General features: G+C 42.5%; 16 protein-coding genes across 24 annotated transcripts; 6 read left to right on the top strand and 10 right to left on the bottom strand.

Annotated features, from left to right (window-relative positions):
- The first annotated feature begins 212 nt into the window (after positions 1-212).
- Positions 213-18,023, top strand: xrn1 (5'-3' exoribonuclease 1). The gene is made up of 40 exons (XM_076162146.1): positions 213-469; positions 1,779-2,011; positions 2,179-2,276; positions 2,836-2,945; positions 3,150-3,260; positions 3,373-3,458; positions 3,585-3,672; positions 4,072-4,240; positions 4,461-4,528; positions 4,750-4,881; positions 4,993-5,141; positions 5,557-5,646; positions 6,020-6,176; positions 6,333-6,452; positions 6,570-6,739; positions 6,914-7,031; positions 7,372-7,467; positions 7,878-7,981; positions 8,257-8,391; positions 8,562-8,724; positions 8,919-9,032; positions 9,210-9,308; positions 9,406-9,521; positions 9,676-9,822; positions 10,018-10,107; positions 10,206-10,341; positions 10,525-10,581; positions 10,792-10,924; positions 11,072-11,141; positions 11,595-11,790; positions 11,900-11,974; positions 12,353-12,445; positions 12,759-12,824; positions 12,928-13,065; positions 13,166-13,292; positions 13,409-13,572; positions 13,926-14,036; positions 14,168-14,273; positions 14,425-14,609; positions 14,754-18,023. The coding sequence occupies exons 1-40, from the start codon at positions 395-397 to the stop codon at positions 15,096-15,098; spliced, it is 5,040 nt and encodes a 1,679-aa protein (XP_076018261.1). The 5' UTR covers positions 213-394; the 3' UTR covers positions 15,099-18,023.
- A 231-nt stretch (positions 18,024-18,254) lies between these two features.
- On the top strand, positions 18,255-34,652 carry agla (amylo-alpha-1, 6-glucosidase, 4-alpha-glucanotransferase a). Its single transcript, XM_076162136.1, has 35 exons — positions 18,255-18,364; positions 19,529-19,656; positions 20,651-20,861; positions 21,131-21,300; positions 21,424-21,627; positions 21,723-21,904; positions 22,211-22,322; positions 22,549-22,666; positions 22,853-22,955; positions 23,217-23,314; positions 23,509-23,648; positions 23,772-23,959; positions 24,899-25,022; positions 25,629-25,792; positions 25,969-26,070; positions 26,222-26,377; positions 26,571-26,721; positions 26,966-27,090; positions 27,458-27,570; positions 27,771-27,905; positions 28,127-28,257; positions 28,429-28,565; positions 28,782-28,915; positions 29,174-29,349; positions 29,473-29,575; positions 29,735-29,858; positions 29,971-30,072; positions 30,206-30,317; positions 30,408-30,543; positions 30,650-30,762; positions 30,883-31,094; positions 31,204-31,301; positions 31,446-31,533; positions 31,719-31,852; positions 32,119-34,652. The coding sequence occupies exons 2-35, from the start codon at positions 19,569-19,571 to the stop codon at positions 32,234-32,236; spliced, it is 4,602 nt and encodes a 1,533-aa protein (XP_076018251.1). The 5' UTR covers positions 18,255-18,364; positions 19,529-19,568; the 3' UTR covers positions 32,237-34,652.
- Positions 34,653-37,767: 3,115 nt separating this feature from the next.
- Positions 37,768-40,250, top strand: tyw3 (tRNA-yW synthesizing protein 3 homolog (S. cerevisiae)). Its single transcript, XM_076162363.1, has 6 exons — positions 37,768-38,155; positions 38,269-38,349; positions 38,442-38,540; positions 38,661-38,732; positions 38,823-38,956; positions 39,049-40,250. The coding sequence occupies exons 1-6, from the start codon at positions 37,988-37,990 to the stop codon at positions 39,308-39,310; spliced, it is 816 nt and encodes a 271-aa protein (XP_076018478.1). The 5' UTR covers positions 37,768-37,987; the 3' UTR covers positions 39,311-40,250.
- Positions 40,251-40,375: 125 nt separating this feature from the next.
- Positions 40,376-49,823, bottom strand: LOC143010159 (ADAMTS-like protein 2). 3 transcript variants are annotated; one of them, XM_076162361.1, is made up of 20 exons: positions 49,684-49,823; positions 48,292-48,375; positions 48,021-48,124; positions 47,763-47,838; positions 47,549-47,651; positions 47,125-47,270; positions 46,893-47,016; positions 46,370-46,450; positions 46,097-46,272; positions 45,073-45,502; positions 44,810-44,875; positions 44,380-44,701; positions 44,129-44,229; positions 43,917-44,043; positions 42,979-43,192; positions 42,446-42,601; positions 42,191-42,361; positions 41,925-42,101; positions 41,621-41,774; positions 40,376-41,357 (listed from the first exon to the last, which is right to left on the bottom strand). In XM_076162361.1, the coding sequence occupies exons 1-20, from the start codon at positions 49,774-49,776 to the stop codon at positions 41,209-41,211; spliced, it is 3,054 nt and encodes a 1,017-aa protein (XP_076018476.1). In that variant the 5' UTR covers positions 49,777-49,823; the 3' UTR covers positions 40,376-41,208. The 3 variants fall into 3 exon arrangements, 2 of the variants coding, with proteins under 2 accessions (XP_076018476.1, XP_076018477.1); XM_076162362.1 differs by lacking the exon at positions 40,376-41,357 and having other exon boundaries at positions 41,662-41,769; XR_012964766.1 differs by lacking the exons at positions 40,376-41,357; positions 41,621-41,774 and having other exon boundaries at positions 41,978-42,101; positions 42,191-42,354.
- A 2,482-nt stretch (positions 49,824-52,305) lies between these two features.
- On the bottom strand, positions 52,306-56,911 carry rnf2 (ring finger protein 2). 2 transcript variants are annotated; one of them, XM_076162366.1, is made up of 9 exons: positions 56,815-56,911; positions 55,451-55,547; positions 54,811-54,971; positions 54,560-54,642; positions 54,322-54,454; positions 54,057-54,156; positions 53,653-53,828; positions 53,332-53,521; positions 52,306-53,024 (listed from the first exon to the last, which is right to left on the bottom strand). In XM_076162366.1, the coding sequence occupies exons 2-9, from the start codon at positions 55,535-55,537 to the stop codon at positions 52,923-52,925; spliced, it is 1,032 nt and encodes a 343-aa protein (XP_076018481.1). In that variant the 5' UTR covers positions 55,538-55,547; positions 56,815-56,911; the 3' UTR covers positions 52,306-52,922. The 2 variants fall into 2 exon arrangements, with proteins under 2 accessions (XP_076018481.1, XP_076018483.1); XM_076162368.1 differs by having other exon boundaries at positions 53,656-53,828.
- A 1,336-nt stretch (positions 56,912-58,247) lies between these two features.
- metap1d (methionyl aminopeptidase type 1D (mitochondrial)) lies at positions 58,248-61,031 on the bottom strand. Its single transcript, XM_076162308.1, is given in 11 exon segments — positions 58,248-58,370; positions 58,373-58,452; positions 58,593-58,671; positions 58,779-58,826; positions 59,017-59,114; positions 59,237-59,400; positions 59,493-59,535; positions 59,660-59,808; positions 59,891-60,040; positions 60,245-60,414; positions 60,715-61,031. Coding segments are annotated over 11 exon segments (1,065 nt in total). The 5' UTR covers positions 60,755-61,031; the 3' UTR covers positions 58,248-58,326.
- Positions 61,032-61,649: 618 nt separating this feature from the next.
- LOC143010070 (electrogenic aspartate/glutamate antiporter SLC25A12, mitochondrial-like) lies at positions 61,650-68,634 on the top strand. The gene is made up of 18 exons (XM_076162231.1): positions 61,650-61,792; positions 62,507-62,560; positions 63,622-63,767; positions 64,346-64,461; positions 64,963-65,102; positions 65,250-65,396; positions 65,569-65,707; positions 65,978-66,071; positions 66,188-66,272; positions 66,387-66,468; positions 66,569-66,727; positions 66,889-66,941; positions 67,038-67,118; positions 67,231-67,371; positions 67,483-67,621; positions 67,790-67,948; positions 68,035-68,125; positions 68,355-68,634. Exons 1-18 carry the CDS (start codon positions 61,781-61,783, stop codon positions 68,572-68,574), a joined length of 2,058 nt encoding a protein of 685 aa, XP_076018346.1. The 5' UTR covers positions 61,650-61,780; the 3' UTR covers positions 68,575-68,634.
- Positions 68,635-69,441: 807 nt separating this feature from the next.
- On the bottom strand, positions 69,442-77,439 carry LOC143010071 (dynein, cytoplasmic 1, intermediate chain 2a-like). 2 transcript variants are annotated; one of them, XM_076162232.1, is made up of 16 exons: positions 77,309-77,439; positions 75,156-75,264; positions 74,903-75,017; positions 74,166-74,250; positions 73,116-73,240; positions 72,942-73,031; positions 72,698-72,860; positions 72,497-72,596; positions 72,285-72,410; positions 72,050-72,196; positions 71,790-71,903; positions 71,527-71,660; positions 71,220-71,364; positions 71,002-71,142; positions 70,784-70,909; positions 69,442-70,683 (listed from the first exon to the last, which is right to left on the bottom strand). In XM_076162232.1, exons 2-16 carry the CDS (start codon positions 75,261-75,263, stop codon positions 70,582-70,584), a joined length of 1,821 nt encoding a protein of 606 aa, XP_076018347.1. In that variant the 5' UTR covers position 75,264; positions 77,309-77,439; the 3' UTR covers positions 69,442-70,581. The 2 variants fall into 2 exon arrangements, with proteins under 2 accessions (XP_076018347.1, XP_076018348.1); XM_076162233.1 differs by lacking the exons at positions 74,166-74,250; positions 75,156-75,264; positions 77,309-77,439 and having other exon boundaries at positions 74,903-74,973.
- Positions 77,440-77,863: 424 nt separating this feature from the next.
- On the bottom strand, positions 77,864-81,676 carry LOC143010173 (uncharacterized). Of its 2 annotated transcripts, XM_076162380.1 has the most exons (6): positions 81,019-81,676; positions 79,652-80,659; positions 79,306-79,369; positions 79,134-79,178; positions 78,890-79,041; positions 77,864-78,767 (listed from the first exon to the last, which is right to left on the bottom strand). In XM_076162380.1, the coding sequence occupies exons 2-6, from the start codon at positions 79,796-79,798 to the stop codon at positions 78,060-78,062; spliced, it is 1,116 nt and encodes a 371-aa protein (XP_076018495.1). In that variant the 5' UTR covers positions 79,799-80,659; positions 81,019-81,676; the 3' UTR covers positions 77,864-78,059. The 2 variants fall into 2 exon arrangements, with proteins under 2 accessions (XP_076018495.1, XP_076018494.1); XM_076162379.1 differs by having other exon boundaries at positions 79,652-81,676.
- Positions 81,677-81,796: 120 nt separating this feature from the next.
- Positions 81,797-88,465, top strand: pcyt1aa (phosphate cytidylyltransferase 1A, choline a). 2 transcript variants are annotated; one of them, XM_076162377.1, is made up of 9 exons: positions 81,797-82,082; positions 83,952-84,067; positions 84,216-84,315; positions 84,510-84,623; positions 84,978-85,129; positions 85,239-85,317; positions 85,507-85,649; positions 85,893-86,081; positions 86,187-88,465. In XM_076162377.1, exons 2-9 carry the CDS (start codon positions 83,954-83,956, stop codon positions 86,421-86,423), a joined length of 1,128 nt encoding a protein of 375 aa, XP_076018492.1. In that variant the 5' UTR covers positions 81,797-82,082; positions 83,952-83,953; the 3' UTR covers positions 86,424-88,465. The 2 variants fall into 2 exon arrangements, with proteins under 2 accessions (XP_076018492.1, XP_076018491.1); XM_076162376.1 differs by having other exon boundaries at positions 84,507-84,623.
- A 116-nt stretch (positions 88,466-88,581) lies between these two features.
- Positions 88,582-99,749, bottom strand: LOC143010174 (AP-2 complex subunit mu-A-like). The gene is made up of 13 exons (XM_076162381.1): positions 99,574-99,749; positions 98,032-98,153; positions 93,855-94,120; positions 93,347-93,429; positions 92,827-92,832; positions 92,604-92,739; positions 92,152-92,296; positions 91,836-91,853; positions 91,133-91,252; positions 90,907-91,042; positions 90,707-90,804; positions 90,404-90,515; positions 88,582-90,067 (listed from the first exon to the last, which is right to left on the bottom strand). Exons 2-13 carry the CDS (start codon positions 98,103-98,105, stop codon positions 89,933-89,935), a joined length of 1,329 nt encoding a protein of 442 aa, XP_076018496.1. The 5' UTR covers positions 98,106-98,153; positions 99,574-99,749; the 3' UTR covers positions 88,582-89,932.
- Positions 99,750-100,440: 691 nt separating this feature from the next.
- On the bottom strand, positions 100,441-112,308 carry LOC143010117 (segment polarity protein dishevelled homolog DVL-3-like). Of its 2 annotated transcripts, none has more exons than XM_076162306.1 (15): positions 111,718-112,308; positions 109,929-109,998; positions 107,694-107,809; positions 107,146-107,258; positions 106,133-106,268; positions 105,920-106,010; positions 105,726-105,795; positions 105,461-105,600; positions 105,021-105,097; positions 104,763-104,836; positions 104,415-104,564; positions 103,152-103,283; positions 102,522-102,689; positions 102,171-102,374; positions 100,441-101,754 (listed from the first exon to the last, which is right to left on the bottom strand). In XM_076162306.1, the coding sequence occupies exons 1-15, from the start codon at positions 111,876-111,878 to the stop codon at positions 101,396-101,398; spliced, it is 2,061 nt and encodes a 686-aa protein (XP_076018421.1). In that variant the 5' UTR covers positions 111,879-112,308; the 3' UTR covers positions 100,441-101,395. The 2 variants fall into 2 exon arrangements, with proteins under 2 accessions (XP_076018421.1, XP_076018422.1); XM_076162307.1 differs by having other exon boundaries at positions 104,769-104,836.
- A 711-nt stretch (positions 112,309-113,019) lies between these two features.
- Positions 113,020-119,731, bottom strand: copb2 (COPI coat complex subunit beta 2). Of its 2 annotated transcripts, none has more exons than XM_076162257.1 (22): positions 119,597-119,731; positions 119,035-119,172; positions 118,621-118,707; positions 118,321-118,447; positions 118,019-118,167; positions 117,755-117,901; positions 117,479-117,578; positions 117,248-117,390; positions 116,948-117,147; positions 116,748-116,858; positions 116,551-116,639; positions 116,352-116,458; positions 116,099-116,242; positions 115,768-115,898; positions 115,432-115,639; positions 115,107-115,217; positions 114,714-114,928; positions 114,479-114,617; positions 114,204-114,341; positions 113,976-114,053; positions 113,583-113,771; positions 113,020-113,467 (listed from the first exon to the last, which is right to left on the bottom strand). In XM_076162257.1, the coding sequence occupies exons 1-22, from the start codon at positions 119,597-119,599 to the stop codon at positions 113,372-113,374; spliced, it is 2,850 nt and encodes a 949-aa protein (XP_076018372.1). In that variant the 5' UTR covers positions 119,600-119,731; the 3' UTR covers positions 113,020-113,371. The 2 variants fall into 2 exon arrangements, with proteins under 2 accessions (XP_076018372.1, XP_076018371.1); XM_076162256.1 differs by having other exon boundaries at positions 113,583-113,774; positions 119,597-119,730.
- Positions 119,732-120,206: 475 nt separating this feature from the next.
- On the bottom strand, positions 120,207-122,263 carry LOC143009986 (retinol-binding protein 2-like). The gene is made up of 4 exons (XM_076162094.1): positions 121,979-122,263; positions 120,826-121,004; positions 120,573-120,674; positions 120,207-120,380 (listed from the first exon to the last, which is right to left on the bottom strand). The coding sequence occupies exons 1-4, from the start codon at positions 122,049-122,051 to the stop codon at positions 120,327-120,329; spliced, it is 408 nt and encodes a 135-aa protein (XP_076018209.1). The 5' UTR covers positions 122,052-122,263; the 3' UTR covers positions 120,207-120,326.
- A 986-nt stretch (positions 122,264-123,249) lies between these two features.
- Positions 123,250-125,415, bottom strand: rbp1.1 (retinol binding protein 1, cellular, tandem duplicate 1). Its single transcript, XM_076162337.1, has 4 exons — positions 125,343-125,415; positions 124,901-125,079; positions 124,262-124,363; positions 123,250-123,300 (listed from the first exon to the last, which is right to left on the bottom strand). Exons 1-4 carry the CDS (start codon positions 125,413-125,415, stop codon positions 123,250-123,252), a joined length of 405 nt encoding a protein of 134 aa, XP_076018452.1.
- Positions 125,416-185,695: 60,280 nt separating this feature from the next.
- Positions 185,696-241,520, top strand: LOC143009998 (calsyntenin-2-like; the record flags this gene model as incomplete). The annotated part of the gene is given in 18 exon segments (XM_076162106.1): positions 185,696-185,837; positions 212,158-212,353; positions 215,567-215,678; positions 215,794-215,890; positions 219,393-219,542; positions 222,008-222,193; positions 222,754-223,011; positions 224,416-224,537; positions 230,766-230,928; positions 235,870-236,036; positions 236,585-236,733; positions 237,740-237,954; positions 238,108-238,275; positions 238,548-238,693; positions 238,817-238,937; positions 239,181-239,371; positions 239,509-239,641; positions 239,644-241,520. Coding segments are annotated over 18 exon segments (2,775 nt in total), but the record flags the coding sequence as incomplete, so codon positions are not given.
- Positions 241,521-243,793: the final 2,273 nt, after the last annotated feature.

The raw sequence follows: 243,793 nt of genomic DNA, 5'->3' as shown, positions 1-243,793 counted from the left end.
ATTGTTAAATAGCCACGGGTACAAAAATACGTTTTTTTTTGTTTTTTTTTAATAACTGATATGATTGATCCAGATCAACATCTAAAGCTTTGGTGATGGCTTAATTCAGAAAAAAAATCTCTTTCTCCTCTTTTTCTCTTTTCTTCTTCCCCCGACCTGAGCGGAACTCTAGTTTTGTGGGCCGCGGCGGAATCATTTATCGGAGGGACCAGGGATAGCTAGCTAGTTTGTAGCAGCCGGAGACGCAACTGACTCCCTAACTAGAGCGAACTCCCTACGGTTACTCCTTTAAACCTCATTTATAACGACTTGTCTGTCCTACATAAACGTTGCCTATCGTTTTGCCTACATACAGATAGTTTCAGTCAAAGGCTGAGAGCTTCGCGGTGTCAACATGGGAGTGCCGAAATTTTACCGCTGGATTTCGGAGCGCTATCCGTGCCTGAGTGAAGTTGTGAAGGAACACCAGGTAGGCGAGCAGCGAGGACTCTCTCCCTTAGCTTAGCTTAGCTTAGCTTAGCTTAGCTTAGCCGGTAGCTAACAACCAGCTAGCGTCCTTACAGTGGGCGTTCCGGATAAAATAGTCTTAGTTAATAATTGTAGTTATTTGATTTCCTAAGTACTTACACATCCTCACTTATCTGACCTTGTGAGACGTTTTTTACGTATGGGAACAAACAAGAAATTCCGCTACTAATCAACGTTGAATAGTTGTCACTAAACTGATAAGAGAATGAATAATGCACTCCCTTTTTGGCGTGTTATAACAGAGGCATTCATCAAAATGGATCATTTCTAGTCATTGTTTCTCATAAAGTTGACTGTTGGCAATCAAATTTTAGTTTTATGTCTATTTAAATGTGGGGCTAATGTCTAAATAAACATTTAGCACCATCAGAAAACAAAGTCGGAACAAGCAGGTTACATGATGTCGTGTCAGTGCTTAGAGGTTGCAGTTGGATGTACCTAAGTTTCATTTCTGTTGCATAAGACTGATTGAGGTCACGAATGAATCAGACGTCTTCTGCCGACGTCAGGCTAGGGAAGTACCCAACAATCAACGGCCCGGTCTTGTAAACAAGTGGGGATTTGGGATAGAGATTGAACACAAACATGTTCAGTAAGACAACAAGAAGACAGGGGTCAAAACATAAATACAATCTCTAGTTCAGATGCAGTGAGAATCGAAATAGAAAAATTAAACAAATTGAAATAGTTGGAGAAGGTGTATGTGTTGGTAATAACACAAATAAATCTTGACTTGACTGTTTGGTCGCGAATCTGAATGCTAATGGCCCAAATAACAACATTTTGGTGGTCACATACATTTTGGACCACCAGCATAACCACATTTGTGAAATAAGTTTGTATTTAATCCACTGTATAAGCATACAGGTGCCCCATACATCTTCTTTTCATCATCCAATCTCATTGGTTAAAACCTTGCTTACAGTGAATCCATTACACTTTGTACTAAAAAGGAATGTTGTGATATTGCATTACAACAAAACAGAAAAACACGTTAGTGACTTGTAACAACAGATTTGTTTTTGTTGAGATTGTACTGTTTTTTTTAAATAAATTCTGATGCCAAAACTCAAAAATATTATTAGAACGTTCTAGGTGATTTTTCCATGAACTTTACACAGACACTCACTCAATCACTCACTCACTCACTCTATATTTCCACACACAAAGCCACAAATCACCCCAAGGGAGGAAGTGTTTTTATGAGATTTATTCAACAGGTCAGTCTCAATTTCACTCACTCTTTTCAGATCCCGGAATTTGACAATCTTTATCTGGACATGAATGGCATCATCCACCAGTGTTCCCACCCAAATGACGAGGATGTCCACTTTCGCATCTCAGAGGAAAAGATATTTGCCGATATCTTTCATTACCTGGAGGTGCTTTTCAGGATCATCAAGCCACGGGAGGTCTTCTTCATGGCTGTCGACGGTGTGGCACCAAGGGCAAAGATGAACCAGCAGAGAGGAAGGAGATTCAGGTACTTATGGTTTGCTTTGTGTGGGGAATGGCTTGTCACTGTAAGAGGTTATGTGTCAAGAACTGAAATGATAAAAACTAGAGGAAATAGTCCACACCATTTTCAGTATGAGTCACTTGACTGTCATCCTGTCTTATGTCACGCCTAATACCTGTCTGTGTTTGTAGGTCAGCCAAAGAAGCTGAGGACAAGATAAAGAAAGCTCTGGACAAAGGAGAGGTCCTTCCCACTGAGGCTCGCTTTGACTCCAACTGCATCACTCCTGGTAAAGATGCTCCTTTACTAAAACCCTCACTTTGCTTATACACAAATACCACATTTTGGCTCACCACATGGCCAGGAACATATGAAGAGGACGCCATACCAGAGTGCAACAGAAATTGCGATATTTTTATTTACAAAGAAAGTAACAGGGCCGGACGTCTGACCTGAAAGAAACGGAAGATAGAGGGAATCTGGGCCAACCCTCTCTCTCTCTCTCTCTCTCTCTCTCTCTCTCTCTCTCTCTCTCTCCATCTCCTCTTTCTTTTGCCCTCTCTTCCCTCTTTGTTTTCAGTAGGACAAGCAGACATTGCACAACATAGACATAGTCAGTAATTCACTTAGTAATTTGGTCATTTGTGTAGCGTAGCTCTTAAATATGTAGAAGCTTATTAACATGAATTTCATTGGCTTTAACCTGAGACACACCTGACAACTTGTAGGTGTTGAGACATTACAAATGCGCTAATTAATTTCTCTTGCAACGTCCCCCCCCCCCCCCGTTTCCACATTGCGTCCCTCAGTGCTGTTGTCGTTTCTCATCAGTCATTTCTTTCTTCCAGGCACTGACTTCATGGCGAGACTTCAGGGGAAGCTCAAGTATTTTGTCCACAACAAACTCTCCACTGACCATCTTTGGCAGGGTGTCAGAGTCTTCCTGTCTGGACATGAGGTGTGTGAGAATGTGTATACAGCTGTTGAATGTAACAAACTGAGCAGTGCAGTTTCAGTAGCACCATCATAGACCCACGTTTATTTATTTTTTACCACAGGTCAGTTATGCTGCCCAGTATGGTTAACCCAGTGAAATCATGTTTATTTGTATAGTCTAATATCACATACAGTACATCTCATTCTTATTTGTGTATATTTGTAGACGCCAGGAGAGGGAGAACATAAAATCATGGAGTTTATTCGCTCGGAGAACACCAAGCCAGATCACAACCCCAACACACGACACTGCCTGTACGGCCTGGATGCAGATTTGGTAAGTCTGTGTTCATTTGTCTGTCCGATTGAGGCTATGACCTATATTGTTACTCATTCCCACTGTGGACTTGGACCTGTTTCTTCATAGTTCCATATATTTTGTGTTGTAGATCATGCTGGGTTTGACAAGCCACGAATTGCACTTCTCCCTGCTCAGAGAGGAGGTCCGCTTTGGAGGAAAGAAATCCCAGAAGAGGTCCTTTTATATTCTCTACTGTTCTTAAAAGATAGATTGTATTGTTTTATTTTCTACCCCTTTCTTACTCCTGCTGCTATGCTTAATCTGTTTCTTCTCCATCTTCCTTTTTTTCTCGTCATCTAGAATAACAGCTCCAGAGGAGACAACATTTCACCTGCTTCATTTGTCTCTGATGAGAGAATATATTGACTATGAGTTCTCAGGACTCAAGGTGAGATGGAAACAAACACAATATCAAACACACAATGCAGAACCTATATAGTCAACTACTGCGTAATCCTAGAAAGATAATGTACTTGTCTTTAGCAACACCTGCTAAAGAATGCACTGTATGTACAGAGGTCATATTGGTTGTTTTCCCTCATGCTTATAGTTACCACAGGAGGAGTTTGTGTTGAATATTATTCAGACTTGAGCCTACAGAAATGCATCCGGTAAAGCTGGATTTATGCTTCTGTGAAGGAACACGTAGACATATTTGCAGGCCTACACTGTGATGGATGCTATGGGCAAATTAAGCATGCAGAGTCGGATGTGTGCCAGTGTGCCAAATCTGACGTCCAGTCTATTGAAATAATCAGATCGATTGAATCTGGATCTTTTTTTCCAGAATCATCTTGGCTCTGACTACGATTTGGAACGAATTATAGATGACTGGATTCTAATGGGATTTTTAGTGGGGAATGATTTCATCCCTCACCTTCCTCATCTTCACATCAACCACGATGCTCTGCCGCTGCTGTATAAGACTTACATCAGCGTATTACCCACCCTTGGGGGTGAGACACACACACACACAGACACAATACACATCACCTACACTATCTGCAAATGAGAGATAGAATTTTGCATTAAATTAAAATAAGTTTTTCATGGTCCTGTCGCATTTCAAAACACAACTGGTCAGATTCTTTGCGCATAATTTTTTAAATATTACAATACGATCTGCTGTAATTTACCTTTATTATACAGACAAAGCTGACTTTTTTTCTGATTCAGGGTATTTGAATGAGAATGGCCATCTCAACCTCCACAACTTTGAGAAATACATGGAAAAGCTTTCTGAGGTGAGTTGTTTCTCGTGAAAATGCTTTTTCCTTAATTTTTTTATTGAATACAAATTGGATGGACATTGGAGGAAAGAAAAGAAAATTTTCCCAGGAAGTTAAAATTACATTCAAAATATATACAAAATAATGCTGTAAACGAAAAGAAACCATTATTAATGACTATTCATAATAATAACTGGTCCTTCATTCCTCTCTCCCTATTTACTTCTTCCCTGCAGTTTGACCAGGAGCATTTCAGTGAGGTGTTTGTGGACTTAAAGTGGTTTGAGAGTAAAGTTGGTAACAAGTATCTTAATGAAGCTGCTGGTTTGGCTGCCGAGAGGGAAGCTGACAGCAAAGAGGCCAAGAAGGTAACATATATTTATTATGTACTGTATATACACAGACATGTGCACTAGAACCAGCATACATTCACATATAAGCCTCATGCTCCATGTCTATAATGATTCTGTTATGTTTAGGATTTGGCAGCCCTCAGCTCATCCGAAAAGGAAGAGGGAGCAGGTAAAGCAGAGGAAGAGGAAGAGGAGGATGATATATTTGAAACCGAGTTCAGACAGTACAAGCGCACGTACTATATGACCAAGATGGGCGTGGATGTTGTGTCTGAGTGAGTCTTTGTGTACACACGTATGGGGAACTAAATGGGAACTCATTCGAGTACACACTTCCTCCAAGGCCTAACAAGCCGAGAGAAACCTTCACTATAATAGCATACACTCAATACTTTTTAAGGCAAAAAGCAAGAAAAAAATATGTATGCATGCATACATGGATGGAATTAATCGGATCAGGTCACATAATAGAGATGACATGCTGTAGAATCGGAGTATGAGGAGAGTATGCCTGCTGAGGAAATGCATGCTGGGGTTTCTTACTTTGATTGTAATGATTGCGTGCCTATACATATTATTATTGCATATTACTTAACCTATAACTCCGATTAATTTCTGTTCAAATTATACAGATTTTGATGCATGTACTATCTATTTCAACACTCACAAAATCTTTCTTTCGAAATGCAGTGAGTTTCTTGCCGAGCAGGCCAAGTGTTACGTGGAAGGAATCCAGTGGATTCTGCACTACTATTACCATGGAGTCCAGTCATGGAGCTGGTGAGCTTTTTTGTGAACTTGTTCCTCACATGGATAAATGACTCAATTCTTCTTGCTTTCCATGTTGCTCTTTCTGTCTCATTTCCTCCTGCTGTGATGATAAGAGGTCAAAGTCTGCTCAGATCCACAGACCTCAAACCAGAGGCAATAGCGTAAAACTCTACCTGATGTAGACTGAATTTAATCTGAACCTAACACAACTTGGATGGATCTGTGGTCCAACAAACTCAGTGGACCTGTACTAAGATGATGATGAGAGCGGAAAATGTTTGATTCATGTAGATTCTTAATTATAAAAAAAACTCATGTTGACAATATTTGAACCCTTATTCCCCTGCTTCTTCTGCTTAATGACGTCCTGTCCTTGTTGCAGGTACTACCCCTACCACTACGCTCCCTTCCTGTCAGACATCAGGAACCTATCGGATCTGAAGTTGACCTTTGACATTGCACAACCCTTCATGCCTTTCCAGCAGCTGTTGGCAGTCCTGCCTGCTGCCAGCATGGAGCTGCTGCCTGAGTGTTACAGGGTAAAACATACACACTTACATTGTTGATTGATTCTGTAATCTTGATACTTTGCGATTTATCTAATGAGTGATGATTGAAATTGATCTCCATGTGTTTTTTATGCAATACACAAGAAATAAAATACAAATAATAATTGATTGTTTTTGTTGTTCCAGCACCTGATGACTAGTGAGTTCTCGCCCATCATTGAGTACTACCCTCTTGACTTTAAAACGGACCTCAATGGCAAGCAGCAGGAGTGGGAGGCTGTGGTTCTCATTCCTTTCATAGATGAGGTACACAAAAACACATCCTCACAGAAAGCTCAAACATCATGTAACATGTGCGGGCATCATACTGTCTACTTCCAACAATCTCTTAACTATTTGTTTGTGTGTGTGTGTGTGTGACAGAGGTGCTTACTGGCAGCAATGGAGCCCTACAGTCAAAAGATGACTCAAGAAGAAAAGGCCAGGAACCGTCACACGGAATGCGCATGCTACACACATGACAGTGAAATGGACTTCACATACACCTCCACCCTGCCACAGCTCTTCCCTGACATCATCCACTGCCATGTCAGGTATACACAATAGACAAGACCGTCTTCCACCAAGTATCACCATTTCAATCCGGATTCAACTATTGAAGCAGAAACATTTTTCTCTCATGCAGTTGCTTGTTTGCTGTATGTGGAACTGTACTATAGTCTGCAAAATGGGCTTAATTTATGTGCATTTGTGTTTTTTTGTTTCAGGAAAATGCACATTCCGATGGATGCCTGGCAGGTGGCACTGGACCATGTCAGTAAACAGGTTGACCGCTCGGCTCTGTACTTCTGTGGTTTCCCCACCTTGCAGCACATCAGACATAAGGTAGCGGTCAATGTGTGTGTGTGTGGGGGTGTAAATGTTTGTCTGTGTTTTCAAGTTTTCAGCACAATGCACAATTTTATCCTTTCCGCAAATGATAATTGACGAAGCTTGTTTATTTTATAGTCTTCAATTGTCCATTTTTTGGGAGTTCTTAAATGTACTAGTTTGTTCCTCTAAAAGTCTTTCATAAATGTGAGATGCTTCAGTTATTACTTCTATTTTAGAATAATTTAAATTCTGACACTGACTTTTCAGTCACACATCAACACTCATAGAAGACACTGCAAAAATATGAGAGTTGAATGTAAGCAGCAACTTTTTCTTGTTTTTGTTTCTCTAGTTCTATAAGAAAAAGGGTGGCGTGGTCGTGTTTCAGCAGAGCAGCAGAGGGGAGAACATGATACTGGATATTGTCCCTACCCAAGACGGGGAGCCGGTGAGTTTATTTTTCATATACACAACCAGAGCTGTAGATAACTATTATTCCAGAATTCATGAATTTTAAGAAAGCAACATTATACGTTTTAATCAAAACTGATGGGCATGGGATAAGTCTTAAGACGACTTGAAACACCTTAACCTGGTGACTCATTTTTCTGGCTGCCTTTCATCAGAAGTGCCTGTCAGATAATTAGATCACATTGAAACCCTTTCTGAAGTGGGGAGACAACCTAAAACCTTTTGATAACTTCAACCTTCTGAATCCGCCTGACACAGCCACTCCATGCTGTGTGCTGTTCTCAATGCAAACACTCTACCTTCTACTACCTTCTCCCCCAACTGTGCCTCCTCTCGCTGTGTTTGAATATCATTGTCCTCTCTCCATTTCCCTCTTTCTTTTTGTAGGTATGTGATGATGTTGCTGCACTAACAATGGGAAAATCAGTGTTTGTCAACTGGCCTCATCTAGAGGAAGCTCGGGTCATTGCAGTGTCAGATGGAGAGACACAGTAAGAATCACAGTTTTCATACAGTTTTTGAATAAAATAAAAGCAAGTAATTGAAATACTGCAGAAGGAAAATGCATATTTGACTAAATTATCTTCAGGCGTGTACAAGCAAACAAAACTCTGCCCATGTCCCTTTATTTCTTAAAATACTCCACACTTTTTTGTCCTCATAGTAACCCTTAGTTACTGGTGACAAGGGTCCTGGTCAAAATGTGAAAACAAAACATGATTATTCCCTTAATGATCAAATGTGAGAATGTATCACTTGTTTGCAGGTTTTCTCTTGAGGAACCCCCTTGTGTCCAAAGAGTGTATGACGGGTCCTCTACTCCTCCTCCCACCAAAGTCACCTGTGTGTCTGATAAGCAACAGAAGGATTGGGTGAAAGATGTCCAGGGAATCACTGAACAGTAAGACACAAAGAAAACTTAATTCAGCTCTTCTTCATTGATTTGTGTTAGGGCTTCATATTACACCCACACCCCTTTCTTTGGTTGTGAATGTAATTTTTCAAACACAACTGAATTAAGCTGAATCGTAATCAAATCTCATGTAATCCAACTTGTTTTCACTCTCCTAGTTATGTGAAAAGAAAAGGCATCGTGGTGAACGACACACAGGTGGTGTTGTATGGCCAGTTGCTGACCGGAAGGAAATATGTCCCCAAGGCCAACGGGGTGGTTGAACTGGAGAAACAGTGGGCTAAACAGGTCCTGCCATTTGCCTACCAGACTGTGGTTAAGGTAGGTGTACACACAGAGTGTTCACTAATAGCACAAGTCCTTTCCACACATGTAAACCACAACCAGAACTTTCCTCGGTCTGGGATGTTCTAAATCTGACCAAGCCCAATGTGAACTGTCGAGTGTCTTTCGATTCAGTTATGTCAAGCTCTGACATAAATCACTTCTAATGTGTCTCTTTTTGTTTTGTTAAGGACATTAAGGCCTATTACTCGTCGTTGACTCACTTCAAGACCTTAGATGAGCTCTTTCCTCCAGCAATTACTGTCTTCATGGTGGGGAACCCTTACTACGGTGCCATGGGAGAGGTATGGTCCAACTTTTAATCCATCAGTCTGAAGGGAAGAATACTCAACTTAACATTTAAAATCTTTTCTGTAGAATTCTCAGGGTGGTATAGCTTTTTTTCCCCCTCAGGTCATGCTTCATCAAATCACCTGCGTATGTACACACTCTCTTTTCCTTTTTCTAATGTCCTTAAACAGGTGCAAGATTCTAGTGACGTCATCAAAGAGGGTCGGGTGCGCGTGGTCTTCAGTGTGCCGTACGAACCACAACTGGAATCTTTAATCCTGAACCAGCATGTAAGATGCACGCACATCACTAAGGCATTGCATAGTCTTTGAAGTTCTTGTTGATGTCTGAGCTGTGTGTGTGTGTGTGTGTGTGTGTGTTATATAGAAATACTGTGTGAAGTACAGTCCTGGATACGTACTGGCATCTCGCCTTGGCGTCACCAGCTATCTCGTCTCCCGTTTCTCAGGAAGCATATTCATTGGTCGAGGCTCTAAGAAGAAGTAAGTGGTCAGCAATAGCTTCAATCTAATCGAGTTTGTTGTACCCTTTGGTATACCCTTTTGATCAACATAACACTCCTTGTGTAATCAAGCAGCTTAACTCTGTTATTGCCCCCCTCTTCATCCTCTCTGATGTTCTTCTTATGTTTTTAAGTCCTGGTGGGGAGCAAAGAGCAAATGTTGGACTGAACTTGAAGTTCAATAAGAAAAATGAGGAAGTCCCTGGATATACCAAGAAGACTGAAAAGGAGTGGCTGTACTCTGCTGCTGTGGCGGACTTGTTAGCCGAATATCTGGACAGGTAGGAAAACTTTTTGGACATTAATGATTCTTCCTCATAATCTTTTCCATTGAGCTACCTCTGAGTGAGATCCTTAGCCTGTAGCATGCTGAGCGTGCATGCAACATACGTCACATGTCTTACCGCCGAAGGAAAATGTGAACTAGTATTGTGTTTGAGTCTTTATGAACCAGAGTGGTGTTTTTTGTTTTATAGGTTTTCGGAGGTGTTTGATCTTGTGGCTAGGAACAATCATGATGACGTTTTCTATGAAGATGACATCTGGCCTGGAGAAGACCAGAATGGGTAAAACAAACATCATCCTTTTCTCAGCACTTGTGTTTTAAAAGTATTCTGACTTGATTATATTAATTGACTACATATATTGATGGACACACCCACAGGGCAGAGAAGGTCGCCGAAATCACTTCTTGGTTGAAAAGTAACCCAGTCAGCTCCATCAGCAGAGCATCATGTGACCTTCAGGTCCTGGACACTGCCATAGTGGAGAGGATTGAGGAGGCAGTGGAAAAAGCAAAGGTAACCACACACACACACACACACACACACACACACACACACACACAGACACAGACACACACAGACAGACAGACACAATGATTTGATGCCGCCTCGTGACGCAGCCCCTCCACACAGGACAACGTGCCTAACACTCTCTCTTTCTGTCTTTTCTTCTTTCTTTCAATCTCACAAATGTCTTAGGTGAAGAAGAGCACTAAGAAAGTCCGTGTGACTGTCAAGCCTCATCTCCTGTTTAGAGTGAGTATATGATGCTGTGTGTGCATTGTGTGTGCTTTGTTTATTGCACTTTTGTATTATTCTGCCATACAAACACGACAGACAAGTAATACACTATGTTGTCTAGCCAAAAAGATGGAAAATGTATAGACTGTGTACTTTGGGGTAAGTCTCATGGATCACTGATTTGTGCCCTGAACAAATATAATAAGTGCATGTTGTTGTGTGTAGCCTTTAGAGCAGCAGCAGGGCATCATCCCAGACCCGAACGCAGAGTTTCGCCTCTTTGATAGAGTTGTGAACATCAGGGAGAGCTTCACCGTTCCTCTGGGACTCAGAGGCACGATCATCGGAATTAAAGGAGGTAAGAGTCACACACACTTTCATTTCTCTCATCCATCAACTTCTTAAAAGAGCGTGCTACATAATACACAGGCAAAATGACGATACAAACTAAAACATACCTGTGAGACCCACACTTACTATTGTTTGTGTATGTGTGTGTCTACAGCGGAGCGTGATGCAGAAGTTCTATATGAAGTTTTGTTTGATGAAGAATTTGCTGGAGGATTAACCATCAGGTAAGTCTTGGTATACCAAGGGTGCTTTCACACCTACCTTGTTTGGTGCGCGCTAAACGGGGAAGACACACCAAACACGTGTACCCTGGTCTTCTAAAAATCAGTTGTCTCTGTTTCCAAGTGAATTCTGGTGCAGTTGTTGCATGTGACATCTGTGCAGTTGCATCATCAGCTGGTTGTACCCATTTAAAGGATGCAACATCTCAATTGGCTGGCATCCAAACTGTTACATTACGGCTGTCTGCTGAACTGTCCCTTGCCCTGTCCAACCTGGCATGGCTGTGGCATGTTGGAATAGGCACGAAAGTTAAGGCACATCATGCCTTAATGTTTGACCCAGCATTATGCCATAAGCTATGTATGAAACGGGCTTGTGATTAACACACATCACCTGAAGGTTTAATGATGACATCTGTGACACCTGACCCCAGTGCCATGTCTCCATCTCCTCAGGTTTGCTGCGTGTCGTGGTTACCGCCTCCCTCCCTGTGCACTCATTAACCTTTCCCATGGAGCCAGAATGGATGGCACCTCCCCAAAACTCACCGCCATTGTCAAACCTCAGCCCACCTCTTCCACAAACTTCAACTCAAACCGCCAGCTGAGTGGCCTGAACCATTCACCACGCTCACCCTTTGTACCTACACAGGTGAGTGGGGAGACGATGCAGACCTTAATAGTTTTTCCAACTGTTTGAAAAGGCAAAACATCTGAAATCTGTCCTGATCAAGATACATTCTCTCGTATGCCACCAACAGAATGCAGTGAAGTCCCCCTCTCAGGGCAGTAGGAACTCTCCTTGTAAAGGTCCCAACCAGAAACAGCAAGCCAGGGTAAGTGCAGTGTAACCTGTATCCAACCCCGCCTCACTTCTATCTGTTCCTGGGTTTACAAATGTCCCAGGCTCAGACTCAATATGCATGAATGTTGTCTTACTGAGCTCATTTTGTCACATTTTCACACAATGTATAATTTTTAGGAGAGCCTGAATTTTCAATATAACGCACCCAAAGTCACAATTGTACATGATATGGACTTGCCTGTATATGATATGCTTGTTTAGCATGCTGCTGTAGCTGCCAGCCTTAAAGGGTTAACAATGTTTCCTCACAGAGTTCTTATGTGAATAACCTGTGAATGGGAAATGAATGAAAATGAAATCATGTACATACAATACTTCCTATCACTGATTGTTGGTGTTTATTTGACAGGCTGTGCAGAGTAAGGACGACTACAGTAATGTGTGGCAGTCGCTAAAGACTTCTGGCCCTCCTCAGAAACCACCTGCACACTGGCAAAATAATGTAAGTGTGAGTTTCTGTGTAACATCCTAAGTCATGTGCTGTCATACTGGTAGGTTAGCATTATACTGGCCAAATCCCAATCCCCGTGCTTCCACACAGCATGAGCTTTATAAAGCTCTACCCACTGCTGGATTTGTCTGAATTTAAGTGTATATGCTGCTGTGATATGTGCGGCTCAGGATGCTAAGAGCAGTCATCTAAGGATTGGAAGGTACTACTAGAGAGCCTGTCGAAGTATGATTGTGAATCCTGTGTTCCTGTCTGTAATGGGGTTTTGTTTGTGTGGCCTTTTTTTCTTCTTCATTTTTTTTAGGCTCCAGTTGGTGAGATCAGGTTGTTGACCAGAAATGAAGGCACCACACAGAGCACAACCAACAAGGTTCTCTCTCGCTCCCTATCAGTCTCTCTCACACACACATACACACTTTTGTTTATGTGTTAACTAATGGCTTCCAATCGACTGTCTCATATCTCTCACACAGACCACAACTGAGTTTGAGGACTTAATCGCAAATCTCAAGATCTCTAACAGCCACCAGGAGATGCCAGCCCCTGCTGCTTCTCCACACACACCCTATAACGAGTCAGACGGTCCTTTATCTCCACAGTCTTTTGCCATGGTTGGTATCAAAGGCCATGGATTGGTCCCGTTTTCCTTTATAAGTTGGTAACTTGTTTTAAACAGATCAGAGGAATTTATTTTGTATTGTGTTGTTGTAGAAGGGAACCATGGTCCTGAAGGAGATGTTAAAAATTGACACTGGTGGAACAGGAAGTCCCTCTTCCATGGAGCCTGCAAACTCCAGCAGCCAGCAGCAAAACAGGAGACGGTCTAACAAGAAACTTGGTAATTAATACTTTTTTAATACAGTTTGTGTCTCTCAGTTGAACAACATAGCAAATTGTGTGCCCCTCGAAAATGTAAAATCTTGTGGGCATCAATCTTGTTTCCTCTTCCTACAGCGGCAAAGATGAACGCCCCTCTTGCTGAGACAGCTGGATCAGCCTCTCCGGTTCTGCCCTCCTCCTCCAAGTCTGTGGTGCCCAGCAAGGTGTCAGAGCTGGCGTGCATCTGTGCCGGGTTAGGCATGGCACCACCAGAGTTCAGCTACATCCGCAACAGACAGGTAAGTGTACACTGGGATGTGCTGATAATTCATGTCATGGATGGAACCAATTCATAATTTTGGTTGTCAGGATGGAAAAGGTAAAGCACTCTTGGCCAAGATCCAGGTCGGCTATAATTGGTTTGAGCATTCCTACCCAAGTAGTTACCATTTCCAAAAATTTTAAGCAAAACATTAAATAAAAGCAGTTTGTCTTTGTCTTGGTTTACAGTGACATCGTGTTCTGTTAAGGTCATCTAGCCAGAAATAAATCACATTACCTGAACTGTTAATAAAGAAGCTGAGTGCAATATGTAGGTCATAGGAAGCCCCACCTCACTTGCTATTCCTAAGATGAAGTTCCGTTACCGCAGGGTCTGGTGTGTCAGGTGAAGCTCTCCAATGGTTTGGCTGTTCATGGTCCACGTTGCCTGTCCGAAAACGATGCCAAGGAGAAAGCTGCCTTCTTTGCCCTCCAGAGACTGGTACAACACACTCGTTTATGTTTCTGTGTGTCAAATTTGTAACTACAGTATCTCATTCATTTCATTTTCTTATGTTGCACTTTCACTCTGGGAACCCTGAGCTCAAGCTTTTCTGTTCTCTGTGTCTGTAGAGTTCTGTAGGCTCAGGCATCTGCCTCCCTCCTCCTATGTTCCATCCAGTGGGGCAGATACGGCCCCCACACCCGGGAGCCATGCCCCCCGTCTTTAACCAATCAGGTTCGTCATTCTGCCTCACACTTGCAGTTTAAATAGTGCTACAGCGTGGAGGAAGTTACTGGGGGCAACGGGCTTAATTAGCTTTGTCCCTGTCCAATAAATAGATACCTAGGTGCTATGTGTTCTCTAATCAGTCGCCTCTCTCCCTCAGGTGGGTTGCTGTTGCCCCCTCAGGGTTACGCCCCTCCCCCGCTTTGGGGAATCACAATGCCACCCCACCGTCAGCAGAGCCAACCCTTCTTTGGAGGAGCCGGAACCTTTCCTGGTGCCGCCCGACAACAGGCCCCGACGACATCAGTGCCCATCGGCTCACACAACCAGTTTATCCCCCTACAGGTAAACACACACATACATGGAAGGTGTTTGCATTACTTATTGTAAATTGTTCCCCATTGTTTATTTTCATGCTTTATTGGTCCTCATGTTGTCAGGTGTGTCAAAGTGGTATCTCAGTTAATTCTTGTTCTCTGACCCTGACAGGTGACCAAGAAGCGGATTTCAAACAACAAGAATGTGGAAACACGAGAGTTTTACAGCTCTGCCCATATTGTTGCTAGGAACCAATTAGAGAGAGCCCAGAGCCAGGCTTTTGGCCAATCACAAGCTCCTAATGAGAAATTTGAAGCATTACACCCACCTTCTGCCAACAGCAACCCCAATTCATACAGTCCCTGTCCAGCAGACGCTGTTGCCACAAAGACAGCAGCCCCTCAGACGCCTCCTCGACAAAATGTCCCAGCAACAGGCCACACCCCTAGCTCCTCCGCCAAGAGGAAGCACAGAAAGCTGGCTGTCAACTTTGAGGCAGCAAAAGTTTCTGAGTGATCTGTGTCCGTGTGTGTGTGGTATGGATGGTGATCCGCTGGCCTTGTCTGAGAACCAATCTGCATTTCCACTCGTTACAGAGCTCAGCGAACGATCGTACTGACGTTGCCCCAGCAACAGCAGCTGCTCGTGATAAACTAATACATGCCCACTTATGAAATTGTCACTATTCCCTCTTCAGTTCCTACTATTCACTGGCTCTTTTTTGGTAATGCACAGCTCAAATTTTAGTTCACAAACCCGAAATAGAAGCTCAGTGTTTTTGGAAATGAGGCCTGATGGAGCTGCTTATTAGAGTTTTGGTTTCTTTTGGGGTTTTTTTGTGTCTCGCGAAGCTCAACAACACAAGTGTACCTGCAAGAGGACCACAGTGCATGCTGGGATAAGACCACAATGCCCACTAATGTATCTTCCCCGATAGATAGAAAGAAAGAAAGATTTAGGGCTAATCTTGATTAAAACCCTGGATTAAGCCCCCATTTAGATTTGAATATTTGTAGTAATTCCCCATTGTTCAGTTATTAATTAAAATGTTCTGGTGACTTGAAATACTGCCAACATTGCAGGTAAATATTTGACAAGGAGAAACAGCCTTATGTTTGATTTCACTCAGATGTTAAACTTAGGTTGGTTTGATCCAGAAACTAAAGTTTGGAAATAAATTAAGATCCAGAGTTACCGCCATGATCGATTCATATGAAGAGATATTAGTCATTAGCCATAAGTCTGAGGTTTTGTCTTCTTTTTCCATTTTCTTCAGTAGTTTACAAACTTCACTGTTGTTGTTTCAATGTCGCCAAAACTCAGCACAGTATGCGTATCTGCAAATGAAGTGAAGAGCTGTCTGACCCAGGTTGGGAAATATATTTATGGGGCAATTTTTGCTCTCACTGACTCAAACATGGGGGCATTTCAAACCATAATTGATTTTGCTTTGGGAAAGAAAAAGTTCAATTGTTGAATAACTCACTAGATTAACACTTAAAGTCAGTTAAGCATTATTGCTACCACCTCCTGATTGTGATGGACGTGTTTGTTCTGCTCTGTTTGTCAGCAAAGAGCAAATTCATGCTCCTAGGTCATAATCGGAGAGATTTCAAATGAAAATGCCTATCTAGTCGTAAATGTGAATGAATGAGTTGCGTGTTAGCTGTGTTTTCTGAGTCATGTATTGATATGTATTCATTTAAAATAATAATGGTCTACTATACTGAGAGCATACTTTTACCCCCTTGAGTGTTTAGGAGCAGAATTGGATAACATGGTGATTTCCCCATTGCCCCAGCAATATTTGGTTTTAAAGGTTCCACCCAGCAATTTCTGAACCAGCAGAGAGCATTGGTCCAGTGTGAATAGAGTCCTTGATGTTTTGGATGATCTTGCAGATAGAATTAGGATCTAGATTCTCAGGAACACATAGTCATAGTAACAAGCATGTTCCTAAATAGGTCCAGGATTTGCACTGCGGTCAGAAACTCAGAAGCTGTTTCTGAAGGTAATTGGAAGTATAATCATCTTTTGTTGAAGATGATGCATATGAGTGTGTTGGGGCTGGCAGCATGGTTGAAGTAATGATGTAAATAAAAACAGCCTTTTATCATGGTTACACCTGTATATGCTCATTTCATGAACAAATTGAAGTGAAAAGGCAGCCAGAATCATGTTCGAGTAAACTTAATAGGACCCGAGCAGGTACCAGGCGGAACATCAGTTTTAATGTTCCTGATTGATTTATCGATTTTAGTTGGCTTTTATTTTCTGTACTTCTGAGGCCTTTTATGCTTTTATGGTTTCTTTTTTTATGGGCATCTCCAAACTAAAAACCTTAATGCAAAGTAGATTACCTCATTGTAGAATGTAGAGAAATTGATCACAAGTGGCATTATGTGAATTACATGCACAGACATATGATTAATGTGTGGATGTACACCAGTTGAGATTTGGACAGAATTTTGCGATTTCATTTGAATGAACTGAGCATTTAAATTGGATGTTAAAATTGATTTTGGGATATTTTGTTGGTATTACAGAAACCCTCACTCTTGACTGTGTCAGATTGTCTTAAAGCATCTTGGTACTCCTACTGGTCGTTCCTTTTTTTATTTGACCGACAGTAAGATGTGGCTGATTGCATGCATTTTCAAAAATATTTACTATGGGTTGTCTCATGTCTAAACAATGTAAACAGTTATTACTTTTGGGTCACTTTCACCTGGTACAAAGTGCAGCTTCCTGTGTACATTTATCCTTGAAATTAGTTCAAATTGGGTTGTTTTCATTTGCCTAAATGCAGCCTAAGTGCAATGCCAAATCAGTAAGTATTGATGTTGACATTGCCACTGAAAAAATAAATAATAGCAACGATTCACATGTAAGGCGATAAAGTTTTTCCTTTCAGTCATCTTTTTTGGAAAAGTTCCAGGTCTTGGTTTTCTAAAGCTCACTGGCCGTTTTAAATTCTTGCACGTGGAATTATTTATACGAGCAGACACGCATGTGAATTCTTTCGCTGTCAAATATTGTAGTAATCTTTCTGGATTTTATGGCTTCCCTTTTAACAGGTTATCTTGGGATCTTTCCAAGCAATTTGAGTGTAACCATTTAAAGGTTGAATTGGAGCTGCAATATGTAAGCAGCTGAGTGACAAAGGATATGTACTTTGTCCTCGCTATGACGGACACAGATCTTTGAGTTGTTTCTTAAGGCTAAGAGCCAGACACCAAACCTGGGACTGGAATTAAAAAAGGCTCTTGTACAATAAAAGGTTTTAAACATTTAGGATACAGAAGCACACACTGTATTTTTGTTGTATATCAGAAACATGCAAAGAAGTTGAGATTTGACAACATGATGTGACGACAACTTACTGTCTTGATTTCGGATAATGTTTTACATATCCATTTAATAAAGTCAACCTTTTGTTAACCTTTTGTCTGTCTGTGCTTTTTAGATGCAGCCTTTCGAAATTCCTGGATTTCTGCAATCAATTTACTCCTGTTTCAAATCATCATAATAGATTAACTGCTTTAGCTCAAACGAATAACAGTCTTTATTCACACATTTTTAATTACTCACAGTAATGAATAAATAAATGGCCCGCTTTACTCTCGTCATTACGGTACAAGAGCCGCATGCGTGTTAAACTATGTCAGCTCAGAACTGTCAGTGAGCCTTATGTCGTCATCGACAGAGCCATAGGTTTCCGACCCCTGCACCAGACTTCTGTACTTCTGTTGCTCTGACGGACGGACCCGCGCGTCGATAAGGTAAAGGACAACGCTTATTTATTATTTATCTATCAAGTCGTAGAATAAATTACTAGCTAGCTAAATGACTTCGTACCGTAGCTTGCTTCCTCTCTGCCCAGTTCTGTTTATTCGTGCTACGATTTCCATTTTGACATCGTTCTACTGACAAACTATTTCCTCTCCCTTCATTGTTTATGCACGTAGCCCAGCTGTAGCGCTCCGCCGTGCAGGACACATGTCAGTAATATTTCTTCTCAGTGGCACCGCCTTTTATGGTGCATGTCGGCGAGGTGCTCTTTGGACGAACCCCCTTTAATAATGACATTTTCGGATGACAAATTGTTAATGTGCTTCCTACAATTAATATAAGTTTAATCGCGTTTTGTCGACGCGTCACATAAATTATTGTACTTTATGCGACAGTCTCCATCTGTGTTGGGCAGTGTGTGTCGGTGCGGACACGGTGTACCAGGCTGTCCAGACGATGTTACTTAGAGTTTTATAAATAGTGTGACATTAAAGGCTAGATTCCTGACCTTGTGCTGTTGTACTGTATCACAGCGCAGACGCAGTGGGGAGTGGGAGTCTGAACTGGGGTTCACTGACTCTGAATGCATTCACCTGCATATTTACTTAGCATGTTATGTTATTATGCAATATGCATTTGAATAGTCAAAGGAAACTTCAACTGCAGTATTTGACATTGTGATTGCATTTATATTGCATAGTATAGGTTGTAAAACAAACAGTAATAATGTCTTGGGGATGTATTTATGACATGTATGAATGTTACTTGGCTGTTGAAATAAGTTGTAAACTGGTTTATTGACTTTTGTTTTTCATGAATTGTGGTGACAGAAACACAGGCCCATTGTTGAGGACAATGGACCTTGTTGTATTTTGACTTTAGACAGCAACAATAGACTTAGGAAATGATGTGTACATAATGTGCAGGTATTAGGACTTCCTCATTCTGTGTTACAACACACACACACCAGTTGCACAGTCTGTGTCTCAGTCTTGATGTAATCTAAAATCGTTTTTTTTGTTTGTTTTTTTTTTTCTATTTACCCTTCTTATGCAAGCATTCCAATTCTCTAAAGAAATCACATGTTTGAATTTGTGTCATGGAAATGTATGTGGTTTGTTAAAATGATGTCATTTCTCTTTTTCTCTCCACAGGAGGTCACCGGTCGGTTTATTCTCCGAATATCTCCTCGTGATGTTGCCTCAACACCTGAAGCAGATCCGAGTGCTTCTGCTCAACGACAAGGAGGAATTGGAGAGGACTCTCTTCAGACTTAAACAAGGCAAGGCTTTTATTTAAGGCTTTTCTGAGTGACCATCTTCCATTTTGCTAAAAGTTTGGAGTGCATTTTACCAGGCATACTCGATTTCATGCTTGAATAAATCAAGTAACAATCACATAATATTACATTTCATCATTTGGCACTTTTATCCAAAGCAACTTACTTGTAATTGCAGTATAAGTTTAAGTGCACGTAAACATGATGGGTGATAAAGTCAGTATTTGGTAAAGATAAGACCCTAATAAGGTTTTTCCTGGCTAGAAAAATCTTTTTTTTTTATTCTGTTCTGTTTTGCAACAATCACCGAGCCAAGAGACACAGTGACCTATCAGCTCTTATTTTTGCCCAATGAAGTCTGCCCCTCATTGAACATTATGATGCTCAGCTTGTGCCTCCCATGATGCACTGAGCTCCGGAGGATAGAGGAGCTCAGTGCATCATGGGAAGTCCTCCAGCAGTCTAGGCCTATTAGCAGCATAACTAGGGGCTGGTCCGAGGCAAGATTAGATATGAAGGTGAGGAGAACATTTTTAAATTCAGGTGCTCAAACACACTGAACTTGTATGTTAATCGACTTCCTGGTGTTTTGATTTTAATGGTGTGCGTGTGTGTGTGTGTGTATCCTGGCTAAAACAGGGCAAAGAGATGTCCTGGAAAGAGCCAAGTACCACTTGATATTTAAGCACCATAAGACTAAAATAATGTTTTTGGCTGACTACTAAAATGGCCTATATATAGACACAGGCTTGATGTGATCTAGACACTTGAGTATTAGGAAGAACTTTTTCCGGCGATATTAAAATAAATGTTAGAAGTAAGACTTTTTCAACATTAAAGTAACAATCAGTTAATAAATCAATTAAGTAAGGTGTTGTATATACAGGGAATAAAGCTTAATATAGCAAACACTTAAGATTCAATTACACATACATAAGTATTTAAATGTAACAAAGTATCTCTAAACTAAACTAAACTAGTCATTATGTGTTTCCAGGTTTTGAGCTCCAGTTTCGCCTGGGCCCAAGTCTTCAGGGTAGGAAGGTTTCGGTTCACACCAACTACCCAGATGAAGGACAGCAATTTGAACGAAACACCTTCAGGGAGCTGACATGGAACAACCCAACAGGAAGGGAGGATGACTCCGACAAGTCTTGTTTTCTGGACGTCAAGATAGCTGGGTCCTATCAGTACTACTTTGGATATGGGTAAGACTCGTCTGTAATAAGATTCAATACTGATGTTCTTCAATCCACTCAGGGTGCATTTGCTGTATATTTTTATTTTATGTAGTATTTGCATTCACAAGTCGTGCACATTTTAGGAGGAAATGGGATGATGAATGATGTCACAGTTGCTGATGATTGTGTCATTGACACATCACTACCTTAACCATTCCTTTATCCCCGTTGACACCAGCTTCCCCCCACTCCCCTTTATGTATTGTGTGTATTCATTATTACGTTTTTCTCCCCAGAGACACAAAGCGCTCAGGAGGAGGCTACATCCTAGTTGACCCTGTCCTTCGTGTCGGAGCAGATAGCCATGTCCTTCCGTTAGACTGCATCACCATCCAAACTTACCTGTCCAAATGTCTTGGATACTTGGATGACTGGCTGGACAGGCTGAGAGTAGCCCAATCATCAGGTACTGTGTGTAGCCGTGTTGGAAGTTTTGGGTTATTTTTAAAATGTATTCTGGCACAATTACTGATGACTTGGTGTCAACATTACAGCAACAATGAACAACTCTTCTGGTGTCTGTTCCTAGGTTACAACATGATCCACTTCACACCCCTGCAGACCCTAGGAGAGTCAAGGTCGTGCTACTCCCTGGCTGACCAGCTTACCTTTAACCCTGAGTTCAGCCCAGAGGGTCAGAGTTACAGCTGGGTCGATGTCGGGGCACTGGTGGAGAAGATAAGGACAGAATGGAACATGCTGTGCATTACCGATGTGGTCTACAATCACACTGGTAAGTGTGTGTGTGTGTGTGTCACATGTAACTCAGTTAAAGCTAAACGGATTTTAATTAGCTTCTCTCTCTTAATTCTGTGTCTTTATCTACAGCATCTAACAGTGTTTGGATAAACGAACATCCTGAGTGTGGGTATAACCTGGTGAACTCTCCTCACCTGCGTCCAGCCTGGGTCTTGGACAGAGCTATCTGGCATTTAACCACCAGAGTTGCAGATGGACGCTACGCAGCTAAAGGACTTCCTGCTAATATAATAAATGAGGACCATCTGAATGTGAGTAAATTACCTACATTATACTAGAGGACATACATTTGGTAGATATCTGGATTTATGGATAAGAAAGACGAAAAAGCTGTAATTCCAATTTTAAAGGCACAATGCGATCAAGCAGAATGCATGAACAGAATTCTCTCGGTTATCTTGAGTGCATTACATGTTGTATAATTGCAGTATGTAGATAGTCCTCCTTGAAGAAATACAATGGTGGCACAGATAAATAGTATATGCATATAAATGTATTTAATCTGTCTCTCTCTCTTTGTTCTGTTTGTGTTTGTATGTGTGTGTTACATGTACCAGGCCATGCGCAATGTGTTTAGGGAGGATGTGTTTCCTGAGATCAAATTGTGGGAGTTCTTCCAGGTCAAAGCGGAGGCGAGCGTGGAGCAGTTCAGAACTATGCTACAGAATGGTCGGTTGATCACTGCATAGTATCCACATTAAGCAACACAGACTTTAAAATGCTATAGTAGTAAATGTTATTGCATAATTTATGATTAAAAACAAGGAGAAATGGACCGGAGCAACAACATATCTGTCAGTAAACGTATGATTGTGACTGCATTGGTCCGTTAGACAGTACATCTTTATTTACATGCTAGATTTAACACAATAAAAATGCCCTGTTTGTTTTAAAGGTACTAAGCCTAAGACTGAAAGGAAGGAGGGACTAAAGATCATCCAGGACCCTGGGTACCATCGCTATGGCAACACAGTTGACATGGACTCTGCCTTGGAGACCTTTATTCCTCATAGGTCTGACTCCTGACTCGCTTTTATTATGTAATATTTCTTAATTGTGGTCTGGAGGGACAGCTTTAATGGCTTTGGCGTTATTCAATTAACAAAAGAAATCAGTCTCTCTGCATATTTGTTTGTCTGCTCTGTTTTGCTTATGGTGTGAGTGATACAGAGTAATTAATTTGTCTAATGTCTCTACAGTTCTTCGCCTCAGCATATCGAGGAGTGTTGCAGTTTGCTGAGACAGAGACTCAACGCTCTGAATGATGAACAGCATCACATCGTCCACCAGCATCAAGAGCAGGTAGGATTAAATAGGCAGTAACTAAATGATTGACACCACTTTTAATTCAATTGAATCAAACCATCTCCAACCATTAAAGGCAACTGGTTCCAATAAGAATATGTGAAACTCAACTAATGACACAATGAATGTCCTTTGTATACCAGGCTTAACTGATCATATTCAGTGATCCATATCAATGATATGCAGGTTCGCCTGTGTGCACTAAAGTTCATTTCCCTGTCACTTACAGTCACTTTCTTCCTCTTTTTCTTCCTCCAGGCCATCGGCTGTGTTGTAGGAAATGTTGTGTATGAGCGTCTGGCTGACCATGGCCCCAAACTGGGCCCTGTTACCAGGAAAGACCCTCTGGTTACCAGGTGAATGGTGTAAAAGACTGGATTTTGTGAGGGAAAAGAATAAGACACCTACTGTAGCTGTAGGGTGGGGAAAGAGAGAGGGATTCCACACAAAATACTCTAAATAGAAGTAGTCATCATTTATTTAACACATCTAAATCAATTCTGTACCATGGTACAAAGGGACCCTAAGCGATTTCATCTCTCTTTCTCAGGTATTTCACCTTTCCGTATGATGAGATGACTCTGGTGCAGGAAATGTTGCTCATGGAGGAGGAAGACAAGGCGTGTCACTTCCTGGCTCACAACGGTTGGGTGATGAGTGACGATCCATTGCGCAACTTTGCTGAACAAGGTAAATATACTAAGAGAAGTGCCTGGTACAAAAACAGTGAGGATAAAGAGAAGTATACATAACATAACATAATAGGAGTGACTTGTTGGATCAGTAATCATGTGTACCTTTGTCTCCCTAAAGGCTCCAATGTTTACCTGCGTCGGGAGCTGATATGCTGGGGTGACAGTGTCAAACTTCGTTATGGCAATGGGCCTGAGGACTGCCCATACCTCTGGGCCCACATGCAGAAATACACTGAAATTACTGCCAAGTATTTCAATGGAGTGAGACTGGACAACTGCCACTCCACACCTTTGCATGTAGCCGAGGTATGTTATTGTAGTTTAGTAGATATGATTCTTAAAAGTGAATAAATGGTAAATATATGATGTATGCCACGCTCTGTTGGAAGTCAGGGTTGCAGGAAGCTTCCTTAATGTTTATCCAAACGTTCTTCCAGTTGGAATCTGGTTTCAGACTTGGACAGTCAAGCCTCCGTAGTCTATTTAGTGGTAGGCTATTATAGAAGACCTTCAGAAACAAATGGTGCTGTTTCCTCCCTGTGTGTCAAATAATTTTTGAAGTGGTGAATGGACAAAGGTTGTTGCCATGACACAATTGAAAAATAACTGTGTAAGCCAGCATATGAAACGCATCACTTACTGTATATTGTGAAAGGACTGCAAACCTGTCAACCTATCAGATCTTAGATGAGATGAGATATAATTGGGCTGAAAGGTTGTTGACATTTTGGCAAAAAAACATCCTGCAAGCTCCTAATAACTGCAAATGTGTGTATCATTGTTGCCCTGATAACGGCACACATTTCTCTCCCTGTCTGTGATGGTGATGTATTGTCTCGTACAGGCCATGCTAGACGCAGCCAGAGCGGTCAGACCCAATCTGTATGTGATCGCTGAACTGTTTACTGGCAGTGAACTCATTGACAATGTGTTTGTTAACCGTCTGGGAATTAGCAGTCTTGTCAGAGGTACAACTCTCATGGATGAACTAACATGACCTCTGTGTTTGTCTCTCTTCTCTTTTCACTGCATCTTTCTGCCTTTTCCTCTCTTTATATTTCTTTATTTCACCGTACGGCTCCATGTTGTGCCTGCTTTTGTCCCTGTCCCTTTCACATTAACTTCCTTTACTTTCTCCTCCCCTCCATTCCTCACTGCAATCTTTCTTTTGTTCTGCTTTACTTAACGCTGCACTGACACCTTGCTCTGATCTGCGTCGGTGTTGGCCTTGCTGTGGTTGACCAGTTTATGCTGGACGTGGCCAGAACAGTGCGTCCTAACCTGTATGTGATTGCTGAACTCTTCACTGGAAGTGAGGAAATGGATAATGTCTTCGTTACCAAGCTAGGGATTTCATCTCTCATAAGAGGTACAGTTCTATTTACAGTATATTCAAATATATCTGCAACCAGAGATGCATATATTCTTGCATTTATAGTATATTAACCCTTACATACCTACAGTCACAATATGTGTCTGTACCAAAATGAAACGCAAATCTATTCAGTAATTAATAGCTGGGTGATTAATTGTGTCAAAGTGTAGAGCAAAGAGGTTTTTGTTGAGATAACTCCAGTTCTTGTGTAGTCAGTCTCATAGTTGTCGTAGCTTTATCACTTATAAACTTTGTCATGAGAAGTTTAGGGAGTTTGACCAGAAAGTTGAGACGTATTTGTGTTAAATGTAACATGCATGCTCTTTACGTTTAATCAGTGCATGCATCAAAGGTAACCATCATAATCTATTGACTCAAAGGTAAGATTGTGTTTGTGGGTTGTAGCCTGAACCAAAGGTTGAAGATTTTAATCCATTTAACACACACTAACTTGTATGACTTTGGTGCATTAATTGAATAAAAAAAAGTTTTAAACGGTATCAAATTCAAAAATAATGATGGTCTGACGATAGGTGCATGTACGACGACAGTGTGAGATAATACACTCTCCCATCTCTTTCTATTCTTCCCCATCTATAGAGGCGATGTCGGCAGGTGACAGTCATGAAGAGGGGCGGTTAGTCTACCGTTACGGAGGAGAACCAGTCGGAGCCTTTGTCCAGCCTAGCCTCCGCCCGCTGATACCCTCCATTGCCCACGCCATGTTTCTTGATGTTACTCATGACAACGAGTGTCCTATACAGGTAGAATATTGGATTAACATAGGCCAGACAATGAGAGATGCTGATAAGCCAGTATTGTGTTTAAGCCAGTATTTGTTTTACCCTTCAGTATACCATATACTGTATGTCCCTATATGTCCCACAGGCTACATCATCCAGAAGCCAGATGATTAACTGCTACTTGTGTTGTTTTACAGCTGCGTTCCGCACTGGACTCCCTGCCCAGTTCTGCTGTTGTGTCTATGGCCTGCTGTGCTTCTGGATCAACCAGGGGATATGATGAATTAGTACCACACCAGGTGACCCAAACACACCTAAACTTCACATAGCTCTGGAACACATACACAGGGCCTCAATTATACCCATTGCATACAAAGGGGGCAACATATAGTCCTCCACCACATTAATACACCATCTGAAAGTGATTTGTGTGCCTGTATGTGTTTTTAGATCTCTGTAGTGAAGGAGGAGCGTCTTTACCCCAAGTGGAACCCCTCAGCATCAGCCTCGTCCTCTGCTGAGGTCGGTCTCGACACTGGCATCATAGCTGGGAAGCTAGCACTTAACAAACTGCACCAGGAACTGGCTACCATGGGATTCATGCAGGTACATGGATGGAGTACGATAAAGCTGCTAAGGATGCTGAGTTGCCGACACTCAAATGTACTGTGGGGAAAATAGAGTTCCTTTCTGCCTGTGCAGTCGACGTTGCTTGGATGAAGACTAAACACAAACCAAAAAAAAATATTTCACATCATCTGTGCTGTGATGTTACTTCCTCTTCTTTTCCTCTGTATAGGTGTATGTGGACCAGGTTAACACTGATATTGTTGCAGTTACTCGTCACTCCCCCAGCACCCACCAGTCTGTAGTGGCGGTTTGCAGGACAGCCTTCTGGAACCCCAAAACCCACCAGTATGACACCAACGTCCCACCTATGTTCATACCTGGTAGGTTGTTGTGGGGATAATTCAAAAAACACAGATTTATCCTGTCACTAAGAGAAAATACTGTCATGTTCCCTCATTCCTAAGCTTTTTTTTAGTGCTTGCCTTAAAGACATTACTAGGTATTACTATACAGAGGGTGTGTATAGTAATACACACCCTCTGTATAGTAATACCTCGCCACACATGAGGGCGCTGTGTGTTTAGAATGTATTTATAATGTCTTATGTGTCTTATCCCCCCACAGGTAAGATAGAGGAAGTGGTACTGGAAGCAAGAACAGTAAAGAGAACCGCTGGGAGCTACAAGAAGGATGACGACTACATCAATGGCCTTCCAGAGTACACTGTGGAAATCAAGGAGCATATACCGGTGAGTAGTGATAACAACAGCAGTGATAGCAATTTAACTCTTTTACACCAAAGCAAATCAACCTGTTATGTAAAAACAATATATATTTAAAATATTGACACTGTCCCCACAAAGCCACCCATGACATGCCATGTGCGGTGACATCGTTTATGATGTGTCAATAATGTCATTAACGACCGTGACAACATTCATGATGATGTCCTCCATTCTTGTCTCTGATTTTCCCTCTACTATCATATGCATAATTAATTAGTTTGTAAAAATGTAAGTGACATGAAAAACACTAGATGATCAATGTCAATAATATATATGTATGTATGTATGTATGTATGTATGTATGTATGTATGTATGTATGTATGTTTGTAGTTACAGGAAAGCACAGTAGTTAAACAAGCTGCGATTACATCAAAAGGTCCATCAGAGTTTGTGCAGGAAATCACCTTTCAAAATCTGACACCTGGCAGTGTGATTGCCTTCAGGTAAAAACACAGACACACACAACTATAGGGTTTAGATACGTGTGTAGTATGGAATTACATGACATCACTACAGGTAGTGTCTGCTCTATGCATTTTTGTATCATTGATCTATTCAAAGGAAATCTGAAGAATCTTGACTTGGATCGGTTATTGGTCACATGATCACCATGTTTGTGTGTCCATGTTTCTCTCCCTCACAGGGTTAGTTTGGATCCCAAGGCCCAGCAGATAGCAGGGGTGTTGAGATATTATCTGATCCAGTTCAGCCCCAAATACAAAAGAGGTAGTGTAGTGGATGAAAACCCACCTTCAGCACTGCAGAAACCACTGGCACAGTGAGTCCTTAGAGGGACGCCCTCTCTAATGCATGCTTCACTTTCATCAACTACAATTTGTGTGTGTGGTTTGAAGTTTTTAACCAGTTTGTTAGATCTTGATTCTGTCTTTAATAGCACAGGCTCAGTGGTTAGTAGTAAGCAAGTAACCAGGTGATACAGGGCAGGTGGAAATGGTTGGGGCTCTATTTTAATGCTGCATGTGTCCTTTTGTCCCACAGGCTGATGTCTACGCTCACATTAGCAGACATGAATGTTCTGCTGTTCCGTTGTGACTCAGAGGAACAAGAAGATGGTGGAGGATGTTACAATATTCCAGGATGGGAAAGTTTCAAATATGCTGGACTACAGGGTATCTGCAATACTTAAACCTTTCAGCAATACCAATATTTGTGCTTTGTGTGAATCACTGGTGCCATTACTTACACATCTACACAGTTCATCCCCTTGTAAAATATATTGATTTATTGTTTATCACCTTATTAGGCTGGTGTGTAAGGTGTGTAAATATGTCTCTCTGCAGGTCTTATGTCAGTTCTGGCCAATATCCGTGCCAACAATGATCTGGGACATCCTGTGTGTGCTAACCTCAGACAAGGAGACTGGCTGATCGACTATGTCTCTAACAGGCTGATTAACAAAGAGGGACCACTGGCACAGGTAAGGAGGGCCACGTCTATAAATGGTCATTGCTCAGTTGGTCATCTGAGATTAAGGATGTGCTTAAACTAATCTGGTATTTGCCAAATTGGAAATTGAGACCAGAACTGCAGTAAATACTGTCCAACGCATCGTCCGACCGATCATACTACAAGACATCCACAGTAGCAATGGATCCTACCGCTGAGCTTTAATTCCAACATTTTGTGTTTGTAGGTGGGCCAGTGGTTGGAGGCCATGTTCGACTACCTGAAACACTTGCCACGTTACCTCATTCCCTCTTACTTTGATGCCATCTTGGTTGCAGCCTACACCACAGCATTGGATGCAACATTCAAACTTATGTCCAGGTAGAGTGTGTGTGTGTGTGTGTGTGTGTGTGTGTGTGTGTGTGTGTGTGTGTGTGTGTGTGTGTGTGTGTGTGTGTGTGTGTGTGTGTGTGTGTGTGTGTGTGTGTGTGTGTGTGTGTGTGTGTGTGTGTGTGTGTGTGTGTGTGTGTGTGGGCACTCTCCAGTGGACAAATGGAAATCCCATCAGTGATAATAACATTAAAGACGGTTGGGCTGGGTATTTCTTAGCTAAATTGAACTCCTTTTGCTTCCATCTAGTTTCATCCAGAATGGTTCTACTTTTGTTCGTCACTTGGCTCTGGGTTCAGTTCAGATGTGCGGTATTGGACGTCTTCCTGCCCTCCCTCCCATTTCTACTCAAATAGAGGACGTCCCTTACTGCTTAAATGCCGTCACAGGCCTGAAAGAGCAGAGATGTGTTTCCTTGGCTGCAGGTAACATACCAAGAAGCTACACCATTCAATACGCCATGCATTCTTAGTTGCTTTAAAAGTTGCTTCTATGGCTGCAATTAAGATGAAGTATATTGGAAGCATCATTGTTGACATTCTCTTTAGGTCTTCCTCATTTCTCATCTGGGATTTTCCGTTGTTGGGGCAGGGACACTTTCATCGCTCTTCGAGGATTAATGCTCCTCACTGGGAGACATTCTGAGGCACGGTAGGTGTGTGTGTGTGTGTGTGTGTGTGTGTATATGTTTCTGTTTTAGTAGTTTTACATAGAATCAGAACTGAAGAATATCTGTCTGCAAATGTTCGCTGCATTATCAGCATTCAAAAGGCCCCAAATAAACTTGAACTTCCCATATGATCTCTGCAGAAACATTATCCTGGCGTTTGCGGGAACATTGCGCCATGGCTTTATCCCCAATCTGCTGGGTGAGGGTCTTTGTGCCAGGTACAACTGCCGCGATGCTGTTTGGTGGTGGCTGCAGTGCATCCAGGTAGGAGAAAAGTGGGGTGATGATGGAAAAATGAATGAATGGAGGGAGGGAGAATGGCAATAGAGTGCAAATGAACTATAACTACTACTCTTGTTCTGTGTTTTCCCCTCAGGACTACGTAAACCACGTTCCACAGGGTAATGAAATCCTGTGCTGTCCTGTGTCACGCATGTACCCAACCGATGACTGTGAGCCCTGTAAACCTGGAGAGGTGGTACGTATGCCAGATACCGTTTGAGTTAGGTCTGAAGTTATGAGCTCAGAGCACGCTTTCACACAAAGATAAGATACTGCCATCCTAAAGAGTGTGTTCACATGGACATGTATATGTATTCCTGTGTTTATAGGAGCAGCCTCTGTATGATGTCATTCAGGAGGCTCTCCAACGCCACCTGGAGGGCATTTCCTTTAGAGAGAGAAATGCTGGATCCAAGATAGACATGCACATGAAAGATGAAGGTATGTATAAGTCATTTTATACAGAATCGTGCAACAATCTACAAACATGCCCAATGCAGGCTTTGTGACCTGTGACTCTCTCTCTCCCAGGGTTTAACTTGGCTGTTCAGGTGGATCCAGCGACAGGATTTGTCTCTGGGGGAAACCGTTTCAACTGTGGCACATGGATGGACAAAATGGGGGAGGGTGACAGAGCGAAGAGCAAAGGCATGCCTGCAACTCCGAGGTGACAAACTGATCACACACATCCTCTGTGCAATGTGGTGTTTTATAGCAAATGAAATTTTGTTGACAGTTGATCAATTCATTTCTTCATCATTTTCTCTCTGTAGAGACGGAGCAGCTGTAGAAATCGTAGGTCTCAGTAAATCAGCGGTTCGCTGGGTTGTGGAGCTCCATGCTGAAGGACTCTTCCCTTATGATGGAGTTAATATACACAGAGATGGTATTATACACACACACACACACACAGCCATCATAATTTGACCATACCATAATACTACTGAGGTATTATTTGTAGGACCCACACAGCAAAAATTGAACTATTCTTTCTATTGCTTTCTAGGTAAAGAAGTGTTTATGCCTTATGCTCAGTGGAACGAACAGCTTCAGCAGTCTTTTGAAAAGGCTTTCTGGGTGTCTGGGGATCCAAAGGACCCCAACGAGAAGCATGCTGACCTGGTACATAAAAAAGGCATCTACAAGGACAGCTATGGTGCATCCACTCCATGGTGTGACTACCAGCTGAGACCCAACTTTACAATCGCCATGGTGGTGGTAGGTACACGGCAAACACACTCATACCTTTGGTCATATGCCAGAACTTGGGACCTACATCTGGTAACTGATCTAATAGATGTTAACAACAAGGAGTTGTCTTTTCCAGGCCCCAGAGCTGTTTTCTGTGGAGAGGGCATGGAATGCTCTGGATGTGGCTGAGAAAAAACTACTGGGGCCACTGGGAATGAAGACACTTGACCCTGAGTAATGCATCTTCACTCACACTCAGTATAAACACACGTAGAAGTTGTGTCCTCCTTCTTCTGTGCACACGTTCTTGCTGTACTTTTAAAACATGTCAATTTGCATCCAGTCTCGTGTGATAATGTGATATCTATGTTGTTTTAGTGACATGGTCTACTGTGGTGTCTATGACAACTCGCTTGACAATGACAACTACAACTTGGCAAAAGGCTTCAACTACCATCAAGGACCGGTGAGTCTGTCCCTCTCCAATGGTGTTTCAATCAAAGTTTAGTGAGTTACGTTCACGTTATGTCGTCAGAAACCAGATGTTTTCATGAGCTGTGTTGATAAGTAGTAGATTTATAATGTAGCTTAAATGTGGGTGTAATTTCTTGGGTGTTATTGCTGTGTTTGTGTGTGTGTGCATGTTTGTAGGAGTGGCTCTGGCCAGTGGGTTACTTCTTGCGTGCTAAGCTCTACTTTGCCAAGAAGCTGGGTGAGGAGACCTACAGCAAAACAGTCACCATGGTGAAAAATGTTCTGTCCAGACATTACACACACCTGGAGAGGTAAGAATGTTTGCTGTGTCCTCCTTGTTTTCCCCCCAAATGTATTAAAGTCTATTTCTGTAAACTTTGACAATAGTAAAACAAAGCCAAACAGCTGAGAGACTTGTTGGCGATGTTGATGTTTACCCTTTCTGTCCTGAAGATATTTGTATTATGGAATTAGATCTGTGACGTTTTAGTAGTTTTGAATCTCTGTTAATGTATCCTTACTCTCCCGACCATGGCCTCACCTCACCTCACCTCACCTCACCTCACCTCTGCCCCAGGTCTCCATGGAAGGGTCTCCCAGAGCTGACCAACGAAAATGGCCAGTACTGCTCCTTCAGCTGTGAAACCCAGGCTTGGTCTTTGTCCTGTGTGTTGGAGGTCCTCTATGACCTCTAGATGACCACCGCCACCCCAATGTGATGCTGTTTGATGTCCTGCTGTAGTGGAGTCCTACTTTAGAATGAAGCAAGGCTCAAAGAAACATGAAGCTAATTTAGTTTATTTAGTTTATCTCTTTTTCCTCCTTGTCAAGGTCTTTATGTCTAGCTTGAGTTAACCCAATGACCTTTATTTGAAACCTTGACAACATATATTTACTTGATAATGACCTCTATTGGCAGTCCCAGGTAGTATAGAACGTTACTGAATATGTTACCAGATACAGTATTATGAACTGCATTAACCTGCTGAATGTGTTGCCTCCCTAGATCAACTAAAAATCCTGTTCCCTCTAAAATCTGAAGTGTATTTACAGCAAACTATATTTCTATTTTTAAAAGCATCAATATTTTTTTCTCCTGACGAAGCGATAGTAACAATAGCTGACTTTAGGGGTTTTCGATGTCGCAGAGCTGCCTCACACATGTTATTTGAGGGCACCCTTCAAGACACCCAGAGCATAAAAAGAGCCATACACAGAGTTAAAACCCAAGCAAGTAAAATCAACTGACATGGCAGATACACCAGCACAGACAGAGAAGGCTTGAATGGTTTGGAGAGGGAGACCACAGTAACACTGTAGGGAGAGCAGGGAAACACAGAGTAAGTTGAGTATTACAGTGTGTAGACCAGTTTAAACAGGTTTGAGGTGGGATTTGAATGCTGATGTGTCAGACTGTGGAATGTGTGGGGGCAGGGAGTTCCAGAGCTTGGGAGAAAGTGCAGCAGAAAGCCCTAGCATCCTAGCCTAGCATCAATGTGAGCGCCATGGTAGGCTAGGTTGTGTAGTATGGAAGAGGTTTAGGATCACATTGCACTGCCAGTCTGCAATGACACGGCGTGTCATCAGTCTAAGAACAGTTATATTGGTAACAACCTGTCATCAGAATGATTATTTGATCCATAAATTCTTACAGCAAAGTCCCTACGCTTTGAACTCTCCATCACGATGAGACCTTCAAACCAGCCAACATCTTCTGCATAGTTACAATCCAATTGACCCCATTTTCATTTTATTCTCTTAAAATCCAAGCCATGACTTGTCGCAGGGTTTTTTGCTGGAGCCAATCCCAGCTGCCAATGGGCAAGGGCAGGGTACACCCTGGACAGGTTGCCAGTTCATCGCTCACTCTCACATTCACACCTACAGACAATTTAGAATCACCTAATTAACCTGCATTGTCATTGAACTGTGGGAGGAAGCCAGAGTACCAGGAGAGAACCCACAAAGACACAGGGAGAACATGCAAACTCCACAGTGAAAGGCCCTGGTCTCGTGAACTCACAACCCTCTAGCTGTGAGGCACGACTGCTAGCCACTGTGCAGACCAGGCAATTCGATTTTGCGGGGTTTGTAGAGGGTGGCTTTTGATCTGTTGCTGTTGCTGTCCTGGTGAGAGTTCAATGTTCACTGTGCAATTGTGTGAGGAATGGATACCTTTAGACATACAATGCATGAAGTATCCTGCTAAAGTCTTTCTCTGTTTCTCATGTGTCTCGTCCTATGTACAAGCTGTTCCTGTTATCGTTGTAGTCCTGTTGTTAAGTGTCCCTGTGCATGCTTTGTGTTCATGGCCAATAACTCACAGAGGAAAAGGTAGATTATGGCAGAGATTTGTGCATTGAAGTCACACTGTGCCATTGTGTAATTGCATTTAGATGTTTAGCTTGGCACTTTAATAAGAGTCTCTCTTAACACTCAATCACTGATGTCAATGAACTGATCTGTCATTCATCTTGTCTTTCTCTCATGTTACAATTCATCACTTTGACCATTTGAGTTCTTGCTACCAAATAGAAAAAAACGACATTAGTGAATATCATTTTTGACTCCTTAAAGGTGCTGTGATGTCTAGAAAAGTGTAACCTCGTATACAGTAGTAGCATTTTGACAACAGTTTCTACAGGTCAGATGCTGTCTCTAAAGGCCCCAGTATTCTTCAAAAGATGAAACTGCACAGTATAGGTGTCAAATATTGGGAATATTTTCTGCCCGAGAACCGCGCACTGACCAGGCAAAGTAGGCCGGTGTTGAGTCCTGCCCATGGCCAAAAACCCCCGCTTCACCTCACCAGTGAACCCACCGATTGACCATGGAGCATTGCAAAAGATATAGAAGAATAATCAGCTCGAATATTAATCAAAATTTAAACTAAAGAAATATTTAGTCAATGTTATTTTATGAATCATTTTTTTTAATCTAACAGAATTTAAGTATTTCATTCATATAAGAACATCTTTAACATCATCATACTATTGTGTGTGGTACAACACAGATCCTATGTCTGCAACATGAGCTGTATGTACACAGATTCATATTCACATCACATTGGTCTGTGTGTGGTTTGTAAAGACATTAAAATGTTGTCATTTGTTTCTTGTTATTTTTGCCATAGATCAGTGTTAAAGTGTTAAATGAGACCTCTGAAAAGTCAGTCAGCCAAAAAGCCAGTCAGTCAGCCAAAAAGCCAGTCAGCCATCCAGTGGACAGACACAGCAGACTGATGAAAAGCCCAGCGGAGATGTCCTGGAGAGAAAGAAAGACGAGTTAGCGACTCAGCCATGTCTGCTAAAAACCACTTATAAAGGAAAACAGACTGCCAGTCACTTACTCCAGCTGCAGAGCTCCCACTGGTGTCAAGTGTGAGATTGTTGCTCTTCATTTCTACCCAGAACTTTGTGTAGTCCTGGACCACAGTGACACTACCATGCAGCAGCAGGAGCAACAAAAACATTATTACTGTTACATTTTAATGTATGGGCATCCAACAACATATATGTAAAGTTTTATTTAACCTATACTTCATTAAAAACAGTAGAGACTGAGAATTTACCTGAAGTAGATTTCTTTATAGTTACTGCTGTTAGGTGCCATCCACATCAGTTGGACCTTCTTTTTCGGTTTTCCTGATGCCTGACTGACAGTCGAGCTCTATAAACACACATACTTTAGACATAGCTAATGATATACAGATCATTACTGAACATTAATGTACACAGCTGTACTGTCATTCTGGGGCATACATCCCACTTCGGATGGAGCTGATTTTGATTGTAAGGCCACTTGGCTTTTAATGTTGGTGTATTTTGTCGATTTTAAGTTAAATGGCGCTCCCAGTAGTTATTGAATTAGCCAGAAGAGGAAATATAATGGTGTAAATATAAGAGCTGTGATACATTCACACACACCTCCTTGTTTTTACAGTTTAGTGCAGTGAACTCAGTGGTGGTGATGTTGATAAACTTTCCAATCGCCCACAGCTCTGCATGCAGAAAATCACAAGAGAATGGCCACAAAAAAATGTATTTGTTAAGAAAATACTATGAACTGCCCTGTTACATTACAGCCATGTCTATTATTTAAAGAATGATATTACAGTAATTTTACAGGGACCTGCTACTACTGGTGTTTTTGGTACTTCTAGTATTGCTTCTGCTGATGGTCCATGTATAATATTATAGTAGTAAGTACCACTAACTACCACTGGTTCTACTCCCACGAATACACCTACTGCTGCTGCTGCTGCAAATAGTGGCAATTGTTTCAACTGTCATTTGGTCTTATGCATCCTAAACACTGTGAGATAACATAAACTTTTCAAGTGAAATGTCTGGTTTACCTGGTTCCTGTTGGGTCCTGGCCTGTAATAAGAAACCCCTGAATACATTGGTTTTGCTTGGATCCACCTCCAGACTCACTAAGAGATAGGAGAGCATGGTGAAGAAGGGGGAGTAATGCTAATAAATGTGTGTTTACACCTTATCAGTCCTCTTGGGGAAATTAATGTCGACTCTACAGGAGAGGTCACACGAGTTTTGAAACTGTACAGTATCGAATCAGCAAACACACACAAGCATTAACATATGATCGCACTCATTCAGTGTGCAGATAGGTTGTTATGTTAAGCAGGTCGTGCTTCTTACCCGTTATGATTCCGCCGGGCCTATAGTAGGAACTAGAGGTAGACAGTGTGTATGGTGGGCTGCTGTTGGAGGGTTTGTATGGATGGTGATCAGGCATCATGCTGTCACAGGAAAGTGCCACAGAGCCATTGGGGAAACAGACACATTCCTCTGCACACCAAATGCACACCACCACTAACACTGAAACCTTAACTGTAAGAAACATCTGGTAAACAAGAGACAACACAATGAGAGCAATCTGCATCTATCTATCTATCTATCTATCTATCTATCTATCTATCTATCTATCTATCTATCTAAGTTGCATCACATCAATTCTTGGCGGTGGCCATACAGCTGTATCAGCCTGAAATGTTAAAATCAATTATAATCGATTCTTTCCGGAAAACACATTTAATGCTTTAATGCTCCTTGAAAAAATCAAAACAACTGAATTGAATCATAGTGGAAATAGAATAATTGCACTAATTACCCAAACAACAACAATAGGCCTCCTTTTTCAATTTTATTAAGAAATGTCTATAATATCTTGTATTTACACTTTTTCTTCAATGCAAAAAATTAATTTCAATTCAGATTTTATGTGACAGATATCCAAATTAGAGCTAAATTGAAGAAGGAAGTATATTTGCTGCACTGAACATAGATTGATCACTGTGATGTAACTTTAAACTCACCTTCTCCTTGAACCTGCTGGTCTTTCCTGCAGGCAAATTCAAAAGTTTGTTATGGAGCCTCTCAATCCTGTCTAAGGCCCAATATGGACTGAAACAATTCAATGAAATATTACCTGATGATCCCTGATGTGGAAATGGAAGTTGCCTTGTCCAGAGCAGTCCTTGGTGTGTCTGTGATCGGATTTTACCCAGGTGTGTTGCACTGGGACAACCTCCAGGATAATTAAGCCCTGGATCCTTAATACAATGGTCAATTATAATGTTATAATGTGCACACACACGCACACATAAACAGATGAAACCCTGCTATATTTTTTATTCAACATAATGTATTTCCTGTTTGGTTTCTGTAAATCCCATCTTGGATTACTGTGCTTAACCTACCAGCTATTGTCTTGAATGGGGGTTTTCACTTTGTCTTTACTTTTTTCCCATAGTTCTCAGGTATCAAGGGTTATGGTTCTCATCATTTTCAATAGTGTTTGTTTACCTCTTTGTTTGCAGGATTACTGAAAAACTAATCAAACTCCAACAACTCCATGTCCACTCTACAGGAAGCAAAGAACTCTATTTCAGAAAGCTGTCTCGAAGAATTTATGTTATAAACCAAAACATGAATATGAAAATGTTTTGTACTGTCAGGTGTCCCGCTGAGCAGCTTGATTGCTACTGCGTTATACTTCTTAAATGGCTGGCTCATTTCGACATAGTAACAGTCCATATATATACAGTCCATCACTTTATATAATGGAATAGATGTGCAGAGCGAGCTGTCAGCGCGCGCGCCGAGAGAAGGGCCGCGTCGCTACCCGATTTGGACCCGGCGGCAACCCGATTTGGACCACGCCTATTTAGAAACACGTATCCGGTTATCTGTATCCGGTCACCGGTTTCCTTTTACGACGTTTTAGACGGCATTTAAACAAAACTTGCAATGTCTACTTTGAAACAATATTATCGGATACGTGCCATGACAACTTTATTCAAATTATGATCTCCAAAAACTACGAACGCCGTAAAGATACTGCTGTGTATTGCAACGTTGTCTGGCGGAAACGCGATTTGCGAGCCAAATCAGGTTTCCGGGTGCAAATCGGGCCAATCTGTCATGGAGAATACATTCAGCCAGTGGAAGAAGCAGCGACTGAAGCGGCTGGACCTGAGTAAGAAGGGTAGTGTGGATGAAGAGATCGTTCATGTGATCAGTCTGTTGAATGGCTGTGAGGAGTACTTCAGCACCAGCTCCTGCTCCGGTAGAGTCATTCTCATCGACACGGTGAGACTTAAGAGTTCCGTACCCAAATGACATCAAAACATTCTCATTATCCTGAAAGATAACTTGGCAACTCCTGCACCCTTCTGACTGGTGACTTATCTCTGTCCCTCCAGGCTCCAGAGAGCAGTGCTGTCCAGAAACAGAACTGTGTTTGGCTGTTTGTCTCCCATCAGAAATGCAACTCTGATGACCTGGTGAGGCTTCATATGTAGTAATTATGTACAAATGTTTGAATACCAACATTCCTACTGAGACTAGTAACTGAATGCATGTTTGTGTTGATCAGATGTCGGCTCTGGACCGGTCCACTGGAGATGCCGTGTTGAAGTTTGAGCCATTTGTGCTCCATGTTCAGTGCAGGAGGCTTGAGGATGCTCAGCTCATGGTGACTATTCTTTGTTATATTCCTGTCCAGTGATTGCACCTGAAGTTTGTAGACAGGTTTGTAACATGTGAAACTATGCAGTTAGCTTTCCTTCCTTTCTCTGTCTTCTCCCTCTTGCAGCACTCAGTGGCTATCAATTCAGGCTTCAGGAACTCTGGATTAACCGTCGGCAAGACAGGAAAGATCATAGCAGTACGGTCTGAAGCATCCCATTTATAGCCTTTTCTCCTTTTAAGATGTTCACTGCTACAGCAGCACTATAACTGTATTTTGTCCCTGTAGGCAGTCCGTAGCACGCACAGCCTGGAGGTTCCTCTGAGCCACCAAGGAAGGCTTCTGGTTGGACGTGACTACATCAACTTCCTCATCCAGATGTCCAATCAGAAGATGGAGGAGAACATTAGGCGAATACAGAGGTCAGTTTGGTTGTGCTAGGTAGCCACGTTGCAACAAAAGTAACACACAGAAATATAAGCATCCGTAATTTAATGTGAATTTTTATCTTCAGGTTCTATCAGAATCTCCAGTCGGCTCTGCTTCGACTAGAACTACAAACCCCAGACACCCCAAATGCACCGGACCTACAAAACCTAGCCTCCCTTCATATGCTGAAGACGGTGAAGGCCGAAGAACGGGAGGAAAGGGACAAGACAAGCGTGTATAAACGGAGGAGGAAGAGAGGACAACAACAACAACAGCAGACTGATTGTGACAGAGACAGAGACAGCAGTCCACCAGAGCTGGATGACTGTCTGTCTTTATTCACATAGACAATATGGATCTGTGGATCTGCAGGCCTGTGTTCATGCTGCAAGTTTGACATTCCTTCCTGTCAAACTTCCTGGCTTCTCAGATTTCCAAATGGACAAATGTAAAACTTAAGACTTACCAAAATTTACTGTAGTTGGTATGGTTTAACGAGACAAAATGGAACTTATTTATTAAGTAATGTCTAAACCAGGAAAAAGCCTTGTTACAAACACTGATGTTATTTTCTCAGGAGTGGAGTTAAGTATTGCGATCAAAAGTATCAAAAGCTGTGTTGTTTACGTGACGTCCCAGCTGCTGAGGTGAGGGATCGGACCACCTGGTGTCTATTAAAGGTTCCACATTGTATTTCAGCTATTTTTTGAAATTCTGTGTGATCTGCAGTCCTAGAAATGTGTAATGTTTAATCTTTGGCAATCCAGCAAATGGGAAAAGTAGATGTTTGGCTAAGACAGGACAAGAATCTCAAAATGTTAGGGATAGATGTAAACATTCCAAAACACTGTAAACAAAGCTGTGTGGGGTTCGTCTCAGTGTTTGAACACCAAGCAATTGGAGGTGAGATGCAGATGCTTGTATAAAATTGTTTATTCTTCACTTGTGATACAGTACACAGTAACATTGAGAACAGTTGTGAAGCAATGTACCAGGTAAACAATCCTCTGGGGAAAAGACTGACAGACAGTCACACAGTGCACTGAGATTAAGTTTGAACTGGCAACCAATCTACACTTCTCCCTCCATTTCCAAAAAGCTGTCTTCATTCTTTACAGCAGCTCCGTCTGATCAACTAGCAGAAATATCTCTTCTGAACTGAAAGATTTCCTCTGGCCTGACGAATCTGCCTCCAAAAATCTCTTCTTTTGATTTCTGTTTCAATAAATTGTGACATTTCAGGGTCTGACATGTGAAAATATGCTAGGCTGTTTTACTCAATAGTCATATTATATCAACAGCAGTTTCATTTCAATGCGTCCAATTCAGAGATTAAGCAAACAATGGCTCTACAAAAAGCTGGAAGGGGAAAACTGCAAGCCGAGTTCAGTTACATCTTAATACAACTTTCAGTAACTCAAAGTGTGTCCTCTTCACACACCTGATTGTGCTCCTGTTAACTGTGTACAACCTTGGCTATATGGAGAAATATAGATCCCAGGAATGGGCTAAGGCCAGGTCTGATGGGGGCTCAATCACAATTCGTCCCTGGTCCTGTTTATCCTGTTTTGTTGCCACAGTAACAACAAAGCTGCCTTATTGACTGAGCAAAGAGCATCAACCCTGGATTACAGCACCTTGGAGGGAAGTGAGGGGATGTTAAAAACAGACTGACATTTAAAGGGAACATAAGTTTTCAGATTAGGTTTGCCCTTTGTGTTTGGGAGGTGAATAGAGACCAATGTGCCCGGTGGCTACAAAGTCCTTATTAACATTTGTTGGGAAGGAGGCAATGAAGAAACAGCTTAGGGAATGTTCTGTGTGAAAAGTCAGAGCATGAATCCTGACTGGGGCCAAAGCCCTTTACTTGATATAAGCTTTACTTTAACCCCCAATATACTAATAATGATAGTAGACACCGGTGAGAACCACAGGGAGCCTGTTTGGAGTCAAGAGCGTATAGTGTCAATACTACAACACAAAACAGTTGTACTTTAAGGAGCAGCTGTTAATGAAAGGAAATGGAGTTAAAGGATAACATGAGTCATTTACAGGACTTGTCAGCAGTCATTTCTGGGATATCTGTGAGACCACAGAGGGCCGTCAGTTACAGGGTTATGGTGATGTCATAAGTCCTTACATTGCTAGCAGCAGGCTCTTGTGTAGCACCAGTAGAAATGCAGTGTGACCTTTGATACCAGTGGTTGAGGCTGAGGATGTGGGTGTGGGGTAAAAGTTTACAGTTTTAGGGTCTGTGGACTTTACAGGACTGGCAGCAGGCCTTTCTGTAGTACCAATGGGAGCACAGCTTCACCTTAAGGACTAAGGCACAGTTGGCCGTTGGCTTGTCTTGGCAGGAGTCGTCTACTGCAACAGATGCTGCAGGGACCTCAGCTGGATCAACACACAAAACCACACAAAGTCTAAACAAGCAATGTTCCTGTACCTATACCTGTGTAGCAAGTCTCCTATTGGCTGATAACTTTTCCTCTTCAAACACACATTGATTTCTAAACAGCTTTTTCATTCAGAGCATTTCTACCCGAGTAAAGGCCATCTTGTCTGTGATGAAGGACGAGATAAATGTGCCTTTGCATAGGGAATTGAAATGAGTCAAACAGTACAGTGTGCCTGGAAGTGTGGCGTTGTTTTACTACCTGGTGATTCTGTTGGACAGCTCTGGATTTCACAGCTCTGTCTGGCTTCTGGCTTTAGGGTGGAGTCACAGCTGTGTCCCCTGGTTACAAGCTCCTCCCCTTGGTAACATTTCACTTCTCGAACCTTAATACCACTCCCACAGGTCTTACTGCACTGTGGGAACATGAAGGGTGGTAGTTAAACTAGAAGTGTAACCAAGTGCTATCAACTTTAGAAACAACAGTTAATATATGGATGAATGAATAATAAAACAAATATATAAAGTAAACAGGCTTGAGATGGGACAGGGAAAGGCATAGATACCTGAGACCAGGCAGTGGTGAACCATTTGGAGCACGGCCTCTGAAAGCAGGAGGAGCTCGTCTCTGGTTTGTTTGTTTGATCACAGCTGCCGTCTGGAAACTCTTTAAAAACACCGCCCTCTAAGCCCGCACACACCACTTGACGCTGCCTCGCGCCGCGCCCACACGTAGCATTACACTGACACAAGACAACAAAACAGAGAACAGACCTAAGTTGGTTCCGTGTCAATTCAACATGCACAAATGTGATCTTTATAGCTTGTTTACCTGTTGCCACTCCTGTTCCACCCAGTGTGGGGGGCAGTCTCTGTCCCCACAGGGATAGATGGCCAGAGGACGTAGTGATTGGTCGCACTGCTCCTCTGACATCACTACCCCACCTGCTGACCGGCACATGACTGCACGAACCATTCTCCCACCACCGCACACACCTGAGCACTGACAAGCATGCACACACTGATGATCAAATGCTTATAAACAGACCATGTGTACCATATAACAAAACTCAGTGTGATAACTTACAGGTCCCCATTCAGAGATGGTCCATCGTCTGTCACACGGCGGGCCTTCACATTCCTGATTTGCTATTGGCTGAGTTGATTCATTACATAATCGTAATTCCATAGAGCAACGAACTTCACGAGTCCGAACACCTTGAGAACCACAGCGAGCTGAGCACTAACACATACACACACACACGAACACACACATTAGCAGAAATGCAGGAAAATGCCAGCTGAGCAGCCCATTGCTGTTATGACATACTATATAATAATACATAAATTTATAATAAAAACCCTATTGTTTCTTTTGAGCCATTTGTTCCAGTCTCATCCAGAGTAGAGCAGCAGCTGTGTTAACTGCTCTTCCTCTCTGTTAACACAGTCTGTGAAGCAGTTTGGGCTACGGTAAGGAAACCTGGAATCCCCCCTTATAATCCATCCAACTACTATTTAATTTTAATGCAAGGTGTTGGTTGTGGCACCAAAACTTCATCTATGCTACATGAAATACACATCAGAACAACAGTATTCCAATATAGCTTGGTGTATTACCTCTGACCAATCAGAGACCTCCCACTGCGGTCCGCAGCTTTGACCAAGGCAGATTTTCCGATTGGCTGGTTTGTGCAGGTCATGTAACAAGCACAGCGAATCGTAGACCGAGGAGTCAAGACCGGGAGACAGCATCTTCCAGCAGCGCACTGTACGATATTGAAAGCCCTCACCACAAGTTTGAGAACACTCACTCCAACCACTTGTCTCCCATCTGAGGAAAAAGATCAGACTAGAGTCTTTCCATGTATTTCAAAGCAACCTCAAAGCATTTCCCGGCTTAGCTCACTTAGCTTGTTGCTCCCTAGAAAGACAAAGAAAAGCTCCCAAACACCTTCATATAGTACAAGAAAAAGGAAGAAACCATGGGAGAAGCAATTCAAAACATAGATTCCCTCTCCACTAACAGCCAGGTGTGCAATACAAACCACAGGTGGGAAATATGATAAAGAAATCCCACAAGAATACAGCAAAATATGAATAATAATAATAATAATATCTATATAGTAACATGAGTCCTTCTATTTCCTCCTCTTCATAAAAACAGTTCCAGTAGCCATCTTGGTGCAATTGTTATTACTGCTACAAGGAAGAGCTGTAATGCACTCTGAGAATGCAGCCTTACTTGTGGTTCCTTTGTACATACTGTATGTGTGTGTGTGTGTGTGTGTGTGTGTGTGTGTGTGTGTGTGTGTGTGTGTGTGTGTGTGTGTGTGTGTGTGTGTGTGTGTGTGTGTGTGTGTGCGCGCGCGTTTGCGTGTGTGTTTTGTTCCTGCTTCTAACGTAGTCTACCTTCATTTTCTCCCCTCAGCCATTAACTTTCGCAAAACCACTGGCAGACAGACAAACAAGGTCATAGAGAAGAGAACAGAAAACAGCCCAAGCTATAAATACACAGTATTTGAAAGTAGTTCAGGTTACAACAGTAAAAGTAGTACCTTGGGGGACACTCCTTTCCAGTGCACAACTCATGTGTGGGCTCTGGCCTGGTCAGAGAGTCACAGTAACTGTCATCTACTTCAGTGCCATCATACCGCACACACAAGGCATAGCTCGCACTGATACCTTGGAATATACATATACACAAATGAGACAAATCAAACAATAGAAAAGAAGCATTTTCATATTGATGTGTGTTTTATGTGTGTACCTGTTGTACATGTTGAACTGCACGGAGCGTAAGCAGAAACCTTCCAGCGATACATGTCTGCCAGACTGAGATCTGGGTCCAGGCCTACATCAAAGTCATTGCTAGAGAGAGACGAACACAGGAAGAGCATTTCCACAAGTGTTTCTCAAGTCAACGTGCATTATCTGTGCCTGAGGTCAGCTGGAGCATTGTTGTAAGCATTTAAGGGTTAACTTAAGGGTAATTTAAGTTGTACTCCAGTTCCTTCCTACCTCTCTGTGCTGGCTGCCTGGACTGCAGATACCTGTTGGAGCCTTATAATGCCAGTGTGTGAGTTTAATTGTGTGATAACTTGTGTTTGGGTGTGTGTCTCATTTACTTTGAGCAGATCTGGATTGATGGCGGAGTGTATTTCAGGCTCTTTGTCTGAATGTGTGCTTGTGGTGTCTATGTGTGTTTCTTCTTGGCTTTGTGTATCAACGGGTGTCTGTCTGTTTGAATGTGCGAGGGAGTGTGTCTGGTTGTATTGTAGCTCCTCCAAGAACACATAGGAGGCATCTTCTGGCGAGGACACAGACTGTAGGCCTTGACTACCTGTGAGTAGGTATTTACAAATAAATGCAGTCACATTTTGCTGTGTACAAAAATACATCAAATTAAATGAGATGACTGGGAAAGTTCAAATATGAAGGCCATTCCTACCTGTGAATGAGAGAAGGAGTGTATTGTCATTGGATGGCTCACTGTCAATCAAGTTGGAGCCCCTCCCTTAATAAGCAGAATTATTATCATCATTATTATTATTATTAATGTTAAGTCCCTAAAGACTCTCCAGTTGGTCCAGAATGCAGCTGCACGTGTTCTGACCAAAACTACGAAAAGGGATATAAATATATATAAATATTGATAGATACTGTGAACACTGTGCATACAAAGCTGACAAAACACGTAAAATGTTGACTCACTGTAGCCAGTTGGTGCCGGGGGTCCCTGCTCTTCTACATCATTGTGGCTGAACTGACTGGGGGCATCAGCTGGTCTGTAAACCAACATGGCTGCCGGTGGTGGAGGGCTGGGTGTCCGGAGCTCCCACATGAATTCCTCTTCCTGGAGCTGGATATCCGATGGGTCGTCAACTCTCAGATGTATATCCGTTTGTTCCACAGCTCCCAGCTGTGTGTTGTATTGATGGACAGACACAACACTTCCTCTGCTGTGGTTCACCAATCCGATGTGGTCCCCTCTGATGTCCGGGTTAACCTCATTTTGGGTGAGGTTAACAAGGGAGAGGGGTGAGCCTGAGGTGACTTCTTCTACAGCAGTGATGACATGAGAGTCATGGGGGATGGTGTACTCAAAAGTGATGTGAGGGAGTTTCCCATTTAGGTTGTAGTACTTCACAAACACAGAGAAAATCACAGGTTGAACACTTTAAACGAGACACAGCTGGCCCTGAAGTTTGTAACATTGCTATGTGTACCTGACGTTGTGTATGAAGAACTGTTGGTGTTACTGTGCTTCTTGGAGTTTATTCTGAAAGTTAGTTTATGCAACAGTAATGGTTGGGCAACACAGGTTATATTTTATTTCCACATGTAATCACACAAAACACAGGTCATTTGTGCCGGAGGTGTGTAGGCCAAGTTAGGACTGTAAAGCTGCCATTTGATGGACAGTGGAAATTGCAGTGACCACGCCTTAAACTATTGGTTAGGACGCTTACATTGACTTTTGGGGGAAATTACATCTGAACTAGGTCACAGACTTGATTTGTTTTTGGAGTTCAGTGATAGAGGAATTGTGGAATTGACCCTTAGAGAACCACAGACCATGGAGCTTTAGAGCAATTCTTAGACCATCAAATTTAGAGGCCCAGACCTATTGGACCAGGTGTGTGTTACTCCTCTGCTATGATGGTACTCTCTGTTTGCTGAATCTTCTTTTCAATGTTGTCCTGTGTGTATGTGTATATGTGTGTGTGTATACTACCATAACATTAAGGCCCTGAAGTGTGGGTCCCTGGGCAATAATGTACTCCAGCCCATCAGAAAACAAATTGCTTGGGCGACGGTATTTAAACACTGTTCCTGCCACGTGGAAGTTTTGAGGGTTGTCAAACACAGTGTTGCCGTTGAAGAAGAACTGTCCCGCTTCATCTGACAAGGCTGAACAGGAAGGGAAACGGACTAAGACAGTTACAGTCAAGCCCTGGTTCAGAGCCCAAACATACAGCACGAATATGAAGAAGTTGTAGGTTCTCACCCAGGATGTTCTCAGTCTTGTGTCTCTCTATAATCTGAATGTCTGTGGCTCCAACTGGGATGTTGGTGATGAAGACATAACCTGATGACAGACATTCATTCAACCACTTCAGCCCAACTTCACACTCAATGAAGACGTCCATTATAATTATAGTCATTTCTATCATCCTTGTCCAGAGTAGAGCAGAACTCCAGCTCTATTTTACCGCTCTTCCTCTCTGTTCCTTTGGTCTGTGAAGTGATCTGTTTCTTTTCTTTTTTATCATTTACAGTTTGACCCATCAAAACATTTTTTAAGCAATATCACTTGAGCTTAAAGTAGCAGTCAACACATGGAACTCAAGTATCAGTACCTTCAGGGTATGCATGCGCAAGTTTTGTGTGTCTGAATGTAATTTGCAGTGGCTTTGGTAAACAGCCCCTTTGGTGTTACAGAGCCAATTTTGACAGTTACACAAAGGATTCTGCACCAAATGCTTCAGTGTGTACATGATGAAATGGATATGCATTTGTGTGTGTGTTACCTAACTGTGTGAGTGTCTTCCTGTATGATCCAGAGATGCGCTGGCATGATGTTCCATTGCCTCCACATACACCACATTTGTCTACTGCCTTACTGCTGTATAGCTCCCCATCACAACCTACAGGCTGGAACAGAGGAGATTACACATTACATACACCTAGTTCGAAGATGTTGTTTGTAACATGAAGGCATCCCAATCATCACAGTAAATTGCTTTTCATTGGTGGGGTTACCTGGCAGATTCCTTCTATACAGACTCCATGGTTGTTGGCATCGTGGCAGAAGGTGCCATCGTGGGCAGGAACTAACAGCTGTCTCTCACCACAGATGGTTGTACACTGCAGGTCACATGGCTTATTGGAGATGCTGATGTAATCGGCTGCAAGGGATGTGTGATGAGAGAGAGAGGGAGAGAGTTTGCAAAGACTGGTTCTATTGACCTCATCTGATGAGGAAGGCTGATATGACAACTCAGAAAAGTAGAATTTGGTTGTTCTAGAAAATTATCTATTATCTCTTTTCCATACTTAACTCGAGCAATTTCAAATATATTGGTTCATATCTTATAGCAAATAAATGCTGCAAACCAAATATTTCGAACTATTCATTCACAGTATAGTTCTTCTGAGACATAGATCAGATGTAGACAGATGTTACCTGGATAGAGAGGTATCCACCGGTAGTGTCTTCTCCCAAAGGCTTTAGAGTTGAACTGAGAACATTGGTGCTGTTTGAAACTAACATTGGGGCTGGGGCAGGGCTGGAAAACATCCCAAACACACAAGGTGAGACATTATCAAGGGTTAAGGATGTAAGGCTGGACTGAAGTTGAAAGAATCTGTTTCATGTGAAAGCAATCAGTCTGTCATACCTGGTCTGGACAGAGCTGGTACTGTTTAGGCGAACCAACACAATATGAACTGTTTACATTTTGGGTCGTGGAAAGCCTGTGAATGGAAAAAGACACATTCAACAATCTGAAGACATCACTTTGGACTCTCTTCATGTCCTGATATCTTAACGACTAATCAGATAATCAGTAAATTGACGATAATACTGAAATCAATTATTATCATTAGTTGTAGCCCTTTTTCCTGGCTTTGTCTGGTGAGTGAGTCAAACATGCTACCTTTGTATGAGGCAGTGTCTCTCCTGACTTCTCACTCCTCCTCCACAGCTCCTGGAGCAGGAGGACCAACTGGACCATTCCCCCCACCACTGAAACACCTCCTCCTGAGAGAACATAGCATTGCACCGGGGTAAACTGGGTATTTCATTAGCAGTAGTGGATAAAAAACAGCTTTCACATCAAATGCTCCATGAGGCTTTGACTGCATATCTATACAAATTTGCAGTTGTAAACTTTTAATTCACTTTTGAGTACTTTGTCATTATAGCACCTCTGTTTTTTTGGCAGCCTGACTTCCATAGCTGTGTGTTTGTAGGTGGAGGCTGCGCTGCTCCACTCTCACTTCACTTCTGCCCTAGCAAACACATGGGACATACATATACAAACATGTGAATGCACATACACTGTAGAGGACCCAAGGTTACATCATGGAATATAAACAAAACAACAAAGGAAAGAATTAAGATACTTGATTGGAAAACTACAAATATAATGATAATGATATTAAGACTAAAACATGCTTTTTTCTATCAGCGCTCAATTAAAAAGACAGGGCCGCCCGCTCTTGATGGTCCACTGACTGTGGTAGAGCTTCTGGATGCCATTAAATCTATGCAGTCCAGAAAAAACTTTGGGCCTGACAGATTCCTGATGAAGCACCTTCTCCTTTGCGCATTAAAATGTATCACAAATCCCTATCACATGGCGTTTTGCATTCTGATACAAGAATCTATCTACCAAGTCAAGTCATTGCTCAGGAAAGTAAGTCACAAGTCAAGTCATACGAAATTCTGATTATCTACCCGTTTCCACAATTAAATCAGGCATTGTCTTCTTAACAATCTGACTTCTGGTCCCTGCACAGTGCTGAGACCGCTCTGACCAAGGTTCCAAACCATCTACTTCTGATATGATACAACTGATGGATGCTTTTAGTTGACTACCTCAGGTGGTACTCGTATCACAGTTTGAGAACCTGATTCCAATTATTATTATATTTGATTCAAATGAATTGGAGATGAATGTCTCCTCCTTGCCTCCCCTGCCTGTTTGTTTACCTTTTCTTTAGCTAGTCTGATCAGCAGATATACAGTTCAGGGAAATCTCTATTGCAGATTCAAATTCTCGTTTGTTTACTTGGCATGTGTGTGAAAGTAAAGCCACACACTCTTTTATCTGCAGAGAGCGTAAAACCATACACAGCTTGAGTGGTTTTAGGTAAAACCAAGAGTTAAGATCGTTTACAAGTTCATTTCTTGCTCTAACTGATTCACAAGCGTCACGACAATTCAAGAAAAGTTTAATATGTTAAGGTTCCGTGAGGCAAACACAGTATAACCCACTTCTACTACAAACACACTGTAAATGAACGTTCGAAGCAATCGGAATACTTCTCAAACTAACACTGGGCGGATTATATCTGCGCCGAATTAACGAGTGGCTGCAGTAATTGGGCAATACTCAAATGTAAGTATTGTGCTACGATGTGCGCGAATATAGAGATATTAGTTTATGTAAAGTGACAGAATCCTGAACGGAGTGAAGCGTGGGGTTTCCTCCACGGAATGTACCCGGGCGACCCACTAACCTTCAGGCATTTTTCACCGTTTGCGTATTTGGACGCAGCAAAGACACACTTCGCGCTCAGCAGAAGGCTATTTACCTTAACGGGCCACTCCATCGTTAACGGGAGAAGCAGAAACTGCAGGAGGATAAAGGAGTAGACCGGGTGAGCTAAAACTTCGTGACCGAACATGGTTCATTCATGTAGGAGCCGACAGTATATCCCTCCTCTTACCTCCCCTACTCACTCCCTCTGTCCTGCTTCCTCCTTCTCCTTCCCTCCTCCCTCATTTCGGACCTTTCTGATGTAGCGACGCCTTCTGCTCTCGCTCCCTCTCCCTCTCACACACACTCACATGCACATACACACAGACGCAGACGTATGCTCACAAAACATATGCAACATAATTACTGTTGTTGTTATTAAACATTTCCCCCCTCATGGCAGAAAACACATTAAATTTGGCACAGGCATGAGAAAAACGTGCAACAGTGCCCCCTAACGCACTGTGCAGTATTGCAGGCACATACATGCACCACATTTGGTAGATATGGGCATTTACTAAGGACAGACTCATTTCTCACTCAGATCCTGTAACAATCCCCAACAGGAAAGCTTGTTCAAACAACTGCAGAAAGACATTTAACTAAAGCCTTTGAGTTTGAGCACATCACTCCAGTTCTAGCGTCCCTATACTGGCTTCCCATCAGTGTTAGGGCTGATTTTAGGGACTTATTTTAAACATATAAAATACGTCAAGGCCTGGTTCTGTTATATCTCTCTGACCTTATCACCACCTACATTCCTGCGCAAACCTTAAGATCTCAGAAGGCCGGCTTACTTATTATCTCAAAGGTCAAGACAAAGACCTTTGGAAATAGAGCATTTTCTGTACCTGATAGAAATAATTTGGATGTTGACTGAGAAGGTTTGAGTATGTTTACACATGTGGGATGTATTTGAGAAGAGGCTATGCTTGGTGAGGTCCTGATGAATGAGCAATAAGAATGTCCTTTCGCTCCTTTCTCTCTCTGGGGAATATATGGCCCCCAGGGGTCTCAGCAGAGGTGTCAAGGAGTCTGAGAAGATGTGAACCTAGAGAAGGTCTCACTATCTCTTTGTCTGGGGAAGTTAAGTGAAACCATATGTTAGACGCTGGTAGATTATATAAGAACATCATACTACTCTGAATACTTCATACATTAAAATGGATGTGGATGGAAGTTTGTCTGCGTAGCAAGGATGAATCACAAGCCACCGACCTACCGACATCCAATCATAACACAACATGGATAAGGGGAATGCTCTTTAATGACGTGTAAATGCAAGCTCAAACAAGGACATCAACATGCAGATAACACATCTGGACACAGAAACCATCTTTTAATTCAAGGTGTAAATGCAGACCCAAGTCAAACAAATCCTCCTAATCCAGTTTTGCAACAGCAGTAAAAAAAAAAGCCACATTGTTGACGTCTCAGTCGACCGTGCACCTGACCACTGAGAAGTGTTTTGATTGATGAATTCTATCACTGACCATTTATGTCGTCTCCCTGGTGCAACCCATGGTACCTTGCTATGTTTACATTTCTAAACTGAAGTTCTTTCAACCACACAAATCAATGATATCACCATCAAAGTAAAAACAGCAGTAAAGTACATTTTCTGTAAAGACTGAAAAGGTGAATCCAATCTGATTGCTTGTGTGTTTTGCAATGACGCAGTCCAGATGTTCAATGAAATAGGGTGGCGAAACAAACCGGACGTACATGTTTGGTTTGAACACACTTACAAATTATCACAAGTGACCAAAACGAGATAGTTCCAGTGTGAAGTACTGGAAAACAAAAACACACAATATAAACTATGAGGCAATTTGAGCTTTGTCATTTCATGCTTCTTGTATAAAGTGGTCGGTGATAAAGTAATCGAGCGGCTAAAGTACTCAGCAAAGAAGAGTAAGCAGGGCCTGTGGGCTTCTGAAGCTCATCAAGCAGTGTAATATTTACATACTAAAGCCCACTTTGTTTGGACTTTTCTCTGGACAGTCATTCTCCTGAGTCATTTGTAGTTCCCTGGCTGTCCACGCATGTATTTCTCCCCTTTTCCTGGATTTGATGTGAGGGTGAAGTAATAACATGTGCTTCTGCTTTGGGTGGATACTAAATGTGTAACATTGTGAAATGGAAGGGATTTGAATTGGGAGACAGATGTATTAAATCTGGCTAACCTTCAAAATGGACGCCTTGGGGACGCCCAAGTCTTGGGTGCATTTTCACCTGCATCTTTGTCTTTCCCTTCTCTGGATACTGGACAAACATGAAATGACCAAGTGTAAACAGGGTCTTCTCTGCTCCATCCATACATGAAGACAGTTAAGCCGGGTTCTGCTGAACATTAACAGTGTGTGACTCAACACTTAACATCTAAAAAGGAGAGTCAATGATCACATTAAGGAAACATAGATGAACTGAATACTGTACCTGTCTGACCAGCTGTGGTTCTGGGCCCAAAACAAAATCCGCTCTCTCACTCGCACGCACACACACACGCAAGACAGCAACGATCTTGAATGTCACTGCATGTACGAATACTGAAAATCACTAACTGTAAACCTGCAACTATGTTTTGAAAAAGGCCTTAAAAACTACTGACTGCTGCGGGGCTCCATTGCTTCCCCCTGGCAAAGTGATGAAATAGATTCCAGCCATTGAAACCCTCACATTTCTCTACAGTTTTTATTTGAAAGACAACAGTAAAAAAAACATCTAATAAAAACCATAGAACACTTGAATGGGGTATCTGGTAGCTTAGAGAGATTTGTTTTGTTAAACCATCAATGAAACAAAACATATGTACATAGAATTAATTTGAGAGTGACCATCAATTCTTTTTTTCCCAGTATGAACACATATTTGATTTTCTCTGACTGAAGCCAGATTAAAATGCTACTGAATCTTTTTAAGCTGCAGTTACGTCAGCGACATGTGATGAGGATTGAACCCAATTGTCAGAGGAAATCTACAAATACTACAAAACCAGTTGTACTCAGTTTCTGCTGTACTGATCTGCTACTTTCTACAGAGAAAAAGATAGAAAGAGACACTGAGAAGGATACAGAGAATATAAAACTTTTTTTTTCCTTTTTACAAGAGTCCTTTGGAGGATTTTCACCAACCCCCAACATCTCTTTTGGACACACATATGCCCGCGCCCCTCCTCTGTTGCCGTGCGTGCTCTCGTGTCAAGCCACCAACAGTCCCACCTCTTCTGCCGTACTGGTTTAGTGTGTGTGTGTGTGTGTGTGTGTGTGTATATGTGTGTGTTTTGGTTTGTGTCTACTTGTGCTCTTTTGTTGGGGCAAAGTAGAGCTCCATGGGTTTGTTCACCTTCCAGTACTTCTCACTGACCAGCTCCAAGGAGAAGGAACCATTCAGAACCTGGCAACAAAACAGTTCAAGCATCAAGTAGAATTCCATAACATCCCATAATTAACAGCGACAACGTTTAAATTGTATTTTAAAATGTATAGGGAACCCTGTTGGTATACAATGCATTTCTTTCTGATATGCTGAATTTTATTACAAAGAGAATGTTATATACCTATTTAACATTTAGTGTGTGTGTGTGTGTGTGTGTGTGTGTGTGTGTGTGTGTGTGTGTGTGTGTGTGTGTGTGTGTGTGTGTGTGTGTGTGTGTGTGTGTGTGTGTGTGTGTGTGTGTGTGTGCGTGTGTGTGTGTACTCACAGTGAACTGGTTGCCAGCAGTAGGTATGTAGATGGTATACTGTTTCTCTGAGGCTGCTTCAACATTAACAGGACTGGCCTCAGCATTTCTCCTCAGCTCCTCCAGAGCGAGGCGGACGGCGAGGTATTTGGACAGGTGATCCACTGTAGCGTTACCGGACGTCTTTATGTAACGAGGGACAAACTCCACGCTAAGGTCGTACAGTCAAACACAACAGCATGTTAGTGTGCAGCTTGACAGACAGTAGTTTCTTCATTTATTCCCCACCAGTTTGTTCTACTGTTAAGTAATTTGGAGTTGAATTGAGGGTTTATGTGCGACTACCTGTTGTGACCGTCATCCTTCTCCATTAGAGTGGGGTGTGGCCTGAACACCAGCTCTATTTCACTGGCGCCGCCATCAATCACAGAGTCGCCGCCCCCGTTCTCGGCAGCATTATCCATATCCAGGCCGCTGTCGTCACTTGTCTTGGTGCGCTTGATGCTCGGACCGGCCTCCTGAGCAAACGAGCAGAAAATACAGTCAGACAGTGCATGAATATAATCTACAAGAAACTAAACAATAGCTTACCTGACAGTCAGATGGAAAGAGATTTATGAAAAACCCATTTCTGGATACAAACAGTAATACCATGCATTCTAAGCAAACACGTCAGCACGAATTTCTCCAATGTAACAAACATAGAAATGCAACATTGAACCATTTCAAAAGAATTCATAAATGACCTGATTACTGTGAACAGACGCGTTGCTACAGTGGGAAGAGTCTCCGTTGTCCTCAGCTCCGCTACCGTTTTCCACAGCGTGCCTCTTACCACGCTGCAATCTAACAGAAACACATCCAACATGCATCGTTTTATTCATTCATTCACAATTTTTGTGTGTGTGTGTGTGTGTGTGTGTGTGTGTGTGTGTGTGTGTGTGTGTGTGTGTGTGTGTGTGTGTGTGTGTGTGTGTGTGTGTGTGTGTGTGTGTGTGTGTGTCTGTCTACCTGGTCATGGCTTGTATCTTAAGGCCCTCTTCTATGCTGTGAGACAAAGCTTGCTGGTTGTTGTGTTTGCTGATGCGAGCCAACACTCTCTCCTGGTGGGCTTCATACTCATCACGGCTGGGGTAGATCTTGCCTGAAATGTTTTAAAATCAAATTAAAACCAAATCATGGAATTATGCTGAGATGATTTCTGATTTTGGCTGACAATTCTTCAAAATGTGGTTGGAGGCAAACTTACTAATCAGAGCATCAAAGTTTGGGTCTGGGCGTAGTGACCTCTTGGACACCAGCTTCTTGCGACAGGTAGGACACTCTTTATTTCTGCAGAGAAATGGTGACCGACACGACCGACAGAACATTACAAATACAAGGAGAAATACTGTAGCTTTCTGCAGCGGCCATAATGACCCTTCATCTTCCTCTCTCTCTGGTGTGTCTCAAGGTGTAAATACTAACATTGTCTGGTTTCTACTTCATGGTCAAACTCACCCTGATCTCAATGCTGTGATGATGCAATCAGCACAGAAGCGGTGTAAACATTCTTTGGTTGTCATTGTGTTCTTCAGCATGTCCAGACAGATAGGACACATGAGTTCACTGTGCAGGGATCTGGGTGACACTGCAATCTCCAGCCCATCTGTTATTGCCTCCTGCATCCACACAGAAGAGAGGACAGTGGTATGTTTGCATATGCACAGAGATACATAGATAAACCTGTGGGATGGTAAACAAGTGCTACAGACACAGCGTCCAGTCTGACTGGTGTCACAAGCACACCACAGTTTCTCAACCTGACCTATAAAAACAAATATCAATGCCCGTCTTATTTTTTGCTTGGATATTTTGGAGATCATTTTTTAAACAGAAAGAGGGTGAAGAGGAAAGAGAGATAGAGAGAAAGAGGGAAGGTTGTAATATTAATACTATTGTTGTTGTTAAACTTTACACGTAGACCCTGAGGTAGAATACAAGTAGATTGAAATTGTAATGATCTCATAGGACACAGTGTTTACAGGATGATGTCAAACAGCAATGTAGGGTCGTACAAATGGCATCATACCTCAACGCCTCAGACTTATGTGATCTCGTGTAACTTGGATGTCAATGGTTAAAGATAAATGGGCGTTACCTGTGGAGTTCTCTGTAGCTCATACAGGCTCAGCTCCCACGTCTTACTGAGGGGTTGGACACCATTGGTCTGAACGGTCTGGGTCATATTGGCAACACTGAAGTACACAAAAATAACACAACTGTTACGAGAATATACAAGATGTTATGATACTGATGAGAATGTAAAGAAACTAAATTATGAGTACTAAGTTCACTACAGGTACCAGACATTGTGTGACTTTATAATCAACATGAAAAAAATCTGATAAAATTGTTACTTTTAATTGAGTGATTATAACTTACACAACAATATTCACCGTTTCTAACCTGCTGAGGTAGCCAATTATAACCTTATGTAGGTGTGTTATTGGAGTATGATTACTAATTATGGCGATAGAATATTAATGAAGATGTGGTTAAGGCTTTTTGTGTTCTGTTCTGAGATGTGTGGCCTTCAGTGCCTCATTGCTGTGAGTGCTCTCTAAATAAGGGCCTGTTCAAATCTCAACCAAGCTAGCAGAAATAGTCGTAAATCTTCTGGTTCCCCGAACAAAATTGGCAAAAAATAGATGTTTGTAAATGTTGCAATCGTTCCAAATATCAAGGTTATTATACACCTAATATCACTGTTCATGTGGCGCCGTTGCCAGATTTGCAACAAACAAGAGGCAGAACAGGACATTTAATTATCCATACTATGAAGCACAGATGCCGAGTGGCCACAATTCGCTCTAAATGTAAGAAAAGCAAAAGCAGGAGGAGAATTTTACCCCCAACGTATTCACTGTCTGCAATGCAACCATCAATTCATGTCAACAACAACTAAACACATGTTCCGTTGGTTCAATCGGATTGACCTCATCCAGACTGTAGACGCTTATAAATCTTTGCGTTATAAACAAAGACTTGGTTGATTACTGATATATTATTTCGGCATACTTGTGTGACCTAATCAATTGGACATCGTAGATTAGATCAACCCCCGTAGATTAACATGTAAAATATTGGTGTCTGGGCTAATGCTAACTAGCCGCATCCGATGCTAGCCAGTATTTCAAACGTTAACAACGGGGCAAATATATCAAATATTTCATTGAACGCAGGACATATACAAGGGGATGTGACTCCGTTTACCCGAGGCCGACAAAAAGATAAACAGGCTAAAAGCTGAAACGTTGCATGGGGGGTTTGTGAATGCATTTTGTGGCTGTGACAGAAGGGAAAACAACAGAGAAAGAGCCGAACGCACAAATGTCCAGCATTAGCGTGAAGACAACGGACGTTCAAGCTTCGCAACGCCGCATTGAGTCCCCGCTATATAAATACAGCAACTAAACCAAATGATTTATAACTGAGAGTAAATATGAGTGTTTAAATACTTACATTCTCAATTTGTGGATATATGAGCGGTTTCAGTCTGTCCGTTCGAGAGAAGGCAATATGGCGGCCACAGGCGAAGCTCTGTATTGTGGGAAATTGAGGCACCATGTTAAATCTAAAATGAAAGGTGTTGCAACGTGTTTACACATTTGTGCGTGATAAAAAAAGAGAAAAAGAAAATTCATTAGCTAAACTCTTTGAATTTCCCATTTAAACGCGCCTTCCACCTCGAAAATACACATCCAAATATCCAATTTAGATTGTACATTCTATCAAACTCTACCTTACATTTTGTTTCCCTTTATTCAGCTTACTGAAAAACAGGCCATACAAAAAAAACTGATAGAAAATACAGTTGAATGAAATACATCTTGCTGTATTGGTTACTGCTGTCTCCATGAGTTGCCATTAAAGAGAGCCAGACGTGGGCCACATTGTAGCTCAGACCCTCCGGCTGAATCTGCTCTGCTCTACGACAGTCCTGATCAGCAAGTGCTTCTGATCACAGACAGACATATACAGTAGATGCAGCTGTAACTGACAGGTCAACCATCAAGGAGCGAGTCGCATATAGTCCTTGTGTGTCCATAACTCCCAGATACCTCCCAATTCTGTACCCACCATCTATCTGTGCAGCCTGTACAAATACAATGTTCCACAATTCATACATTGTGTTTTATTTGTGGAAATTATGTCTGAGAATGAAAATATATGAATACCTGTTTACGTGCACTGCAGGCCCGAGGATAGAAGTTAACAGGTGAAGAAAGGAGAATCAAAAGAATTGAGAACAGAGAACAGAGGGATGTTGCCTTGTAGCTATGCCTGGAATTACCAACCCCTACATGTTTTTGCCCTCAAGCTGCATACTTTGTTCTCACTGCTTGAACTGGAAACAAGTGCTTAAATACTTAAGTTAGCAAGATATCAGAGATTAGTGAATTTGTTGAGTACTTCAATAATAATGGATTAAGCATCTAATGATTGTCCCTTTTAGGATTAAGGTTCTTACCATGGTGAAATGTAGAATGATGTCACACGTCACAACCAAAAATGGTTCAGATATGAAAGAATGTGATGTATGGCGGCACATCAGAAGCTGCAGTAGAGGAGCATTATAGTTACAACATCGTACAACTTTTAGCCAGTAGATGGCAGCAAACTAAACTGTAGGGTGCTTAAAACTGTGCCAATACTTACTACTACTACTACTACTACTACTACTACTACTACTACTACTGCAGTATTCAAATATAAAGGACTGCACAGATGGTTAACTAACTAATGAACACTGAAACCTTCTGGTCTCTGAGAGCAGGGGTGTTAAACTACGACGCTTTATAACAACTAATACCAGCTTTTTAAGATTGTTTAGTACATTTCCTACAATTAACCTCTAAAACATGAAACAAGGATGAATAGTTCACGTCAAACAATGTTATGTAACATTTTAATTTAGTAAGCTTTTACAGTGGTCAGGTAGAAATGTTGTTTATTGTGATACAATAATGTAGCTTAAGAGGTCAATCTGGGGTCTGTGGTTAGATTCCTCTGAATCATAGATCATCCTCTTCTGGTAGTCTGGTGAGGATCTCCACTCCATCAGAAGTGATGACAACCGTGTGTTCAAACTGAGCTGACCTGCATGAACAGGAGCACAAAACAGAGCTGGCTGCACATTTTGACCATTTTGATGGTGCAGTGTTTTCTGTGGCAGCTGGTCAGGAGAAATCCCGACAGCTGCAGACAGTAAAGATGCCATCTGGTCGTCTACTACATACCTCTTATCACCTGCAGACACTGCTGTCCATTTATCCTTGAGGATTTTAAACTCTGAAGATCCCTCCATCAGTATGGGTTCTACAGATCAATAGATAATGTTAGGACCAAATAAACACAAACACATTTCCAATTACATACATCAACACACACAAACACACATACAAACATTACAAAATATACCTCACCTATTGTGAAAGCCATCCCTTCATCCATGACCATGTCATTGTCATTAGCTGAAATTAAAGGCAACAAAAAGGAGGTGAAAACTACGAAGGATTCTGTAGATCCTCATCTCATGAACAGCAAACTAAACAAGGCTGGAGTGAGAGAAGGATGATTGTTAATACATTTGAGCATTCACCACACACAGTAGTGGTGTGTTCCTGTTAATGCTGCCATCTTGACCCACACAGACACACTCACCATGGTGCCAGATCTCAGGATGACAATGAAAGGCGGATCCTATTCCATGGCCGATGAAATAGGGGCAAACTCGGAAGCCACTGGCATTGGCGATCTCACTGGAAGCAACACACAGATAATATTAATGGCAAGTCAAAAAAGGAAACTACGACTACTCTATTTAAAGTTTGCTCTGGTATATTAGCTCTAGTATATTAGTAAGTATGTCCCATGTGTGTACCTTATGGTGTTTCCTATAACACAGAGGGGTAAACCCGGTTTGCAGGCAGCGATGGCCTCATCTCGGCAAAGCCTGGCTGTTTCTACCAATTTCCGCCCAGCCTCGTCCACCTCGCCAATCAAGAAGGTTTCTGAAGTGTCGCCATGGTAACCATCCAAATACACCTACAAAGAATTGGCAGAAGTTGGTGATTGAGCTACAGATGAACAATGCACGGTATACAAGTACAAGTGTCCGTCAGAGAAAATTAACTCACAGTCACATCAATGTTGATGATATCTCCATCTACAAGCTGTCGACTGTGACACACAAACGTGAAAAGATGAAAGCTATCAAATCTCCAACATGTTCAACAATGTACAACTAGATATTAAATACAGCAACACATATTTACTCTATGATATGGATCTGTTGTCCTGTTACCTGTCAGGTATGCCGTGACAGACCACATTGTTCACAGACGTACAGACTGATTTGGGGAACCCTCCGTATCTGAGGGGGGAGGGGTAGGCGTTGTTCTTGATTGTCTCTTGGTGCACGATGTAATCGATTTCATCAGTCGTCATACCAACCTGGAAGACACAATCGGAATTGGCACCTTGTTTTTCCACCTGGCACACACACACACAAGTCAGAACATCCCTGACTGCCCACCTTCAGATTGCAACCGGCCAGAAGCAGGACTTGTCTGGCGAGGCGACACGCTCTTGCAAGGCCGTAGATCTGCTCTTGGTCTTTGATCTCTATGTAGTCCGGCCATTCTGGGACCAAGCCACTGCAAACATAGTCCGGCTGCACAATGTGCTACAGCCGCGAAAAAGGAAAGGGTGTGAAGGATGGGCAAATGGTGATCAGAAGAGACAGAAGAATACAAATCAACCAAGAACACACATCTTCATAACCTTTGCAAGGCTAAGCTGAAGAGATATCTGGATAGTTCACTGACACATAGAGATGATTAGGATTTATGCTGATTGTTATTAAAATATGGCTATAGATATTCAGTACCGTGGGCACTGGGTAAGCAGGTCTAACATTAGCTGGTCGCACTACACTGTGACTGTGAGAACTCTTCCACTTCCTCCAAAAGAAGCGTCTGTACTGCTGAGCCAGCGGGCCTGAGGGCGAAGAGCCGCAGCCCCCAAAGCAGCAGCCCCGCCGCAGAAACGCCCCCAAACCTGCACACACAACAAGAGAGGACGCTTTTAAAAGACAACATGGCGGCGATACTTCTGTTTTTACTGTCTGGACCTCCCCCACTCGAGCTGTCTGTTCACTATCGAAGGTAATGAATGAAACAAAAGCGTGGATTAGCCGAGCCACGAGCAAAACCAACAATAAGCACCAGAAACTGTCACGGTGATGTTTAGCAGATAGGTTAATGTGTTAGTATGTTTGTCGTAAGCTTGTGTGGTCTCAAACAGTTGCTAATGTCCATTAAATGTCTACTTGAAGAAGAAATGGTCCTAGCTTCGTACCTGCTCTTGTAGCAAATCCTGTGACACCGGGGGCCGCCATGTTGTTATGGCTTTGAGTCACGTGGTGCAGATTGTGTCAGAGGTCACCGGTTTATCAGTGACAGCAAACATTTTCGCTGTGTTACCGACACCTCGACAAGGACGCTTAGATAGCCTCTCATCCGCCTGGGCTAAACAAATAAAGAGTGAAACCTGTCATGAGCACATTCTCCACTTCCACTGCATGTTGGGACGCAGCCCGTCCTTCAAGAGCGAAACAGAGGAGTCAAGGAAGGACACTGCTGGAACTCCCCCCAGCGGGCACGAGCCAGTAAACTTTTACACACGTTGCACCAGTTATGCCTGCTGAGTTGGACATTTTTACAGGGGGTGTGTGTGTGAGAGGAATGGGGAAATTTAGTTCAGGACACGTAAACACGCCTGGAACCATTTCCCCCCAGGGCTGCCTTTCTCACTACTTACAACTCCATTTTTCTCTTGTGTAAAGTAAATATAAATACTGAATATCACTTACAAGGAATTTGCTTTGGTAATTGGTGCAATAAACATATTAAGAGAAAAATAAAGTTTATTAAGTTTATTAATTTTACAGTTCTATATAGAATGAAAATAATGAGCTTATCAACTGAAGAGTGGAGTGTGTACAATATAACTATATGTATCTAGATAGAATTACTGCACACCTAGTGCCAAATGTGCAAGATTATTCAGTCGAGATTATTTATTTCTTATTATGTATATGTTAATTATTATAATATGATATTAATACATATTGTCTCACCCATATATTTACTAAATATATATCTATAAACGGTACAGTGGTATAGTCATAAATGCATATGAGAAACGAAATGGTATGGCCCCACATTCCTAACAATGTTACAGGCACCGTGTTTGTTATCGGCGGGGCGAATCAGTTGGCCTGGTCTGCAGTGAAGCCCGCACCTGTTTCGGGGGACGGTGTATCGCACGAATCGGTGACCTTTCTAACCGGTGAACCGCGCACCATCACTCGCCGCACGTCAGACGGCTTTCCTCGCGCACTGTACGTGACGTCAAAACCAGCATGGCGGTCAAGGTGACTTCGGCATCGCTCTCTCTACGCTTTCAAACCTCTGCTTTAGCTTGTTTCGATGCGTTTCGTTTCGGTTTTGCCGGTAGGAGATGTACAAACCAACGCTTGTTATCGTGTGCCTGTCGGATCCCCGGCGGATGCGGTTATCTCCCGATTTTGTAGCATCACCGGGCTAGCTGCCGCCCGACCGTAGCTGGCCTGGATGAGACACCCACAACCTGGAAGTTAGCGAGATAATGCTAACAGCTGTCAAAACGCGAACGTCGGCCACACAAAAACGACTCTCTCGAACTATCTCTATAGTAAAAGCTTTGTTCGTGTTATCTCCTATTGTCTGTTGGCGGCTTTACATCTTTACGCGTCATTACAGCGGTTTGTGTCCTCTCCAATTGACTAGTTTGCGTTGACTAGCGAACTAGCCGACTGTCGTTTCAGATGAACTAGTCTCCTGGCTAGTCGGCTGCTAGTTTGAATTTGAACTAGTTTGGTAATGTGACTCGTCTCGTTTGTGTGCCAGTATGTAACTCCAGTCGCTCGATTGTGATTTGAAGCGGCTGCTGCAGTGGGTTGTGTTTCTCCTTCAAAACAGTGGACGTTTCAAGGAGACGTCAACGCACAGCTGATCGTTTGTTTTGCTTCAGCCTGCTTCCTTCTTTGCCTCTGCAGAAACGCAGACTTACATGATTCCCTAACTAATCCTATGCTTTATTACTGCAGGTGCAATCAACCAAACGTGGGGACCCAACTGAGCTCAAATCAATCTTCCAGAAGGTAAGACTGGCTCAGATTTAATCAAAATCCTGGTTTATAATTTATATTAATATCGATATTAAACACCAGTGTATCAATCTTGACACATTTTCTGAAATAGCTCTTACTACAGTCAGGCTGGTCTATGCGCGCACTTGGTAAGTGAGCTTTTAAGACTCAGTCATGGGGTTTTAATTACACACTCGGTCAAACTCTGACTGACACACTGTCACAAGAAGCTGCCTTTGCTTCATCTTTTTATTCCTCTAGAGGATGAAAGTCAAACTATCATACTGTTAAAGCGTATGGATTCACCAGAAGCTGAAGTGGATGAGATACAGATTGTTGTTGTAGTATTAGATTGGGAAATGTCCCTCAGTTGTTGCCCTCCCTAGTTTGTCTCTGCATTGATTGATGTGTGAAGACAATGTGTGGGATTACAGAGGACACACTTCATCCTTAGTTGGTTTTAAATCTGGTCCGGTAGCTTTTCCTTGACCTGCCAACCTTTCTATGTGAATACTGAGTATACCACTGAGTCCTGAGTCACCTTGTAATGCTGCACCATGTTACCAGGACACACACATATATTTATACACCACACAGATGTGATTGAGCCCTGTTGCATGTCGGTTGCGTGTATGTTGACGTCCATCTTGTGACTGTGTGATCTGCTGCTGCTCCTGCTGCTGCTGTCAGTATGCAGATACACAAAGGTCAAATTTCGCTCATACCAAAGGCTTTTATGTGCCTGCACATGTTTGCACATTTGTTGGCTGCTGTGATTCTGTCCGGTCGTGACACAACTGCAAGAATGAAGACTCTGATTTCAAGACAGTGCATTCATAACCTTACAATATTACAAGTTGGACCTTTTGGGACACAATACAAAGAGTATATAAGGTCTGGACATCAGTAATACAAGTCAGTTTGAGGGTTAACAAAGCTGTTATTATGAAGCTGGCTTAACCTGATTATGTAAATGTTCCCATTACTCTCTGGGGTGAACAGAAGTACACAAGTGTTCAGTTGGAGGAGGAATTAATGGATCATAAATGAACAATTCTATCCCTCCCCCTCAGTATTCCAGTGTAGTGGACAAGGATGGAGAAAGTTTCATGACCCCAGGAGACTTTGTCCAGAAGTATCTAGGACTCCAGGCTCAGATCCACCACAACCCCAAAACTGTGCAGCTCATCGCCGCCGTCGCCGACACCACAAAGGACGGGTACGTTCCAACACGGAGACCGTATACACACACACACACACGCTCGCACGTTGTCTTATCATCATTAATTAACGGTTTATTGAGCCGTTCTGATCAGTTGGAGCATTTATAACCCCCTTTACAGATAAGATAACCGCCAGAAAATGTCACTCAGCTGCTGCACGGTTCCACGCTTGCATTTGTCCACACATGACCTAATGCGCCCACACATGCACCTCGCTGATCATGTGCTGTGTGTCAATGTTTACATGTGTGCAGAAAAACTCGGGGGCCAAACCAAACAAGTATACGTAATCTCATTTAGTGACTGGCTCGGCAGCCGTTCAGGTCATGAGGGAGAACGTCACATGTCTGCTAATACATTGATACTATTGATGTAACAGGGAGCGCAAGGAAGGAACGTAATCAAAGCGTGGCGATTTATAAGGAGGTGCAGAATGAATTTATATATTGGTTTCCTCATGAAGTCTCTGTTTCTAATGTTTGGAATAGATAATATATAATCTGATCTCCTCACAGTGGGATTAGGAGGAAGAGCAGCGTTTCTTCATTTCTTCATGTTTCTCCTCTGCACACAGGCTGATCTCATTCCAGGAGTTCCTCGCATTTGAGTCTGTACTTTGTGCGCCAGACACTCTCTTCATCGTAGCGTTCCAGCTGTTTGACAAGACCGGAACCGGAGTCATTTCATTTGGTACGGCCCGTTGCCTTTGCACTCTTTTAGGCCATTTTAATAGCCACCAATGTACCACCCTTGTGAAGATGATTACGTTGTTGTTGGCAGTGTTTGATGACATGTAAGAGATCAGTGTGATTGTTGTGGACCTAGTAACTGGTGGAACCCTTTTTCTGCCCGAGGCTTGTTTCTAATCTATACAATGACACACCTCTTTTCCAATCCCGCCTAAAACATGATACAACTTGCATAAAACAAATACAATCACTCACTCAGGTCTGTAGTGGAAGAAAGGAGCAGTGTTTTCTCAGCCTGGTGTGTGATAGCTGGAGCTCCTTTTGCCTCATTCAACCAGAAGGTGTCCGAGATCTGATCACTGAACCTTTAAACCACGATCCTCTGCAGTTTTGCGCTCCTCTCCTTATCTGAAAACAGTTCTGCCTACTTCGACTTGTCATTTGTTTAGATCTGTGTGTGTGTGTGTGTGTGTGTGTGTGTGTGTGTGTGTGTGTCTTTCAGAAAATGTGCAGGACATCTTTAGTCAAACCACTGTGCACCACCACATCCCCTTCAACTGGGACTGTGAATTCATCCGTCTGCATTTCGGGCACGACCGCAAGAAACAACTCAGCTACCTCGAGTTCACCCAGTTCCTGCAGGTACAGTGGGCTGAGCACACACACAAACACACACACACACACACACACTCACACACTCACACACTATCTTATTCCTCCTCTCCTGAATACAGACAATGTTGTCTTCATATTTACACTCAGCCTGTCCTTCTCCTTGTGTTTGTCCAGGAGCTGCAGTTGGAGCACGCCCGCCAGGCGTTTGCCCAAAAGGACAAAGGGAAGAATGGCGTCATCTCGGCTATGGACTTCAGCGACATCATGGCCACCATCAGACACCACATGCTCACGCCCTTTGTGGAGGAGAACCTGGTCTCAGTGAGTGTTTGGATACTGATCACCGTGCATCATTTTATTTTACACCCACGGAGAATCAGCATTCTAAATAAGCTGCAGCAACATGTATCACCGATGCTCCTTGGTCAACAGATACAGTGTCCAAAGAAACTCATGTCTGACACACACACACTTTACGCCTTTCTCCCACCAGGCTGCAGGTGGCAGCACCTCTCACCTGGTCAGCTTCTCTTACTTCAACGCCTTTAACTCCCTGCTCAACAACATGGAGCTGATCCGCAAGATCTATAGCACACTGGCCGGCTCACGGAAGGACACACTCGTGACCAAAGGTACACACACACACACACACACACACACACACACACACACACACACACACACACACACACACACACACACACACACACACACACACACACACACACACACACACACACACACACACTCTCTCTCTCTCAGACCGGTGTATGTGACGTCATTGCTTTGCCTTCAGTTGAGACATTTACATGAAGGGTTCAAGTGTGCTCATGTTATTCAAAGTTCAGCTGCATGTTGTGTTTTCCTTCACGTTGCCTCTCTTCCTGTTCGTCTCCCTGCAGAGGAGTTTGTTCACGCTGCCAACAAGTTTGGTCAGATCACTCCAATGGAAATCGACATCCTGTACCAGTTATCAGGCCTGCACTCCCCTTCTGGGTAAATTTCAGTTTGGCACCGCATATAAAACCCTTATATTTATTTTAAACTGCTAACATGTCATAGATAAATAAATAAGTTTAAGGAATCTAATGTTGATAATGTGTTGTGTTTAGGCGCCTCAACCTTGCTGACATTGAGAGGATAGCTCCATTAGAAGAAGGAAGTTTGCCCCACCACCTCGCAGAAACCCAGAAACAGGTAGGCAGTGTGTAACGGTTGTCTTAAAGTCGGTGTGTATTAGAAATTATCATCACATAATGCTACTTGTGTGTAATCTAAATGTTCACGGCCCCATTTGTGTCTCTCCCACAGGCCCATGGGGACGGCTCTAGGCCTATATGGCTCCAAGCTGCCGAGTCCGCCTACAGGTTCACTTTGGGCGCCATCGCTGGAGGTAAGGGACCGTCTTCCTCTTCGGTCAAACACATCTAAGTATACTGGATACAAAGCAGGCTGTAACATATGTGTGTGTGTGTGTGTATGTGTTTGAATAGCCACGGGAGCGACAGCGGTGTACCCCATAGATCTGGTGAAGACTCGTATGCAGAACCAGAGGTCCACTGGATCGTTTGTGGGCGAGCTGATGTACAAGAACAGTTTTGACTGTGCCAAGAAGGTGCTGCGCTACGAGGGCTTCTTCGGTTTCTACAGAGGTTTGTCCTCACACGTGTCACCTCTCTGCTCTCAAAACACAAATATCTAAACAACAACATCAACAGGGAGAGTCTGATCTAATGCTCCCCTTCCTGAATGTTTTTATTTTTAATTTGTACTACTAATGAATTGATTGGTGATTGCCTTTTGACACCCACAGGTCTGGTTCCTCAGCTTATAGGCGTGGCACCAGAGAAGGCTATCAAACTCACGGTGAGTCCTCCAGTCCAATTTAAGTCAACACAGGGGGTCGATCCACTGTAAGACTTAGGATGAGTCCACAAACTATCTCGTCTCTGTCTCCCATAGGTGAATGACTTTGTAAGAGACAAGTTCACGGACAAAGACAACAACATCCCTTTATTTGCTGAGATAATGTCCGGCGCCTGTGTAAGTACAACATCGCATCCAAGACACACTGACCACAAATACAAACACCGGTAAACTAAAAGTGCTCCTGCGTTGCTTTGTGTGTCTCACCCTCGGTCCACCGTCTCTCCAGGCCGGAGGCTCTCAGGTCATATTTACCAACCCTCTGGAGATAGTGAAGATTCGCCTGCAGGTGGCAGGAGAGATCACCACCGGGCCTCGAGTCAGTGCGGTCAATGTGGTCCGTGACTTGGGCTTCTTCGGTCTCTACAAGGTATCGTGTATTTGGAAGGACTACGTATTCAGATGCTCACCTCGGCTGGCGCTCTTTCTCTTACGTCCACAGTGACTCTTACATCTGCGTCCTCTTTGTGTCTCCGTCTAGGGTGCTAAAGCCTGTTTCCTGAGGGACATCCCCTTCTCCGCTATATATTTCCCAGCGTACGCCCACATCAAGTCGCAATTTGCCGACGAGCAAGGCAGGGTGGGACCTCTGCAGCTCCTCACTGCTGGAGCTATCGCAGGTAAGATCACTGATAAGATGATTAGAGAGGATAATCTGAGTCCCAGCTTCACAGCAACATGTACAGATCGTTTTGCCCCCCCCCCACACTTTTCTGAGGAGCTTAACACCTGTGAAGAGTTCAGTACAGAAACTGTTTCACTCCATTTTCCAACTCTTTATTTCCCAGGTATCCCTGCTGCCTCCCTCGTGACGCCTGCTGATGTCATCAAGACACGTCTGCAAGTCGCAGCCAGGGCAGGACAAACCACCTACACTGGCGTCATTGATTGCTTCAGGAAGATTATGAAAGAGGAGGGCTTCAGAGCTCTGTGGAAGGGAGCTGGAGGTGTGTGTTTGTGTCTCTCACATGTACACAGTGACACTGTGTGATCATTCTTTGTATCTGAACTGTTGTTTCACATCTCTCCACAGCTCGTATGTGTCGGTCCTCCCCTCAGTTTGGTGTGACTCTGGTGACTTATGAGCTCTTACAGAGGTGGTTCTACGTTGACTTTGGAGGACAGTAAGTACTTCTTTCTTTTAATCAAAGGAAATGTGAGCAGTACAGACTTTCAGAAGAGAAAAGTCTAGTGGGATTTTTAGCTTGTATGCAAACAAAATAACACTTCAGCTCCTACTGGACTGATATCCCAGATAATTCCTCCTTTGCTCTTAAAACATGTGAAATTGTTATGGAATGGAATGCTTTGACATCAGACTCCTGTCCCTCTTCTTCCCTGTTCTCTTTCCAGTCGTCCTGCAGGGTCTGATCCCACACCAAAGTCTCGCATCTCAGAGCTTCCACCCATCAACTCCGACCACGTGGGCGGCTACCGCTTGGCTGCAGCTACCTTTGCTGGAGTGGAGAACAAGTTTGGCCTCCACCTTCCCAAATTCAAATCATCTGGCGTGGTGTCCATACATCACCCCGAGCCACCCGCTGCCCCGGCAACGCCTGCTCAGGCCCCATAGAGATCTGAATCTCCTGAATCATTCTGCCATCCTCGTCCTCCTTCACCAGGAGCCAGACACTTAGACGCACATACAAACCCCAGTTAATACTTCACACACTCCACTCTTCAGTAGGAACAAACAAACACACCGTAGCCCCCTTCTCTCTGCAGGGTGAAAGTGTTGCTCCAGTGGTCCGTGGGTGCAGGTCCAGCGGCGGAGAGGGAGCCGGCTCCAGCTGTGGACGTGAAGGAGCAGACTGTGCTACGTCTTCGGTGACTGCGTGCTCCTGGCCACTTCATTCTTTGCATTTCTCTTCTCGCCATTTGTCTAAAATTGAATCTTCAGTGCTCCTCTTCCACACGAGTAGCTGATCTGATTAATTTTTTATTATTATGATACTCGGCCTGCGTAGGTCTTCTCTGATTGGACAGTGAGATTAGTCAAAGTTAGCAGCATGGTTTGTGAGGCTTCCCTCTTGCTTGGTCCACTCACAGGACGTTCTGCGCCACTCGATTGATAGAACTTTACTGAGACGCTGCCCTGTTCTGCACAAACGTTGAAAGATGGTGCTATAGCAAAAAATTTAAGCAGCGTCTTGATACAATTATCAGATGTTACACCAATGTGGGACGCCTGGCCTTTGTTTCTGAGAATCACTCTTACTGATGTACAGTGTTTCCTTGATATATAATCATGAGATGAGAATTAGGTATTAATAAATTAAATGTGTTTCTTTTCAGTCATTGTATTGTATTTTATTGAAATAAATCATCCATATAATTTTAATTTTACCAATATGACTTGGGTTTTTATTTCAATGAGAAAGTGCAGCCAGGGACAGAAACAGAGAGGAATACAGTAGGAAAGGAATATGCAGAATACTGATCTCACCCTGTTCATTATAGTGGTTGCTACAGTGCATTTTGAGACTTTTAACATTAAGAGTCACGAGTCTGAATTCTTCATCAGCCTGGAGTGACGCGTCCTACACTGGAATTAAACTTTGACGGGGGAAAAAACTACAAAAACTGGTTTCCAACCTTTAAGTTTATGCCTTCGTTTGAACTTCATTAACATTCCCTTAAAGAGAATCAGTCAGGAAACAGTTTTCCACTACTCAGACAAAACAAACCTTTGGTACAGAAAATAAACAACACTTCAAAACTAGTGTTAAAGTAAAGACATGTCAGGTTTTGTTCAGTAAAAAGCTTGTTTGTTATGCTAATGTCAGGAATGTTCGACTAAATCTGTCGGTATAAAGCAGCATTTTTTTTCAATACAGAAAATATTCAAATAAGTGCAACCGTAAGAATAAATATTAAATATTGTAGGGGTTAAAACATACGGGGTGACTCAGCTCTGCACAGGCCGGCGCGTGCGTGCGTGTGTGTGTGAGCGGATTAGCTTAGCTGTGCTTGCTAAAAGAATCCGAATGCGGCCGAGGATCTGAGGAGCTTTGCGTCGTTCACGCTACTCAGACTTTACCGGGCCGTGTGCACGAGTGCGTCAGGAAAAAATAAAAATATGTAGGAACACTCGAATGGTAATTAAAAAGGTGCAAGTATAAAGATCCTTTGCATATTTAAAAACAAAACAACAAAAAAAGGTCCGAGTTGGTTGAAGCCTTCGGAGAAGAGAAACTTCTAGAGCCCTGAGGATGACATCATCAAAGCTAGAATTATAGAATGGACAGACAGCCTCATCCACGCTGGATGTCGTCTCACTTTTCCTCTCTTGTGCTAAATTGTGTTTTTTGTAGTCACATTGCTACAAACAGCACCCATTGTTCAGATAAACACACAGTAAACTCTAAACACACATCTCTAAACCTGTCCATTCTACTCATTCTACCTCTGCGCACCTCCTCAGGCCAGTTTGTGTTCCATTGCGGTGGAAAGAAGAAACTGGGTCGCCAGAAAGAGAGCTCGGCTCCGTCGGCAGTGTTGTGTTGTGTGCTGCGGTTGTGTGATGGAACTGGAAAGATAAAGGAGCTTGTCGTCAAAGTGTGGCGTCGCTCTTACGACCTCACACATTGGCCAGCTCCTCGGCTTCGTCTCGGTTCTCGTTGATCTCGGCCAGCGTCCTGACGAAGCGCGTCCATTCGTCGGCCTTGGGCACGCAGATTTGCTGCGGCGAGACAAACAGGATGTCAAACGAGTTGATGGACGACAGCGATAAATCAGATACAGAAAAGAATGAAAGGAACACAGAAGGGACGACCTCTCACCTCCCCTACATCATAGACCCGCACTTGTCCATCGGAGTCGCCCGTAGCGATCTCTCTGCCGGTGTGGGCCCACCTCACGCGATTCAGAGCTGGTGACCCCTCCACACACACACTGGCAGTGGGCACCTGACACATCACACATTGGCTTAGAAACAACCTGAGTCATACAAGTTATTCCCCAATAAAAACATTCAGATTTGTGTGTCGTGTATGTGTACTTCGGTATCATTGTTGAGGTTCCACAGGTCCAGGCGTCCAGCGAGGTCCACGCACGCAAACAGAGCAGGGTGTGTTGGAGACCACATGGCATCATAGACGTAGTCACAACTGTCCTCAAACGAGTACAATGGACGGGTGCTCTGTAAGGAGGGACACAAATATGGTTAGACAGATTACTGACTGTGTGTGTGTGTGTGTGTGTGTGTGTGTGTGTCACCTTGGTGCTCCAGAGTTTGACAGTCCAGTCAAAAGAGGAGGAGATGAAGAGATGAGAGAAGTCTACAGGTCCTCCAGCGCTGTGGCAGCTCAGCCCAGTCACAGGTCCATGATGGCCTTCAAACACCTCAGTGATTCCTGCTTTACTGTAACACACACACAGATAAACACACTTGTCCTCAATATAGAGTTAATATGACCAAATGCCTGGATTTGACTTATAACAACCATGATTCTGAATGAACTCTCCTGTATAGTAGCAACACTGCGTTATCATCTTGGCTGTAAGCACGCAAGAACACACTCACCTCCCGTGACGACAGGCGCTGTAGACAGAACCGTCCTCGCTTCCCACCACAAAGTTGTTGACGTCTCCCAGGGGGAAAGCCATGGAGGTGACGGCCACCGCCTTGCTTTGTTTGAACACCAACTCCAGGCTATCCTGCAGGTCACACCGGCAATAGATTCAGTCATACAGGCTGTGCTAGCGCCCCCTTGTGGCCGCGGTATTAATTACACTACACATTACATGAAATTCTTGTGGTAAATGGTCCATGTGAGCTGCGTGTACCTGTGGCTGAGAGAGCATGTCTAGGCTCCAGGAGCACATCTTGCCGTCAGTAGAGATGCTGATCAGGTTGTTTGCATTCTGGGTTCCGACCACATTCACACAGTAGACCGGGTGCTGCACGTCACAGAGAACACAGAGATCACTTACAACACATTCAGTTACCAGCATGAGGCAGAAACAAATAGATCACACTGAACGAGCTGTTCATAATGTGTGTGTGTGTGTGTGTGTGTGTGTGTGTGTGTGTTCCAGTGCGTTACCGTGTGTGCAGAGGCAGACAGGGGCGTTCTCTGGACGGGTGTGCGCTTGTTGCTCCTGTTGTCCCACAGGACGATCTGACCAGAGTAAGTCCCGCCCACCACCAGGTTGGGGTGAAACTTGGCAAACCCGGCCGACATCACCTCGGACTGGAAGGGATGAGAGAATACGATTCATACACAAGACAACAAGAGAAGTCTGGTCCATTAAACCCTGGATCTGTTCTTAAGTCTCTACCTGGCAGTGGAAGATGTACTCTGGTGTGCCTTTCTTGTACTTCATGTTCCAGACCAGCGCCACGCCGTCCGGCTCGTGTGGAGTGTCCTCATTGTTGTTGTAGGAGGCCACCAGCAGCTCTGGATACTGAGGGGGAGGTAAATGATTAGAGAAGCTGAGGAGGAGCTGTGGAGCGAGGAAGAACTGTTCAGAACCACAAACAAACCTCCTACCTGAGGGGACCAGTCCAGACAGGTGACCACCCGGTTTTTGGTCCAGCGCTCATCTGCAAACTGTCTGTTGAGAACCAGCTTGGCGCCAGCCTGCAAGTCACTGAGCAGGGAGACAGAGAGAGGAATCAGAATCGACTCGGCCTCGTCCTTCTGTCCATCAAGAGAGGTTTAACTGCACACTAAGTTCTTAAAGCGTCTCACCCTTCCTTATCCTCTAGATCTCTCCCGCTGTAGTCGAAACAAACGTCCACCTGCTCTGCCAGAGCTCTCTCCACAATCCGGCTCCCTCGCTCGAAAAAGGAGAGGAACTCCTCAGAGTGCAGGAGCTGCAGTTTCTCCTCTTCTGTCAGCTCCTTGGGCGCCTCTGGCAACAAACAGTTAACAAAATAACAGTTAGTTCACTATTTTAAAAAGGTTCTGAGTTGTTCCACACTTGTATCTTTACCCTCCTGCTGCTGATCACTCTGCTCATCTTTCTCCTCCTGGGTGTCCTCAGATGTTGGAGGAGCACTTATCTCCTCATCCTCTTCGTCTTCTGTAACACACACACGCTCAGATTTCAGATATAATCCAGACAAAGTGAAAGGCAGGAGGCAGAGTGTGTGTTTGCGTTCTTTACCTTTGTGGTCGGTGTGTGCCAGCGCCTCGGTGGGCGTCTGTGTTTCCTTGCAGTACGACACCATTTCCTTCGGGGCAAAGTCCACCTGGGTCACTTTGGACATAGCCAGTCTCACCGCTCCACGTCTGGACAGGACATTGTGGAAACAGTGTCACACACACACTCACACACATACAGGTTCTACAGTGTGAAGCAGCACCCGATTGCAAACTGTTGTTGTACAGCCGAGAGACATAAATAACGATGTACAGAGATATTATTAACATTTACACATTCGGACACATTTAAGATGAATTCATGCCAATTGCCACAAAAACAAAAAACACAGCAAATTTCTAGTGATAAAAGTCAGAAGACAAGCAAAAGGAGAGAGGAGGAGCAGTACCCCATGAGCTCAGAGTCGGAGTGGAGTTGCAGAGTGGAGGGGTCGGGGTCCCAATGCAAAGTCCTTATACAGCCAAACCACCAGATGTGTTAGTAAGAGAGAGACGGAGAGAGAGAGGACAGGACAGACAAGAGAGACAGACAGACGGAGAAGCAGAATGTGGAGGAGAGAGAGAGAGAGCGAGAGAGAGAGAGAGAGAGAGGGGAGGAAACCAAACGGTGCAGAGACGGAAGCAAAGGACAAAACAAAACAAAAAGGTGAGGTGTACGAGAGAGGTACACGATGAAGGACGGAGCAGAGAGAGGAGGAGAGAGACAGGGAGAGAAGAAGAGCGGAGGGAGAGTTACTTGAGAAACAGCAGCGTGCCGGCGAAAAGAGGACACAGGTCAAAGTTCTTCATGTGTAATTGCACTGTTAAGACACACACACTCAGCATGCAGATACAGCCATAAGATACAAACTCAACCTGTCCAAAACACACACACGCACGCACGCACGCACGCACGCACGCACGCACGCACGCACGCACGCACGCACGCACGCACGCACGCACGCACGCACGCACGCACGCACGCACGCACGCACGCACGCACGCACGCACGCACGCACGCACACACACACACACACACACACACACACACACACACACACACACACACACAGACCTGGGTCCTGCGTTTCCGTCCCCAGAATCTTGGCTTCCTGCATCGCTGCCCACTGATTTGTTGGAAGGAGACATGGGGGCGGGGACTAGGTAGTGAAACAGACATGTATCCTCCGTTACTACTCTCAGGGGATGATCAGTCACTGTGTGTGTGTATGTGTGTATGTGGGTATATGTGTATATGTGTGTGTATATGTGTGTATGTGTGTATGTGTGTATGTGTGTATGTGTGTATGTGTGTGTGTGTGTGTGTGTGTGTTTTGGCGTTAAGCAGGAGCATGTTTGCGTGCGCATGTATGGGGGGGAGGTTGTGTAAGAGCAAGCGGGCGAGCGAGCGAGTGAGTGAGTGAGCGAGTGAGTGAGTGAGTGAGTGAGAGAGTGAGTGAGCGAGCGAGTATGAGTTTGCATGCGGTGAGGCGAGGAGGTTAAAACACAATAAAGGGGGGCGGAGGACACAAAAGACAAAAACAAAGGAGGAGGAGAGAAGAGAGAATGAAAATAAATGGCAGGCAGGTTTAGGTGTCATGCTCATAAAGCTGTCACATGTTCAGGTGCTGTGCAGGGGGGCGGGGCAGGGAGGGGAGGGGGAGGGGCTGAAACCAAATAAGGCTGCAAGGTTACAGGAGATTTTTTGTCAACAGTGCAAATCAGTCAAGCAAACCCATGAGTGACGAATGGGAGGGGGGAGGGAGGGGAGGGTGAGGTGGGGAATAGCATGCCGGTACCACATGTGTGTACCGTGGCCTATGTCGGGGGTGATGCCGACGCTTTGCAGCAGAGCCTCTGCCTCCCTCCTCTTCCTCTCCAGGTCGGAGTCGTCGTGAGGGGCCTCCATGGCGCGCTTTGACTCTCCCTACACAGGAAGGGCGGAGGACAAACGCAGGTGGGTGTGAGAGAGGGAGAGAGAGAGAGAAAGAGAGTGAGTGAGAGAGAGGGAGAGGGAGAGAGCTGAGTCTGGCTGCTGAGGCGGCCGTCTCTGTCGCCTACTCACATCCTTCTTTTTCTTCTCCTCCTCTTTTCTCTTCTTCTCCTCTCGGATCTGAGCAATCCGTTGCTTCTTCCTCTCCAGCTCGGCCTTCAGCTCACTCTTGTCAGACATGCTGCAGGATGGAGAGAGGAGAAGAGAGACTGATACTAAGGAATGAGGGGATTCCATTTACGAGATTTATGAAACATCACCCACAGCCTTTGCTCATTTATTTGAAATAATAACACACAAGACATTTCTTCTTTTAAATGCCATATTAACTAAAACAAGACAACTGGGATTCTTGCACGACATGAGAATTGATACGGGCCGAAGATGAAGTAGATTTAATATGACATCATCCTCATAGCTTTGTTAGTTTGGATGACATCACTGTTGTAATGTTGGGTTAGTTTGGATGACAACACTTCTGCTTATTTAAGTAGAGTGACAGTCTGACACTGTTTGTAAGCAACACAGTACGTTTGACGGAATTTTTGTTGTTTTCCAATTGCCAGGAAGAGAAACATCTATGCTGAGGAGGAAGCAAGATGACTGAGCTGAGCTGAACTGAGCCAGTGTGCAGCTCCTGGGAAGCGGGAACGAGAACCTACGGAACCTTTTTTTCCGGTGATAGCAGGAGGAAGCATTTCGAGGAATTCCCTAAAACAAGATGGCGAGCAGAGGTGATTTACCTAAGCAAAAGAATTGGTTTGCACCCATCAAAGATTTAATAAAACCAAGGAAAGTTTGGATTCCAGCTAGGCAAGAATCTGCAAAGGTGGAAGAGAGTGTTGTCTTGAGTGAGCCGCTGGATGCTGTCGCCCCAAAAGACACCCAACAGGCCTCCAAAGCCTCGCAAGTTCTGTTCAGACGTGCTAAACTAGAGGCGGAACGCGCAGCCCTGATGAAACGGGCTGTATCACTGAAGGCCAGGAAGAGGCTTGATGAGGAGGAAGCCGCCTCAAGGCAACAGCTCAAGACGCAGGAGGCGGCGCTGAAGCTCCAGGAGGCGGCGCTGAGGCAACAGGAAGCCGCCCTGAAGGGGCAGGAAGCCGCCCTGAGGGAGCAGCGGAACCGTGAAAGAGAACGAATGAAGGTCAAGAAAGAAGAACTCAAGCTGGAGACTGAACTGGCTGAAATCAGAGCAAAGTTAAAAGTGTTACAAAAATACAAATTGTACATAAACTGGTTAATGATGGGGTTAAATCTACACGTTTTATGAGCTAAACACAGGAAAGAGGCAAATCCAAGAGAAGTTACACCTTTTATTTTATTAAAACCTCCTTAATATTGAATAATAAAATGTTCTTATTACCTTTGTGTCCACCAGCTTTAAACTGTTCCTATTATAATTACTATTAGTATTGTATTTGTGTCATGAGCCCAATTCTCATGTGATCCTCTGCTAACTTGTTTACAATTGTGAGACATGTAGATTAGACAATTTAAAATTCTGGGTTTGGTGTTTACTGGATAGAAATACTACATATATAATAATAGTAATAGTGTTCCCGCAGTGTTAAGGTTGTGGGTTCTGGGTCAGTCAGACTCAGCCGCTCTGGGCCTTGTCACACTGCAAACATGTGAATCTGCTCAGAACAACGCTCTCTTTATCTGTTTACTACATTATGTCACAGATAAACAAAGATTTTCTCCATTCAGTCTTTCGTTGCTGCTCTGACAAAGCAGAAAATGCAGCTTTTTATTTATTTATGTCATGAACATGCAGGGCCTTGGTCTCAAATGGTAGAACGCCGCGTTTGCTTATTATGTTTGTGATTTAAACGCTCTCAGGTTTGTGTTAATAATTGAACAGCTTGTCAGATTTCTGCTGTCAATAACACTAAAAGTCCCCACCCACACTAAAAATAAATGTAAGATTTGAAAGCGCGTTTTCTTTGTTCTACGTTATAACTCGGTCAATTAAGTGTTTTTTAGTCTTATGTAGGCTTTTTGGCAGAGTGTTCATGGTTTAGTAATCTAATTAGAGGACACACACTCTTCGCTGGGTTAGCATGCTAATCTCCATGGCACCGGCGGGCCTAACTAATGTTACCGACGAGCATCACAAAGATAACGGGAGCGTCGCAAACCGGACAGAGATGGGCTTCTCCCGCTTCACAGCTCACACACACGCTTAAACGCCACACGGCTGTGAGTGTATAAACACATACCTGCTGTCAGATATGAGGTTTACGGGGCCAGAAAGCAGAATGGTCCAGTTTAGGGTGTGTTAAAGTCCGCAGTGGAGTGATGGTGGCGGAGGGTGATGATGCTGGAAGACAGATCCCTCCGCTCCCCCTTCGCCGTCTTCTTCGACTATACGCAGAAAGGTCACGTTATACGATTATCGCCATCTAGAGGACAAAATTGGGACTAACGCACTGCTGTTTTCCATTACTTGCATGTGGCAAAGGGCGTTATGATGCATGGTCGCCACCTTTAGGACTGTATAGGAACAACATATTTTTGTCTTCGCTGTTTGTTTTATACACACTTTTTATTTCTGTTATCGGCATTACCGTAATAATAGTAAACTCGATTCTTCACAATTTTATATTTCTTAATTATATCAACAGACACAGAAAAAATATAATTAGAAGAAGAAAAGAAGAAAACAACTCCCCAAAATAAATTACAGTCAAAAGAGCACAGGAGATAATAGAGAATAAGGCCAATGTCTTCTTTTGATAACAATCTAATTTATTTATTTTTTATTTTTTATTGGTTTCATTTAGTACAAAAGTTATTGTGCATTGGGTTTCATGAAGTAATAAGTATTTGGGTGACTTGTTCCTTGCAAACCTATGAGCATACATTTATTACAGTCCTCTCATCATTTGCACACAATTTATTTGGTCACATTCCATCTTGGTTTGAACTTGTGATTTAACATTTCATCATGATTTCCTGAGTACTCTATTTTTACTCTTCTTCAGGAGCGGGATTGGCATAACGAAAGGGGTCATAAAGGTCACGTTTGTAATCATAAGGATCAAAGAAAGGGTCGACGGGTTTCTCAGCGACTGGTGCTGCAGGAGCACTTTCCTCAGCTTCTGCTATTTCATCTTTCACCACTTTCTCCTCAGCAGGCTCAGCGGGTGCAGATGTTTCCTGAGCAGGCCGGGGAGGGTGGTCAATCAGGCAGTCAGGGTCCCAGTAGGGGTCGCAGTCATATTCCATACCTTTAACGGTAATGGCTGGGGGTGGAGGTGGGTTAGACTTTTTGGGAGCAGGAGGAGGTGGGGGTGGGGGTGGAGGAGGAGCAGCAGCAGCAGCGGCCGCTGCCGCCGCCGCAGCAGCTTTTATCTCCTCTGCAGATTTGGGCCTGCATGCGTGGTTGTATCGTGGGTCGCACAAGATCGGGACGGCCCCTGTTGGCAGGAAGACGATCTGAGGTTTGCACAAAGTATCTTTGGGGTTACACAGATAGATCACCTCAGCGTCGGCCAGAGGGTCTACAGTGGTGGTAGGTGGAGGAGGTGTGGTGGTGGGTGGTGGTGTGGTAGTTGGTGCTGCGGTGGTGGTCAGTACACCCATAGCATTTTGATAACTGGAGGCATCAGCGCCATGGACCAACTCCAGATGACGCATCTGCTGATACAGCATCCGGATTCTGTCAATCTCATAGAGCTGAGGGAGAGACAGAGAGGGGGAGACAGAGAGATGTGGTTCAAACTGCATTACTGATTTATGACCTCATGCAATTTTTAAACCTTTCTCACTTTCACTAATTCCCTTCGTTCTCAACTTACGCCTTCAATGTGACCGATGCTGTTGTAGAAGCGGTAGTAAGACTGAAAATCAGGTGTGCCGCGGTACCACTTAGGGTCAGGAAGGCTCCTCTTAGGCCGAGAGTGAGACAAGAAATCATGTGCCTGAGCAGAGTCGATGCTGAAGGGATTCACTGTGGAAACAACATAGAGAATCAGTTATTCAGGAAATATTCTGGACCCCTTAAATAATAATAAAAAAGATGTATGTGAACGAGAACACTACCTTCAGCTTTCTTTAGTTTCTGCAGAGATGTTGCCTCTAGAAATGCTTCAATTATGGAAACAAAGAAATTATACTTTAGTCTCTACAAAGTTTTGCATCAAAAGTAAAATCCAGGACCAAAGTTTACTGCTAAAAAATAACTTGAATTATACTTAATACTGCTCAAACACACCTGGTAGTAATAGCAGACAGCACAGTGCCCTCAGCAGGGATGCCTGAGAAATCATCCTCCACAACTGAAATTGCAAACACATATATATATACAACATGAAATCTGCTATTCTTTACATTTTCCGTTTATTTTCCAACCTTAATCATTTTGTTGTGATATTTGAATGTCATTCTTTCAATAGTTATTAGAAAATTGGTCATTGTATAGTAATTTTTCTTCAGGCTAACAGGAAACATTGAAATAACATTGCAAAAACAGATATGTAACTGTTTTCCAATTTTCACACAGCTTTAGTTTTAAACTTGACATAGCAACGAGACTGAAAGAGAAAACTCAAGCTCCTCACCTGTAGCTGCATCTCTCCAGTCCTGGTCTGGTCTGCTGCACAATAACTCTTCATAAATACTGCTGTAATAACTGGGCTCCTTCCATTGGCCACTGAACCTCGAGTCCTCCCCTTATGCATCTCGTGTTGAGACGTGGAAGAGCTCATTAGCCCACTGGGCAATAAAAGACCAACTTCAAACAAAATGTGACTCCTTGTAAAGCCAGGTGGACAGCAGGGCACCTACTGGGTGCACAGACTGTCCGGTTTGTAAGCTGTTACTGTATCGTATCATAGTGCTGAGAGAAGCTGTAAGAAGATCTGACAAGTTAATGCATTAAGGGTTAAATAGCAAAAAGTTTGTCTTGATCTACAGCTGCCAAACAGCAGATTGTTCAGCTTGTTGTGTTGAACAGAAATACCAAACTTGGTGCAACGTACAGAGCTACTGTAGACTTATTCTTGACAAAACATGCCTGGCAGGTAAAAATTAGCCCTCTGTCCCAAAACAGCTGGATATGTCCTTTCAACTGTGCTCTTGGCGAGTCAAAAAATAGAGGGGGAGCCGTGTCAACTGCTGTTTAAGGGCCAAAGAAATATGCAGGAATTATGGGCTAGGTTGTCCAGACACCGAGTCGATCTGAGACAGCATGGGAATGTTGCTCTGAGACTTGAGTAAGTTACTTTTGATTCATTTGTTTCCAGGTTTATCTGTCTGTTTCAACAATGTAATTCACAACACAGCACATTCCTACAATGGTGACAATGTTGGTGGAGGAGCTCATTTGTGTTGAGATCAACAACGATGTTATGAGGCCCAAAGGAAACTACATTGGGTGGACAGATACAGATGAGAGAACTGTAGTAAAAGGAAATGATTTGCTCAGATACACTGAAGTGTTTGACATCAATTTCCACAGTGAGGCAGATCCTGTCCTCCAAACCAGCAGGTATACGGCTGCGATGACAGAGTACCTGGAGACAGCGAGTCTGAGGGATCCTGCCAGGTGGCTAATGGTGAACATCATACTGTAATTGTTCAACACAAATGACAAAAAATGGAAGGGTAAGGGTACTTGTTACTCTACCATGACATATTTATTACACCTCACAAGGCAAATCAGTCTGTTTCTAAAGAGGCCAACCAAGATATGCAACCCCCCCCCCCCCCTTTCTTTACTCAGAGGAATGTACATTTATACACACTACACTTTATTATATACTCTAGGAACAAATTAAGACATTAGGATAGGTTTAAATAGTCATAATAGAATTTTAAAAGGATGAAGTCGCAATGTACAGCAGCTTTCATTGCACAACTTTAACACCAGCTTCAGGGTGTCAATTACCCTCACATGTGCCCCTCTGATCTTCCAGTGAAATTATACCTTGTTCAGAGGCTCTTTGCAGGATCACCGCCACAGAAATGCTTTCAGACCTGTGCCTTTCATTCTGTACTTAGTGTATGTTCTCCCTTAGCTCCTTCTTGAATAAATCAATCACTGGGCGCAGTATTTCAGATCACTTTGAGTAAAACATCTCTGCAGCTTTTGGGAAATTAGAAAGCGATTTAGAGCGATTTCTTCATGCATGTATGTGGAAGAATCATTTTTGTTTTGGTAAGTAGGATACAAAGTGTAACATGTGTAAATAGACAGACAGACAGGCAAGCAGGCAGGCAGGCAAGCAGGCAGGCAGGCAGGCAGGCAGGCAGGCAGGCAGACAGACAGACAGTCAGACAGTCAGACAGACAGGCAGACAGGCAGGCAGGCAGGCAGGCAGGCAGGCAGACCTAGAAACATACCAAACTACCAACAGATACAAACACATAACCTCCTTGGTGGAGATAATAAAGGAATCACTCATATTTTAAATAGATTAGATAGATAGTCTGAATATCAATCTAGTTGATTAATGGATTGAATTTATTTGATCAATTATAAGACAGCACAGTTCAGTGTGGTGTGTATATATACGATGTGATATAAACAGAGAAAGTAACTCTCCACTTTATGTCTAATTTCATATGAGAGCTTAATCTTGCCTCATGATAACAGTTCACACATATTTCCACTAGGGGGCCGTGCAGGTATCTACCGACCCTGTATCCGGAAATGTCCGCGCGGCGCTCACAGCGACGTCATTTCCCCTTAAGCATGTCGAACTTTTGTAGTTCCTGACGTTGACCTGTCAGCGCTGTAGTACAAACTGTTACTGCCTATGATTCGTCTCTCCTGCTAGTCGCCGGCCCTCTCGAACGGCGTAACGAGAACCGATCTGTCGGAGGCGGATCGGCTGCGGCTACGGTCGTTGTTGGCGTCAGCGCGGACAGATTACAACTCAGCTAACCAGCGAGCTTACAGCTAACTAGCTAACAAGCTAAGGCAACTTGACAGCTAGTGTTCGAACACCCACTCGAGCCAAACAGGAGTTTACACTAAAACAGCGAACGGTAAGTCGGCTCAAACTTCACAAACTATGTTCTGTTAAGTAGATAAGCTTGTTCGTTAATTCAATTATTGGTTTTTATGAGAGGAGAAGGCGTCCAGCAAGTAAAGGATTCAACATATGTAAGTTGCCCGACCAGTTTCGCCGGTGCGGTCAGCTGTTAGGGTGACTGTTAGGCTTCAATGACTCTCATGTTGACGTAATAGCTTTTGACAGATTCAGCTGATTTGATGCGAGATGAATCTAAGGAAGGAATCCGTCCTTTTTGTCATCTGGTTGACAGAGTGAGTGAGTGAGTGAGTGAGTGAGTGAGAGAGAGAGAGAGAGAGGGAACACCTCGGGAACAGCTTGTGCTCTTAAATGTGAGGTCCGCGGACCCAGAGGAGGCCAGAAAAAGCCTTTCGGTGTCGTTAACTAAACTCAATGACACAGTAAAATAACATTAATACACATATAATAACAAATCTCGTCTTGTTGTGTTTGGTGAGGAGCAGTATTTTGCATGTGTGCTTCCTCATCTAAAGCAGCCTTGTGTGAGTGAGTGCAGGTTTGATTGCAGCAGATTTGGATTCTGTTCCACCATGACTAAGTGATGTTTGTAAAAAAAAAAGAGGGTTTGCTGCTTTGCCTGAGCAACAAGGCCCCCCAACTTCAACCCCATCAACACCTTTGGGATGTTATTGGAATGAGAGCCGGGGCCTTGCTGCACATCTGGACTACTTTGATGTCTGAATGGAAGCACATGCCTACAATCACATGTGCAAATCTAATGGAAAGCATTCTCAGGAAGGAGTGTTTGTTTGTGTGTGTGTGTGTGTGTGTGTGTGTGTGAGATCAGCATAACAATTGCTGCTCCTTTTGGAATAATGTGTAACAGTGACACTGAGCCTCTGGTGAACCTCAGTAGCCTCATCATAGCAGCTGGTTTGAGACATGATGACATGTGCTGATTGTGTAAATCTTCCATCACACTGTGTGGATATCGCTGGGACACTCCACGCTATCATGCACAGCTGCTGCAGAGAGAGACACAGAGAGGTGAGAGAGTTTGTGCAAGTGTCCTGTAACTGTATCTGCTGTCACTCAGCCGGACCGACCGAGTCCTAGTTTCATAACCGACAGCAAAGTCCAGCCAAGGGTTATACAGATTTAATTACTAGTTAAAGGAGTTGTTATTGACAACGTCTGGACTTTACAAAGTAGTGGATCTTCCCTTCCAAGACCTGTGTGTGTGTGTGTGTGTGTGTGTGTGTGTGTGTGTGTGTGTGTGTGTGTGTGTGTGTGTGTGTGTGTGTGTGTGTGTGTGTGTGTGTGTGTGTGTGTGTGTGTGTGTACGCTTCAACTCTTACTCTACCGGGACAAAGACGCCTGACTGATGTTGTCTCCAGAATGCTGAGTTTGGTTGATTATCTACACCTAAAGCACGACGGCTGTATATCTGCCGGCCCCTGGAAGACGTCCAGCCTGGCTGTTATGTAACTTAAGTCAGATCAAGTGCAGTTGCCAGATGAAATAAAGGAGCGCCTGCTTGTGTTGGACTGCCGACCTTGGATTAGTGGGCCGCTACATTGTTGGCAAATGTGATCTGGGTCACACTCTATCACGAGTATCTAACGCCAAGGCCGAGAAATTTGTTATCTGTACGTTCAGGACCAAATGTTTACGTTAAAACAGGAGGTGTTTGTTGAATTTGCAGTCGGCCCTCGATATCTGCCAGAGAGACGCCATTGTCTCCGTCCAGGACGTCCTGTCATTCTGCATTGTGCGCCGTACAATTACACATTATATCACAACACAAAACCTCTATCCACCTCTTTGTATGAAAGCCTGCAGATGATTTGTAGGTGTTTTCATCCGCTCTTGTTGTCTCCAGAGATGGAGGCCGAGAGTTCCAGCGGGCTCCTCCTGCCCAGGAAGAGGAGGAGAGACGGCTCCAACGGAGAGGCAGAGGAGGGAGAGAGGCTCGGGAAAATCCCCCGATGCACCGTGGTGAGTGAGCTGACCTGCTTGAGGCGGTTTGTGACTTTCTAGGCTCTGTGGTCGCTGATGTCGTCCTTAGACAGCAGCACTTTCATTCAGTGGATAATAGCCCAACAGTAAGTGTGTGAGATGAACCTAACATGTGCTTCTCTGTCAGGGCCTGAAGCACCCGGCCCCTTTTGCAGATGAGCTGGAGCCTAATCACGGTAAACCGTACATCAGAGTCCCCATGGAGGAGGCGAAAAGAGGAACGCCACGTGAGTGAGACGCTTTCTGTCACGCCGTCTCATTTCCCAACCTTCCGTTCCCTCTCTGGGCCTTTACGGTTCCCCTTTCGGTCCAAGTAGACAAACCGTCTCACTGTAGTTGACTTACACTACGGGTCTATAATGGCTGTGTGTGTGTCTGTCCCCCCCCCCTCCCCCCCTGTCTGTCTCTCTGGGTGCAGCAGACAGGCCTGTGCGAGTTTACGCAGACGGCATCTTCGATGTTTTCCACTCGGGTCACGCCAGAGCGCTTATGCAGGCCAAGTGCCTTTTCCCAAACACACACCTCATTGTTGGAGGTGAGTGTGTGCGTGCTTGTGTGTGTATGTACTGTGTGTGTGTGTGTGTGTGTGTGTGTGTGTGTGTGTGTGTGTGTGTGTGTGTGTGTGTGTGTGTGTGTGTGTGTGTGTGTGTGTGTGTGTGTGTGTGTGTGTGTGTGTGTGTGTGTGTGTGTGTGTGTGTGTGTGTGTGCGTGCATTGAGGCAACACATCAGCTGCCTTTTGCATTTCCTGGAGCAAAAAAAGGGAATGCGACCTCATCGTACAGCTCCATAAAGCCATAACTGGGTTTGTCTCGATCTCTTTACTCTTGAATTCGTCACTTATGCACTTAAGGAAATCGTTTCTCTGTGAATATTTCTCTCCGTTGAAAGTGTGCAGCGACGACCTGACCCACAAGTACAAGGGCTTCACGGTGATGAACGAGGACGAGCGCTACGACGCCGTCACACACTGCCGCTACGTGGACGAGGTGGTGCGGAACGCTCCCTGGACGCTGACGCCCGAGTTCCTCACCAAGCACCGGGTGAGTGGGCGAGACACGGCGACATTAGAGTGACAGGAGGCGGAGTCGCGGGTGGGAGTGAACGACGGGCCGTCCCTGATCCTACACTTCTCTCTCTCCCTCCCTCCAGATCGACTTTGTGGCCCACGACGACATCCCGTACTCCTCGGCGGGCAGCGACGATGTTTACAAGCACATCAAGGAGGCCGGTGAGTGCTGAAGCAACCGGGAGGAGCAGTGTGGTACATGAAACTACACAATACAGTCATTCACCCCTGTTCCTCCCTGCCAAGGCTTGGGAGGAAAACACACTCTTCACCAAAGACGTGTGTGAGAGTGAGAATCATCCTTTGTAATCCCTCGCGTCCTCTGACCTTTTGTCCTCTGCTGCTCTCCAGGTATGTTCGCCCCCACCCAGCGGACGGAGGGGATCTCCACCTCTGACATCATCACCCGCATCGTCCGCGACTACGACGTGTACGTCCGGCGCAACCTGCAGAGAGGATACACGGCCAAGGAGCTCAACGTCAGCTTCATTAACGTACGAGACGCTCCGCATACTCTACACTCTTTATGACAAGCTGCTGCTGTGTCAAAGGTCGTTCAGAACATGTGACCGTCACAGTGAGAGGTTAAGTTTGACTCATGGGCCTCGTCTCTAAAAATACACTTCTAAAATAGCTGATGACTTTGGACGAAGGTTCTCTTTAAGGGCAAACTGCCTCCTGTGATGACATAACGGTAGATTTGTCGCTCCTCACCTCTGCCGCCCCCCTTTTGTCAGGAGAAGAAGTACCACCTGCAGGAGCGCGTGGACAAGGTGAAGAGGAAGGTGCGCGACGTGGAGGAGAAGAGCAAGGAGTTCGTCCAGAAGGTGGAGGAGAAGAGCATCGACCTGATCCAGAAGTGGGAGGAGAAATCCCGGGAGTTCATCGGTAACTTCCTGCAGATGTTTGGGCCAGAAGGAGCTCTGGTGAGGACGTTAGGCTTTCCTTTGTCTTAACGGGGGGTTAAACTACATACATGACACTTGTGTACTGCTCTCTGAAGCCTGACACGTACCTGTTTGTCTCTGCAGAAGCACATGTTGAAGGAGGGGAAGGGCCGCATGCTGCAGGCCATCAGCCCCCGGCAGAGCCCCAGCAGCAGCCCCACCCGGGAGGAGCGCTCCCCCTCCCCCACCTTCCGCCTCCCCTTCTTCAACAAGACCTCCCCGCCTCACTCCCCGCCGGGCCAGCACAGCGCGGGGGCCGCCCGCCCATACCTCATCAGCGAGGACGACGACGAGGACGACGAGGAAGACGAGGAAGATTAGAGCCCGTCGGATTCCCTCCATCCTTTCCCCCTCTCCTCCTCCTTCTCCCCTCCTCCTCCTCTTCCTCTGTGGGGCCGCAGTCAGTGCTACCAGTGAAGTGAAGCGGTGGAGTAGTCACTGATGAGTAGCGTGGCGTCATGGAGCTCCTGCTTCCATCACGTGTATGTTTTTTTTTTTTAATGGTTTTTACCTTTAGAACTCGAGTTTCACATTGGTTGTTAACGGCAACAGGCTGTTTCAACACAGCTCCCGTGTAGCAACCAATATTTCTGTTTCTTTCTACATAACGGTCAGTTTAAGTTACCACTAGTCACCCGAGTTCTTTGGATGTTTTCAGTCACCTTTGATGCGTTTTTAATAGTCACTCACTGTCGCTCTCTCTGAGGAATACTCGCAGGTGTTCCGCTCTACAGTTCCGCTCTTCCATTTGTCGTTGGCACCGTCGTGCAGCATGGGTTTCGTGTTCTCGTCTTGTCCTGGCTTTAGCGGGAGGGCTCACAGCTTTTTTGGTCACTTGGAACAGCACACCTACAGTAGTTTGGGAGGAAACTGGAGGTCTGGCGTTCTGATCTCACGGTGGAGTTACAGATTCATGAACTCAGCCTGGCTTCCTTTGCGTTCTCAAGTGAAATCAAGTTTGGTGGTTTCGTTTTTTCTTTTTTTTCTTTTTTTTAATAAAGGGGGGAAATTCCTGATGACATGAAATCTGAAAGAGTTTGAGTGTTAAATGTCTACTAAACCGTTTGTATTAATGTGTTTGTCCGCATCGGGGCTATGTGGGTGTTTGCGCATGTGAAGTCTGTGTGCGAGCTCTTTTCTGTGGGCATGTTGGAAATGTCTGTCTGTCAAATGTCTCCATCTACTGGCAGATCTGGGTTCAGCTTTGTTGTTGCACAATTCTAATAAATCAGCTTTTTTTTCCTCTGCGTGGATAATTTAATTTGATCGCTCCTTTGGAAGACGACTTACTCACACTGTCAACGTTTCAGTGGCGGAACTCAAAAAGTTTTGCAAAGATGTAAAGAACCAGCATGTCTCCGTTGAAACTGTTGTCGAAATACTTATTTTTGTAATTGCTCGATTGTAGTCCTATCTATGTGCAGGTTGTAAACTTATACTACCAAAGTTTACGTCAACCAACGCAAGCAAGGCTGGACTTCGTATTTTTCTCTGCAGATCTGGGCCCAAAGAAAGTTTTATTTTCACCTGTAATACATGTAATGCATAGAGAATGTATATGACACACCTGATAAAAGTCTGAACATACTAATGCTGGCAACAATAACCTGTTTTTATCTTTGGTTTTCTGTCAAAAGCACAACATTGGCGCCTTTTATAATCGAGGCAATGATGTCTTCATACGCACGGCTTCAAATTTGAGTTAAGGCTGTAGGGTTTTCTGTGTCCTACAGGAATCTGCGGTTTGGCTGGACCGCATAGGTGGTAGCATAAGATCTGTGTAAACTTCTGATGAACACATTATGTAGCTACCTCCTTGCCTGAAGAGTCCAAAAGAATGAAGGGGATGTTTCAGGTCTGCAGAGCAACATTGTTTCAGCACGGAAGTAATGGGACAGTGAGGCGTCTCCTGCCTCTCCGGTCTCTACTGTGCTGCCTAAACTAAACCATCACAGCCGATCTGAAGATGTTGTATTGCAATACCGTTAGATGACTCCAAAGTGAATGTGAGGTTTGGGTTTTTAATCTATTTTAGGCATGTTTTACCCCTCAAAGCACTTATATGATATTGATCATGCAAATACATTCACAAGATTTACATCGATATCTTGAGGATAAGCAGCCTGGATTTGGGTGCTGAATGATTCTGGGCATCTTCACCTTGGTTCTTGAGGAAATGTGTGTGAGATTTAAAGGTGCAAGGTCAACAACAGCCACTACCAGATACAACATGTTTCAAGTGTTTTAACCATGTATTGTTTTACTGTTTGGAATTATTTTTGTTGTCCTGGATGTAGACGTCAGAATGCAAGCAAGGAAAATGTATTAAATAATGTCGGCCAACTCAAATGACCCTGGCTCAGTTCATTTGTCCCGACCTCGTGCTTATCTGCTCATCTGGGGTCGAGGTGCTGCCAAAGTTCAAGTGAAATTCCCTGAATATGAAGTCAAACGTAAACACAGACAGAAGGTGGGCGTGTTTGGTTACATAGTCAGATTTTATTGGACAGAACGGTCACCAGGGCTACAAACATGTAGAAGCAGATGGGAGCGAAAACACAGACGAACTACATGACGATTACCTTTCCCCCCCCCCAAACCTGAACCCGGAGATCTTTTAGTTACCAAAACTGACCAAAAGTGTGTTACAACCATCTTTCCCCCTACGACAGCACCGTATTCATGTGGCTCTGTGAGTGTTGTCTGTGTTTTCTTTCCCTGAAGCAGACGGTGATGAGGCGGACACCAGGGGGAGACCTCACCTTACAATACACACACGCACGCACGCACACACACACACACACACCCACACACACAAACACACACACATCCAGCATCTTCCCACTAAAAATGGATCCACTCAGCGTGACAAAGTTCAATCGAAGCCGTTCTAATGTCAGGACCGGTCAGGAAAGTGAGCTCTAGAATGTTGTTCAATACTCATCGCTACCTGCTGGAATGTTTCCCTACTTTTTCTTTTAACCTCACGTCGTCCTCGCTCACTTCAGAACCGACGACTACAAAAACCAAGAGTTCAGTTAGTGGGTTCCCTTTCTCGGCTGTACATCAGAGCAAATAAGTCGCTCCTTAAAATTGGGAATCGTTTTGATTCTCTCGTCCTCCTTAGCGGTGCGGACAGAGAGTTCCGTGTCGAGAGCTCTAAATGATCCTCCTCAAAACACAAAGTCAAACGTCACTCAGTCCACGATACACATTCAGACTACGCAGCTTAATTTGAAAGGGTCGACTACTATGACAAGATGTTCACGTATAAGAATAACATCAAGTAAATCTCGAAAGCGAAACGATTACCACAACAGCTATAGATCATCTTACCGGGGGTCATTTTAACACGTGGGACTTTTTGTTTCTCTAAAGCAACTGAGGGGGGCGGGGCTTGGGGGGGTAAACAGTGGAACAATAACACTAAATGAGAGCGCCCCCTAAGGAGAGCGAGGCGCCTTCAGTCCTCTCCCCCGGCTCCCCCTGCATCACGTGTCTTTGCTCTTTCTGACACCGGTTTGGTTTACAGGTTTACTCATCACTACGAGATATATACGATACAATGGGTCACATGTTTGCATATATATCTGTGCATTATACCATATTTTCTTCTTTTTAGGATGTAAATTCAAAATCTCTCCGACACCTAGCTAGGGAAGGGGTGAGGGTGGGGGGCGGTGTATGAGAGAGGCTATAAGGGTTGAGGGGAAGAGAGAGAGAGAGAGAGAGAGAAGAGAGAGAAAGTGGGGAAAGGGGCCAGAAAAATAAACATTGTAACGGGATAGACGGGAGGAAGTGGTCAGTTCGCTGCCTGGCGAGGAGAAAGTTTAGCAGCGGGTTTCGTAGATGCCCGAGCGGCCGATGTACCGCACCCATTTGATGACGTCGTGATCGCTGTAGTTCAGTTTGGACTCGAACACCTTCAAGTAGCGCACCTTGAGACCGGAGGGAGCGAAGGGGACCTGCGGAGATAAAGGGAGGGCAGAGTTGCGTCAGGGCGTGCTGGGAGGCCTGGAGTGGATCCATCAATGTCTAAGCAGGAGGCGTGACAGAGGCGTGTGCAGGCACGTCTGATCACGCCTCATGCACGGGTTGTTACTGCCAGTTGTGCGCAAATCTCAATAAGACTTTAATGGAACTCAAACAAGGATCATTAACTTTTATTCTGAAGGAAAGCATTAAAAACCTCAGGAGGAGTTAATTCATGACCTTCATCCTCAATCTGAGACTGTGTTATGAGAGGAGTGATGACAGACAGAGACAGAGTTTAGATGGGCAGTGTTTCTGTGCCTACTGACCTCAAAGTTCATAGAGATTGGAGGTCTGGCCCATTTCTTCTTGTCGTTAGTCGGCAGCAGCTCGATCTCAGCGCTGATCTGAGACTCCTTCATCCCAGCCATGCGTTTGATCCTGAGCGCACAAACGGTTACTTATTAGGCAAAGGAGTCGTTACAGGTCAAGCTGGTGAACGTGACGTTACAAGAGAAGGCAGAGGGGTCGAGTTTAAACCAACAAAGCTAAAGAGAGACGAGGTGTTTAATCATTAACTAAAGGGAATGGAATGAGTCGGGTTGAATCTCCTGAGCTGCGTTGCTACTCACTTCCAGACGATGGCGTTCTCACTGGCCTTGTACTTGGCCTTTCCCTTCATACAGATCACCTGCACACCGCTCGTGTTGAGGGGCGTTGGGATACGCACCTGTGGAATCAAGAATAGAGCTGAGAAAACTTCCAAAGATACAACAGAGTATCGTCTGCATGGGGCAAGAGAACCCAAAGGTCGTCTGCAATAAGAGCTCACCTCGATCTTCTGAGCCAGCAGTGAGGGTTTGAAGTTGGACTTGATGACCACCTTGACCTCCAGCTTAGTGCGGCCCACCTCCCTGACAAGGGGAATGACTCGGAACGGCAGGATGATGTCCTTAGTGGTGCGATACCTGCAATAAGTGAAGGGAATGAACGTCACTGTCACTAAACACATATTTGATGCAGAACAAAGTAGTAAGTGAGGTCAAACATTCACTGACCTCATGAGCTCGTACTCTCCGTCAGGCGGGATGAAGCTGATGCTACGCTCCGAGTCAAACTTACTGAGACGCACACACTGGTGGAAGGTGCAGTCGTCGATTGCTATGGACTGCTTCCCACTGCAAAGCACAGAGAGAGACACGCACACACACACACACAAGGAAATATTGGTCCCGTCACCCAAACACACAAGTCTGAATTTCCAAAAACAACACTTATCCCAACCACAGCTACCAAAACATAAACACTACTGCCTCTCTCTCTACTGATCAACATAAACAAACATGAACTTATGAGTAAACACAAAACGCACAACTGCTAAGACCACAACATGACAACCTGGTTGAGGTTAATGGCTACAGATGAGACTCACTAGTATTAGGTGTTTGGGTAAAGGGTTAAAAGTCAAGCAGGAGGGATTGGTGTGAAGTAATAAAACAAAAACAGACTAGACTGTCTAAGCGGGGACACAACCAGCGGGCAAACACACTGAAGGGTTAAAAAGGCATGTTTGGTTTGGATCGAGTGAGTGAGGAGCAACAGTGCATGAAATGTACAAGCTCATAAAAAACGTGGATGTGTTTAAGTACTTGATGTGCTGAGAGGCCTTAAGACAAGACAGGCGTGAGTGTGAGTGTGTGTGTGATGTGTATGTGTGTGTGTCGGGGTGGCAGAGGCTCAGGACACTTGTCAGTACCGTACCTTCCTCCCCCTAAATCACTGAGGTACAGCACATAGAAAAGAAAGAGAGGGAAAGAGAGGAGAGATGCATCCAAAGGAAAGGAAAATTAAAATAATATTGTAAAGCCTCGGCAACAACAGGACAACACACACAGACGAGGGGCTAACAGACAAGGCCGACTCTCTTAAGCTCAACTCAATGTCCTTGTCTGTGCTTTTTAAAAAGATGCAAGTCAATAGAAAGCGCTTAAAAACACATCTGCAGTGAAGTTAAGTTAACAAATCTGACTTTCTTTATCAAACGCTTGTTCTTGGTATAATTCTCTGGGTCGCTCACCTCTTGCCCGCGTCGTCCGATGCTCCTCCCTTGCCCTGCTTGTCGATGACAATCTTGTCGTTCATGCCAAATTTACACTCGGGCATTCCGCTCAAGTAGCTCTTCATCACTACTCGGCCCGACACGTGGGCGCTCAGGACCTGACCTGGACGGGAGGAAACGCCAAGGGTGTGACTGATAACGCTTCACTCAAATCTGTGGGAGAGGACTTTGAATGTCTGATCAATACTGGGCCTTTCATTGATGCAGATAACTGTAATGGTGAACGTACACAATGTGGGAAACTAAAGTATATAAGTAGTAAGAGCAATGACCGTGAACAAAAGCGATGTCTGTGTATGAGCGAGGGACAATTTGGTGCCGATGCTGTGGCGGCGCTCTTGTCAATAGAATTGCGATGAATAATTCAGGTCATTGTTATTCCGCTCTAATTAGCGAAGCGGCCAGCGCACCTTGTGGGGACATGAGCAGGTTGACGCTCTCCAGCACGTCCAGGAAGAGCTCGTTGCGGCGATATTTGATGCCTTCGCGGCGCCAGCCGATCTGCCCGGTCACCTGGCTGGTGATCTGAGACTGCTCCTCTTTAGTCTGAGAGAGACAGAGGAAATGTCAGCGGCCATATGCGGAAGATGGAAGACAAATGGGACAACGGAAATGAGTGTTTGGTTTTTTTACCTGGTGCTGAATTGAGAAACGTTGAAAACCAAAGTTGGGGGAAACAACAAGAGAAAAGACTTCAGGTTAAATTACATAATGAGACATTCTCACTTCAATATTACACTAACAAATTATTCAAACAATATATTGTGTCGTTTCCTTTAGCACTTTCAAAAACCTGTTTTTAAATGAAACTAAAGAAGCTCCGCCCCCTTCACTCCATGATTTCATGAGAGCCAGATTGACAGCTTGTGTCAAACTGTTGGCAGTTGGTTGCAATTGTGCAACCGTTCTGTTCAGGTGTCAGGCTTTATTTAGCCGAGACTGATTTACGTCTTGGCATTTGGACTTGGGCGACCCCAAACCAGATTCAGCTCATGAATCCATTTGTGACACCCCTTAGATAAAACAATGTATTTATATTCTCAATCTGCTCCAGTTGTTGACATATTTAGGAGCCTCCAGAGTCTCTGTTCCTGTTGTTCTGCCAACCCAAGACACATTCCACCATTAATGAGTCGAGGGAGCTCTTGCTGACCTGCCCCTTGATGCCCTGCTGGGTGATAAAGGTCTTCAAAGCTCCAGTCTCAGAGTTCTGGGGATAGCCAAAGTCCAGGATCTCTGTATGAACACACACAGATAACTTGTTAGTGGGAGATAAGACCGTTCAGCACACAGGTCTGTTAGGGACATGTGGCAGAAATAGTTTTAATTTCCTTAATGCCACGTTTTCACACAAATCCATTGTCTGACTTTGTAATAAAGCTGTGATCGACACACATTTGACATTTATGCACAGCTGTAGAAACACACTTATCTCTCATTGCCATTCATTACCGGATCTGAAAGGTTCAGATTATAAAGGCAGATACAAGACAGACTATCCAGGAAATGATTCATCCGACAGCTGTATATTCAGATAAAAAAAATAACTCAGTTCTCTTAGAGCCAGATCTGCAAACTTCTGTTTATCTGAATCTGTGATAATTATAATAATTGCACATGACGACCCCTTTATCTTCCCCTAACGCCTTCCATCTCCTTACCGTCCAGCAGCTCGTAGATCAGCACAAAGTTGTTCTTGATGTTCTCCTCGCTGATCTTGCCGAAGTACGCCGTCATGACGTCGCACATCTTGTAGAGGAACTCGAACACCATGGCAGCGTTGACATTCTGCTTGGTGACGGCCGCCAGCCAAATGTTGGAGCGTTTAACATGGAAGAAGCTGGTGCGGGCGATGTTGGTCACCGGGGATCGGACCTGCTGCCTGGCGTGGATCACATTCACACGGAACGCATCGACGGCATTGCGCCTGGATGTGAGGGAGGAGAGACACGGAGACGGACATTTGCATTAGAAACTGAGAGGAACTGTTCCAGGCTTTAACGTATTGGTGAGACAGTTGTTGATGCACTATCCCACCATGTGAAGTCCAATAAGAAGGTACCAATTCTTTTTTTTGGGCCCTCGAAGTCCCTGGCCACATTTTGTCTTAGGCAAAACAACAAGCAGACAAACCCGCGATCCGTTTCTTCTAGCCTAAACATTGATATCCAGGCTTGCACAGCACAGCCACTCATTTAGCAAGAATCAGCAATTATCGAAACGTTGCGCAAGCAAATGACAAGGGCACCTCCACACAGAGAAAGAATGTTGTTTGGTGTAAATGTGGATAGGTTGATGCTGAAGGGAGAGAGAAAATGTAGCATGAGAAGTATTACATGAGTAAGTGAATGGTCCAATCTGAGTTTTACTTTGACTGACACTGAAAGAGTTAAATTCACATGCATTTGTACTTTAAATCAAAAGGGGAGGAACCTACTTTAGTGTGAAGATGCTTTGTGGAAACAAAGCCCTGATTAATGTGGATTTAAAAATAACAGGGCTTAGCACTGAGGATGTCGCACGCTCTAACAAGAATAACAGAATGCTTCTACAGAGAGCTCCTTCAGCCTGCTAAGGTGTTAGAGAGGGCAGGCACACCTACCTTAAAGCCAAAGTATCAATGCAGGCAAGTCATCAGAAAACCTTAATCTTACAATGACTGATCAAGATCAATTTAAAGAATCAAGAATCACACACTACAGATGTGTAGCTACCTTAAACTAACTATTCAGCTCAGCTAAATCACTTGTGTTGCTTCTGCAAGGCACATTGCACATTATGCAAATGGTCCTGAGACTGAGTTGGAAGCCTCCTGGGTTGATGTCATGTGTTAAGGTTCAGTGCCTGGAAAGCATCACAATCTCTTGGTGTCTGTGTGATTGAAGGTTTAACAGACGAACATGCACACAACATGTCTAAATTCCCACAGAGGACTGAGAAATGTCAATCTAGGAGGCCGTCACAATGCATGCCGTACGCATTAAGCTGCTTTATCAACAAATATAAAATAACACCTGTAAGAGGCACTTTGGAAACCTTATTATTTATTAACATTTAGGGTTTGAATTTAATTCTTTAAATGAACATAAACCATAGTTCCACTGTACCTTACTTAATCCCAGACCCAAACCCACAGAAAAGAGAGACGCGCTACATCCGTCTCTCATTTTCTGTGTGAACTGAGGGCACGGACGCAGGATCAGAGGGCTCAAATCAACCGTCATAGCTCATGCTCAGACGACATGCTCAGGTGCTGGTAGAGCCGTTTGTGAGCCACAGTACTCATTGGGGGAGGGGGGAGGGGGGGCGCTCTGGTAGTGGCTGATTAGTTGGCCGATTGGTTTCGACTGGTTGGTTGTTGCATCTCAGCATCTGGAGGTTTTATCTGCCATTGGAGTATCATGACAGGTGACTCATGCTTACAGGAAACATCAGGGCGCTGGCTGTGGATTCAATGGACATGCACTTTGGGGGTAAGGAGGGGGTTCACTGATTGGTGGCCGTAAGAGGGAAGGGGGGGTCATGCTTGACAGGTTGGAGCTTCTCTTACCTATTCCTACAGGGGCCAAGATGGACAGATGGAGGAAATTGGTGATAAGAAAGGATAGAGAGGGAAAAAAGGATGAAGTAAAAGGAGAGAGACAAAAATGCACAAAGACATTTTCGTGCATCATGTACACAGACGGAGCAAACGACATGGTGTTTCTTATGACGCCATCCTTTTGCCATCTGTTTCCTACGGTAACCAAGTACACCAGGAAGAGGTGAGGATTACGTTGCTCTTTATGTTGTGTGATGCAGTCGCCACAGCGGTAGCAACACGCCCAAATGCACAACCCAATCTCTTGCACTATGAAGCGATGTCACTGAACAGATGTCATCGCAACATTGCAGTGCGTGAAATCCAGCTTTGGGAGCAACATAATGCGTTTAGTTGAACAGGTATCAAAAGGTATGATCAACATTAGCGAGTGACGGTGGACTGGTGTGTGACAGCGTGATGGCTGGATGGAGTGCTGAGGTCAACAAAAGGATGCAGACGATCGTGAATGGATAAAAACAGAGTTTACGACACAGATGGCTTACTTGACACAATTAGGGAAGTGGGCTACAACGACAGCATCCATACTACTGTACCATTCATGAGGGACAAAGCTAAACTGGAGGTTAAGCGGCGTCTCATACAAACGTGGATTATTTGAGTGAGCTAGATTCTCCTCTTTCCACCCTCTCACACAAGAAACAAATAGGCTGCTGTGTCTGCAAGATTTGACCAGACTGATGTAAAATCTGGCAAGATGCCTTCTTTACGTCTTAGTCATCCTGAGCCAATGGTCCAATGGCTGAGATTGCACAAAACAGAGAGCAGGGAAATTGAAGTCTCCATTACGGGCGGATGGAATGTGTCAAAAGCATAAGAGCAAGTCAGTAAATAGAGTGAGAGAAAGAATGAGAGGGCAGGATGACGACACAAAGGGCTCGCTGGACCATTAATCTATTTACCATTGTTTACACTGGACGATGCAGTTCAGCCCCATTGGCGGTCACAGATGTATCCGACATGAACAAATCCCTTTTAACCAACACTTCAGTTCAGACCAGCTTCTGTTTCAGCTCGGTTCCACATCACCACAACCTGTGAAATCTGTCTGATGCTCCAAGTCTGTTTTAATATTTAACCGACTTGTTAGTAAATGGTTTATTACTGCCATTTCGACCATTTACTGTTTCCTGTTGTTCGTAATCTGACATTGAGCATTAATGACATTAATGATAACGAGTTCATTTAGAGTGAACGCAACATTTGACGTAAACCTACCGACTGGTTGGCAAAAATAAAGATAGCAGACGAGGACACTTACCCACTCAAGATAAAGTTCAAACTCAGATTGTGCATTTCAAAAGCTTTACAGTGTGCGGCAGAAATGTGAATGAATGCATCGAGTGTGAATACAAGTGAGCAGGTGAGGATTGTGTTTTACTGTGTATAGCAGCAGCAGGCAAAACTGTCAGGAAGTCGTCACACCACATGGCTTTTACTGTGATCAAAAGTGCAATCTAAATGACTAAATTGTTGTTAAAATTGATGGAGAATGACCGTACAATTAACGTTAATAAAACTGTAATTACTGTTGGTTACTATAAACAGTGCATTTGTAAAACTACCTACCACTAGTTTGTGGGCTTCCTGTCAACAATAAGTGGCATTTAAAGGCTTAGTGGGTTGTATTCACTAACAGTTAAGTTAACATGGGAAAGGAAAAATCCTGATTAAATACTGTACAAACGGAATGAGCAAATGAATTCATAAACATGCAGTAAGAGTAAAGGTTTTACTTTTTGTGGCATTTCTTTTAAAAACAGAAATAATTTGCACCTTGTACCAGAAGAGGAATCAACTTGCATTAACCTTACATGACCTATCTGCTCTCATTACCTTGCAGGGGGATGAAAACTGTCTTACTTTTACCGAACACCAAAGACGTGTTTTTTTTTACTGCATATACTGTCCATTTCTTGTAATCCAGTCTAGGCCCAACGGGTGCATTAAGGTTAAAAGAAGCAGAAATAACCTAAACCTTTGGGGTTTAAACTTTTAAATGACGAGAGGAAACTGTAAATGTTTGTGCTGGATAAGTGACACAATCCTTCATATTCATACTTCAGGGTTCATCCCCAGGTACGGTGCTGTGCTGTGGCTGCCCCACTGATCATCAACTGTTATGAGGGTCAACGGAGGACAGGTTTACCTGCAGTAAACACTTGTCTCATTCTGAATCACGACCTTTTGATTTTTATCACATGAGCAAATGTAGAGGAAGGTACTAGTGGTCCTACCCTATGTCGTCTCGGTAGACCCGGGAGATGAGGACCTCTCCCTTGTGGTTGTAGATGAACAGTCCCCCAATCATTGTGGCTGCTCTTCACTCCCAACTGGCCATGGTGAATCCAAACCCCACCTGAGAGAGGAGAGAAAGGGAGAGAAGGGTTTTAGGAAGGAAGCGGAGAGAGGAAGAAAACATGGGTGAAAGAGAAGTGAAAGCAGCGAAGGGGTGAGGGAGTGACCCACATTACAGGGAGACGTTTGTCCCTCACATCCGCTTTATCCTCTCTCTCACACACACACACACACACACACTACTGCACTGCCAACTGAATGCACCCTGCAGCTGGTCCTCAGTGGTGACTCACTTGTGTTACGCACATATGTACATACACGAGCACACACACACACACACGATTCAAATACACCACCGCCACTGTCACACACAACCGATTCCTTGTTTCTTTCCATAGTAAGATTAGCAGCAGATTAGCAGGAAGCCCCCATAAGGAACCGGCGAGGAAGCCGTTTCTTAGCTGCTCCCATCTGGAACTAATTAGGGTGAATATGACAGTAAATGTAAATACCTAAACTGCAGACAACACTTTAAATAACCTAAATGCAATGTAGTAATTGGACAGCTAAACGGCCTACGGCTTTGGTCCAGAAAAATCATCCAAGTTTGTCCCCGTTCACCCGTGAAGATTCTGGAATACGATGGGATGAAGGGCATGCCTGGAATTCCTTAAAGACAGAGGCCATACAACCGATACACGCGAAGCTTAATGGGAGTACGCGGCACATAAACACGTCAAAGCATTGTAATTAAATTTAAATTAAACCTTATTCAACACATTACCGTGTCGGGAACACCGTTAAGACGCACACGGTGGCAACTTAGCGGCTTAAATCGCCCATTTATTGGACGAAGTCAAGATGTCTGCTCCGCCGGGCCATTTCCTAACGTTCATCAATTTTTCACATTTTATTCATTCGTTACTCGACCACTAAGCGACTAGTTTGACAGACATGCATCGTTTTACACATTCTGATGTACTAACAGCATTGATGGAGGCTTGACCTTCAGCTAAGTTGAAAGTGATGGAGATAGACCGAGTAAGAGGGAGCTAGCTAATTTAGCTTAGGATAGCAGGCTAGCTCGGAGCGGTGTACAAGTGTCAAGCGTTGTGCAATAAAAGTGACTTCCGGTAAAAAGAAAAGAAATACCGGTAACTAATTAAGACAATTAGAACTATCGGCAAGTAAAAGATATGAACGGAGCGAATATTAATAAGCTCCCCAGTGACGTTACCTTGTTAAACTGTTCAGCAAATTTAGAAAGGTTGTAGTTTAAGCTTTTATTTCAAGAAAACAGCGCCCTCTTGCCGCTCGCGTTTGTTAGCTTGACGTAGCTAGTGGAGCGGCAGCTAACAGTGCTAACGCTAGCATCGCCCACGAACAGTACCGCTTTTTCCGACTTCCAGCCACGGACACACGGTTACATTTAATCAGTCGGACAATAAAATGTCTTAACAGGTCTACCGCGGGGAAATTACCCTTGTTTTCTCGCGGACAGTGCCGGTGTTTCGCTTCCCGTTTAGCCTCTTGAGGTAATGTAAGGATTCCGTTGGTTCCCGGTTCACACAGCCGCTAATTCCGCTCTTTCCTCCCCTGAAAGCTGTCAGCTGACCCTCCGACGTTCCGCTGCCACAGGAAAAGGCGCGGCTGCAGCGGGGCTCTAACCGCACCCAGGCCGTGTTATGATAAGACAGCGGCGGCTCCTGGTCAATAGTGTTTGTTTATTGGTTGATCATTTATGGTAATGAGTGCTCTCCATATTATAGGTTCTATTTTAAAAAGGGACACGGGATCAAAACTCCACGCTGGCACGTTTTAAATTCGATTGAACTTTTTTTTTTTAAATAGCAAAACACAAATCCATACCAGTTACACTGAGTGGGAACAAGCGCCATAGATGTCCCTGTGCGAATCACTCAAATATCTTGTTTGTTCGTTCTTATAATAATTGATCTTAAAATAAGTTGTTTTAATGTTCTTGTTTTATGTCCAGCCAATTTAACTTTATTTATTTTTGCATGAGATCATCTCTCTGCAGGGGTTAATTTCTTTCTTCTTCTAGTCAGTTTTGAAGAGGATAAAACTGTATGCAGGTTGATGTGCTTGCACACCACCACAGCTCAGACACACACACACACACACAAACACACATCTGTGCACCAGATTGTCTAACCTTCACATTCCTTCTGTTGGACAGTCTGGATTTCTTTGCTTTTAAAAGCAAATATGACCTCATGCACCATGAAAAACCTCTAAAGTTGCACATTTATGCCTGGTTAACACATGAGAACTCTCTCTCACACAAACATACACGCACACTCCAGGAATAACACAGGACAGCAAAGTAAAGTCATAAAACTATATTTATAAATAAAAAGACATTTTTTTCTTGATAAAAGAGTAGTGTGAAAGACATGGAAAGAAATTTTTCCACTATACATTATCACAAGACAGAGACTGAAAATGCTCTGGTTAACAGATGAAAATGTGCTGATGTAGTGTAAAAATGACTCAGAGCCAGATGCTCATGCTTAGTGTAGGGAAATGAAACTAGTTGTGACCAACTACATATATAATAAAACAAATGCATTCTTAAAGAAGGATTGTAATTCTCTTGCACTACATACACATTTTTCCATTTCTTTCTCTCTTAAGTCAAGCAACCACTTAAAAATCTGGATAAGGTTATGAGTTAGTGTTCATTTTAGCTTCCTTTCAGGTTTGTTTGTAGTTAGAGGTCAGCAAGTGGGAACTGAAAGAACGGAAGGAGGGAAGGAGCTTTTGTCTGCTTCAGCTTCCCTCAACGGCTTTATCTGCAGTTGAAGGGGTGGGGGAGGACAGAGCACGTTAGATAAGGAAGGCAGAGAGGAGGGAAAAGTGAAAAGAAGAACAAATCTGTGTAGAAAAGTGCTGAGTCATCTTCCCCAGCTGTCTGTTTCCACAGCCTCCCTCCCTCTCTCTCTCGCTCGCTTGCTTTTTGTCCTGACACAAACTCTCCCCCACCAGGGAGGGGAAACTGAGAAAGGCGCTTTGGTTCCATCTTGAGGGGTTTCTTCACTGAAGAAAGTATGGCCACTACTATGAGGAAGAAAAGCACAAGAGAGCAGGAACATATTCTCTCAGGAGACACAATGGACTTGGTTCCAATTCTGTTTTTATGAACTGGAATCAAGGCCAATAGTGACCTCTCTTGTGATTTTCCTTCCCTCAATTCCTTTCTGCCTTGCTGTCTTTCTCAGCCCTACAACCACAAAAGGAAAAACCCCAATCTGCTACTTTGTGATCGGCCTATAACCTATGTCACATCACATCGACAAAGAATTCTCCAGCATTTCCCACTGCCATGCGCAGGGACTGGCGTGAGGCGGTGAGTTCAGGAGGCGCGGAGGCGAGCTCTCGTCCTGGCGGGGCACCAGGGGCAGCTGTGGACAGATGTGGGGGCTGGGGGGGCAGGCCGGGCGGGCCGTAGACCAGGCCGGAGCTGTAGGGAATTGCGTGGGAGTTGGCACTGCGGTGGCTGAGAGAGCTGCGGATGCTTCGCTCACTAGGTGGTGCCACTGAGCGCTCACTTGGAGCTCTGAGGCTTCTGATCTCCGTTTCACTGCCACTGCCTCCAGATTTCCGGGCATCATTCTTGCTGCAGTTTGAACCACTGCTTCCTGTGGACAGAAGGAGGAGAGAGAGAGTGTGTAGATAACATAAATATGATAAACAGGACATATGTTAATACCATTTATTGAATCTGAGCGACCTACACGAGCCACTCGTTCCCATCCAGGTGGCAATGAAATGACGCAAGCAGTGCTGACACAGTTTGTTAATGACTCATAGCAGCAGCATGACGAATGCAGACGCTGTCCTAATATATATTCACTGCTTCCACAAGCCTAATAGCTAATCCATTACCATATGCATTTTATTATCCCACACAGGGCGAAGAGCTTATAACCATTATGTTTTCAAAATTGGTTACTATGAAATGTAGAATAATATGAATGAAACTGATATGAATGTACTTCAGCATGTGTCAGTGCACTGCTGATGGATACATACTGTATAGTCAGACTGTACTTACCACTATGCTGCGAACCTGCACTGCCTGCCCCTGGCCCACCATGGAAGGGCTGTGGCAGGTCGTACGGGTGTGGGATAGGGAACTGGTAGGGGATGGCCATGGGCCAGGGGGCTGCCCCAGGGTGGGGGAGAGGGGGGAGAGTGTCCTGATCTGAGGCGCCCCCACTAGAGCCATCGTGTTCATGCAGAGAGAGGTGTGTCATGTCTGAGAGAGACGGGGAGAAAGTGGATTTACATATTAGACCTTCACAACAAAGCACAGTTCTAGGTATTTGTTAAAGATGCAGAAATGAACCACTGCTGACATTCTTAGGCAGATCTTATCTAACCAAAAACCTGAGTGTCCACTTACTGCCACAGAGGTCTCCAAAGACGTAATAGCACTGTTCGGAGAAGGTAATCTTGTTGACAGTGTGTCGGATGAAGCCGGCCTTCAGAAGGTTGCTGGCATATTTACGGGCTTCGCGGCGATCCGAGAACCCTTCAACGTGATGGAACAGCCAGTCGACCACATCGGAACCTGAGGATGCAAAGGCATTGACTCACATCACAGGTGACAATATAATCCTGAATCCTAGTTACATTCCAGTACTTTTCCACGATTCAGTGTTTTGAATGAATATGTTTTTACATTTGACTTTTTAGGTTCCAAAGCTGATTTCCGTGTTCAGACTGTTGTTTTGGCCGGTGACAACTCAACAGCTATGGCTGAGATCGTTAATGAACCTTAAGTATTTTTACTGGCTGATGCAAAGGAAAAGCTACAACTGTAATGTGCAACTGGGAAAAATAAAGTCATTAACTGCATTCCCGCATTATTACAGTGACTATCCTTTAACTGCCATTAAGAACAATTATCCAGTCCTGCTGTTGAACAACAAACATTCCAAAAGTATTCACTGAAGCGAGCACGTAAAATAAAAAGACAAAACTGACAATAGCAAAAGCTGGATCCCACCCTCTGCTTCTATAGAGCATGTACCTATGAAAGCATTAGCAATGGTGATCTTGAGCCACATCCTGTCCCGCACTTCCAGACCTGACTCTGGGCAGGCCATGGCCTTAGCAACTGTTGCCATGTCGCTGTGGATTGAAAGGTGGAAGTCATCGAATCCTAGGAGAGAGAGACAAGGGAACATTCTATTTATTTGCATAATTTAAGGAAAAAATAACACAGCTGAATACTGTGATCCCGACGATTATAAAGTCTGGCTGTCTTTTCTGGAATTTCCTTCAGTAACATGTGGTTTCCTTTGGTCTGGACAATGATGTGACCACTGTTCGGGGTTCAAAATGAATCAGATTACTCAGGATATGTTTGACTTGGACAAAAACTAAATCTGGCCTTGGCAAAACACCAACAACATAGTGAATGAGAACACCTCACCTTAGATAAACTCTCATCTACTTCCTAATTTCACAGAAGGTATTGTGACAATGCCCAGTGTAAGGGTGTGAACGTGTGTGTGTAGGTGATACAAATGGCAGCACTACATGTTCCTACCAGCGGACAATAGGAAACTCTCACATCCATTATGCAAAATGCTACCCGTCTCATGACTGTGTCAATTATCAACCTCCTTTTCTCTCTCATTGTATGAGTTTGGAAAGAAGCTACGTCTTCACTGATTTGGAGGGAGTCACACACTGGTGCTGTTCTGGATATCCCTAAAGCTAAAATAGAGCTAGAGGCGAAAGGTACATTGCCAATGTATTGTAATGTAACCAGCTTTACAATTAAAGCATGTGATCAGATCAAGCTTCCCTTCTGTGTAATGGTCAAGAGAGTGTGTGTGTGAAAAGAGGAAATATTCTTCTACAGAAAGAGAAAAGTAAAACGACCGTCCTTCCAAAAGATTACAGGGAAGATGAAAGTTGAGAGTTATGGCCTTGTTTTGACAAGAGTTATTGAGCAGATGGAGGCTGAACACAGAACTGGAACAGCGACTAGACTCTGGAATGCGGTGAGAGGGCAGGGCCGCTCTTCACACTAAGATTTACTAACTGGGGAAAAAAATGATATCGATGCTTTTTGAATGTTTGGAAAAATGGGGCACTTGAACAGGTTGCCACGGCTGAGACAGCAATGTTCATAAAATAGATAAAAGGAAAATCCAAGAGCCTGTGTCAGAAAGAGCTTGCGTAGGTGCACAAGAAAGGGATTAGGGATGAATGTCTGTTTGTGTTTGTACTGAATAAACTTGTCTCTACATAATGGGCAGCTTGAGGAGGCCATGTGACTCACGTTCGGTCTCGGGGATGGAGCTGCTGATGGAGGAGCTGGTGGAGGTGACGGTGCTCATGGAGGGACTCATGCCGTAAGCAGGGTACACGCCCGTCATGGCCGCCGTGTGGGACACCCAGGCAGCTGGATCAATAGGTCGGATTGGCTCACCTGTGACATGCAAAGTTGGTGCAATGATTTTAAAACTGACCGCAAAATCCTAAATCAGACTAAAGCATAGCCAGCTACAAAACTGACAATACTGGATAGGGAGGGAAGTATTTTAATGCTTGAGTACTATGTTGAGAGGAAGACAAAAGGTGAATGAAAAGACGGAAAACTAAATACAAAAGAGAGAAAGATACACACACTCACTTCGAGGCAGAGCGAAACAGCCCCGAGGGTTTGGGTCCCAGCACTTGGCTACAGTCAGAGTAATGGGTCTGTAATAAACACAGACAGGGTTTACACGCAGACAGTTAACGCTGACCTAAAAACACACTGAAAGGGACTCTTTATAAACTGGCTTTAACAGGCTTCTGCCGGAGTTTTTCCATTTAATGCCGCTAAACAATTTGTGAAAACGTCCTACTTGTGCGTGTGTGGATCAGTACGAGTCACACTTACCCAGGCTTGTGCACGATGTCCCTCAGTACTCGAACCGCATCGTCATTGCTCATGTTTTCAAAGTTGATGTCGTTAACCTGAAGAAAATAAACAAATAAATGGTAAAATCTCTGTCTCTGTGCTACAAATATTATAATTCAATTCAGAGAAACATGGGAATAAAGAATTCAATAGTTTCCTCCATCATCATTCCAGTACATCCCACGATTGGTGATGCAATTACTAATGCCAATAATTACATCCCCATATTTTGGCACATGTGGGTGCTGAGATAATATACAGTGATGACTCATTTGTGATCATGTCAAGTCAATTGTCTGGATAGAAAAATAGTAAATTAAAGCAAATCCACACCACCAACAACAACACACACGCACACACACACACTTCCCTGGTTTAAATGGTCCCAGGTATGCAACACATTTTTCACTCTCACACACCTGCAGCAGCATGTCCCCAGGCTCTATGCGTCCGTCGGCAGCCACAGCTCCTCCCTTCATGATGGAGCCGATGTAGATCCCTCCATCTCCCCTCTCATTACTCTGACCCACAATACTGATGCCCAAGAAATTGTACTTCTCTGTGAGGGAAAACAGAAAAAAACAATGAATATATTTAACCAAACAAGTAACAACAAAGAGTTGGATACATGGAAAAACATCTGTGTTATGGATTCACAAAAATGTCCTTGTCTCAGCCACTTACCCATGTTGAGAGTGACGGTAATGATGTTCAGAGACATGGTGGAGTCTGTGATGCTGCTGAATGAGGAGGACTGCATTCGCAAGAGATGGAAAAAAGTGGAAAACAAAATAAGAATTGCAAGTCAAATACAGTTTTGAATGAAATAGACTTCAGCTGATTTGCCATCCGTCATGTGAATGTGGGTAAGGTCGCACCCTGTCCATATTGGAGGTCTTGGGTTTCCGTCGCCGACGGCGATGTCGTCTCATCAGTCGAGAGGAGCTTTGTTCAGTGGAGCTGCTAAACCTGAATATGAGAACATTATCATCACGCATGGGCACAATCCATCCATCAAAGCCCACCAATATTATTCCAGACTCATTTCTCAGCCAGATGCCTCGACTCTGTGAAAGGCACAAATATCTGACCTGCTGGTTGCATCGTCATCCTCAGAATCGAAGCAGGAGGTCGACTCCAGCTCGCTGCTCATGAAAGAGGAGCAGCTGTCGTACTCGGCACCTCCCCGCCCGAGTGCCCGCGAGGAGAAACCATTCTGCCTTCCACCTGCGATGGGACAAGGAGTTGATCAGGATGGCGAGAATACACAGGTGACACATGAAAATAACACTGCTATGAAAATAACACTGCTAAGAGCATAAATGATCGCATTGTAATTGTAGGGCCCTATGAAAGAAACGCTCTTCTTCTGGTGGCCTCTTTGTGTTCAGTTCACTAAGTGTGGAAAAAGCAGAGTTGATTATCCGTGAAAATTATGTTTTTCCTGTCATTTGCATGGTAAACTAGCTTCTCCTTGTTCTGAATGCAGTATTGTTTTCATGAGGTCGTCTCGCTTATTTGTCAGCGGCGTGTTGACAGATGAATGATTCATCCTAACTGGAATTCTGTTGTGCATTGACTTTAGCAGTTTAAGTGGAATTTCTCACATTTGCCGTGTCTGACGCAGCTTGAAACATTTTTATTTCTCAACTCTCCGCATGTGAGGCAGACAGCGACCCGCCCAGACACACACGCACGCACACAAGCGCGCACAGGCACTCGCTAAATCCGAAACAATGAGACACAATGAAACCACAAGACACATATCACACTAACTTGAAAATACCTTTTATGCATTTCACCCCAAATATTCCAAATTCCACGTTTAATAGTTAATTCCCTTTTAATGACTGGATTCCACAATTCTGTCCTCACTTTCTGTATCACTGAAATCACAGGACACTACGATAAACTTAAAATCTGCTAGGGAACCATTGAGGCTTTAGCAGCTGCACAGGAAGAGCGTTTAATTTGTCCTAGATTGACTCATTTGTGGTCAGGCTGGGCTGACACAAAGACTGGATTTCCACCCATCAGATAGATAAAATTCGGGGCTGTGAGAATAATAATGTGAATAAATAAAAGAAGACATGCGCTTTCTGACCGTGATCGTTACTGTGCTTCCGCCGAGGCCGCTCCCTCTCTCTCCTTTGCGACACCATGGAGCCGGTCTCTGTTTCGTTGTCCAAACTGTCCCGAGCACTCGCTGCCTTCCCACTGCAGACGGACAATAGATAAAGCACGAGATGTAATTTAGAAAAAAAGGAAATCACACTTTGCAGACAACACATGGTGTTAAAAAATTGGCATTAGCTCTCATTTCAAACCAAGAAGTAAGATTGAAAACACAAACCCTGACTAAGAAAAATGATCATTCCAGTTTCTGAGTCATTCACAGGGCTCTCTCTACTAAATGACTCAGATGGTTAATCTAGATAAGGAATGATAAATGTATGGAAGGAAGGAAGAAAGGCAGATTTTTCCACTTGATAATCGCAAGACGTCAAACATTTTCCATTTGATTTATTGTCTCTTCTATTAGAAACCCAGCACACACACAGCCAAAAACAGAGTGTATGACATCTATCATACAAACGCACAATCACACGTGACATTAAGCTTCATGCACAGTCTATTTCAGAATATACTGACTGGTAGGAAGGGGGTCTTGAGTCTCCAATGCCCCCTGTCCTCTCCAGAGGGGGTGCTGGCTCTAAACTGTCTGCCACTGAGCCTCCGTCTGTGTGGGCCCCGTCTCCAGAGACCAGCTGCGAAACAGACAGAACGTCAAGTCAGGGGGATGACAAACACTCTGAGGGAAGAGTACACACTGGGCACCAGACCCCCCGGCCACAGCGTTACTGCATTTACACAACACAACATCTTTCAAGGCTGCCATACCAACCAGAACACGATTAAACAAAACTTATGTCATCATTTAATTTGGAAAGTTAAAAGTATGGCTTCAGTGTTTAGCTTCAATCTGCCACAAATGTGCAGAAACCTGTACTGTTTGGGGCTACAGCTGATTTAAAAGTGAGAACGAATAAGTTTTCCACCACCCGCCTTCCCACTAAAAGAGCAAAGCCATCCGGAAAGCAGCTTTGGGTTCAAAGAGTTGAGAAATTAGGTCCTCTGAGCCAAGACCTGTGGTTTGTCTACCTGAAGGTCTTGGCTGTGAGTTTCTAAGTTTTAGGAAGAAGTGGGAACCAATGGAACATGTCTATGTTTGCAGAAGCTGTTTCCTCGCCACTGAGGTTTATTATTAGAGTATTCTGCTGTTTACATTTCCATCATTTCCAAAACATTCCCCTGCACATTCCCTACTTCCAACCTGCTCTGCATTTGCAACAAAGTGGACTCTTCCCACGTGAGTATAGAGTGTTGAAAGACAAGTCTAAAGTTTAAATCAATACGTGCAGGGAGTTAGTCCGGTTTCTGCAGTCACAGGGAGTCAATGATTGTGAGCCAGACAGTTAACATGAGTATTTGTGTGTCTCTCTGGGAGTGTGTGGGGTGACAGAGAGAGAGAAAGAGAGAGACAGAGATAAGGAATGAATGAGTCAAAGTAAACAAGCAGGCACATGTAAGGTTTCAGGATAAAATGGTGGCACATTCACAAACAAAACACAAAATGTAGCCGTCGTCATTTTGTGCTTCGTTATGGCAAAACAAGGGAAATGTACATTTATAATCGTTATAGGTATAGCTGTGGGTTAAAGTACACTGTGTTTACTTTGGTGTGCAGTGAGGGGAAGGGTGGGTTTGATTTGTCGAGCTGCGCTGAGATAAGGTGTGACAAACTATCGGATGAACCAAATGTGTCAGCGGACAGTAAAGCACGGCAGGCTGCTGGCCTTGCGTGTTGTGGTGATGTGGTGAGGGGGAGCCAGGCCCGCTCGGTCCCCGGGGAGCAATCAGTCAGCTCATTGAAACAACAGATGAGCACCAGAGGCAAACAAACGGACAGACGGCAACAGAAATAACACTTCGCTGGACATGGAACATTTCGATGCCCCCGTGCAGGAAAACATACACAGCGAGGAAGAGGAATGGCTTTGAAGTGCAGCCAGCCAAATCTCCACACAGTCCAATTAAAATGACAGAACAAGGGCAAAGACGCTCCGATACACTCGAAAAGCATGCCGATATCGCTGCAAAGATGGAAGATGGATTAATGAAAGACAGACACCCAAACTTATAAATACACTACTGTAGTAAATCAACTGAACACACCGAGCCTCACATCAAGGCACACAACTCTCTTTCTTTACTTTATTCTCCCCATTCTGTGAGATCCAATCTTCTTATTAGGAGACATGCAGTGAGGTTCTTTGTTACGGAGAATTTTCTGTCCTGTGATTTCAGTTGCTCTTAATCCAATTTCAATGGTGAGGGAGAGAGAGGAAGGGAGGTCGAGCACGGCACCAGATGTCTCATATTGTGGAGACAGACAGGAGAATGATTACTCTGTGCCTTCAAGTGTGTTACTGCGTGCAACTACACGCATGTACAGTAAGTCACGTGTGTGGTGACTAGTGTGTGTGATAATGTAGCAATAGAGTACTATAAAACTCTACAAAACTGAGGAAATTGTGTTTGTTTGTGCATGTGTGTGTCTTAGCGTGTGTGTGCCTATGTGTGGATGGCTGTTGTTCCTACGGTCATTATGTGATAATGATATTATCACACAGACACACATAGGGCCTCTCCCCGGAGACAGAGTGTGACTGTGGTCACTGGCCAACAGATGGGAATCATTGTTATACATGCATGCGCACACAGTTGCCACGGAGCAACTAAACACCAGCCAGAATTAGCACACACACAAGTGCAAGAAACAAAAAGGAAAAAGCAAATAAACAAACAAATTGGTTTTAAACTTACCCATGACACCACACGTCCATTAAAACAGGGCAGCTTGGCGTTGTCATCAGAAATTTCCTCCTTTACCACCCTGTAAAGGAAACAAAAGCATCATCAGGGCAGCAGAATGGAGTTTACATATGGAGGTGATGTTGTGAGGTGACGCTGCCATGAACCAGAAAGGAAGCTGACATGAGGGGATTAAACTAATGTTGAAATATCTGTGCACTTCAAAGCCAACATCCAAACAATAACTTATACCCCCAAATGTTCCACCAAAGACATGTCTCCTCCTTAAAGCTCTTCAACTCTTCTCCACATAATCTAGAAAACTGATATGCTTGTGCAGAGCAACACCCGGCATATTTAAACTATTAAACTAACACGGCATTAACAGGTAAATTTAATCTTTCTGCTTGTTACCCTGCACCCATTCATGTGTAAATTAGGCAGCAGTGGAATTTGGGTTATTTAACATGCAAGATGTGTCCGTTGACTCTACTAATGACGCAAACAAGAATTTGCAAACAGTTTGAGCCGGTAACACTTCAGAATGCAGGAGTGAGAACCAAACCAACGTATATCAGAGGATTTCTACCACAGCTGACACACAGAACAGTGATTAAGAGAGCAACTTTGAAGTGGATGAATTCACACGATACATTAAAAATTCACCTCAGGTTGCTAAGGGGAATGCTCTTGGGTTTCAAAAGAAGCTTGTAGATTTGCATAAATCCCTCCCATCTATAAATCTATGTCGAACGGCACCACAACAGCACCTTGTCACCCACAATCTGACGTGCATTTACCACTTTTGTCAGACTACTATTGCCGAAAGGACCGACTGTGCTTTTGCGGATCGGAGTTTCTTGAAGAGTCTTTGTAAACATGGCCAACTTGTACACTCCGAATCCTGCCTGACAGGTTGCTTTGCTCTTTCTATTAAAGAACAAGCCAGTCAGAGGTATCAATGGATTACTTACAGACTAACACCCCCCACTATTCACAACAGGAATAGCTGTGGGTTAGTTCAAAACACGTACTGCTCTACTCGCAAACATCCAGAGCAGAAGTTACTGCCCCACCCTTGTTTGACTTCAGCCCAAAAACAGCATAGGAACCCTGGATGAAGGCTTTGATCAATAAAGCTTTTCTCCTCTTTCCAGCACACAAAGTTCTGTCTGGGTGAATCTAACACGTCTACTTTCCAGTCATGTTTAAACACAAAAGGAGACGCTCATAAAGCTGCCAGGGTGATGAACAGGACATTCCTGTGTCCCAACTCTGCATTCCTCCAGGCTAATAGACAACAACAGCAGCGACGGGGTCGGGGGCCTGCTGGACTGATGCACCGTCTCCAGTCTGACATTAGCCTGTTAGCACCAGCTCACCTTACTACCCCGGCTACTTACTTCCAGTATTGACGCTTGTACTAATGCTGTCAATTTTGTTAGTTAGTTTATGTTTTTCTTTATCGAGAACTAGTTTAAATGTCATTTTGGGGACATTTACTGACGTTCGTGAAACTACAAAACGCCGAATTCTGCGAGACACAAGCCGCAGAAGCTACATAAGCTAGCCACATGAGCAATGTAAACAAATGGGTCCGGACGCTAAACAGAGGCGCTAATAGTGCGGGCTAACAAAGGAGCTAACGTGCAAACAGCGAGCTAATGATCGACAGCCAGGTAACAGAGTTCAAACTGATGACAACCCAGCTGCTTAAGGGAACAACTGCATTAAACCGGGGGGAAAGCTACGGGCGGCATGATAATTCAGTTTTAATTAAACGAATCCCTTTAACAGTTACCCGAAGTCATCGTCCATAGATTTGAAGAAGAATTTGTAATTTGGTTTCTTCAGGACATTTTTGAAGTCCGCCAGGGTGACTTTGTCCGCAGGCACGGACAGTTTGACCAGATACGGCGTCTCCTGGTCGTCGAGGTGGTATATGATCTTGGTTTCCCCCATCTCGGACAGTGGCTAGGGCGAGGCAGGCAGGCAGGGTGCATCAAGCCGCGGGGCCTGGCAGGCTCCCTCTCGAGCCCCCCGACTCCCCTGGGCGCTGCGGGCAGCTGGGCAGGCAGCGGTCCTCCCGGCTCTCCCGGACTGGCCGACTCGCAACGTAGCCACTGGGGTCCTGGAGCTTCACTACGCCAGCTCGCTATCGTTACGCCTGCACGTCTATTCCCAAAAAGCACCTTGCTCCACCACAAAACGCCTCAACACGGTCCAAATACTGAATCGCGTTTGTTCCCGTATGTGTTAAACGTCCAAAATAACACAGAAATGCCAGCAAAATAGTATGAAAATGTAAGAAAGGTTAAGAATCTCAGAAGGATCGTCTTTCTCGTCTCGCTAGCTGCCAAGCTCGCTACTTTGTTGCACACGAAGCTGCACAAAATCGTCCAAGCCTGTCTGAGGGGGGCGCCCCCTACTGGAGGGGAGGAGAGCGGTGTTGCTGCAGGAAATGGGAATCAACGACATTATGTAGTAACTCGGTATGTTTGGCACTGTTTGTGTATTTGCACCAAATACTTTTGCTAATGATTAGTTAAAACATCTTTCACCTACTATGAGAATGTTTACATTTCAGACTACTAAAAAACAGTTGAAGAGATAATTCAACTTCCGACGTATGCCTGATAAAAAATTCTGACATATCTTTAAGCACATTTGAATGTTGATCCAGAAGTTCATGCCTGTATTATTATTAGCAGTATTACTATTATTCGCATTTTTCTTTCTCTTCCCTCCTTTCGCCTCTAACACGTGACAGCAGTAGTTTTTTCCGTTAGATTAGGATGGCAGTGAACGCAGCATCGTGAACTCACAATGCTGCACCACTTTGACCTGCGCGTCAACCTTTGTGCTTTCCCACCTCTTCTGGCCTGCTAGACAGCGCTCCCTGTCGGCGATAGAGCAGCATTGATATTCTGTGCCCCACCTCCTGCTGGTACTTCTGTTCCTACTGCAGCGTCACAATTTAAGGGAGGGCCTCTGTTATAACACACCTGATCAGTATGTTATGCTCTGAAGGAATGTGGGAACAAAACTGAAAGTTGAATATAAAAACAGCAGTATAGTCTACACAGTATGGAGTACTTACAACTCAAATTTGAATATGTACAGCAACAGCACTTTATTTGAATGATTTTGAAATTACAGACACCGAAATTTAAAGAGGAAATATAATGCGTAGCTCAATACAGTTAATGAATGGTTCTCAAAGAATCAATAACTGATGTACAAATGGAGACTCGATAGTAGGACATAACTATTTTCCTTGTGTGAGAAAAACATTACCGACATTAAATCTACTTAAATCCTTCCATTTCAGTAAGAGGGCATGACAACAAAATATCTTTAAGTACAGATACAAAAAAGGGGAAAGGGAGTTTGGTCTCTCTCTTTTTTCTTAAATAAGCTCTGAAGAGTGCGAGGCAGCAAAGTGGTCTCAGGTCTCAGTCATCCAGGAAGTCATCGTCAAGGTTAACGTCTGTGGTGTCGATGTCGTCCAACTCCATGTTGTCCAGATCCACTTCAAGTTCGTCTAGAGTCTACACAGAGGCACACAAATAAAGTCAGGAAAAAAGTATGGGCGGTTTTTACAAGAAGAGACAGAGAACAAATGAATATGTTTGACATTTAACAAATAAGCCTAATGAGACCTACCTCTTTCTGTGACGAGGAAAGGATTTCCTCCTCGTCCTCTTCCTCTTCTTCTTCCTCCTCTTCTGCTGCAGGAGCTGCTGAAAGTTCGGGCTCTGATGGCATCACTGCTGCAACAACAGAAGCTGCTGCTGCTGCCAGTATATTAGCCACTGTGGTGGACTCTGACTCTGGCTCGCTGTCCTCCTCCAGCTGCTGAACAAAACAAATGAGAAAAGTGAGAGTTGAATATCACAAGGCGCACCTCTAAAATCCTTAAGCCTTTATTTAACATGCAGGGAAATCCTCTCTCACAGGGGGTTGAGTAATGTGTGTGAAAAGCTACTGGCCGCAAATGATCTAGAATCGGGCTGCTATTAGATAAAAGTGGCCAGATAGTTGTTATTGTAAACAAACCTTGGCAACAGTAGGGATGAAGGTTCCTTGGGGCTCGTATCCTTGAGCCTCTTCCAGAATATTCCGGTCTTCATTGGGCTGAAAAAGGTTTCAGAAGGGTAAAATACGTAAGTTAGGCCTGAGACACAACTGAAGAAATGTTAGCATTTGCCGTGCTCAGGGTCAAGCTCATCAGCCATTATGATGTAAAACTACTGTCCACAGTTGGTCCCCGTCCCCAGCACTCACCGTGACAAGAGGATAATCTTTAGCAGGTCTGGTAGTGCCCAAGCAGGTTTCTCTGAGATAATACTCCGCTGCAAAGGCTTCTTTCAGCCCAGGGAAGAGATTCTCATACTCTGTGGGGTCTGCCAGGGACTCAGCCGCCTGTAGTGTACGGTAAGAATATACAGCCATGTTATTTACTACATGCAACTTTCTGAGCAAAAATGCCAAATCATACAACGGTAAAACTCAGGCTAATATATCATAATAATTATTTCATATATTGTTGATATACTGACCTTCTGGTTGACCTTAGCCAGACTTTCCCTCCACAGTTTGACCACACGGGACACCTGGCTGGGCAGGTATGTGCGAGCCAAGAAGGCAGCCTCAGGTAGCCGGTTAGTCCGAATCAGAAGTTCCAAACACTGATCCAATCTGTGCAAGGAGGAAACAATTTCAACTCATTTACAAATTGCTTCTTTATTTTATCCATCAATATCACCCCATGTCCCTCTTTCACCCAGTACTCACTTCCCCTGCAGGAAGTAGGTCATAAAGGCCACGTTGTTTTTTCCATCTTTCTCTGCTCCCTCGGCAAGCTTGCCCACCATAGTGGCATTACCCGAGGCTGTGGCAAGGAGGAGCAAGCCGCCATAGTCCTGTGCATGGTGGAGGCACTCCTGGGCCAGGCCAAACTGGCACTTACTGATCGCCAGCTCGGCCAGCTGCTTCCACTTCTGCTCCGCCTGTAGGAAATGTCAATCATTAGAAATGTTCAGGGCAGAGAGACAAGTGAGTGATGAAAGACTGAGAGAAGTCGTTCCAAGATTAGTGAGCTCAACCATCCTGAATACATTCTGTTTGCAAGCCAACTCAAGTGTTCTTTTCTATTCATTTCTAGTGAACCCATCCAAGCATACAAACCTCTGCCTCCACAGCCAGCTGGTAGGCGATCTTCAGCTCTCCAAGCTGCAGGGCCAGCTCAAACCTGTGCTCTGGGTCTGTGGACACAGCCAACGCCTGCTGCTTGAATCCCTGAGGGCACAAAGAAAAGAATCAGTGTGCTACATGTAAATATGAGCCTTTACTATTTGTTTACTCCAATATCACCAGTCAATACAAAATACATTATCAGCAAAAACATCTTTTGAGCTTACTGAAAAGAACAGTACAACCCCAAGCTTCAGCATCAAGTTCAATTTGTTTTTATGAAATGAAGGCTGAGATAGTGCCTGTGCCAGTTCCCAACCTGTTTCTCCAAGAAATGGGCCACCCTGGTCCGCTGCTCTTTAGGAATTGTGGGTAGCACCTTGTCAGCCATTCCAAAGTCCCTCCTCATCACAGCAGTTTGGTACTCCAGCACAGAGACCAAAAGTGAGTAGCTGACAATATTGAGTTCCTTGTCTCCAAGGTACAGACGGTCATCCTTTGGAATGTAACCCAGTAGGTACATGGTCCTGCAGGGAAGAGAGTACAGGAGATCAGCAATCTTGGAACTATCTTTCAACTGTCTGATGTACATCATCTTATTTAACGCAATTCAATCCCCCCCTTGAATTCAAATCAAGATGCTTTCTATTCTTACCTATCCAGGTGAGCAATGGTGACGATCTCTCCTCCTACAAAGTAGTTGAGTCTGTTGACAGAGCTGGTGTAGATGAAGCAGTCGCCCACCCAGAGTCCAGTTTTCACGATCTCCTGGATCTCTCCTTGCACCTGGACACACAACAAGTAGAGGAGGGAGATAAAGGTTACAATTTAAAATAGAAAACAATTGAATACCTCACTTCTCATTCTGTTTTTAAGCGCAAAGTCAGTCCAATACAATGCTGTGCTGTGTCAGTCCCTCCATAAAGACCATTAGTGAGTATTACACTCACAATAGGTGACATGTACGCTTCCATTAACACACCCACCTCAAAGGCATCCTCGATACCGTCCTCTGTCACACCTTCATTGGACTCTTGGGAAGCGGCAACTTTGTCTGCCAGGTATCGCAGAATGAAGAAGGACTCCTCTGTAGCGATGCAGACCAGCTCACCAGAGTCTGACCAGAAGATCTAGACACAAGGTGAAAGAGATTTAGAGGGAGGATGAGGTTGATTACTAAAATTACTGAATGAAGGTTACACCATGAAACTCTGAAAAAGTAAAACAGGTGCGGCTCACATGTTTGGGCTGGATTTCAATGCGGCGGACCAATTCTGTGTTCTCCCAGTCGTAAAACGCCAGACCATTGACTGACCTCACCCCCAGCAAGAAGCCTCCATAGATGCCTGTAAGAAGAAGAAGAAAGACGGTGAGGAAGACAGCGGGTACTCCACTTTCCCATAACCAGAAGTCAACCATGAATCAGCGTGATCGTTACCTTCAGCTCCAAAGTCAGGTTTGAAAGATTTCTTTTCCTTGAAGTTCTTGAAGATTTTGACAATACTGTTGCTTTCCCTTATGGCATATCTGTTTAAAAAAAAGAGAGAATAGGACAAGCACATAGTAGTTACATGTATTTAGAATAATTAATTTTGACAATTCTATAATTCTTGAATCTTTTAACTGGGTACTTACTCAGAGGAGTCGTGTGCCCAGGCAAACTCCTGCGCTGAGCCGAAGCTCTTGTTCCTCAAAGCCATAGCAGTGTAGATGATATACTCTCCATCTCCACACACCACAACAAACCTGTGGCACAAAGAGAGTCACGTTACGCAGCTCATATGACAGAGATCTAACTGTGGTCCCCAAAAAGCATAGGGTGAGTGTCAGCATACCTTCCATTGGGGTTATGTTGGATGGTTTGGGGGTAGATTTCACAGCTGCCCATGTCTTTGACAGCCAGCGGCAGCCTCTCTCCATCCTTGATCTCAGCGTCACCCATCGCCTTCAGGTTGGCCTGCTGTACTTCACTATGTTTGGCCCAGATGATCTTCCCGTTGGTGTCCATGGACATGGCCGGCTCCTCCCGACCCACCTGGACATCAGAGGGACAGAATTTTGATTTGGTCATGATGTTGTTATGAGAGTTAACTATGTGTAAACAAAATTGAAGCACTCCTCTGTTTTATGCTCACCTTGATGATGATGCTGCCTTCATCGTAGCCAAGTGCCACATTGTTGGAGCCTCTGAGGCCACACACACACCACACACGCTCCATGCCGTAATTCAGAGTGCTCTCCAGGCGGTAAGTGCTCGAGTGCCAGATACGTACCGTACCTACACAGGCAGAGGGTAGAGGTCATTAAAAAGATGCCGTGATATTTGCATGCGTGTGTGTGTTAGTAGGAAGAAGACGCCTGCTTACCATCCTCTGATCCTGTGATGATGATTGGCAGCTCTGGGTGGAAGCTCACGCAAGACACATTCTGGGCGTGGCCCTCCAGAGTCTGAACACAAGTCTTGTTCTACAAAACAGACAGAAGTCATATAGAACGTGTGTCTATCAGTGAGCAATAAACCTGTACCTACAACTGCTAATAATTGTTTTCTTGATTGTAACAGTGCCAAAACGTTTAGCCACTTCTGTAGTAGACGTAAAGGCAAGAACAAAAATCAGAAATATAATGTGGATCTTTCTAACCTGGTAGTCCCAGATCTTGACGAGGCGGTCATCAGCCCCTGATATGAGGTAGGGTTTGTCCCCTCCGCTATAGTAGTCGATACAGTTCACTCCTTTCTCGTGGCCTTCCAAGGTGAAATTAGGAGAAGAAGACCCCAACTGCCAAACCTGTAACAACATAGTGGACATCACAGAGAGTCAATACATTTCTATTACATTTCAGATAAAAAATAGAAAATAGAATAGAAATGACGTTCTAAACTAGTAGCATCTGATGGGCTCTACCTTGATCGTCCGGTCCAGGGAGGCGCTGGCAAACTGGTTGTTGTCTTTGGGGTTGATGACGATTTGCATGACGTAATGAGTGTGACCCTCAAATACCTGGCTGCAGGACCACTTCTTCTCCCAGTCCCACAGCTTAATCAACATGTCATCTGCACAGACACAGAAACATGTTCAAATACTGTACTGTGTGATGTGTAAACAGATATGCACCTTTGCAAACAGAAGAGTAAACAGAAGAGTATGAAAAGAAAGAATGGAGATGTAACTCCCAGTCATAGCAAAACTTAACGAGCATTACGTACCACTGCTGGTGAGAATGTAAGGCTGAGTTGGGTGAACAGCAATACAGCGGATGTAGTCAGAGTGAGCCTCAAACATGTGGACCCGTTCCAAGGTGTTGTAGTTAAAAACACGGATCTGCATGTCGTCCTGTACAGAAGCAGAAAACAATAACTTAGTTTGATCATACGTCAATAAAGATACAATAAATCTGTTCTTACAATATTTGTAGAAGCCAAAATGTAAATTATAGTGAGGCAACAGCGCCGGTTAAGCCAATAGTTTACAAGAGTATATGAATTGTGAATGAACACTACACTTACTGCTCCGGTGATGACCCAGTTCTTCCTGGCCACAAACTTGGATGCTCGAACAGGGAGGTCACAAACTTCAAAAGTCTTCACGAGAGTCTGGAAAAAAGGTAGAAATGTGGTTTCTATAGTGTTTGATAGGCGGGTGGATTTATTTTGTGAAATGTCAAGACAATTTCTGCTATGTGGTGAGGTTTGGGGTTTGAATTTGGATGCAAACAGATCCCTTCTACATGAGAAATGAGCCCTGAACTGGAAAATGAAATGAAAACAGATGTAAAGTGTGTGGAGAAAAGGCTTTCACATCATATCTAAAGCTTGACGCCACACCGGTAGTGGTAGCATGTTGCCCTAAACATAAATTGGACGTGAACAAGACAAGAAAAGGTGTGTCAACCACAGATATGGTGTGATTTGTGTCTATACCTGTGTTTCGTGGTTCCACACACACACGCTGCCGTTGTACAGGCTGGCCAGCATCCATGGCTCGGTTGGGTGAAGGTCCACGCTCTTCACTCGGTCTGACCGGGCTGTCAGCCTCCGCTTGATGTCCAGCCTCAGAGGCTGACAAGACACGACGAAGATAGAGTCGCATCAGTGTCATTTCGTACGAAATTTTCGCCAACAGAGCAAGTTTTAAAGTGACGTAGATCTTATTTAAATACAAAAGCAACACGAATAGCGAGACCGGTATGAAGCCCCGAGTACCGTTTCTTATGCTAATAGTTGCGAACTCTACCATCATCAATATCAACTCATTTATCTCAATGTTTCATTTGATAATGTCACAAAACAAAGATATAATATAGCAAAACAATGACAGAGCGACCAGAGTAGCTTTAAACGATCGTAGCAGTATTGTATACACACGTATTCATGCTAGCTCCTGCTAACTAGCATACAACGAATGCGTTATTATACTTCATTACTTAACGTTTCTTTTTAAAAATCCAACGTATGAAAAAACGACATTTTCAGTATCTCCTACCATGTTTTATACCCGTGTCGTCAATACGAGCAGATGAATAAACGGAGACAGTTATAATCCGGGTTCAATGCTAGGATTTTAGTGAACAGCGCACTGGAGACTGACGTGGAACTTCCTGAAACCTGAATCTCGCGACAGCTACGTACGGGAAACGATGACGTCAGAAGTAGGTCAGTCAGGGGAGAGAAGCATTTGAGGTGAAAAAATATGAAAAACTGAGAATAAATTATTTGGTGATTTACCATATTATGAATTTTCATTTATGCCCGCATTTGATTTGACTATTTTTTATTTAGAATTTTATTCAAATTTATTCATTTGGCAGTGCCAGTTTAAATGATCTGTTGTGTTCTGATTCTGTGTGAAATGGTGTTGAAAAATAATTTGAATATAAAATCTTCCAGTAATTGCTCTAATCATTACAGGAGCACATTTACTGTATTTTACTTTATAGACACGCGTTTTACTTACGTTTTTATATCAGTTAAGCAGCATAGTAATTTAAAAAAAAGCCGTAATGTGACGCCAAATACAATATTTCTGTAAGTGATACCAACAATATATCTAATAAAGCAAAGAAAATGCATTTAAAGACAAATATAACAGAGTGTTTATAAAGCCAATTCTTTTATTGCCAAATACGTGGACATAGTAGATATGGAGTACATGTTAATATGGAGCAATGGCTGTGTCTGTGCAGTAAATGAAAGTAAAAACAGACATTTCTCATTTATTCCTTCTTCTTGAACACTTGATAACACGCCACATCTTCACACAGAAGTTCCTGTGAGTGGAGAGATAAGACGATTAATATTGTATGATTGATTAATATTACATGATTGATTAATATTGTATGCTGAACAGTACAGTCCCATAATCCAATGGTTATAAATTAACCTGTGTACTGGTTGAACATTCTCATGGCAAAATCAAACTATCCAGAATCAAACTGTCATGACCAACATCATGAACGTACCAGGTGTAGGTTGTCTCCTTGGATCCAGTGCTTCCAGCCACGGTTGGCCTTGTCTCCTTTCTGGGTGCACACCAGCTTGTTCCCCTCCCAGGTCACCAGAGAATAAAGAGCCAGATAAACAATGAATAATAGCTTATGACTAATAATCAATCTTTATGTTATGTAGAGATAACATATCATTGTGATTATTTGTGTTATAGAAATGCATGCCTGGGACTCCATGTATTGTATGTGCACAGTACATACAGCTCACCTTGACATTTCTGTTGTCAAGTCCTTTGGTGTATTCATCAAAATCCACACCCACAGTGAAGGAACGCTCATAATTCCTGAAGGTGCTCAGTGTTTTGATGTCGAACTTGTCTCCATCTTGAACAATCACTTTGGTCTGAGACAGGGAAATGGCGATTTTCCGTGTTGCAAAGTCAATATCTATAGGGTCAGAGAAGAGAGCGTTAGTCATAAAAAGTTTTCAGTCATATCAGAGGATGCTTAGGTGCAAAGTATCTTTTAACAGGAATGATCTCTGGTCCAGGGTGATAACGGTATCTTAAGGGGAATCTTTCATACACGTTTGCATTTTCTCTGCAAAGTAGAGGACTGAACAAAGAAAAAAAATCATCCACTTTCCAATAATCACTCATCACCATTAAAGCTTATAGAGGGTGAAAGAGCATGAAATTGGATGATTTCATTCATTAGTTTTGTGGCCTGTCTAACGGGTCACATTGCTCTAACACAGTGGTTCTCAAACTTTTTACATCGGGTACCACCTCAGAAAATATTTGGCTCTCCAAGTAACACCACTATGGCCGATGTTCAAATACAGTAGCGTAGGCCTACCCTATTCAGCTGCTATGCAAAATGCACACAGGAAGCAAATTTATTCCTCATAAGAATAGTATTTATTTTGGCCTTTGTCAGTCACAGCCACATTGTACAAATTGGTACTAGAACTCTCTCATATGAACAACTCTCCTATACGCACGCACGCACACATGCGCACGCACACACACGCACATGCACGCACGCACACACACACACACGCGCGCACGCACACACGCGCGCACACACACATACACACACACACACACACATCTCCGCTTACCATTTTGCCATTACAGTTAGTTTGTAGTAGGCAGCTAATAGTTGACATTCGCATGCAGCGCCACTTTCGGTAAGGGGTAGTAGTGTGCCGTGTGCAAACATTTATTTTAAGTCGCATTTAAATTTTTTCGTGGTTCCGATTTTTCTTTCTTCCGCCGTGTACCTCTGCGTACCACTGGTGGTACACATACCACAGTTTGAGAATCACTGCTCTAACACATCACTGATACACCACAGAGCTAAAATAAACTAATACCTAACAGAACAAATTGAGACCCACCCAAATAAAAGTTCCTTACCTAATTTTTTCAAATAGTCCTCAAAATTCTCACTTTTTTCCATTATCCATTTTCCATTCAAGTCTACAGCCATGGTGGCAGCTGTGCAGACACTGTTGTAAGCAGACTTTAGACGGTGTTAGAGGGGGAAGGTGCAGGGTGTCCGCTCACTTGTACACCAGGCATGAGGGCATGAGGGCAGAGAACTAGATAAGTGAGATATAGCTGAAAGGGGATTGGCATGGGCAGTTGTTTTGGAAGGGGAGGACTCACTCTCTCCCTTTTCGTTCACTCTTTACACCATTATTGCGGGAGGTAACTGAGGGCATATGTGCCTCCCAAACACATATACACACATTGCATCGTTTCCTTAAAAGTCCACACTGAATGTGTTTTGATCTCACTACCCAGAATTGTCCCTTTGCTCAAATTTGCAGTTCAAAATACAACCAAATGTTGACCATGTTAACATTTGTTCATGTCTAATATATGTATAGCTGGTGAACATCGTCACACTGACTTTAAGATTGTAAAGATATTGAGTGTAAAAACACTGGAATCAGCCTTAAAAAGGTAACTTTGTAACTCCTTCTGGGGTCTAAAAACCCTTTAAAAAGCCTTTAAATTAAGTGTGTGAATATGTTTGCTGCATTTGCTCCTAACATATATGTAGCCTTGGTTACTGACAAACCAAATCGTTTTCTTTTCCTACAGGTTTGCTTGTCTGAAGAACAATTAATGGAAGACAGACAATTCAATTGATGAACACTATTAAATTTATTGATTAATTTATCCTTCCATCATGGGCACAATGCTAAAGGAACTGAGGTGGATATATACACACACATCATATCACAGGCAAAGCAGTCTACAGTCCTATCCAAAGTTTTCATCTGAGCTTACAACGATATTCACAAAACAATCATTCAGAGAACGAAGACGGGATTTACCCGTATGATTTGCTGTCACTGTTCTCTTTTCCGCAATCATAAGCAGCATTTACTTTCCCACTGGTCATATCCACATACTGCATTATCAGTCTGGCTCACCCATTAGATCAGGTACACATAGCAGTATTTATGCATCCAACACATCTAAGCATGTTTATCAAAGGAAGCACCCACCCTGAGCTATGAGTCAAAGTCAAGAACATTTCTGTGCTTTGTGTATGGATTGGCTTTTGCAGACGAAAACACATTTGATGGGTAGATGTATATCTGAATAGATACAAGGAGAAGCAGATGCTACGTCAGGGGTGTCAGATGATGCCAGCTTGTTTGATAGGAGCCAATTTAAGACTTCTTGAAGACTTGCTTGGCGACAACTCCTCCGGCTCTCAGCTCCTGCAAAGAACAAAATAAATGTTCATATATACAGACTTCATCTAAAAGTAAGTTAATTTGAATTTTTTTTCATCACTTGTATATGTTATTTGTGGAGAATTCCATGTGCATTTACTGTAAAATAAACATTGCATCTTCATTGCAATATAATCTTAACCACTAGAGGTCCCCGTTGCTCTAACATAGTCAAATGCTCAGCCACCTGCAGGGAAATTCTCTATAATAAATAGTTTCATGGCTGCTGATTGAAAACATCTGTTGGTATCACTGAAAATCATCTGTCAGATTATTGTCACTTAGCTTTGTCAGCAATAATCATATAGAAGAATATCTGATGATATCATATATATCACTATGAAGTCTTTCGACAAGCAATGTGTTAATTGCAGGACACAGTGGGTCACACTATGAATTTCAAAGGAGATTTAGAAAGGATTTTGGAATATTTTGAAACAGAAAGGAGATCTGTTAAGTCAAGATAACAGCATCACTGGAGCTCGGTTTGATATTCACTGGATTACTGCAAAGCTCTGTTCATGAAGACCAATCTGACAAGAAATTAATGAGGTATGGCAGGATCTGTGCTGCTTTTCATTCTGCAATATATGAACACATTTGAGCTCCTCTAAGCTATTGCATCTTTCATCAATCTTGCTGTCTGAGTTGGAGGGAACAATTGAGAATTAAAATATGTGAATCTGTTTAGTTTTTTCTCTCAAACTGTAGTGCATGATGCTGTTCCTTTTGTAGCAGGTCTCGTTCGACAAACTATCAGCGTTTTGGGTTGCAAAAGCAGCTATAAACATGCACGTGTACCTTACAAAGCATAATGTTATTACTGCTTCATCACACAGGAAAATATATGCACCGCACATACAGCGCTGTAAGGCATTTTGGAATTGGATTAAAGAGTCCAAACTGCATATATTAATATTCATGCAAGCAAGTGATGTTTTCATACCAAGTGAAGCTCATCTCCATTCACCCAGTGGCTCCAACCTCTTCCTTCAATCTCTCCCTTTTGCACACATACCAGCTTGTCTCCTTCCCAGCTGATCGTGGTCTAGGGTCACAGGTCAGAAAGAATACAATTTAAACTTTTGCGTTAAATTTCGAACCAGTTTTGACTTTACCTTACAATGCTGATAAAATCCATAGACTTTCTCTCTCTTTTCTCCCACAAACCAGCTTGTAGCTTATCTATAATCAGTCTATCAGCGCACAAACAAGGTTTCTCTCAGGGCTAAAAGATAATCTTTGATCCTATTCAGCATTCAGGGAGAAAATCTGATCATCACTATAGCATTTGTTTCTCTGCTACATTCCATTTCTTTTCCTGCAGAATCTGAGATTGATCCTCAACACATCCATTCATTACTCCTTCGACAAGGCTCTAAAAGTTTACTGTGTATTTCATAAGATTCTAATGGAAAAAAAGGGAAAGTTACAGAATGCTACAGCAAACTGACACAGATTGATGAATCTGACTATAATAAGCTATTGGACACGTTTAACAGATGTCGTATAAAGAAATGAAGCCATAAAACATTCAGTCATGCATCATATCTTTCCTAACATTGATTCCAATACTTCTACTCACCATGCATTTCCTATCGTCCACTCCAGACAGATCCTCCTCAAACTCTTTGCCCACATGGAAGTCCATGTTGTAGTTTTTGAAGGTGCTGAGAGTCTTGATGATAATGTGGTCCCCATCGTGGACAATGTCCTTGTCAGGCTTCAGTAGGGTGGCGATTTTCCTGATGGCAACATTGACGTCTGCCATGTAGGTGAAGGTCCCCCAATAAGAGACAGAGAAGAACAGAGACAGCTGTTAATTCTGAGCTAAAGTGGACCATTGCTGATGTGCCCATATACACATAAAGTTTAAACTTAGTGTGTTTCCTAACAGTAGGGATTCTATTCAAATAACTGGAGGACAAAAAAGCTTTTAGTAAAATATCAGTTTAGTAGTGTAACCCTATAGAATGCTGTCTGTCTTGTTCACATACTGTAAACTACCAGGCCCTGAGCAAACTCACCCAGAGCCTTGAGGTAGTCCTCAAAGTTGTCGTTGGAAATCATTTTCCAGTATCCGTTCAGATCAGCAGGCATCTTCGCAGTTTCTGTTGGTTTGCTTACTCCCAGGCACTAAGAACCTTGAGCAGATCGGATGTCGGCGGCGGCTACTTGTGATCGAATGCCGAGCCTGCTGGCAAAAGCCCCAATTTGAACCAAAAACCACTTTAATCCGATAATCTCACAGGTTTCCTTTCCTGGTGGAACACGTGGCTCGGCCCTCCCACTGTACTGAGTGACCTCTCATCCCCATCAAGCTTTCCTTACACATAGCAAGTTATCCATGCACACATAATGTAGGATACACTTGTGGCGTTGATCTTTGAGAATGCTTACTCCGCCTATATGGGATTAGGATGAATACGCTGTTTTATTCACTGACAAGACGTAACATGTGGCAGATTTTGGTTTTGTTGTATAAAATGAGGCCTGTTTAAATGTGCTGCTGATGAGGTTTAAATGGGCGGGGGAGAACTTAAAGCATTCACTTAGGTCAAAGTAGGAATTAGTAGCGAAGTTTAATAGAATAATTAGATTAAATTAAAGCATGAAATTGTGAAGTACAACTACTACTACGACTATTACTACTACTACTATAATAATGATGATATGGTATAAAACAAAAAATAGAACCTTTTTGATCACTTGACCATTTTGATGCTGATCAGGTGAAGAGTTACAACATTACGACTCTACCTCTGACTCTTAACGTCATTTTGATTGAACTGTCAGATAAATGTACAAGTTCTGCAGAAGTTTTTCCCTTTGAGTAGAAGTACAATGTATCACAAGAAATACTCAAAACGCACCTCAAAACACTACTTGATCCACTTTACACCCTTTGGATGTATTCAAGAATTAAAATGAATGCAAAGATCAAACCTGTTAAAATATTTATTGTGGCTGAACAGACAGAGAGGATCAAACGAATCACCTCAGCACCACAACATTGGCAACAATACAATGTCGACAATAGTGTTGTCACATCTTTTGTCTCTGTAAGCTGTCTATCAGGCCAGCCTCAACAAACACACTGTCTGAATCCTTATTGAATAGAACACACACACACACACACACACAAACATACACACACACACGCACAGCCCATCTTACAAAGGATGCCAGTCAGTATCAGTACTACAGCAGTGCTTTCAGCCAGTGAGAAAACTGCTCCTGTAGCTGAGCAACCGTCAGGATTACTTTAAATCCTTTACAGAAAAAAACAGGGTTTGTACACACACACTGTGCGGCTGATAATGGGGAAACTCAATAGACCCCGAATGAGCTTCACCCAGTAAGCCGCTACGACGCAGAAGCACCCACACTGTCAAATGTATGAGAAGAAATTAAAATTGGATCGCCATCCAAAGCATTGGCTGATGTAATATGTGGAGAGCTACAAGCCAAACACACAAATCACATGAAAACACTCACACACACCAGGGTTTTATTTGTGTTTATCAAACTCTTTGTAATGAAATGTAATGTGGAAAACATTTTCAGCGGATAATATTAAATACACGCTTACGGGTTCATCAACCTGAGCCAATGAACATTCAAGCAGTGGTGGAAGGATGGAGTCAGTGTGTGCATCAGTGCTGTACGAGCACAATTCAAACTATATTACATACAACAGTTGCCTGGGTGGTGTGTATTTGTAACCAGTTTTAAAGGTTTTACAGTATCAGCCTCAGGCAGTCATCCAAACTCTTTAGTGGAAGATGTTCTTTCTTGGTGAGCTAACTGAGCTCCCTCCTGTCATCGGTGCAAATGCTGTGCTGGTGAATAGATTCTATTACAGAGTCCAGGATCATTTTCAGTCCATTGCACTCGCTTCATTTCACACCTAGTCCCTCTATTGGCTCTGGAGTAGGTGCGACTCCTCTGTGGCCCCTGTTGCCCCTTGACGGATATTGATGTCCATCCACAGGCTTGAGATGCTGAGGCTGTCCCAAGAAATCAACTCCACATGTAAGCTTGAGCCGGCTGTGTGAACCTGAGGGTACAGATGGAACATGATAGTGAGGAAGAAGAATTCCTACTCCTTTAATAATGATAATGTGAATGTCTGCCATCCAGTCAGACAAAGCATGTTTACACCTGCTTAGCCTTAGGAAAGATATACTGATGTAGTGTTTGGTCATTTCTACTATATCTACATTTCTGTACAGCAAAATCAACAAAACATCAACAAAACAATGACAAAAATGTATGAAAATATGTCCCTTCAATTATTTTTTGTTGTTCTGATTTTTAACAAACAGGAGACATCTCCTCTGAAGCTGAGTGAATGTTATACAGCCCCAGCAGCTGCTCTGCATGAACAGAGCCCTGGCCTGTAATTAATAATTCTGCTTTGATATAGTTTATGAATACAGATACCTGTCATTGTGCAGAATATCTCATATAAATAACAAAGAGCTCCGCCGGTTGGAGACTCACAAGTTGCTTGTTTTCATCTTCAAACAGGTTCACAAAGGAATTTTAAATTTTTTTCTCACGCTATCATCCCTGCTTTCCTTTCTCTATTAAAATGCAGAAGACATAACCCAGAAAGAATGATTCTGACTGGATTATTCTGCTCAATAAACAATAGTTCAGACCTTTGCTGGTGTTTTTCCTGAGCAATCATGATGATCAAAATTGTTTGTTTTAATGCACTGAAACACACCCGGCCAACATGCAAAACCACAGTCAAGCTAATACAAAATGGGATTTCAATCAGTCTGCGCACCAGCCGTCTCCCTCGGAAGCAAAGCAAACTGTTTAAATGCTAAATTCAGAAACAGAAGGCGTCTGCGATATGAATAGCAATGAAAGACAAAGACAGAGCACCACATGACAAAACTGCTTTGGTTGTTCAACAAATTGCAGTTTAGATATTCATCATCCTGGGAGATAAAAGCAAGTGATGACATCAGCTACAACAGAGGGGTCAAATAAACTGTGGTCAGTGAAGGCATCGCATCAAAAAAGGGTCAAAGCCAAGCACAACACCAAAAAAACCTTATATTTCCAGTTTGTTCATCAATTTCAACTAAATAAAATCTTTATTCACTTGATCTTGACGCAGTGTTGCATTAAAGATGATCTGGTGCCAGTAAAGTGTTAGACTTGTGTAACAGCACTACAGACATGATTGTGACTGTGTTTGATTAATTCCACGCATGCGTCCCTGAATACTGATTGGCCAGTTTAACGTTACGCAACATCCAGCATAGTCACACGTTATCTAACTGTGTCATTTGAGCATTCCCACACACACACAAACACACGCTCTAACACTCTTAATAGGATCCTTTGTGCTCAAATCTACTCCTAATACTCTTTCCTTTACTGACATAAGGACTATAGGGCTTACATCAAACTCTTCCAAATGCCTTGATACAGATGCAATACAGTCATTTGTGTGTTTGTTTCATACAGTTTGCCTTTGCACTAAAATAGCAAAAACCAAATTGTGATGGATTCCAGGCTGGGCAAATTTGATAAAGTGTGAAAAGAGGCTGGAATGATCTCAGAAACAGAGTTATAGTTACTTACTTGAGGGGGGAGGAGGAGGAGGGTGGGGGGTGGGAGGGGGGGGGGGGGGGGGGGGTGTTACAACTGAAATACGCCCACAACAAGGCTAAAAAGGAGAGAGAGAAGGGAAGAGAGAGAGAGAGAGCATGTAAAAAGATGAATGAACACTTCCACTGTTTAGAATGAAAGCCTCTTACGTCTGTTCCAGTTGCGGCCTCTTACATGTGTGTGTTGGAGGAGTTAGATGACGTGGCCCACGGGACAACAGGCCACTTCATACCATAATCAGCACCTTTGTTTCACAAACGCAGCTTAGAGACGACCAACTGAGGGGAGGGGGGGGGGGGAGAGAGTGCTCAGTCACCCATAAGGAGATTTATGAGAAATTGGAAGCAGAGGCAAAGAGAAGGAAGGAATACGATGGAAGGAGTCATGCAATCGAAAAAAGGAGAGATTACTGAAGCTAATGTATGTGTGAAGATATATTTTGTGTAATATCCAAACTCGCTTGTGTATTTGCCCCGTGTTCCTTAATTCACTCAGTTTTAAAAGACACAGACCGGGCATGAGTCCAAACAGTTCTGTGGTCCTCAGGTTTCTACACCCCTAATTTATGCCCGGGGACCCTGGCAGAGCTCGATTACACATACATTTGAGTTTGGCACAAAGCAGAGCCGGATCGGTTGCAACAAAGACGAAAACACCCCAATAAGGTTTGCCAATGCTGTGGTAAATCTTATTAATGTCAAAAGGGAGGAAATACTGCTCCCATATATGTATGATGACACAGAATGGAGAACTGCACCTGCTGTGAATGAGAAAATGAAGCAGCTATTGACTGAAGACTGTGTGGGTGGATATGAACCAATTCAAATGTAATTATAATTGTCATGAGTCTAAAGGATTTTTATTTATCTAAGTAGTACAATCAATTACCGCTATTGACAGTTGGTATAACCATATGCAATTAAAAGATAACAAGGGTTTGTAACAGGGAATGGCTGTCTAAAGCTATTATGTCCGTGTCCAGTCTGTCTGCTGGCTCTCCCATTCACCAGCTGTGACTCATCCCCAGTTCTGAAGCACCCATCTTGCCATAGCGACTGGGTGCTTAGTCAGTGCCGGGGCCTTGCTTGCCACCGCCATCACTCATGGGAGACACAGTGCCCACCCACCACCTGGCGGGTGGCATTACTAAGACGCCTCAAGAAAGAAGATGATTTTTTCTGGGTGTCCATGAATATAAATCATCGGATGAAATGATTACTGTAAGATAATGATACCTGGATAAAGATGATGATGCTTAACTCATCAAGGAGTTTAAGATATTAAGACCATCCATTTACTGCTACATTTAAAAGATTTACTTCTCTGCAGAGTGTTGACTGTCAGATTAAAAGCACCCAAACAAACAGAGGTACCACTTGGCTGTGAAATTGCTTTAAATGTTGACTCGTGTAGAACTTGACAATTGCACACTTTGACTGGGAGGATCGAGTAACAGGGGAGTAAACCAACATTGATGTCTCACAATGAGTGGTATGAAAGCCAAATGGATCAATTGGAGTGTATTGTGTGAATTTAGGACGACCTATGACAGAAAAAGATACACTTCCAACTTATTGATGTTTACACAGTGAAGGAAAACTGTTAAAGGCAAGAAACTGGGCAAAAAAAGCACTTTATTGTAATTACAGTCATTCTTGTCTGATCCACTTAAGTTGTACTCTACAGTTTACCTTTGGATAGCTGTTACATCCTTGGGAGAATCCAACTGAATTGAAAAGAACTGAATCAATATTAACATTTGATGGATTTAAAAACTATAAATCTACTGGATGCTTTGTTTTAATTAAACTGTTGGGAAGCTGTGCTCACTTGAAGACTATAACAGCATTTCTCACATTCACCTTCAAACCAAGTCAGCTGATGTCTTATAAGAAAAAGGTCAAAGGGAAACAGTAAGAGTATTATTTATGTTCCTGTCCACTGCACTGCTGCACTGAGCTTACATTCACAAAGCATCTTAGAATGGGAATGTGCAAGAAACATGATGAAATTGATGCTGAGCTCCGAACCTGTTGAACCCTGATTATGATTGTGTTGTGACCATGTGACCAGGCAAGTATTGGTATGGGGAGCTGCTTTAGGCCCGGGCTTATATAAGCAGAGTGTGGCTGCTGACACCGTCGTTCCATGGTACTGAACAGTGTGCAGCAAGTAACACGCAAAGCCTTGGAGAGATAGACTTTCCTTTGTTACATGTTAAGGCCTACATTTACACCACAGGTGTTGATGTCTGTCTTGTGTCTTCTATTTATCAGGATCAAGGTTCCAGACTCAATAATACTACTACAAGTTATGTGTCTCTAACAGCTTGATTTGTCTGCAGGATAGTGAGAAGGATTCACAGTTTCTTTTATTCTATGGTGCATTCATGTACTGAAAGTCATCACTGTCCCTTTCTTATGTTGATGTTCAGTGTTGCTGAAGGCCACCTGGTACTTTTAATGGGTTAGAGCTGTGTTGCAACTTTTTGTTTTGTTTGAAGTTCGCATTGGCTGCATTTTCCTCATTTTCCTGTCATTTGGTGGAGGTTTGCAATCTGTGAGTGCTGCTTTAATGTGGGTGGCCCATGTAAGAGACACCCGGTGCATTTCCACGCTCTGCTCGTTCATCATCAGAACACCCAGAGATTTAAAAACAGTGGCGAGAATAAACGTGTGGACGTGTTACAGTAGCAGGAATACCTGGGGGGTGTGTTTTGTTTTGTTAGAGTCTCCTTGAGGGAAGTTGATGTTGCACAGCAGAGGCTTACAAACGGTCTGTGCTACTCTGTCAGACACTTAGCCCTCAATTACACAATTTCTGATGTATTTTGGACTGTCAATTGTCAATGCCAATGTTGAGGTCAGGCTGACAATAAGCAGAGTCATTCTTTCTTCTTCTTTTTTGTAATATGTGGATAAAATATATAAGCCCTTTGAGTTCTTTTTTGACAATTTACCTTTCAGTATATTTCGCTTTCATTTACCGGACACAACTCTTTTACTAGACAGGACAACAGGCTTGAAAAGAAGCCAGGACTGTGAATAACAAACTCGGATCGATTGTCAAGGACTCAAGCAAAAATTGATCACATGACAATCAAGTGTAAGTCTTTAATTGTGTCAGAAATTCAATAATCTTGTCTTCTTGCTCCTTTGGTAGTTTTTATTCAGACAACGTATGTCAAAGAACAATCACAACATCTGTTTTCTGTGTATGACATCATTTTAGACACAAAGATTAATTGTTGTTGAATGCCGCAGGTCATTTCATCAGCTGTCATCACATTTTTTAACAAATCCCTTCTAAGCACTCACTCTCAGATTCTCTAAACTAAGATGGACTGCTAATTCTCAATTTGTAATGTCATTTTACATTTATTTCTTGCTCAACTTGTACTGCTTTGAACATATAAGTATATCCCGCCTTCAAATATGTAGCACACTGTATGTTAAGATTATTCCTGGCACTACTATGGTGCACTATTTAGATTACAACAACTTTTACAAACTCCATAAGTCTTACCTGGAACAAGTTATGAATCTATATACTTTTGACAGGTAGTTGTTTATTTATTTCAATAAGAGCCAAAATATAAGAAATAAGTGGTAGTTTGTAACTGATATACATGATTACACATGCGTAACAGTTCAAAGTAGTAGTAGTTTACAAGTAGTACTTGTTTACCTCTCCTCAGTTGGGGCCTGTGTCACACTAATTTTATTCCTCCAGTCTTGCAAGCTGCTGCGCCAACGTTCCGCAGAGTAAAATAGGCGAAAGCGCGACCTCTTGTGGAAGGAATCGCGTGGAAAGTAACGGAGCTCTCCGTGGTGCTGAAAGGTGTTGAGCGGAGCGTTGACGAGCCTCCCGCGCTGCTCAGATGCTGTGATAGAGCTGTTACGTGTTGGATAAACATTTGTTCTTATCTAGCAGTGGGAGAGGACAAAGATTCCTACAAGGGTCCTGCTGTAAGGATAAGATTATCTTTACAGCAGTGCAGCATCACACGCAGACATGTTCCTGGTGACCTTTCGTTCCATTGTTGTTAACAGCTTGTGAGATGAAGAGGAGAAGCTCTGTCGAACACTAATTGACTGTCTGTAGTGCAGCTGGCGACTGATTAAAAAATGGCTGTGCTGCAAATGGCTTTTCCAATAACTGCTTTGCAGCACGGGGACAAGAAATAGCTTTGACAAATGGGAAAGTTCAAAGCAGTGCTATGGCATTTCAAACACATCCCAGGCTTGTTGGATGTTGATACTAAATGTCAGCTATTCAACATCAGATTATCCAAAACGTAGCTCTAGAAAACAGTGTAAATAAGATCATGCCAACATTTCTTTGATGGCCTTATAGATAGGAAGTAAGCAGGCATGAATGTGTAGGAGCAAATGAGGAAACATGGAGCCATTACACAGTAAAACAGACAATGTCACGTCAATGATAAACTGATGAGTGAACAATAGATGAAGTTTTAGCGCACAAGTTGGAATTGGCGTGTGAGCAATAGCTTGCAGTGCCTTTCATTAGTGTATTTCATTAGCAGGAGTTTGTGGCAGTGTGTGTGTGTGTGTGTGTGTGTGGGGAGGGGCAACAAACAGACAAATAGCACCTCATTCCTGCATTGAGATTCCCTCCTTACGCTGCTCTGTCTGCATCAGTTTAAATCCACATCTGCCCTCCGCTCGAGCAGAGAAGAGTTTGTCTTAACCAATAAGCGGTGATGCCACACCAATGATGTGTGGAGGTAGGGAGAAGATGACAGCAGCACCAAGACGGACAAAGTTGCTCTGGTTTGGATTGTTTGCCTCTAATACCAGCAGATCATCAAACTGTACAGAATGTGACCTGTTTGCATCCCAGGGGAAGATATTGATTCATTAGTTAGTTGGTGTCAAACATCTTCATCCACACTGATTGGCAATAGAAGATAGGCAATCGATTCAAATTTGTAAAATGTCTTTTTCTTGGCTATGTAAAATTATTCTGATAACCTCATGCCTAATGAATGAGTAATTTGAGATGAATAATTTAGCTGTAAGAAATTATTTACACCTGTTCAAGGATAAATACGAAGAAAAATGGTTCCTGCCTTCTGCCTGCTCTGTATTATTGCAATAACGTCTTTCTCCTTTCTTTGGAGCTGGCAGGTACAGTTCAGCATGGTGGAAGTTTGCTGAACGCAGACGGTGACAGTGACAGTTTCTGCTCATACACACACATTTCTATCCTCGCTGCTCTGCTGTAATACTAAAGTCATTAGCTGCCACCCATGGATACCACCACTTCGATACCAATGTGTATGTGTGTGTGTGTGTCAATTTGGTTCAGCCAGCATCTGCCTGCATGCATATGTGTGCGCTTGTGAATATGTGTGTATTTTATCTTTGTTATCCTCTTAACTCCCTAAGGTCTGCCTCTTCTTTCTAATCCCTGGAACACACACCCACACCCAACAGAGGAAGACACAGGGGGAATAATCAAGGAACATGCAGCAGTCAGAGTAAAACAGACATGACGCTACAGGGTAAAAACTGAAAGACTCAAATCTGTGAGGAGGAGTAGCTGCACTCTTCAGCCTCTTGGTAGGAGAATAAAGCTGGAAAAGCAACACATAGTAATGATGGCTGTGCTATAGATAGAATATTGCTTGTAAGATGAAGTTTCATCTAAAACAACAGCCAGAATACACACATCATGTTATTCACCAATCAATATGACACCGCTTTACTACATTTATTTACATATACAACTAAAACATCCCCGTTCACAGCAATTCATCCCCGAAGTTGAATCCCCTGTCTGGTTGGAGTTGTGTGATGAGGACACAATGTAAGACAAATGGTGTGCGCTCGCCCACAAATGTGTATTTAAAAAAATCATTAAAAGTAAGTTTAAAAATAGGAGTTTGTTTAAAAAGTCCATTAGTACGCTGCTAATTTTGTGGCTTGTGTTTACCATAAATCTGCCATCACATTACAGAAGGGAGGAGATGTGTTCTTGCTGTCAGTTGATATCAGATGGGGACTATAGTGGATAGCTGTGGAGGAACGCAATCACCTGCAACAAATCGTTACGGCAGGCCTGTCCCCTTTTAACATCAAACTCTCGACGTGCTCGTCTTAGTCACACGCCTCCCTACATTTCTCTCTCTCTCTCTCCATGTCTCTCTTTCGTCAGAAGAGTCCTAAGCTCTGACAGCTGGAAACCGTGCAACATTGAACTGGGATTATGGCCATTGATATCATGTCTAAATTCCAGCAAGTCAACCAAATATAAGTCTCAGGGCATCACAGAGACATAAAGGACCAAATGTGTACGTAAACACATTGCTCCTACTTTCATGGCATCTTGGAGGATGTTGGGCCATCCCGGAGCCAAGGCAGTGTCAGAAGCAGTCAGGCTCACGCATCTACAAAGCATGTCCCAGTCTCATGCATGTTGTATTGGGTTAAGATCAGAAGATGTTGCTAAAGCATGATGTCGACTTCCTCCTTTTCAAAGAAAATCATGGAGCCTGGAGCAGTATGTGGGCTGACATTATCTAGATCCGGGGTGAAAATTGCTCCAATTGCGCCGGTAAATGGGCGTAATCTTAGTACCTCAGAGCTGTTCGTGCACCACCAGCTACGACAATGAACTCTGTAATCATGAAAATTTTGACATGAAATACTCAGATACAGATAATGATCCGGTTGAGCCGTAGTTAGGCTTCTACAATCTTGACGTGGACGCCTCCTATGTGGGCCATTTTCCCTGAAAATGTCTCAGATCAGAGCTAGTACATTACTAGTATGCTCATGCTGTATATACTGTACCATACTGTAGTCACTCCATAAATAATAATAATAAAAATAGTAATCATAATAATAATGATAGGCTTTGTAAAACGCCTTCTAAGAAACCAAAGGACTCTCAATCACTCAGTTACCATTTTGCGGGGCCTCACAGTCTAGCAAACTATTCTAAGAAAACAACTGAGCATACCTGTAATGGGCTTCACGTTCGTTTAACATATGGGAGCACATTTAGGCAATCCTAAAAACATGATCTGGCAATTACTATGAGTAGAGAATATTGAACATTGACCTGCAATGACTACAGATAGTGCCACTGATACTTGAGGCAGTTACCCACTTATACATTTTATTTGACATAACATGAACAATATTACAATATTTGGGATCCATCAAGACCTTAAATGTGCATCTCTTTCCAAATCTGTGTCACCACAGCGGTGTGACCAAGGCTTTTCTACAAGCTACATCAAGCTACCCAAAGAACTCCATATTCATTCCGGAAGTAAAATTTTCCTCTTTTTTTAAAAAAAATGGCGGAATTACGTGTTACACTTGCTGAAACCCTTTGCTGGAACAGCGGTTATCCTTACGGTAAATATTTTCGTCACGCACAGTAAACACACCCGTTCTTCGGCACCGTATTGCAAAAAACATTCTTCAACTTGATTTTATTTTGAAGGCAATTTAGAGGAAGCTCTACATGCATTGGGTCTGATTTGACACCAGCCTCTCTCTCTTTCTCCCAGTTGTGTCCCCCTGAATGTCTCTCGACCAAACGACTGTCCCTCGCGTGCCGGCTAGTTCTTAACAACCTCGCGCTCAGGAGGCGTTCAAGGTATTCAGAGAAGAGCAGAGACGGGAGACGTCGTCCAGCTCCTCACCACCATGAACACACTCTGGGTCGCGTTCTCGCTGTTTTGGCTTATATTGGGCCACTCCTGTGCGTTCGGCGGAAAAGGTATGAACAAATTAAATTTAAACTCGCAATGTAACGCCGCTTCTCCGTCTTTGAGTTGGACGAAGTTACCGTCAACTTCATATCGAGGATGTTTTGTTAGGTTTCTGTTAAAAAACGTCAACATCTGTGTTTTCTCCGAGTTTGTACCTGCGATCGTTTCAGCACAGCTGAGACAGAGCAATTACCGGGACAGGTGTTTGTTTGTGTGGAGGAAAGTTGCAGAGCAGACAGGCGCCCGTGTCTACTAATGATCCAGTTTGGGGGCTACATGAAAAGCTTGGTAAACCCAGGAACCGCCAGTATTGACACACATATAAATTACGCGAGTTTGTCACTAAAAAATACCCCCTGATTGTATTTATGTCAGCCTTAGAGGACAAGGAACCGCCATTAAACACGGAGTCAGTATAAGTCCCTGGAGGCGCCCTCACACGCCTCAGTCGCTAGTTTATTGATAACACAATCTATGCGATAGTTACCGGGGATATCTGCGTTTGCATTGCCGGTCACGAGTGGCTGGTCACTGATCTGGAGATGATAATCGATTAGTGCAATGATGGAATACGATCAACACCCTGTGATACTCTCATGCCTTCACATCGGCTGGGTCTCTCTCATCACTCTCCCTTTATATCTGTCTCACACACACACGCACACATGCACAGAGAGCGCCGACTGGTGTTGCCCATGAAGGGCAGCAGCGGTTTACACTTCTATTAATTAGGTCCCTGGGGTGAGAGTACAGGGCTGAATGGCTGTCTGCACACAACCAAACATTATCACGATATTTCTCCTTTACAGAACATCTCCATACAGCTGGAGCCACAAGGAAGATTAAGTCGGTTTAGATTAGATAAGAGTCTGGTTAATGGTCTGAGACTTTTAACATTTCAGGGCTGGGTGCTATGACCTAATATCTATAGAGATAAATTGCAATTTTATGCGAAACAATCATACGTTTGCATAGTAACCATGGAGGATGATGCATGGGAGGAAAAACAGTGCTACCAACAGCATTTAGTCTGGTTTGGATCTTTTATTATTGTGCAGATGAGTCCTGGCCAATATATTGGAGATGGTATTTATCTGGCCAATGAAGTACCAAATACTCAATACCAAGAAGGTCTGCGAGGACGAGCAATGTTTGACAGTGAGCTCCAGTTTCAGACACATTAGGAGTGTATATCCAGACACTGTGACACAGAGCCAGCATCAGACAATAAGGATCGATGGATTCGCCGCCATGATTACAGTTTGGCAATGAGGTGCCACTTTAAAACAAGTAGCTGTCAGAGCTTGAGTTCATTTTCTAAATCAGCCCCCACATAGAGGACGAGGGGAAACACATGCACAGTGTTAGTTATGGCTCCAAACTCTCTGAAATTATGAACTTGAGGTCTGAAGGACAAGAATCACATTATGAGTCGCGCCGTAAAAAACGCTGGTTTGGCTTAGATTCAGTATAGATTACTGTGTTAACAAGAATATATTGTTAAGCAGAGCCAGTCCCTGTTAACATTTGTAGAGGAATAAATCAAGGCTCCTGTGTGATAGATGTGCAGCCTGAATGCTATATAAGGGAGACAAACACACAAAGAAGGATAGAGAGTTCAGTTTTTATGTAGATTTTGTATTTTACGAGCTCAACAGGCTTAGCGGTAACACAGACATGAGACTTTTCTGCTCAATACCTTTTGAGTAAAGAAGACAGTAAATAGACCGGAGTGTGTAAATGCCAAAGAACTGAGAGGCTGAGAGGATTTGAGGGGTGCCGAATGAGATAGAAGAGGAAGGGGGGGGAGGAAAAAAAATTGAAACAAGCTCAGATTTATAGGCGTCTTTTCAGGAGAGCCGTCTTGCTGCATTATCCTTGCCGGGACATAAATCGTGAAAGTGAGGTGGAACATAGAGGCATAACTCAGGTTTCTGAGCAATGACTGGTGAAAGAATGTCTGGCAACTGCTCTGCCCTCCTACGGTTCCCTCTCTTTTGTGGGTTATTCCCTTTCTCCTCTCTTTCTCCGCTCTGCTCTCCTCTCTGGCCGGCTTTTGTCACCCTCTCTGTCTCGGACTGTACATCACTCTTTGCCGCTCTGCTCCGCTCTGTTGGCCTCATGCCATTCACAGGGCAAATGTCACAGGGAGAGAAGTGTTTCGTCAGTCTCCTCCTCACTTTGAACAGCTTCCATTCCTCTTTCCAGAGCTGCTCCCGTCTCTCCCCTGGATTCAGTTCTTAAGTGTTACGGGATAAAGTGAGATGTATAAACGTGAGACACTCTCCCTCTGTCTCTCTTTGTGATCTCTCTCATCTGCTGTTCCTCTGACTTTCCTTCCAATTGATATCCAATTTCTTTCTGCATGTCGAGATTTTCTCCTTTTCACCTTCCTCTCTCCTCCTGTGTGTGTGTGTGTGTGTGTGTGTGTGTGTGTGTGTGTGTGTGTGTGTGTGTGTGTGTGTGTGTGTGTGTGTGTGTGTGTGTGTGTGTGTGTGTGTGTGTGTGTGTGTGTGTGTGTGTGTGTGTGTGTGTGTGTGTGTGTGTGTGTGTGTAACAGCATATGGGTTAATGTTCCCAAAAAGAGACCGGAGTATCTTTATGCTTTGTATTGACAATAATGTGCAGGAATGCCAGGTTTATGTGCAGCTTGAAGTGTATGCAAATGAGGGCAGATATGCAAATGAGCCTCCTAATTTAGGTGATAATTACTCAGCACGGCTAATTATAATATGCCTGATGAGGCGTAAGGTGGAGGAGACAAATGGAAGGGATGCCAGTAGATGATGTATGTGTAATGGTGAGTGAGCGAGTGGGATAGTTATGGTGTGTGTGTGTGTGTGTGCGTGTGTGTGTATATTAAGTGTTGTGTGTACACCAGCTGGTCTGATGTCCCTAGTGGTGCTTTCTGGTCAGCGCTGCTCAATACGTGGTGGATAAACATTGCTTGCAGCACTGACTTCAGACAACACACTGACTTCAGACAACACACACACACACACTTGGACATTAAAATGGGCACTCTACATTTAATAATAAACATGCATACATGCAGTATTCTCTCCCTCAAAGCTCCTCCGAATGGCCAGTTGAAATATGACGCAAGCATCGGTTGAAGATGAAAAGTGTGTGTAGTGCTCTTAAGTCTCGCTGTAGCTTGGCTTCTTCAGAGTGTAAACATCCATCATTCATTAAAATTTTATGCCTTTTGCAACTGCTGGTGCGGTGGAACGCTGTCATCTTTTTAAAAAAAAAACTGCGCCTACGAGATCATCCTACTCACAACACTGATGTCATTTTGAGTCTCCACGGTTACATTGTCTTGTCATTCCAACACGTCTCTGCCGGCTGTGGTTGGTTGCTGTCTCTGCTCTGTTTGTAATAAACAATTTTGGCTGTCAGTGTCGCTAATCAACATCACAATCTAAGAAGGCTGACGGGACAAATTAGGCACTTGGTACGTTTGTGTTAAAGCAAATTATACTAATCAGCCAATAAATCATCTTTCAGTTTTTTCTTAAACATTATGTAAACGCCGTAATTACATTTAAATCAGCGTGAATTAGTTTATATTTACTGATAGATTATCATAAGCGTGTAAACATGAAATTCTTCCTCATGTAGTTCACCTGGAGGACTCCAGGTGACTCCAGGATTGAGCAATGCGTTGAGTGTGAAGGGCGGAAACACTTTGATTTCATCCATTTTTTACATTTAGCTTCACATTTTTGCTTTAAGAACAGACAAAACTCAGAGTATTGTGACTATACTGACTGATTGCTTTGTATGTGTTTATCCAGATGCCTTCTGTACCAAAGGGCCTCATTTAAGAAAGATATTTAGGCTTGAATTCTGCACTTATGACCCAAGGCCAACTATGAGAAATAGATTCTGACGGCAAAGTCAGCAGCCTCCCTGGATGCTGACTCCATTATTAAATATAAGAACGTTGTAGCCCTAGGTCTAATTTTTATTACTTTCATCTTCAATGAAAGTGCTCTTGTGCTTTTAAACTGAATCAAGTTGCGTTTCTGCAAATGAGGCCAACAAGATGTAATTTGAACAAAACCAATTTGGCTTGTTTGCTCTTACTGACATTTAAAGAACAGAACAATAAGAGTAGCAGAAGCTCCTACGGCAGCTGAGAAGAAGGTCAAGCGCTCCTGCGTTTCCGTAGAGGTCATAGGTTCTATAGGGCTTTATAGAGGCGCAGTATAGTTGTCATAGCAGCACTGTGTCTGTTCTGTTCTATTAGCTAGTGTCATTGAAGCTCTATCTGTTGTCTGTATGTACACAGGCCCAGCAATCCTTGAATAAACAACACACGTTACACACAAGTTATGATGACGAGCACCATTTATAATCCCAATCTAAATGTATTAGCCAGATGTTTGCACAACTAATAACAGTGAAGTCAAGGTTCATCGCCAACCTTCAATAACACAAGAAGAAACATACTGTATACCCTCCCCTACCCCCCCACACACACAGGGGCACAGGGCACTTTTATGTGAGGCTGAACTCGATTGAATCATCTCCTTCATCTTTTCAAGTTGTCCTCTGTGGGCTTGTTGCATACTCGGTCCAAAGCTGCAATACACCCCTTTTGAAATGGCTTTATTTATTTGAATTCTTTGTATATCCTCTGATTCCTTTCCTGTAGGAAGCATAATGAGTCATGTTCCCCCAGTGTGTGTATGATTGTGGAGATGTCGCCTGAGCGCATGTTTGCACCACAGAACAGAGCGGCTGTGCTGTGAAGGGAATCTACGTCATGCAAGAACACAGGCGCTACGCCAAGTCAACAAGGCAACTGTGTGTGTGTGAGTGAAAAACATATGTTTGACAATAAAAAAAAGGCTTGACAGGAGATCGACCAAGTGTTTGTGTATGTACTTGTGGAAAACACAAGACTAGCTGCATGTTCTCCCCTCAAGCCCACACACACACACACACACACACACACACACACACACACACACACACACACACACACACACACACACACACACACACACACACACACACACACACACACACACACACACACACACACACACACACACACACCTGAAGCTACAACCAGTGATCAGGAAGAAAAATAAGACTGCAGGATTGGCAAAATGAAAGCCCATCCTGGAGAAAGACTTTAATTTAAGTCATCAGTTAACTCTCTATCCTCCCATTTCTACCTCTTTTTCCACTCTCTTCTCTCTATCCTCCATCCCACCTGTCTGCTTGTCTCATGTTGGTGTCGCTGACTCCGTCTCCCCTCCCCTCTCCTCCTGGCAGCTGCACGGCAGATATGAGGCTCAGATGCCAACGACGCATCTGAGTCTCATATCTGCCGCGCCGAGTGTCCCCGCTTCTCCTCTCAGATCTCACGTCTTCATCGCCTCCCTTTTGTAAAGCCGTCAGTGTTTGATTGTCACCTCGCCACGCGAAGCACGCCCTCAACTCCATCGCGTCTCTTCTTTCGTCCTTCGCTCTCCTTCATGCCTTCTCTCAGTTCCCTCTCACGTTGGGATGATGGACTCTGGCAAGCGTGCTGCGATGATGTTTCTGCATCCGTGGCTTTCGTCTCAGACGAATTGGAAGCTTTCTCTGAGGACTAATTGCCACTGTTCATATTTACCTACGTAGGCCTACCTGAGACACAAGCTAATTAGGTTCTTTGTAATATTATAATGCCTAAAAGCCCTAAAAGAGATTTCAGGTTGACACTGTTTCTTCGGTCGTTTATTTGTTTACATATTCTCATATCTATTCGTCCAAACAGCCCGGAGGAAAATTCAGTTTAATTCCGTTTTTTCCAATTTAATTTCCCCCCTCAGAACAATGACCTCTTCGATGACACAGCCGAGGAATACATTTTCATTGATTAAAATCCATAAACATGGGCCAGACATCCTTTAACGAAATCAACCTTGAAGCAGGGAAACTTGTAAGTTATAAAATAAATGATGCTCTATTGAGAAGTTGTTTGCGTGGAGAGGATTGTTGTTAAATTTGAAGGTGGTGTTTGAAGAGCTTTGGGAGTGAGTTCTGTTATTTTGTTTTTTATAGAAAGTCTAGATCCTTTTTAAAAAAAAAAAAAAAAATCAATGGCTCCTTCTCTTCTTCTCTCCGTCTGTTCTGTGTGTTTTCTTCATCTCCCCGGTGTCACGGTGTCCATGCTTCTCAGGTTTTGTGTAATGAGCCGGCAGCCCAGAGGGGAATGTGAAGCGTGATTTATTTTTGGACAAACATGAAATTGCCTAAAAAGCAGCGTATGAAAGTTGCCGGCTCGTACAAAATGACACCAATCTAGTTCAGTGAAAGACGTGAATAGGAGAAGACGGTGATCAGTAATTAGAAGGTGGAATCTGCCGGCTGAGGAAGCTATGAATGCTGGGATAACTTGCTCAAGGATCCGGTATTGATTGTGCAGAACAGGACTATGAACAACAAATTATATGACGCCCACCAAATTCTTGTAGTTGATGGTTAGAATCTGAGCAAATCCCTGATGTACTGTCTGACCATTAGAAGCCACCAGGTGTTCTGTTTTTGAAACTGTCGGAAAACAAACAACTTTCCCAAGGGAACTAGTGATGTAATTTCATGTAACACTACAGATTTTCGGTAAAGAATCATTTCTGGTGTGTGTGTGTGTGTGTGTGTGTGTATTAAGGATATACTGCGGTCAGAGATGTTATGAAGCCAGTTACACTCAAATCTGATGACATACAGTATCTCGCAGTGCAATAACGAATGTGAAAGGAGGTTTCCTTGATGCATTTGTTCGGGTGTCGGAACAGCACAGAGCCTGCATCACTTTATGTTGTATTCATCCATCTTGTTGTCGGGTCAGTCTGGTCCGCCAGTATTGGCAAGGTAACACCTCCCTTCAAGCCCATACCAGCAGACGACTTCTGGATTTTTAGTTACTCAAGTGTAATGATTCCCTGTTCTCTATTGTTTTCTTGGTCGACAGCTTTTTGCTATTACAACAACTCTGCTCTCCTCCGTCAGCGAAAAATCCTATTAATCTTCCTGCAGGTTCAGCATTGTTTTTGCATAGTCTGATAATGATGCTTACCCACGTTTTTCAAGCCCATTATTGTTAATCGATTAGAATTCCTCATCTCAGACAGAGAATGAAACGTCCCCTTTTATCACCCAGAGCTCCGACGAGGCTTTCAAATGGACACAATGATCACTTTCATCCATGTTGCTGTGAGGTTGTAAAGGTGATGTTCGGTCCAGTCTGCCCCAGCAAACCCCCGGCCACAATGGCTCTTAAGTTTGACCGGAGAGAGGCAGCAGAGAAGTGGATTTGATTCGTCCTTGACAGATAAACGATCTGCTCTGGGTTAAATAAACTTGCATTTTTTCTGCAAAGGCAAAGAGAAAACATGAAAATGATGTGAAAAGAGCCATCTTCCATACAAATGCCTGCCAAGAAGACATATCTCCAGCAAGAATGTCCTCTCCAGTCCACCTGTCACAATTAACCGTCATTTAAACTGAAATGCCAGCGCTTTTTGTCGCGATTGCTCAACCCGCACGTCTGTGACATTTCCCCCCCTGTAATTATTGTCATTTTGCTGCACAACCAGACAATAACTCTTGTGTTGAGATAAAAAGACACCCACCCTCCCCTACACACACACACACACACACACACACACACACACACACACACACACACACACACACACACACACACACACACACACACACACACACACACACACACATACACACACACATCAAAGTGGAGTGCAAAAATGGCTTTTGATGATTTAAAAACCAAGAAACAACGAGGCCAAAAGTCTCCATGCTGTGGCAACATACTGTACTCATAATAGCCTCCTGGGTGCACATTATTTACTTTTCACCACAACACTATAGACAGAACTGTGCTTTCCTTCGCTGGAATATTGGATGAGTAAATTCAGCTGTACAGGCTATAAAATGTTAACTACTTTCATTTCTACCATTTATGGAATCCAGTGGCAACATCATCTCTGTTTCTAAAATACATTAGACTTTGCATTTACTATGGCAGTGAGTCACACTGGAATGATAAACACGTTATTTATAAGCTTGTTCCATTGTGGTGAGGATCAGTTATCTTTCATGAACGCTTAGATTGTTGTTGTTGTGAAACTACGACTACAATGTTGTGTGTATGACGTGTCGCTGGAGATATTTAGTTTCTGTTAAGCTAATTCAGCACATCATGCAAAGGAAACGTTTATGTGGTGAGTGAGGAGGGGAGCAAAAGATCGCACAAATGAAAGTCTGCAAGAGTGAGAAAGAGAGAACAGATCACATTGGTATGTATTAGCATTTCAGCACATCATCAATCCTCTCCTCCTCTCTCCTCTCCCTCTGTGCCTCCTTTCCAATAATACCTTATTTAAAGTAATTGGCCAGAAAGTGGCTCCGAGTTCGCCTCACAAGTCATCAGAGGGGCAAGTGTTCCTGTTAGCAGCTCCATGCTCGTAACATAGGGAGGTAATGACTGTTTGCCTTTACCGGACATGAGCTGAGCTTGTTGTTTCCCCGTCTCCTACTTCCCTATTGCTCTCCGTCTGCTGGCTCTCTTATGGCTCTTTCACTTTCTTCTTTCCTCCTCTCCTCACGCACTGTTGAACACACACACACATCCACTCACTCACACGCACACACACGCACACACACACACACACACACATATTAACTCAGCAGTTCCTCAGCCGCCATAATAAGCCTGCTGTCCTCCCCATCAGGATCGGCTGAGAATGGAGCTGTCCAATATGGCACAGTCACACAGGATCACGCTTGTGGGTGAGACAAATCAGGGAAGAATGGAAAACTCCAGCCAGTACATTATGCACTTTAAAACATTGATAAAGGCATTAAGGTCATGTACAGTTTACATTTTCATACATGAATATGATTACACATGTACAGTATATACTCCCGATGGGTCGACTGGCCTTGTACTGCGATGACGTCATGTTTGCTCAGAGCACAACAGAATCTGAATCTATTTAGTCTGCGCTTATACTGTATATGGCTTTATTGCATTTTTGCAGTGAGGAACAATGCCTGGGAGTGTGGAGTGCATGTGAACCTATGGTGATAGAATCCATCCTCACCTCTAACAAGCATTCTTTGGACATTCATGTAGAAGAAACCAATAATAAACAATATTCTCTTTCCTGCTGTGATCCCCCTGGTTGAAGAAAAACAGAGAGCTGCCTGGTTTAGTCTGAAATGCCATCTGTAGGATTACTACAGATGGCATTTCTCTTATGATACTGTGCAAGTATAACTTTAATAGAATGTAAAATCCCTCTCTTTTGTGACCTCTGACGGAAATGTCATAGAACATGCTAGGGGAGGACACAGAAAACAAATCCAATTTAGAAAACATTTGTATGACTAATAGTACATAATCATGGCTTACACTCCGTAGAGTCAGAGACAGTTTAACATCTTAATTACCAGCTTTGGTTTGACAGGCTTTGTCGTATCGTTTGCCATTTATTTCTCCAATGACTCACCAACTATGCACAAAATCTGCCGGTTTGTCGCCGTTGTTAAACTAGAACCAAGCAAGCTGATATTCTACTCTCCTTCTATGCATCAGTAAATTCACCTCCAGCATCCATCTGTTTATTAAATCTCCAGCTCGCTTTCTCTTTTTGGTATTTGCTCCCCTTGAAGTCGAAAGAGATGGAGGGCAGAGATACATCAGAGAAGAAAAACAAGAAAGAGAGAGAAAAGAAATAGAAGAGACAAAAAAAAGGGGGGCCGGAAAAACAACAGGCATGCAGGCAAAGAAGGCAAGGACAAATGAAAAGCGAGATAATGGCGAGATAAGGGAAAGAATGGAAAAAAACAGTGCATCATCATGGCGTTGTTCGCCATTGCCAGTCATTGTTTGGCAGTGAGAGCCGTCGCGGGTCGAGGCGAGTGATTCATCATGATTATGTGGCGGTGGGCAGGTAATGTCGCAGCAGGCGAGGCCGGGCACACCCCAGGCTCAGGCTGCTGTTATTTCTGGGCATTCTTTGCCAGCCCAAGATCCAGGCACATCAAGCAGCCCCGTGTCTCTGCTGTGCCCTCTGGATGTCCCCTTGTTTGTCTATTTCCCCTCTGTTTGATGCAAATTTGTGTATCAAAGTATGTAAGTAGCTGTACATGTGTGTGGTCTGCAGGGTTGTAGGATGTGTTGTCTTTTGTATACATCTTAGATTCTGAGTTACTTGCCTCTAACTTTATCCATCTCTTAAATTGATTGTTGGGGTCACCTAAATGATCAATTATCAAATTGCCTGTGAGCTGACCCCTGTTGGGGGCTTTAAATATTTGAATACAATGGAATTGCGTTTGTCTTTCCATTGATTGGGCTCTCACCCCCCTGCTGTCTCTGTGGCATTTGCTGTCACTTCCTGTCCTGATTATGCCTCTTTTTTATGTTTCCCTCTTTACCGACCACAACAGGTTAACCTTTCGTTCCTGTATTCAAGCGAAGCACACCTTTCAGAGATGAACTTTCTCTAATGCTTGTTTGTCCAAATTGCCGCAATTTTGAACACAACCCCAGTGCAAGTATGTATGTGTGTTTGTGAAAAATCTTATCTATGCTTGCAGCTTTGTGTGTGTATCACAGTTGGGTGTTTCTGGAGAACGTACACACACACACACACACACACACACAGACAGACAGACAGACAGACAGACAGACAGACAGACAGACAGACAGACTCTAACAGTTAAATGCTCTGTGTACTTCCTGTGTAAGTCTCTAATGCACAGTGTGGTGGTGGGGAAGTCTAAATGATTAATGATTGCCTCTCTTGTGAGCGTGCCAGAGCTGCAGCTAAAACCAGTGTCATTCTCTCTTACCGCTGTCACTCCATGAATATTGCATAGGATATGGACTTGTTTTTCTCCAAATAACTTCAGCTTTGTCCCTCCACCACCAACTGTCCCATTTTCCCATACATTCAGTTCTCTCTGGCCGTGCACAATGTCTGCATATTATTACTTAACCACATTTCCATGCATTTCTATAGTATCTAAATGTATACGTAGTTTATGAAAGCTTTTCTTTCCTCAGGAGGAATCCCTTAGTGTAGAGGGAGCGATGCATTTGACTCTTCAATAGCTGAATACATGAAGCAAGCGGGCAGTTATCAGTAGCAGGTCAGTCACACAAGGTCAAAGAGGAAGCAGAGGTTGCACTCTTTGACTGACACGTGATCTCTGAAAGCACGGTGCAAAATGACAGCGAGCGGAGAGCAACAAAGACATAACCAAAATCTAATGGTACTGTAAACATAAAATGCTGAGATAGTGTCACAGCAATCCAGTGTGATCACTTAGTGGAGAGGCTGTGTTATTAAACTGTATTAGCGCGATAGTGAGCTGCTGGCCTCAGGTGCTCTGGAATATGATTACTCGTCTGCAGTGCTGCACCGTCAGCAGGACTGCGGACGCAAACGGAGCAGAACGTCATTTAGGTTTTTTCCTCCAACTTATAGTGCCTGGGCAGCTTTTTAGTAGAATGTGCGAGTACTATGATCGTATGCACCGATATTGAAATGTATACACACTACAATTGGAGCCCGTGCCTTTGTCCTATATCAGGGTAAAATTTAGAACTCTGCTGAGCGGATTTCACTCACAGAAACACTCGCGCACTTCCGTCAACACCTACAGTGTTCCCGGCTTCCTGTCGTGATAACACTTGAGATAATGCGGAAGCTTTATTCCTCGTGTAACACAACAGAATGCGAAAGATGAGAATGCTCAACAAACTGTCCCATGCTGCAATTAGAGCACGATGAAGTGGCCTAGTTCTAACTTATATTTATGTGTAACTTGTGAATAGTTTTTATTTATTTCTTTAACTAGGTTGTGAGTGATGTTATTTATAGTTTCTTAGTTCCCATGGCAAGTTTCCTGCAGGGTGATACCCCCCCCCAGTCGAGGAGTGTTACTGTATGTGAGTGCATCTGAAGTCTTTTGGCAGTAAATGTCTGGAAAGTAATTATTTCTGTGTGTTTGACCCCCACAATGTTCAAGATCGCATTACCTAAGAGGCATCGCCAGCCTCCTGCTGTATTCAACACAGTGCTGATGTTTGTGTTTTTTTAACTCAAGTGGCCCAGCCTATATCACTTACACAGACTGCTGGGCTTTGGGGTTTTGTGCCACTCCAGCGACGAGAGATTGCAGATTTGTGTGAGACAGAGTGTGTTTGGAGAATCTTGCCTTCAAGCTACGCCAGGGGGGGTGAACGTATGACAACCAAGCAGTTCATGAAGAAAAAGAATTAGGGTCACATTTGTTGTGCTTTTGAGTTGTGTACATCTCAGACACAGCTCACTTAAAAAATGTCAAGACAGAAGTGTTCGCTCTAACAAAAAACGAGTATTTAGTGCTAAATGTGTGATTGATGCAGAATGAGCGTACGCATGAAGGAGGAAGAGAGAAAGATTGATGGAAATAGAGGACAGGTGCCAAAGTCAAGGAGACCCTGGAATGCAGACTTGAAATGTGAAGATGTTCCTAAGATAGAGAATTGAATGAAGAAATCAGATAAACGCAATGTGAGGGTGACATTTCTGTGAAATATGTGTTGCTTTGGTTTGGGCTCTGGTTCTTAATGTCACATTTTAAGCCATGGACATTTTTCCTGCACAATATAATCTGACCTTATCTGGGCTGTACTCTTTCATTTTCCCTATTTTCTGTGGAGATTACAGTGCTGTCCCACGGTATTAAATTAAATGTCGATTGCCAGATATGGGAGGGGAGGAAATTGACATTGAGCTTTGAGAAATCCTCCCCAGGGTGATGCTGTTTGTTGACAATATTGGATGTGTCTGGTGGCATCTGTGCTATCGCTGCTGCCTTTTCACGCTCACACTCGAAGCATTTTTCTTACACCGCGTGAGCCGCGCACGTGTGTACACACACACACACACACGTACAAAGAAGGCAAACGGATTACTTAGGGAGCCTTTGCGACAATAACTATTCTCAGGAGACGAAGGCAATGAGAAATATAATAGAAATATATTTTATCTTTGCCAATCCAGAGCAGTTTAGTGATACCAACTGATAGTTTCAAGTCATGTCTGTAGAAAAGGTTCCCAATTGTCAAAAGGGATGTATTAAAATGTCTGATTTAGTCTCAACAGTTGTAAATATATAGATAAATAAAATAAATTGTGTTAATTATTAGTTGCTTGACTAATCAGTTGCTTGATTCATCATATCAGCATTAGTGTGGAGGTTGTGTGTGTCTGAACTGGATGCCAACAAGTATTATAGTGACATATTGCTTTTTGTTAGTTTGCTCTCTCTCTTGTCTGACGAGACTAAAATACATTATCGGACAATTGAATCATTTCTAATTGGATCTTCTGTGGAATGAAGTTAGCCAGCAACAGTGTGCAGCCCTTTGCTTTCTCTCCGCCCTCCTCTTCTCCTTTTTTCTCTACTTTTGTCGATGTTTTTTAACTCTGGACAACTTGGTCGCAGTAGCCAGCCAGTCTGGGTGTGTTAACATTTCGGTCTCTTAAAGCTTCTGTATATGTTGGTACTGTTGTGGGTGTCAGGGTTTTACTAGACGGAGACAAAGCTTTAAAATCAGTTTGTCTGTCTCCCTCTCTTGTTTTAAGTCTCTCTTCCTCCCTCTTACTTTTACTATCGGTCAGGAAATTGTTTTGCCACTGTTCCTCCAGTAGGAGGTCATTACCAAGCTAATCCTCTTAGACGGGATGAGCTGCGCTTCCTCTGCTTTCTAGTGGTACTTGGTGTAAAATAAGTAAATGACGGTGTTTGTTGGAAATTGTTGTCAGTCACCCTCATTGTGTGGAAATTCTATGCGTTTGATGTGTTTTCATATGACGAAAGCAAAACTACAGCCAGATCCTTTCTGTGTGGAGTTGGCAGGCCCCCCTCCCCCGTGTTTATGTGGCCTGGTTAGCATTCATAACTCAAAGTTCTTGACTTGTGGCTCAACTTTGACCTGTCTGGAACTTTAATGTAGGACTTCAGACTTATTTGTACTTCACAAAACAATGACTTGGTCCCTCCTCTTGTCAGGTAAAGCACATACTACATTTGAAATAATGCTCCCATGCTTTGTCTTAGTCCTGCCATTGACCTCCTTTCAACCAATTGATCTCGGTAGCGGGGAGGTAAAGACTGTGTCAATACAGCTTTGAGCTTAAGTGATTATATGCACCACCAATCGATCAATAGAGCTTTGAACTACTCCACACTAACCTGAGCTCCATTTGCAGACTCCATATAAGTGAACCGGGGGGATGGGGCGCTCGTCCTTCTGCATGTTCTATAAAGTAAATAAAGGCTTAGATGATGTTTTCGTGGAGATTGAAATAACCAGAGTGCTCTACTGTGCAGTGCATTGCTATTCAATGCACACAATGAAATAATTGGTTATCTTTATTTCCTGTAGCTTTTGCCAAGGCTAATTGGCAACCACCTTTCTTTCTTCTGTATTTAATAGAGCTCTGACACTCTGCTGTGGATTTCTGACATTACTTATTATACATATTATTTTAAATAATCATAACTGATGGAAATGGCCTGGATCACAGGTGTCCTCAGTATTGTAATCAGTCATTCAGTCTATTTAAATGGAGAAAAGTTCTCCCTGTGCTGATTGGTATTGTGTAAAGGAAAGGAGAGAGGTAAGAGCAGAAGAAGAAGAAGGAAATTATTGCAAAGCACGACCAAGGTAAAGGCCATCCCTGACTCTATTAAATATGGAACAAAGACTGGTGGATGCCAATTATGTTTGAAAGTTCTAACTTATTTCAGAGAAAATTGCATTATATTATTTTTTGATTGAAAGGGTACAAAAACTCCATGTCTGTATGTTTGCCAATGTAGATTCACAACTTGTGTTTCTTAGATTTGTACTCGCCTAATTGTGATACAATGACACACAATATAAACGAAACAAGTATGAACAAAGGTTTTGACATTTGTTAGCCAATTAATTAAAAGGAAGAAAAAATAATACAAAAAATGAATATGCAACTTATGACCTTAAATGAATCTATTCTGAATTCAGTTTGATAATGTGGAATTATTTGAAATACCAAGTTAACTCATAAGAACAAAGAACATCATACGACGAGTGAAACAAACTTCTATTATTAGTCGGATATCAAAAAATAAAGGAATACTCTTACAGGCGTTTTTAGTGCAGTTGATGAAGACAACCTTTTGTCAGGACTGTGTGGGCGTGCACAGCCTGTCCTTGATTCAAGACATGACAATTCACACCTTTATGATTGTGTGTGGAGTCGGCAAACTTCTGTCACAGCTCTGCCCACTTAAGCCGGAACAAAATAACTGCAAACTCTTGTGGGGGTGTCAAAATACATTCTTTTATTAACCAGCGTCTATACGTGAGCCTCTCTTCACAAACAGCTTGTCCAATGTGATGATTTTCCCCTTGTTAGTTACTATCGTATCTTAATTATTGAGATAAATCCTTTTAATCTAGTCTGGAAGTGGGCAGGGATTCGGGCACGTCGGGCAATGTCACTTGTTCCGAGATGTCGGACAATCTGTTCTGCAAAGCGTTGATTTAATGCTTTGATTTAATCCACTGTAAACTCTGATTCCTCCCAGGTGCTTGAGTCAGTCTGTAAATCATAATTCCTCCAAGGCGATCTACACATCCCCCTGTGCCAGAGTGAATGTTTGAAATGCCACACTTGTTTAACGGAGACTCTTCCAGAATGAGTAACGCAGCAGGAGAGGAGAGGGAAACCATGGATCATTTCAGACAGTTTTCAGAAAAACAAGTGGTCTTACACATGAATAAATTATCCACAATGAAATGTAGCCTTTACACAGATGATGTAATTGCTTGTCTTGAGATATGATTAGGGCTACTCTTGACTTGAATGATTGCCAGATCCCCCCCCCCCCCCCCACACACACACACTCTCTGGAATAGAAACACCCCCTCACCGTAATGTCACAATTATACTATTATATTATACTTCTTGCCATGTGTGTTAGAAGGCTCACTACTCTTGTCTAAACAACAACATGCAAAAACTCTCAAAGGGCTTTACAGGGCCACATCATCAGGAAAATTCCCAACCCCGTCCAAAGCTCTCTAGGAAGACAACTCCAGTGAAAACCTTGATACATAAGGAAAAAAGGCAGAAACCTCAGGATTTCATTTCCAAGAGAGATTCCCCCCTCCACAGCGGCTGGTCAGTCAAATTTCTCTTATCCCCTTTGACCATCCACTAAAATTAAATTACACAAGACACCTAAGCCCTTTCACGCTGGTGTTTCTATATTCTTTAAAACACTTAACATGTTAATAATGCATCATTTCTCCATCCCCTTCACTCCAGTTTGCCTCCTGACTCCGATCATCTGTCCTTGCTGCTTCTCTTCTCTCTTTGAAGCTATCCTTGGAGCAAGTGAGCAGGGGTGGGAAGTAATTATATTCACTAAAGGACTCGAGTACATTAATGGTGAATTTGAGCCTCACGTATATTTGTTTTGGTAAGTGTTGCATATATTGCACTGGATTTCTGATTCTATAAACGGCACATACAGTTTACCCATGGGCTGTGTCTCAGAAAAGTAAGAGGAGCTGCTGTTTTACGTTTTGTAGCACAGTCTGCAGAAGCAGCACAACTACTGATTGTGCACAAATTGCGGCTGGAGGTTGATTATTTGTATCACAGAATTATAAATGCACTTACTTTGATGATTTAAAGTGGCCTGAACATGTGATAGCCTCGCTGATCAATGATAGCTCATGCATACATTGCGTTGCCTGATCCTCTGCAAGTCGATAGAGAAAATGCTTCAACTTCTCCTGAAAGTAATTGGAACCATTGTAATCCTCTCCTGTCCTTTCCGCTCGAAATGGAAATGATCCAGAAAAGAGGATTAAAGCAATCCCAGATAAAGAAACTTAACTCTCCGCTACGCTCAACAGTAACTTATTTAGACATTACATGATTATATTTGTTGACATCCTTGGTGCTGCTACACAGACAGCAAATAATCGAAAATCATTCAGCCATGTCATGTTCTATATCTCATATCTGTTGTTGGGGCTTTTGTCAGGAATGGGAACAGTGAACATGCTGCACAGTAGCACTAGGTCGTTGCTCATTACAGTGTGAAGTTTCTTTCTTCATTAAAAATTAAATAATTTTTCCCCAGAAGCCAATGTTCCATTTATACTTTTACTGAGCTTTGCATCTTACCCTGCACACACCTTCACTATCTAGGCCAATGCACCCCTTGGCCATAGAGTTACTGTAAGTCAGATACCGCGCACAAATAACAAAGGAACAAAAGCTCTCTTTCTCTCACACACACACATACGCGCACGCACACTCACACTCACACACACTAACCTGCAGTGTCAGCTGTGTTGTTGGTAGTGCTGGCCCAATACAGCCAACCCCTCTTGTCTGGCCGTGTCCAAGAATAGATGTGTGTTTTTGTGTGTGTATATGCGCCTGTGTGTGTGTGTGTGTGTGTGTGTGTGTGTGTTCCACAAGAAACAAAATGTGCATGCAACCAGAAATAGATCACTGCTGGATTCCGGGGCTTCATCTCCGGCCGAATGTTTACTCAGATGCCCATACACTCACATTCGTCTACCACAACTCGCAATACATCACACTGGAGTATATCAACACAAAGGGTGGTACAATAAAAATGAATACAGTGCGGCTTGTATGACACACACATATTTTACTGCCTATGTGTTTTCTCCTGGAGAGAATTGTTGCCTCTAATAGTATTGTTCCACTATTAAAGAGCCATTTGCCATTTTTGGCAGAGTAATATGTTTATATACAATATCGCATTAAAACAAAGCTGCTGCTAACATACTGTATTACACTTGCATACAATATTCTGAATCAAATAGGCAGGAACTGTTTACAACTCCACACTGCCGCCCTTTCATTATAGCGCAAAATCACATGAGGCCAGGATGGATGGAAGGATGTTTAAATGCTGAACCAACTGAACAGCAAAACATGTGACCGTATTGTGTAGAGTACAGTAAACCATGGGCGGTGGTGTACTGAACAGCTTAAAGAGGAACAAATCACACGCAGACTAATAATGTGGGCCAGAACGGGTATAACTGCTAAATACACACTACACACACACACATTGTTGACCTCGGCTTGACCCTCTGGCAGCCATCCACTTGATTTTGATAGGGAAGCCTTGGAGATGAAGTCTTGGAACATTAGCCTTAATCAGAAGCACTGCCACCTAAATGGAGCTGTATGAAGGCAGGTTATACAGCACTAAAATCCACCAAGCCGCATGAAAATGGTGCTACTACTGCGATTTAATAGCATTGCTTTCCTCCCCCGACTGATCATTCTAACACCCACAGGGAACAGACAGCGAAACTGTCACCACACCTCTGCTGTCTTCGGTTAAACTATGTAAAGGTAAAGATAACCTAAATTATGGTAATTAAGTTTAAGTACATATGACTCCTTGGCGCTACACAGATTCTGGATATCATTTTTGAACATAATATTAAATCCACTGACATACTGCTTAAAAAAAACAGTAATAAGTTAGAATAATCAGTGATGAATAGACTGAGGGTCGTAATGACACCCCACTAACTGAGGATGAATGGCTGTGAGGAGGTGAAGTGAGTCAAATGCTTCAAATGATTTACAAACAACAGGGAATTGGAGACCTTGTTTCCATCGACACGTCCAACTCTTCAAGAATCTGTCTGTGCACCTTCACCCGCAGGCAGGCAATTAATGTTTAAAGGGTGAGTTAGGGTGGTTTGTCCTCTTTTGATCCTGCATCATTGCTCTCTCCTTGTGGCAGCTGAGGTTAGTGAGCGACACGGGCAGCCTGTGTGGATCAATAAGCCACCGTTTGAACCGAGTTGAAGCGTGACTCGCCATCGGCCACTAAAGTTTAAAGCTATTTATTTGGCTGATATCACGTTTAAATTAATGTAATTATGCGGTATAAAGGGGCGACGCAAATGCAGATACATATGGTTTCTGCTAATGTACTTAGAAACAAAAACACCCAATCGTCTTCATCTTTCATATAAGCATGATTGGCTGCCTGAAACTTTAAAGTTTGTTAATTAGGACTGAGACATAGGTAATTATGCCAGGCTGTAGTATCTGTCAGCTTCTTCCACAGGGAATCAAAAACAACAGACATGTCAGTTTGTCTGTGCAATGAAAAGAATTTATAATTTGAAATTGGAGAATAAAAGCACGCTGTCCTTCCAGTCTGTCTTTTGTGCCTCAGCGTGGGTGAATGCAGACTGATGATAAGACCGTGCATGAATTTCCACCGCAGCCACAGCGACATGGACACAAAATAATAACCGCGGAAGATGCAGAGACAGAAAGCAGAGAACGCAGTGTTAAGAGTTAGAAAGAGACAAAGTCAGTGTGGAGTGAGGTAAGGAAAGACCAGTGCACAACTCATGGCTGCAATCATGTTGCAAAGAATACTGTAAAGTGATGACAATGGGATGGAGTTTGGCTGCAGAAAAGGAAGACAACTTCACATTGTTCTCCAACATTCACTTTCAGGCATACACAGAACAAATTGTTATCTTAACACAATGCTATTAATTTAAAATGTCTTATTTAATCAAAGAGCCAGTGGTGTGTTGCTGGGACTTAATAGGTTTTTTTTTTTGTCAGTGAAAAGAAAAGGAACGTGTCTGTTCTGCTCTGCTCAGGACAGTGAAATACAGGCAGCAAACTGTTTGTGTGTGTGTAAAATCTCATTTCTAAGTGACTTTGCCAAATATCTTATTCATATTACCCTTACCGCAGCATACGGTCTAAATGCTCATTTAAGATAAGGTCATAATGTACATCTGAGGACTTTATGATCAGTAAGAGTGCATCATTTGGCAAATTACATAAAAAAATATTTATTCATGAGTTTTGACTGTGTTAAACACAAAGAAAATCACAGCACAAATCCAAGCTATTCCCTTCACAAAAGACATGCAGATACATCAAATGTAATTATCAAGTAAAAATGTTTCAATGCAAGACTCATTAAGAGAAAACCTCCTTTCATACATCCATTACTTTTCTGTAGAGCTCTTAAAGTGGCATTTGAGGGGTAATCACTAAAATTAATTACATCAATCCAGGGAAATGGAAGATAATTTTTAATTAAATTTATGACTCGACTAAAGTTGTTGAGCTAGAGTGGAGCTATCGTATATTTTAATTTGAAATTAGAACGTAGCCATATTTAATTTAAAGCCAGTACAGCTTTAATCTTATAAGAATACCTCAAGATTTTTTTATTTGGGTTTTGACTGGGGAGAATGTAAAATGCTATTTCAGTAAAATGTGATGAAAAAGCTGGAACACAGTTGAAAGTAACATGTTGATCTATTATTGAGAATAAATACTTTTTTAAAGATTGGAATGTCTTTTCTTAGTCACTTCCAAAGCCATGTAGCTGCTGGCTGTCATATTAACTGTGAAACATTGAGGTATTTCTGAAAATTGGACGAAGATTTTGGACAAGACTTGGTATAAAAATGTAATTTCCTTATGATAAAGCAATAATTAAATTTTTATCCCCAAATTTAATCAACTGATTTCACAACAAGCTCCTTTATGTGTGAGATTTATGATATTTTCCATTAGAAGGTGTGTGAAAAAAGTGTTTTAAAACATGTTTCTAAGAAACAACCACAAAATGAGAAGGAATGAGTGACAGTTTTTGTGTTCTGAACTTTAAACAGCCCTTTGGTTTGTCGGTGGAAATATGCATTAGCCTGTATGTGAACAAGTGTGGCACAATAATTCATCACACAAAGGAACATTTCCTCACACACCATTAGATCCCATTTCACTTTCTTTGCGCCATGTATCGGAAAGGTCAGACGATGAGCCGTTCTTCCTATTTCCTCCCAGTCTTATGAATCCATTCTTTATCATTTCTAATGAAATTTTTCTCCCTTCTCCCTCTTGCATTACTTTCCCTCCCTGTTTGCTCTGTAAGCCGACTCTGGAGTTGATATGGCATTGTCAGAACACAGCTCAGACGGGGACAATTATTCAGTCATTAGACCAAGCAGGCAGACTGATTAGCCTCATCTTCAGACATCTGCCACCCTACCTGCAACCCAAGGTCTCACTAACCTCCCCACAGGACAGAAAATGTCCCTTTGATAAATCTTTTAAATGCCCGCACACCAATTTCACCTCAAAACAAATCCCTGACTGGTTGCTTTTCAGTAAGCAATGTCTACTTAATTTTGAAAGCTTGGAGGTGTTGCATCTCTGTGGCACAGCACACAGAGTTCATTGGTGCAGTGCTCTTTTTTCCGCACAACATCATTTTGCTGGTTTAACTGTTCAGTAAAAATGAAAATGAAATGAAAATGAATTTCCATATTAGTATTGCTTGAACACATCTGCTCATTAATATCACATTTTCTTCTGTGATGTGGTATCCAAACACAAATACCAAGAAGACACAGATGTATCAAAAATAAGACAGCGTAAAATTTAAAAGAAATTAATTTGACTTGCTTCTTATTTTGCATTAGTTTGATGAGCCGATTGAAATTGAAAATTTACCCTCATGCCTCAGTGATTTATTGGAGGCTGATGCTATTAGCCAGTCAGAGGCCAGTGTTTGAATCACTCCAACTAATTCCATTAACCTTTAACTAAATTACATTTTGCAATACTTTTTTTGATGAAAAACATTCAACAAAATCATGAAATAAACGTGGACATCCAATTCAGCTTCAGGCTTTTCAAAGTCCTCATGAAAGCTTTGTTGTTTCAGCTTCTGACGTTGGTGTACCAGACCTAGATTATGCAACCGTAAGTGATTTAATAATGCATGTAAACAAACCATCACCTTAAGAAATCTCTATATACATTTCCTCACCTATAGTATAGTTTATATGTACATGCACTGATTTGTAAAAACTCGTAATCTTGTTTATCATTGTCAGTGTTAGAAGCCGTGAAGTAGGGGGCCAAATAGGTTTTGTCTTTGAAGCTATGTAGTTCTCATGCAGATTGGCCTAAATAGTGCAACAAAGTTAAATAAATCATAAGTTACTGATGCAGAAATACAGGCTGTACCAAAGGACTGCATATTCAGAGATGAGTAGGCCATAAAAGGATACAAAGTAGAACAACTGTTACCAGAGTACATGCTGTATTATTACATTGCACTTTTGTGACTCCATGTGCTAAATAGCTTCACAACTCTAATTTGGGACACAGCTGCCTAAGCAATTGTACAGAAGCTACCCATCTTCCTTTCCAAAAGCCTTCTTGGCTGGCAGGATAGAGTGTGTACGGCGCTGGTTTATGGGCTAAATGTTTGCTCAGTTCATCAGAGTCACCTCTCCCAAAAGACAACAAGCACAGCCAACGCACTGTAGAGACCGTTCTCAACACCTGCATTTCTATAATTAACCAGCCAATTAGCAACTGGCATATAGGGGCGGACAGTTGAAGTGGACAGATGGTGCAGTTGCCACACCAATGTGAGAGTGAGCAAGGGACGGAATGGAGAAAGTGAGAGGTAGAGATGCAGCAACAGACTGACGGAGGCTGCAGAAAAAACAACGCAGTAAGAGAAAAAGGAAAAGAACAGCAAGGCCAAGGATGAAAGAAATGCACAATGTATAGAACCACACACAAGGACAGAATGTATGGAATGTAGCTGACTTCAGTTTACTGTCTTACTTCCGTGAAATGTGTTCAGTATTCAAAGTATTCGTCTTTACTACAATTAAAGGCAGAATGTGATGCTGACATTTACATGCACGGTCCACAGATTTTAAAAAGCTTTTCCGGTTGAAGTAGAACATCTCTAATGTGCGACAAAGCCACAATTTGAAACCAAATTGATGCTCATGCGCCACGCTTTGCCGCTTCTGACCATCTACCTCACTTTCCTTTTTTTTTTTCTGCACAGAATAATGCACACTCGACTGAATCCCCTCATCTTGCATGTTCTCACATCTCAAGTTCGGCTTTGTGAATATCAATTTGATTTTCCTCACAGGTGAGAGACCTTATATTGTTTTTTGTTAGGGGTCTGGGTGCAAAGGCGAGGACTCAAAGGCAGGCTACAAAAATCACAAATAGTCTGGAGAGGGAGCAGTCTTTATTAAATCAACTAAAAAATAGGCCAAATAAATGACAAGCACTGCAGTGTCCAAAATCAGGCTAGTCCAATGCCACAAAAGATGAATACAAGAAACTCACAAACTAGGCCAAACTAGGGAGAAGCAAACTGAAAAAACAAGACATGAACATTTGAAATGTATAAACAAGATTATTGTGGAATTTGAGCAGTTTACTGGGGATTTCTGAAGTGGTATTGTAACCTGTCTGCGCTGTCTAAGATGTGGGAGATCTTTGCTTGATAACAACAAGAGTGCTTATAGTGCTATCGCTCAAACACTTCCTTCCTGATTACCTTGAGCGGCTCTGATTGTGTTGGCTTATCTGAACACCGCTGAAAAAAGCAATGACAACAGAGGAGTCGGTGCTAACGTCGGTAATCGATGTAGAAAGAAATGTAGGTGTGGGAGTCCTTGAGCGCCAGGTTTGTCAACACTCCTGCTTTCTTCTTCCTCCACCTGCCGACATGAGAAGAGGAGACCTTGCTTCGATTTGCAACCTTTAAGCACTTGAATCAGAAGCTCCAGTGTCCAGCTTTGACTCTTTTGACCTTGGGAAGTTGGTGCAAGATTTTGTTCGACGTACACATTTCTACGCCATTATCTTTTACATGCAAGACTATTTTGTATTCACTCCCTACCGCCCTCACAAAATAAGACCTTGTTAATTCTACACACACACACACACACACACACCAGCATGGCTGTGACCTGTCCTGATAACAGTCTGATAGGTATCTGCTGACCTTGCTGCGTGAACACTTTGTCCGCTATCTGCCTTTTCCTTTCCCTTGAGTTGTCATCTAATGGATCTGCTTGTGTAATTATTGTGATAGTGACAGGTCCAAAAGAGGGAGTGTGAGCAAAGAAATCTGACACTTATGATTATACTTCAGGGTTGCTATTTTATACACTGAGGATTTACTAAAAATAACATCTGCCAATTCGCAATTTCTTTGTTGCAATTATTGTCGGCTATGCAAGTTGTCACTTAAAGTAATTCTCTGCAGATTTCAAATCATGTGTCAGTCTTGTGGCAATTGTGTGTGTGCTCTTGTTAGTCCAGGAAAGACAATTAAATAGTCAGATAAAATAGTCTACTGCAGCATTAATGGCACTGAAGAGATACGTGGGAAAGTGGAGACATTTATTGAAGATATTTTACCAGTAACCTCATCAGGACCAATGAGAACTTCTCTCATCATCATTTAGTTTTAAAAGCTTAGAAGACATCCAGTCCAAATAGATTAACCAGACTGATAAAATAATTTCTTCATATCCACGGATAAAGCTGAATGTCATCGGCATAATGATGAAAAAATATATTAAAATTGTGAATAAGGTGACCCAGAGGAAGGACATTAAGCGAGAATAAAAATGGGTCCTATAATTGACACTTGAGGTATCCCACAGGTGAGAGCAAAGACACTATTGGCCTCTAGGAAAGTAAGGAGTTGGTTTGCTAGCACATTTGCTTGCTTTGCTAAAATGACCATCTGCAACTGACAAACCCCCCCAATATCAATAAATAAATACACTTAAAATTGCTGTGGTATCACTTGGGGGCCTCACATGAAGTGTTCCCCCTCTCCCAATCTATAAACGGTATTTAAATGTAAACCTCTAGCTTTGCACCATAAGTTGTTTTTACAGCCTTTAATAGTCTGTCAGTATTCATGGCCTATCCTTGACACTCACACACCCATACACACACAAAACAATGGAGCCAAGACGATTAGACCACAACCTTGTAGCTCAGCTGTAAAATTGGTGACCTCACTAACATTTATCTCACACTAGAAGATTGATATTCCTGAATGAAATTTCCTAGATGCTGATCTCCTGATGGCAAAACTAACTATATAGATAAAGTATAAACATGCATGTGTAGGTATAAGTCCCTTTGTTGATATCACTTATGGTGATAAAGAGTTACGATCAAACATCTGAAGATTTCATTTTAAAGTCTTAAATATTCCAACACATCTCACAGAAGTTTCTTCCGGCAGCTACAGTCTTTCTTTCTACAAGATAATGTTTTGTGCATCAGAGCTCTTAAAATGAACATCTAACAAAACACCCAAAACCCAACCAAAGTACTGCTGCTGTTTTTGGAATCCTTTGGGGGCAACAAACAGAGGCGGGTGAAAACATAGAGATGTGAACTAAATAAAATAGGAACTGAAAAAAAAGTGAGCGCAATTTTAGACGATCTCCTCAGGGGAAATCTTTGAGTTTAGTCCTGCACCTTGGGAAATTACCTGCAGGTGATTAGTGTCTATTGTATTTATTTGCGCTGTAGCAGCACAAGCTTTTCAACCTAGCCACGTGGAAATGAATATGTCAGAAGGCACATGGAAAAACATCAGGGTGCTCAGTAGGAGCTGATGGAAGCGACAGGCGGCTCCAACTGATGTCTTGTAATATCAAAGCAAACATAGAAACTGAGGGGTGCTTGTGTACAAGTGGAATAGAGTAAAAAAAAAAGGCAACTCGGGACATGGGGAGTGGGAAATTCAATTTGATTGTAATCTGATGTACACATTCTACTGTTTGTGAGTTAAATTAGATTTTAGATTTGTTTTCTTGCCCCCCCTTACAGTATTAGAGAGACGGATTTATCTGGAAAGATCTATGGTTGTGTCTGATTGAAGAATCATGCTGGGGGAATAGTGGGCAGATGGTAATCTATCAAACGGACAACAAAATGTTTTATTTCTTGGCAGGATGCCAAGGCACTGGAGAACAAAGATCTTATTTTACCCTCAATTATAAAACATCTAATTCATGGACAGACTTGTCTCAGCGTGGCTTAACAAATGTCTGCTATGCAACTGTTAATGACAAGTTTTTAATTAAGATATGCTATATTATTCAATTTTATTAAGCACCATTTCCCACTGTTCATTTTTACTTCTTCCCCTGCCTGTCTGTCTTCATGCCTCATTCCATTTTTCCCTCTCAAGTCATTAAGTAAAATATTATTCCTCCCTCAATGTCCCAACAGTCGTTCCCTGCAGAAAATACAGTATTTTACTCATTACTCCCTCTAAATTCATATTCATTTCTGTTTGCTACCGATATTGAATGGTAGCTTGCCTTTAAACACACTTTACATAGCCTGTGAGTTTCCATTAGGCATGTCCAGCAGTGCGGAAGAAGTGTGCACAGATGAATTGTCCCATACTTGGCAGGGCCGTTCAATTTATTATGAATAACAATTGATGTTAGATTTTTACTATCTTATATAGAATACAAGAAGGCTGTTTTGGAGCAGATGTATATGTGTTGTATCTAGCTCAGTGAGCCCACATAAGGCTGTCTGGATGTGCACACAAGCAAAAGGAGCAGCTCCACAAACACACAAGCACTAGTTTCTGGTCCGCCTCCTTCGAGTCCTGTCTGGACAACATGAATTTTTTCCCCCTGGCTGCCTCCAAGGGTAGTGAGGACAAATCACCTCAGCCCTGCACTTTGCTCACTTCTCCCTGTCTAAATTCAAATCAAGAGCCAAAGCCGCACAATGTGATTGGGTGGAGTGCAGGTATAGGGAGGAGGCCATTCCAAATGAAGGAATTTCATGTGGAAAAATGAATATAACTCGCATCACACACTGGCATTCTCTTCCCTCCCCATTTCTCCTCTCTCTCTCTCTCTATCTCTCTCTCTCTCTCTCTCTCTCTCTCTCTCTCTCTCTCTCTCTCTCTCTCTCTCTCTCTCTCTCTCTCATACACAAATACCTTTTCCACCCATTAAGCAGCTCCCTCCCGTTCTCTGACCTTGGCTAGTCAAATGCTTCCATCCCCCACCACCTCATGTTTTATCAACCCTTTCCCATGTGTGTTAGATAGTTTCATCACACTGTTGGATTCATTTTCCCCTACCACGGTTGAAGGGTTCATCTCAGTGGGACTGCTCCCGGGCTGCATCACCTATAGTCACACTGCTTCACTCTCACCTTGTTCAGAATACATTCATGGCCTCGTGATCATTTTCTAACTACCAAGCTGCTTTTTTTATTAACTAGCTGTAGTAGCCTTGTTCAAATGGACACTTCACCTTGGACCTCTTTAACTCTTGAGTCAGTGGTGGGCGGTAAGGATTTATCTTGGGTTAGAGTGAATTCAAATAGATCAAATCAGATCGTTCTAATTTAATCCTTGACACCTTAATGACACCTCAAGCCATTAAGCATAAATTAAAACCAACTGAAGAACAGGAGGATTTAAACACCTCATTGATGTGTGATAAGAACTAACACAGATGTCAGATTTAAAGGCTTGATGTGCAGATGCAGTATTGAAATACACCATTTGTCTGACCTCATTACAGTGTACAGACAGTAGTTATGTTCTTCAACTTTCAAGCCCCTAGCCTGTCCTCATTAGACTTTGTGAGTCATCTGTTCACTTTCACCTTCAATAGAATATGAATGAGTACTCATATTGCTGGCTTAGTGGTCTCAGGATGGAATAAAGGTTGCTGTAGAAAACAAACTCCGACTCTTTAATAGCTATTTTGCATTCTGGCCCTGATGCTTTTATCAGCAGTCACCATTCGGTGACTGTGTATAGCTTCTACCAATACAAAGGCCTAATGACAACGCAACAACCACCCGGCTGTTATGTAAGGAACACAGAATGGAACAAAAGCGGTACTGTGAGCATTAGCTGGAATATTTGAAAATTAACAAATCAATTGTTCCTTTTACAATTATGGATTTTGAAGGGAACAATAACAATTTGGCAACCAGTTAAAATGTCAAAAACACAATTCAGAAAAAACAATCTCTTATTTCAGTTTTTCTTCAACAGTCTGATTACATGTTTAATTGGGGATTCAGATTTGAAAAGTGTTTTGTTGCAATTTGTACCTTGTCAGTTTATTAGATTTTGGGACTTCAGCAAATGCTATTTGTACAAAGAACCAGGATTAACAAACAACTGTTGTTCTGTGTACCACATAGCTGTAGTCCATGACCACTCAATACACCAAATGACTTTCACCCTCCCTTGTTTCCTGTAACACCCACGCTAAGCCAGATTCTCCTTTGTGCCTGTCACCACACTGGGGAAGAAAGTTGAATCTGATTTGAAAGACAGGCGAGAGACTGGGTGATGAGCTGCAACCTGTGAGCTGGTTTCTGCCACAGTGTGGGCTGGGAAATACACTGTAGCAAAAATAAATAAGCTGACTTCAAAACAGCTCTGTTCCCCTCAGAACTGTGTCTCGTACGGATTAAGGACTGATGATGAACACTCCCTCTGTGTGACAAGATGACTCCTCACTGTCTTTGGTCTTTCTCTACTTCTTCCAATCAGATTATTGACTAGTCTTGAAATTGTGCAGTCGATTTTGTTCTCAGCTATTTTACAAAGGCTGGAACTATCACAGTGAGTACACAATCCCTTTTCAAGGCCTTTTCCATTTTTCATTCAAACAAGTTATTTCTTTTAGAAGTCAATTGCTCTCATATGATACAGTCATCCCTGTGTGGAACGACACAGGGAAATATGAAATGATAAAACCTGAATGCTGCAGGACCCTTATCTTTGTGAAAAGGTCTGTTAAAGCCCATGGAAACCGGCATGCTAATGAGCTGCTGCATTATATTGCTTACTCATGTGTAAAAGCAAAATGGACATGTCCAATCAACAATGAAAGCAGTGCACTGATTTAGCTCAGCACTTTGTGAGAGAAGGTGATTTTCTCTGCCGCTGTTAGTCCTGCCCCACGGGTGGTGGTGTGGGGAGCTGTGAGGTGTGTGAGTGTGTGACATATAGAGCGTGAAACAGACATTTTATGAAAGGCACAACTCTGCTGGACTGTGTGAAAGGTCTGATCAAAACTTTCCATTTAAATGACATGACTAATCAACTGAATGTAGGTTTTATTTCTATTGATCTCTAATCTTCATCCAGATTTCATATAGCAGAAATGTAAATTAGGAAACACTGTGACAGACTTTTATTAATGACAGACATGGTTGTGTGAAGCACCCACAACATTATGTTAACAACATGTTAAGCTTAATATCACATCTCGCTTACCCCTGTCTTAACTCTGTTCTGTCCACAAGGGACTGTCTGAAAGTTACTCCTACTGTCACGTTGTACCGGAGGACCCATCGAATAATGAGCCTACAACCCTTTTTAACTTATTTGAAATGTCTTCCAATCTGGAAAAATCGTACCTGCAACCTTCTTAGCACAACCACCAATGATGAAAAGTCTGCCAGTCTAGCCCATTACTCAAATGGGTGCTTAGACAAGCCATTATAGTGAGTGTAACTTTCAGACGGTCTCTTGTGGACAGCAGCGCTTTAGAGACGATCAGTCAGAGCCGGGGCTCATTTGCAAACTGTCAATGCCGACTCAAAACAGCTCGCTCTTGAATATGACTGATTGAGGGTTTGGAAACACACAACAAAAGCTTGGTTTGTCTGAATATTTTTGCGTCCACAAACTTTACAAACTATTTACAGACCAAAGGGTTTATTTTTACTATACTAACAAGCTAATGTAGAGCCAAATCCAGGCCCTTTAAGACATCTGGGATATGTAGGAAATCACATCACAGAATAAATAATGTAACAGTATCCTTGGTAGAGTCTTCTATTTATTCACTTCACCGTCTGTAGATAGAGTTGGGCGTAGAGAGCTTGTGCAGGGAGAGGAAGGGAACAAGCATGGTGTGATTGAAGGGTGCAGAGTGAAGAGAAAAGTGGATGAGGGAGAGAGAACAGAGTGTTGTTTGAGAAGTGGAGGAGAGGGGAGAGATAAAAAATTAATGGGCCCTCTAGTTTCAGAGTGGTGTGATCACACAACCACGACTCTCTCATTTCGCCTGAAACTATAACAAACAGAAAGAGGTGATGTGCACAAGTATGTGTGTGTGTGTGAGTATGGTGGGGGAGGAATGAGGACGGCGGAAAGCAAGGTAGTTGTGGAATATCAAACCGATGTTGACAAGGATATCCATCTTTCAACTTTTATTAGATTTTAACTTACAGATGAAACAATGAAGTTTACTCTTCAATTTTAGATGAGAAAGTTCGGGATATTAGCAAAATGTGTGAGATAGCCATTACAGAATCAGTGGGAGTCGCATTCTGAGGCAACTTCATCAGACTTCATTGTTTGGCAGTAAACCTAATGGATCATGTCATAGACCAGCCTAATTGCTGTCTATTATCAGTCAATACAGCAATAATGCCAGATGAGGCATTTTTATTCAGTTCTGTTGTAGGGTAGGAGGAATGGCGTTTCGGAGAGTCATAAAATGAAAATTGCAACAGATGCACAGCCACAATTCACAAGTAAAGTGCATAAAAAGATGATCAGTGAGAGTTTGGAGACATCTGTGGTATTACACAATCATTCAATGGCGTTTCACACCGTGGCAGTGGATTTTTCAGATAAAGTTTGAATCCTAGGCACTGTTTTCCTCCGTGGTTCTGCAGCAGGAGCTCATGCTACCCACTTCTTAGTTTCCAGCCTCTGTCAAATCAAATTTATATTTAATGCCCAAAATATCACATATATTGACTCTAAGGGTTCTGCAGGCCCACACAGAAACAATTCCCAACCCAGCCTAAGTCTTGTTGGTAAAGAAGTGAATGTAGAGGATCCACTGGAATGTAAATGTAGGTGGTATAGATAGGCGAGGCAGGCAAAAGTAGTGGAAAATACACAAGGCTGCAACAGAAATATGTAACAGCAAGAAGTTCTTAGAAATTCCACAAATAATGTAATACAACCCCCCCAAAAACCCTAGGCGAGTTTGTTGGGTGGTCAAGTAAAGATTCTTGTTTCAGGAGAGGAGATTCAGAAGGTGTCCATGACAGTGCATGGGTTGAGGCTGGATAGTTTGGTGGTGGGTAGAGGAGTAACTGGAGAAACGGTAAACACTCACATGAACTGCATTTACTGAATGCACTCACGTACCATTTATTGTTTCATGCTTCATTGTGTGTCAATCACTAGACATTACGCGCATATTCAAGAGACAGGAATGAACCAAATCAGGGAGCAATTACATTCGCCAAAAGCACAACTGAGATTGCACTTTAATTGTACATAAACATAATTTGCAGTAGAGCCTCTTTGTTTACGGCAGAGCTCAGTAAGTAGACACAGATTTGTCTTTCTCTCGCTCTCTCGCTCTCTCGCTCTCTCTCTCGCGCTCTCTCTCTTATTAGTCAGACCAATCTCCTATCTTTGATGTTTTAATCTGACAGATACACAGAGAAAGCTCTTTTTTAATCTTCTTGTGATGCTGAGAACTTGTAGGAAAAGTTAATATAAGCTAAACTTTATCAGGGAGTCAAGAAAACAGTTATTTCTATACATTTTAATATTCTGCAGGTGAATATCCTATTTTGTTGTTTCGGGTATTCTCATCTATTTGATATGCTTGTGTGTACACTGTGAACTGTGGGTTATTAACACCCACTCCTTTGATTCAAAGCTATATTAAACCATATACAGCAGGGATTATGTAACCCATCTGGCCTGGGAACGTGTTGGCATCCCCCAGGAAGATGTGGCATGGGAGACGGACATTTGGGTGACTTAGTTTAGCATGGCGCTTTCACCACCCGACCCAGATAAATGATGGAAAAGGGAGGATGGACAGATTGATCTTCTTATGTTCAGTTAAGACAAAAATGATATTTCCCCTTTGCAAAAAGAAAAATTCAACAAAACTAAAAGCAGCTGTGGATAATGAGCAAAGTCGGCACAGTATTTTTCTACAACAATACAATTTTCAGGTAGGAAATTTTCTGCTTTGAAGCCACTGAAATAAGTTCACGGGTAGAGTTTCATTTGTTACGCTGACCCAGGCTCTGCTCTAGCACAATAAAAACCATTGGATTAGACCCCAGAGGGAAAGGTGATGTAATGTCGCATGAATGTTTGTCACCGTTACTGCAGGCTGACTTCAGTCCCCATCCGGGATATGACATTAGTCTGATTCCGTATTATTCAGCTTCTCAATACTTACAATGTAGACCCACATGGTTCCTACAAGTATGAAACCCTAATTACTTCTCTCCTTATTTTTCAATTTTCATCTTGTTTCAATTTTTGTTGTATTTTTTGCTTTCATGCCGATTGTTACCTCTCCTTAACCTCCACAGCTCTTTGCACAGCTAATCAACGTGCCAAGACAGTGCACTCACTTTTGAACAGTGTGTATACTGTATGTGTTTGTGTGTAGGTGCCTGTGTGTTAAGCCCACGTCAAGAGGAGTTTCTGTTTACAGCTAATGTTGGACAAACCATGGCAACCTAGTCATGTCAGTCGTGATTCTAATTGTTATTCTGGCTCGGGGAATTGAAGGTAGTTTCTTGCAGTTTCACCCAGTTTACAGGCAGATTCAGATCAGAGCTGCAGTTTTGGTCAGTAGGTCAAATTAGTAAATTAGTAATCATGTCAAACACTTGTATTTGTGTCAGGAAAACAGTTTGGAAGGTTTCATTTCAGATTTTGCAACACAGCAGAGGGAGTCAGCTATGGTTAGTGCTAGAAATAGATTTTTTACATCTCAAGAGGAATTGTTGGACTTCTGAACAACTGAATCTTAAATTGCTAAACTCGAAGTGGATGGATTAAAAATTGTCAGCTCAACACCTCCAGCACCAACTGTTATGTATTCAGCACTGTTCTGGCATTTGAAAGGTCATTGTTAACTTCTTTATTGTTATCTTCTTCATCTATCACAATATCTATAAGCCCATACAGGTGTAATTTGATCTGTTACTCATGTACAGCTCTCTGCTTGCAATGTTATCTCTTTAGAGGTGAAGCAACCAAAAATGTATTTCAAATTAATTCTTGAAATGTGTCAAATGAGTGGGAAATGCAAGTAGGTGACAGAAGTGTACATCGTTTATTAGGCACCAGATAAACGTGCCTGTGTGAATGAACACACATACAAATGCTTCCTTTTGTATTCTTTCCTACCAACACATCATTTCAACAACTACCTGTGTGTACTTCGATCTGTCCTATCAAACCGCCTTTTGTTGGAATACTTCTTTTACATACTGACCAACAAATGCGCTTTCCTTCTGTGTTACATCCCATGTGTGTCTTTAATAATGAATGGTTTCTCTCCTGTGAGAATTCTCCTCACAGGATTTTGATAGACAGCTGGAATAATGGTAGAATTATAAGCCTTAGCACATGAGATTTCTTCCTGCTGTTCAGAATGCAAGAACTGGGAGAGGAAGCAGAGGTGCCCTGCATGTACCTCAAGTCTGTGTGGAGGAAGACGAGCAGGAGTAAAATACGGCTGGCCAAGCTCCCCTTCAGTCTGGTTTGACTGTCGAAATATGAAGGATGGATAACCTCAACCATAGTAATGGACAAATTCATACAAAGAATAAATATGGGTAACTTCACAGTGTCACACCCAATAAGCACTGCAGTAATTGAAGCTCATTCATAGAGCTTCTTTACTCTTAGGTTCTCTTGTTCACCAGTGTCCGATTAAGGTTGAGTTGTTGTGAAGTGGTGTAAATGAGCTGCATCATGTGTAATAATCATATTTTCTACCGCTTCATCGGTGTTCAAACAACCTTGACACGTTAAATCAGTAAAGGAAACAAATTCTGCTTTAGAGCTCCACACAACAGCCTAAAACACACACTTTACCCTCCGTTCTGTGTTGATCCATTCTGTGTTCAATGTGTTTGTCTTTGAAATTTCATCCATTTTAAAGTGTAAAAAGCTGTTCTGTAGGTGATTCATAAGCATCGAGGTGCGACCCTTTGCTGAATGAACTCTTCTTTGAAGTCGTCTTGTCCTCTGGCTCTCTGTGCCCTTTGCATCCAACATAGACAGGAGAAGGCTCACATCTTCCTTCCTCACACAAAGCCGGTGTTCTTTACACTTATTGTGCATTAGTCTGTATCCGCAAAGAGCAGAAGAACCATGAAGTTTTCAAAAACTGGATGACATCTGCTATGTTGTCAAAGTGAAACAATCTGTTATCCGGAATCGCACCTTTACCTTGTTCTATTCAGAGCATTGCACCTCTCAAGCTAATAGGATGATGTTGTTCTTCTGGTTCACTGAACTGACAGTGAAGTAATTGAATAGATTCAAGTAAATGTTTTGAATGAACTATGTATTTTTTTCGTAATCCACACATTTGCATGCAGTTTTTTTGTATCTACTCTTTTTTTGCATGTTAAGGCCAGAGTGCACTTACTGGTATACAATAAATGCAAATATAGATCTATACTAGCTGGATATGAGGTAATATATACTCATTGATGTTGTTGTCATAGCCTTGATTTGTTGAGCCATTGGTTTTTGTTGTTGTTGTTTGTTGTGGTTCCTGCTGTTTCAGTCAGCTTTTAGAACGTGTTGCCATACAAACTGCTGACAATTATTTGACACAAAGATGAGATGGTAAGAAAAGGGGATGGAATTTTCTCCTCATTTCCGCCAAACTGTATTCAATATTAGAGAGCTGCCATTGAAATGCAGTCATTTATCTTTGCAGTGTGTATGTGGCATTATGAGTAATGGTACTTTCACGCTTTTCAGCTCCCTTGATTGCTTTGGCCCTCTCTCCTCCTCCCCTGTGCCTTTTTATTTCAATGACATACAGTATTCTTTCAAATGGAATGCCAACATCTTTGACAAAGTCAGATGCAAACTATGGAGCGTTTATAGGAAACGTACATCTGTCAGTGAAAGGGCTGTGTTGAAAATGGCACAATTGTCGAGCAAAAAGAATGAATGGCATTGCAGAGAGACTATTGACTGATCCCCTTAAATCCAGCCAGTCAGTGCTCACACATATTACTCAGGCCTGCATTGTATTCTGTCATCCCGGCAATGTTCCCTCGTTTTCCATTTATCATTTTGTTGTTGAAAATGTGCAGTAGACCCTCACAAAACCCTAGAATTGCACCTGGTTGGTTGTATTCCTTTTTTTCTCCTTTTTTTAAGCATCTAGTTCACCAGACCAGCTTTTTGATGGCCTAGAAAAGGAGCTTTTGCCTGTTGAAATGTGGTTTGGATAAGAATATTAAGTTTAAAGCTGTTATTCACTCGGATGAGCATGGCGTATCTCAGGGCAGTTGAAACAGTGCTGCAGCTATGGCAGCCTACTGGTCAGTGCACAGTTCCTGGTGCTGCTGCAGAGATGAGTGCTGCTGGAGGAAGCCTGATTAGTGATACTGACAGCTCATAGATCTTAGCCAGCCTATCCACAGACGGACCAAGATCCCCTCTTTCACCTTTGTCTCTTTGATTGATCTCTTTCACACGCACATTCAGATACCCCCCGCATCCACACACTCGCACATACACACACACAAGGTTTCTTTCTTTTATTGTAGAAATGGCAGTTCCAATGTTGTTGAAAGAAGAAATAAGAGAGAGAGAAGCAGCGTGTGGTTATATGCATCAGCGTGGGCGCTTCAGATTGTGTTAAAAAGATGAAGGTTTCTCACCACCGTGGTACCTTCACCTTAAAGCTAATTTAAGATAATGTGTAAAGACCATAAGAGATTTATGAGTGTACTGATGTTAAGGTTGATACCAAAGCTCTGAAGACAGTATATGTATTGTAGGTGTGTTTCCACTAAAGCTCAGTATCGGCACTGAAGATCAATGACCAGTTTCTTTCTAGAGAATCATATGATCATTTCATTTAAATGTTGTTGTTCAATGTGAAAGAGGAGTTCTTCTCTTTCGGCTGCTCCTGTTTCGTATTTGCATTTTAAACACTGTCTCAACTCTTTTGGAGTGGGGATTGCGGCACTTCTTTAATGGGGTGTCACCTTAGTGGATCAACTGTTTCCTTCTCTTCATGTCCACTGCATCTTCCTCTGTTGTCTGTTGTGCCAACCACCTGCATGTCCTCCCTCACCACACCCATAAACCTCCTCTTCCTCAGCCTTCCTCTCCCCTTACCTGTCATCGTGCCAACATTCAAAGTTCCGATTCTCACATTCACACTTCCCATCCTTCGAGCCACATCCACCATATCCACGTCTAAAAATAACATTTTCCGTGTGTAAACAACTTATATCCCTCGTGCCTTTTCAGATTGTGAAAAGCTCTCAAGTCATCATTGAAATGATCAAACTAATTTTGGTTGTGCTTTAAATACGTGTGTGGTAAGTTGTGGGACCAACGCTGTCTAATTGAGGCCTTATACCGTTCACAAACGAGGAGCCACAAGGGTCCACTAGGGTCAGCATGATGTAAATGTTGTTATGCTTTCATGCCAGTAGCAGTTTCCTCCAGGTACTCTGGTTTCCACCCACAGACCAAACATTTGCAGGCTAGTAGGAATCACTGCTGTCCACTTTAGTTAAAAGTATCATCTGGTCCTTACTCTACTTTGTCTCAGCTGGTTAAACCGCAATTTTGTTGCCTCCTGCTCTGTGTTCAGTATAATTTTGTTCCATTACGGTGGCTGTCATATTTTTTCGGTTTTCAGGCATCATCACGGGTAATCAAACGGGATTTCACTACAACTCCTGTGGTTCCTGTAACCAAGGCTTGATTAGTGTGGACAGAAGGCTAAAATGAGGAAAACCACGATGACGAATAAAGCCAGCTTAATGTGGACATCATCACTTCACCAGCACTACCACACAGTAGCACAGTGGTGAAATACTACCGCACACTTTCTGCCCCCTGATATACTGTATATAGTTGTGCTGGTAGTAGTAGTTGGCCACTGCTGCCCGAGGGGATGGTGATTCATCAATAGAACTACTTTAACTTCTCTTCTGTTACAAACCACTGATATATGTCCCAGTCTTTCTGTCTCATTTCAGTAACAATTTCCTACCCTGTTCTCTTTCTTTGTCTCTTCCTGGGCTCCAGTGTTGACACAGTTACACTCTGCAAACACACACACACACTCACACACAGACCCGCACACTCCAATACATTTTTCTCAGCACACACACACACACACACACACACACACATTTACAGCTCTTGATCTTTACCAACCTCATCACGTACGCGAATGCACAATCCGATCCCCTAAACTCAAACAGAGTTAACTTTTATGCAGACTAGACAATGAATATACTTAAAAAGCCCAGAACCGTCCACGCTGTTGCTGTTAAGTCCAGTTTTTATCTACACCTGACAGGCATCCTCCATGTCACTCTCACAGACCCTTTCCAGCAGGTTTTCAGCAGACTCTGCCTAAACACAAATGCACAAATCCTGATATGCAAGCGTATACCCACACAAAATACACATGTACACACACACAGACACGCACAGAAAGAGAGCACTAGCTTTTGCCCAAGGCTGTTGCTGAAATGACTGGCTAACCACCAAGAGTTACACGGACTGCTTTCACACCATCAGTCAATAGTCCATCACCCCTGGTCCTCTCTGCAATGGCGGTTTCAATGTAGCCCCAGGCTGCAGGGGGTGGGTGGGTGTGGGGGTTTTGCAAGTGTAAAATGGACAGGAAGGAGAGAAAGAGAGTAAGACAGAGGGGAGAGTGATTGAGACACTAAAATATTCATCAATAGATTAAGAAAATAGTTCTTCCAATATTAAGAGCGCAATAAGTAACCGTAATGGCTCCACTCTGCCGTAGTATCGTCATGGTTTATCTTCAGACTGTGGCGAAATGGTTCATTTGGAAAACGGATGGAATTGAGGTGAAAATGGAGGCACCATCTCTAGCATTGGCAACAAACCCAGCCAAGCCCTTTTGTTGGTGATTATTGGGTAAATGTTTACAATTGGAACATGATGAATTATGTGGGCATTTGAGTTTTCCAGCTATACGTTGAGTTTTCAGAAAATTGGTGGATATTTAATGGGTGATAGGTTGCACGTCAGTATTTGAAATCAGTGTTGGAATCATTAACAGTGTGGTTTTGCTGTCCATTGGCTTGATTGTGGCATGTCAGGAACCCATGCCAGGTGTTGAGGTTTTCTCTTCCTCTGATCCTGTCACTGCTGACATACAGCGACCCATCAAACGCAGTTCAGCAATTTAGTGTGCCCCTATCTTCAATCTTATTAATCGCAAAAACTACACCAACTCTTAAAAATAGCCCATCAAAATTATGGATACCAAGTGTGTCAGTGTTAGTGGAATATTGTGTATCACTGTGTTTGCATACACGTACTCAAGTCAGTGGAAAGTAACAGTGCTCATTCATTTCTAGAGGGGCTTATAGTCCCTCTCAGCCATGACTAAAGCTTTAAAAAAATTCCCTTGCCAGCAACTTTAACCTCCTAAGAGTTTTTTCCTCTCTCAATCCTTATCCATAATTCCATGCAGTACTTTGCCCGGTGGCTGTGTCAGCTGTGTTATACATTAGAAGTACTTTAGGACCGTATTCATCTTGTGAATTAATTCCATTGCACAGTTATACATCCAAAATTAATCAACACAATTAATTTCAAGGCTGTCGGAGCTCTGCACGCCAGAAAAAGAACAATTATGGGGTGTGTGAAAGATCAGTATTTTCATAGTTGTTATCTCAAGTTCACATGAAGACCAATTAATGTACATATCTTCACTGTGAACTGAGTGAAGTTTACTGTGAGCATTGATACCAATTATAGTGCGTATTTAATTAAGTTATATTTTAGGTTCTGTCTCTTACATTTATCGTAAAAAAATGACCTTCATAAAGATCAGTGGTGCCAGGAAGCTTCTTCAGAATAGATATTTTCCCACTTGTGACCTTTAATGTGGTCACTGTGCTGGGTTATGTGTTGAGGACACCATACTGGAAGTAATTTCCTGCTGCCTTCTTGTTGGAGAGCTATTGGAACAGATTTTGTGCAGTAATTGAATCTGACATCTTGTAGCCTGGGCAGATAACGGACTTCCTGCTGTTTTCAATCCATTATTCCTTTGCAGATTCAGAGAGATGTTAGACATTGTCCAGAAGGCTGCTCAGTTTGAAGGGGCCAGGATGAAGCAGGTTGAGGATATCTAGATGTTTGATCATTGCTTTACTGCTATTGAATTTAAAAAAAAAATTATATGGAGAAGAAATACCAGTTCACTTTTTTCGATTTGTTGAAAAACACAGCTTAGAATTTAGAGAGACTGGAATACTTTTGATGCCATTCCTCACAAAACGAGTTGCCTACGGCCTTTTTAGTGATGAGGAAGATGGTGTATTCATCCTCTCAGTCAGAGTTGGAAGGAAGATAAATCATTTTCTGTTTATTCAACAAATACAGTGTATAGACCTGTTGCACCAACAGCAATGGAAGAAGGGAATGAACCGAAACAAAAGAGGAGCTGGTCCCTCATTGGTGCGTTACTGATGCAAAGTGCACATTTTAAAAGGAGGAGGGAACAGACATAGAAAAAAAACCACACAAATTTTGCTTTGGCACCTTGCTACAAAAGCCTGAATCATTTTGTGCTGAAAGCGTTAGAGATCTTTGCCCTGAAGGTTCGGCTTCATATGAAGTATACAGGCAGCCCAGGAAAACATCCCAACAAATTGCCTGACTGACAGTTCACACCTGCTACCTGATACCACTGGCAGGTAGAGAGGGTAGGGTAGAGCATGAGAAAGACATGGTTAAGTGGGTATAGATGACAGATTTACCGTGGCAGAAAGCGACAGCCAGAAGATCTGAGCCAGATGGGAAGGAGAGTTACAGGCAGACACACAGCTGATACAGCGGAGATGTGAATCAGCAAGAACAAGGAGCAAAGCAGCTCCCAAACAGATGTCTGCCAGTGGACAAATTTCATGACTGCAGTAAATAAGGCAGCATGACTCTTACCCAAGCGTGGTGGCTGGAATGATACAAACTGTCCAGTATCTAACCATCCTGTCAGAGCAGGGAGACTTGTCCTCTTTCATTTGGTCATCTGTCACCAAATGTAAGTAATGATGGTGAATCACAAGAAAAGAAATAGCTGCCCTACATTTTTAGTACAAATTCAGCTTTGAGATGCAATGCTACAAAGCTAAAGAAAGACAATACTGCGTGTGTGTGCAAAAATCCGGTAATGGTGTTAAAGTCATATTGTCAGCTACTGGCCTCAGGTTTGAATGTAGATATTCGTAGTTTGTCTTGTCACATTGTCTGTCTTAGCCTGGCTGAACTGGGATCCTCACTCCTACAGTTTCTGCACTGGTGTTATTGGTTTCCCTAATCCAGGCGGGATAGGCTTTTTTTCTGTTGAGTCTGATTTATAAGGCTTTGAGGTGGAATTGGATCGGTGCAGCTTCTGTAGAAGAGGCTGTGTCAAACTGTCATGGTGAAGAGAGAGTTGAGCCTGAAGGCAAAGCTGTCAATTTACCGATCAATCTACTTTCCAATTCTCACCCATGGTCATGAACTCTGTGTAGTGAAGGAAAGAACAAGATCATAGAAACAAGTAGCTGAAAGTTTTTGCGGAGTTTTGGCCACAGGAAGTCAGGAATCACCCCCAGGGACAGGATGAGGGTTTCAGACATCAGGGTGGAACAATTGCTCCTTTGCATTGAAAGGAGGCAGTTGAGGTGGCTTTGGGTATCTAATCAGGTTTCTTGCAAGCTGTTTATTTGGAGGCGTTCCAGAAACGTGGGACTGGGAGGAGACCACAGGGATCCCCCAGGAGGAGCGAAACTCAAATTAACGGTGAAAAATACATGGATGAATCTTTTCCTCCTCTAACACTAACAAATGCAAATTGTAGACTATATGCCCTCCCTGAGCATCACATGAATCCCAAGGCTGCAGAGTGAAACTGTTCTAATTCAATCCAGTCTGTCACACTGCCATCCATTTCTCCTCATCGTGGCTTTTTCACCGCCTGCCGCTGTCTGTTAATGGAGATATCACCTCCTCCTCCTCCTTCCTTGCATTCCTGTTCTCCCTTTGTGGTTGTTTTCCTCCACTCCACTGTCAATTCACTCCTTTCAAACCCTTCTGCTGTGCCTCTTCATTGGCCCACGCAGTGAAGCTAATCGACACCGAGCCGTGACTTGGTGGACTCTGCATCTTTTCACTGGAAGCTAATCACGGCCATTGTTTGTCCAAAATTCACTCCCTTCCTTTCTTATTGTAAATCAACAAAATGATTCAGAACAAGTAGCAGGAGGGGGGCAAGCGAGAAAAATAAATGGGGTTTATTATGGAGTGCAATTGTCAATGCAGGCGGACTAAATTCCTCTAAACAGTCCTCGGTGTTTCCTTATTGTGAATGCCAAGTGCTCTGATGGCAAACAGTTGACATTTTGTGACTCCCTAGGTATCGCTTTACCTCTGGCATCAGGAAATGCCACAGCTGAGAAAACAACTTAATCAGGGAGTGGAAAAATGGAACTTGTGGTAAAGGCTGAAAACACGGCACTTTGCAAATGATTGCAAATAGTCTGTTTACGTTCAATTTCAAAAGTTATGAGCTATATGAAGCAGCAGATTGTCTCATCTGTCTTCAAAGCCCCCTCATAACACTTCCAGATGAATCCCATGCTGAGGCATTATGAAGCAAGTCAAATGTTATCCGCTCCCGTGTTTGAATGATAATATCTAGCCTGATGTGTATTTTGTCTTAGTTTATGCCTCGTGGGTTTAGCCTCAAGGTTACCCTGCCATATGTGATGGAGCTCGTTTGAACTTGTAAAAGTCCTTGGGAGAATATTTTTTACGGATAGTGTAATGTTTGTCTTTATCGCCATTTTGGATGAAGAGAGGAAATGTAGTATAGGAGTCATATCTGTCCTCCTCCCCTCTCCCTCTCCCTCTCCCTCTCCCTCTCCCACTCCCTCTCTCTCTCTCTCTCTCTCACTCTCTCTCTCTCTCTCACACACACACACACACACACACACACACACACACACACACACACACACACACACACACACACACACACCTCAAATGAGCGGATGCCAATTAAACCTTTTTTAACCTTACTGTGATTTGATGCAACCAACAACAGAAAATGGGGAGGTGGACATTGCTGAACAGTGACTTCACATCTGCATCTCAAACGCTGTTGTTCAGAAAGGAAAACACCCATTGTGTTGTAATGATTGGATTGTGAGCAAGGCCAAATTAAATCAGAATCACTGTAAACTAATTGTACTCGCAGCTAGGGGGTCTTTATGACTCATGCTAGATGGAGATCAGGGTTTATGGCCCCTTTGATGAGTTGTAAAGAAGAAAATACAACACTACAGCCTGCAAATCTAACTGTACAAGCAGGAAATGTCCCAGGAGAGACCCAGGGCGAAGCATTAATGACTCTGAAAATGACCCACTAGTCAGTTTCAACCTAGTTCTGCTTCATGTGCATGATGCAGATGCCTAATTACTCTGTGCCAGTTAACTGCATCTTACACTTCAGCTCTGGGACTGTAAGTGTCGATTCTCTCAGTACTTATGGACCTCATGTAATGATTTCCTCCCCTTTTCTCTTGGGTGTTAGAGTTTCTAATGGTAGCTCAGTGTGCTCTAACTTTTACGTCATTGCTGTAAGTGAATTTAAGTGTCGATTTACTGTATTTCTTTATTGTCTCTGACTATAAATCTTGTGATGAATAGTCCCTTGACTGGTTAATTTAGATTATGGACCGAATATTGTGTTTTGTATTGTTAAAACGATGCTTTATGCTCCCACAAACAAAGAGAAAATCAATGGATGTGTCCTGTTGAAACAAAGTAGAAAGTTAAAACTCTCGGTGATTTAGATACAAACTTGAGTCTCACTCTCAATTACAAAGTAAACAAATCATCTCCCCGATTGGCAGTAACCTTATATAATACTGTAGAGAGAAAGTGTCTCTTAAACGATGTGCACATGCTGTTCTCTGTAGCAGCATGAGCTTAATTCTCTTCTTAATTGACATGAAATGTTTCTCTTTATGCCTGGATATACTGAAATGAAATGAAAGATTTATTCTTATAACAATTATACCAACCCTATGCTGGGAGGTGTTTTACAGCATTTACTTTCTTTATGACATCTAAAGAGTTAGGTAAAGGCACACCGATATGACCCGACAATAAAACTGAACAATAAAACGGTGCTATAACTGCTACACAAAATAAACCCAGATTCACTTATGTCATTAGCACCTTCTAACTGAGCTGAATGACCCTGAATGTATAGGTTTAATTCTCTGGCGGCTTCTAAAGTGTAACTAAAGGCACCGTAAAACACTTTCCACACTCAGACATGGACGTTGGAACGAGATGATTTCCTCATTAGTGGCATTCTTGTAAGATATTTTGATACCACTCCGTGCGTCAGGGGATCTTTCTCAATGTTAAAAAAAAATCAATGTGTATTTATCGTGCTCTGAATTCCTATAAAGTTACCTAAAGTTTAGAAAGGCGAGTGTGAGGGTGTGAAACATGGCATGCCTGCAAAATAGCATTTGAGCTCAGTTAGATATTCTGGATAAATAGAGGAAAAATGAAACGTTGCAATAGAAGAATATAAGACAACATTTGTTATTTGAACTGACTCAAACTCAATACCTCTGTTGTTCTGTTTGGGCAACTGTAAGTGTGGTGAGCGATGGAGCCAGCAGAGAGGGTAATTATCTCTGTTCTGCATATTCCCCCCCTACACTGACAAATTCCAAATTATATTGCATGAATCCACACCAGAAGTGATGAATGTGTAATCAGTAGCGATTTATTCTGTAATTCTCAGTGCAAATAAGGCAAGCCCCTGTTCTTTGTTTATCATCAAATATAAAAATCAACATGCATTCTTTATTCCTGCTTATCCTGTGCAGGTCCACTGGCAGCAGGAGGCGATCCCAGCATAATTTGGGTAACACTGTGATGGTCACCAGTCTATCACAGGACTGATACACAAGCAGATTATTTGGACTCTTAATTCACCTTTCCTGCACCTTATACACAGAAAGGGGGATAATATGCAGCATTCATATATGATTGAACCATAGACCTTCTTATTTTGTCAGTGCTAACCATTATATTTATTTTTTATTTACTATATTTGGCCATGTATTATAATATATTATCTTGTTGTAAATTGCACCTCCTATGGCGTATCTTTAATTCAGCTTCAATTAATGAATCTCATATCCGTGCCACAAGTATGCTGATATATAAGTATGTGCAAATGAATGCATGAGTCTTAATTAATGACCTCATTAGCATGAGTAGTTATGGTAATATATGAGGGTAATTACGACAGGACATTAGGTAACTCATGTACCTCCGTGTTTTTTGTTGTTTTGCCGTTTGTCAGCAGTTTTACTTTTCCTCCAACCTGGAATAGTTTGATAGCACTTTCAGCATCCTTCCCTTTGTCTGGTTCCCATCATGTCTTCTGGTCTCCACTGCTTTGTTCTCCATCACCTCTTCAATCCTTTCTGCCGCCTGCCTTTTCTCCTTTTCTTCACTTTTTTATCTCCAGCTTACCTCAACTTCAGGTCTATCCGCTGTCCATTCTATTCCGACAATCCTCTAGACCTAAGATAATGTATTTTGGTAACTTGTGTACAAAATGTGTCAATGAAGATAGGAAATACAAACAGGAATGTGTCAGACTGTTATTAACCGCTATTTTCTTGTCTGCAGAAATCTGTCGATGTTGTTATATTCCTATTTTGCCAGTAGCTAACTATGTGGTCGGTGAAAGGTACACGCAGGGACACATAAATTAGGAGAATAACAACAACAAATCATAACTTACATTTTTAATTAGCAGCCTCAACCCACAGAGAGCAGGGGGGGACATCTAAGCCACAGCATGCAAACTGTCACCTAGTCTTTAAAACGGTAGACACAGAAAATTAATGGAAATTCTCAGTGTGAATGCATTTCTGTTTCTGCATAACTGGTTCTGTGATCTGTAAACGATCCAATATATTCGCCTATCTAATTGCACTGCTCATGACTTTTATGCTGCATTAAAAATTAGATCCTTTCAATGGAATAGAACATGAAAAATGATTTAAGTTAAGTTTACAAAGTTAGACAGCAGCGTCACCTGGAAGTTCATCTTTACTGTTCCTATCCCCCCCCCCCCCACACACACACAGACTCATCATCACCATTAAGTTGTGGCAAAGGCCTAGCTGGAGGCATCATTTTGGGCAGCTTTGCTTGTGAGATCTAGCCGTATATGAGGCAGATTGGCCCCCCTGAAGCAGTGCTGTTATGTAATGTATCGGATGGGAAATCCATTTATTATTTTTAAATTGGAGAATTTGTTAGGCCCTGGAAGTAGCTGCCAGTTCGTCTTATACAGAGCACCAGCTATGCCTCCCATGTCCCATTTTCTCTCTGATTCCCTTCCCCTATTATCACCCCCCTCCTCACCTCACAACCTCAGCCCTCACTCCTCCACCTTCTCTATGGCTTCCTCATATCTTCCCCTTTCTCGTTCTTGCTCCAATCTTCCCTTTCTTTCTCCCACCCTTCTATTCATTTTCTTCCTGTTCTCGTTCTCATTCTACACCTTAATGATTCTTTATTCTTCTTGTTGGCTTATGCTATCTCACAGGTCCACAGTCACACAAGTCACACATTTATACATAGTTGAGGATACTGCGTGATTCCATCTAGCCTGTGTGTGTTTGTGTGAGTGTGTATCTGTTCTAACGTTCGTATCTGTTCTAGAGTTTAATTACTACTCATTCCACCAGGGAGATATAGTAGCAGTATCTTTGCACATGCTCGGTATGCTCTCTCATTTCTTTTGATTACTTTGTTTAACTTTTGAAATGATGACTTGGCGTACAGCACAAATATATTTTCTTATAACAAAAACTAGCTTGAACTATTGAACTCCTTTTCTTCTCCCTGTTCATATTTTTTATCATGCACATTGTAAATTATCTCTTTTCCCTCCTGGTGCCCGATGCCGCTGCATTTTGGATATTTAAGATTCAGACGGCACTGGAGAGCTTTTATTTTCTGTGTAGTTTGCCAAAAGCCTGGTGGACTTTTTTAAACGGAAATGGATGTAAATTATTGGTTTCATTTTGCGGTTATCCAAGCATTTGTAGGCCATCCTCGCCTGACTGTAAGATTGCGCTCTTCCTCTTGCAACCACTGACACCATAGTTATTTGATAACTCCTATGTCAGATATATATTTTAAGACACTTCATTATGGTGCTATCTGTGTTTTGATCAAGCCAAGTCACAACAAATACGACTTGTAACCCTCTTCTCGGTCCCTACAGTAATATGGTTTCATGAATCTCAGGGCAGAGAGGATATTTTTATTTTGGTGCAGGCCTGGAGAAGCTGACAACCCCCTGCAGTAATGATATTTACAGGAAAGCACTATCTTGTTTCCAGATTCCTGTATCCTTATTACTGTCCTATCAGATTACCCCCACTGCTACTAGATGCACTTTTAGACTGTATCTCCTATGAGTTAAATTGGCCCCCATACAGTCATTTGCTGCGTAATGACCACAGATATTCCTTTGCTAATGGCTAAAGAAATCATGCATATTGCAGTCACTGACATATGAACCCTTACTGGATCTATAAGAGTTATTCTGTTTGTTGTTTCTGGGCAACAAGAATTGATACGCTCAACATGTTAACTTGTACTGCTGTTCTACTTTTAAAGATTTGTCTCAAATGTCACTTAAATGCCCAATGACATCAAAATCAATCAGCACGATGTAAATTGTCGCACGCCAAGCTATGCTGAGTACTTTGAATTTGTCACCAATGGCTTTTACTGTGGCAATCCTGAAGCTTTTGTATTTTACTTTTTGTTCTTTCTTGTTTTATTTTTTTAATTCCACTGTCGACTTCCCACACAAACACATCCAACTGCATGTGTTTCTAACTCAGAATCAAACATTGAGTCACTGCGGTGGTGGGTGAGAACTATCACCCTATGCCACCTTTCCCCTCCCACCCTAATTTGTGCGCTTTTGTACAGAACAGCTCTTTCACATCAGACCTTTGCTGCCAAACCACTACCCAAACTGTTTGGAATAAATGTAATGCTGTGAGAAAGTAATTGAACCTGCCATCCAAGAGTGAACGCAGTGCTGTAGATGTGGGCTGACATATTGAAGACATTTTCAAGTATAGAAAATGCTATTTGAACATTGCATCAATATGCATTCATGGCATGTATATGCACATCAGAAATAAGAATCTGTGAAATAAAGTCACTGAGCATGTACTTCTGTGCCCTCTCTTAAAATGGTCTCTTTACAAGGACATTTGAGCTCATTTCACATCTGCTTTTGAGAGAAAATTTCCTCCTCCACTGTTGGGGGCTAAACCTTTAATCAAAGGAAAGTGGCGAGCTTATGCGCAAAGCTTCACCAACAATTTACCGTGAAAAGTATTTTTGCGAGCCCAGGTTGTGAAAGCCGGTGTGGTTTAATCCATCGGTTCTCAGGCGTCACAAGGGCAAAATCCTAGGAGTAAAGACACCTGAACACCAGTCGGAGATAGACTTCCACTCTCCGCTGCACACTTAAGCAGAGCAGAGTCATGCTGTGTGCTGCAGTGCTTTCTATCTCCTCAACAAGCATCGGATGAAACTCTTAGGGAGAATAATGTCTTCCCTTGTGCTTCTGTTTCACTCCCTGTAATCCTCTCTGTACTTCCTCACAGCAGGGCAGGAGTTCCATCTTGGAGGAGCAGTAGGTCCCTTGTGAATTAGAAGGCAACTGTTAGTGTAAAGTCAATTTTTCCTGTGTTTTATGTCTTTGGGATCAGTCCAAACCACTGAGAATGCATGGGATGAAGAGATCATTCTCCCAGTTATTGATATGAGTGATTTATTTGATAATGTTAACCCAAACTGTTACATGCAGGGTTCCTGCTTTGTAGCTTTAGAGCTAATACTTCCTTTGTTCGGCCCCAACACTCTCCCCGCTCACTTACTTTGACCCTGTTCTATCAGCTCAATATGGTGATGAAGAGGGGAGAAAATGGAATAGTAGGGCAAAGCTGCTGATATTTGTCCGAACACATGAAACGCTGTGGGGAGGGTTTTAGGAACAGTGTGAAACATTTTTAAGCTACTGCCAGTTGGATGTGTCATCTGCTCATTGGGATGAGACCAAGTGTTCCCCTTCAGTGAATTAAAAGGTCAAGTTAACATCCCAGCTCTTTGCAGCAAGGCGGCACTTTTACACCAGGGGATATGGGATGTGGAGCTGTGGATGTGCCTGTACATGTACGGTTGTTTGTGTGGCTTGCATATCCGTCTCTGTCTACTTGTGAGGTCCTGCTGTGGGGAAGAGGGAGGAAGTTTAATTTACACTGTTGGTAATCTTGTGATGGTGAACAGCATTAATCTCACACTCATCTTCTCGACTTATCTCGACTTATCTCAATCACATTTGTTGAATAGGGTGAGAGAGGGAGAGAGGGAGGGGTGGAGGTCAAATACAGAGCTTAAATAGAGAATTGGATGTGGTTCAGTCTGTTAGTACGTCCGGTGAAAAAGATTACAGATTAGAGCTCAGAACCATGTTACATAAAGAGCGAGTTCACCAAATGTACACATCACAGTCTGATTAACGGATTAGGATCACAATTCAACACTGGAAGACAACAGTTTGAAGGCTTTGTGGCTGTGGAGAGCGCTGTATAAAGTCAGGGAAACTCTAAACCGTGGCCATGACGACAATATGACGATTTACACAAAGTGGAAATTTAAGAAAAGACAGAACTGTTTACTCGCATTCATTCTGTCTGTTTCTGTTTGTTTAGAATTAATAGATGTGCATTGAAAGTACAAAGAAAAAGCGCGATTTCACGCCAAGACGATTTGTTTGAGACTGTCTCATCTGTCTCCCTTGTGTAATCCTTCTTCTCCTCCTCTTCCTCCCTTACCACAGTGAATAAGCACAAGCCGTGGATAGAGGCGTCCTACCATGGCGTGATCACAGAGAACATGGACACAGTGCTGCTGGATCCCCCTCTGGTCGCTCTAGACAAGGACGCCCCTGTCCCCTATGCTGGTAAGAAAAAAATGCAAACGTATGCGTGAAATATGTACACACACATATACACGGACAGTCTAAACCCCCTCCTACACACACTGTCTCTGTCTCTCTCTCTCTCACACACACAAATGGCCTTAGAAAAGAATGCTTTTGGCCTCTGTCCAGGCACTGTGGCAACATCACACCACCATAGAAAATAGATGATCCGGCACTGTTTGTCATGGAGACCAAATTCCACTTAACAACCAGGGAAGTGCGAAACAAATGGTTTTCCTTTTTCAGTCTGTACTCATTACTAAAATGCTTAAGATGGATAAATAGTAACACCCCAACACCATTATTTTAGTCTTCTGCCAGTTCAAATGAGAAATCAGGGGGTGTAAGGAAGAAAGGTAGGAGACAAACCCTATGTTTGTATTCTTAATTGGATGTCTGTGTTTGAATGGATTAACTAAAGTGCAGCTCTGTCTCATTCAAATCTCCTTTATACACACCTACTTATTACATGGAATTGCTCTGTTTAGAATTAATGTTTCTGTAAAGGAGGATGAAGGGACTCTTCTTACACAGCTGAAAATGTACAGATATTGTTTGGTAAGCCTTTTGTTTGTGTACATATGCAAACAGCCACAACTACAGCAGCTCTACTAACACTGCAGCACATTACAAATGAAATGCAGTTGAATCATTACATTATATTATATGTTAAATGTTATCATTACAACTATTGAAAGTACCAGAACAAACACTGAATACACAGAATACAGTGTAAGATCTCCGCCACAACGCTTCTGATTCTTTTGTTGAACTTTTCATTGCTACTGCGATGTTTGAGGCGTTAATCTTTCCATTAAAAGTTACCCAGTAGAGATTACACGTGTCAAATGTCATTACACTCGCCTACATGTGCTGATTATGTTGAGCTTCACGCAGGTTGATCCGGTTGACAGAGACGGGAAGGACAGAGAGAGCTGTTATTATTAGACAAAGTATTCTGAGACTCAGAGACAAACGAAGAGGCTTTTTGGCAGCTAACGCTTAACAGCTCATTACAGCGAAATGGCTGCTATTAATCGCAATGTTGACAAGCATGGCAAATGGATATTCAGCTAGTTTTCTCCCTCTGTTTGTCTTTTGGTGTTTGTGTTCCAGTGCCATAGCCATATTTGCATTTTTCCAATGTTGCACATCAGCCGTTCTGTAAATAATGACCAAGTACGGACGACCTTGACACGTTTCAGGCAAGAACCCATTACACACTGGAGGCGCTGGAATAACCGCTTTGATGTTTTTGGCCAATAACCTTACCCATAACTCACTGAATCAAATTAATTCCTTAGTCTATCTGCATCCTTCCATGTAAGCCACGCCCATTTGCATCTAAATACACTTTCCAACATTTGGATATTTGTTTTTCTTGTGTCTCCTCATACAATTTTCTGGCAGTTCTCACAACTTTCTACATTTAATCTAATCTATAACCGGTTAAATTCAATCATTGAGAGATGGAGCCATAATTCGAGGACTCCTGGGCCTTGGTGGATGTATGAACTCTTATAAGTTCGCTGTAGTTGTCATTGTTTGTGTCCATGATTTAACACTTGTTCGTTGACTTTCGAAGGTCAAGCCTGATAAAGTGTGGTCGTGGAGGAGAGGCAAAGCTGTGCTGTGCTGCTGACCGGTGATATTTCTCTCTTTGAATGTTTTTAATGGCTTGTGGTCTAATGAATGAAAGCCATACAATAGGTACCAAGGAGACTCTGGATAAAATGGCTATCAAAACAGCAGCTCTGTCCTAATCCGTCTCTGTCTCCACTGCTGTTTTGCACAAACACACACACACACACACCCCTTTTCCTTTCTTCCCGCTCTAACATTCTTTATCTCCTGGAATCTCTGTCCTCTGTTCTCTCCGTTCTTTCCCGGTCTCTGCTGCTGTTTTTCTCTCCAGCCAATGCCATCTAACTATCCTTTCTCCTCCTCTCTCTTTCTCTCTCTCTCCACTTTGCTCCTAGCAAACCCATATTCAGGCAGTGACTTATGCATTACAGAGAATCTCATCAATCCAGGTTTTGTTTCAGTGCAGAAAGGAGTGGGTCGTCCTTCTGGCTCCACATTAATTGCAGTGTGGTAACACAGGCCAGGGTTGTTAAGGACTTTGCCTGTTTTTCCCTCCCCTTTATTCCTTCTTTCATCCTTTGGCTCTCCATCACTAAAGTTCCTCCTCTTCATGCCTCAGACATCCTCCCCTCCTCTTCCTCACTTCTCACCCCCCTCGCTTTCACCTTTTTATATTCTCCTCTCCTTTCCGTCTCTCATTTCTGTCCTGCCCCCTCCTATGGTGTCACAATTCATTTTGATACAAACGAGCCACAGTGGGCCTAACTTCAACATTATACGCTGAGACAGGCATCCTGGAGATGAATTGTTATTACTACATGCCATGATGGCATCCTCTATCCTCTGCCCCCCTCCAAACACTTCCCTTGAAGCAAAGGTGTGTGGGTCGTTGCGGATGTGCTGATCGAGCATTCTCAATCAAATTAGCAGGAGGAATGATGGCGACGGACTCGCCGCGGCTGCGAGGCTGGCAGCCGGTTCCATTTGCTTATTCTTTATCACAAGGCCACAGTCAACAGGCACACATTCTCCTCATTCATCATGGTCCCAGAATAACGCAGCGTGGTACATTGTTTCCGATGCAGAACTCAGTGTAACGGAAGAAAAGTAAATGGTGATGTTGAGAGAAAGCGAGGATGGATCGTTGAGAGAGAGAGAGAGAGAGAGAGAGAGAGAGGGAGATGCATACTGGGAATGAGAGAGGGTCATCAGGAGCCATGGTCACAAAGAAATAGATTGCTGCAATTTATAAGCTTTAGTTTGTGTATAATAATAAAGAACTTATAACAAATTGTAACATAGGTTCAAGGCCCGACAATAGCAGTATTGATGGAAGTCATGTTAATGGGCTTATAATCTTCTCTTCCTGGGCAATACGTTAGCTTGGTGGTTCGCATTGTTGCCTCTCAGCAAGAAGGTCCTCCTGGCTTTGGCCGGGGCCCCTTCTGCCTGGGTTTCCACCAGGTGCTCTAGTTTCCCTCCTCTCCAAAGACATGCAAGAAGAAAGAACCTAGAATGGAAAATGTATTGCATATTAACAGAAGCTTGTGGTTATGGCTTTAGCTGTGTTGCTGCTCAACATCAACACACATAAAAACAATAATCAGTTTCAAATATCATACCATATCTACCTGCTGTAACTTCCCTAGAGCTCAGAAGCATAAAAGTGCTAATTAAACCAGTGGATCCGACAAAGCTGAAGTTGTGTTGCACTTCAAAGGCAGTGAGGGAAAAGAGGAGACAAAACACAGAGAGAGAGACAAAAAGGGCAGGTGGAGGAGAGATGAAAGAGATTTTAAAAAATGGTTGTGTTACTGTGTGAGAGGGACACAGCGGACAGACGGGGAAAACGGAACCAGAAGTGATGTGATGGATCATCAAACCAAGCATGTATCTTTCTAGCCTGAGGAAACGTAGAACATATCTCTCTCTCTCTCTCTCTCTCTCTCTGTCTCTCTCTCTCTCTCTCTCTCTCTCTCTCTCTCTCTCTCTCTCTCTCTCTCTCTCTCTCTCTCCCCCCCCCCCCCTTTTCTCTCTGTCCTCCTTGCCTTTGTGTTGCTCTTCAGCGGGTGCTCGAACAGTGAGACAGCACTGCAGCATGAAACAGATGCAGAACATCAAACGGTCTTCGTGCTCTTAAAGCCAGATGTCTCTCCAAAACCAATTTTATTTTGTTTTATTTTACAACATTACCTCTGCTAAGGGTGTTGTGGTTTCATCCACGTTGGTTTGTTTGTTTGCTTGTTGGCAGGAATACTGAAAAAGTTATGAGACGATTTCCATGAAAGCCAGTAAATTATAGAGGTGAAGGTGGAGAAGAGGTAGTTCAGTGGCCTCAGCAGTGGGATCAGAAATAAAAGATGGAAAGAAAGTTGAGTTGAGTTGGAGCACATTGTTGCCCCTGTTTGATTTGCAGCCATTCTTTGGGAAACCTGTTTGCGAGGCATTGAACCCACCTAACAGGGAGACACAGATGGCTGCAGATTAATATGGTAAAGTCCTTTTGATATGATTATGGTATAAAAACATGGATTTGAGTGGCTGCTTGTTTATTCGTGTGGTGGAGCTGGATGATGATCTTAATCTCTTTAGATTTACGAGAAAACGTGTTTTCTTCACATAACAACAGAAGCATCTCAGCTGCTCTGTGCTCACCCAGCAGGTGTGACTACAGGACTTAACTGAGACAATCTGTCGAATATCAATAATAAAGCAGAGATTCAAATCTTTGAGGAGATGAAAATGTCCTTGTCATTTCACAGCACCTTTAGCATCAGTATCAGCATATATACAGGAAAACAAATTATAGATGTGCGCCTTAGAATTGGAAATGCACCTAAGCGTGGGTCAGAGTTTCCAGATTTTTTTGAAACCCCAACATTTGCCTAGAAAGTGGCGTACAGAAGTTTAAAGCCCCATTTTGTGGTTGCAAATGAGGCCCCTGGTCCAAAATCGCTGCTCTCTGTGTGGCTGATAACACCACTGAGCCCGTCGCAATCTGTACCACAGCAGCTGTGACTGTAAAGCATTTTGTTGCTTGTCACACCATGCTAAATTTAACTCCCAACAAGCAATCAAAATGGAGAGTAAAGAGTACAACAGCTTGACACGCTCATCCACTATTGTTTTGTGTGTGTCGGCCAGCGTTGTGCGACAGCCAGTGTGAGTGGTGGGGTTGTGTAATGTCAGGGTATATCCGGCTTTCCCATCCACACTAAAATGATGATTCATCCTCTCTGGAGAGCATTTTGTAAAAGCTCCCGTTTTAGGGGTTTCGCGTGGACGGAATGCCTAAAGAGATATTTTAAACAGCTTTGTTTTCAAGCTGCATTTATTCAGCGCTTACATCCGGTCTCCACAACCATTTGTTGTCGGTTGTTTCTCAGCAGGAGAGAGGCATCGCCCTTGATTTTATTTATCCCCTGAATCCTCTCTCTGGTCCTCACCTCTCTTTGTTTTGCTTCTTCGCCCTCTTCTGCACTTCATTCATATTTTTCATGCCTGAGAAAATGCTGATACTGTGTTTGTCTCATATTATGGATTTATCTTTCACTTGACTTTGTATTTCACCTGCAGATTTGGACAACATGGACTGTGTGTAGGGTGGTGGAGTCGACCGGTGGGGGGGAAATATGTTATGGTTTTATTTGTATTCATCATTACTCTTGCTGCATAGACACAATAAACATCATTGTCGTTAGAAATTGCCTCAGTATGGTTGAGAGAAACTCAGAGTGTCTGATGTTGGAGGAACTGAAGGCACTTTCTGTATTTTTATTATTTTAGGGTCCTGACCATCAGCTGTATAAATTCATGTTTGTGATCCGTTGGCCCAGTCTGCACAAACACATTGCGCACACTTGGCCTTTGTGTGTTTGTCTGAGTGTGTGTTTTGAGCATGTGGACTTTATAAATGGTGAAGATGTTTTAAGATGATAGGAGTCTTCCCCTGTTAACGGTTTGCACTTCAAAGCACACAGTCTTGGGCTGTTGCTTGTGTGTGTGCTTGTGTGTGTGTGTTCTCATTGCATACGCCGGCGAAAATAGTAATTTCCTCCAGTAAGAATCTTGCAAAACAGTCTACTACTTAACACAATAATCTGATTGAATAGTCTGATTGAAACCTTCATCTGACATTAAAAGTGTGGAATGAAAGTCAGGAGAGGCGTTGCTCTGAGTTTTCCGGAGCACGAAAACAAACTGAGACCTGATCCATTTCTGATTTGATGGGGATCATTGTGTCTCCACACCAGCTAATTGGATCTATATGAGATGGTTGAAGTAATTACATGTCCCGTGCTGCTCCACTGCAGCTCTGTCAACAGAGTGTCAAGTTGCTCACGGCATCAAACAACCTCTTAGCCTCTGAATGATTTTTTCCGAAGAACTCAGTCCCTTCTCTTATTACCCTATTACCACCTTTTCTATCACATATTCTATATCTGTTCTATCCTGCTTGTGTCTCTCATTAATCGACACCATGTGGCCATTTTTCAATTTCACATTTGCTTTCTATTTCCCTAATTTGTTGAGTTTTCGCACATTTCTCCTACAGCAGATGGACTAAGGCTGTTTGTGTTTATTTGTGTCTGTGTATGATGAACTATCTGCAGTAGCTTCCTTCATGAAACAGACAAAAAAAAGCTTTTCATTACGGAGGGTCTGACAACTTCATATACATCTTTTGATAGTGCTCTTTGTTTTACATATATACAGCATTTGGCTCTGCGTGCTTGTTTCTCTTTCCTCTATTTCTCTCTTTATCCATATACATGAACATACATTTGTTTGCATGCCTGCTTTTAATCAATTGAAATCTATTGAAGTGTGTGTGATAAATAATGCAAGCTTCTTTCATCTCACCACTTACATAAAGTAGAGCTTTGGTTATAAGAAATGATTTGATTTACATATTAACACCACCAGCAACAGTAACAAACACAAAGAGCAAGAGTAAAAACAGTAAAACATGCCGTTTCAATTATGAAGAACTACAGTACACAGGAGTTCATGGTCATATTTATTTTATTTCAGATTTTACTTTGTCAAACTGTTTCTCCAGTAAGATTATTCCTTTGCTTTACATACATTTATAAAATAATTATTGTGAAGCTACAGAGAATTCTACAGTGAGTTGTGTGTTTTTGACAACATCTCCGTCCGGCTGAAGGAGACGTATACATAAAGGTAGATGATGAGAGGTGATGCCTCTGCTTTTCTGAAACCACAGCTGAAAGAACCTGGGCTCAAGGAGGGAGCAATGACCCATGGCCTTGATGCAAGCTCAAACGACTTAATGAAATGTGCAGTGAATTGCAGCTGAAACTAATCCAATAATTCTCTGCATTCTCCATCTCTCTGTCTGTCTGACTGCAGTTTGACAGAGTTTCAGTATCCTGACAGGCCAATTAGTCTTCAATTTGCATATCGTCCTCGCTCCATTTGCTCTGTCCATGTGAGCACAAAATAGGCTAATCTGGCCTAACTTTATCCTCATCATCGTTCACCTCTCCACCCTCCGGCCCATCTCACTCTCTTTGTTCTCTGACAAGATCAGACCTCAGCTGTTTTCACCTTTGTCTCATCCTTCTCTTCCATTTATCCAAGCCTTCAACCATTCTACCATCTCTCATGACATCTCATTATTGTTGACACGCAAATTGCAGTAAATAAGGAGGACTGTTTACTCTACATGACTGCAGCTAATAAGATATTCCAACAGATGCCAATGCAACAAAACCCTAACAGATATGGCGTAATTATTTTATGCCCACTGTGCTGTTGTGATGCAGTCTGAAATATTCATAGCTATAGTTTGAAAACAACCAGCAATTTATTTAACCTAATCAAAAGTAATACTAATAATACAATGATAGAACACAGTTGAAGGTGTTGGCTGTTACACCAGTGGTTTTCAAACTGTGGTATGTGGGCCATTATTGATGCATGAAGAGCCCCCTGGTGGCACTGTGGGGATAAGAGATTGCTTTATTATATGACTTTTTAAACACTTCATTTGCTGAAATGATGTCCTGATACTAACACATCTCTGTAGTGCCTCCTACTGATGGAATCTGATATGGGAAAAACCTTTGAGCCCAAAAAATGCCACAATTTACCACAAGCGGAATCACTACCGTGCCGTTCATGTCACATGTTCTTTGATGGGAGGAGTTGTTGGGTCAGTACAATAGGTATGAACGGGGGGATGGAGTCATTCACATCTTCTCCACGATTACTCCTTCTCCACACACAACCTGACAGACTGCTGCTTTAATGTGCTGGGGTCTAGTGCCAGTTGGTCCAATGTCGAGGTGAGTCATTGTTCAGAGTCACTTTTCACTTCCATTTTCTATTTTTACTTTGTCATAGTATTACTGTGTGTGTGTGTGAGTGTATGTGTGTTAAAGTTGGTATCAGAGTTTGTATGCTTGTATGCCTTAAGGCCAGGCAGCCAGTGTGTCAAAAGTCAACATGATGGTTTGAAAACTGCAGCTACCTGTTCGTCATTACCTCCACCTTTGAATGTGTAATGCCGCGTTTGACAAACTGTGGGGTGATTTTTTTCCCCCTCATATTTGCCAAGGACTTTGTGCAGAACTTTCTTTTCCATAAGCTGTAGGAGGAGCGGGGGCTGACACATTGTGACAACTCACATTTTATTTTTAGATAGTCAGTTGCCAGTGCTGTCGGAAAACAAGTCACTGAGATGTGCTTAATCTTTTCTGTAGCTTGTTAAAGTGACGAAGCGCCAATTCTGGGCTGCATGTTTTATTTTTAGTTCACCTGGACTCAAATTTTTCCAATCCAGCTCCAAATTTTGCCACTTTGTAAATGATGTCATTTCCTCCACCAGGTGCTTCAGTTTCCCTCCAAAGACTTGCAACTAACCGAGGTGAAATAGAAACAAATCATCTGTAAAGGTGAATTTAAGTGTGAATCTGTCATTGGTCAGTCCAGAGTGTATCTGTCCTCTCTGCCTCCTATCCAATTAATGCTGGCATAGGGTCCCACCTCCTGTCACATCTGTCTGCCTTTCCCCTTTCCTCTGTTTTTCAGTTCCTCCATTTCGCTGTCTTTTACTGTGCCAATCATTTTTATCAGTCACATTGTTGTTTCTCAGTTGTTTATCTCCATCTTTCTTTCATGCAGTTTCAGAGTCTCAAAAGCATCTCAGCTCTCCGACTTTACAAAGTGCTCCCAGGTCTGCTCCCTGCCGGTCAATTGTTGATGATTGCTGGCATTCAGTAAATTGGATTTCATCCTCTTGGCTCCATCCCTTCCTAATTAAGAGGGCTGAGCACACAAACGTAAACACACACACTCCTTAAGGTTTGTGCCGGTGAACAGGGGTCTCCATGGTCAATTATGGAAGTGTAATTGACTAATTTTCAGCCCATTACCCTATTTTATGTCTTGTGCACCAGGATGTAATTCTGTGAAGGAGTGATGGCCAGTGTTGGTTGGAGTGATGATAGTCAGCATGAAAAGGGAGAGCTGTGTCATTAATATTGTCTAGGAATGAGCTGTCATGCTACCAGGGCCCACACACAGGGACAGAGTGAAGGACAAGAGGCAGGAGAGCCTGTCCAGATGGCCAAAAGACATATATACTGTATCTATCTCTCCCTATCTCTCTCTCTCTCTCTTTCTCTCTCTCGCTATATATATATATAGATATATCTGATATTACAAGCAGTATAAAGTAAAAGCAGTATACAGATTCAGAAAAACGTCCCGTCTGAGTTTTGTTCATCACGTTTGTCCCACATGGATGTATTTAAGATGGGCTGGATGTTTTTTAGTGACCCTGTGACCCTGAACATGTTGCATATCTAGGCCATAGGGGCTGTCATTATGGGAGCTCAGCATGTTAGGTGAGCCATATGATTGTGTTTTCTTTCATTGCGTGTTGCCCTCCCTAATTTCTTTGCCCAGTGTATGCTCATGGTGCCGTTTCAATCACAGTGGAGACCTTGAGTGGTCCCACACCATCTGACAGATTCACCTGTTGCCGTCCCCTCTTCCATCTATTGAGAGAGAAAAAACAGCGAGTGCTCATTTTTCCACGAGTGCCAGAATGTTTGAAAGGCAATTTCAAACCAGTGACAGAGTAATGGATGAGGGCAGCGAGGGCCATCAGTCAAATGCTGAACAGAACTAAGTCAGAGTTTCAGCTAACCTGTACTTTAAGCCACTCTCCTGCTTTTGTACTAGATTCCTCTTTCAGAAGGAAGTAAATATGTGCTGAAAAGTTCTTCACATCAGTTATTGCCCAGAGAAATAATCCGTGAAGTTCCAGTTGTCAGAGTATGAGTTTTCTTTGTGATTGGCTGCCTCTGGGGTCAATGGCCTTTCCTGCTAAAGTGAAGTGACTTTCCCTTGAACATGCAGAGTAAATCACATATATAGGATATACAATACATCACATTATCATGCAGTTTGAAGGCTAGGGAAGCAATATTCCACCACTGATGTGCCTGAATGTTAATTTCAGTTGTGAGAGTGTTGAAGGTCATTGACATTTCCATGTAAAGTAAAGTGACTTCGGGGAACATGCAGAGTAAATCACAGAGTATATACAGTACATTATCCATACATACATTATTAAGTACAAAGGCTAAGGGAGCAATAATTACACCACTTATGTAGCAAATTAATTCCTCCTGTAACAATGTCCCTTCTCTTAACATCCTGATGTAAGAAAAAAGGGCAAATAATATTCAAGTGCTTTGATTCCATTTAGACAACAGACCAGCAGGCCTTTGTAGGTTGATATGCCTGTAGATAATGCCAGGCTTGCCTCATCTTATTTTGATCCATAGTTTATCGTATTTTCTTTGCCCTTTAGGCAAAAGTTTGAGTAAGCTGTATACAAGATTGGAATTCATAGGATTCTGTCTTCATTAGATATACATGACTCTTTTCTAATTGATTCTAATAAATACATTGATGTACACTCATATATATATACAAATATTGGTGTGTAAATCAAACTACAAACTACATATATAAAGTGATGGTTGGAAAAACAACTATAACATACTGTTATACTGTATGTGAAATGAATAGCATTGAATTAGTGTATCCCCTTCATATGCTTGTATATTCGCAACTTATTAAACATTAAGGGCGATGCCTTGTCCAAGATCTACAGCACTTAGGCTTGGGAGCCTAATTTCCACGTCTGATTTCCAATACTGTTATTAGTATTCTGTCACAAGCTTAATATTCTGTTGGGCCCTTGAGGATTTCTTTGTCTCTGCTAATTGTAGAGAGTGAGAGTGACTATGGGGAGCAAGGAAAGGGGGAGGGAGCAAGGAAAATCTCCCTTATCAATTTCTCCTGCCTCCCATAGCGCAGAAGAGATGAAGACAATCTAATACCAGCCTCCCCTGCCCTTCTAAGCCCTTTTGTTGACCTTTTCATGTCCTTTTACTCTATGACAACAGGGGCTCTCAGAATGAGATTACTGCATTTTCAGATCACATTTCATATGGCTGGGAATGTCATGCTGAGAGATTCTAGCACGGGGAAGAAAAAGCTCATACAATCCACTTTGAAGATCTGGTTACTGAGAACAACCCAAGGCTTGTTTGGCCAAATTAACAAGAAGGTGACAATGCAACCCCGTGCTGTTACATACAGTATTGCTATCTATGTAGATGAAATATGAATGCAAATAACAAACAATGCCACTTCCAATTATGGATAAACTGAGGAAAAAAGGCTACGACTGGACCTTAGATAATGTTTAGGTGTTCTGTGGACTTTTGGTTTTTATTTTATGTCAAGGTGGCAATATATGTTTTTGCTATGGCTCTATAATTATTTGTTGTACTTTCTTTCCAAACTGCTAAAGAACTTTTTTGTATTTAATATTAGGCCAGGGTCTGGTGGTGATGTGGACGTGGTCAAAGTACAAAGTGAATTACTGACTTTGATGCTAAATTACTTATGGGACCAGTGATGGCCTAAAGGTGGGATATTTTGTGGCTGAATATTTAATTAGAAAAGAGGTTAGATCTCGTAAAGTGGCAAGAGAAATCTCCGAAGGGAAAGCAAATGAACAGCACTTGCTCCTCCCTCATAATCACCAGAAAGGTGACCTTGGTGAAGGTAGCTAACCCCCAATTACTGCAGCAGAGGTGCTCAGTGACCAGCAGGAATTCTGGGCAGATTCCAGGTGTGTGTGCGTGTGTCCAGCTGGGAGAGTCAGAGACTAAAGAGATAAGACATCTTAATATGCACCTGGACTGTAATCCTTTAGTATCAACACCAACTGGCTGTACTTGTCCACCGCCTCTTGTGATTCATGATAGCAAATCATTCTAAATGGATAGAAGACACTCTCATATTTACCTCAGCAGACCTGAGAGATGATCAAACCTGACAGCGCCACATGCATTAGTGTTCAGCTGCCATATGGTATGACAAACACAACGAGCATGCAGAGATCAATGAAAGTTGACAGATTAGGTTATCTTAACCTCGGCAGCATATCAAAGCCACACTGCTTATTACCTCCTGACAAGATGTTTTTCTCTGCGCACCTTTCTGAGGAATTCTGGCTGCCTTCTTGCCCCACAACCAACACCCTGTGGCCGGCTTTGGTGATGTAATTTGAATAAGCATTAGCATGCAAAAGGTCTCCCTAGGCTTTCAAATGTCACCTGTCAGATTTCATTTTATGTCGTGCATACTTTCCTTTAGTGTACGGTTAAACATCCATAGAAATTATTATCTGCTCACAAATGTGGAGACAAGCGAGAAAGCTGAATTTATTTCATCTGGTTGCAGGGTTTGTCACAGCCCTGTCTGCTCACAGAATTACAGCGCCGGAATTCTACACCCCTTTATAAAACACCACAGGGAAACAACAGATCTACAAACATTTTAGGCAGCAAACAACAAATAATCTCTAACAAGCTCCACCGCTCGGTATTATAGACTTAAACAGTCAATGCGATGACACCATGAGCTGGTTTGGGTGGCACTGGCTGGCATTTAGACCTGTGAAGAGGTGTGGCTATTAATGTTTAAAATCAGGAGGGCTGTTTGTTAGACCCACATTATTGATGAGTAATTCCATCTGTGTTTACATGAGGCTTTCACTGTGCAGAACAAAAACTTGCAATCCTCTCCCTCTCCCTTTCACAAGCACTTGCACGTACGCTGACCGCTTACTTTGCCCTCCCATTTGTCAAATTAACCATAATGTGTCCTCTAATTGATTAGATTTGTGTGTTTATGTCTGTTTTTCTCCTCTAGTGGACAGCTTGTGGGGGTTCAATTTTTTCCGCCAAAGTTCCCTTTCACAGCGCTTGTTAGTCCATTGAGACTTCATTACAGAAACAGTTTGTATTGTTTAATGAACCATCCTGCTGTGAAAAGGAAAAATTCATCAGACACGACGTTCACTGGGCTGGGAGTAAACTTCTCTCACCAGAGATCATGGAATGAAGTTAGAACGCAAAAATCAAATTGTATTATTCCATCAGACAACTATTTTTTTCAGCTGCTTGACCGTTTACCACCACAGAGACATTTCCGTCATTATCTATAACAGGATTGCTTGTGGAGTTTGTTGCCGAGGTGATTCTGATATAGACATAAGATGTTCCACTTAACTAGGACTCCAGTCTCCCTTAGTTATTTACATTCTTCTCTCCCCCTTGTACATGTGTGATCAACAAACCGAGGCAACATCATTTCCCTTTGTCACAGCTTTCACATTCTCTGGAACACCAATTTACTTGACCAATAGTGATAACGTTATGACTGTAAATTGCACCGCCGGTACTCAAATAAGTCTCAGAGGTCCATGTCCTTCGTCTTCACTGTGTTGAAGGTTCAGGAACACTGGATTGAGTAGTATAGTATTATTTATGGCAAAGGAAACTCTTGCTGTGGAATCTTAAAACTGCATTAGGTTTCCTCTGGTTTTTCATCATTGGCTTTATTCTAGCATGGCCTCTGACTTTTCTATTAAAATTTCAGAGCCAGAGAAGAGTCTCTTGTGTTTGCCTGCGTTAGTCTCAGTGAGGCCTCCATTAAATACTGTGTTGACTTTAGCATAAGGCAGCTTGGCATCAGATTCTGGGTAGGTTTTGTGTTTCTTCTTATGTTCAGTTTTGTTCAAAATAGGCACGTTTGGTATTGGCATTTTATGTTGCTATTCTTCACCAAGGCCCCTTGCAACATCGTAAATCTATGGCATTATTTTCCTGCCGTTTGTCGAGTGCAACATCTATCAGTTTGAGAGCATGGTTTGCCCCTAAAACCCTGCTTTCACACTCAAATACTCTCTGCTCACACTCACACTCCCTCGTTCTCTGCTTCTGCTTAAAACTTAATCCTCAGTGCACTCATTAGCACATTCCTATGAACCAATGGTGCTCTATCCCACCCTCAGCATGAGAAGTTTTAAATTTGGTTTAAAATGACATTTAATCACAGTAGTTGCTTTACAGAATTATGCACAAATCAAAAGATGAGAAGAGAAATATAAAAGAAAGAGACTGACTAAATGAGACATTCATATTTTCCAGGTCAGTGTTTGAACACGCTTACATACAACTAAACAGAAGGTAATTATACACGCTATAATCTAAACGGTAATATAATAAAACAGCAGTTATTAGTTGAAGGCACAGTCAGAGAATTCTCCCGGTGCAGCAGAGGCAACAGTTTATTGACATTAGAGCCGGCAGGCCTGAGCTTTTGACGCCTTAAAAGGGAATTACACGGCCCAGCTTGAAATAGGTTGCAGAAGTACGCCTGATTACCATGGAGTCACAAGTTTGCCGGCTGGGTTCATGATCATGGCCCTCCAGACGTTTGATGGCCTGTGATGTGAGCTTCCTTTGTGTTTCTCCGCCCTGGGCTAATTTCCTTATCCTGTCAGGGGACATAGCTTTGAATAGCTATTACTATTAAAAATCAACCCGTTGTGCACAGTGACATTACTATGGCCACCTTCTCTCTACTTTTGCTTAATTGCATTGTAGATGTACTCATCATACATCTGCCAGCAATGCAGCCAACAGGGAGAAATGATAATGGACAGGATCATTCACTTCCCTGCAAGCTCCAGACCTTCCACAGAAATGCATGCCTGGATGGGAATGGAGCCAGTAACTATTTGCCAGAACATTCTTTAATGCGGTACCTTTCGACACTACATTAATAACTACAAACAGCTTTACAGGATCAAGGACAGGCTCTTTAAAGCTGTTAGTGCCTGTTCACCATTTGGCTGACCTCTCCGCTTGAGATCCACCGACAGAATGCGTCACATCCTCATATTTTACCATTGTGCAAGTTGCGGCAAAACAGTCAATGTCTATAATAACATTTCATACAGGATACTTTATGATTCATATTATTTATGGCACGATGTCAACATTGCATGTCTTTTAAACCCACAGGATAATGTGGTGGAATGGGGGGGGGGGGACAGCACTCCAATACATGCGCCATAAAGATGAAGGTTTGTCATCTGACAGCAGAACACTGTGCTTCACATAGATCATATCAGTTGTGTCATTGCTAGACAAAGTCCCAACCTTCCGTTCTTCCAGAATCCTTCCAAATTCACCACTAAAATCACACAGCCATGGCTTATTGAGCTGTTTGCTCTGCTGAAACTGCTGCATCATAATTTGGATTTCCGTTGTTCTGTTGTTGTTGCGATAGTTTCCAATCATGCCATTAAATCGTTAAAATGAAAAACATCAGAAAGAATAAACCGGGCTATCATCCAGCAAGCTTTTCTTTCAAACGATGATGACAAAACAAGGAGGAAGTGGCAATGTAGTTTCTTCACTGGGAAGCTTTGAATCCTAAACACAAGTTTGGTAGTGAGAACAGTGACATGACAGGATTATCTTTTTATGTTTCATTTATACTCTTTCATGTAGTGCAATGCTTAATTGTTTATATTTCGGGAGCTATTTGATAAATGGGCATGGGCAGGCATGTGTGCGTTGAGAGGAGAGGAAGCTTGCTTCTCTCTGTAAGCTGGTGGAGCTAGTATAGGGCAAAACACACAGATTCACCGACACATAAGCCCTATTTACACCTTGTATTATGATCTGCTTTTGTTACCCAGATTTGTTATTGAGATAATCAGATCGCATTGTTGTCCAACGTGCAACCTGGAGATGCGAGAAAAAGAGAGAGAGAGAGATTGACACAAAAGAGGGGGAGGAAATGAATAGCGGAGAGGTGCATCTAAATAAATGCGCTATGGAGTGAAGAGGGGTGAACCTGTGGGCCATTTGAACCATTGTGTAACAGTGAGCGGCAGCTGAGTGTGGGTAATGTCAGTGTGTGGCTTTATCTTTCGGCTGAGAGCCCTGTAAAAAAGCCACTTTGATGGCTTTGTAGTTTGCTCACACGCTACGCTTTCAAAGATGCTCAAAGTGCAATTCAAGGTCGAGTGCTGATGCTGCCTGCTTGTTTTGTGGCGCCATAGTCATCAGTCCAAGATGGCCACATGACCTTTGAGTCAAGGATGTGTTTACCCCGCAGGAAACTGGAATGACTTGATGGATCACAACACAATGATATGATGGTACCTGAGCCAAATTATAGTCTCTGAATGGAATGAATTAATCCAAAAACATGAACCCACCACACACACTGTAGATAATCCATCCAGAACTAGAAAGAACTCTAAAAGAAGATTAGCAATAGTTACTAAACCTTTCATTACAATGCATTACACATTTCTGTCGTGATTTAGGTTTTTATGAGATGATTTGGTGTGTGTGTGTGTGTGTGTGTGTGTGTGTGTGTGTGTGTGTGTGTGTGCGTGCGAGTGTCTGTGTCTTTCCCAGGAGAATCCCATAAGTTTCAAAAAGCATTCATCCAGAATTGTTGATAGAAAGTTAACTGACAGACTTTGCTGTCTTCTCCTCCTTGTCATCAGCTCAGGAAATGTTATCAGCAACTCTTCATTTCAGTTGCTCTACTTCTTATCTTTTGTTCTTAGTTCCAAAGGTGGATTGTGAACAGCCTGCTGCTGTTTTACACACAGCTCAGCGTCCATGTACACGCTCTCAAAGTGTTGCTTTTCACTTTGTGATTGACGGGGTTAGCATAGAATCTAGACCTCTTTTGTTCCACTGAATGACTGAATGCTGGACCATGGGGCTGAAAACCTTTTTGTGGCAGACAACCATGTTTGTATGCATCATTGATTTTAGCCAGAACAGCCAGCACAGAATGGACTGTTTTTCTCTTTTTTTCTCGTCTATTTATAATTGAATGAGGTCACCGTAGGTTTCAGAGTTCAGGAGAAAGCTGCTTTTTCTCCAATTCCATGTTGTCGTTATTCTGTTAAAATAACGTTAGTAACCAGACATATCCTTCCCTGTAGCACAGTAGCTGTAGCTCTGAGTGACAGGGTATTTGTTTTGACCTGTTTTTGTCTGGCTGGCCACAATCTCACAAATATGCACACTGAACAAATCTCCCAAATATAATTTATTTATGAATCATCAACATAAAACTGGATCCCAAGTTTGACACTACTCTTGCTCCTTCAGCTTTTAAAATAATTATCCACACTTGAAAATGTTTTTCTTTTCAAAATAACAATAACCACATACATAAAAAGTACATAAGGCGTATGAGACACGTAAAAGGAGAAACAAAAACAGACAAATTATTTCCATATTCTCTTAAAGATATGTGCTTTTAAAAGGCAGTTTAGAAAATCTAGGGCAATGTGTTCCATTATTATATTTTGGCAGCCCAAAGTGGAGGGGGTGTTTATTAGAAATCCACTTTAGAACTATATTTTTCCTGGCACTACATGTTTCAGGTTAACAGCTATTGAAATGCATCCAGTAAGATGAGCCTGTAGGACCTTAACTGCCTTGAAAGCCTCTCTTCTTTCAATCCCTAATCTAACCCCTCAAGCAAATAAATGTGACAAGTAAAGGACCTGGAACTGCAAGGACAGAACCAAAGCTTTCAAGCTAAGTGTAGGGAACGACATCACATCAGTGGGTCTGAAGCACACTCTTTTACACACTCTGAATATCACCTTTATTAAGTTGGGTTAAATAAATGAAAGTGAAAATGTCCAAACGGTCATAGTTAAGGATTTAAAATGTTAGTTTAATTTTGAAAAGCACATGTACAACCTGCAACACTTGCGGTTTAAGAATATATCTTATTTTCCTTGGCTAATTTCCACTCTTTGATGTGACAATATCAGTTTCTGTCCATGGATGCATCTTACTTACATTCTACAGACAAATAATCACAATTTTCAGTACATTTAAATGTTGTCATTGTTGTTTATTACACAGTAAAGCATTGCGAGATTGCAAAATATAACTCCATACCCCTGGAAGTCTTTTTAATGGCTAATTTGACCTTTGTGCATGTGTGTATTGGTGAGTTTGCACGTAGGTGCCTGAATGCATGTGTGCAGTGAAGCACGTATGAGAGTCAGTGTGTGGACAGTGTGTGGGGTACATCTGTGTGTATGTGTCTTCTCAAAACCAGCGGGCCATGTCCTTCTCTTCTAAGCGAGTGGCTGAGCTGACAGAGGTCACAGTCGAGGCTACTGTGACATTTACAGCTAAGAGGCTTACAGAGGCTCCCGGCCGTACCTGCTAGCCTGTGATTATCTGAGAACCATGGCAGCCCCCCCAGTCCTAGACAATATGTGTCTAGCAGGATTTGTGGTCCAAGATGAAAATCACGTAAACCTTGTGTTCCTGCTGGCCCTGGACGGGTTTTTTTGTTTCATGTCCACCCATGTTCAAGAAAAGAAAACATACGAAATGTCAGTTCACAGTACAGTCGACCTGATTAGTCACTGAGGGCAAACCCTTGATTGACATCTCTGTGACTCTACTGATTGTTTCTTACACCTGTGGGCAAACTTGAGCTGTGTCGCAAAGGCATTCGACACACAATGACTATACAGATTACTCTGTGTTTACTCTCACTCATTTAAATGGTGTAGTATTTTAAGGAGGAGTGTGCAAAAGCATTGGATGCACTCACTAATATGCCCAAACTGGCAATAGATTTGTGGTAAATGCTGGTATTCTTTTATACTCTAAAGTTGTTTTACCCTAATCAAACCTCCATCAGTAGGAGGCACTACAGAGGCGATATATTTTTCACAGAGCGCTCAATTTATAGATTGTATCAGGATGTGATAAGGTATTCAGCGGATACATGCTGTAGCTTTCAGCTTGTATTTGCAGTATTAGCAGCAAAGTGCACTCAATTTTAAAAGAATGCACTCATGTTGAAGGAAATAAAAGTTGGGTTGAAAACTTCTGCAGCTTTGGGGAAGAAAACAAAAACCAACGCAGCAATAATTCATCTTTTATCAGCTTATAGCATCTTCCATCAGCAGCAACGTAGTCCAGTAAAAATACAATAAAGTAAAGTAACAGTGCCTCAATTAACTATTAAAGTACATTATGTAAGTGGATATTCTTGTGTTGTAGCGAACTACGCTTCCTTTCTCCACTTCTTCATCTGTTTGATTAGTTGACATTTTGCTCCTGAGCTCCTTTCCACATTGTGACCCTTGCAAGAAGCTCTTATTACTCCCGTACTCTTTTCGAGGACTCTGTGTACTTTAACCATGCAGATTTATGTATGTCTACGTCTGTGTATGTGGAAAAAGAACCTGCACAAGACCGCCCAAGACAGTGGAAAGCCCATTATCCAGGAAGCCATTTAATTGTCAACCACTCGGCCTTGAGCTGTCAGGGAGCAGTGGAAGGAATAATGGAGGCGTAAAAGAGAGGTGAAGAAGACGATAGAGAAATAGTGGCCGAGGTGTGTCAGGAGTAAAGGAGGGCAAGAGTGCAGTGGAGCATCTGATGTTAAGAGCTGAATAATTGCTTACCCCTGTGAAAACTGCTGCGGAGGAAGGGAGAAAATGCAAGGAGGGGTGAAGAAGAAGAAGAGGAGGAGGAGGGGAAGCTACAGAGGTGGATTGTTCTATTTTTACCTGCGTTGGTTATCTAAATCTCTCCCGTCATCGCTCTCTATTTTATACTTTCTTTCTTTCTGTGTCCCCCACTGCCTCTCCTCTATTCGCTTTAGTTTCTGCCTTCTCTCAAAGGTGTCCTCGACTCACTTTTTAATTTACTCTCTCGTATCTTTTTGAACTCTTATCGGCTCGTGTCAACAGCGTCCTCCTCATGTCTCTGGTGTCCTCGCTCTATTTTCTTTATCGCACCTGAATCTTGACTATAAGTGTATGAAAGTCAGATGGTTTCTCCATGTTGTTGCTCATATTTGTATTCTACAGTAGGGGCTGCTAAACGGAGGGGCTTTTGTATACTTAGCTGTCAAAGGACTTTGAGACACACACACTTTTGTTCCTCTCTAGGGTGTGGAGTGGAAATATACTCAAACCATTTGGCCACTACAGCGCAACACACACACACACACACACAACCAGAAGTCATGCAAAGCTCTCCAGATCATGTTCGGCTCAAATGTGACTCAATCCAAGTAAACAAACAGGTGGACGAGAAGCAGCAACAATTCGACACGCTTTCTCAGCACTGAAAAACAAAAACTGGATGAAGTCATGGAAACGGCGTAAACGCATATACGGCCTGTATATGCTGCAGCACAGTCTGCAGGCCCGCAGGTCCCCGGAAATACACAATGTCGGGTTAGAGCGGATAAATCTTTGAGTTTCTTTAATAATAATGAGGTAACATGACTTTACTACTCGTTAGTGGAAAGGTGGAATAAGCTCCAAACCAGCTTTAATTATCTTGTAGTACACAACTTAACCTGTATGTTACCTTAGCTCCATGAATGAACTCAGTAAATATTTCTGTTTGGCTTCACCGGCTAAATCCCACGTATCCAACCTTCATCACCTTTAAATACTTCACTCATAGAGCTTCACGGAGTCTCTTTTAGTCACATAAGTACAGTGTCATGCAGTTCAATTAACAGGCAGCACTGACAGTCACTGTTCTTCTGACGCATTCTAATCCCCAACTTCAGAGGCTGCAATTAATTTTAATTGCATTGCAGACGTCCAAAGCCCCTGGAGATTGAATTTATATCGTGTGTGCAGTGGTCCTGGGCCAATAGAACGCCTTAATAAAGTGTGTGTACCCATATGTGTGTGTATTTGCTGTCCGTGTGAGCTGTTGTTGCGTAACCCCTGAGGTCAAGTGGGTGGGGCTACTATCTCCCAAATGCAATTAAGAAGTGGCCCGCTATCTAAAGCTACACAGTGAGACTCTGATGTTTGCCTCCTTGTTTCCCTGTAACTAAGTGGGCGCCCCATATGGTTGCTATCGTACGCCGTCCAAGATACGCACTCACCCTGGCATACACACACACACACACACACACACACACACACTCACACTCACACTCACACTCACACTCACACACACACGTACACACACGTACACACACACGTACACAAACACGTGAATACTCATCCTGTTTATTGCATTTCCGAGTGCCAAAACCGGCTCTAAACAAATCAATGTTATTTCCTTACAGCATGAGTTTTTCATTGCAGAGGGGATTGGGAACGAGGTAGGAAAATTGATGTTGATGATTTGCATTCTAATTCATCCCTTGAGCTGTTTTCTGTTATAGTTTTATTTTGGCAAATTCTTCGTATTATTCGTTGAATGCTGCCTATGGGCTATTCTTGATTTAGTATGGTGTGTATGTGTGTAGGCATGCCTGTATCAATATGGATTCATTAGTATTCTAAGAGTGGGTGAATGTGCGTTTTGCAGTATGTTGAACATGTTGTCGTGTATGACATCAGACTGTTAAATTGGTTGAAGTGAGGTCTTTTGAATAAGTAGAACCTCAAATAACCAAACAATTTCATTTCGGTGATGCATGTCGCATTTCTTCCTTCTTCCTCAATCCCTTCCGTTGCGCGCTTCTCTTCTACTTCTATGCTACTACTAGAGCTACAAAGAAAAATGGTTTATGTCACTCTGAGGCCATATTGTGAGGAAGGCTTTTTTACAGTTTATCTTTTGAATATCCCAAGAACAAAGTATTGCCTTCAAATGGCTGAATTCTCCCGCTATTTGTCTACAATGAAATGCTTAATAGATTAAACTTGAAAAACTACTCAAGCCAAGCATTTAGTGATGTGTTTATGTTGCAAATGTCGAAAATTCTTGGCTTTATTGTAGGAAATGGAATGTATACAATGTTAATGTTTCAAACCTGAATGTGGAAGAGCTTTTACCTTCAGAGCTGCACTGTTTTATCTTCAGCAAACTCAATATATTTTAGACGGAGCAAAGTGAAATGTATATTAAAAATGATTTACCTTCACATCATGTTTACTGTGCAGGTGTGAGCATGTGTCTGTGTGTGAATGAAGGAGAGGCAGAAGGTTATTAGTCAGTTGAGGTGTAATCCTGTCATTAATTAAAACTGAGTGGCAGCACAGGGTGTGAAACACACTCCTCACCTCATCCATGAAATCATACACAGTCACACACTGCAAACAAAGCAACAGTCACAAAGAATGAACACAATCATGAAGGTTTCTATTTCTATCATGTAGAGTTTGATGACAAATGACTTTAGCAGACCATCGATTTGACATCAGGGGGGTGAGCTGCTCAAAATCTTAAATAATAAGTGTTTTGTTTTTTTTAAATCATCCTGGAATTTGAGTTGTTTGTTGTTGTATTGGTTGCTTTGCATTCTAATAAACACAACTTTATCTGCATCAAATTGTCAATCTAGCATCAACCTATTTATGTATTTATGTTTCTTCTATGGATGCAACTAACAATTAAAATAATTTTCAATATCAATTAATTAGTTGGATTGAAAAATATTTTTAATGAAGATTTAATGAAGATTGGCAACATGAAATGCAACATGCATATTTGACCAATAAAGCAGGTTTTTATGGATGAATACAGGTTTTCCAAAGCACAATAAAAACAAATAACGCTCTAGCTCTAAAAAAATATAAATCAATGAGAAGCGTTTTGTTTGTTCAATGATGATTGTTGCTTAGTTGCTGTCTGTGTTGTTGGAGGCTGATTCCGATTCGTGCCAAAAGCACTAAATACTAAATCAATCTTCCGTCTTTCGGCTTAAGTTTATAATAACGTTCATAAACACACACTAATCTTATTCATTTGCACACACATTTCACACTGCATTTAAATAAAGAATTATAATTAAAAATCAAAACTTATCTTAAGTAGACTATGAATCAGAAATGTCAGGTTCCTTTTACAGGATTGTATAGCTTCATAGATCAGCTGAGGGTTCCACAGTATGGAAGAGCTATTCAGACATGTGAATGAGTAGGAAAGCATAAGTATGTCTACAATGGTGGTTTTAAACAGTTTTGCACTTAAATTTGAGTTAAAATCCTTATTTCCTTTACAGTATTTGCATCTTAGCCTTCAAAATCGAGGCCTGGGTAAGAAAGGAAATGCGCTGTCACCTCCAGTTAATTTTGTTACAACAAATACGTGTCAGTTCCTTATGAAAATATGTCGGCGGGTGGATCATAATTTATTCATTAATTGTATCTGTCTTGTGTTGTTCCATTATAGTGCCAAATTAATACACCATGAAATACTTTATACTTTCTGACAGCTTGACATTCTCTGTGGATGCGGTTTATGCCGCTCATGTTTTTGTGGAGTACCATCCATTTTAGATGATTGTTTTTATCGAGCCGTTACTTTCCGAGTCTTCACTCTCAATCTGCCTTGGAATCAAGTCAACTCCCTTTAGCAAAAATCTGTACAGTTAGATATTTACTCTGCTAAGTTACGGCTTCTCCATGTGACATAGAGATTAGAGTTCGATTCATCTATAGACTGGGTGAGTTCTGTCCGATGAGGCTGATGAGAGGCTAGACGAGTTCATCTTTACAGCACTGCAGAGTCTCAAAGTGCTTTAAGGCCTATACAGCAACGGCTCCTGACCCGGGTAAAACACAGAGACGCCCCCTAAAACCTTAGTCTGTAAGGTACCTCTCTGTTTGGAGCTTTGGGAAGTAGGAATAAAATAAGAGAACCAACTGTTAATAGTAGAGAATAATTTTGAATAACTATAATCTATAATAATAACCACAGGATGGGTAGTGGGCCGGAAGTCATTCCTATACCTATACTAGATGGAGCATCATAGGAGCAAGTTTACAAGTTTGTGTTGTGTGTGTGTGTGTGTGTGTGTGTGTGTGTGTGTGTGTGTGTGTGTGTGTGTGTGTGTGTGTGTGTGTGTGTGTGTGTGTGTGTGTGTGTATTCACGTTCGCTTTTTGCTGACACAGTAGGAATGCATCAGAAACTTTTGTCATCACATTTCCATACACTTTGGCAAGCCCCATTCCTCTTCCTCATTCCTCATTCCTCATCTCTCTCTCTCTCTCTCTCTCTCTCTCTCTCTCTCGCTCTCTCTCTCTCTCTCTCTCTCTCATCCCTCCATTCCATGACTCCATTACATTCTCTTGTAGCATAATCCAGAGAAATGCATTTTTCACAGCAGATGAAGCAGAAAATCTCCACTTTTACCTCAGACTTTTAAGTCCTTTTCCTGCTCCACCACCACCACCAAGTCAAAGTTTATACATATAGGCAGCAGCAGTGTGTGATAATAACAGTTATTTTCTTTCTCTTTGCTCTTGTTTGTTGTGTGTGTGTGTTTGTGGTGGAGCACAGTTGAGCTTATCTTTTCCTTTCCACACCTCCTAGAGTGTTTGATATTATTTTTCCATACATATACATCACAAATCCATTGCAATACTGGGGGACCTTTTCATTTCGATAAGGCCTCATAGGGGCCAGTACACAGGTCAAGTAACTTTAAAATTGGTTGGGGGATCAAACTTTGAAGCCCAGTGTTTGGCAGCATCAAGAAGGGGATTTGAAAAGGTTAATCTGGTTAAAAGGAATCCAGCTAGAAAGGAAGGGGGGGGGGAGACAGTGTATGACAGCGGAATGTAAATAGGAGGAAAGTAAGCGAGGGCTGTGGCTTAGAGAGGAAACTGCTTTTTGTTTCCAATATATCCCGCTATGTTGGGAGAGATACAGCCTGCACAGGTACAAAGTGCTGCAGGTATTTATTCCTGCCACAAGGAGATTTCCCAAATCCCTGAAAAGAAACACTTGTGCTGGGGGATGAACTCCGCAGATGATTCCAGAGTCACAACCACATCTACACACAGGCACACACACACACACACACACACACACACACACACACACACACACACACACACACACACACACACACACACACACACCCATTCAAAGCAAATGCAACACATGCAGGGGACTATCAAAATTCATTTTTTTGTTCCGCTACCGAAGAAATTACTGGTGTCACAATGGCTTCCCAGGAGGTGTATACTCATGACATAGATTATTTGTGTGTAGAAACGAGGCTTGGTTTGAAATGTAAAGTGATAACTGTGCTGGAAATGCCAGGAGTATGGTTCATCCTCAACTATCTAAGCTACTGCCGGCTGTGATAAAATTACCACTGCAAAGAAAGAAGGAATAAAAGAAGTCAAATAATAGAACTTCCTTTCAAAGAAAAACAAATGACTCCCTGATTTACGGCTCAATTCCCTTCCAACGATGAGAAGAAGTCCTCATTGTTTGAAGGTTGTTAAGATTCTTTTCCCTGCTTCTCCCCGTGTGACGTCTGTTATTTTCCCCCATCTGCTCAGGAGCCAGTCGGTGCTACATCAATTTCAGATGGTAAATTTTAAACATATTCAGTATCTATATCCAGTCTGACTCGACATCCTGTAGTTTGGGGAAAACCAAACTCAAGCCGCCTCCGTGACTTCATCTACTCGATTGAGATTTCAGAGAGTCCAGACTTTGCTAGATAGTGAGTGGAGTCTCTTTGTGTGTGTGTGCATATAGTGTGTAATGTGCTGATTTGGGTGTGTTAGTCCGTCGCACACGAGAGGACAAAAACACTGTCAAATGCACCGTTACATTTCCTAATCCTTATATATAAATTCTAAATGTTTCCTCGGCAAAGGAAATGTCGAGCAATGTTTCCACATGTTGGTGTTTCTCGGATGTCTGATCCTTCCCACAAGATGGCCATGAAACAAAATGCAGCCTCAATGCTGTCTCATTCCAAGTCTGATGTTTTTGTGCTGACTGTTCCACATTAGACAGCCAGCTTCTTCAGTGACTGTCCTTTGATGAGCCACATGCTGAGCAACATCTTGAGTCCCAGTTGGGGAACAGCCGCATGGAAGCCCATTATCGCTCTGTCCCTCTTACTTTTCCTTCCTTCCTTACCCGTGGCCTATTTCTCCTTTTCCCCTGAGGTAAAGATTAGGATTATCCAAGACATCCTACTGATAAGCAAACCACTTTTCTGTTCAGGATTATCAACTAGATATTTCTTCCAAACTCTTAAAGCTCTTCTCTCACTCTTGCTGTCTTTCTTCTTTATAATTTGCTCACGACTTTAGATTTAGATCCAGCCTTTGAAATGCGCACCCACACTGGTATAATGATAGAAATCCTTGCCTGCATTGCAACAAAAAGAGACTAAATGTTTTGACACTTGGTTCATTTGACTTGTGCCAAGTTCTCCGACACTAAACTAACACTCACATCAGGGGGATGATGTTAGTGTTAGTTTGACAACTTTGATACAACATACCTGTGAACAATGTCATATAAAACCACCTGTTGTCTTTCTTTGTAGGAGAGATTTGTGCCTTTAAGATCTATGGTGAAGAGGCTCCTTTTGAGGCAGTGGTCTTGAATCGGACATCGGGCGAAGGAGTGGTGAGGTCCAGTGGTGCTGTAGACTGTGAGACCCAGAAAGAGTACACATTCATTATCCAGGCCTACGACTGTGGGGCCGGACCCAGTGGGGCCGACTGGAAGAAATCTCACAAGTAAGTCAAGCGGAGTGTGTTTGTGTGTGTGTGTGTACCTGTGTGTGTGGGTTTTGCGTTGTTTTTCAACCATCTGTCATGAGAATTTTTTTATTTTTGTGCTAAAATGTGTGATGATATATGACCACATGGTGTGTGGGTGTGTGTGTGTGCTTGGGTTGTGACCTGCACTCGACACCAGTGAAAAACCTCCAAGCAGGTCCTAATGGAGCTCTCATGAACGGCATCATGATTGTGGTGGAGCAGATGATGGACAGGGTGACTGAGTGTGAGATTGCTGTGGGGACAAACAGGGTTCAGAGGATCTTCCTGCCAAGAATTCCTTCACCATGACAGAAATGATGAACTTCCCTTCACCTTTGTCAGACAGAAGTTCCCTGTCAGGCTGGCTCTTGCAGTAGTCATTAACAAAGAGAATGAGCGAGTTGGTTTCTAACCTCCTCAGCCTTCAGTGTTCACGCATAGCAGCGCGACACAGGGGAGAGAGAACAGCATGAAAGTTTCCATTGAAGGGGAATGAGGAAAGAACCCGAAACGCGCTTTGCTCTACTAACATTCAATTTGTGTCTTGTCTTTTATACAAATTCTTCTCCTTCTTCTTTTGAATGTCATCGGCGGTATATTTGTGATCACTGTCAGTGTTTCACAATTCTATTATTCATTTCACAAGCACTCCATGTAGGGACTTTCTGTTAAGCTGTTCAACAAACCCCCTCATGAAACGGTGATTGTCACATCACTATTCAAGCTGTCACATGTTACATCACTGGCTATCAACTTATGGTAATACGGCTCATTGTTATTCAGGAGCTCCTTTTGTAATGTGATTTACAGGGGTGGACAGAATAACAGAAACATGACATGAATGCACAAGAGTTTGAAATGTGTTATTATTTGCTTCCCCAGTAGTTGTCACCTCGCAAACAACTTATATTCCTATAAAATCTTACAACAATAACAATAACAACAATCATGGACATAAAACACAACATGTACTGTATTATACAAAAGCTTTAGTCAAGCATTACGCAACCAAACCTTTACTGCATATTCCATGAACATTGACAGTATTTGAAAAGCAACAGAAAGTGAAAGATTTTTTTTAGATATTTTGCAGGCGGGCCTGTCTGCGTGAGGAACTTCTGTACTCGATGCTTAAGGTAGACTTTTCCAGTGAGAGATGGCTCAGTGCCTCTGGATTTTTTCCCTGCATTGATTTTGGGTTGAAGTATGTGACCTTTACTGCACCTGTCTTGTTGATTAGCTGAGGATAGAGCTGGGAAAGGCTTGATATGAAAGTAGACATTTGTGTGGTTTGTGTTAATGCAGTTCCTCAGGCAGCTCTGTACCAAATGACCACTCACTGGATTACTTGTTGACTCATTTTATTCTTTAAGGGGACAATTACTCTCCACATGTAAGCCTACACCATTTCTCCCCCACACCCTCACACTACACACGTCGTGAGTGAAGTGGCACCCGGTGCTGTTGAGGGCACTCCTCATCAAGGGAGGGGGTATGAATACAGCATGAACTGTGGGATGCTCCTCCAACTCTCTGGCAGAAGCAGGAAGCACTGGTTCCCATGGCTACCGATGTACACGTAGGTCTGTCGTGCTGTGTTTCATGCCAGAGGGTAGAATGAGGGCATCCAGAAGACGCAAGCCTATCCCAAACCTTGATATATTATGATCATTTTAATGCAACAATGTTATCAAACTTTATTTGTGTTGCACTTTCCAAAGACAAATACAACCCAGAGTAATTGACTGACAAAGTGGTTGGTACAGCACAATATAGGATAAAGAAAAATCATCACATCAAATAAGTCATTTTACAACGTTAATGAGAGTAATTTGTTCAAGTTCAAGCTTGGTTATTTCAGAGAAAAAAACGTGATGCATACATGATTAAAGTGTAATTAATGCAATAATTAGCATTACAAAGTGGAAATTACATTTGTTTGTTGTTTTGCCTGGATAGAACTCAAGCTGCACGTCTGGGAGCATTAATCTCGCTGATGGAGGGTTTAAAAGCCCACTTCCACTCTGCCTTAGTGTTGGACCGGGGTGGCACTCATATAATATGGCGAATCCTCCCTGTGAATGTAGCAGGAGGGAGGGGAAGGGAGAAGGACATGGAATGACAAAGAAGCCATAATGTCAATGTGATTTGCATCTCAGCTTTAGTGTTTGCTCTGAGGTCACTGAACCATTGATTTTGGGAAAGCTATCATTTTTTTGTCCACCGCCTTTTTTTCCACTGTGGTGCCACCAACTGGAAGCTGCCAGAAAATCACATTGCAGCAGTTGGTAGAGTTCCAGCAGAGGGCTTCTACTCTTGTTGTTGACGTTTTACTCTCTAGTTTCCACTGTATTTATTAACAATGATTTATTTCTCATTCTCATCCATTTCCAGCATATCACCACAGTTTGTATGTGTTTGCAGAAACGATATCGGCACTGACATTACAACATTATGATTAGTAGACCTTTGTTGTTTCTATTTTCTTTCCTTTTCCCTTCTTGTTTGCTGAGATCTAAACATAGGAGTAATGGGAGTTGTGTCCTTACTTACAGTTCTACTCTGAATATAGTCATATTTTCTACCAGCCCATCAGTATTAGTTGGCAGTGCTGTGAGTGTGAATGTGTATGAGAGAGAGAGAGACTGAAATTCATCACAGTGGAAGATGGCACATGGTGTGTGTGTGTGTGTGTGTGTGTGTGTGTGTGTGTGTGTGTGTGTGTGTGTGTGTGTGTGTGTGTGTTCTTGTGTTGTGACATTATCCCTGCATGACATTCTAAATAGGCCTCATTAAGTTAATGCCATTAATTAGCCAGATGTGCATCCTCAAACACATTGCAATTTCTTGTCAGAGAAGGTCACAGATGATGAGGAGTTCATAATATATTTGGGTTATTGCATCATTTGTTTGCTTTCCTGCACAAATGTTATCCCTGGTGAATGTCCTCAGAAGACCTTTTCCAATAGGCCAGGTTGAGTACAGATATCAAAAGAAGAAAAATAAAGTGTGTACCTGCAATTACTCAAATCTGTATTTAGTTGGTGTATTTATTATGTATTTATTTCCATCAACCTGTCCTCCGTCTCCTCTCTCATTCTGCCCTTTGTGTCCACCCTGTTTGCTGGATTGATTTTAACCTATCTTCTCTCCTTCCCACCCTGCTCCTCTGTTCCTCCCTTCATCCAGGGCTGTGGTCCACATTCAGGTCGACGATGTCAACGAGTTCTCACCAGTGTTTCGAGAGCCACTGTACAAGGCGTCTGTGACAGAAGGCAAGATCTACGACAGCATACTGCAGGTAGTTTCAATGTTTCTACTTGTTACACCTGTTTATTTATCAAAGCGATCAACAGTTTAATAATGTGGCTTTAAAAACATGACTCTCGTAAGAACTGGATGGTGATGTGTTGCAGGTGGAAGCTTGGGACCAGGACTGTTCACCACAGTACAGCCAGATCTGCAACTACGAAATTGTAACTGCAGGGACACCATTTGCCATAGACCGCAATGGTAGGTGTCTGTGTGTGTCTCTGTGTGTGTGTCTACATAAATCCATTAGTACTCTGCAGCCATGTTCACGTTACTTTGAAGCGTCTCGAGTGTGGACCGTAGTCATGATTACTAATACATTATGGTAGTCAGGATGATGTACGTGAGAAACCAGGTACATGGAGGGGATTTTAATGAGAAACTTGGGAGGTATGTCATTTATGTGGTATGTAGAAAAATCAGTTTTGGACCAATTAAAACCCCTCTGAGCAAAAGAGAACACCTACATTATGTACCACCTTACTTATGAGCCACCGAGTCCAAGAATAATCACAGAATGGCCTCATTAGTACGTGTGTGCGTTAAGGATAGTAAGTTACCGACTGCCATGTAAACTGTTAGTACATAGTGTGAACATAGGAGGAGGTGAGCTATTTTCAATAATTGAACATAAGGAATTACGGTTTTCTTAATGAAACCTATTTTGTTTGTGAATAGTTTAGCACAACTCCTTTTGATTTAACATTTTTCGTAGCTCAACAGAGGTTTTCCAGAGTCGTCTCACCACCAGGGGTCACTTCATGTGCAACTAGTCGAACATGTAGTAGAGTTTGAGACCCGCAGCATTAAATAAATAAAACAAAAATCAAGACTTCCCATAACCCAGATAATTTCATGTGATTTAATCCAGATTCCCTGATTCCCTGATTCATGTGGATGCCTGGAATACAAATTTGTGACACAGATGCACTGAACCCAAAAGTTTGCACCGGATAAGACGATGACATACTTTGACATATTTGAATCTGTAAAAACCAAATTTTGCCTTGCAAGTCTGCTGCACCCCCCTCCCCCCCTCCCCACACACACACACACAACCCCCCCACACACACCCCACTTGCATCCCTGCAGAGTGAGCTGTCTCTTCGCCTGTCAGCTATTGGATATGCATTTAGTTATTTATTTATTTCTAACAAAATCTTAAAAATGGAGCGTCTTTCGTCGTCCCATCTTTCATCTTGCCATTTTGTTTACATTCCACAGTTTTGTTACATTCCATACCTTGGTGAGCATTAGAATATGTGTGATCCATTGCGCCGTCTTGCACACACACCAGTGCTAAACAAGGTGAGCTACTGGACGTTTTGTGGGAGTTGGCAGCAGATGAAGATGAACATTACTCAGTCAGTATCGACATCATGCTTCGATTCCTCAGTGTTCATAGTGGAGAGGACTTTTTCTTCCATCGTTTCCAGACTAACACTGATCCTGCTCATCTAGCGCCTCTCGGAAAAATACAGGAAATCCCTATTTACTGGTGTTAAAAGCCTCTCAATCTGAGGTAATTAAAGCTTTTTACCACCACTGACAAAACACATTCCGATTTTAAACATTAATAACACAGAGCCCATTAATGAATATTACACTGCAAAGTCATAATTACACTCAATAGGTGGCCAAATATTTTTCACCAACTCCTGTCAAGTATTGATAATGTGTGTTAGACACGGAGAGCTAGGCTTTCAGCTAGAAAATGCAAATTCACACAACAAAGGAAGTAAAGGATTGTTTGCCGACTCTCTTGTTCAGTGTCGGTGTGAGCTGTGTTGAGATCACGACATCAAGCAGAAGCCCAGAATAACTTTTTGGAGATTTCGTAAGGCTTAATGTGTACCTAATGAGTATTCTACAACTTAAATTTGTTGTAATTGTTGTTCTTTGTCTTTATTACTGACATTCTGGATATTTATTTAAGTGGTTGTTGTTATTTCAGCATCTTTACTGCAGCCTAGACACCTGGACTCCATGCATAGAGATATTTTCTCTGTGCTCGATGACAAATAAGAATGAATTATACCCCAGATGAATACAGCAACTTTGTATTAAATATTTTATTTTGTGTCGCTGAATAAGCACAGAATGCAGTTGTTTTGATGCACAGCTGGTCGTAAATGTCATTCGATAACTCATTGATTCATCATATTCACAGTCGGAGAATTTGGCCAAATTGCAACTCGCTTCAACAGCTGCACCACAATTTCTTCTACACTTGATGATAGAAATGGTTCTATTGCACACTGAGCTCTCTTCTGCTGCTACTTTGTCCCAACAGAGCAGACAATAATCTCTGACCCACCTCTCATCTGTTGTTATTCATAACCTGAGGTTCAAATACTCTTTGCACTTTAGATAATGTCTAGACTCAGACGGTTCGTCTGAGTCTGGCCTTCTCACCTTTCTCCCACCCACATTTCACACTCGGCTTGTTTTCTTGCAACACTGTAACCTCAAATGTTCTCTATCCTCCTCTCCTCTCTTCTCCTCTCCTCTCCAAAAATCTCCACTACTCTGGTCAGATGTCTGAATTTTAATATAACATGAAATACATATAATTTGATTGTATAAATCCTCAATTGTATTGCCAATTTCTTCCCAACCCACATAAGCTTATAGGACTCCAAATACGAAACTCGATGTGCTTTAATGTTTCATACTTGTCCAACCATTCAACCTAACTGAAGACATTTTATGAATATGTCCAGTCATTAAATCATCATATACAGGAGGAGAACAATAAAACAGGACGTGACCTTTATTTTAAATTTCTCCCCGACCTCATAAAACACATAATCTTCCTTCCTCTGCCGCAGCATTAAACCTGCCAGTTTCAATAGTTAATTGTGATGTACCTGCGTGTGAATTCTGTTCTACATATGCTTTCATCATCTTAGTTAATTTTAACGAGGCAATATGTTTTCATTTCTGGTTGAACACATGCAGCTACACAGCTTTTTTTTCCTTTTATCTAAAAAACTATTTACTCTGGATGTGTTGAATTTCACACTGTTATCTGTTCTGGAAATTAATGTAGTATTCACTCAGTGGCCACTTTATTAGGTACACCTGTATAACCCAATGTAACACCTTAACTATTAATCTGTGAGGCTGATGATGTTACGTTTTTGATGACATTGTGCCAGAGAGATGTTTAAAGAAAAGGTGTTTGTAATATTTTGTCCACACAAAAGGAGAGAGAATATCAGTGTGTGTAATGAAGTTGCCCCTGATAATGCCTCTCCCCATTTCAAGCTTAAGTTATGCACCAAAACGTAAGGCTTGGTGGACAGCAGTAACCTCAGCTGATATTAATCACTATCTTGGCCTACTGGCTGTACCCAAGGCGCATTAGTGAAAAGCCACAGCCCTGCAGAATCTCATATCGTACATTGCTGCTCTGGTGACAACAGGATATTACCCAGCTTTGCAGTTTTAGATTGTTTACAGAGAAACTTTAATAATTAAATGCATCACAAGGTTGCTGGAGCTTGAGTATCCAGGAAAAAGGCTTCAGCAAACATTTGCTTTCATTTTCAGGGAGCAATATTTTCAATGCAACGTCAGTTTTAATTATTTCTTAATGGGAAGTGTTTCTCGCCGCATTATTCCCAAATAAGCACAGTTTATTGTACTCTATTGGTGAATGATCTTAATTATATTTCCTTTCTTTTTTTTCTGCCTGTAGGAAACATCAGAAACACAGAGCGACTGAGCTACGACAAGCAGCAGAGTTACAAGATTATGGTGACTGCCTTCGACTGTGGTCAGAAGAGAGCAAAGGAGAGCGTGACCGTGCATATCGACGTCAAGCCCGTCTGCAAACCTGGATGGCAAGGTCAGACAGAAAGATGCAACACACAGAAATGCTCTATTTTGGACAGAGATATTACCTGTTTTCTTATTTCAAACAGTTTAGGAAGTCTGCTCACAAAGTTTAAATGTAAAGAAGGGAGGAAGAGAGTAGGTCTGAACCTTCCTCATTTTAGAACCAATGTCTCAGAAGACCTGACAGAAACCTCCAGAGGGAGAGTTTGACTGGAGATTTTGAACATGCAAACAGCTCTGCACCGGAGCCAGACCGTCTCCACTGCTGCTGCTTCAGCTGACAGGGCTGACAGCATCTCAGGAGTCAAAGTCACACAGAAATGAAAGAGGTGGAAGACAGAGAGAGATAAGTGGGGACTGACGAGAATGAGGAAGAAAGAGATAAAGAAACACTGAATGAATTGGCAACTCGAGGGAGCAGAGAGAGAGAGACAGAGAGACAGAGAGACAGAGAGAGAGAGTTCTGAGGGAGTACAGAATCTCAAACCTTTATGTGTGAAAATGACCTTACAAAGATTTATGTATGTGTAAGTATGTATGTGTGTGCACCAGTGGATACAACTACGATCTTATTCAGGCTCTATTGTGTTTTTATAATCTAAAAAGAACAGCACACTCTATAGCAGTTTCATCCATTCCCTTGAGATTCTTGTAAACCCCCGATACAACCTGGACTTAGGATGCTGCTGAAGCAAATACATGGAGCCCACGCCAGCTGGCATTGGGCGAGAGACACTGTGCCCTGACAGTGTTACCAGATACAGCACCTGCCAACCAATCAGATCAATCTAAAATACTCATCTACCCACAACCAAGAGACAGAATCTCTGAGTGATGGAGAGAAATAGATCCTTTTACGGTAACAATCCCATGTAAATGCAAAAGTATGAAAATATGAAGTTTCGCTTTATTTCCTTTCTCTGTGTGCTTCAGGCATTAGGAAGGGATCTTGTAATTACACCCGCTGCAAAAAGCACACTGAGATTGGCATGGGAGAAAAAAATCACACTGCAAAACTCCACAGAGCCAAGCATAAGGAAACAAAAGAAATAGTTCCAGCCAAGCCAAGCACATTAATTAGGCACAGCAATCCTGCGTTGAGAGCGACGAAAGCATCCAGCAGGCCCCTGAAAATTAATGGCAGGCACAGCAAGGAGAAATGATTGAGCAAAGGCTGGGTTAGTTGGTCACGCTAAAGCGAGGGAGAATGATTTGACATGAAAACGAACAAACAAACAAAAAAGGGGCCAGCTAAACCCACTTATCACAATAAGGCCATACACTGCGAGTGGAAACACGCTCAGTCGCGATGGACGGTTAGCTCATTTGTGACGTGGAAACAAATAAACCCCTTGAAAAGTCACAGTAATGAATCGCCGCCTCAGCCACTTACTCAAATAAGATGCAAATATAATAATAAAGAATAAACAAAACTGTCAACATTTCCGAATGACTCTCAAGGGCCGAATCCGCTACGGCCAACAATGGCACGAGATCACATGTTTCAATATATAAACCTTAAATGGTTTAACACCTAACACAATAACAACAACAAATACATACACGTACCTTCTCCAGCGTACCTAACAAAGCTTCCGGGGGGGCAAAACAACTCGTACAGTCCTCACCTTTAAGGATTGTGAGGCCCCAAACATTGTCCATTTTGTAGATTGTCACTTTTGCGTACTGCTCATACAGCATATGGCATTTTAGCTTCAGAACAAAGTGATGAAGAGGAGGACAAAAACCCTTTGAACATTATGACGCCAGCTGTGTCTGAAAAGCTTTTTCCTCCTTGAAGTATTTGTGAGATCCAAACGGCGTAACATGATGATCAATCCACCCGTTTGTAAGACAAAGACACACCTCAGCGTGTCATTATCCCACCCTGCTCAAATCCTCTGTAATGTTTCATGATACGTCTCAATTTGGGTCATGAAAGGAGAAAAACTGCATAATCCCGTTGTAAAACCATTAACCCGACTTTGCTCTGAGTCATGAATAAAACATAATCCAATGATCCGTTCAAATCCTTTGTAGGCATAACCTTTTTTGTAGTGCAGTAAAGGTCAGTGATGCCTCTGCTTTCCAAAATAAAATCACCCTCCAGCATAGATGGAGCTGCTGTGATCCTGAACCTCTTACCTCTCACTCCTCCTCCTCCTCTTCTTCACCTAACCCATTGTTTTTCTCCCAGGATAATTGATTTCACCAAACATACACACATACAAATATACACATACACCATCTACAGCAGTACATTAGATTCTATGGTCTATATTTCTGTGGCGTGAAGCTGAAATGGAGGCTGATGGGTCATTATCATCAGTTAACAAATATAAGCTAAATGCATGAATAAAGAAGTTAAATGGGTCATTTTACAGTATATGCTTATACACACACATGTTTTTCCTCATTACACACAGCCTTACTGGAGTCAGCATGTAACTTCTCATCTGATATTGATTGTTAAAGGTTGGAACAAGCGTGTGGACTATGAGCCAGGGACTGGAAGCAAACAGCTGTTTCCCAAGATGCACTTGGAAACGTGTGGCGGCCCCTTGTCTGGAGTGAAGGCCATGGTGGAACTTCAGACCAATCACATCGGGAAGGGCTGCGATCGTGAAACATACTCTGAGAAGTCTCTCCAAAAACTCTGCGGTAAGGAGAGAGAGAGGGAAACAGAGAGGGAACGAGAGAGAAGGAAAACAGAGAGAGTTAAAATGTCTTTTATGCCGTAATGCCTCATAAGTGACATGGAAAAATGTAATTGAAGGAAGAAATTGCCTTTTAGACATCTTCACTCCTGCAATTTATTAATATGGTAATTTCAGTGTTCCAGCCATTGTAATCCTCAAAACTACTTTCAATTTCTTTTCTAAATTTTAAATCCAAAAACCATTCAAAACCGTGACAAGTTCATTATTGCGTCGTGTTTATATCCTGGAACATTGATTTTTGCAGTCCAATTTACAGTGTATGAAACACTTGGAAGAGCACTTAAACATTTGATTACATTCGGTGACAACAAAGAGAAACCAGGATTACTTAATTTGACTATGAGTTGCTGAGGGAATAAAAAGATAAATACCAATAAATAAAAATGATCAGTAAGTGATTTTAGCCGCTACAGTGTCTAATGATGTCAAATACGGTCAGATATGTTAAACAGTGCCTAACCCTGACCCTTGGTGTTCTCTGTTATCTGATTGGCTCCGCAGGTGCAGCATCGGGCAGCACTGACCTCCTTCCTGCCCCCAGCCCTTCCACCAACTGGACGGCGTCTCTGCTGACTGACAGCGGTCGGGACAGTGACCTCATCTACCATTTTGACGGTCACCAGGCAGCGAACGTTCCAGAACACGTGGTGCCCCAGAATCTGACAGACCAGTTCACCATAGCAACGTGGATGAAACACGGGCCGAGTCCAGGACTCAGAGCTGAAAAGGAAACCCTGCTGTGTAACTCAGATAAGACGGGTGAGGACAAGATGTACACCTTTGTGTTGTTGTTGTTCAAGGAGACGTACAGAATTTTGCTATATATTAATAAGTGAACATTCTGTCGTTCCCTTCAGCTTGTGAAGTTGGTTGACAACTTCACAAAAACCCAGCGTGTTTCCAGCCCTGAACTGAGAGTAATAGGGGGTGGCGTTTACAATAATGACTGCAAATTGTGGTGCAATGTTTGGTACCAATCCAAAACTACTCTTTGGAACTGACGTTTTCATTTTTTCAGGCTTGATGAGAGAAGAAAGACAGACTTGTGTGCATGTGTAACGATTTTGTGTGATATGGCTCATTTAGCTGAGATTTCCATAACAAAAAAAATGTTTACACAGTTTAGTATTGAAACAGCCTGCAAGTGCAGTATGACTTTATTGTCCCTAAGGGTAAATTTGTGTTGGACTCCAGTGTGGCTGCCAATCATACATGTACACGGACAGACCTACATGCATCCATGGTTGTAGGACCCATTAATGCAGTGAACATGAAGGAGGAGAAGACAAGATTATTATATCATTCACATGCAGACCGGGGTGGAAGAGTTACACATCTTACAATGAGTCAGAGTGAGAATGATGAGTGAGAATGATGCATACTATATTTCCATATACAAATGTGGATGAATAAGACCTGGAGAATATTTATGGTTGACATGTTCCGAGTGCATATCCAGTATGTGCGGAAAACATGTAATTGGGTCACTTGGGTACCTGCATGTGTAAAAATACTGCTAGAGTCAAATCAGCTACTTCTGTGCTGTAAAGGTGCCGTTTTACTGAAACCCAATCTTTTACTGCAGTGTCCCCTGCAGTAGAAACGGACTGAGAAGGAAGCATGGTCTTATATATGTGTAGAGATTTGAACTACCTGACAAGTGTCCTTTGCCATTACAAATGCAACCCAGAATGGTTTTAGAAGTCACCTGAATAGATGATGAAACTTAGCACCTTTTGTTGAATTGTTCCCCACTGGCAGACAGAGCTGCACTGTGTAATCAACCAAGCCATCTGCATACTGGAGGCTGTTACAGAGGTCTCACAGATGGGCTTGTATCTTAGGAAATACAGCAGTGTGGGTGAGCTTGTTAGACCATCAGAATCTTGTTAGCGTTTTAAATTAGTTTTTCAGTTCTGTAAAGCATAATTGAACGGTTTGTGTGTTTTCTACATTTTAAACAAAGGATATGTGTGGTGACGGATGATGGAATGTGTAGAAATGCTCCTCCTTTTGTCTTAAAGAGACAATAGATCTGTCTGCACATAGTTTACGGGTTGACGAATACTTTGTAGATATGTGAGAAATATGTGTGTGTATGTGTGTGTATGTATATGTTTTTTCACACTAATTTCTGTGCATATATTTGTTCTTCTCTTGCAGAAATGAATCGTCACCACTACTCTCTGTACGTTCACAACTGCCGCCTGGTGTTTCTGCTCAGAAGAGATTTCACTCAGGTTGACACTTTCAGACCTGCTGAGTTCCACTGGAAACTAAACCAGGTGTGCATATTAGTGTGTGTGTGTGTGTGTGTGGGTTTGTGTGGAGATTCAGGTTCATTTCCTCCAGCAGGTGAAGCGCTATCATTATTTGTGTAATGAAAAGAGAGGCTCTCCTTTCTGATTACCTGACTCACTATATCCCTTTCTTTTCCTCACTGCTACAGATAAGAGGCTGGAAGATGCCATTATCCCACACACACAACACAACACAACACAAACACACACACACACACACACACACACACACACACACACACACACACACAAACATATGTAGACACACAGAAATACACACAGAGAAAAGTCTATTTAGGATAATGGCTCTCCTAGCAGCGGGTCTCTATTATCTGTGATGCTTCTGGAGAGTTGTTAAACTAATTTGCCGTTGCTGTTTCAAAAAGCCTTTGAGAGGAAAAAAGTTTCACCATATGAAATTATTTCTGCTATGAACACACAAATAATAACATTTTTGTTTCTTGCCCATAGTTTCATGGTCATTTTATTCCCCCAACAGTTGTGTGGATGTACAAACAGGCACAGTAAATAACCTCTAGAAGACCAACACATGAAGTATGATGCACTCAGGCAGGCCTTTCCCTAATAACAATAAAGATTATGACTTATTTAGTTATTCATTGTAGTTTTTTATCACAATAGAAAGCTTATACACTGCATTAGTACATTTCCATGCATGTTAAAACTTCAAGTATGCTTATATAGGCATATACAGTATATGTGTATGTTTACGCCATAATTCTATTGAAATCAATACAAATCATCATAATTCCATCCATGTATTCGGGTTAATCAGATTTTTACCTCAGTATTGAGTTCATGTAAATGAGGTGAGGTACCGCTTCTTGCCTAAGGATGATTGTGCAAGGTGGATTATGAGAGTGGTACCAGCTGAGGGGCGCTCCTGCATGAGGGGTGAACAGCTGATCAGCAAAACTCTCCAACTCTAAGGATAATATACTAAATCCCATGTAGCCCAATATGATTTAAAGATAAGCAAATGAGTTATCTTGTACCAGAATCTCCTGTGCGTCCCCTGCACCTCCCCTAGACTTCCTCACTAATGGATGGTAGCTACAGTATGAATGTAATCGAACCTTTTACCCCTGGGATACAGCGTGGAGCCGCCTCATACAGAAATGATTAGAAAATGCTTCATAATTAAGGCAAGCGCTCGGGAGTTTTTGCTCACTAAGCAGATTATATGAGAGATTTGTGTGTGTGTGTGTGTGTGTGTGTGTGTGTGTGTGTGTGTGTGTGCGTGCGTGCGTGTGCGTGTGTGTAATAGGCTGTATTTGCATTTTTATCTGCATCTTGCATAGGAAACCATACACAAAGCGTAGTCCTGGTGTCAGTATGAACTGTCATTCCCTGCAGTTCTCCGTTAGAAACATTGGAAGCAGGAGAGTTGTTTATTGCAGGTCACAGGTACAACAAATATGTACCTTCCAGTCAGGTTGTTGTTTGTTCGAGGTCAAAGGTAGCATGGAAAGTATTTTTCTCTGCATTCTTTTCTCCTGAGGGAGAGGGAGGAGGGAGGCGTTGATGAGGCATGTGAAGGGCAGCCGAGTATAGCAGAGCAGACTGCTGAGATTTCTGAGCAAACAACCTGGAGACTGTGTTTTGAGACTTTCTCCTTCTTCTCCTTCACCGCCTCTCGTTGTCTCACACACTCACAGTGCAGATGACACCGAGCCGTCTGCCTGTTCATTTGCATCAGCATGTAAGAATCGAGTGAACTTTAATTTAAAAACTCATTAAACATAATTGGACAGGTTTTAACATAAGACATCACATTGCAGCAGCCACCAGAGAGAGAGAGAGAATTAAAAACAAAAGGTAGTTCCTGATTTTCTGCTATAAAACATCAATTTGTAACGATCAGTTTAGTTCATTATATCCTTTTAACACCTCATTTATACCAACATCCTATTTTAAAGATACATTTAATAACCCCTGTAGTGGTAATGCATGAACTCTATGCACTTAGCTGGAAGGATCAGTAGATTAGTGAAGGCGTTTAAGTGAGTTTTTATGGAGGGGTAAAATTGAGCATGCCAGCACACTTATCATGCTCGTAGTTCATTGTGTGAGCTGCTTTGAGTCCTAGGTGGGTAGTAATCGACTCGTACAGGGTCAGCTCCTTTAGAAAGCTCCTACAGTCCTCACATGGTTCACAGTGACGAAAAGCTCAGAGGCTCGTAACGATTGAGAAGAAAGAGATGGAAGAAGGAGGAGGAGGAGGAGGAGGAGTGACAATGGGGTGTCACAGTCACTTCTTCTGTCCTTGTTCCCCCAGCACTTAGAGAGGACACTTGATGCCTTCAGTGGCAACTCCATTTAGCTCTATTGATTTTGCAATTCTCACCCCAGGAGAGGAGAGGAGAGGAGGGAGAGAGAGAGGGTTCCATTTTCCTTTCAGATCGAAGACGGTGAAGGAATGTCAAACTGAGGGAAAGTTTTACACGTGCATCCATAAAACACTAAGTTATTCATGTATATATCGACACACACACGCGCACACACACACACCATACTCGTTTCCCCCTCTCTCCTTCAGCCTTGGTAATGGACTGGTGGACAGATCACTCTCCTCTAAGCACCTATTATTCACTTTCACTCTCCTTGGGTCCAAAGAGATCATCAGTTTAATCCAGCTGTCGAAAGGACATTCGCACAGGCACAAAGGCCTGTACGCACCAGGATCCACTCTTCCACTGCCATCTACAAGCAAATCACTGGAGGGAGATAAAGAAGACAATATTTGGCCCGTCTGACTGTTTTTGTTCCTTGTAGTCATATGGGATTAAACCCATACACACAGCAGAGCTTCTCTTGAACAAACAATAGAAACTGTATGTGGGCTTTAGGCTTCAATGTGAGACAACAAATTAAGAGAATACTTTTTGTTGGTGGTGGCAGATAAGGATTCCTGTACAGTACACACTCCCCAGTTTGAGGAATTAGGCTGGGAGACACAGCTGGGGTTATTATTCATCAATTTAAATCTGGGTTCCACACTGTTAGAGGCTGAATGTTGGTGTGGGCAGCACAGAATTGCTGCAGAATTGTCAATACAACATCTGCAATCCTGCTTATCGGACTCCTATTAACATGCTTAGGGGCCGTGGCTTGTTTCTGTTCCATGTTGATTAGAAAGCCCCAGTTGTTTCTTTAGAAATTTATTTGGTGTGTGTGTGTGTGTGTGTGTGTGTGTGTGTCCAGCTCTCCCTTTTGCCTGTTTGCAATAGATACCTGAATAGATTGAAGTTTCTATTCAGAGAGTGATTTATATCCATCGTGAACAAGGAGCCCGGCTAAATTGATCGGCGCTTTTAAGAATTCAGTTCAGTTTAAAGGTATTTGGAGTCCACACATCGATGCTTATAGTGTTAACACAGCACTCAGCAGGGTGGTGGTGTAAAGCAGAGAGAGAGAGAGGGAGAGAGGGAGAGAGAGAGAGAGAGAGAGAGAGAGAGAGAGAGAGAGAGAGAGAGAGAGAGAGAGAGAGAGAGAGAGAGACATTTGTTTTGGTATGAAAACAATCAAATATTAATCAATGAAATCATCAAATCAACATCTTCTCACCAAACTGACTTTCCATTTTGTTGCTTGAGGATTCTTGCAAAAATCCAAAATTGCTTCTATGTCTCAGTTTCTCTTCCTCTCCAGGTTTATGCACTTCAGCATTAATATTACTTGCTACAAATTATTAAAATTCTGCAAGTCGTCCAATTGCGGGAATTCATTACCCAGCACTGCAGTACAGCACAAGCAGATGATACTGAAACACACGTCTTCAATTTCTGAGAGGAAAAACACAAAATGTAGAGATTTGCCTCCAGCAACTGCATTTCCCTGTGTGTGTGTTTCATTCCCACGCTTATTTTCTCACTCCATTTGCGATCGCGAGCTCTCCTAGGTCTCCTGTACGTGCCTCCAGTCTTTCTCCCATGCAGAGCCGCTGTATGTTACTAAATGTAAATGTGCCTGCTGGAATTAGAGGGTGAGGAATTGTGTCGGTGCGTGAGTGTGTATTTAGTGCCGTCTGTACGCAGCCGTCATACCAATGTACTGACGGCTGGTTTCTAGGAATTCTCTCTTTCTCTCACTCCCTCCTTATTCTGTCTTTCTTGTGTAAATGGAACTTGAGTGCTGGTGAAATTGATTCTCTTCGCTGGTAGGTATATTGGATCAATATTAAGTCTGTGATGTATTGAGAAGCACACTCTTGCGTGTACAAAATATAGGTGATGTGCACCGGACCTAGATGACCAGATTCCATTCATCTATCCATCCATTCATTCATCATCTATCCATCCATTGTCCAAACCATTTTCCGGGGTCTATTTTGGAAGAGGCAAGGTACAACATGGACAAGCACCCAGTGTCTGTTCATAACAGATTCACTCACACTTTTCTAGTTATGGCAGCACATAAATCCATTTTAAAAGGCAGGAGTAGCTTCAGCGGAATGTGTATATTGCTGCAGAGATCAGGAAAATAACAATTACCCTGCAGGAGTCGGTGAAGTAGCACATTGTTTTGATTTCAGGGAAGGAGAGGAGGAACAAGGTAGGTATTGAGACTGAAGGAAGGATAGAAGGAGTGAGATGAAGTTGAAGATGTGACGAAAAAACTGATTTGTCCCTCTGAGACGTTACATTTTAGGCTGCCGGAATTTTTTCATTAATGTGTTGAGGCACTGTGCGGCTGCTGCAACATTAACCGGTCAAATGAAGGAATACAGAAGCAACACAGAGTCCAGACAAGCATAGCAACATGTCACTTACGCTCATCTCTGTGGGCGAAGATGAAGCCAGTGGCTAAATGAAAGTGACACTTTATTCATGAACACACAGGGCTCTTGAATGTGAACTGATGGAAGTAACACATTGTTGTTGATGATCATCTATAAGCAGTTCCAATTTGTACACACAAGGCTTGAAATACAAAGCTAGTCCTTTTAAACTCTTTAATTTCTTCATTTATCTTGCACAGATAGAGTGATTGCATAAGGAGCAGGAGTGGAGCAGATGTTGTGATTCTCTAATGCACTGGAAAACAAATTAAAGTTTAAATCATGATGAATTATATGGCGTGGTGTGGTTTCTATATGGTAATCATTGTAACGCATAGTAACCATGCAGCGACACTCCAGTGGATGCTTAGAGCTGTAATACTGTGTGGGAAGAGTGTCTGGGATATCCTCTGGGAATTTCTGTCTCTTCATGTTCGCTAAGTGAGAGGGGAATCTGCATTCTAAATCAAACACCCCTGGAGATCCCCGGTAGCTTCAGCAGGGGCCGCAACCCCATTAGTTCATATCACAGCTAGAATAAACTACCAGCGGTAATAGAATGTTTTCTATGAGTGTGTGGGTGATGCTGTGTTTGTCCACAGAGTCCTCAAACCAGCCTACCAGAAAATCTACGAGTGTTGTATGAGTTCCTCTCTGTGTCTTAAATTAGCAGATATTCTCCACTCCTGTGCAATGAATTAGTGTTTACTCTGGGTTCAACCAAGTCTTATGGCCATGTAGAAGAGAGGATACATGGGTGAAGGCCTTACAGAACACTGCTAAAGCCTTTGAAATGTCACTCTAAATGTAACTTTCTCCCCGATTCAGATACGACATGCAGAGATATAAACAAATAGTTCCGTCTTAACTTTTGCGACTAATGTGGCTCAATCCTTTGCTGCCATTTCTTTGGGCCATTTAACTAATAAAAGTGGTGGATGGACACTGCAGCTCTATTTGTTGCTCTTCATCTGCCTTTAATGGAGCTCATTAGATGGAAACCTCATTAGCCAGGTGATGGCAAGGAACAAATGATCAAGAGATGAGCAGAGGAAGATGTTGTCTCTCTTTGCTGGTGGTAGCAAGGCAGGGAACATTCAGGCACGTAGCTTTGGTTTTGGCTGAATGACATGAGTAAACACCATACAACATAAAAGATCAAGCATATTAAATAAAGCTACAGAAAGAGTTGAAGTTACTGTAGCAACGTGTTTTTAAATATGTGTGTTCCACCCAGAAAAAGATTCATGTTTGAATGTGATGACATCATTTGCAAAAACACATAACAGACCATTTTTGTGAAAGTTTTGAAATCATATTTGCATTCTGCATTCCGAGTCACATCAATCAAACTTAATGTTCCGTGTGTTTGCCTTAGTTAATTAAGATTTCTTTGTGTCTCCTTCTTTCAGATATGTGACAAGGAATGGCACTATTATGTCATCAACGTGGAATTTCCCGCAGTGACGCTGTTTGTGGATGGTGTGACCTATGAACCCTACCTGGTGACGGACGATTGGCCGATCCATACCTCTAAGATCGATACCCAGCTCACTGTGGGTGCCTGCTGGCAAGGTCAGTAGCAACCTTTCAGAATAGAGTGTAGAGCTCCACTCATAACCACAAGGGGGTGGTAAATGGCACCGCCTCAGTCATCAATCATGCCTCATGCTCTGGGATGAAAGAAGTTTTGAAGACAGTATTAGGGCACAGCAGGAAGGATGGGAGAGGAGGGAAGCGCTCAGGCGTTGAAATTTTCCCCTGCAGTTCCACAGACGGCTGCTTTAACAATTTGTTCGGTGAAAAGTGACAATGAACCCGACACCAAATTTACAAGTTCAGTAATCGACGTAATGGCAAAACGATTGAATATGTAAAGAGGAGGAATCTGGATGAGTGATGATACGTGTGGTAGGACGGGGAACAGCAGTCACAGCAGACGTACATGAAAGCACTGCTAATTGGAATGGAGCCACCTTTGTAGCTCCGTATGCAGTGGTGGTTTAGTTCAACTGCTTTTCCTACAAGTGTTAACCGTATTTTTGTAACGCCTGTGAGTTGACAGGAGAAAACACTAATATGCTTTAAGCAGCAGCAGAGAAAGATGGACAGGAGACTTTCTGCTAGTAAGGAGATGAAGACTTGTGCCCCGGGGGCTGCATGTACAGGGTGATCTTTCAGAAATGAAGCTGTTGCAAGAGTGGAGATCATACAGGAAACGCCGCATGTCAGCCGCAGCTCGGAGTGAGAGTGGGTAGGCATCACATTAGAAAGAATCCGAGCTACCCTGCTGCCATGTTTATGGCTTGGATAATTATACAAAAGTGCTTTACAAGGGTGAGCAGAATGAGCTGGTGGTGATCCGTTCTGCAGCGAGCGCAGAGCATCATCCATTGCTTTAATTCTGATTGCATTTTGGTTGTCATTTAAATTTCTCTTCATCTGCTGCCTGATTGCAAATTTCTTTTTTCTCCGTCATTTTCTTCAATGCCTCATATATCCCCCTCTTTCTGCCTCTTTCCATGAATCTCTGATGTGAGAGAAAGCCCTGAAGGAAGGATTAGCAGGAGTGAATGGAGGACAAGTTTGCCAGCTATTACATCCCAATGAAGCCGCTTTAAGCTCCACTAAGCCGCAACTGATAACTTTGCAGGCCATTAGCGAGCCGGATTGCCTTTCAAAGTCTTTCATTTCTCCATCCCTTCTTCCTCACATTCAACAACATAATGATGAGACATGTGGAATGAAAGGCATTCAGACTTTATTTTCACTGCCCTGAAAACAGAAAAAGAAGTACTGAGTCCTAATACAAGGTTAACAAGAAAACCTTTCGGCTGATGTTGTTGTTTTTTTCCCTGTAGCAAATAGACACTTTTGGAGTTGGGTGACGATTGCATTTACATATCTGTATTTACCAAAAGAAAGAAAAGGTCTTATGCAAGTGATTTCACGCCTATTGCCGCATTCCAGGACTTTTTTAAATCACACAGTAATATTAGATAAAGTAAAAGCGAGGCCGTCTACACAGGCATGAAAGGAGCAAGCATTAAAAAAGATGTATTATTAAGAGTAAAGTGTTAAGTGTGTGTGTGAGCAGCAATTTGTCCATGCATATAACATTTGACTGATCAGATTGTCATGGAATTTAAAGTAGTATAAGTAGTAGCAGTGCCAGGTCTTGGTCTTCCCTGGAAGTAAATCTAGATCCGGATCTGGATTCCAGAATTTTGAAAAGGATTCTTCCCCAATATGAGATGGAGTCAATTCCAATACTTTGCGTTCTATCTATTTTTTTCTTTGAAATAGCTACAGGTGTTTGATCATCTGTATCTGTATCTAGAAACGTTACCCAAATACGGTTAGACCAAAACTTAACAATAAACTTAATTGCACTGTAATCAAATCTCAGTCACAACTACCCAGGCGTGGCGACAGCACTACCGACCCGGCAACGCTTGTGAGATTAAATGTGCCCACGAGTTGAAAACGTCACCCTGCCTCATCGTCCCAGATCTCATCAATAATGAATCTCACCCACTGAGACCCGAGTGCAGCCAGAAGCCAGATGGCGAGACACTCTTTCATTCACTGCGTCAATACGAGTCCCAGCATCAACGTCCTGAACAAACTAGCAGTTTTAAATCCTGGAGACGTTTTCACTGGGTTTTAATTCATTCTGTTTCAGTATTCAGTATCTGTACCTCATACATTTTGCTGCAGTGAGAGTGATTCCATTTAACTGTCTTTTAAGCAGATTGATGCAGCGAATCAGCATCATTTATAATCGATGCGTTTAATGAATCATTACACCCCTACAGATTAATTAACACCACTAATCACCTTCAGGTATTGGAGTGTTTGTCTGACCTCGGCTCTGTCCTGAAATTATCTCTGCACAGCAGAGCAGAAAAACTCAACATTACGGAAAACTTTCCTCACAACAAATGCAGAGAGAGGAAATTGCTCCAGCAGGTTTACTTCCTGGGGCCAAAACAGCCTCGTTGTATGTGTGTGATGGAGTTCTGCACTAAAGCTCTGTATTAAATGCAACCGCTGCACGCCTGTCGAAGCCGGAACATTCTTACAGTTATGGGCGAAGCTCAACTGTATAGCACATTTCTGTAATGTGTTCATACCCGCAGGTTGTTGGGTGAAATATTCTCTATAAAGTAGCTGCATATATATATGTATATATATATGTATGTATATGTAAAGACGTGACCTTTTTACCTCTACAAGCAGAGAATATGCAAGCGCTGTAACGTTTAATGATTTCGCAGCGATAAGTTCGACAATTTATATGACGACGCTTTACTTTGAGTTAACTAGGTTGAACTCTGACCTCTAACAGTGTTCAACTCCTTTCTGCCTTTTTGTCTTTGTTACCATATCCAACATGGGGCCATTAATTATATCTCTACACAGCTTTGTTCTAAACTCAAACGCGTACTCCCTGACCTACATACACATGTTGCAGAGGCTTTTATCTTAAGTGGAGGTATAGTTTAAACATAAGTAACATCTATGTAAACTGTGACTGTAACAGCACTCCAATATTCCTCAGCATTACCTGATGAAGTGCCTCAAAGTGGATTTAAAAAAGAAAAAGTAGCATCAAGGAAACAAATGCCAGCGGTTCAAACCAATTTACATGAATTACATTTCATTATCATGTCATAATCCACCTCCGTTCTTCTCTCTTTCTGTGAACATTAAAAGCCAACTGACTGTCAGAATGCAGAGCTGCTGTCTGAATCAGAATATCATCTACATATTGAATAACTTCTGTGTGCAACCTCAGTTTCTGAACAGCTTGAAATATTTTATAACTGCCCTGCTACCTAGAGCTATAGAGGTGAGCAGTTCCTCTCACACGCTCCTATATGATTCACACTGACACACAGGGGTAAGACGCCTCCAGCCCCAAGCCGGCTGTGCAGCGGCTGTTGTACAGAATATCTGCTATTACCGTGTGACAGTCCTTCTGTTCCACTGCACCGAATATTTCTGGACCAGTAGAATCCCAAGTCTGCATCACACGCAACGTTATTGAACCATTAACCACTCTGTCGGTTTAGGTTTTATTCAGTAGGACAACAGGGGGCAGTGCTGCTGCAAGTGCTGAGAACGTGCTTCATTCAGCAATGATAGCACGGGATTTATCTGTGATATAGAATCCGGACAATAAAGCTATGTGCATGTTGATTGGGGATAAGGGAGAATCAAACTAGAGAAACACGACACCCTCTTTTTTAAGTTTTAAATGGAAAAGTCAATCTGAAATCTGTCCAAATTATTTTCTTTGATGAAATGAGGCATGGTTTTGTCTTTAAGAAGCTCAGATGAGATCGAATATAAAAAGGCAAGACATGACTTTAATGATGCCTATGGGGAAATTCACCATGAAGACGCATTTACACACACTTACAAACTGATTTCTGACGTAGGGAATATGACTGATGCACCGTATATTCCTATACGCAGAGATACATTGGTCTCTGATCAGAACAGGAAGCAATGTACTGTAGTGAGAATGACATCCTCCATATAGGTCATAAGTGACCTGATTTATGGTGAGATGGGAAATCACACTGGAAGCAATCATGAAGTAGACTTGACATATAACTTTGTGGCAGAAACGACACCTTTCACAAGACTGCTGCGGTTTCCTCCTGCTTCAGGTTGAGTGTGTGCTGGATCTGTCCAACGTGCGCATCAAAATTCAAAGCCGGTGTCTGTGTGGAAGTGTCAAAATATCAGCTGTTGTGCCGGCTGTTGGAAGTATATCATCTTTAATTATGTATCAGGGTTACTTTCACAGTTGGGGCCACCTGATCTCATGCCATACTTTGTTATGCGTGAGCTCCAGCATACTGTTGTGTATCTTAACAAGCAAATCTGGGTACATCAGGTGTGAGCATTCCCTCCATGGCAACAGTGCACTTTTTATTTATAGACTTTCATTTGTTAAATGTCAAGTCCAGTCAAGTCAAGCTCATTTGTGGCCCATTAGCACATACCGTGACCTAAAGGGCTTTGAAAGCTCAGTGTGTGCAACTTCCAGACCCGGCTCAGGCTCTGTACAAAAGAACTCTCCAAATGAACTCACTATGTTAGGAAAAACAAGCGATTCATCTATTTATCTCAATGCACAGTAATTGATGTCATACTTGAATGTTGTGTCTATTCCGTTTGATTTATCTTGGCGGGATCTTCTGATAGTTAACCCCAAGTGCCCACGTTTGGACCAACATGCCCCAGACTGGGATCGTTTGCATATCCAGACTGTGTCCATGTTTCTTTTATTACTTCAGTTATATAAGGGAGAGAAAAATATGCAGGGGGGCTTGTAAGGACTTTCCTAAAACAGATTCACAGCTTTTTTATTTTCAGAAAACTGTCTCTCTTCTCTTCTCTTCTCTTCTCTTCTCTTCTCTTCTCTTCTCTTCTCTTCTCTTCTCTTCTCTTCTCTTCTCTTCTCTTCTCTTCTCTTCTCTTCTCTTCTCTTCTCATTAGGTGGCGAGGTAGCGACTCCAAGGTTCACTCAGTATTTCCACGGCAGCCTGTCGGGTCTCACCATCCGCCCGGGCCGCATTGAAACCCAAAAGGTTATCTCCTGTTTGCAGGCCTGCAAGGAAGGCCTTGATATTAACTCCCTTGAAAGCCTTGCTAAGGACATCAAGGTGGGTGAAAAATCAAGACAACATTACCAACACACACACACACACACACACACACACACACACACACACACACACACACACACACACACACACACACACACGCACGCACACAGATTTCACGCTTTCTGGCATCAAAGTCTGAAGACATACACAATTAGGAATTACTGACTTTGTTTCATCCACTATCCTTAAATACTGATACATATTCCACTGTATATACATACAATACTAACAAACACAAGTAAAGATCCACTGATTTCCCTTAAATTCAGGATTTCTTGGTCCTTCAGCTTTTGATATGTAGGATCAACCAATTAAGTCCTTCTTGCAATGGCTGTCAACTTGCACAAACGACTGCTTTCTCAGTTATCTAGGCTTCTCTGGTTGGTGTGTGTCTGTGTGTTTTTCACTGAATGTATCCATGAGTATGTAAAAACCTTTACAAGCTGAAAATCGTGGGTTCTCACCCTCCCCAAAGCCCTGTTTGTACATCCAAAGCACACCGTTTGACTCTGGGATGTTTTGGTTTTGTATGTTGTGTGTTCCAGTTCCATTTTAACCCGGCCCAGTCTGTGCTGGTGGTGGAAGGAGAGGACCTGGATAGCATCAACACAGCCATGACCAAGGTGTCCTACATCAACTCCCGGCAGTTTCCTACGCCGGGCCTGAGGCGGCTCCATATCACCACCACCGTGCAGTGAGTAAACGACGTTAAAGACGTTCGTTGCCTCGTTCAAAGCTCCTCTTTTGCTGCTGTCGTCTTTAAAAACTTTTTTTTAATCCAGATAAACTGAGGCAAGCAGCAATAGAGGCTTTCTAACGCCCTAACAATACGTCTCAGCTTCCTGCAAGATAAAGAGGAATGGATCCTTCTTTACATTCAGCAGACATTTTCAGTGTTGAGACTGAGTGAGACAAAGCTATAGTGCAGTCCCATTAAACAATGTGCATGTCTACTTTATTCTTTTTAAGAAGCTGCTAGAGTTGTTTGTAAGTTTCTTATCTCTGGGCATATTTAAGTGATATGTATTGGTTTTTCAGCCAAGTTCCATGACTTCAGGGTGAATGAAATATGATTTAAAACACACACAGCAAACCATACGACTGTAAAACTGTAAATCATACATCCATGTTTTAATTGGACAGAGGAAATATGTGAATACGACACGCAAGGATGTTTTAATTCATGAGCCTGGAACCAACTGTGAGGTTTTAGAAAGAAATGAGACACCAAAAGCTTCAGTTCTTCTTAATGAAACACAGTGACTTATCCTGAGCCTCTCTTCTCTGTGTACCACTTTAGAGTGTTATGGAAGTTCATTAGGTATTACAGTGTATGCCACAGTGGCATGAGGAATAAACATTACGAATATTTCATTAGCACCAGTTTCTAGGTATTTTAGTGAACAAACAAAGCTGTGCAACTTGACGTATGTGTTTGTTTTCGAGAGGATGCGTTCAACACCAACTGTAGCTTCTGTAAAGTGATGATTATCCAGAAATTAGAAATCATAAAGGATGACTGTTGACTACAGGAGATCATAACACACAAATACAAACGGCATTCAAGAGAACTTCCAGTTGATCCCTTACAGGCAATAATCCAACAAACTGCGGACACATTGAAAGCGATTACTGTTTCATATTTCAGCAGCAAAGCAGCAACCCGTCCTGTAATGTCTCCCTCTCCTGATGTTTGCCAGGTGTTTCGGGGAGGAAACGTGTCTCTCTATCCCAGACATCAAAGCAGTCGTCATGGTCATGCCGCCGAGTGAGCCGCGGATCACCATTGGGGGATCTAATCAGCTGGTCAGGCCTGCCGGGGACCTGCAGGACCCGCTGGGCGTGGCCCCCTTCAAAGAGCTCCACATCACCAGCACCATAATGAAGGGAGACATGAGCTCACCGTTCAGTGGGTGTGAGTGGAGATAGATGTGCTATGATAAGTCTCATATCATAATAACAGCTCATATGTCCTATAAGGTTAACTGAGAGTTTTCAAATAGATATGCTGTGTTCTATAAGTTTGAATCTATTGCCCATGGCTGTGAGTTTCTGTCCGTGCATGCAGTCCACAGACCAGGTGTGATGGAGGTGATGCACAACCTGGACTATTGTGACATTTTGGTAATTGGAGAGGAGCTGAATCCTGAGAGAGAGAGTCTGGAGATTCATCACAGTGCCTTGTTGGGAAAACACCTGGATGCCACCAACTCCACCTCAGGAATATCAATATATGGTAGGTATAGGTGTGTGTGTGTGTGTGTGTGTGTGTGTGTGTGTGTGTGTGTGTGTGTGTGTGCGTGTGTGTGTGTGTGTGTGTGTGTGTGTGTGTGTGTGTGTGTGTGTGTGTGTGTGTCAGAAAATACAATACCTCTCTTTATAGTGTTTCTTCAAATGATGATTCAGAAATGTGCAATTTCAGAAATGAACATTTCCTGAGGGGCACATAATTGTGTTGTTGTGGTTGTACAGCCGGTTGTATAATGGTGTTTTCCTGGTGTGATGAAGGTGTTGACTCCATGGCCCACTACGAGCAGGCGCTGAGGCAGGTTCATTACAGGAACTGGCGACCAGATGCCCTTAGCGAGAGAAAATTCCGACTCACTTGCTCTGAACTTAATGGACGCTATACCAGCAACGAGTTCGACCTGGAGGTCAGTTTGCTGTATTTAGTTCCTCTCTTCCTGTCCTGCATCCTCCTCTTCCTTCTCCTCTGCATTGGTTTCACCCCTCCGTTTCATCATACACGTTACGAGTGTTTTGTTCCGCCCCTCCAGGTCAGCGTTCTTCACCATTCAGCGCCTGTGGAGCATGTCAATCATATGGCTGCCCAATCCCAGTACATGAGACCAGTGCACCACCCTCTCATGATACACACTCTCAACTCACACATGTCAGGTGAGACACAAATGTAACAGAGTGGTGAACAAAACCTTATAAAGGAGGACATAGATGTATAAATGACATCATCCTATATGTGTGTGTGATTCGTTATGACTGCCATTGTAATTGTTCTTGTAATATTGTACTAAATGGCGAGTGTGAAAGTGTGTGTGTGTGTGTGTGCATGTGTTCGTTTGGAGTCACAATAAGCAATTAGACATTATTATTGTACTATATAATTTGTATCTGGCCCTGCAGGACCTGCACCTCCAGCTGCCACAGTCATTATCGTGGTCTGTATCGCCTCCCTGGTGGTCATTGTGGTGATCGGCATCTTCAGGATCCACGCCACACATCAGGAGCGGTGCAGGGAAGATGAGGAGGGGGTCAAGGACGCTGAGGTGGACTGGGACAGCGCTACAGTCACAATCACTCTCAACCCAATGGAGGTCAATTTAACAACTCTTTTCTCTTTAATGAATTCCTTGAGTTGCTTTAAAGTTCACAGTGTTTGAACGTTAACATCGCCTTTGTCTCTTGCGTCTGAATTTGGGTGAATTATTCTGACTTGTACCTTCATCTGTAGAATGTAAGCGGACCTCAGACCCTAGAAGAAGAGAAAAAAATGGAAGAAGAGGAGGAGGAAGAACAGACGGGAGGAAGCTCAAGTGCTGAGTCAGACAACAGCGATGAAGAAGAAGAGGAAGAGGAGAGAGAAGAGCCAAAGAGAGGAAGAAAACGGGAAAACTGGAGTGGGACAGTTCCTCTGTAACATACTGACACCACATACACACACACACACACAAACGCAAACTCTATATATATATAACTCTATCTGAATCTCTCTCTCTCTCTCTCTCTCTCTCACTCTCTCTCTCGCTCTCTCACTCTCTAGCACACATACATACTCTCTCTCTCTTTTACACCCACTCTCTCTCTCTCTCTCTCACACACACACACACACACACACACACACACACACACACACATAATCTCTACTAAAATTGTGTTTATTATGCCATATACAACTACTTTCAAATGCTCCTAAGCTTCCCACGTTTCCATATTTAATAAAACACCTCCCTCTGCTGCACAAAGTCCAAACTGCCACCAAATTGACGACAACCCCAGTGTCGCACTACAATTCAGTAGAATAACGAGGGCAAAAGATGACAGATGACCAGTCTTATTTGTGGTCCATCATTTGTGCAAACACACTGATAGAAATAGCAAAGCAAAGAAGAACCTGATTTTAAATAAAGTGATGCCTAATATCCTCTATGTGTGTTTGCAGCAGATATGTATACGTCACTGATTTTAACTTTTTTAACACACAATTCTTTGTTGTTTGTTATGTTTCTGTCTTTGCTTGGTTCTTCTTTCACAAGATAAAAAAAAGAGAAACTACTGACTGGAGTATTTGTATGTTTTAATATAAGTCCTTTTGGTCTGTATAGTAGGCTTAGTTTAGCTTACCCACATGTTAACCCAACATGTGTCTGACATGTTCCTGTTTCCTGAAGTGTGTGATCAGTGCTGAGGTTCTACTCTAAATTCACCTCAGTGCTGTGGATCTGGCGTGAACACTAAAGGGAAACAAGATCCCAGACAATTTAACTCTTAGCATAACCATACATTTAAACCACTCCACTTTGATCTTTCTTTGCATACAAAGCAGAGTCATTAACAGTTGACTACCTTTTAGATGAAGTTTCTTAAAAAAAAATATCTTGATGCTAAAATGGTTATTGTTCCATCCTGAGAAAAATGTATCAAAGTGATTCCAGTCATGCAGTCCCCTAGGGAAGCAAATGAGCTGATGCTTATTTAACGTCTGTTTATCTGTGTATGTGTCCTCTACCATATCTATACTGCGGCCTAATGTAGCCTTTGCTATTTGCTTTTACAGCAGATGAGACGATACAGAGATGCCTGTTGTTTAGGAATGTCCCATCTTCCCCGTCACGTAGGAACCTGGTTCCTCTATGCAACAAAGGACCCAGTAACACGTTCCTACACACAGAAACACACACACAACAATCCCTTGTGCTATAAAGAGGCTGTGTTTTTTTTGTTGACACTAGCTTCAGCAGAACTAGAAGCAGAAGTGAAAACGTCACTGATGCGATTCTAAACCCCCAGAAAACAATTAGTGCTACATTATTGGAGCTGTCTGGTGCCATAATTATCAGATTAAATACATATAGAGATAAGGTTTAACTTGAGAATATTCAAATGTGGTTCATTGTGAAAGAATCTAAAAGTAACTACAGGTGTCAGACAGTATAAGTTGCTATTGTAATTGACACCTCTGCTGCTGATCTTTACTCGATTGGCCTTTAAGCACCTGTGATTGTGATGTCATCGTGAACCAACTGCCTTGTTTCCCTTCTCCCTTTGTCATATTGTGCTTCTTAAAAGAATAAAAAGTAAAATTGTTTCTTTGAAATATCAAACTTAAACAAATGATTAAGACACTTATTTTATATATCTGTTTCTTTTTCTTTTTGTAAACAAAATGGTTGGGATTTCTCTCTCTTTAACGGTCATCCCACTGCTTTCTGTATATTTACCAATAAAGAGTTGTTTTAGAATCTACCCCAGTCTGCTTGTCCCTGCACACGTCAACCTGCCATCTTCATACACTCTGGCTGGAGATTCAGGGAAATGTTAGTGAAATGTTCACACTCTGGGTCATGGAAAATATCTCAACATGAAGACCTTAAAGAAGTGATATTGTGTTTCTATTCCTAGCGTCAATGGCTTCTACTGGAGCTGCAGGATCAAGCAGCAAAGCATTTTTAAAATCCTCTTTTCCTCACCTTCTTTTAAGACTGGTAATGTCTTGGTCTTTCTTCTCATATATTTATAATCATTTTAATTTAACGACCAGTGGAAGAAAAGCAACAAACTGCAAAGAGAATACAGTTTTCAAATATTTCCGCTCTGTGATAATGTCTCTCAATCATTGGATTAGGAGACCTCTATGTCTCACTGTATTCGTGAGAAATACAAACAAAAGCCCAAAAAAGCCCCCAGGAAAATGAGCCTCTGGGTGGTCTTAAATCAGATGGTTAGGTTTGAACAGCTGCCTTTGAGAATATTGATCTTTAAGAATGTCACATGTAAAGAAGGCAGTTTGTAAAATTACCATTTCATTTATTACTCAGTTTGAGCAGCACCAGCAGTACTAAGATACCAACGCAACTCTCTTTAGGGGGAGAGACCCAGAACTTCAACATCTGTTTGTCATTGAATCACAATACAGAATCCAATATGATTACATTCAATGCAGAGTTTTGTGTTTTGATTTCATTTATTTCATAGTGTTTTATTCATTCTGGGTTACTTCACTTTATTATTGATTTATAGGCAGACGAAGAAGTCTCTTTGGAACATTGATTAGAGTGTTGCTCAGTGCAGTCATATCATAGAACAGCTTGATTGCACACTTTATGGTTGAAATTTTGAGCCCTGAACACGCAACCCAATCTCCCCAAGGTATGATCTCTCAAGTGACTGGGTTCAAAAACGTGTCTGTCTTCAAATATTTAAAAGAACAGCTTACATTTTCACTCCATTCCTTTCTTTTAATAGCCTCTGGATATCACACAAGAAGGTTACACTAAAATGTAACACCTGCTGTTTTTAAGGCAACACCCAAACTCACATATCCCTCATTGATGCGTTGCGGCTATAAAGTGCCAGACGACTGATCTGTCAGTTGGAGACGGTTTGGAAAAGACCAACTGAGACAATAGATTTTTCTGGTGAGTTTTTTGTCTTTTTCATTTCGATTCATCAAAAGATGTGATTGCTTTGAAATCTCTTAACTAACTAGAATTCTTTTTTTTACAGAGGACTATTTCAGCTAGAGAGACGAGAGTCATGCGTGTGGTAAGTATCTTCCTGCTGGTGGTGGCATCACTGAGCCTCAAGTAAGTACCACACTCATCCGCATTGCCAAGCTGCCCCCACAGAAATTGTATGTGATATTAGGCTATAGAAATAAATGACCCTTTTTTATAACAGCATTTTTTTGTCACAGCTGATGACATGAAGCACACTCTACTTTTTCAATGTTCCTGTGACGAGGGGTGGTATGGATCTTGGGGCAGCCGCTGACTGAAGTTTTTTGCAAAATCGACAAGGTTTCATGAGGCAGAGGTGCTACATTGATGAACATTCTTTCACAAAGTACGTATGAGCACAGCTCCAGGATGAAGTTCCATGGATGACACTAACACTGGTGATATTTTATTTTCAGGCTGTCTGTGAAGCGGAAAACAGTGATCTGGTGTCAATACATAATCAGCATGAGTCTAACGAAGTTTCATGCCTGACCTTGATGCATACCAAGATGCACTCCCAAATTTGGATCGGAGGAGCAAAAGAGGTGGGCGGTGCATAAACCTGAAAAGGGATTCATGTAAATTCAATTTAATTCAACTTTATTTATATAGCGCCAAATTGCAAAAAAACTTATCTCGAGGCACTTAACATACAGAACGTTAAAAGAAACCCAACATTTCCCCATGAGAAAGCACTTGGAGCAACAGGGACATGGAAAAACTCCCCTTTAACAGGAAGAAACCCAGGCAGAACCGGGCCCTAGGCGGCCATCTTCCTTGACCGGTTGGGTTTACAGAGACAGAGTGAGACAGAGACAGAAAGATAGAGAAAGGAGAGAGAGACATACAGAAAGGCACAGCGACAACAAGTACCAGTGTAAACGTGACTAATGATATGAGTAAGAGACATAGAGACTTATACGTATAGCTGTGGTAACAGCATTTTTTTTGTCACAGGTGATGACATGGCCGAGTGCATGAAGCACACTCCACTTTTTTGAATGTTCCGGTGAGAAGGGA

Source organism: Genypterus blacodes, unplaced genomic scaffold (genome assembly GCF_046128005.1).
Source record: "Genypterus blacodes isolate CSIRO-AG114 ecotype Tasmania unplaced genomic scaffold, CSIRO-AGI_Gbla_v1 ptg000120l_1, whole genome shotgun sequence".
NCBI classification, from domain to species: domain Eukaryota; kingdom Metazoa; phylum Chordata; class Actinopteri; order Ophidiiformes; family Ophidiidae; genus Genypterus; species Genypterus blacodes.
Note: the sequence above shows the minus strand (reverse complement) of the source record. Positions and strands in the feature narration are given on the sequence as shown.

Coding starts and splice junctions, on each gene's coding strand:
- xrn1 (XM_076162146.1), top strand. CDS start 395: ATGGGAGTGCCGAAATTTTACCGCTGGATTTCGGAGCGCTATCCGTGC. Junction 12,446..12,758: donor CTGCACACTGGCAAAATAAT/GTAAGTGTGAGT, acceptor CATTTTTTTTAG/GCTCCAGTTGGTGAGATCAG. Junction 13,293..13,408: donor ACGGTCTAACAAGAAACTTG/GTAATTAATACT, acceptor CTCTTCCTACAG/CGGCAAAGATGAACGCCCCT.
- agla (XM_076162136.1), top strand. CDS start 19,569: ATGTTGCCTCAACACCTGAAGCAGATCCGAGTGCTTCTGCTCAACGAC. Junction 23,649..23,771: donor GCGCAACTTTGCTGAACAAG/GTAAATATACTA, acceptor GTCTCCCTAAAG/GCTCCAATGTTTACCTGCGT. Junction 27,091..27,457: donor AAATCAAGGAGCATATACCG/GTGAGTAGTGAT, acceptor GTATGTTTGTAG/TTACAGGAAAGCACAGTAGT.
- tyw3 (XM_076162363.1), top strand. CDS start 37,988: ATGGAGAATACATTCAGCCAGTGGAAGAAGCAGCGACTGAAGCGGCTG. Junction 38,156..38,268: donor GAGTCATTCTCATCGACACG/GTGAGACTTAAG, acceptor CTGTCCCTCCAG/GCTCCAGAGAGCAGTGCTGT. Junction 38,541..38,660: donor TTGAGGATGCTCAGCTCATG/GTGACTATTCTT, acceptor TCCCTCTTGCAG/CACTCAGTGGCTATCAATTC.
- LOC143010159 (XM_076162361.1), bottom strand. CDS start 49,776: ATGTTCGGTCACGAAGTTTTAGCTCACCCGGTCTACTCCTTTATCCTC. Junction 45,503..46,096: donor TTCAGGGCCTTAATGTTATG/GTAGTATACACA, acceptor GTGTTTGTGAAG/TACTACAACCTAAATGGGAA. Junction 41,775..41,924: donor TCACCACTGCCTGGTCTCAG/GTATCTATGCCT, acceptor ATGTTCCCACAG/TGCAGTAAGACCTGTGGGAG.
- rnf2 (XM_076162366.1), bottom strand. CDS start 55,537: ATGACCCAGACCGTTCAGACCAATGGTGTCCAACCCCTCAGTAAGACG. Junction 54,455..54,559: donor AAACTTTGATGCTCTGATTA/GTAAGTTTGCCT, acceptor AAAACATTTCAG/GCAAGATCTACCCCAGCCGT. Junction 53,025..53,331: donor CTGCTGGCAACCAGTTCACT/GTGAGTACACAC, acceptor TTTTGTTGCCAG/GTTCTGAATGGTTCCTTCTC.
- LOC143010070 (XM_076162231.1), top strand. Junction 64,462..64,962: donor AACCGGAGTCATTTCATTTG/GTACGGCCCGTT, acceptor TGTGTCTTTCAG/AAAATGTGCAGGACATCTTT. Junction 67,949..68,034: donor TCTGTGGAAGGGAGCTGGAG/GTGTGTGTTTGT, acceptor ATCTCTCCACAG/CTCGTATGTGTCGGTCCTCC.
- LOC143010071 (XM_076162232.1), bottom strand. CDS start 75,263: ATGTCTGACAAGAGTGAGCTGAAGGCCGAGCTGGAGAGGAAGAAGCAA. Junction 73,032..73,115: donor GGCACACACCGACCACAAAG/GTAAAGAACGCA, acceptor TGTGTGTTACAG/AAGACGAAGAGGATGAGGAG. Junction 71,143..71,219: donor TCAAACTCTGGAGCACCAAG/GTGACACACACA, acceptor CCCTCCTTACAG/AGCACCCGTCCATTGTACTC.
- LOC143010173 (XM_076162379.1), bottom strand. CDS start 79,798: ATGAGCTCTTCCACGTCTCAACACGAGATGCATAAGGGGAGGACTCGA. Junction 79,179..79,305: donor CTGTCTGCTATTACTACCAG/GTGTGTTTGAGC, acceptor CCATAATTGAAG/CATTTCTAGAGGCAACATCT. Junction 79,042..79,133: donor GAAACTAAAGAAAGCTGAAG/GTAGTGTTCTCG, acceptor TTGTTTCCACAG/TGAATCCCTTCAGCATCGAC.
- pcyt1aa (XM_076162376.1), top strand. CDS start 83,954: ATGGAGGCCGAGAGTTCCAGCGGGCTCCTCCTGCCCAGGAAGAGGAGG. Junction 85,130..85,238: donor AGTTCCTCACCAAGCACCGG/GTGAGTGGGCGA, acceptor CCCTCCCTCCAG/ATCGACTTTGTGGCCCACGA. Junction 86,082..86,186: donor TTGGGCCAGAAGGAGCTCTG/GTGAGGACGTTA, acceptor TTGTCTCTGCAG/AAGCACATGTTGAAGGAGGG.
- LOC143010174 (XM_076162381.1), bottom strand. CDS start 98,105: ATGATTGGGGGACTGTTCATCTACAACCACAAGGGAGAGGTCCTCATC. Junction 93,430..93,854: donor GATCTACGAGCTGCTGGACG/GTAAGGAGATGG, acceptor GTGTTCATACAG/AGATCCTGGACTTTGGCTAT. Junction 90,068..90,403: donor CAATCTCTATGAACTTTGAG/GTCAGTAGGCAC, acceptor TTATCTCCGCAG/GTCCCCTTCGCTCCCTCCGG.
- LOC143010117 (XM_076162306.1), bottom strand. CDS start 111,878: ATGGGGGAAACCAAGATCATATACCACCTCGACGACCAGGAGACGCCG. Junction 107,810..109,928: donor ATGGACGTGTGGTGTCATGG/GTAAGTTTAAAA, acceptor TCTGTTTCGCAG/CTGGTCTCTGGAGACGGGGC. Junction 105,796..105,919: donor AGACCTCCAATATGGACAGG/GTGCGACCTTAC, acceptor TTGCGAATGCAG/TCCTCCTCATTCAGCAGCAT.
- copb2 (XM_076162256.1), bottom strand. Junction 115,218..115,431: donor CCCATTTCTTGGAGAAACAG/GTTGGGAACTGG, acceptor TTGTGCCCTCAG/GGATTCAAGCAGCAGGCGTT. Junction 113,468..113,582: donor TTTCCTCGTCACAGAAAGAG/GTAGGTCTCATT, acceptor GCCTCTGTGTAG/ACTCTAGACGAACTTGAAGT.
- LOC143009986 (XM_076162094.1), bottom strand. CDS start 122,051: ATGGCTGTAGACTTGAATGGAAAATGGATAATGGAAAAAAGTGAGAAT. Junction 121,005..121,978: donor GGACTATTTGAAAAAATTAG/GTAAGGAACTTT, acceptor CTGACCCTATAG/ATATTGACTTTGCAACACGG. Junction 120,381..120,572: donor AAGGAGACAACCTACACCTG/GTACGTTCATGA, acceptor CTCCACTCACAG/GAACTTCTGTGTGAAGATGT.
- rbp1.1 (XM_076162337.1), bottom strand. CDS start 125,415: ATGCCTGCTGATCTGAACGGATACTGGAAAATGATTTCCAACGACAAC. Junction 125,080..125,342: donor GGACTACCTCAAGGCTCTGG/GTGAGTTTGCTC, acceptor CCTACATGGCAG/ACGTCAATGTTGCCATCAGG. Junction 124,364..124,900: donor TGGACGATAGGAAATGCATG/GTGAGTAGAAGT, acceptor CTGTGACCCTAG/ACCACGATCAGCTGGGAAGG.